Genomic DNA, 288,358 nt, shown 5'->3' with positions numbered 1-288,358 from the left:
CTCCTTTGAAGACATTACCCTTCAGTAATGTTCACAGAAAGGCAGCATATCTTTCCCTGTCAGGTGTGCCTATAATCAGTAGTATTGTAGATAATGTTGACATCAGATTATTACAAAAATGGTCACACTTTACCTGTGTAAACTTGGCCAATTTTTGATTTTAAGTACTTCACAGCTTGATATGGGACCAGATTCCAGCTGATTGCTGATATCCCTAAATCCTTGCCCTATCCACCTTTCCAGACCTGTCTGCACAAGCCTGTCTGTACTAGAGACCTGTCTGATAAAAACCCTGGTTCTTCCTACCTACACAGACACCATTCATTGCTTTTGGGTGCAGAGGTCCACAGCACAGTAGATTAAGATGGACATTTTCTAAACTGATTTGTAATTCAGAATGATTCATTTACAGATTATATACCCACAATGTCTGTAAGGGATCAGAGATCTGATTTTCAGCATCTGGTAATTAGGAAAGTTAGGATTATGGCAATTCAGTGTCCCTGAAATAAACTTTTCCCATCTTTAAAAGTTAGTGATTGGAAAACATAATTGCAGTGAAGCATGTGTTCATATCAGAGCCTGTGAGTGTGTTTGCCCAGGTGTGCTCCTCCAAAATACAGTCACTGATAAAGATAGATGACTTTTGACAAGGAACATCAGTCATTTTCAGAAATCTGATGAGGCAACTGTGTGCTCAAATGGCTTTGCATGAGCCCAACAAATGCTGAGCTGGGAGAATATCCTTGCATTTCGTAGCATCAGTAACATGTACCTTGGGAGCATTTAATCTATAGTATCAACAGTATTTATGGTGTCTGGAGTTTTACATGGCTAAAGTAATTGCTATGATAAATGCCAGCAATATTTTAAAATTAAAATTGAAGTTTCTTTCCATTTAGAAGCAGAAGACCCTTAATTGGCAAAGATGGGATCACAGTAAATTCTTTTGCTATTCAGGGTCTGATTTTGCATAGCTGATGCATGGAAGGAACTGTATTTTCATCCTGGAGTCAGCTGGTTTTCTTGATTTCTGGAGTGCTGGAGTGACCAAAAGATAAGCTCTTTCTTTCAGTGAAAATTAATAATTTCACAGTCAGCTTGACTGTGTTGTGTGATCATGCCTTCCATTGGGGAAGGGAATTTCTATTTCAGAGAACAGCCAAAGGATGCGAAATCTTTTCCACCTTCATGCTTTTAAATCTACTGTGAAGTCAAATGAGCTAAGAACTATTTTTTGGCAGTAAGAGAGTTTTGGGGAATACTCCATTATCTTTGCAAAAGACACAGAACAGGGAACTCTTCACTGCTCTTAGTTCATCTGTTTCCAGGAAGATCTACAGCTGCTTAAACTCTGGATTTAAAAAAAAAAAAAGGTTTCTTTCTTTTGTCAAACACTAGATCCTGCCTGTAGTACATCCCTGTCCCATCCTTTAGGGCCACAGCCTGTAGGCATGAAATTCCTTGCAATCAGGGGAGTATTGCTAACATAAAAACTGCATTACAAAGTGAATGTTAAGTTATATACAGGAATAATTTCCACTCCCCCCGCTTTACCACCAGTGAGTAAAAGAATCCCATCTTTCACAGGCTTGTCAAAGAGCTATGGGGAGAAAATTACAGGACATTTTTAATAGCAATTCAGGAAAGAGATCCCCAATATGCAAGTAAAACTGCTGTTTCAAAATGAGTGAAATTTCAGGTGTTGAATGGAGTCAGCTGATACCTGATATATATTCAACTACAAGATCTTCATTTAACCTGAACAAAAACTGCAGGGCCTTTCCCCCTTTTCCTCAGAAATTATTCCTGTTTTGCATTCCAGAACACTTGTCACCCTGGTGAATATTAATTAAAACTTGCAACTAATTAAAATGTCAATTAATTTCTTTATTTTAGTCTTCAGGGTAATCTTGTATTCTGTGCAAGAGAGAGCATCGAGTGAGCTCAGGAGAATGAAAAAGAACAAATTTCAGTGTAAGTGCTCCACTGTGGATCCTGGAAGAAGTGAATGTCTGGCCAAGGGAGAGAGAGAGGTTCCAGGGGTTGTATCCATGATGTCAGGCAGACCAGCACATTGCAACAGTTTGGGGACCACCTCTGGCCAATTTATGAATTCCAGCTCTGATTTTATGAGCACTCTGTGCATTCATGGGCTGTGATGGTCATTTGTTATAAGGTCACAGCTTATCTTAGAGAGATGGGATTGCAACTCAATGCCCATGTCTCACACAGGAGGTGCTCAGGACCATGCTGTAGCAGAGAAACATCTGTTTATGGCCTCAGAAAAACTATCTTTATGGACCTGAATTCTACCAGGGTAGAAACCAAGCAGGAAATCACCATTTTGGCCACAATGATCGCAAGAGGGTAGAAGGTGAGACTACAGGTTTTTGTGTTCAACTGGAGCTGAAAACTTCTTGAATCAAGGAGAATGTGAATGAGGGAAAAAACTGCAAGAGTCAGCAGAAGTGCAGTAGTTACCCCAACAAGCATGTGCAAAGGAGTGATTTTGGGATAGCAACAGCTTTGCTCTTTGGTATAGACTTATCCCAGGTGTTGCTGAAATAAAAAAGATATGTTGGTATGTTTGCACACGGAAATTGAAAAGAAATGAACTTTCTATCCAAAATGTCACCATGGGAATCATATTCTTTTTGTATTTAATGTGGGAATTCTGATCAATCTCTTCCACAAACACTGTTGCTAATCTTTAACTTGTTTGGAAAGGAGAACACAAATCACAGCATTAGCCGTGGGAGTTTTATATCATACAGATGAAAATTCCCATACATGTAAAATCAACATATTGACACCTTCTTTACCTGGAATTGTTGACCCTCTACTCTGTTATTGTTTAATTTCCTTGCAAAGTTTCTCAGAAACCCCACTTATTGTATCATGCTTCCTCCTCTTCCTCTCCAGGGACAGGTCTTTCCAGATCAAGGCAAACAATGAGTTTGCACAGCATCCTCAGCACACACAATGAAAACATGATGAAATGCTGCTTTGTAGACCTTTCCTGTCAGCTCACACCAATGATTCTTTTGAAAGACATGCTTTTTAAAATGTTCATTTGCCTTTAATAACTGGCCACAAAATGTAGTGCAATATAAACACAGCCTTTCCTTCTCTGTTTTGTGTTTTGCTACAGTATTTTTCTAAACCCAGTTACATCATCACCACAAATAGTATTTTTAGTACCAAAAAAAGTCAGAAATATGAATTTTGTATCTAAGCAAGTCACCTTGACTTGCTCACTCTCTCAACAGGCACAGAAACATTCCCAAGATATCACTCGTGTCATTCTAAAATACATTATATGAACATTGGTCTTAAATACCTTCTTTCTGTTCACTGTAGCAGAGGCCATGCATGACCAGTTCTAAGAAGGACACAAACGTAACAGGCCAAGTGTCAGGCAACTTTTTCTAAGAGTCTTTCCTGGACAGAGAAAATCCAGGAACCAGCTTCATTTTTGCTTCTGATTTCATATCTATCATGTCAGCTCTCTAATGGCTGGGTTTCCCACAATACAGGAAATTAATTTGAGCAAAAATCCATAATTGCTTTTCTTTCTGCTCATTTTGGCTTTTATTCAAAAAATGCAGACATAAAAAATAATTGGAGGTTTCTAAAGTGGTTTGTTCTCAAATTCAGACTCTCCAATGGTGTGGTTACAGGTCAGCAAGCAGAAATTGTGTGTTGGATTTGTCCATGGACAATTTCATTCAGGAGTTGCATTCATCTAACAGAGGAAAAAAAAGGGCATCATATCCAAGGGGACATTAGTCCCAAAGACCACTAGTGGGTTTCTCTTAGCAAGACCAGTGTTAAATGTTTCCAGATAGAAAGAGAGGAGATCCTGTTACAAATCGTGGCTTTTTAACTTTCAAAGGCTAAAATGGGAGATCTGCTCAAACCAGCACTGCTGCTGAGAAAGGCACATAAAACTGGACTACGTTAGGTGTTTCTTCTGAGTCTGAGTTTTAGGGGCTGAGCATTCACAATTGCTGCATGTAAAATTCCAGCTGGGATGTCAAAGGATTTCATTAGCAGCTAGCCCTGTGGATTGGTTGGCAGATCCTTTCACGCATATCCAAAGGCATAATATTCATTTTGCACACAAAAGGATGTGATTTGCGAGTTATGCCACAATTTACAACAATCTCCCTGCAAACTGGAGGCCGAGGTAGCTGGAGATTCCCAGAGTGCAGTCCAGGCTGTGTGTTCCTTTTGTTGTCACCTCTGAACACTCCCTGTCCCCACAGGTTTCTTTCCTGCTCTTTTGAAGCAATCCACCCTGACAATGCCCACGGAGCAGTGGGAAAGCAAAGCACGGATTGTCTTGACAGAACTCTTTAAATAAAGTCAATTGACTGGAAAAGTGAGTATCTGCCTAAGGCTCCTCGCCCAGGAAGGACCCAGACTACTTTGATGCACATTCTTATAACAGCATTTGTCCAAGTTTCCTCCTGTGATAGCAGAGAATGACTGTAATTGGGGAGGGCAGAGCAGCAGATTAGCACACAGCACACTGAATAACATCCCAACATCTGCTGTCACAGATTTGCTGACAGCTGTTTCTGCAGAGTAGCTGGAAATCTGATAATCCTAAACATGAAATTTCTTGTTATCTGTGCAAGGGCAAGTGCCAGCCTCTAATATGGCCCCAAAGGACAATCTGCAGCTTTGAGTAAATGCTGCCAGCTACACCTGGACATCTCCTTCAGCACCTCCCTGAGAACACACAGCTGGACACAGCTGCACCTGGGCTGCTTCCTGCAAGGTCACACTTCTGGCAGCCTTCCAGTACCTAAAGAGGCTAAAAAAGAACAGGAGACAGACCTTTGAGAAGGACATGGAGTGATAGGACAAGAGGTAATGGCTTTAAACTGAGAGAGAGTAGGTTTATGCTAGATATTAGAAAAAAAACCTTGTGTAAGGGTGGTGAGAAACTGGCAGATTTTTCCCAGAGGATCTGTGGATGCCCCATCCCTGGGAATATTCAAGGTCAGGCTGGATGGGGCTTTGAGAAACCTGGTCAAGTAGCAGGTGTCCCTGGCCATGGCAGATGGGTTGTAACTAAAAGGTCCCTTTCAGTTCACATGATTTTAGAATATATGGAGAGGCACTTTTGGTCCCAAAGGGGTGTTTTCCATAATCAATTGTTTTATTCTTTTGGAAGCTTCAGAGAAGTTCCAGGTTGAAGACTTCTGCCAAAGTGAACTCAGGAAAGACACATGATTGATGTGGAGACTCCATAAAAGTTCTGAGGCCTCTGGAATATTTACAGAAACTCTCCTTTCACTGAGTCCTGGTTAGCGTGGGTGAGAATGAGCCACAGCACTTCTGTACTCTCTTCTTAATGAACCCATGGCCACTCAGACTGTAAGTACAATGGAATTAAACACAAACCTACAGCTGGGTTTATTGTACAGTGCAGACCCACTGTTGCAGGCCCTCAGAGGGTGCATGTGAGCAGGAATGGAAACCAGACACAGGGCTGTGTGAAGAAGACTGAATTCTGCTCCCGCAGCCCAGGTTTGGCAGAGATGTGCTCATGGAGTTTACCAGGGCATGAGTGCTGTCAAACACTTGCTTTCTTATGAACCCAGTCCTATGCTGAGACCTGGGTATGGCAATTGGTGGCTATAACTTATTTTAACTTCAGTGGTGAAGAACGAGAGCAGGGCAAAATGCTGAGGCTTCTCCCTTAATTAGCATTTTAAAACCTGCTTTTACTGTAAATGTATTCTTACAAACACAAATAATAGTGAGAGTCAATCCTAATGACAATTGAGCACCTTTGCAAATCACACTTCTCTGCATGGCAGCTCACAATCAGCAGCAACCCCAGACACTGGGAAATCCTGACTACAGGCATTACTGAAGAGGCCCATTAGACACAATTCTCATTCTTGGTTTCACAGATTAGTGAGTAGCTGCCATGCCCAGATGCCATTTCATAGCCAGGTAACACCAAGGGAAAAGCACAAGATCCTTCTCTGGTGGGTGAACTGGGCCCTGACAACTGAGATCATGTGTAACCCTTTAGAACACAAAAATCATGAGGGAAAAGGTTTAATCTCTGCAAAAAGCAGTATGAAAAATTACCAAGTGCTGCTGCAGTGGGTCTGTCAGATGGGCAGACAATGGGAATATTTCTGCTCTTGGTATTTTGCCAGTTAAGGCCACAGTTCTGTAGAGCTCTCTGTTTCCACAGTGATGTAGATTTTGAATTTGCCATTGGGGAATGGAGTCATGGGGATAATGCTCCAAATGCAATTTTAGCAAACAGGTTGATGCCATGGGAACTTCTAAGTGTGGTTTTAAAGACATAATTTGCATGTTACAGATCCAATTTATGCCTCTTCAGGGCACACCTCTTGGATGGAGACTGCCAGTGTCCTGCCAACCAGTGGCTTTGTTTCCCCAAACATATTAGCTCCTGTAAACAAGGCAAATCTGACTCTGCCTGAGTGTTAGCAACAAAAACTGCTGTCCTTGTGACATTTATAACACATCCAATTGATGCAGAAGTGACACCTAGCCTCCTATTTTGTTGATCCAACAGGTGCCAATTTCAGAGGTCTAAACACTGATTTTAGAAGTCAAATGCATGCAGCTGATGTATTAAAGCCTGTTTTTCACAGGCAAAAAATAAATAAATAAAACAAAACAAAACAAAAAACAAAAGGAAAAAACCCACAAATAAAAGGATTTCAAGTGCCTGGGTGTCCATGTTACCTTTGCATGCACAGGCATCATTCCCAATCACTCCTTTTGCCAACTCTTCAGCCTTTGCAGGAGGTGTGGAATGAAGCAACTCACATAGGTGTCTCCTTCAAAAAAAAAGAAAAAAAGAGAACTAAAAGATAGAAGGAAACTGGATTTCTTGATTTGCATACAGAAATCACCATCCCCAACACAACTCAATATTTCCAATTCCATCCTCTGACACCTCCCTTCAGGTACTGATAAACATTGATGAGGTTCCCTCTCAGTCTCTCAACTTTTCTTCATGAGATATATGCTCCAATCCCTTCATCATCTTTGTTGCCTTCCACTGGATCCTCTCATCCTCTCCCCACCTAACAGGAGAGTTTACATGTAATCGCTGCTCTTCCTCAGGTCTGGCTCACTGTCAACTGGATAATAAAATCCTAGAATTTTAGAATATCCTGAGATGGAAGGGATCTACAGGGACCTCTGAAGTCCAACACAACTGGGCCAATATCCCATAGCAGTGTGGAATTTCAGTTTTTCAGAGAGACAAATCTGTTAGAAGTGTTATGCAAGCATAAGGATGTATTCTTCATACAAATAAGATCTGACATCAGAAGCAGAGCAGTACAGCAGAAGTCAGTGTTAACATCATGCACCTCACACTGTAATTAGTCCCACAAACAGGTTAATGTTTGGACTTCTCAGCCTGGACAGCAACTTTTTTAATTTCAGCAAAACGTATTTCATTTCAATTTTATTGCAGTAATTATTTTCATTTTTTCACTATTTTAGTTCTTTGTAATTAAAGAGCATGAGTTACAGCACAGCACCTCACTTGTGTGTTCTTACCCAGGAGCCCAAAATGTGTGTGCTCCCACTTGTGTGTCACCAAATGTAGGAAGTATGAATTTACTGGGCTGTAAATGATACCCTTGTGTGTCTTATTGAGAAGATAAACCAGCTCACAAAGCAGAACCTTTCAGAACTAGGCATAAAAACCTGCACTGATCCCTGGACTGAGCTCTGGACCACTGCACAAATAGAATATATTCAAAGGATACTGCTGCTTCCCTGCTACCCCAGGAACATTACCACAAACTCCTGTTTTATGCATTTTTTCATTGGTATACACAAAATACTCTCTGGATGTAAAGTGATGAAATTTCAATCTGCCAGATTTTATTTACTGAGCTCTCTGTATTTATATCAGAAACTGAGAGTGGCCCTGGCCATGCACTTGGGAGGAATATGGTGACAATATTTCCAGCTGTGAAGTTAGACTGATTTTCTAATCACAATCTCACAGACCTGACAGAAGCCAAAGGAAATATGATTCTAAGGCACATGGACACTTAAATCCCATTTAAAGCATGATTAAGATTTAAGTGTCTGAGCCTCACTGGCTTTCACAGGCAGTTGGGGTCCAGGATCCTGACAGAGTGACCATCACTTCATATGATCCCCTTTAACTTGTGCAACTAGAAGTGTGTTTAGCCATATTAATAAAAGGTATACTTTATCTCATTGATTTATAATGACTGGCCTCAGTTTGCAAATCAAATCAGTGCTCAGTTCTTCAGCTTGATGAGTTTGCAAAGATCAGAAACAATGCAAACTGACCCATTTCTCATGTGAGATACAATGAAATACTTTTAACATCTTTCAGGGGGATCTCTGTTCATATATTTTACTTTAGATTTGTCCCAGTTAAGAGCACAGACACACTCAGGCAGACCCTGGATTCCCATGGTCCCAGCAACATCCTTTTCAGCAACAGCCCCTGGGTGTTCAAATCACATCTTGGAAATGAGATTTTCTCAGCTCAGCCAGGAGGCTGAGCTGAGAAGCAAGTCATTATATTGCTCTGAATAAAATGAAGAATAACATTAAAAAAGGGAGTGGGGTCAGGGACCAACATCTTTGAAGCTTTGGCCACTTGTGTAAGTATGAAGACAAATTTCAGAGCTTTGTGTTAACTGCAAATTTCACTGCAAATGCCAGTCTGGGAGCAGCATCTCCACACAGGCAGTTCAGGGATCACCAGGATCCCTTCCAGGCAAATAGCCTTGCCCATGTGTAGAGCTAGAAGGATCTTCCTCCCCATCTCTAGGTCATTTCAGTCTTGCCTTGAAGAAAACCCAAGCAGAAACCGAGAAAAAACTCCACATTAAACCCAGGTTCTTGTCCCTTCACTGTGTCTCAGCAAGTGGCTGTCAACACTCCTCACCACAGAGCTGTCTTTGTGGCTTTGGGAAACAAACAAGTCATTTATGCTCTTATGAAGTATCCCTGTTTTATATAAGATGCATTCAGACCAATCAATCTTCTATCTTGGTGGCCTGTTTAGAGACTTAGGGAGCTGGCATTGATTAAATGCCTATAATAGAGAGCATTAATTTACCCGTCAGTGGAAAAATCACCACTGTAAATTGTCCCAGTCGGTTTGTATATCACCAAATGATGTGCAGCATGTTCTGGGGAGGTGTGCTGAGCTGCTCCTGTACATAAAGCACATTCAATTAGCAGCACCAGCATTGCTTCAGCTGGCCATAGGCAAAGGTCTGGGTTTGATTCTGCTGCCCTCTTTAGGATTTGTGCCTGGGACTCCACAGTCTAGTAGTAGATTAAGTGCAAGATCACTCAGTATCTGAAGACCCATAGGGAGACTACAGCATCCCATGGGACTGGGAAAAAAACCAGCATATTCTGTCCTTTTGTTTATCATGCTGCACTGTTTGTAACAGTAAAGGGGAGAAAAATATTCTGTGTTTGTGGAACTGCTGGAGTTCATTGCTGAGTTCATGGTCCAAGCTGAAATATCAGATATTATGTCTTTGAAACACAAGGAAGTAGATCACAGTGCTGTAAGGGGAGACAGGAACTAGTTTCTCTTGAGCAGTGAAGCCACATTAGATTTACTTTGCCCTACTTAAAAAATGTCTAGGCTCAGGATGTAAGTAGCTATCTCAAGAGGAGGTACTGAACTCCTTACTGTGGCTGTAGGGGAGGGCATGAGGGTGAGCAAGGAATTAGCTGAGTGAGGAATAGCTGGTTTTAGCAGAATGAAAAGCAAGGAGTTGCCCTCTATAGGTGACCCAGGTCACTGAGGACAGAGATGCTCAGGAGCAGTGTTGGGGGAGAGGGGAGGAGAATGAGTGAACCATGGCAGCAAGGAAGAGGTGATGAGCAAAGGAAAAGCTCCAGCTGCTTAAAACTCTCTCCCTGAGCCTTTGTCCAGGAAGGTTCATGGCCCCTGTGGCACTTGTGACACTCTCCAGCTGCTGCAGTCTGACTCCCTCCTCCCCAGCCATGGCACAGCCAACAGCAGCCCCTGGATTCCAACCTGAATTTACTGATTCCAACCTGATTTTTAGTGATTTACTCAAATCAGTAAATATCAAGCAAAACAGATATCAAATTCATCCTGCCTTTATTTTCCAAACATCCACAGAAGGAAAGGAGATTCTTCCTGTAAGCAAAACGGATTATTACTGCCTCAGTGTTTCCTTTACAAAGACAATGATTTCAGACCCATCACTGCTTCTCTTCTCAGCCTGACAGCACAAGAGTTGTTACCCCAAATCCACCAGCCCTTCCCACCCTCAGGCATGCAGGAGCTGTGAGAGTTCGAGGTTTTGGGATTGCAGAAGTAAAGTTAGTTTATCCAGACCTCCCAAGGGCTCCCTCACTCAAACCTCCCAGCGCATGAGTCAAGATGTGATCTTTCTAACTGTCAGCCCTGCAAAATTAATCAAAGAGATGAAAATCCCCCCTGCCATTCATCACCGCTGATAAAGGTCCTGCCACCAGCACTGAGCTCCCAATTTTGCTGCTGATGCATGAGTGGGGAGGTGACCCAGTTCATTCTTGCACAGCCACCGTGACCCTGTCACACAGTGCCACACAAAGCTTGTGTGTGCCAGAGACTTGCACAGGCAGAGCTTCGAGCCCCATACACCTGGTAGGATGGCCTGACTTATGCAGAAGGCAGCATCCTTTCTGAGATTAAGGTCAAGGTTTTGAAAAACAGTTCATGAGTTCAAGTGGTTCTCTTCCTGGGTGACCAGTTGAGCTGTTTTTAAAGGCTTATATTTTCACAAAGAGCTAAAAGGGTTCTGTTAGCTTGTGGAAAGCAGATCTTTCCAAGGACAGAGGAAATCTTTGGGTACAAACACTACTAACCTCCACCACTGAGCAGGTTGGTGTAAGCCCAGCCTGAGGCTTGCAAGCTGTTGCACATCATTGGTTGCTGGGAAGCAAAGTGGATGGTCCAGCACTGATATGCCTGTGACAGCTTTCAGGCTGGGACTGCTCTCATCCCACCAGCTCTGACCTCTCAGCTGTCTGGGTCTGGAGGAGGAGAAGATGAATATCTGAAGCTCAAAGTGTGCAGTACCCAGTCTTGATCTTCCACAAACCCAGCCCAAAACCTGAGCAGCTTCACATCAATACCCAGCATCTGTTCCACACTCACCTCAGTTCTCAGACAAAGGGTTAATTTTACTTGCAGCACTCCCTGCTATGCACAAGTAAATCCCTGTGCATTTCTAGCAGCATGATTTATAAACCAGGTTGAGAAAACTCTGGTCTCTGAAGTCTGTTGTCAGAGTTAATGGAGCAAGAATATAAACTGCAGCATCTTAGGGTTACAGTCACCTCTTGATAGGGACCTCCTGGCAGTTTCAGATCCAGATCTCTGCTGCTTTTGTCCAGGCTGCAGTCACACCCCCAGCTGCAGTGTGGAATTGCCTTTCCTCATGGACTGCAGGGCCAAGGTGGGGCAGAGATTTCTTCTTGAACTTTCCATCACAAGGATGAATCATTTGCAGCAACCTGAGGTCTGTCTGACTTTCCCCCTTTTGTTTCATCCAGCATGAAATCAAGAAGAGTTCTTCAGTCTCTAAACTGCACATTGCTACCTAAAATGAAGGAATGGAGGCAACTGGCATGGAAAGAGAAAGAAGGGTGGTATTTTTCATGGCCACACCTGGTTTGCAGACATGGGGAGCAGCATGGCCATTGCCAGGCCTCCCAGAGCAAGGATGCCACCTAAGAAAACCAAATGCTCCTAGAGGAAAGCACTCCTGTTGTATCTGTACTTGAGAGAGTGGCTTAAATAACCTCATAGGAACCCACCTAGGCAAGATGGTTTCATCAGCTGACAAATTTCCTGAGCTGCTAAAGGATCTTATGCCTTCTTGATAAAGGGTTCATAATAAGGAAATAAGCAAAATGAAAGAAAAGCTCTCTATATGAAAGAAAAGCAGGGATAAACTGAATATTTTGTATTATCCCCCAACTTTGCTCTCTAGCCCCAAGAAGCAAAGACAATATATAAGCAGTAAGACAAAATCAAACAAGCACCAAAAAGCCACCTGAGTACCAAGAATGAAAAATGTGTGAAAAGCAAAATCCTGGCTAATAATTAAGTCATTCATATGTCATTTTCTGAATTAACTAGGCGGAAAAAAGGATGAGAAATGTGCTTGTCTGCACACTGTGGTCCATGTTGAGGACCAGGGCAGGGTCTCCAGCATCATACGATAGTGCTCTCCATTCTGTGTCAAGATCAAGAAGCTGACCATGTCCTGGGCTTTAAAATCAATTCAGTCCCCAGCCAGCAGCAGTAATAAAATGAGTACATAATGCCACCTCCTGGCTACAGTGGAGGACACTATAAAAGCGTTGGCAGAAAGATAGTGTTGTGTCCCTCCTGCACTCGGGGGGATGATATATATCACTTGCTTGTGGAAGTCAAATTTCTTTTGCTGACTTAATCCCAGAGCCAAAATTAATCAGACATCCTAGCTAACAGGATCAGAAAATGCCATAAATTATGCTGCCTGCAACCTAACAACAGCATTAACAGCACGAAGAAGGTGGAGGATTTTTTTTGATTAATCACTGTTTAAGTTGCCTAAAGGACCTATGAAACCTCCTGCTGGCTGACACAATGAGCAACATTTTATATTAACCCATATAAGGAAACGTCTTTAAAAGTGATGGATTATGCAGATGTGAGATGGGGCTGTGGGATGTGGTTACCCCAGAGCTGTTAGTGGTGTGACAGGCGCCTGCGCTGCTCCCAGCCCTCCACAGCCCTCCCCACCATCTCCAGCCAGCCCCAGGGAGGACACTTGTCACCCCAGTAGCTGAGCACCCCCAGAAAAACCACACAACAACCATTTGATCTAGATGGCTCCAAGAAGAGCTGGGAAGTTTACGCAAGCACAACCACAGGTATATTCTGGCACTTTTTAAATTATTTTTTTTTACACAAATCAACAAGCTCAGTACCTGGGGGAGGGATAGGAAATGGACATTTCATCCATGGTTCCTCTGGCACCCTGCAGAGCAGTGTCACTCTTTTTTGTGCATGGAGATGTTGTGAAGTCACCGCAGTTTCCATCAGCCCCAGCTGGGTGCTGCTGTGCTGGTTCATCCTGCACTGGAGCAGAGTGAACACGAACAGAACATCACAACAACCCAGCCCCATGAATATCAACATCCCCTTCTGGGGACATAAATCCAGCATTCCTCAGCAAACCTGCTCTTTTCTCTGTTCTGCAGGGGTGTCTATACTGGAGAAACCCTGGTTCCTGCTGCTACAAGGGAGTATGTTGATATTCCCATCTTCTTTGATCAGAGTTTTTCAGAGCAGCATTGCTCCTGTTGAAGTGAGCTGCCTTCCATTCTCCACTCTTACTGTTTGCTCTCCTGAGAAGTCTCAGCACTTAGAAAATACGCTTTTATTTTCACTCTTACTTAAAGAGATCCATTTATTGGGGTGATGGGTTTTCAGAGCGTTCTTCACTGTGCTGATTGTATGCCATCATTTTAAATCTACATGAAACAGAAAACTAGAGCTTCTCAGGTTGGCAAAGCTGCATTTTACCCTCTTTTTGCTCTGGTACTATCAAACATAATGTACACAAAATGAAGTCACAGAATCAAGACAAACTGTTATTGTTACCAAAAGCCCACTGTCAGATGAGACCATGGGTGGACAGATCCTTTAGGGATCTGCAAAATTTTAGGTGCACACTGATCGATACTGGCAATCAGTTTTCTCATTCCTCTTCACCAGTGAGCATTTCTACACAGGCTGAAATTTTCCACCATCATGATCTTTTTATGGTAATTTTTCCAAAGTAATAGAGTGATAATTTCACAGAAGATGCAGAAATCACTAGTGGACTCGAACTCTGCAAAATGTTTTAAAAGGATTTCTGGTTAAACTTCATGAGCTAGGGATGAATGAAAAATCTCAGTCTCCTTCCTAACCTCCCAGTCCCATCTTCCCTTCCCTACTGGACACAAGACATGGCTAGCAATTCCTTGCTCTCTGATTAAATTCCCTTTCCATGTAGGCAGGGTTCCTGAAAGACACATTCCCTTATTTGTCACTTTTCTGCTATGATGTCCTGACAATTATTTACACCTCAATGCCGGGCTTTCTGCTTGACCCTACCGGTGTGTCTGGGCAGCTCTGGCTGATGGGTAGTCCTTCAAACAGCTCCTGCTTTCCTCCTGACCCTTCCAGCCATCCTGACCCTTCCAGCCATCCTGACTGCAGCTTCCAATGCCTCTGCTGGTTTTCAGCACATCCCAGAGAGGAGGATATAATTCTACATCACTCCCATGCTGTCTAGGAGCTTGCTGAAGGTAGAGGCTCAGACATGCTGTCTTGGTTTGAAAACAAACCAGTGGGAGATCACAAGTCAAGATTGAAATTAAAAATAAGTGAAATAATACAAGGAAAAGCACTGGCAAAGTTAGATACAACCTAACACCCTGTTAGGGTGGTAGTAGCAGTCCAACTGAAGTAGTCCAGTTGAAGCGGTGATCTTGTGAAGGTTTAGTCTCCAGCTGAAGATCCAGGAGTAGCTCTGGTCCTCTGGGAACCCAGTAGACAGGGCTACCTCAGGCAGTTTTAAGGCCAGGTTATATCTAGGTGGGAACACCTGGCTCCTCCCTCCTGGGCAGAGCATCTCACAATGGGATGAGATAAGTCCATGAGTCACACGGTGGGTCCCTGATGGCCCATTGCCTGTCATGCGGGGTGGGTCGTTAGCAAGTGATGATAGCTAACGGATGGCCCATTGCCTGTCATCCGGAGTGGGTGATAGCAGCTAATGGCCCACAGCTAGTGGTAATAGAATACTTAACTACATCAATATTGCAACCTAGGACATTATCCACCCCTTATTTTATTACTATTTACACAGTTCTCACTTAAGATAAGGTTTTTTTGTGGTATACAACAGGTTTTTTCATTTGTTTTTATTACTCACTAAGTATAACTAGGTCTTTGGGCAAAAACTACTCTACGGATGGGTTTGCTTTTGCTTGAGGTGGGACTAATCTAAACAGTCTTTCTTAAGAAACTTCTTACATGTATCACAGGGACTTTATCTCTATTTACTGTGTGCAAAGGTTCGGACTCGGCAGGACTGGCTCGATTGATAGAACTTCTTGTGTTAACTATCTAGGTGGCTTTTGTTAAGTTTAGTTTTCAATTTTTGAAGGTTTTTTTGTTAAGTGCTTTTAAAGTTGTCTTCAGTAGTTTGTTGCACTGTTTAACTTTTCCAGCAGCTGGTGCATGATAGGGGATGTGGTATATCTATTTAATTTCGTGTTTTCTAGTTTAGGTGCTTATGAGGTTATTTTTGAAATGGGTTTCATTGTTAGACTCGATTTTTTCAGGGGTACTATGTCTCTACAGGATTTGCTTTGTTTCTCCTCCTCAGGAAGACAAGATATTGTTCTGATCTTCAGCATGAGGTACACAGTGCTGGTCAAAGAAAATAGAACTAACAAAAAGATTATGCCATCCCTAGCATCCAGAGAGAACTCAATATCTTCAAAAACAGCTGTGCCTGACCTGAAAGGCTGGAAGAAACCGCTCTCTCCTCCTAGCCCCAGAGGGTGGGTGTGATTGCCAAGGAGGTTCCAGACGTAGCAGCTCAGGTTAGGCCAGGCAGACAAAGTCGAGTATATATTCCGGATGGTATTCATTGCCTCACAGGTTACCATGCAATAGGCATAATAAACTAATACAGCAATTCTCATGCCATTCCCTGGTCGCAACAGGAGCAATATGACGGGTAGATAGCTTCCCATTTGAGGGAAGATATAGAGGGTAAGATACATTACCCACATAGACAGGCTGAGCATCATGGTGATAAGATGTTTTGAGTTTCCCCAGGTCGAGCCCCACGTTGGGCGCCAAAATATGTCTTGGTTTGAAAACAAACCAGTGGGAGATCACAAGTCAAGATTGAAATTAAAAATAAGTGAAATAATACAAGGAAAAGCACTGGCAAAGTCAGATACAACCTAACACCCTGTTAGGGTGGTAGTAGCAGTCCAACTGAAGTAGTCCAGTTGAAGCGGTGATCTTGTGAAGGTCTAGTCTCCAGCTGAAGATCCAGGAGTAGCTCTGGTCCTCTGGGAACCCAGTAGACAGGGCTACCTCAGGCAGTTTTAAGGCCAGGTTATATCTAGGTGGGAACACCTGGCTCCTCCCTCCTGGGCAGAGCATCTCACAATGGGATGAGATAAGTCCATGAGTCACACGGTGGGTCCCTGATGGCCCATTGCCTGTCATGCGGGGTGGGTCGTTAGCAAGTGATGATAGCTAACGGATGGCCCATTGCCTGTCATCCGAAGTGGGTGATAGCAGCTAATGGCCCACAGCTAGTGGTAATAGAATACTTAACTACATCAATATTGCAACCTAAGACACATGCCTAAAGCAACCAGACCTTCTTCCTGCCACTTAAGGCAATGGCTCTGGGGACAGCCAGAAGAATCATGACAGATCCACAGCAGGAATGACTTTAATCCTGTGAAGAAAATGAAGTGGCAAGAAAATATGTCACTTGGAGCCTGACTGAGAACATCCCCACAGGATCTTAACTGGCCTGAAATGATGTGCACCTCTTTCAGACCTGACTCATCTTCACTTTGCTGAGCACTGACAAATCCCAGTGGCTGCATCCTCCACGGAGAAGTATCTGCTTCCTTTTTGTTGTGGGTGGAATCATGCACTTTCCTCTCAGGAGAGAAGCATGAACATATTTTATTGATAAAAAGCAGTAAAGAGTAAAGAAAGTTCAGTGGCAAATGCAACAGGGGTTTAACAAGACTCAATGGTAAGTTACACTTGAGCATTTACTGCACAGAGGACAGGGTCAGACAAAGCTGTCATGTAGACCCTCCCATCACATCATGATGTTCAAAAAGGACCTTATGTTACAAACAGCTTCTCAAAGGAGAATTTGTGTGCAGCTGGATCCAGACTTCATAAACAGTTTATGTCTAAAGGATTATATAAGCACAATCAATCCTTTGTATCACGTAGCTAAGATTTCAAACCTTCAGTGCACATGTTCCCAATTCACTTAGTGAGTATCTGACATGATAAGGAATCTCTCAGCCTCAGGAAGGCACCTTGAAAGATGCCCCTACTCAATGGAAAATCCTGGCACACAATCTGCTCCTGTGCAGGAAAGGTCAACAGGCCCTGGGCTATCCACTATTTGGGGAGCAAGATAATGGAGTCATGGTCATATTTGCATACAGACTACAGATGTTTATTTCTTCCAAGCTTGGCTTGAGTTGGACCTAGACCAGCACTGCAGTTAGGTGGATGCATTGCTCAAAATAGTCCTTGGCTGTTGTGTTCTTATCTACTCCCCCCAAATCCACTTTGAGCCAGATGCAGCCATCATGATCAGACACATCCTTTAGGACCACCACTGGTGGTCATCACTTGAACAGGTTGGGAAATAAAAGTCAGGCTAGGAGGTAGGGGGCACCACATCGTTATATCTTTGAGGCTTTGAATACCCCAAGTCTGCCAAAAAAGCAAAGAAATCAGTGATACAACAACCTACACTTGCATTAACATTGCTGGGGAAAGGGAAATGTCTTTTGTTTAAAAGACAGACCTTTCCCTTCTGGAGCCTTGGTTTCTAAATCCCACACTTCACTCTGTGCATATTCACAGCTCCAGCTGATCCTTTCCCGAGCTCATGGCCAAGACCTGCACAGGAGCTGCTACTCAGCACAGTAACTCAGCAGTGGGAAGGCAGAGGCTATGCTGTGTCTCCCCTCCTGGGACTTCAGGGTCATTTGGGTCTGCCCTGTCCCCAGAGAGGCTGAGGGTGCCCAGGTCAGATGCCCTCCTCCCTGGCTCTGCCAATTAAACTAGACAGCCCAATGCCATTGTCTTTTCTAATTGATGCAGCAAGCCCGTAATTAAAGGACTCCCCATGGCTTTGCAATCTTTTCCGGCCATTTGTCCAGGTGGAGCCTTGACCACATGCCTGCCTCTCACCAGCTACCTGCCTCTCCAGCTGCCAGTCACCAGCATCACCCTCTGCCAGGCTGGGGATGATGAGTGCTCTCCCACTGCTCTGCACATCACCTGGCAGGAGGTCAGATCCCCTCCGCGCTGCCCCTCCCGCTCTGTCTGATCCGGCAGATGGATCCCTCGGCGCCTTTGTCTGCTCTGACCTACTTCTCCCTTTCATCGTCTGCCCGCTGCATCTCTGGGGAGTCTGACTCACCGCAGATGTGGGGATGCCGTGCCTGCCCACACACCTCTGCTCTCCTGGCGGCAAGTTCACCCTTCCTTTGAGCTGTGGGGGTGGCAATTTCCCCTGCAGCAATTTCCCCTGCCGAGCTCCGAGCTCTTCCTCACTGAAGCCAATAAATACCCAAAACATCTGCCCTCAGACCCCCTACAGCATGCTGGTGATGGCTCTCCCATGCTTGTCTACAGGATGGAAGTCTCAGGACAAACAGGATCCATTGTCTGGGAAGACTGCTGGCTGAGGAATCCCAGTGTTCTCTCATGGATATCCATCCACCCATCCACTGTCTGATTGACACAAGAGATTAATTTGGAGGGAAGTATCTCTCACACCCTGCAAGACCATTTGGTATCCTGGAGGGTGACAATGAGGTGCAGGGGACACCAAAGACAGCTTTAATATTAGATTCAGGTTGGTCCAAGAGACCCCAAGAAACCCAGGCAGCACAGAGCAGAGACTCCCAGGGTAAGCCTAGGGAATGGAGCCTGGGCCAAGCCACCAGCCCAGGCTATGGCTGTGAAAGACTGAGACACGTGGCTGTAGCTTTTCTGAGGCGACCAGAAAGGTCACCCGTGATCCATCCTGTTGTAGCACCTGCAGGAGCCCAGTCATCCCCTGTGGGCAGCAGACAGAGGGGCAAGAGGCAAACAGGAGCCATCAACCTCTGGATGCAGCTGTGCCTTGACTGAGGATCAAACATGCAAAGCCTGCACTGAACTCACCAACTGCATTTAAACTGCCCTGAGATGGCAAGGGGAAGTGCTGGATGGAGGAAGGAAGTAATCCTTACTGCTTTACTGGCTCTCTTTGATTTACATCACCCCGTTATTTTGGGGAACTGTGCACCTGAGATGCTGTGTGGGCAACTGCTGCTATGTCTCAGCTCTGGCAAATGCTCACCCTCTGCCTCACACGACTGCACTTTGTCTGGACACGGCTTCAGAGGACACTGCTATGTGGCCTCTGAGCTGCATGCATTGCAGGAAGCAGAATCCATGGAAATCCCTTTTTACTTGCAGACCACCATATCAGGGGCTATTCCCAGCAGCAGCTTTGGATTCTCTGCAAAGGAGAGGTGGGAGAGCAGGGTGGTAGGGAGGCAAGGATGAGATCTTTCTCTGAGACAATTCTATTAAAAGGTGAGAAATGGCTTTGAAAGGCTATGTGGTGATATATCCTAATACAGAGAGAATCCACAGAGATGGTTTTACCAGGAGTCTCTGAGTGTTTGCCAGCACCATTAGGGGCTGGACACTGACATGTGATCTGAGCTGCAGGCACTGAGCCAAATCTCTGAAGGATTCATCCCAGTCTGGGCTTAATTCCTCCTTGCTGAGAAGTGCTTGTGTTGGGTCTTATCACAGACACATTTAACAGGAGAGCAACCAGGCACTCCAAGGCTTAATGCAAGAGTACATGCTCAGGGAAAGCAAGTGAGAAGAATTTTGATTAATTGTTGTGTATTAATTTGCTTCTGCCATGGATGGAATATTTGCTTTGAGCTTCTCCAAGAGAGACAGCGTGGAAATGTTTTGTTCAGCTCACTGGCCTCACAGTCAAGCCTGTTTGCTGTTGGTTAACTTTCAGCCCCAAATTAGAGAATGAGCAGGACAAGTGAAAACACATTTTTAGTGCCTTACGCAGCAAATGTCAATGGTCTGGCATAAAAAGAAGTGAATTGTAACATTAGCTATTTTAGATAGACTCATAGAATGCAAAATCCCCCTTTAAAATCTTGTCTACTGCACAAATCCTCATTTTGTGCCTTTTTTTCCCCCAATTATAATTTATACCCAAACTATCTAATCAGAGATGGTGTCAGGACTCAATAATGAAATTCAGGAACCCAAACTGAGCAGAGACAGGTATGTTGAAAGCAAACACTTCCATCTTGTCAGGAGTGGTTTGTTTGTGTCTCATACAGAACTGTGAGGAACCATAACCACAAATACTTCACACGGTACTTTGAATTTAATAGCTCACACGGGCTACTGTCTGAATTACTGCCTTTTATTTTATGACTAAATTAATATTATATACACAGGAGCACATTTAAAATACCCAACAGGGTGAAAGAAATGATTGCTGTGTTGAAAAATATAAATTTTTATGCACAGAAGTTATTAGTAAAGCCACATTCCCCAGTCCATTAATGTGCACACATTTAAATTTTCCCTTTTTTTTCTTCCTTTTGACCTTTCTTTTCAGATACTACAGCATGTTATCTTAAAGCTTTAATAAAACAGTAATTCACTCATGCTTTTTATGGCCTACTAATTTGTCTGTTGTGCCATATATTTGGTTTCATAACTTTTATATGCAAATCAATAAAAACTCCTTTGATATTTCATTTAAATCATTGAATAATTAACACACCCCAGCCCCCAAGTTAGCAATACTGTGAAACAGAGAACTAGAACTCACAAAACTTCAAGTAAAATGGAGTATAACTGAAAACATGGATGAATCCATCTTTTTTTAAATATATTTAGAGAAACTGTATTTATAAAAAGAAGAAAAAAGGACAGGAAAATCTCATGCCTGAGAAAAAATACCCCTCAAAAAAGGGAAAAAAAAGGGAAATGGAAGCAGACAAAAGCATTGGTATGAACCTCTTTGAATATGTTCTCTGAGTTCTAAGAAATGGAAAATGGAGTACAGTGCTCTTGGTTAGGGGTTTTCCAGCCCCATCCCTCACACCAGGGCTGTACCCAGGCTTTGCAAGGGGCTTTTCAGTGCAACCCCAGCTTTGATATTTCATTTAAATTAAATATCAGCAGGACACACATCCAGGCTCCAGGCATGTAGCTCTTTCCAGGCTTCAGCATTCTTCCCCACATAATCAAAACTGTGGGACTTCTCCTGACTCCTCTAGGGAGCCCTGTGCTCCTGATTTCCTTTTTAGGCTGGTTTCTCACAGAAACAGGGCATCTGCAATCCTACCACTGCATATAGGCTTTGTGATAGCCTCTAAACCAGGAGCCAAGTTTACATTTCATAGAGTGGTAAGATCTCAAAAACATGCAAGTTCCTGCAAGTGTCATGGAAAATATGAGGACAAGCAAAGGCAAGAGAGGTGATGCATCCCAGATGCAAAGGGTGAAGTCTGAGCTCGTGGAGAAGCCACATAATCCATGTGAGAGAGAGGGACTCTGGTTCAGGCATGGCTGCATGCTGGGCTCATACCAAGTGCAGAGGCTTTCAGCCTTGTTCCACAGATGTGTAATAAACTCCCCATCTCCTGGCAAGTGACATCCCACTGGTTCTGAAGATAACTCTGGGAATGTGAAGCCTGTGTAGAAGAGTCCTTGAGGCATGCCAGAGCTTGCAAACAGCCTGAATCCCACATGTCAGGAGCTGGCATTGGGTATGCTCTGTGTGCAGATGTTGCACAGCCTGCATCACCACACAACAAAACATCAGCTCAGCAGCTGTGGGGCAGGATCTAGGTGTATGATGAGTATTTCATTAAAGAGACAGAAGATCTCATGGATGTTAAGCCCCAGCCACTTAGGAGTCTTCATCTGAGCAAGGACAAAACCTCTTTCACACTGATCAAAGCAGCATCAGCTTGGTCATCAGTGTTTCATCACACTGGAGCACCTTCACTTATTGTCTGGCCAAAGGTCCTTGTTGGGCTGTGCCAGTCCAAAACTGCCTGGGGAGTCTAAAAACCAACACAAGATCACTGCATGGTCATTAAAACACCAAAATATTTTTGGTTTTGCACACCAGCATTGGTATTGTCTCCTGACTTTTACCTGCAGTAGCTGCAGAAGGAAGAATTAGCTGAGAAAAAATTAAGGACAGAGTTTGTCTTGCTTAAATAATGAGTATTTGTTTAATGAACATCTGTGACAGCCAACTCAAAGGGGAGCACCATACTGAAATGAACGTTTGATCAATGAAGTATGCATGGCAACACCACATCTTGCATTTGTTGATGTCAACCACTGGCAGAAAAATCCATTTTCCAAAGGAGCAATGGTGTTCTCGGGGAATGCTGATTTAATTCCCAGTCCATCAGGAATTTTGCCCATGGTATGAGGAGATACAGAGACAGAGCAAGCCCCATGTTTGCCTGTCATTTCATCGCCCAATAGTGAGGTGAAGGACAAGACAAAAAGCCCTGATCTAAACAGACTGATCCATGCATTAGTAAATGCTTATATTGCCTTTAGAGAGCTGGGACACGAGGCTAATGGTTAAGCAGATGCATTCAAGGTTGAGGGTGCACTGTAAAAGCTGCCTGGTTTCACATGTGTGTTAGAAGAGTGCTTGACTACTTTCCTCACTACCTTGGAATAATTTTATGTTAATTCTTTAAATGTCAATTATTCAGATGTTTCTTTGCTGCACTTCTAGATTCCAAGTTATTTCTTCTAAATTGTTGCATGCACCATTTAACAGGTTCTGTGATAAAGGTCCCAATTTTTTTAATATTGATTTTCTTTTATATCTTTGCCATACAGAATTAGCCAGGGCTTCAGCTCAGACTCCTATCACTGTTTTGTCTTTATTACTTCTGGTACATTTTCAGTGTTTTACATTTAAATGTGTGCACTTTGTTTTATTGTGCTTGTAACCAGCTTAATTTCTTTCCTGTCTCTGTTTCTTAAAAAAAAAATTTCTTTCCTGTCTCTGTTTCCACTTAAAATGGACACACTTCATCCATTATTATTGAACCAAAGAGCACACAGGATCCAGGAGAGTTCATTGGGGAGGTACCTGGGGCTATTGCATAGAACCATGAGTCATTTACTTGTCTTTTCAGACCTTAGAGATTACTAATTTCAGAAAGTTGGGTGAAACCTGGCTGGGTGTAATCAGCTCATGTCTTTGTATGCTCCATCAGTTTCAAAGTGGATAAGAAAATTGCTTAATAAATTCTTTAACTAGTAGTGTCCCTGTAATTAAATAAGGCCAAATTAAAAAGCACTGCAATAAATGTTTTATCTGCTCTCCATCCTTATTAAAGCCCTGAGCCTTCAAAAGCTTTTCCAGGTGTGTCCAGGGAGCACTGGGTCTCATCTCTTTGACTTCCAAGACCTTAACCTACAACAGACCAAGGGCTTGGGGAATCACAGTGGATAGTAGTGGGAGGCAGACCCTGACTCCCTGCCAGGATGAAAAAGACTGATGTGCTTTACTCAGGGCTTGTCTCACCAGCTTAAGTCCATAATTACTGCCTTAAAAGAAGAAAGCTGCAAAGCACAAATCCAAATCCAAACCCAAACCACAGGGCAACTGCACCTCCCTGACTCCCCCAGAGCAGGGATGCACCACAGGCACTACCACCAGCATTTTGCATGAGATTACACAGAATTCCAGCACTCCCTTTTTGGCTGGAATATTTTTTCCCCTTTAAAAATTCACAGATACCTATAAACCACATTTTACCCATAGGTGCCTTCAGTTCTCAGAGCATCTTAGGATGATTTACCCCTCAGGTGTTTGCAACACCACTTGGAAATTTCACCTCATATTACACCACCCGAGCTCAAGTGCAGCTGAAGCCACATCTCAGCAAAATCCCCCCTTTCCCAGCTGTTCCACCACCATGCTCTTTAGTCTCAGGTCTCTGGCAGTCAGAGCTGCTTCACCTGCTTCCCTCTCCTGAGCCAGAGGGAGTCACAGCCCAGGAGCCCCAAATCATGGCAAGGCACCAACAAGAGCCACTTGGGAACCAGGAAGGTCACAGACTGGATCATAGTGGACAGTGCCTGCTTTAACCATGGCATTGAGAAACTCTCACAAGCTCCTCAGAGCAGTAGGACAACACACAGAGAAAACAGCAGGACCAGAGCAAGCAGCAAAGTGCCACAGGGAAGCCTCAGATCTGAGCCACAGAGCTAACAGGACTCACCAGCTTTCCATCCTCCCTTTCTCTGCAGAACAGGAAAGCTCATCCCTGAAAACCTCCTTCCCAGGTGGGTTTAGCAATGTGCACCAAAAAGCAATGCACAGGGATGTTATGGATTACAGACATTAATGCAAAATGACTCACGGTAACCTGCAAAAACAGTGATTCCAGGGAAGCCTTTGGGCTGCCAGGAGGCACATAAATGGGAAAGAGCCACCACAGGCCACATAATCAGCTGCTCTAAATGGGGACAGCACTGCAGACTGATGGCTGAGAAGCCATTCTCCTCCTCCTCCTCCTCCTCTTTGTGTTGGAAATCCATCAAATGTGTAGCAGGGATGCACAACTGGGAGTACAGCAATGCCCCTGTTTTGCTGAGGGCTCTTTTTAAATTTGTTATAATCTCCTCATGGGATGGGAAAAAAAATAATTAATTCAACCTCTCTTTCAGCAATTGCAATCAAAGCAAAAAGCATGATTAATCCAGGATGTCCCCTGGTCTAAAATTGTATTCTTGCCACCGCTTGACCAACATCCCAAACAAGCCTAATTGTCCAAACAAATAATGATGGCTTTAATACATACATTTAGCAAATACAGGGGTTTTGCTTTGCTATTAAAGTTTAATTAGTAATTAATATTTATGCAGCCATTGGCTGGAATTCTGCAAGTTACATAAATAAATATTAACTTGTGGATGATTTAAAAAAAAATCCTTGCATCTGAAATTTATTTGTGTGACTCTCTATTACTTATTCATTAATTCATGTATAATTCCAACTCCTCTTCATTCCAGATGGAGTGGGAGGGAAGAGGGAAACTCCCTTGGGACTGATGTGCATGGTTTTAATTCTCAATTTAGTCTCCATTGCCACAAATTAAACGTTTAAAAATCCTAAACAGAGTGTTTAGCAATGCTGGCATGTTCAAATCCATCAGTCTGCAAGGACTGGCATTTCTTCAGGTATGTAATGGTACAAGTTGAGAGCAGTATGCAGCACCTGAGCAGAAAGACCACCTTTTATATCCTTCTTTTGGCCAGTGAGGGAGTCCCTGCACCCACAGTGTCACTGAGGTCAGTGGGTGCTTTGCTTGCTCCGACATATGGGTTAGAGGAAAATTCAAGGACTGAGGCAGCAGCAAGCTTCTGAATTTCGAGCAATAAAATATCAAAAGAGCACCTGCAGGGGGGTTAGTTGGCTATTAGTTTCTGTCATGCCATCAAAAGTTCGAGGCCTTCTCATCCCAGAAATACCTGACTGGGAAATTCAGGCTCTTAGGAACAGCCTGTCATGCCACATATGTGCAGTCCAGCCTAAGCTGCTGCACAGGCAGGCAGTGCTGCTGGTTGTGGGGCCCTGGCTGTCACCTCTCTGCCATCCCACTCTCTCTGGCTGGACACATTTTGGCAAACAACTCTTGCTATGCTTTGCCTGTCAGCCTGCAACCATGATGGCAGAGGGGAAGTGCATGCACAGGTCCCAGCATCACCAGAGACAGGGAGAGGAGCACCAGCTCCAAAGCACATACACCAGCTCCAGCCTCTCCCTCTCAATATTTAAAAGCAGGGGCTTGGGACTGGTTTATTGCCCTGCCATGACCAAAGCCCACACGTGAGTCCTCTCCCCAGGGTCCCCACAACACTCTGATGTGTGATAGCTCTCAGGAGCCCCCAGTTCCCAGAGGGTAAATAGCCACTGAAAGAGAACAACAAACAGTACATAGTTCATTACTGAGGGGACTAATTAAACTGTTAGAGAACAAATAATGATGCAAGGGATGTACAAGTGCCCCAGTGACACTGCTGACCTCATCTCACAGCTCCAGGAGCACGTGAGGAGCAGAGGAGGAGAGGAACAGCACCACGGCACGTACATCTGGACAGCAGGGATGTTTGTTTAACAGCAATGCAGCACAAAAAGGCTTGGACAAGAGGTCTGGAGACAATATCTGAGAGACCATTTTTGCACATGAGTGTGCATTGCCTCTCTCCTTGCTGGATTTGGGACTGAAGGACTGCAGCAGCCTGGCTCTATGGGACTGGGATGTGAGGAAGTCATAGGGTCAAAGAGGCACCAATGTCAGACAAGAAGGCAAAACCCCTTAGGTACTGAAAACCAGCAGATTTGGTTTCTCTTACTGTGGTTATCTGGCTGTGGTTATGACCATTGAGGCAGCAGTTTAGAGCCAGAGAAGTGGAGTGAACACAACTCAGCCCTTAAAAGATCAGAGGAAGCAAAGAGGCTACACACACCTTAATTTTTTCCAGCTGTCCTACTTCAGGGATTGGCTCCTTTAAGCGTCTCTCTGCTGCTCTTTTCTGAGCTAAATTTCTGAGCTAAAGGCAGTAATTTCCAAGTAGTCACCTCCTGCTCTCCAAAGAGCTACCTTATGCACATAGGCTTGTGTGACCTTAGGACCCCAATAATTGGGGGCTGTAAATTGCTAAGAAACAGAGGTTCTTCCAGTTTAAACTACACTGTATAAGCTGCCTAATAATCACTCAGCACCACGGGGTAGAACATTAGACAGGAGAGATGGGGGCATTAAGAGATTATATTGGCAAGGCTTTAGGGTGGATTTTGCACATCCAGATCAAGATCCCAGCAGCTAGAATGATGTATTTTTGCTCCTAGAAGAACTGAAATAAATTGAGGTGCTGGCTTACACCCACAGCAATCCCAAGGCACTGATAGCCCTCACTTCATTCTTAACCTAGAAGGAGAGGAGCTCCTAAAAATATCAGCAAGCTATCCACATTTTCTTGTGATCACTTGCAGTTTGTAGTTGAAGAGGATTTATGTCTCCTGGCTTGGGACTCACCAAGGTAGTGTCAGGGTTGCAGCATATGAGGAGCACAGAACTGTTTATTTTAATCACAGGGCTGCTGCCAGGCACAGCAAGCTCCTTTCTCTTTGCTGCTGCATTCAGGAGCTGTGTGGATCCAGACATAGCTCTATTTCCTGATTTTTCCATCCCATTCCATCACAGTGATGGCTGGAAACACTTGTTAGTAGCACAATTTCAGCCCCACACTACCTGAATTCTGCTGATAGGATTAAGCTATAGTCCAAGACCTTATTGGTCTATATTTCACAGCTACCAGGCACCTCCTAAAAAGCAGTGTCGATGCTATATGGATTCCATCTATTACAACTGGGTTGCCAATAAAAATGCAAAGGTACCTTAAAACAATGCAATTTGAGGAAATGTCGAAGAAAATCCATCTAGATCCTTGAAAGAGTTTATATATTATGGTGCAGGAGATATCAAAGCTGCAGTGTTATTGAGCCATTTAAAGTAATACCCCCATTACTGCAGAGAGCCCATATTCACCTAGGATTTCATGTGGGTTGACAGTGGTTCCAGCTTTGCTCCATCTCACCCCAGCAGCATGCTCCAAGGACAAGGGGTACCCCAGCTGTGTCCTTAATTCTTCCTACTACTTTTTTTTTCCTTCTTTTTTTTCTTTTTCTTTTTTTTTCTCCCTCTCTCTTGGGGAAATGCTGCCTTCTGGAAACAGCGTGCTGGAAACCTCTTCCACCCCAGAATCTGCCTCCCACTGAGATGGGAATTTCAAAACTGCATATAACATTGTTAACAGTGTGATTCCCCACCTGGTATAAGTTCCACGTACATGATGCTTGGCACTAGAGACAAAGGCAGTTCATGCTTGAAAAATCAGGTATATCTTCCTACTTCACGCTGGTGACTGTGTGTGGTTTGCGAGTGAGCGGAGAGGGAAGGAGGAGCGCAGGGAGAGCAGCCCCAACCCTTGGCTTCCATCTCCCTCTGCTGCCCTGAGCTGGCTACTGCTGCCCTGAGCTAGCTGCTGCTGCCGTGGGCTGGCTACTGCTGCCGTGGGCTGGCTACTGCTGCCCTGAGATGGCTACTGCTGCCCTGAGCTAGCTGCTGCTGCCGTGGGCTGGCTATTGCTGCCGTGGGCTGGCTACTGCTGCCATGAGCTGGCTACTGCTGCCATGAGCTGGCTACTGCTGCCATGAGCTGGCTACTGCTGCCACCGCGCCCGGGACAGCACCGCGGGGACTCGGGGGACAGAAAAGCCGCTGAGAGCCGCACCCCTCACCGGGAAGTGCTTTCCAGGGGCTGGAAATTAAGGGGAATAAAAATCCCCATGTCTTAGATGATTTCCCAGAAGTTTCTGGGGAGGATGAGAAGAGAAGCAGGGTCAGTGTGCTGTCCGGCACAGGGAGCTGCGGTGCCCCCGCGGGTGGCTGCAGGACCCACGCCACCTGCCCACACTTTTGGTCTCAGCCCGGAAAAGCAGAGCTCGCCTGCAAGGGCATGTTCACAGCCCAGTCCCATCCCACTGCCAGCTCTCCCCATCCCTGCCTCCCACAAGGCTGGATTTCGGCGCCCTGACACAGAGGACATTGGCTTGGGAGATGTTTCCTTCCTGGGCAGCAGCAGCTGCCAGTTCCTGCAGAGCTGGGACAGCCCAGGAGCTCCTCTGAGAGCAGAACTCTCCCCTCTCTTTGCTGTGAGGTAGAAACCAGAGCCACTCACTCACTGACTACAAAAGGAAATTTTGTAGCTCCTTTCCATTTATTCTACAAACTGCAAACAAAGGCGGAATGAAAACTGATCAGCTTAATACCCTCACCTTAGAAAAGGACATCCTCGCTGGAAAAAATAGTACAGACAAAAATCTGCTGCATACACACAACTTGCAGAGTTGCAGGGACTTTACTTCAGAGCTGCAGCTCTGGGCAAGGTCATTTGGTGAAATGTGGATAAAACTTCTCATATCACTTAGAAAGCACAGGGATGTCTCTCAAGAACCACTTCACAAAGCATTTCCCTGCAGGGTGTGCAGCTCCTCTGGAATGATGTAGGAGACACTTGTGGGGCAAAGCCTGCAGAGCTGTATGACTTCTGCATGGTAGTAATTACAAAGACTGTGGAAATAGAATCAAATCTAAAAAAATATAAAAATCTACTTATGATTTCTTTTGATCCATTGAGTTTGAGAGTGCCCTTCTACTTTTACTGTGTCCATGCCCTCAGCATTCCTGGAGGCAGAGGAAGCACTGTTATCTCTTTGTGCACCACAAAGAACTGGGAGACAGAGGATGTAAGACCAGGCTTTTCAGAAGTGACTGGCAATTCTGAGACCTGTACTTAGGATATACTACTTTAGAGAGCCCTACTTGCAGAGCTGAGGTTAGCAGCTTTGGCTTGAATCCAGTTTATTTGCCCAAAGCAAAACAATCAAACAGGAAGGTGCTTTGAAAAGGAATGAAAAAATCACCAGACACTGTTGAAATGTTGACCCAAATTACTTGCCCCAGGATGTACAGGGGAGATTGGGATGGGGCCAAGTAGACTGAACTGGCTCCTGAATTGATCAGTTGCATCCAAAAAGCCCAAGTTCCACTCTTTGGAACAATGGATGTCCCCACAGGATGTGTGTCTGCAGCACCCAGAGCTCTCAAGTCTTGCACAGCTTCCTAACAAAGCACCTTATGTGAGGAGTGCAGGGGGTCATTCAGCACCAGGGTGGCAAGAGGCCAAATTCCCTGTTAAAAACAGGGCTCCTCTGGAAGCACAAGGAGATATCATGAACTTCAAAGCTCCTATCTTCCTCCTTCTCATTTTACTCCCTGAACAAAGGTTTTCACTCAGGCTCCAGCAGCATGCTGCCCACAACTGACTGACACTTACCTGCTATTATGATGTCTTTGCTGTGTCATCCAGAGCTGACCTTGGGAAAGAGATCCTATATATATTCATAACTCCATTTAATTTCATCATTAGTTCTTCTGTGTACCTAATTTATCACCATAACTATGTCAAAGAGGGAAGCCTGCAATTTCCTTGCCAATATAATGTTGGTGTAGTGAGAAGACATCAGTGGAGCAGTTACTAATCTGCTGTTCTGCCTTCCTGACTCCCCACCTGGGGATAGCTCCAGAGCAGGCAGGTTTTCTTCCTCAGCCATGCTGGTCTGTTAAACTGAATGAAGTTGTTGCTTTACCAATTACTTTGTTTATATCTTAAACACATGAATAATGCTGGGCTTGAAGTGGAATCCTTCGCTAAAGTGTCTTTATTAAAAAATTAGAAAGGTGTTGAGAGAGCATTAGAATCATAAATCACAATTTGGATGTGACAGCATGTCAGCAAGGAACTGATGAATAAACTCCCAGTCAATTCCAAGAGCACCTGGATCAGTGGTTAGCTTAGGGTTAGCCCTGCTGAAGGGAAAGTTGATGAAAGAATAAGATTTATCTTTTGTACAGCTGTCAATCTGCCAATCTTAAAATACACCACAAAAAAAGCCACAAAATCCCCATGTAATGTGCAGAGAGACATTTCAGTCTGGGGAGCAGAGTGACTGAGGGCACTCAGCAAGGTGGTGCAGAGCTCACTTGTGGCTCCAACTGTGCATCCCAGGACATCTGCAAACACCATCATGTTCACAGTCACTTCCCAGCACTGCACCCTGTTCCAAACAGCATCCTGGTGCCCTGGAGAGCTCCATGCCCCTTCCCAGCCATCCCTGCTCTCTCCTGAGGCCAGTGCCCAAAGCTGCTGCCTGCAGTCACGTCGAGAAGGAGGGGCAGCAGCTGCCAGCTGTGTGTGCCTACGTGCAGAGGGACACTGCAGCTCCTCTGCTGCACACACACAGCCAGCATCCCCACGGGAGCACCAGGAAAATGTGCTCCTGGGACCTCAGGACACAGACAGGACTAATTCAGTCACTTGTTTCAGAGAACCTGTAGGCTCTGTGGGCTCACAGCACAGCCTGTCCTTGCCAGGCAGCAGGGAGAGCACCGAGATGCCAGGGCAGTGCCCAGAAATGCCCACAGGAGCTCTGTTTGCCACACAAGAGCTAGAAATGTGCACAGATATCGTTGAGAAGACCCTCTCCAAAGCTAGCCTGCAGGAAATGGACACACAGCTGATTCACTAAATAGGCCTGGAAAAGCCCAGAGACACATGGAAAAACAGCACCAGACGTTATTTCCAAGGAAATGCAGAGGAGGACAAAGGACAAAGCAGAGGAGGAAAATCTGGTGCAAAAAAATGCACTGCAAATGCTTTACTTTTTAATGGTGAAGGGGAGGGTTTATCAGCAAATGACACACAGATCACCAAGAGTAAGTACTGCAAGAGAAATCAGTATGTCAAAGCTTCAAAAAAGAGTGGAAGTGTAGTTCTGATTTGAAGTGATATGGATTCAGAAGAAAGCAGAAGGTAAACAGGCACAGGGCCTGATGGTAAGCAGGGCAAGTTCACAGGCATTTCAAAGCATCACACAGAAAACAAACCAAACCTGCAATTAAACAAAGCAATATTAAAGCTTGGCAGGATCCAAATACCCCTGAGGAGATTCTAAATTACACACAAGATGTTCAGGCCTTCTGAAAGTATCTTCTTTGGCAGCACGTGAGACAACTGGATATGTCCCCCTGGGTGAGATGGGCCTGGGAAGGTGTCACAACACACTGCAGAGCTGCCTGAGAGAGAGCTGCCACAGTTGAGTCCCAGATCTGGGACATGATAATCCTGAGACAGGAGGAAGAAGCTGCCATCGGTTTTGGATACAGCAGCTTCAGCAAAATTGTGTAACTTTGCAATCCAAGTGGGACCAGACCTGGGATGAAATATTCATATGGTGAAAACATGAGCAGAATAAAAGCATGCAACCAAAGCAGACTACAACCCCATCTCCTCACACCCAAGCTGCTAAAAGACTCCAGTTTTCAAGCACATGAGAACTCAGCAGGCACCTCCCTGAGTATGCAGCATGTTAAGAGAAAATATAATAAAAGCAACACAACAAATGCCAAAGACAGTTCAAGGCAGCCTCCAGCCATTGCACAGTTACCAGGGCAGCAGACAAGCTGCACTTGAACAGACCAAGAAAGCTAAATAGTGCACTGAACACACCTCCATCCAAGTGTCTACCACCAAAGAAACCTTATCTGACTTGGCAAAAGGGAAAAAAGGATGTCTCCAGTGCTGGATGGCAGAGTTGCAGATTGGCATCAGGTACTGGGCAAGGAAAGTGGACTCCTTGCCTTGTTAGGAGCACCAGGATCCAAGTACAGATGGCTGAGACTGTCATTTGGGATCAAAAGTAGAGATGCCGCCAGCAAGACACACTAACAAGACTCTCAGGGATCCATGTCACTGCTGATGACATTTAGGGGTAGAGATGAACAGACAGCTTGCTGGAAACTGTGACAATTACAAGGTACAAAATAATAGGAAAGCAATTGGACCCATTGGACAATACCAAGCTGAAACTGTGTCTTGCTGCACTGTTCACTTGGTGATCCTCCAAGGGAAGACTGGGAGAGGTTCAAACGAGGGCAAAACCATCCAAGATGAAACCAGCTGCTAACCATTGCTGGAAGCCCCAAAACACACTCAGTACTTGCCACTCAAAGGGTCACATGGAGCAGCAACTTGTTTGGATCAGTTGTGTGAGTTATCCCTGCTGAAGCCAAGCCTGACTGATCCCACAAGTGTGCCTTTGCCACACTTCCCAGGAATATTATATCAGACATATCTTTTGGCAGTTCTCAGTCCTCTCCCCCAGCTGGCAGCCCTCGCAGTGGCAGCCTGGTTTCATCACTAGCCTTACCTGCTGCACCATGGACTGCCTGGTCACCAGCAGCTGGCATTTGAGGAAAGGATTCACCCCACACTCAGCTGACCTTCTTCCAAGGCCATCGATGCTCAGGACCTTACCAGCACCTCAGTGAGTGTTAATCAGTGGAGAGTCAGCCCTGGCAGCACAGTACTAGAGATTTCTGTATACCACATGAGCTGTGGGTCACCCCCTCTTAAAGGCTGGGACAGTCACCTGGAAGAGGTTTTTTTGGCAGCAGTGGCAAAGCAGTTGAAGATTAACCCCTGCTTCTCCCCATGGAAGCACAGGGAATTTTGCCAGAGACCTCCCCTGTGGGCAGAAACACCCCTTTGAAGGTAGAAAGCAAAGTCTTCCACAGGGCTTTGTTGGTCCCCTGTCCAATATCCTCCCAAAGTCACCTGCTGTTGTTTTCCAAGCCTGTAAGTGGAAAAAAAAAAGTCAAGTGGCAGGAGTGGTAGCACGGCTCAGGGGAGATTGCAAAAGAAGCCTGAGGAAGGGGGAGCTCCCAGCTCCACCTCACAGAAGGGACAAGGGGACACCTGGGGGTAGGAGGAGCCAGCAAAGCTCCCTCAGCATCCCAGCAGAAGGGGAAGCCACTGAGTGCCGGTGAGTGGAGAAATCCATCTGCTTCCCCTCCTTCCCCACAGCGTGGAGCTGCACTGCCTGTTTTTAGGCAGCTCTGCAGCTCCGGGTGCAGTTTCCCAGTGCTGTACCCCAGCTCTAGCACTGCGAATGGGATCTGCAGCAGCCAGAGGCTTCTGATCTCTCCAGCTGGCCATAAAGCACAGGTCAGGCTCTGGGCTGGTTGTTTCTCCACCTGAAGGAAGGCAGGTGACAGCAGATGTGCCATAAAGCTCATCGGCGCAGTGCTACACCAGCAGTGCCTTCAGTGCACATTTGGAAAAGCAGAGGGATTTTATGCAGCAGCATCAGCACTTTGGGCCATAGGATTTGGTACTTTTGTTCTCGTTCTGGGAATCCTAAAGCTGGATTTACTGTATCATCAAATCACAGTGCTCAAGGGGTCTGAAGAACTAGGAAGTTCCCATGCCCTGCTGGGAAGGCAGGTATTTTTCAACCCAGTGAACAAATTACAGTCAAACACCTGCTAAAGTCGAGATGCTCCTGAACTGTATTTGCACTGCAAAACTGGTAGCAGGAAATTGCACCTTGGCAATGTTTTCCCATTAAAACTCTTTATTTTAAGCACCGATTGCGTTATCCTAAAATAAATCTCAGAGTTCAGGGATGTTTAATGTCAGGGGTTGGATTCAGATCTGAGCTGTGCAGGTGTAACTGCAGCAGCCTCATCAGAGCTGCTTCTCCTCCTCACCTACATCATGGAGACAGTGATTTTCATCCCCCACCACAGCTGCCATGTGCACTCTCTGCTGGGGCTCTGACACCACTGGAAACCCAGGCAAGTCTGCATGCTGGGGATGCTGCAGCTCAGCTGAAATCACACAGCAGTGCAACTTCTGAGATGCCACTAATTTTTTTAGCTGAGCTGGTACAGCAGAGCAAACTCATGGCCACCTGGATCACCTCTGAACACTGAGAGGGGAGGAGGAGCTCAGTGACATGGGAGCTCCTGGAATGGCATCGCTGCTAGCCAGCCCCCACCAGGGTGGCTCATCCTGGAAGGGGCTTTGAACAGGGACACTGAAGTGACCTCTGGTAATAGAGATGCAGATTGTAACAGACAGCTGAAATGAGTGATTGATCTGCCCCACTCAGTGCTCTGGTTGAATGCAGATGTAATTTCCTTTTATTCTGGAAAAGGAAGCTCACCTAAAAAAGAAATGGGAAAACTAAAAGTAGCACTTCAATGAAACCCCACAGACACATTTAATCAACCAAAAAAAGCCTTTTTTTTTTTTTCCAGAAACCAGACATTCAAAAGACACCTACTTTGTGCAAAACACAATTTCCCTTAGCAAAATCAAAAATGCTTGCTGGAGCCCCAGCTCCTTGTCCATGGAAGCAGCAAACACCAGACATGCAGGAAACTCTTGCTTTATTTAATTAATTGCATTTCTTTCCTTTTCCTTCTATATTCTCCAAGGGAGAATGTGCATGTGATAGGCTCCAAAAGCCACAGCCATGCCCTATCTGTGAAATTGAAGCCTCCAGGCTTCCTGCCTGGTTATGTTGTCTCTCTGCACTGTGTGTCTTCTGTACAACTCAAGTCTCTGTGCATAGCAATAACCTCTCTGGATCTCGTGCAGAAGGGGAACTCTGCTGCCTTTGCTCTCACTAGTGCAGCCAAACATGGTTTGGTAGCCTCCTCTCCATCCTTCTCCCCAAAGATACACCTCTTGTGGGACAACACTACAAGGAAAAATACTTTTTCATTTCAGTAACTGCCCATACCCTTCTGAGGACAGGTAGACAAAAACACAGAATGGCAAAGAAAAGCTTTTTGATAATTCAGGTATCTACCCTCAGAATGTTGAAAAATATGCCAGAAATCAAGTCCTATGTTTTGGGGTTTGCCTGTCTGCATTTACATGCCATCAGCCAGGTCTGCTGCACCCTCCTAGACCCCACAAGTGCCAGGGGCTCTGCACCACCCAGCCGTGCTCATTTGGCTATCTGAACATCTTCTTCAGCTATAAAAATGCTCTTTCCTGATCTCAGACACATGGTGTATGGCATTTGGAATAAAAACCTACAGCTGCCTTTTCGATTTTTTCCCTTGTCTCCTTTTCCTGGTAACATTATGTTCTCATAGGGAGGAAAAACATTAGATTGGTGCTTGGGATGATTCAATTACTCAGCAGTAGGTCAGAGAAAAAACAAACATTGGATGCTGCTTCTTGCATCCTCTAAGCAAAAGCCTGGCTGGAGCACATGTGAATTGGAATTCCAGACAGCATCTTAGCACCAATAGTCCAAAACTACTGAAATAATTTGTACCCTTCTTTAAAATGCTTTGTTAAAAATCGAATTATCTACAACCAGTGGCTATGCATTCATCATTTTAAAAAAAATCTGGATTCATAACTTATTATCAGGCCTAAATATTTTTCCTCATTGCTTGGAAGGAGTTGTGAAATTCAGCTAACACACATAAATCCTGAGTTTCATTAATAAAGATGTCTGCTTTTGTAGAGTCTTGTTCTCCTAGCAGATGTTCAGATAAACTAGAGCCAGATATAGACATCTCCCACAATCTTCTTCATGATTTTCAAATGAAGGCTGTGTCCAAATGAAGACTGTGTGGCAGCATTTGCTACCCCAGCTCTACACTTTCTGTGGATGTTGGCACTCATGAAGCGTTGCAAAAGCTGGTGAGAATTTATATTCACAGAAACGTTCACACCAGAAGAATTCATGCTGTCATCACACTGGAACAGGAGAGGACAAAGGGGGAGGTCCCAAACAAGGAAAAAAGCCATGCCCAGGCAATCAGTCAGACCAGATAAATAATGAAGAAAAATCACTTATAAGGAGTGTGAAAACACCAATGTGAAGCAAGGGCAAGGAGCTGCACTGTGACCAAGAATGAGGAACTGATGCAACATAGAATTTAAGCCAAATTTTGGTGGAAAGCCAAGGACACAGCTCAAAAAAGCCTTCATTTAGCTTTCTCTGACCACAGAAATATCCAGACTTTCCTCTTTGGCACTTCAAGGCTCCATCCAGCACCTCCCCCAGCTCACCAGATCAGGCTCAGCTGCAGAGCCCTGGGCTTGTGTGCCCAGCCAGGAGAGCCCCTGCCTTCCTAGGCTGTGGGCACAGCTGCTTGAGAGGTGCCAAAGAGAAATTTGGCTATTTACAGGGATCCTGGAGGGTCACACAGCCAGGCCTGGGACTTGGCAGAGGCATGAGCAGCTCACAGGGCAGGATGTGGTCACCAAAAAGCCCTTTTGCTCAGATGTGCCTCCAAAATGCACTTTGGGGATAGCCTGAGCAAAATCACACCTGCCTGAAGTTCCTCCAGGAGGATGACTTAGTTATTATAAATTCCTGGACAGTTACAGGAAATATCACCCTGAAATGCTTGTCACTGCTGCCTGAGCTGTAGAAATGTTCTCTTCCTGGTTGTGTTCATAAGGTGTACAGTCAACAAGGCTGTGTTGGTTTAATTCCAGGGCAGGAGCAGTAAACTGGCTTGGACATGTACTTTTATGATAAACCCAATCTGAGTTTTCTGGGAGCTCCCAGATGGTACACAGTTCCCAGTTTGCTGTCAGAGCTGGACGTGGGCATGTGCCAGCCCTTCCCTCCCTTTGCCAACACACTCTGCTTCCACAAAAAATATGCCATTGCATGTGACAAAATCTGCAAGAGGGGACAAGTGTGTGAACAAGTGGCACAAGACCGTGGAGCAGTAAAACATTCAGAGGATGTGCAGACTCAAACACCTCTCAGAGGGTGGGACACCCAAAATGCTGTGGGTAACAAGCTGACCCTTGGACTGTTTTTCTTGCTTTTCTGTGTGGGGCCTGGATAAAATATCCCTCAGAGGAACAAAAGTATTTTTGGAGATTTCGGTGGAAGGCTGAATCAACTTCAAAAAACTTTGTCAACAATAGAAATACAGAGATTATCAGAGAGATGATGTATTTTATGGAGATTCTAATTTCTACTTCCTTTGTTGTAGTTTCTGAGGAGGTGCTTTCTTAGGAACATGAACATCTTTTCATGTTTGCTCAAGAATCACAGCAGAGTAATAATACATTGAATTTAATGGCTCTGGTGGCTTACTTTCCTGTTGTCATGTCTCAAATCAAAAGGGATAAGAACGCAAAGAACAAGATTGCCTGAGCACTGAGATAAACCTCCTCCTCTGGTTCGCTGTGTGCTTAGCAGGATTTGCAGATATAGATTATCTAATCATATAAATTGAGTGCTGTCAACCCACAGGAACACCAGAGAGAAGAGCAGGCAACATTTTGCTATGGACTGATCAGTTTGGTAGGACTGGTTTGGAAATTGTTTGGTTTACCTTGGTTTTCCACCCTATATCTTTTCAAATATCAGTTGTTTTGGCTGAATTTTTATCCACTGTGTACATGTTTTAGGCTGAATATCTGGGGAGCTGGTCTGGATTTCAGAAACATGGCAGAAATTAATTCATCTCTTTCCAACAATGGAGCTAATGGGGAAGACACATTGTTTTGCCCATGCAGAATCCAAAATTCTCTTTCCCGTGTCATTTAGGGACAAGACATGGAACTAAGCAGTGAAGTAAATTTTGAGTCGTGAATATGGATTTCCCCAGGCACCTGAAAACCTGTCCAGAGTAACCACTTCACAAGTTACTTCCTGACTTTGCTACTGCTTGAGGAGAGACATAGAGACTGCAGGGGAAGAGGGAATTTCAGCCTAAATTAAGGTCTCAGATTCACAAGCTGACCACGGAGTGGCCAGGGTTATTAAGGGAAAATCAGCAAGAATAGGATCCCTAGGCTGACACAGTGTAATGCCTGTGAGGTCTTGTCCTGCCTCTCAGTGGATTTCTTCCTTCCCTAGGGAAAACCTCAAGGTCACTGGCCTTTTCCAAGCACTGCTCTTTTCTTACCCTTAGAGCTGCTTAAACCCTAATTGAAGCTGCAGACACTTGTGGTTGGATATAACCTAAGTTCATGAGGGGAAAAATAAAGGAGATTAAAGATCTGAAACTTCTGTGATGTCAATACATTTAGGAGCTGTTTCTGTTCAAAGGTGAGACATGGCAGAGAGATGGGGAAATGTTATTGCTGTGGGCAGAGAGGAGAATCTGAATGAATTCCTCAAGCACTCGTGGTGAGCTGCCACCCTCCCCTACAGCAGCTCTGGGAGGCTTGGGGTGCCCAAGAAGCAAAGAGAAAGGGAAATCTACTAAATGGGGGTCATTAGCCAGGACAGAGTGGCCAGAATTTTTCTTGTCTTCCTTCAGCACAATGGAGTTCATTTACCCAAATAATCCACATTTCTGAACAAAAAAAGTATCTCCTCAAGCAACTGAAAACTTAGTTTTCTCAAGCTGTGCACCCAAGCCAATATTTCATTAGGAATCTAAACTAAAAGCTGAACACATGCCTTGCTGCTGTCAAACAAGTCCTGCTAGAAAGGATAGAAATGTAAAGAAATCTACACGTGTAAAATCCTGAATTACATATACTTGTTGCAGTAAGGGTACAGACACCTAAACGGGGGAGAGCACTGGATTTGTCTGCCTGACTCACCATGGCAAGCAGCATATGCCAAGGTGCTAGAAGCTTGGAGGATGTGTGGGTAACATTGGGAGGTCTAATCCATCTCTGATGGTGTAACTTCCTCTTTCTGAGGTCACAGCAGTGCAGAGCAATCCAATTCTTATCTGTTTTAAGTCACTACCCATTTCCCCCAGTGTTGCCTGCAGAGGAACAGCAGGTATCACTTCTCTAAAATCCTGCATCTCATAAAAGGACATTGAACTAGATGCACTGTTCTCAAAAAAAACCCCAAAAAAACCCAAAAAAACCCAAGAAACCCCAAAAAACAACCAAACCCAATCAAAACGAAAACCAAAACAACAACAAAAAAACCTCCAAACCAACAAAAAAAAAATCCCTTAAAAATCTCACCCCATGAAACCATAAATATGCAATATGAAAGTGTCATGTTGTGACCAGGCTGACCCACAGCAAGGGCTGGTCATTATACTCACTCACAAAAGTCCCAGAGCAGAAACCAGCACATCTCCTTCTCCCTCACCCCTGTAAGGACTGTCAATGCCTAATCACGAAATAGTCTGAAGCTTGAGCCACAAGAAGTGAGGACTCTTTGGAAAAACCTTTCCTAATACAACTGTCTTCATCTTCTAGGAGGGAAACCTTATCTCCCAAAGGCCCTCATATTTAGTGTATATTCATTTAGCATTTCTGGGTAAATGTAAAATTTCAAATGCTCTACTCACAGATCCTCCTCTGGTTGTACACAAAATGCCCATCCTTTGCATCTGATAAACCTTGCTCATAGCCTCCCTAAAAAGCCTTGCATGAAGCATCCTCCCCTGAAAGCTTGGTCTTGTGCCAGAGCAAACATTCTTCACCTTTTTTTTTTGTGTCCCTTCAGGGAACTTGGTCTGGTGAAATCCAGCAACAGGATGAAGTGCAGAAAAGGTAGACAGACAGCAGTGGCCAGACAAAGTAGTGTAATGGAGCACTGCTCTGGTCGTTAGGAGGCGTTTAGAAGATCTTTCATGGTTGTGGTGAATTCACTGGCAACAAAATTACTTGAGAAAAGGCAGAATTAGCGTTCCAAGCTTTGCTCAAAACAAATTTCACTCTCAGTGGGGAACGCAGACCATTTAAAGGAGAGGAACATAGGCAGGTAAAGCTTGTCCAACACTAATAAATGAGCCCTGAAAGCCAGGTAGCAATGGTTAGAACCTCATAGCTGCATCTCCTTAGAATTCAAATGAAACCACAAAGAGGTGGTCAGAGCAGGATGGTGCAGCTTCCCACAGGGTTATTCCACAGACAGAGTGATCTGGGACAGAGCTGTACCCACATAGCTCCATTGCCTCATTTCCCTGTAAAACACAAAGAGCACATGGCAAGTAGGAAATGCAAGCCAATTATAAACCAGAAAATCAAATAGCACTGCCATCTGGTGTGATCAGTGTCAATCACTCCCCATTTGCAATCCCAGTGCAAAAGATAGAGATGGCAAAGAGCTGTTACAAGATAATCCCATTTGGAAACTGTCATGTTCAGATTTTAAGAAGGGAATAGGTCATCCTCACATCCTCTCCAGTACCCTGAGAAAGGGAGAGGGCTTGGAGATGGGGGATGTACTTGGTTCTGTTTTTATCTAAAGCAGTTTGAATGCTCAGCCCACTCAACCTGGGAAACTCTGGGATGCTAATATAGCCCCAAAAACTAAGCAAGTGTGTGTGGTCTGAAATCAGCACTATGCCCATGGTAAGAGCAGCCCGGGTAATCATCTAAATCTCCATTCATCAGCTGAACGGAGATGGTTTGTGCCAATCCTGAGGAGCTCCACCCTTCCACTGAGCTAACACAACAAGCAAGACCTGAATGAGCCTCTATGTGTTTGACAGATCAGGCACTTACTGTTTAATTATACAGATGAGTAACACCAATGAACGGGAGCTTTTTCTCCCGAGTTTGTTACAGGGGAATGGATGCGAATTAGGCTGTAAAACAAAACAACTGTGGTGTAAATAGTGTAATTGCTGTCTTCTCATCTGTGGCAATCAATGAGCTGTTAAGGCATTTTACATGGCTGCCACGAGCCACTTCACCATCTTGCAGTGTCTGGCAATAAATAACTCCTTTGCAAATGAGCAGGGAGATGTACTCCAGTGTGATCCCCACAGCTGTGCTGCATCAACAGGGCAAAGGCAGCATGGAAAATGATGCAGGCACCTTCTTGTTGACCCCAAGAAGGGATGGACAAGTTGAGGCACATTTCACTTGGGCAGATCCTCATTTGGGAGCTTTGTCTAGGAAAATCCCTGGAAGGGACGTTTATTGGAGGTCACAGTTTGTACACCAACTTCCTCATAGAGTTTCTGTGTGCTCAAATAGCAAGTGGGGGGATTCAGACAGTGATTTCACGACCTCTTTAGTTCAGTGTTCATCTTGAGCACTACTGCAAGAGCCATCCTCCTTTTCTTTGGTGCAAGCAGCTCAGTGGTGAGGGGGGTTAGGGCTCTCATCCCTCTGGGTTCTCCTCATGCCTGTGCAGCCACAGCATTACAGGTATTAGGGAAGGAAGTTAAACCAAAGCCTGCACTGCAGAGAGCTTTCCCAGCAGGCCAGAGGCAGAGAAAAAAAGGCTTTTTCAGCTGTTGCTTCAAGGGTCAGGGACCTCACTTGGTCTGCTCTCAGAAAATTGAGAAATTAAATAGGGCTGGGACTGGTTTGTCACGTTTTGCTCCAGGGTGACAGTGATGACTCAGAGCATGAAACAGGAAAGAGGACCCCAAAGGCCTAGGTTTTCCTCTTACCCAGCTGAATGTCTGAGCCTCTCCCTCTCCATGTAGATTGAAATTTGACACTCAAAAATTTGACAATTGTTTTCTTGCTGCTAAGAACAATTTCACAGAATCATAGATTGGTTTGGATTGGAAGATACCTTAAAGATCATCTCATTCCAACCCCCCTGCCATGACCAGGGACACCTTCCACCAGACCAGACAGCACAGAGCCCCATCCAAACTGGCCTTGAACACTCCCAAGGATGGGGCATCCACAACTTCTCTGGGCAACCTGTGCCAGCATCTCATCACCCTCACAGTTAAGAATTTCCTCCTAATATCTAATTTAAATCTCTCCTCTTTTAATTGAAGCTATTAAGCCTCATTCCATCACTATATGCCCTCATAAAAAGTCCTCCCCAGCTCTCTTGTAGCCCCTTTAGATAATAGAATGTGCCATAAGTTCTCCCCAGAACCTTCTCCTCTCCAGGCTGAATACCCCCAGCTCTCTCAACCTGTCTTTTCAGGAGAGCTGCTCCAGCCCTCTGACCATTTTCAGCAACCTCCTCTGTGCTTATGTTACCCCATTCAACATCATTTTGATGAGAAAGCCAACACACATTTCTGCCCAGGTCACAAAGAAGGGGCTGTCATGCTGCCAGCATCACAGGCAGCTGTTCAGCCATTCCCATTTGGGCCCAAGATACCCCATCCTTCATCCTCATCCTCCAGGAGGAAGAGCTTTCACCCAGAAATGAGAGCCAGGGCTCAAACTCCTTCTCACCAATTGCATAAGTAAAGCCTTCTTCTGCTGCTCTGGCTCCAGGTGCCTTTCCTAAACAGCAGCTGGAGCTTGTTAGAGCAGCCATAGCCCCCAGCAAGGTGAGCCCTGAGTGAGAAATCAAACCAGAGCTGCAAGAATGGGAAGTAGAAAGAAAGCACTCAGTCTGTGGTCACTGCAGAGCAGATGGGGCTGAGAGTGGGGAATGAGCACCTGCACGTCTCTGCCTGAAGGTTTCTGAACCTGGAACCAGGTTTGCTGTGCTGAACAAGAGCCCTGAGTGTGCCATGCCAGCTACACAAACAATGGAGGGACCTTACCTCCAGCTCAGCCCCATTTGGACCCAGCCCCAAAAAAGAATGTACCAATGTACATATGAATGTACCATGAAAGAATTAAATCAGTGTATTTATTGTGTCCATCAAGGACAGCTAGAAAGGGGGCTTTTTTCTTTCAAATTAGCATGAATTCAAAAAGGGAGTTCACATTCATTTACAGGTACAATAAGGGCCTGTGCTGTGTCTGGGCTAGAAACGATGGCCCAGCTCTTCCCAAGTTTACTTTACCTACTTGTGTCAAGAAATTCCCACCTGGCCTGTGACAGCATGGCTGGAGGTACTGCCACTTTTACATTGATCCTCAGGGAAGAATTAACTGGAATCTCTGCTGATTCCACCAACTCCATATCTGACCTGCACAGAGCAGAGGCTGAAGGCATTGCTTAAGCTCTCCCTAGCTAGTATTTACTAACTGTGAGCAAAACCAAGATAAATAACTTGTGCAGGCATCCTCTCAGATCTCCTGGTACCACAGCTATAGCTGTTTATTTTGTAACTGCAGCCCTTTTCTATCTTCCTTCAAACAAGAGTCAACCTTTGGTCCAAACAAAGTTAATCACCCTCTCTGCTCTTTACATCAGTGCTTGGTTCAGCAGGTGTGGATGCCCAGCTCCTCCCAGGGCCAGTGATGGCTGGAGCAGAGTGACCACAGCCTGTGAAAAGGTCCCTTGGAAGTCCCACGGGGACACTAACCAGGATCATAACCATAAATTTATCAGTGCAGCAGATCTCAAAGCAGTTAACACAGGCAAATAGGATTTGTCTGTTCAATATAAGGACATAGGGACAAAGATAAACATCTCCAATCTGTACACCTAATGGGTTCTGAAACCAGAGTCACACCACTGTCCAGAAGTATGGCCACATGCTGGCCCTCCTGGTTGCCCCCAGGGTTTCCTCAGTGGCTGCACCACACCAGTACCTACTACAGGAAGGGATTGTGACAGCATTTCCTTCATTCAAGGTGAAAACCATGAAAGCCTTCTTAGATTTCTCTCCTTTTGATCAATATCAGCATCTTCCTGCACCCTCTCAGAGAGCACCACAGCTTGTGGCAGTGGTCCAGCTGCATTGTGGAGCTGAATCTTCCTTTGCAAGAGTCCTTGCTCACAGAGATTCTGTGATTCTCTGGTTTTAATCAGATCCCAGATTTCCTCTCTGCTACACTGATTTGTGATTCTAAAAGTGGCCAAGATTCACAGCTTCCTGACTTCTTGGGGCTGTAATCTCATCCACAGCAGAGAAATCTAATAAACTTCATTCACCTCAGTGCAATGACTGCCTTCAGCCAGCTGCAGCTCCAAACCACAACTGGCCAATCATTCATTTCAAACCACATTTCAGACACTTCAGCCCACATCTTTGCTTCTGCTTCCCTTTTCATTTTCATTTGATGCAAATTATTTCTCCTTTCTATGGCCTGTTCACATAAAATCTGCATTTCAACCAAAAAAAAAAAAAATAAGGAAACTTTTTTTTTTTTTTGCCTGAAGAAGGCAAGAAAGATTGAGGTTCTCAGTCTCACCTCCAAGCTGGAAGTTGGAATCTTCTGCAGCTCCCCTGTCCCTGACGTGGCAGTGAATCCTCCTACACTCCCTCCTGCCCCTCCCAGGCAGTCCCGTGGGCTTTATCTGCCCCCTCCCATTCCAAGTGCCTGACTCCTCTGGCATTTCTGCTCACCTCCCACATTACAGGCAACCCAGACCTTTCCATGCTGTCCTCATTTGCTCTCTTCAGTCCCAAGGGACTGCAAATGCCCAGGCTGTGGAGCTTCAGGGCACACAGAACACTGCCTGGCTGAAAGCCTCTTGTCCCTGTGCTGGGCACTCGGACCATCCAGAGCACACAGCCCTGGAAAGCATTTGCCTTATCTCCCTTTTCCTTCCTCTGACCATCAGATCAAAATAAAACCCTCCAAGATCAATCAAGGGTACCTAACTGGAGTTCATCTTTGTAAAACAGAGGCAAGACACCAACCCAGAGACCCGTGACAGTTTTAATCCAGCTGTTTGAGGATCAGCCCACCCACCAGATCACACCTTTTGTTGGCTTATGCTCTGTGGACAATGCCCCACTGTGTCTTCCCAACTCCTTAGACCTCATCATGCAGACCTCATAGGTGGTAAGAGGTGGCCACTGCAGACATTTGCACACTGCTGCACTGCTCCAGGATGGCTCTCCATGGGTCCAAGGCAACCCCCTTGATGGGGGAAGGCTCCAGCTGCCTCACAGAGCAGGGATCAGGCTGTGTCCCCATGAACTGCAAACCTGCTGGCTGCCAAAGGCTTCTCTGCCCTGAGCTGCACAGAGCTGTGCATGGAGCACCTTCCCACCCCTGCAGGAGAAAAGTCAGGGCCGCACTAATGAGCTGCGTGGGTCTGTCCAGCAGTGGCTATCTGGGAAATAGCAGCTCTTCCCAGCCAGAGGGCTGGGGGCAGCTATCACTGTCCTGCTTCTTCTCAAGCTCCTTCAGTGCAAAGAGACTGGAGTAGTTGCCTGTTGCTGAGCACAGTGCAGCAGCAGATTCTACATCTTATGAGTAATGCAAGTTTGAAGCTAGTTCTCAAAATACATGTCTCACCAGCTAGGAACTGCTAGACTCTAGTTATTCTTAGCCCCCAAGTCACTGTGGTAAGAAACTAAATGGAAATGATTCCCAACAAAAAACATACTGAAATGAAAATATTTATCATGCTGCTTTATTTATCATGTAAATGAGAGAAGGCTCTTCATTTTCAGGGCAAACAACATGTTGTTTCTACAAGAAACCACTTCATGGCTGATGTTGACTCCTCTGGAGTTTGTGGAGGGCAAATGAGTGCAAGGTGCTTGTAGGGACTCTGCCCACATCCTCCTGTCTGGAATTGCTTCTACGTGTTTGATGAGGAATTCTCAGCCCAAGCAAAGCAGCTGCCCCAGACACGTGGAATCCCAAAGCAGGGAAGCTGCCACAGTACAGCAGTGCCCATGAACACACTGCCTCCACAGGGAGGGAACAGAAAGAATAAGTCAAATGAGTAAGTCCCACGCCCAGTGTGTGAGATAGAACAAATCTGCTGTTCTGTAGGCATTGCCCTACAGCAGCTTAATTAACCCTAGTAAGGTGAGCTCAGTGGAGAAACAGGTCCTTTCCTGACAGAGGTGGTGATGCAGGTATGAGACGTGAGCTATCCATTCGCCATTCATTTACACTTCCATTCATGGAGTTGGAAAACAGAGCTCAGCACCCACATGCCTCCCCAGCTTTTATTTTACGAGTTCGTCAGATAATTGTAAGCTGAAGCTTTTGTGCTTGTCTTTTGAAAGCTGATGACAGATTTAAAGACCAGTTTTCCTAAGTCCTGCACAGATTTCTTAATAAATAAAAGAAAACTGAAGTCAATATAACAAAAGATCTGTCTCCCTGCTTGTCTCACATGGATAACATCCTCAGAGCATCACAGCTACAGGCAATTCTTGGCTACATGAATATTCAAGGGTTCTCAACAACTTGCAGCAGCACCAGTCTGACTTCCTACAGGATGGCCTTTGGAATTCAGATCTTTCTCTGCTCTGGGAAAGAGTTACAGGTCTGCAGCCAAGTACAGCCAGCAGTGCTATGCTTTGCAGGTTCTGTGCTGTGCAGCTGGGAGACACAACATGGGCTACTCACTCTTCAGATTTGACAGTGATTCGCCCCAATCAAGCTCAGAGACACTTCAGAGACCAAGTCAGAGAGGTGGGTATTTGCTTTATTCAGTGCACTGGATGTGTGGAAATTGCTTCCACCAAACACACACACTTCAGTACCCCAAAGACACAGTGTTATAGGTAAAATTCATGAATATTCATTACATTCTTCAGGATAGGAGTGGTTATACAAATTACTTCTCATAAGTCATTAATATTATTAGTGATTTCTTGTGCTCAATGGCAAAAGGATTCCTTTTGCCCCCTTTTATCTTGATAAGATTAAGGGAATCCACAAGGTCAGAACTGACGGGCGCCGTGCTGGTGGAAGGGCTAAAAGCTCAAAGAAACAAGAATGGTTGAAGTGCAAATAGATTTGGGGTTTCTATTTGACTACTCCTTTCTCAAGAGCCTGAAATGAGCCATCTTTCCTGCTTGCTCCAGCCACAAGAAGCCCTGTTGGGGAAAGCAGGCTCCAGTGCTGTGAAGCCACCTGCAATCCCTCAGTGATTCATCTGAAACCTGTGTGAGACCCAAGTGCAAAAAGATGGCACTGGAAATGCCTTTCCAGCTTTCCCTTTCACGCCAGTTTCTCCTGCCCTGCGAGGCAAGGGCCAACATCTAAACCCATGCTTCTCCCTTCTGTGTTCATCAGCTTCAGCTCCCCTCTGGTCCTCTCTGCCACACATGCAGGGGACAGGAAGCAGTTAAAATTTTCCAAAGAAGAGATAGAGAGGACCAGACACAGATGAATTTCTCTGCGCACACAAGCTCCCGCGCTGCTTTGGCTTTGCAGCTGCTGACAAAAGCCCCCTGCAATGCCCCATCCTTCATTCCCAGCCTGGCCTTGGGGGAGAGAACAGCTTCGTCCAGCCTGAAGCAATTCCCTGCACAACACGAAGGGCAGGAACATGATTTTCACTCTTTATCAAAACAGTCAGGCCAAGGGCAAGGCAATACACTGCAAATGAAACAAGCACGAAGCAGCACGGGCTGGTAATAGCAGGGCAACAAGAACTAGACAGTGATTTGAAGGTTTCCATCAAGTAAGGGGTATATCCTGCCCTACCCTAATATAACCCTCTCAGTCTCATGACTCACAGGTTCACCGTGAATCACCACTCCCTTTCTGGTTTCCTCCTGCAACTGAAAGAAGCATTTTCTGCTGGCCCATGGCAATGTTAAATAACAGCCTTTCCCATGCTGGCTCATCTGCCTGGCCCCAGAGGCACAGGGTGGAGATGTGGCACATTCCCCACGCAGCTCACCTGCTGCAGGAGGGTCACGTCAGCCCATGCACATCTGAGAACACAAGCAGGCAGCTCCCTTTAGCAGGCTACAGGACTAAATACACTCTTTCCTGAGGTTAACCTGAACCCCTGGGGCTCTTGTGTGGCTGGAAGGAGGAAGGGTTTATTATGAAAGCAGAAGCTTGTACCAGTAAAGTGTGGAAAGCTTACCCCATCCTACTGCTAACCCCAGCTCTGAGTCTCTGCCCCAGCTCCACTGTTGAGATATTAATCAAATTCAGCTCAGAATTAGTCTTCAAGCAGTTTTCTGATGAGTAACCAAGTCACAGCAGTGGCTGAGTCATAGGAAGCAAACTTTTGTGCATCTAGAGCAAGCTATGGAAACCCTCTGTCACATCAGCTTTGTGACTGCCTTCAGATGTTTCCAAAAAAGCAGCTTCTCCATACCACAGTTAGCTCAAAACCTGTCAGTGGCAGGGGATAAATGTTTTGAAAATGTTAGCAAATGATTAAATGGTGCCTTAATTGCAAAGAACAGAAGCAGAACTGCACGTGGAGAGGCAGGTTGTCTCTGTGGTACAGGATCCCATGGGAACACAGGAGATTTGAGTGCTCTTGCAGGCTCTTTGCCATCTGCCTCTGTAACCTTGGAAAAGTCTAGAGTTTCAAAGAGTTTCAAAAGAGTTTCAAAGTCTAGCACCAACCTGAAGGTCAGTTCTTAAGAGAAGTTTGGCACCAAATTTTCTGAGTTCTTTACAGCTCTGGGGGAGAAGGTAAGAACACTTGCTGTGGGACCACACACACTCCATGTCCCATGTATGGGACAATATCCTGTCTTTGATAGCAGTGAACACTTGGGCAAAAAGGACATGACATTCAATTCCAATACTTTTCTAATCCCTGTGCATCTTTTGTCCTTGCTGATCCACACTAGACCTTTGTGATTAATAGCCTCAATGGACTTTTCTCCCTTGAATTTCTTTAACCACTTTTTGAAGACCTTTATTCCTCAGCATCTACAATGAACTCTACAGTTTAAAGCCTGACTGTGTAAAGAACTGTGGCTTTTGTTTAAAAATTGTTAGTGAAGAAAAAGCAGTTAATTTTAAGACCCCAAGTTCTCCTTTGACAATGAAAAAGGTGGACAATTTTGTTCACTTGTGCACCTTCTCTATTGCACTTATGACACTGCAGCTTCAACCACAAACCCTTTCAATCACCACTCTTTCTACTCAATAAAAAGCCTTTTCATGAGTAGATGTCCTATTCCTGTTACAATTCCTGTTGCTTCCTCCACATTTTTTCTACTTCAGCTTGGGAGTTTTTTTCAGCAAGGGAGTTAAGATCTGCTCTGGGTGTGCAGCCTCCCAGCTGTGAGTGCAAAACGTTTCCAGAGCAGCTTGTTATGTTTCTCTTTTTTTGTGCACTTTTCCTGTTTGAACAATACCTAACATCTGGTTTGTCATTTTCTAACTGCTGAGCATTGAATTGACATTTTCATGGGGTTATACATGATGAGCTGAAGTTCTTCTTCCTGAGTGGCAATAGCTAATTTTAGACCTTACCACTGTGCATGGTTAGGATTGTTTTGTTTTCCTTAAGCACCTTAATTGCATCTGCTTTTCTCCCATTCATCCAATAACCTTCGTGAGATCCTTCTGTTAATCTTTACTGTCAGTTTTAATTTTTATTATTCTCAGTCAACTCTGTATCATCCGGAATTGCTGTCACTTCTTTATACACTTCTCTTCCAGATCACTTATAAATACACAAGAAAAACAACCCAAGATAAATCACTACAGCAGTCTGCTAGAAAAATAGGATATCCTGAGCTGGAAGGGACCTATAATGAGCATCGAGTCCAACTCCTGACCCCACATAGGACACCCCAAGAATCATGCCATATACCTTAAAGCATTATTCAAATTCTTCTTGAGGTCTCCCCTCAGTCTCCTCTTCTCCAGGCTGAAGCAGGTGTAAGTCCATTCCTCCTCAGCTGTGAAAATTTGTTTGCTACATATATTTTAACCAGTCATTAAACCAGTCATTAAACCTGCCATGGAAGTAGCTTCATATTTTCCCCTTTGACCATTTGTTTAATCTTCTGTTTTTCTCTTCTACCAATTTTCCAAGGACAATCTGAAATTTCCTCATATAGTTTTCCTGTACTTTTCCGATGTTAAGATCTCCAGAAAAATCTGCTCTTTCATCACTACGTGTCTTGCAATATTTGAGGAATGCAAATAGTAAATGCTAAAATAAAGAAAAGGTCAATTTACAGGAATGTCACAAATTCTCAGGGTAATTGCTGATGATAATCAAGTGCTTATGTATTTAGAGGCAATTCCATGTACTGAGTCATACATTTCATCAGCTCTTCTGCTGAAATAGATCTCTGTGTTCTTGGCCTAAATATTAAAACATACGCAAAGACTTTGATGTTTGAGTGTTGTTATGCCATATGATGTTATGCCATAGGAGGCTATTCATCCCAGGCTCTCACAATTGTTGCTGCAAGAACTTTCATCCAGTAAAACAGCTGATGATTAGGCAAGATTCTCACTCTGGTGCTTTGTTCTCCAGTTGCAGACATTTACATAAACAAGGACCCAAATGTTTACATTGCAAACACACTGTGTCTTAGGCCAGTGGTTTGCTATGCTTCCAGTGCAGCAACCCAAATCTTCCTTGCACTATAACCACAAAATGTGCCCAGCAAATATGTTTCATCCCCACAAAACTTTGTGGACCATTTGTAAAGATTACCACTAATCTGCATATTTACCACTGCTTTTCGTGCTTGAGCAAGAGACATTCTTCTATTGAAGGAGTATCTCAGGCATCCAAGGATAGGCTTTGGAAGTGGTATTTTCCTCCTTTTTACATATGAGGAACAGCAATGGAGAGTTAGTCTAAATATAATATAATTTACCACAGCACAGGCCTCAAGTCACCTGCAAGACCCAAGTTCTTCTTGGCCTACTTGTTTGTTGGCCATGACTTCAGCCAAGAAAAGGTCCTTAAAAAACTCAGAAGTTACAGGGATTAGAGAAAGAAGTGATGAACCAGTTTGGCACCAATAAAATGGTGGCAAAACCTTTTGTGTCTTTGTTAGTGGGCTTTAAACTGAGACCCTTTGGCCTTGTTGGCAAGATGGACATCCCTCAGCCAAGAGAAGGCAGAGGCACAAAATAAGCATTTCCTTGAAACCAGAATGGGGAGCTGGCTGACTTTATCCTCACAGTGGATCAAACCACGGCCCTATTTATTTACGGCCAGGCATGATGTATGCATGTACAATCAAATGAAATATTCCAAGATATTGTTGAGTACAGATTATGGGGTCAGCCTTTGTTCTGCTGCATGCACCAGCCTTGAAAGAGAGCCTTTGTAGAGGAAAATGGCCTGCTGTTCACATCAGTTTCCCTCCCCAAAACGAATTCTGCATTTCTCCCAAAGACATACACTAGGCCTAAGTTTTGCTCTCACAAAGGGGCTTTGTCTGGCTGCCTTGGCTTAGAACACAGATTTTATTTATCAAAACTGCGCATGAAATTTGGTGCCATGTTGATACTTAACATGCACAACATGCTGCTTCTCTGCAAGCAAGGGCAGTGCAAACAGTGATCCTAGAGGAGAAGGAACCATTCCTTGTCCTGCCACAGTAATTCCATCCTTCCCCCAGCTCAGGCTAAGGCAGTGCTAGCTTAGCACCAAGCTGTCTCTGCAAACAAAATCCCATGCCTTGCTCAAAACCAGAACAAAGACCTTCTGGGGAAGATATGACATCTTTATGCAGCTATCATATGTTTTAATCAGTCTATTTCTAAGTCATTTAGCTAAAACTTTCTCAGGCATTATTTCAAAGAGAGGGCAGTGAATTGGGCTCTGCAAGTGGTGGATGGCTACCTCAACCTGTGAGGAGCAGCCTGGAAGAAAGCCCAAAATATAAGACAAGCTGTACTGGGCCACAGCAAAGTCTCCATCCAGCTAGACCCACAATTATTCTCTGTAAGTGGCCAAACCACATGACTCATAGTTGCTAGTCCTGTCTAACAATTAATAATACCAAGCTAATAATAAATAATTATGTTATAATGAATCATAGCATATAGTCATATCCATCCATAACACCTCCTCAGTCTCCAACAGTTTGCACCTTAGGAACTTCCAGAGCCAGAAGTATTATCTCCATAGCCCTCAGTCTATTTTTCTCCATGAACTGGTCTCCAATGATTTTTATTCTCCATAACATCCTCCAGCAGGGAGTTTCACAACTTGTGTCACCTAGGATGAGGAATCATCTCTTGTTGTTTGCCTTGAACTTGTCTTCTGCTAATTGGTTGGGGTTTTTTTCTGAGGTTCTAAATCTTTACTGGAGAAGGCACTAAAAAGCTGGATTCTGTTTTGCTGGTTCAAATCACAGGGCCCAAGTGTTCGCAAAAATATTTTCTGAGAAATGTAACATTATTTTTGCCATATCTGCACATCCAATACTCTGAGAAGGGCAAAGAGATAGGAATTGTGCCATTAATCAAGTAATTTTGCTTTAACCTCTAACACACACCTTAAGCTGTTTGGTCCTTCTTCCTGTGGCTGTGGAGTCATCCAAAAACTGATGGAGGGAGTTTCCATTACAGGAGACAGACAAAACAACAGAGCCCATAACCCTGCACCTTCTGCCTCAAAGTGTATGAAACACTCCAGGCATTCAGGATGCAAAAGGAGAAAAGAACACAGCAGTGAACCCCAACCAAGGCAGGAGATGTAGGCTGAGCCTGACGTGAGCATTTGAGGAACAAGGAGGGAGTCAAAGGAGGGGTGACCTAACCAAAAACCCATGTTGTGAGAGCAGCTGTCCTTCATGACTACCCAAAATGGGAGGGCACACTGTATATCACAGCCTTTCTTCATTCCTTCAAGCTATAAGCAGAGGTTTAAGTAAAAGGAAAGGAGAACTTAGGATCAAACCCCTTTGTGGTCACTGAAATTGGCATCTGCTATAAGTAGATGTTTAAGTAAAAGGAAAGGAGAATTTAGGATCAAACCCCTTTGTGGTCACTGAAATTGGCATCTGCTATTGCAGACAAACCCCTCTTCAATCACTTTTCATAAAGCAATGAAGCTTCCTTTTAACTCAGCCTAGAATTTTGGCCTTTCATCTCCTGACAGAGATAACACTTTTCGGACCATTAAAACCCTTATTCTTTTCCCCAGTGTAAATGGATTTATTTCTCATTAATACCCATTTGTTCTTGTGCCAGTACAGTTCACACACTTGAACAGCCAGGGGGTATTTTGCTCCTGCGTGGCACTGACACCTTTCCTAAAATATTCAGAGATGATCACATCCCCTCTCAACCCTCATTTTGCTACGCTTTATCAGCCAAAAGTCTTTTAATCTCATGCTGTAAAACACCACTAGCATCCCTCTTCTCAGCATCTGTCCCACTTTACATTCACCATTCTGGGAATTATTGAGAATTACACACAGGATTTCAAAGGATGCTCCTGGCTGAGTTATTAGCAATGGGAACCTGAACTCCAGCAGCCCAGACATAAAAGCAGAAGGCTTTCCTGACAGCACTGGAAACATTTCCAAGCTCTGTAAGATTTAGAAATCTTTACATCATCTGGATAAGAGACAGGGGCAGGGAACCACACCTCTCCTGTCCCCCCAGTCTGGCTGACAGATGTGTATCCCCCCGTGAATGGGATACCTGGATCAATACTGTCTCCTGAGTTTGTAACCAGTTCCCTTATCCATAGCGAGTGACAGCAAGTGTGGCTTCACTGTGTACCTGGAAGAATAACAGGAAGACCAAGGAGTAAGAGATTTATAAGAAAATGAGAGCACTGAATCAGTACAAATTACGTCCCGTTAGTCTGTGCTTTGAGTGTGCCTGAATAATCAGTGCCAGAATCACAGAGCTTTAAAAATCCATTACACGGGAAGCACAGCCATTAATCGTAAATTGCAATGAAGGGAAGGAGACTTCGGTCTCTGCTGTGGATGCTCACTCTGAAAGCCCATAATCTCTATGAAATCATGTTTGAGATGCAGTCACTGTTGCTGGGGAAATAAACATGATGGCACATAAAGAAAAAAATGCTGTCAAGTGGGGAGGAGGTAAGAGAAGCAGATGAGTTCTGATGAAACAAAGGACTGTCGCTCTCCAAGTGTAGCATCTAACAAAACAAAACATGAGGCAGAGTGATTGAAAGCATCTTAGAAAAATTGACTGTGCTTAGCTGCGTTATATAGCAGGACCTCAGTGAGTCTTTATCTAAATTACACTATCTGAGGCATTTCAGGGTCTCTAGGCTCCTTGAATTGTGGGGGGTGGGGTTCATCTTCCTCCCATTACTACTGCAAAAGTGTGTCTAAATCCTTGTGTATGTATGCACCATTATTGACTTACAAATACCACATTGCACTCTTACTTAATCTTCTGTGGTTCAGGAAACACTAAAACACGAAGATTATTGTGTGCTCGATATTACAGATAATATCTTTCTCTTTAAGGTTCTCAACTCTCTTGGGGCCTCTCCCTCAGGAAAATTCAACTCTTGACAACTGCTTTGCGACTGAAAACCAAAAAGCACTTTTCTTCTGTGCTCTGACCTTCGCTGTAAGCATTGCAAAAGGCTTAAGTGAAGAAACAAAAGATCAGGAATCCTTCTGTGCAGTACATGCTCTTAACCTTCACCACTGCTGGAAACGAGTCCTGCTTTAATCTGAGCAGGAACAAACACAAAACCAACTCTCGTCATCAGACCTTGGGACAACAATTCCTGCAGCTGTGCAGTAATGACATTCTCAGCATGGCAAATCTCTCTCTAAAACTCTGCTGCTTAGTGAGAAAAGGAATGTCTGCACAAACACTCACATTTCTACATTCCTGAACTCTACTGTAGCCCTGCCTTCATGTCAAAAGCCCCAGATAAATGTTTCAACCCTCCTGAAGGGCAGGGCACAACTGCAGTTAAAATTTCAGGAACCTGACATAGGTCTGTGGACAGCAAGAGAAAAAAAGAGATCAAGAGAAAAAAAGAAGTCAAAAGAAAAAAAACCTTTTATTCATATTTTTGGCATCTAGACTAGATGGTCACTGTAGGTCCCTTCGAATTGAAATTATTCTGTTCTATTCTATTCTATTCTATTCTGTATTTGTGTAGGTATAAAGAACAAAGAGCAATACAAGCTAAGAATGATTTGGAAGTGGCTTCTTCCACTGAAAAAGTTGCTTTTTAGGACCTCAATCCAGCCACGGCAACAATCTTCCTGAGCTTTAAAGCCCCATCTTCCAGCTGCAGTGGTGTTTCATTCCAGCCCTTTCACTGTGGGATCAAGCCACCAAGCACAGGGATTCTGTTGAACAAAAATGAATTTGCTATCAGCTCTTTTGCCCAAACCAAAAACGATGGCCAGCTAGAGGTTGGAAGATAAAATAATGTTCATGGTGTAACCAAAAGAAGAACGTGGTCCATGTGGTGGAGTTCTATTTACACATTTCTGACACAATTGGCAGTGATAGCCCCAAACAGAAGTGGCAGTTCAGACATCCAACAACAAATTCAGTGATCACAGCCCCTCCAGGCAGGCAGATGGAGAGCCCAGGCAGAGTTCAGCCTGCTTTCTGTGGGTGCAAGATTTCAAAGTGCAGAGCACACTGCAGATACAAGTCTGGGGAAGCAAACCAGCTCCTGCATCCCCTCAGCCACACCACATGTGCATCCAGCTCTGGACATACATGCAGTGTGGCTTTATCCCAACAAAGGAGCATTTGTGTGTTCACTGTTCACCCCCACAGTCATATCTGCTTCGGTCAAAAGGGATTTGGATGAAAATGAGGGGCATTTACAGAGTTTCATTTTTTCTCCTTGCCTTGTCTTTTCTGAGCTTTGCCCCTCACTCCTACATGATGATGAGAGGCTTTGCAGACCAGCAGTTATAATTTGTCTTCCATTAGCAATTTTCAGGGCCATGGCTACTGTCCTCCTCATGTTCAGGTCAGAAAGCAGGACTGACAAGTATCAAGTGTAAGAATGAATAAAGCACTGAAACATGGAGGAAGAAGAGTTCCCTTGCTGTCTCTTATCTGAGTACAAGGTCACTGTGAGCTGCAGGTCTCCTGCATGTAACCCAGCTCCCCCATGGTCACACTCCCTGCTACCCCATGTCCCTGTGGACAGAGCTGATAAAAGGATTAAGGGATCTGCTGCACAACTGCCCCAGCATACACAGTCCCCATGTGGCACAGAAGCCACAAACCTGATGCTGAAAATGCCTGAAAGGAGCTTATGAATGAGGCAGCATGAGGGGAAGCCCCATGGGCCACATCAAAGTGTCCTGCCTGCCTGACTTCCATATGGCAAACCCTGGCAGGGCTGCTCCAGAATGCAAAGGGAGCACACAAAGGCAAAGAAGAAAAATGCTCTCAAGCAGGAAAGATTTGGGTTCCCTGTTCTTCACACAGCAAAGCAGCAAAAATTTGCAGAGAATGGAAAAAAGGCTAAAGCAAGAACAGCAGCCAAAGACAATTGCTATTTCCTAAACAACAAATAGCTCTTTCAAAATAGCTCTTTCAGAAACAGGTTTATACCCTTCAGAGAAAGATTGCAGGGGACACATCCATTTTTCCCACTGTGTAGATTTGTAAAGCTAAGTGTGTACCCGCCTGACTATTGCATAAGATACCAATTAGAAACATTTATTTTGGGTAAAAGAGGAAATGATGAGCCACTCTGGTTAACGGCCATCTCCAGGAGAGGCAGTCTTTTTCCATTTGTCTTCTCTTCCACTAAAAACAGAGGAGTGTTTTACAAGCAAACAGTAAAAGCTCAGGTCTCATTTTCCAATCTGAAGTCTCAGAAGTGCTCAGCCCTGTGTTCTTCCCCTGTAACTATCCTCCAGTCGCCTGTAATCACACTCAGTCTAAGCTCAGCTCTCAGTCACTTGCAGCAGCCCTTTGCAAAACACTTTATCAGTTATCTCCCTGCTCCATTATTTTCCCTGCCAGGTTTTCTCTGGACAGCGACGCTGAGTGGCTCTGCCTGAAATCAGAACTGACTCATACCCCTAGTGCCTATAGGAGATGGAACTTCTGACCCACCGAGGGAAACAAACTTTTCCACCAAAATTCTCCACTTGGCTGTTGAGATTTAGCTTAACTCCACTGTTTCATTGTTCATCTCTAGAGCTGACGTGTTTTTCTAATGGAAAAGGCATTCTTCCCCTCTGCTGGGTTGGGTGGCCCACTGTGCCCATTGATCTGAAGTACTATGAGGTATTAAACTTGCACTGATTTCGGTTTTGGGCTGACTAGATGTTTACATGGTGATATATTTCCACAAAATCTGTGGGAAATGCTCAAATATTAGCTTTACCAACCCGGAGCAAAGTACAAGATTCAAGCATTGGAACAGGCTATGCAGGGAAGGGGTTGAGTCACCATCCATGGCTGTATTTAAAAGACATGTAGACGTGGCACTGAGGGACATGGCTTAGTGGTGGGCTTGGCAATGCTGGGTTAACAGCTGGATTCGATGATTTTAAAGGTTATTTTCCAACCAAATTTATGCCATGATTCTGTACTGAAAATGAAGCACTTAAATTGCAGAGACCAGGGTGCCGGGTCCCTAGAGGAGGGCGCAGGGTCCCTTGGGTCTCTGACCGCCCGGACAGCCTGTCCCCAGCTTTCGTGATCCCTCGGGCCGTGGATACGAGCCCTTGTGACCGGACGGAGAGGATCCCCGCGGCGGGCAGGGATGCAGCAGCTCCCACCGGGACAGCTCGGGCTGTCGCACGGCTCTGGCCGCCGCGGGGACAGCGCTCGCCTCCAGGGTGCCCACGGGACACAGGAGGAAGGGGCACATTGCGGACTCCTCCGGGATGGGCAGAACCCCTCTGCGGCGAGGGGGACACAGCACCAACTCCGCGGAGAGCTCTTCCCCCTGGGATAATCTGCTAGGGCGAGACCGGGACGCTCCAGCGGGGTGCCAAAGGAATACCCGCGGCAGGACGCGGAGCTGAGGCGTCTCGGCCGAACCCCCGCCCGGGAGGGGACAAACTTCCCCGGCGAGGCCGGTCCGGACCCCCCGCCCCGCCCGCGCTCCGCCCCGGAACCGGGCGCGGCTCCCGCGGGCTAGCAGAGCCCGGCGGCTGCGGGCGCCGGCGGAGGGTCGGTGCCGCCGGAGCGTCCCTGCCAGCCGAGGGTCGCTGCCCGCAGCAGGGTCGCTGCCGCAGGAATCCGCCGCGGTAAGGCCGAGCTCCGCCGGGGGCGATCGCGGGTCCTGTCGGTCGGGAGAAGTTGGGCTAAACCCCCGGCCGGGGCTGCAGCCCGGCTGAGCATCCCTCCTCCCGGCCGGTGGGACGGGGCGGCCGAACGCGCAGGAAGGAGCTCGCCGGGCGGCTCGAAGCTGCGGGGAGAGATGACTGGGCGCAGGGGGGATGGAGGCGCCACAGCAGCAGCGAGGTGTAGGTGGCACCCGGGTTGGGCTGCAGGTGTGGCAGCATCGCCGGGACGGGGCTCCCGCTGCCCGATTGACCGCGCACGGGAGGGCTGGGAGCCGCTCCGGGCTGCAGGTGCAATAGCGCGGTGTAAAGGTGGGGTGAAGTCTGGACTGCAGGTGCGACGGTGGAGCGCACAGGTGGGAGCTGGTCCGGGTTGCAGCCGCGAACACAGCGTGGAAGGGCTGGATGTGGTTTGGATCGCAGGTGCTGGAGGTGGTTTGGGTCGCAGGTGCAGCCGCACCGTGTGCTGGTGTGATGTGGTTCCGATCGCACGTGTAGGTGCAACGTGGTGCAGGTTTTAGGTGTGATGTGCAGGCGGGATGTGGTCCTGCTGTGCTTGGGGCTGGCAGAGCATCTCCCAGAACGGAGTGGATGGCTGGCGTGCCTGCGGTTGTGCTGGGCCACTTTCAGGCTTTTATTTTGAAAGATTCTGTTATCCAGTGGTTTTCAGACACGGTCTTCCAAGTCCTGCCCGGTTTTCCCACATAGTTCTCTCCAGCCTCATCCTCCCTTTTGCTCAACAACTCTGCAGTGATTAAATGGCTTCTTGCAACATCAGCATACAGAGCTGAATTCCAGAGCTCGTGGGCGGGGATGGAGTGCTCAGACACACTGATTTTAGGAGAAATACCCCAAAACAGTCTTCGTGGTCGTCCCTCCCCATACCAGATCAGCACAGTAAGCTGTATGTTCTTTTTCTTGGATTCCTAAGACTGAAGAATTTCTCTGGGTAAACACAGTGCAAAACATGCCAGGCTCCCTGGTAGACTGCGAGGAAACTTCTGGCTTAAGTTAGTTGAAAAGAAAAGTTGAAGGAGAGTTACGGTAAAGTTGCCATCGTCCTACTGAACTTGCTCAGAATTTGGGCTGTCTGGACACTAATCTCATTTCTCTTCCATCCCCTTAAGCTTATTTTTCCACTAAACAGAGCCTGCCAAAACTAGAGAGCAGGGGGGAGGGGATAGCAGGAATCTGTGAGGATATGAGATTTTTTTTTTTGGTCCTGTTATAAGTTAATAATCCCATTCTAGGCTGTCATCCAAAAATATTGCTGAAAAAATGCAAGCAGTGTGCAAGACCCATTGTATAAAAGATAATCTAAATGTAGGACAGGAAGAGACCTGGCAGGTCAGCAAATCTAAACACAGAATGATATTATGCTTTATTGCACACCACTGTAATTCATTTGTTTACAGTCTTCTGGGAGTGAGAAATTTCAGAACTGTGCTGAACTGATACTATATTTTTTCTCCAATATATGGCTTTTGCTTACTTTGTATTTGCACTATGACTGCTTAGTTCTCCCAGTCTGATGCTTTTCTCTCCTATCAGTGTAGAAATAGGAGTTGCATGCTTGTCTCTTTACTGTGCAATGCCAAACAAGCTAGAACTTGCTGTCTGCTTTCATGAAGTAGGCTCCAGCTTCTGCTGATGCCTGGCAGTTGTGAGCTGAGCTTCTTAACCTCTGTATTCCCTGTGGATGAGCAGACCTGCAAGGCTCAGAGGTCTCTCCTGTGCCTCTCATGCTTTGGCACCTCACCTAGAAATAAATCCCTCACCAGGTAGGTGTTGCAATTAACCTCCTCCTCAGGTTCCTCCTGTCCTGTGATGGGGGTGGGAAGCTGGGATTTTCATCTCCATGTGTCCATCTGACTTTTCTGCTGTTAGCTCTCATGGTATTCCAGCCATTTTATTAATCCTATTTTTATTGCATATCTCAATGATCTCTGCTGGTTCAGTATTTCCCTTGGCTTTCTCCCACTTGCTCTGTCATGAAGGAGAAGTTAAATAGGATGGAGTCTCCCTCACTTTCAGGAGTGACCCTTGCAAAACTCAGACTGACCCCTTCCATTTCGTTGTCTGTCTGATCCTTCTAGGTCTGTACCCTGCCTATTACAAAAATTTCATTTGTTTGTAAACTTCTGATTTCACTGAGCTGTGTAGCAAGTGGCTTCAAATGTGTTGTAAGCTGAACTTTATCCCTGTCTTGTGTGCCAGTTATTCTGGATCATTTTCCCAGAGTAGCTGAGCAGAAAATTTTTCTTACCAAAGCAAGCTAAGTTGCATTTTGTCCTTCTTTCCCCTGATTTACTTCCATGGCATCAGTTATTAGCTGTGGGGTTTTTTCTGCAATGATTATTCAGTTGCTGAGGGGTGTTTAATCCCACCATTGTGCTGTAACCAGCCGTGAGTAGAAGATGGGTGTAATTCAGCAGTGGGTAGCAACACAGTGCTGCAGATTGGGCAGTGAACAATATTCATAGAGCTGAAGCAGCTGAAGGAACTTCACACAGACTCAGTGCTCTTATCTGAGCTCAGGTTAAGCTCCCAGTTGAATATCCTCGCTCTTAATATTTGTGGTAGGGTCTGTCAATAATGATTCAGAGAAAATACCACCAAATCAACAAAGTCAGGTCACGGGGTCACACAGTGGCACTGAACAAATCCAGCTCTGCTCAGCCCAAAATGCTGCAGTTGGTAGGTGCAGATAAACACGAGGAGTTATCCCTGCTCCATTCATTAGGATTGTACATGGCTTTTTTTATAACTAGGAGAAAAATGGCTAAATATTTTGCAGAAGCTAGACACAGCCCTGTGGTGTGATACCCCTTGTGTTCAGGGCATGACTACCTGCTTCTGACCTAATGTATTATAATCCCTTTGGCATTATCCACCAAGCTCAAGTTTATTCCAGTGTTTCTCAGCCTTGCCTGTGCAGCAGTTTATCATGCAGGGCTCATGAACTTGGTGTTGCAGAGGCTGCCTTCATCTCCCAGTGGCCAGAAAAAGCACTGAATGCATCAACTGCTGCAACAGAGCGGGCAAACGATCTGTATTTCTATTTTACAGAGATTTCTCCTGTCCTGTGCTGTGAACCAAAATGCTGAGAACGAACTGGGGGAAGGAAAAAAGTCACATCAAATTTTGAGCCTTGACTTTCCTTCTAATGAAGGGCAGCATCATGCTTATAGGTCTGGTGTGGGGTTGTCAGGCCATCCCAGTTGTTCCAGTTCTGCAGGCATGCTTTAGGAACTGAAGTGAAGCACAAATTGGGAATGGTTAAAAAAAAGAGTTCTGTATGTTTGGGTGACTTTTTAGTGCCTCTCAGGTTCCTTGTCAAGGGCAAGTATTGTCTGGCTCCTTTTTCCTAGGAAAAGAATAACTAATGAGCAACAGCCAAGCTTTATGATTGCTACCAGATAATGTCAGTGGTAGATGAGCTGATTTTATGAAACTGAATACAAAAGAAAATAGGGATGTGGGGTTCAAGCATGAGCCTCTGAGTCATAGCCTGGCATCTACAGGAGTGCCCAAAGTTAAAAGTGGTTGTGTGATGTGGCAAATGAACATTTGTTGCTGCTTTGTCAGCCAGCCTTTCACATCTGCAGAAAGCATCAGGAGAGCATCTAACAGCATGGTGGGCTTTCTGTTTGATGTAATGAACACATATTGTTCAGGGATTCAGCTGTTTCACCTATTTTGATACCTGAGCTGACATTTCAAAGTGCTGGGAATGCTGAAGCCACAGATCAATGAGAATCTTAAGCAAGCAATAGTGTTTGCAAAAAGCTCTGTAGCATTTGATGGCGTATTTCAAGGTCTCTGAAAAACCAACTGAGCTGATAAAGGACACCAGGCAAAGCCAGAAAGGAGGACTAAAAAACAATGGATGAAGTCCTCATTCCAGCACTGAAGTCACTCAGCTGATTCCAAAATGTTTAAAGACCCTAAAGAAATGGCAGAAGAAATTTCAGAAGGGACATTGTTCCAGCACTGTGTCCAGTAACACAAGCACAGGTAAATGAAGAGCTGCCAAATGCAGTAGTTGGTAAGGCCTGATGTTGGACTTGGCATGGTTGGAGTAATTATCACCAGGTGGTGCTACTTGGCATTGACTTCCCGTTTGTTATTCATACCACAATCGTTATTCAGCTGAGGTGTGAACAGTATTAATTTTGTGGAATGTTGGAGGGCAGAGATTTGCTCTTTGCGTTGCTGCTCCATCAGAGGCTGTGAGCAGCTGTCCTCAGTCACTCCTTGGTGCTGAGAGGACTTCCCCAAAAGGGACACAAGGGACGTTTCAGCTGATGGTTTGTGTTGCTGCTCACAGAGTACCCAAAGCCTCTGTAGCACTGATTTCTCCCAAATCCAACTTGCAAAGCCTTTTGTTGCCTCTGCTGCTCCCAAGCTGATGGCTAATGCTAACATAGGACATCACTAGTGGCAGCTGGCCACCTTGGGACTATGTGGGTCTCCAGTTTTCCAGATGGGAGAACTGAGTCACATTTTAACAAGCAAGCACATCAGAGGAATTTGGAGATCACTCCAGGAAAGTGTGGGAAAGGAGGCACCCTGGAACCATAAAACCTCTATATTTAGTTGTACTTTAAAATGGAAAATGTTGGTGATTTTGCCACTGCAGAGGTCAAATGAGCTCTGCTCTGCTCTGGTCTGCACAGAGCCTCTGCACAGGGAGTTGTGGCTACCTGTCCTCCCTCTCCCTGTGTTACCAGAGGGAGGGACATGCCAGCCCCACTCCTGTCCCAGGGGCTGGGAGGAGAGCTCTTCCCTTGCTGGAGGCACAGCCTCTCCCCAGCATACCCTGGCCAGCAAAGGGGATGAAGGCAGGGCAGCAACAGAGCCCCTTTCCTCTCTCCAGATCAATGAATTGAGGTTGGCCTCTGTGGCTAGCACAGTTTTTCCCATGGGAAGTTTTCTTGTGTTTTTGTAAATAAAGATAAAGTTTGGATGTTTTGGAACAGTGTCCCAGAACTTGGACAGTGCAAGCCTGGCCAATCAGGCCTGGGGGAAGGCTTCTGACTGACCAATCTGGGTGACTTTTGAGAACTCTATAAATGTGATGAAATCAAAACAATAAAGGTCATTCCTTCTTGCCACCGAGAACCGATGCATTCATTACTCTGCTAGCTGCTCAACAGCGACAGGCCTCATCTTTATGTATTATTTATTTATAACTTTGGTGAGCAGCTCTGCTTTTGTCAGTGCAGCTAAGGCATAACTGTGTTACACTCTGCTCCGTGGTTAAATTGCATTATTTTTAATGAGGCAGCTATCTCCACACTGCTGCTGTTCTGCTGGTTTCCCCTTTCTGGGAGCTGTCTGCTCCTCACCCATCCTGCTTTTCTGTTAAGTCATTGCTGAGCATTGGCTGGAAGCAGTGAGCAAAGCATTATCTTTATTTCCTGACAGAGGCCCCAGTTGGAATCAGAAGTTCCCATACTACAAGGCAGCAGCTTTTTGTGAGCAATGCTTTTCTTCCCACAGCCTGCCGAGAAGTCAAACTGTGGCAAATCAGCTCATTGCACCGTCTGGCCCAGATGAAGGTACTTCACCTAAATGAAAGGGTGGCTCCTGCTGCCAAAGGATTTACTGCCAGGAGAGGGTGCAGCCCCTCACAGGCTGGATGTGCCACCCAGGGGCTGCAGGAGGAGAGGCAAAGCCACACAGCCCTCCCTGGACCATTCCTTGTGCACTGGCTCATCTCTTCCAGCAGCAGTGCAGTGCTGAGCCCATTCCCTCTGTCCCAGTGGGTTTTTTGGGGGCACAGGATGGCACTGGGGGGTTCTGGGGTGTGGCTTTGGGGTTTTCCCCCTTGCAGCCCACAGCTGTACACCCTGTTTGCCTGCCTCTGCTGCATCAGCTGTGTGAGTAAGCCTCCCTCCTGCCCCAGAAACAGCCACAATCTCCTCTGTGTGTTTCTAGCTCAGAAAAGGCTGATTCATTCTCTGAAGCAGATTAATTACTTCTGCTATTTAGAAAAGAAAGAAAAAAAAAAAGAGAGAGAAAAATCCTTTAGAATTGGTCGGCTTAACTTTCAACTGCATGCACGATGCAGGAAAGCAAATCTGCTCTGAGCCACAGCAGAAAAGTTCACACAGAGTAAGAAACTGGGGTTTCAATATTTACCTGGCATGTCAGCAATGGGCTCTGCAATTTAGGAAGTATTTGTGAATGTGTCTTCTTCTTGACTTGTATGACCAACGGTGCAAATGTGAGGCTGCCGTGAAGGTGAGCTGGGGAACAAATATTTTTATTCCCTGATACATTTTATAACTTGTTTCCTTTCTGGTTTGTGTCACGCTGATGTGGCAGCCGGCTCCCTGAGTAGCTCTCATCTGAAACCTGGCTGAGCTGCTCCATTTCTCCCTTGGAAGGCTGCTTTCCAGCCTGCCTGGCTGTGCTCACTTGTTTATGCACTGATGGGCTGTAGTTCCCCATTTCAGAACAAGCTGTCCAATATTCATGAGTTATTTTATATTTACCCAGTCCTAAGGCTTCTTTTATAAGCCTGGGGATAAATTCTGGGTTTTGTTGTTTCCATTACTGGAAATGGACTGAACCTCCACAAACATTACCAAGCCTTAAATAAGGCCTCTATTTATCTAGAAAGGAAGGGAAAGGTCTAACACAAAGTTAAATTGATTTACAAGCCTGTAATTCCCAAACCCGTGTTCTGATAACACTTGTAAGCAGGTGTTGGAGCAAGCCATATGTGTAAAGATGAATCACTTATAAAATTGTATCCTAATATTCATTGTATATTAACTGTTCAGACACATATAGTGATTTTCCTCTTGAACATTAATGACAGACACATAATGTTCAGATGGCATAAAGCACTGCAACTCTTCGGACTATGCAATCTGAGGATATGATTGGGAAATTGATTTCTTTGCATGGAACAAAGCAGGATAACTCATTTCTGAAGTGATAAGGAAAAACTGACATAGGTCAAAATGATAATCATAAGATATCCTGCATGTCTGTTATGGCCATTTTGCCCCAGCATGAGACTCTCCCATGATCCCAATTGGTTTCATACTAAAATCTCTTCACATTAATTCCAAGACTGAGTTAGAATTGGAAAGATAATGTCTAGGAGGACAACTTTAGGTCCTCCCAAAACAGCTGGAATGAGTACTGTAGAAAAATGAAAGGTTAAGCCAGTTAATGTTTTAGGATTACTGCGTTATAAAATAGGCTCTTCAAACTTTTTTACCCAGCAGTAGAGAAAATACTCTGAAGGCATCTTTGGAGTGGATTAATGTTGAAATCGTGCTAAGCCAGGCTTCTTCAAGCATTTATTTTAAACGGCTCAAACGCTTAACTTCTTGAATTAGCAGCTGAGCAGGTTTTCTGGTTTCTCTTAGTAACGTTCATATTCACACAAGTGCACAGGAAAGTACCTGGCAGTATCTGGGGCCCTTCTCCTTAATGTGTGCAATACGTGCTTTGCCCATGCCATTAGGAATCCTGGCTGTGGCCAGCCTTATCTGAACAAAAACACTCAGGGTGTTTGCATTTGGGCTGTTCACCAGATGAGATACCAACCACCGTGATTCAGCAGCAGCTGGATGGATGGAAAAACTGATCTCAATGGAAGGGAATTACATTTGCAACGTGTTTGGAGAACAGCTGGAAAAACATTCTGCCTTCTGTATCATTCTGGTGTCTTGGTAGCTTTTCTCAGAAGGGGTAAATGTGGGTCTGGGTAGCTCTTTGGCTTAGTGGTGCCTTCAGCCCTTTCCCCTGCGGACCTCCAATATCACACTGGTTTCTAGTGATGCCGGAGTAATTTTTACCTTTTTTCTATTATATATTTATAACTTTCACAGTATTTTTCCCTACCCTTTTCCCCAGCTAGAAAGACCAAGCACATTCCAGAATTTCAAGGCCTGGGGGGCACAAGGCCCCTATCCTATCTTGGTTCTTCCTGGGAGCTAAGGTTGAGAACAAAGTCTTCAAGACACATTTTCATAGACAAGGACAGCTAATACCAAGGGTGAGAAGCTCCAGAAAAAGGGGAAATTGCATCACCACTTGTCCTCCTAATTGGTATGTTTTATCAATTATGCTAATTTCCAAAAACCTGTAAAACTACATTCACCCCTGTGGGGGTGGGCTTTTGTGGATATTCTTCCATAACTGTCCTTGGAGTTCAAATAAAAATCCTCTTTTACATTACCTCCTATACTAAAATGATCTCGAGTTTCATTTCTAGGCTGAAAAAGGCAACACTAGGGAAGAACTATTGCCTGCCTGAAGATCTTCATCCTTGAAGTGCTAGTGCTATTGAGGAGAGTTTGTGCTCATGCTGGAAGAATATAGCTAAACCCTGGACAGGACCTGCCTGCCTCTCTCCCTCTGGGGCAGGGCTCAGAAGGTCTTTTTCCTGTAATTACATCTTCCTGCTGCTGCAGCACCAGCATGTGTCCCAGGGAGCAGAGTTCAGCCACTGTGGCACCCTGGCAGTGCCTGAGCACTTCCCCTGCAGCCTTAGCACAGTGCAATATGCAGGATAAATGTGCAATATGCAGGATAAATAAGCAATAAATATTAGGCTTACCCAGCCTATGCTCGGGAGCACATAGATCCTTTAGAACCTGTACATGAATCTGTGCCCAGTGGTCTGGGCAGAAGTGCTGGTGCAGTTTGGGATTCTGGCAAAGATTTTTGTCAACATCTTTCAAATTAAGCTCCAAGTTCCTCGCAGTTCATGGTTTAATCTCCTCAGGTGGAAGCACCCTCCCCAAAACAGGATGTTTCTTTCTTGCAGAAGCTTCCTACCAAAATAACTGCAGAGCAAATGTTAGGGATGTTTTAAGCAGATCTACCCCATTAGGTACAAAGTTGCTGGAAATATGCTACTGGCGGTAGTAGAGTCCTTTATTTTTGTTATCTGAAGTATTCATCAGATAAAAACTACTTCAGAAGGTTTCTTAACAACTCCTTCAGAAGGTTTCTTTTTTCTCCTTTTAGCATCCTCTAAGGTGAATGTATTCAGCCGAAAAGCAATCAGAGCTAGTCTGTGACAAGAGAGCTGGAGGGATGTCAGTCTTCAAGGAGAGTAGAGAAATTCAGCAAGAGACAGCAGCAGTCAGCTTTGCAGTTCCTGTCTCACTCCTGTGATTTCCCGAGGATGCTCAGATGTCTCTGCTCCCCAAGGAGGGACAGACTGGCTGCTGTCACTGTGTACTCCCAATACCTGGGAAGGTCATTGTTGGTTCATCCCATCTGCATCCCAGTAGCTCTTCTGGCATCTCCTGCTGTCCCCATGGCACAAGGTCCTGTTGCAAAGACCAGACACCTTGTGGGTAGGGGGAGGATTTGACTCTCCCCCTAAATTTTAGTTTGCTCTCCCCCTAAATTTGTGTGTCTTCACCTGACCTAATTCCTTTTCAGTGCCATTTCTGCACTTTGTTTGACACTGGTCGTTCTGGCTGCTTAACTCAGGATTCAGTTCTCAGATGAACAGAGAAGTTGAATTATCCAAATTTATTTCCCCAATTTTTCCCCTGTAAACATGTGGTTGTTTTCACTGTCCCCACAGGTGCCAGAGTACCCAACAAACCTGTCACGGACATGCAGAGGAGAATATTGCACCTCTGATTCTTGAATACTGCCTGTGCTGATGTTTAGTGATTTAGAAAGGAGTGAAATGAGGCATTTTAGGCAGGATCACCTAAAAAGAGCCAGACCTCTGGCTGGCACAGTTCACCTTGCCAGCCAGAAATGAGTTGAGTGTCCCCTTTCTAAAACATGGACATGACATGTCCAAAACTTGACATGACTTGCTTGAAAAGCCACTGGCATGGGGATAAATTTGTCACAGAAATGTGGAGCAGTGAGAAGACACTGATTGCTGTAATTAGGAATAATCTAATTCCTAAAGGCAAATGGGCTGTATTTATGTCTGTTTAATTGGATTCCTGAGTTTTGTGGACTGGCCATGTGGGCAGTGAAGCCATTGCACTGTGATCCAGAGGCAGCAGAGTGATACTCAAAAAGTAGAGGGTCTTAGCTTTACTTTACCTATCATGGAACTAAACTCTTAGTTCCAGATGTAACCTGTCTGATTTTGGTGTAGGTACTGTTCAGGGGACCATCAAATCATCTGCTAGAAAATTGGGGTAAAACTCCGCTGATTTGCTAGGGGAAAACCATTAGCACTCTCTCTGAGCAACTTGGAATTTCATGTCCATGGGGCCTGCAGAGGGACAGTCCAGCTTGAGAGCTGGTTTTCCTGCTCTTCAGCCCAATTTCTCCACTTCTGCTTTTTTTGCTTTCGGTTTTTGATTTTTTGTTTGTTTGTTTATTTTTTTGTTGGGTTTTTTGGGGTTTTTTCCCATGTCAGAAACAATGGAACATTTCTAGAAGGAGAAGCATTTCTGGAATTTCTCAGATCCAGACTTCAGATAAAACCTGATGGGATCTGATTGATAATCTTTTTCATTGCTTCCATGGTTTTTGAGGACAGGAATTTGCACCATCACAATCCTTTCTTTGCAGGATCTTTTTTCTCTTACTTTTTTTTTTTTTCCATAAAACCTCCTGTGAGCCTAGTCCTGCTCCCAAGAACCAGATTAGCAACTAATCTTTTGAGGACTTGGGGATTACACCTCAGGAGTGCATGCAATGTAAAGGGACATTCATTTGCTGTTGTAAAACCCATCCTGAATTAACATTAGTCTGGGATTGTATACACACACCCCCAGAGTGTTTCCTATGGCAGGATGAGGAATTATGCAGAGTCATTTCCCTGGACGTTACATTGTTATGGAGAAATTGTTTTAATTAGAAAGCACGTGGGCAAGTTGGTCTCTTAAAGGCCAACTGAATTTGGGCCAAAGGGCAGACAGATCAGGGTATTTCTAATACTGGTGGAGTTGTGCTCATGTGCACAAGGGCTGAGTTTCCCACCTAAGGCAGGAAGACTCTTGATGTGGGTTCCAACTTGTGATGTGGGAGGTTCAGTTCAGGGTAGAAGCTCACAGAGTAAAAAATAAACATTTGAAGCCTAACTGCTACCCTGAGCCAGGCAGGAGGCCTATGCTAAAATGGGCCATGTTGAAATATTCACAATTTAATAATGACTGGGTTTCAGCTAACACCTCCCGAGAGGCTGAGTGGATGCATTTTGCAGCTGTGGCACACAAACTAGTTGTCACATGAAATGTCAACCAGAAAGGCACAGAGATGTTTTCTGTTAAAAAGAGCTTTCAATGTCTTGAGAGACTGCTCAGCCCAATAAAGCTGGGCTGCACTGAAGCTCAGCAGGACCTCAGTGGTGCCCAATGAGCACAGAACTCTTGTCATCGAGCTTCTGGCCAGAGGACATTGCCTGAGCTCCCAGCCTTTGCTGTGTGGCTCCTCTCCCAGCGTGGGCAGCCTTGTGTTAGACATCCTTAATATTTTAAGCAGTCCTGGTTCTTCCAGCATTGCAAAGACCCCTGAGATCTTGCACTGTTTAAAGCTGTGGTGTCACAAAGCTGGAAAACCCAGCACAGCTTATTCAAGATGCAAGGGACTATCCCCACCCACAGCCTGCTCTCCATCACACCACCCTGCATCCTCTTTTTTCCTTCTCATTGTTTTTCCTTTTCTTTGCCAGATCATTGCCCTGCTTTGGTCATTTCCCTGCTTTGAGTCACCCCATGCCAGACTGCTTTCTCATCCTGGCAGACAGACTAGGAGTGGGGGCAAGGCTCCCACCTTCCCAGCCCATGGGGAAGTGACACCTTCCCAGCCACCAGCACAGGCTGAATGAGAAGGGTGACAAATGACATGCAAATGCCTTCCCTAGAGGCTACAGAAAAGTCACTTGCTTGCACCTTTCCAAAGAGAGATATTTGCATTCTATCAGACACTGACATCCTGTTGAACTTTCTTAGAGCGTGCGATTTGTAGAGACACTCGTTTGGGGATTTACGCTATGTTGACTGAGGGTTGCTTGACAGAGAGAAGAAAAGGAGCTGGCTGGGGAAGGGAAGGCTCACACAACTGGCCCAGAAGTATCCTTCCATGTGGGAGAGACAAAGGAATAATTTGGCTTCAGCTCTGAGGTAGGAATTCTTCCCCCTGACAGTTTTCTCTGTCCTCTTGGCATCCTGTGGAGGTTTTTAAAAACATCAAGAAAAAAAAAAAAAAGGCAATAAAAGGGTTTTGGCTCTCATATCTGCTTGTGTGACAGCTTCCCACAGAGTAGAAGCCAGGAAGTTACCACTGCACTGTCCATGTTGCTGGGTAACAGTTTCTGCTCCTCACATGAACCCAAATGACAGTAATAAATTGTATCTCAAAATGCTGAATGGTGCTGGAATAGATGGCACATGGAAGTGCTGCCTTTGCCTGAGTGTGTGGGCATGGAGCAGGGGAGTCTCCAGACCTGCCTTACTCCCAGTGAGAGTTTTCATGGGGTCTGGACCTGAGTCCCATTCCTTTCTGGCTGGAGTCAGGATGCCCCTCTGGGAAGTGGTTATTGACTGTCTTCACCGTTATAGCAACAGAGACTGGTTTCAAACCCATTTGAAGCTAAGCTCATGGAACCTCTTGTATAAATTAGGGTTTAGAGGTTCCTGAAGATCCTGATATAAACATCCTTGAGCATCTCACTTGAGCTTGATTTGTTTGTGTTCCTGTAGCAGCCCAAGAGATATTTAGTTGTTTATTTACTGTGAGGAAGAAGGCACTGGTGATTTTTTTTTTTTTTTTTTTTTTAGTGGTGTGGTTAAACCTGGTGTAACCCACTGCTACCAATACATGTTGAATGGACACATTTACCCATTTTGTGAGACGTCACACAATCCTGCAGCTTGTATTTGCCCAGGAGAGGAAAGCTGTGCTGGCACACAGCATCCTGATAGAGGTGGGTGAGACTGAGTCAGGACAACACAGTTTTTCCTTTATTTGTGAAAGAGTAAGCTATACTGGCAAAATACATACAAATTCATACCAATATGGCCACTTTTTGTCTGTGCACTGAAGTCCTTCTCTGGGAATTTGCTGCCAGCAGCAGCCATTGCCAGCCCTGTGGCAGGCCCAGTCAGTGTGGATGGCACAGTTCCTGCCCACCAGCTGCAGCAGGCTGTGTGTCCATGCTCCCTCAGTCCCTAAAGATGAAATATTCCCCAAGATGGTGCAGCACTGCTGAGGACACAGCCAGCCTGGGCTGTGTTGTGAGAGCTCCTGTATGCTGTGGCAAAGCAAAGCACAGTGTGCCAGAGAGCTCAGGAACTTCTTCAGTGTTGAAGAGCAGGAGTGGGCATTCATTCCAAAATCTTTTCATTTTTTGAGCATAAATCACACATTCTGGCCTCTGATACAAGTGAGGATCAGGAATACATAGATCTAAAGGCTGCTGAGGCTACTGCCATGGCAGCAGAAGGATGGAGCAGCACTTGGTTTTCATGCCAGGGCAAGGTCTGTTGTGCTAACCATGCCTTTGGTTTGCTCACCTGAATTTCCTACTGTGCCCTTACCCTCAGCTGCCCTGGGAGACTGAGAATGCTGCTGGTTCCTACAGACACTAATGGGCCCACACCAACGGGTCAGCTTGGTGTCTAAAACAGAGATCTGTGGTCCCCCCCACTAGTCTTGGTGCGTGGGAGGATGGTTTGTTAGCCTGGATGAACATGAGCTCTTCCCACACTGCATGGGAAAACAACAACACAAATGAAAGCAAAAGGAGAGGATAAGGAAGCCCATCCCGCTTCCAGAAGGGATTTTGGAAAGCACAAAGCCAGGATGTTGTTTCTTTTTAGGGACTGAGTAGTCTGACATGTTGCAAAATACAAAGGCTTGGCGTGTTCCCAGCAGCAGAGTGAAAACTGGAGCTACCCAGAAGTGAAACCTGTCATTAGCAGTCAGCCAGGCAGAACAGGCTCCTGAGTGCCAGGAGCAGCCATGGAAGGGAGGGGGGAATGAGCAGCATAAAGGAGCTTTTCTCACCCCAGCAGCCTTGTGGAGGGTAACAGAGGGCTGTGAGGGCAGCATGTGGGATTGGGATGCTGCCAGAATTCTTCAAAGGTCAGCAAGGAGCTGCTGTTCCCCTCACACACATCAGCTCCCAAGCCCCGTTCTTCTGCATAGACAGTGGGTCTGCTCCCCAAAAAATCAGAATCGTTTTGACCTGCAGTCTTTCTCCCTTTTGTTTTCACTCAATAGTACTTAGCAGCCCTGAGAAATCTCTTTTTACATGTCCTCCCCAGTCCTTGCTGTGATCCGTGTCATCCTGGAGGCATGTAATAATTTAGAGTGAAAGCTGTGCTGTGCAGCTCTGTTCTCCACAGCTTCCCAGGATGGAGAAAGTATTGATGTGCCCTGATTTATCTCCCACAGATGCCATCTCCCTAGGAGTGGACTTGAAGGACAGAGAGGCACAGAAAACTGAATCTGGGAAGCACCTGATTCAGAATGAAAGGAGGAGGAAATTTTACAGACCAGGCTGGATGGATGCAGGGGACATTATAGCTTTGCAAACTCAGTGGTCCAAGGAGTTCACACCATGAATTGTGGTGTTGCTGTTGCCAAGAGCAAAAGCACAAGCTCTCAGGATGTCTTTATGTTTCCCAAAGGAATCTCCTAAAATTAAGAGTACTTTTGCATTGATGCTGCTTTAGACCTTATAGCAGTCTTCCAGTATCTGAAGGGGGCCTGTAGGGAAGCCAGAGAGAGACTCTCCATTAGGAATCGTAGTGATAGGACAAGGAGTAATGGGTACAGACTGGAAGAGGGGAAAATTTTGACCATGAGGGTGGTTAGACACTGTAACAGGCTGCCCCGGCCAGGCTGGATGGGGCTTTGAGCAGCCTTGTCTCATGGGAGATGTCCCTGCCCATGGCAGGGGGATAGGACTAGATAATCTTTAGGGTCCATTCTAACCCTTTAGCGTTCTGTGATTCCCCATCAGGGCTAACCAGCCTCTGAGTGTGAGAAAATAAGGAGAGGATTGTATTTAAGACATGCAGATGTGGCACTTGGGGATATGGTTTAGTGGTGAGCTTGGCAGTGCTCAGTTAATAGTTAGACTCAATGATCTTAAAGGTTTTTAGTCTAACCTAAACTATTCCCCATGCCCTTCTGCTGGCATGAGGTGAGGTGTGTTCAGCTGTCCTGTCTGGTTTTGTCAGGGGACTTTCCTTCCCTCAGCCAACATTTTCTAAATAGCCTCTGAGCCAGCCAGATAGATGTGTTCCATTTCCACCCTTATCTGTCTCACTCTGCTGAGATCATGTACCTGCTAACAAGCTCCAGTGGTCAGACATAAAAGGTGAAACCACCTTTAAGGATGTATCCAAACATATTTGAAACACTTTGCTTCATGGAAAATATGGAAAGATGTTGCATTCACAATATATCACTCATATCTGTGTTTGTAAACAGATTTATCACACCATCTGCAGAGTCGTACTGCCATCTCCTCCATATTCATTTCCTTTCCATTTATATAGTACAGCTCTTATTTATTTTATTCCCTTTTCACAATTAGATACATTAGCTACCTTTTACCTTTCCTACAAAAAGAGTGCACTCTCTGTGGGGAAGAATATTTTATCAATCCAGTTTGTTCAGTTCAGTGCATAAAAACACGAGCCAGGACTGTTTGGAGAGGTACCTGCCTGGTTCTGTTTCTCATCTCTGCACATCTGTGTGGAGCAGGTGGGAGGGAAGGATAATTCAAAACAAATCTGCTGGTAAACAGGATGCTCTCTCGGTATTTCCTGCCTCCTGTTGCACTGGTGGAGCTTAATTTTCAGGAATCAGCTAAGCCTGAGGTCAATAATGCTATTATAATTTCTCTGACTTGCTGTAGCTGATACAATATAATACAAATACAATATAATGAGGCATTTATACATCTGGGAGCATAAAGACAGCCTGCTTTGTTATCTGGCTGGATAAAAAATGTTTAGTCATGTTCAAATTAAAAAAGGGATTTGCTGTGTATAAAAAGAAGTCACACAAGAGAATGGGAATTGACTGCCACTTCTGCAGCCCCTTGGGCTGACCAGCACCCAGGCTGGATGGACCTCAGCACTGGAAAGGGATGGCTGGGCTCCAGAAACAGCTTGGAGGAGAATCTGACTGCAGGTGCACCTCTCCAGCCCCATGGCATAGATTTGCTGTGGTGAGAGGTGGAGGATGCTGCCCAATCCCCAGGGCTGTGAACCTGGGGCAGGAGACTTTTGCTTTTCTTCCTCCAGTGAGGGAGGATTTCTCATCTTTGCATCAAGCCTAACCCAAATTCCTGGGCTTGGATACAGGGGAGGGACTGGGGTTGACTAATCCCAACAAGAATTTTACCAAGAGTGAGTAAGGGCTCTGGGCTGCAGGGAGCGATGACAAATCTTGGAAACTCAAGCGTGTGCTTTGGCAGGAAGGTTTGTTTGGGGATTGGTTGGGTTGTGGTTTTTTTTATGGTCCTTTTTATCACTTTTCAGCTGTACAGTGTGTTCTCAGATGGTATATTTGCCTCTTCATGTTTTTGGATCATGACCATCATTTTTTCAGCTAACAGAACAGGGAGCAACTGGGTGCTTGGCCAGCTCCTTTCCCACTGAAGCAAAGGAAAACACTGCCAGAGGGTTTCTCCAGAGCTCTCTAAATGGATTTCCAGTCACCATATCTTGCTAATTCCACCACCCCTCTGACCTCTCAATGCAGAATTTGACACTGTGAGCTGCCGGAGAGTCCCACCATGCCATTTTCTCAGGGAAATTGTTCAAGTGACCTATCCCATCACCCTTTGCATCTTTCCAAGAGGCATATTTACGCCTATAATATCATGCCTATCACTAATCAGTGAGCAAATCTTTTGGCTGTATATTTGCTGAGGGGAGATTGCCAAAATGAGTCTTTGGGTAAAACAGAAGCTGTGCAGCTCTGCTGTGGGGAAGGAGCCAGGACCTTTCTCAACAGTGTAGTCCCCAGGAAAAATCACAAGGCAGGCTTTAAAATGAGATTTTTTTTCCAACCAGTGCAAATGGTCCATCTTTTATCTTGGCTTTCTGGAAAAAGAACTTCCAGAGATTATTTGGTTTAAATTTTTCAAGCCTTTTCTCTAGCCAATGCTGGGCTAGAAAGCCTTGTGCTGGAGGTGGGAAGGGAAAATGAGACTCTTCCCTTCAGTCCCCTAAGTGCTGATTTTTGGGGCCAACTGGCCCCAGGTTATTTTGGGCTCTGTGCAGGCTCAGCAGCCCAGGGGAACAGAGCTCCCTGTGGTGTGGCAGGAAGAGGAGGTAGTGTCAATGGCTGGATTTGGGTCCAGCAGGTTTATCTTCTTTTTTTGGGGCAAACTGTCATCTCTGGGAGCAATTCAGCTTTAAAACAGAATCACAGAATCACAGAATATTCTGAGTTGGACGGGACCCACAAGGATCATCAAGTGCACCTCTTAAGTTAATGGCCCATATGGGGATCAAATCCACAGCCTTGGTGTTTTTAGCACTATGCTGACCAGCTGAGCTGATCTCAGTGGCAAAAACGATTACACACATCCTTGAAAAGCACCTGCATTGTATAACTTGATCCCTGTGAGTCTGAAAAATCATAATCCTGTCTAAAATCATAAAATCTGGCACCAAGAATTACAGTTGGCTTTGCAGTTTCTCTGTGCTGCATCAGTTCCTGGCCCTCCTTGCTCCTGGCTGGACAGACCATATCCTCCTCTCCCCATCTCCAAAAAGGTGCCCTAATGTTTTCACAGCCAGCCTCCTGCTTCTGTCCCTGCACTCACAGCCTGTCAGGCTCTCACATTATCAGGCATAAACACCATGTGTACAAACATATTTGCTGTTACAGCAGACAGGAAGGGATTAAGTGAGTGCTATAAAATTAACCTCAACATCAGTCATAAGAAACAAAAGCGAAAAAGGAACAGAGTAATCAGACGCTCTTATGAGCAGGATGTGCTCAAAATTATTTCTCCATCCCATTGCAAATGCTTAGAAACTGCACAGCCTCTCCAGTGCAGTGGGATTTTGAAGTGGTTTAATGGGCATTAGGAGTTCAGAGCTGATAATGCCACTTCCAACCTTATCCTTTCACTGCGTGAAAATAGGTAGTGGCAATTGACTGGTGTAAATTGGCTGCTTTTAAAGCTGTATTTGCTGGCTTGGATGTGCTAAAAGTCTCTCCACAGAGTCTTCAAAGCCTGAATGTAATGTGTGTGGTTAAGGTGGGGATATATTGAGTTTCTTCAACAGAGTACTGGTTCCAGTGTGTGCCCTGCATGCTGGAGAGCTGGGACCTGCTGTGGTTGGGCTTTACATCCTGATTACTGGAGAAAAACAGGGCTGCCACATAGTTAATGATCAATCCAGACAAACTTCTCACTGTGCCTTTTCTTCTTCTTTCAGGGCAAACCGTTCACGATGTCAACCAAAAAGGAAGGTGCCCACAAGAAGTGGGCTGCCCTGAAGGAGAAACTCGGACCCCAGGAGACTGACCAGTCCGAGGCCAACCTGGAAAATGCAGAGCCAGAGCTGTGCATCCGTCTCCTGCAAATGCCCTCAGTGGTGAACTACTCTGGGCTGAAGAAGAGGCTGGAGAACAGCGATGATGCCTGGATGGTGCAGTTCCTGGAGCTGTCTGGGCTGGACCTCCTCCTGGAAGCCCTGGACAGGCTGTCAGGGCGAGGAGTGGCCAGGATATCAGATGCCTTGCTTCAGCTCACCTGCATCAGCTGTGTGAGAGCAGTCATGAACTCCCACAAAGGCATAGAATACATCGTGAGCAACGAGGGCTACGTCAGGAAGCTCTTCCAAGGTGAGAAGACATCTTCCTGCTTCATCCATCACATGCAGCATCAGGGGGCACTCTCCTGTTGCTTATCCTCCTGCCCTGCACTAGGCTCCTTGGAAATGGGTGGTCACAACTGATTAATGGGTGTTTGCTTCTTTAAAATAACACTGCTGTGAAATCACATTGCCTTTGCCACCCAGTGCTATTTCCATACAAATATTGTCATAGTTTACTGAGAAGCTGGGGATAAACCCAGCCTTATCTGTACACAGGCATGAGAAATCTCTGACCCTTTGGTTGTCAGCAGACATTTGCTGTTCAGTCTTTGTGAGCCCCAAGGGCAGAGGGAGAAGAATTGAAAGGGCTTGGAGTCTTGTAGCCTGTAAAGAGGAGGGAAAATAGCATGTTTGGACCTAAGAGAGCCTGCTGTCTGTGCTGCTCACTCTGCTCCTTCTGGAAGATGGTAGGAAACAGCACTTACATCCTCCTGCCATTCACTTGGCTCATCATTAGCTTTGAAATTCATCAGGGCATCTCTTAGAACTTATTGTACAGCACTTAGTGATGCTGGTGCTGGAAGGATAACTTCTGTGCTGCTCCACGGAGATCGCAGCTGTGCCCAGAAACCCTTATTAATAGCTTTCTAAAATGCATTTACCCTGAAAGCTGGCTTGTTGCCCTCTTCAGTTTTGAAGTCCTCTTCCTTCCTCTTCACCCTGCATTTTCTTAGCCTGTGTAAAAATATGGAGCTGGCATTTTTGTGCCATGAAAACAGGAGGGTATCCTGGACTTTTCATTGTTGGAGTTTCTTTGTGCTCTTATGTAGGAAAAATGAGAGAGTCTAATGCACTCCCTCCCAGCTCCCAGGGCTCACAGAGAAAGAGTAGTGGAGAAAGGGAACACATGGGGGCCCATTGGAACAATTGCTCTAATTGATATGCATATTGAGCTTTTCTGCACCAAAAATAAGTCATTAATCAAAGAAAATGGTTCATCTGGTGTTCTAGAAAATACCCATATGTGAAAACAGGAAATAAATTTTTTGAGTGCTGAAGAATCTTGGCTGCTGTTGCAGCATGCCACTGGGAAATGGAAAAGATGAACAACTACAAGCTGCACCAAAATGCCAATAGGGTACCTGTAGGGTTTACTGTTCCCACTAGAATTTACCGTCACACAATGCTGTTGGGATGGGATATCTGTACATTAAGATATTTCTCTTCCCATCTTCCATTGCAATGTGTCCCCCCCTTCACTCTCTTTTCTACCACTTATCGTAATCCATGTAGCAGAAGACACTGAGATTCAGAATATTAATATCATTATAAATTCTGCTTTGTTTTGTTCTGTTTTTCCTCCAGCACTCGACACAACTAATGTCATGGTCAAAAAGCAAATATTTGAGCTCCTGGCTGCACTGTGCATTTACTCATCAGATGGTCATGCTTTGGCTCTGGATGCCTTGGATCATTACAAGGCAAGTGTTGGGTTGGAGCAGAAGGAATGGCTCAGCTTTGATCCATGCAAGCAGATCCATGTACCACAGAAAAGGGTGGGAATAAAGTTTATTTTGTATCATTTTGGTAGGAGAAACAGGGGTTTATAAGGTGAAAGCTGTAGGAAATTTTTTGTAGTCAGCATAAGTCTGTGGTGTTTTTCTGTGACTTGTCTGGGCAAATGACTGCCAACCACAAGGTGCTTTCCGGCAGCAAAATCACCACCAGATCAGCAAAATAAATGGTGCCACATCCATGCGTTTTACTGCCCATGAGCTCAGGTTGTTAACAGAAAGCATAAAGGGATCCAAGAGGTGTTTTTAGTGACTTTCTCTGCCAACCAGACCCTGTTCCATAATGGAAGAGTGCTGCTTTTACCTGTATCTCCCTGTCCTGTTCACAGTGGGATAAACTGAGAGTTTCAGGTGCTAATTCCATCTGAGAGCCTGCACCATTTGTGGGCATTTATGTCTGCATAGGCTATTCTTGTCATAATATCACTTGTGTTACCAACAGAGTGTGAAGAACCAGCAGTATCGGTTCAGCATCATCATGAACGAGCTCTCCAACACAGACAATGTGCCATACATGGTGACACTGCTGAGTGCCATCAATGCCATCATCCTGGGCAAAGAAGAGCTAAGAACAAGGACACAGATCAGAAATGAGTTCATAGGTAAGGATGTTTTTGCACCTTTCCCTGGAGAAAGTCAGTTACCAGACAAGGTTTTTTTGAGATATATCTGTAAGGTGCCTGAAGAGGCTGGGGGACAAAACTGCAAATATTAATTTTCTTCTTTATTTTGACCTTTAGTCTCAATAGCCTTTCTGTCAACACATTTTTTAAACTGTGCTGCTTTCCCATAGCTTTGATATTTTCTGTAATCCCAGCAGCACTGTATCACTTGAGCTTCTTCAGAACATTTCTATAACCAACCATCTTACGTGGCCACATTTCCAAATATTGCAACTACCTGTAAGAGCTGATAAAGTTTCTTCACTCTGTGTCTACTCAGTTGAGCCACAGAGGCTGTGCCATGATTCAGAAGTTCTTTCCATCTGCTTGAATCCCAGGATCCTAGGTACCCTTGTTGGGATTCACCTCACATACTGAGTGCATCTGAGTTGGTGAGCCTGGGCTCCATTTCTCTCTGTGGAGATCGAGAGACATTTGACTGTGTCAGACAGATTTTAGATGTCTAGTTTGAACTGAAGTTAGTCATGCCTTACTGTGTCCCTCAGTAACTCCAGGGGGACTGTGCAGTGGTTCACACAGGTGCTGCAGGTGTGTACTGTGGTGTCTCATCATTTACCAGATGACTCTACCCACTTTGATAGATCTATCTGAAGATACTTGCACTTTTTCTCTCTGCAAAAAGTGTTTATGAGTGTAACATTATGTAAAGATCATAACAAATCAGTACCAAGTGGGTCATAATGCAACTATATCTATTTTTTTCACCTGCCAGGGCTTCAGCTGTTGGATGTTTTAGACAAGCTAAGGTAAGGATCTCTACTTACATATTTTTTTAAATGAGAAATAGCCATGGAAACTTAATCCTGGTCCAACCTTCCATGTGTGAAGTGCACTGTACCTGGGTGGAGTGGACCTCACTTGTGTGCACCCCTTCCATGGGAGCTGGAGGCATTTGTCCAGTGTTAAGATGCTCTTGCCAACCACAGTGTCACAGGGACAGCTGTTGGCACAGATGGCATGCACAGAGGCTCTGGGCACAGATGGAGTAGCAATGTCCTCATTGAGGCTGTGTTTCAGACTGAATCTGAAGCAATGCTGTGAGCTCACTGAGCAGCTCACTGTGTTCTAAACCACTTCACTGCTGCTGTTGGTCCCAGAAGCATCCAGCTAAAACAATTTACTAATGTATATCTGAATGTAATTTTAAAATTATGTTCTATCAGAAACATCTGTGATAAATTCTAGAATGCAGTTTATGTGAGTTGCAGTTGTCTGTGTAACTGAAATTGCTCCATCCAATACCATAAAAATTAGGGAAGAGAAGATCTTTCAGTAGTGCAGCAAGCGTAGAATTCTAACACTGAGTGGTCTTGAGAGTGCTGAAAATGTCAGCTTTAGAGTGTCTGTGGTTTTTTAATCTAATTTTGAGTAACAGAGAAGGAAGTTTTCCCAATAGAAGCATCACTGGAATATTTTTAATTTTTTGTGACTTCAAAAAAATAAAGACAGCAGCCTGGTTTCAAAAAGGTGGGAATGCCACTCTGTTGTTACAGCTCCAAGGAGAATTCCAAAACAAGCCTGTACTGGGCCGGGTTATGCCATGAGAAGTCCCATTCATTTGTATGTGTTGGCTGTAGGAAGAGGTACATTCAGTTCAAGAAAGGATGCACTGATGGCATCTCATCCTTTATAAGGCAGAGTTGGGTACTTTCCACACCAACTGGCTGAGTCTGAGAGGCAAAGAGATAAAAGCCATTTAATAAAAACAATGCTCTGAAAATTAGTGAAGGGCTCTGTATTGAAAATGCATGCTGTAATATTGCAGAGACATCGAGGAGGAGGATCTGCTTATCCAGTGTGACACATTTGAGGAGTTCAAAATAGACGATGATGAGGAATTATTAAAGATATGTGATGGGATAAACATGAATGATCATCATGAGGTTTTTTCATCTCTCTTCAATAAAGTGAGTAGCCCCTCACATAGGGTGCAAGGTCACACAATTGCAAAGTTACCCCACCTTGCTCAGAACCAGCCCTGCTGTGACCGAAGCTGCTCTGTGTTCCAGGTGAGCCGCTCTCCAGTCTCTATCCAGCTGCTGTCCATCCTTCAGAGCCTGCTGCACTTGGAGCCATCTCATCACTCCAGCCTCCTGCTGTGGGAGTCCCTGGATGCTGTAGTGAACAGAGCCCTTCTGCTCGCCAACGACAGTAAGATTGGCATGTCCATCCAGCCTTGCACACTTGTCTTGTTTTCCCTTGTCCCACTCACAGCCTATAAAAATCTTTCCCCAATGTGTTTCCCAAATAATCCATGGGACTTGAACAGAAGCTGGGACAAAGCTACACTTGCATAGGTCAAGTCTTGACGTGAAGCTCCATCCATGTGGGTGGCCACGTTTAGCAGTAGGCTTGGGATTCACAGTCTTGCTTTAATGGTTAATCCCTGAGTTTTGGGTCATGGCAGTCAGTGGGAATCCATCCTTGCTGGCATCCTGCCACTGGTGCTGGCCTGTCTTGCTGGCAGGCGTGCTCAAAACACTGTTTGTGGGCTGGGTGTATGGGAAGGAAGTTGCCTGGAAGCCAAAAGTGTTATTGTGTAGAGTGACACCAGGAAATGGGCTCTCCAGGGCTCCAGATTTGCTGCTCAGGGAGGGTTGAACAGCATGAACCAGCCTGTGGGCCCTGTTCCCTCCCCTGACCCTGACTCCTTTCTCCAGTCCAAGGGAACACAGTAGAAGAAGTCATCGAGAGGCTGCTGTCTATAAAAAAACATCCCAACAAGCAGAAGCGAGCTGAGAACCGCCTGTCTGGGAGTGCAGCTGGAGGTGTCCAGGGTGACCCAGAGCCATGTGCCCGTGTAGTTCGGTGTGCAGTGGGATCATCAAACCCCACCAAGGCACCAGTGACACCCTCAGGGCCACTGGCCAACGAGAAGAAGATCTCATGCTGCCAGTTCACAGCCTGCTCTGCGTCGCCAGAGAAATCCAACCCTCCATGCAACACTGCTCCCAACCCAGTGCCTCCAGCCCCACCACTCCCACCCTCTGGCACAGCAGCCATGAACCCCACAACCCCCATGACAAATACACCTGCAGCCCCTCCACTCCCTGGCATCCCTCCACCCCCACCCCCATTGCCTGGCATGGGGGGTGTTCCCCCTCCTCCTCCCCCATTGCCTGGCATGGGGGGCATCCCTCCCCCTCCACCCCCACTGCCTGGCATGGGTGGTATCCCTCCTCCCCCTCCACCACCTAGCATGGTTGGTATCCCTCCTCCTCCACCTCCATTGCCTGGCATGGTTGGTATCCCTCCCCCTCCCCCTCCCCCTCCACCACTGCCTGGCATGGTTGGTATCCCTCCTCCACCTCCATTACCTGGCATGGGTGGTATCCCTCCCCCTCCACCTCCCCTGCCTGGCATGGGGGGCATCCCTCCCCCTCCACCCCTCCTTCCTGGCATGACAGGAGATCACATCGAAGCCGTGGTGGCCTCCCAGTACAGCTGCCCCCTGGGCTTGGGCAGGCCTCCCCCCAAGACAGTGAAGACACCAACGCTGAGAATGAAGAAGCTGAACTGGCAGAAGCTGCCCTCCAACGTGGTGAGAGGTGGGTGCTTCTGGCATGAATTCAGTGCTGCTTTAGGGGTGACCCAGGGAAAGAGAAACTATCTTTAGGTTTGTCGGATTTGATTGACTGTTTGGATACAGAACTTCCCTGATTTCCTCTACTTTTGACCTACAGAGCTGAAATAAATAAAAGTAGCATGAAACTACTAATGTAATAGTAACTATTCCAACTGAATTAGTACTTTGGAATAGCTTGTTTGTAACTAAAACACGTTGAAATTAAAAGAAGAGAAAGGGATGGAAATATTTTCCTAATTCCCTATGACACGCCTTAGATCAGGCTCTGATCTGAGTTCCCCAGGCTTTTACTATCCAGCTCATCTGTGCTTGTATCTGGGTATATTAAAGTCATGAGTAAGGGTGCATGTGAGGATCACATCACACACCTCTTGATTTTTGGGTTACATTTCCCTCTACTAGTGGATTCAAAGTGGAGCATGAAATGTGAGAAGAAGCCAAGACAAGCAGTGTCAGCTTTGTCCTAGACAAGCAAGGCATCCACTGCATGGAAGTAGGCAAAGGTGAAATCTAAATAAGGCATGTTTTCAACCAGAAGAACAGTAAAATGTTGAGATTATTTCAGTAGAGACTTCTACAGGTGTGTTAAGGTGATTTTTTTTAAATAGTTTTTTAAGAAATTGCAGTAGATATTAATTCGTGCAGTCACATAGCCCGCATGATACAAGGAGGCTTGAGCATAAAATGAAAAATGGAGAAGGACACAGAAAATGTCCAAGCTGTGCCCAGTCCCTCCATTAGGATGCAAGGAGGGACTAGAAACGAACTGTCTGAGGTGCTTGTCATGCTGATCCAGTTTGCCCACCATGGAGGGAAATGCAGTTTTATGGGGAGGGATGGGGCTGTACAGCCTCTGTATGCCCAGTGCTGCCTCCCCTTACCAGGTGTAATTACCCTTCAGGCCCTTTGGACCCCACCTGTGGGACTTGCCCCTCCTCAATAATGACCATTCATCCAGGACTTGCATGTCTCTTACTTCATTCACCCTCTGCAGAGTGTCCCTGCTAGCAGCTCACCTTGCCCCAGGAGCCAGCAGCTTTCAGCCATCCCTGCAGCCAGGCTGAACACTTTGTTTTTCTTGCAGAGAGCCACTCCATGTGGGCTTCTGTGAGCAGCAGCAGTGAGGAAACCATCGAGCCCAACTACAGCAGCATCGAGCAGCTGTTCTGCTTCCCACAGCCAACCCCCAAGGAGAAGACAGCAGCACCAGTGAAGGCTGAGCCGAAGGAGGTGAGGAGACTCCCCTCGTTCTTTCGAGTAGAGATCCCTGCAGACAGCTCATCTAATATGAGATATCTTCTTTTTCTCTAATGAAGATCACATTTTTGGACTCCAAGAAAAGTCTCAATTTGAACATATTTTTGAAGCAATTTAAATGGTAAGATATGGCCAGTTTTCGTGACAGTTGACAAGGCTTTGAGCAGGTTTTGTAGTATCTGGAAGGTCCTCACGAAATCTGTTCTAGCCAATGTGCTTTGGTGGTCCATGCTACTAAATCATCTGAACATTCCCCATTTTGTCCTACACTGTCTTTAAAATACTGAGTTTAGATATTTTATTATGTTTTTACATACAGCTTCCCCATATGTTGGCAAAGGAGTTACATCTCCATGTTACAGATAAAGCTGTGGCAGAGACTCTTAGGGTGACTTAAGGCAGCTGGAGGTCACATCCCTCCTCAAAACAGGGTCAATGGACAAATAAAGAGTTCCATTTTCTTTTAAGATAAAAAAATGCTGAGACAGGATCTCAGTTGCAGGATTTATCTCTGGCCTTGAGTCATTTGATCAGGGCCAGAAATAAGGTTTGGATCATAGCAGGGGTCCAGGTCCTGATTCTAAGTTAATTGTGGGGAGATACCTTTGCTTTTGGACTATTGTGACTCTTTACTAGGGAAAGCACAGAGTGCTGGCACAGATAAATCTCTTGGTAGTGTGTGGTAGTTGAAAAGTGGTCTTTGGGTGATGGCTGGCTCTGTTCTCCTTCCTGCAGCTCCAATGAAGAGGTGACTGCCATGATCCAGAATGGAGACCGGACCAAGTTTGATGTTGAGGTTTTGAAGCAGTTGCTGAAGCTGCTGCCTGAAAAGCATGAGGTCAGGAGGAAAACAGTACTCTTGGTTCACAGAGCTGAACACACAGTGCAGCCCCACAGTCTTGATTCTTTATTTCTCATTAGATAGAAAACCTGAAGGCCTTCAAAGAAGAGAAATCAAAGCTAGCAAATGCAGATCAGTTTTATCTTCTGCTCCTTCAGATTCCCAGGTAAGGTTGTTGATCATGAACTTCAGCCCGATCTTTTTCTTGATTTACCTCTGGGAAGTTTAATTTTCTTTACTGGAGCCTCACAGACCAGCACTGATGGGTGTAAATGGTGGGTTCCACTTTAGAGCTCTCCCTTTTCCTGTTACCCTTAGATGGAGGACTCTCCCTCATCCAGCACCTCTTCTCCCTCTGCACCAGCAGAAGCTGGCCCAGCCTCAGGGTCACACCTGCCCAAGGAGGCTCCAAAACCTACTGAAAGGCAGTGCCAAATGCAATGCCAAGAAGGGGAAACTCTTCTCTTTGCTGATCACAGTGCATCAGCAGAATCTACATCCCTGCTGGCCCTCAGGGCAAGCAGTGGCCTCTCACCTCCCTCCACAAGCCACACCAGTGGTTTGGTGGGGATGTGGCTGACGGCAGTGTTGTGGGGTGGCGTGGACTTGCTGGTGATTTTGCACAAGGGCTGCTGTGTGGCCAAAATCCCAGTGCCTTTATGCTGTGAATCCATCTCCACCCTCAGCTACCAGCTGCGCATTGAGTGTATGCTCATCTGTGAAGAGACCACCGTGGTGCTCGACATGATTCAGCCCAAAGCTGAAGCCATCCGCAGAGCCTGTGAAGGTATGGATGACCTGAGCTTATTTCTGGATCTGATTTATGACAGGAAGCTTTAACCCCCACAAAACTCCCCATGGGTTCTGCAGCCTTACATCCAAAACTGCGCTGGAGCTCTGCAATATTACTACCAACTCCCAAAAAACTCCTCTGTGGTCCATTCACTGGTTTGCTGCAGCTTTAGGTATCTCCACTGATGGTCAAAGCCCTTAACAGGACCAAAGATCATTTTCTCTCACCCTCATCCCTTTTTTTCTGTGGCAGATGTATTTCTCTGAAACACTTTGAATGGTGAAGTGCTGGAAGCTCATCAGCCCTTTCAAAGGAGCTGAATTTAGACAGCAAAGCTGGCCCTGCTGCAGCTAATTCATCCATCCAGCATTATCTGCCACATTAAGAACTTCATACAGCAATTTTCTCTGCTGCCAGAAAAGCCTACTGCAAACTTCCCCCAAAAGTAGCAATGCTTTAGTATTTCCCTGCCTAGAAATGGAACCAGAAGAGAAAGGTTGTTATTTTGGGTTATAAATTGCTGATGCTCCAATTTGGTGAGTACACAGAAAGTTTATGCAATAGATTTTGGCTTCCTGTGGCAGAAACCTCTGGTCCCTCTCCTCTGAGAGCTCTGTGCTCTTCTTGGCACTGTCAAGTATCACCTGTCCTACAGAGCCAGTTCCCTCAACTCCTGCTGGGGGTTTCTCCAGCTGGCATGACAGCTGTCTGCTGGGATAAGTTAAATCTTTCCCCAAAGTGACTTCCCAGCAGCCCAGTTGTTCTTTTGGAGCTGTTCCTGCCTCGAAGCAGAGTGCTTCAGAAAGCACAGCACTGCAGCACCCTGTCAGAAGAGCAAGGACAGGGACTGTACTCATCATGCCTGGTGGATAATCACCTCTGCCAGGCGAGACCAGGAACAGGGTGAGCAGCTCTGGTTTTAGCAGCTGGCAGTCAGAACTGGCTTCACTGCACAGCTAAATGGAGTTGGCAAGATGCAATTTGCTGCCCAGTTACCCTTGCCCACACTGGGGCATTTCCAAGGAAGGCAGCACCTTGATTGCTGTTAGTGAGGAGAGTCCAACTCCAGCTTGTTTGCCATTAGGAAATGAGAGACCAGGTGGAAAGAAAGAAACAAAAGTCAACAAAAACTTCTACAACTCGTGGAACTGAATCCACATAGAATCACTTTCTCTGCAGGTTGGGCATTGGGCTGCAAAGCCTAAATACCAAATTTGATTTAGTGGAATTCTGAATCCCATTTTCAATGCAATTTAGGAAATGTTCTGGTGTAACAGAGGCTTCTGCTTAAAAGTCCCTTATGTTTCTCAGATCTTCTGACCAGTCATCGCCTGCCAATCTTTTGTCAACTGATTCTCAAAGTTGGAAACTTCCTGAACTACGTAAGGACTCTTTTTGTCACAGTCTGTGAATGATCTCCTTTGGGGTTGTAATTTGGATGGACACAGGAGTTACATCTGCTTTCTTTCTCTCTTGTAGGGAAGTCACACAGGCGATGCCGATGGGTTTAAAATCAGCACTTTACTCAAACTAACAGAAACCAAAGCAAACCAAACCCGCATCACACTGCTCCACCATATCCTAGAGGTACCACTGCCAAGTCCTCCACAATAGGGAAGAGGGAGGGTTTTATCATGGATGAACCGGATTTCTCCTAGTCTACCATCTGCTCAGACTCATATCCTCCCTGGCAAGCCACAGAGTGTCACAAGTCAGGAGTGTTTGAATCACTTTGGTGACTCTGGTGGAGGCTGCTTGTGGGCACTACTGAGGAACCTCCTTATTTTAAGACTTGCTCTGCTTCCCTCCAGCATCTTTTCCTACAGTGCCTGCAACTTCCTTTCATATTTGTGCGATCTGCACTTCAGCAGCTGCAAACCACAGAGCACAAAGCTGTTCTGGCTCATCTGTACTCATTCAGCCTTTCTGCCTTTCTGGACTCTCCCTTTTCCTCCAGACTATGCTCAGGCTTTTCATGCTTATCTCCAAGCCCCCATGGTTTTCCTATTCCCTGAAACGCTGTTTTTATCTTTTTTCTCCATGCTCTGCTCTGCCACCTTCATTCATCAACGTCCCTCGGTTTCAGTTATGCATGTTCAAGCCCCACTTTAGCTGGCAGGAGCTTCAGCAAGGACAGCTGTGAAAGTAGAGAATGCAAATAAGATTCAAGGCCTTTTAGTACCCTTCTGGGACCGTGGGAAGTGTCAAATTGCATCAAACCACAGTCCTGCCTCCCCCCATGCTCCAGAAGATCTCAGCTTTGCTTTGAACTATGAGTATTTCTCAGAGTTCAGCACTCTTGTATGTTTTTATCACCAGGGGAAATGCCTTTCCTCTCTAAATGTGCAAACCACAGATGGGGGCAGTAGCAGGACACAGCACAGTCATCCTTCCTGGACACTTCTGTCCCTATGTCTTCCCCCCAGCTTCCCCTCAGCTTCTGCCACAAACCAAATAACACTTCTTTCTCTCTTCCTCTTCAGGAAGTAGAAAACAGCCACAAGGACCTACTGGAACTGCCAAAGGATCTTGAATATGTTTCAAAAGCAGCAGGGTAAAATTGTGTGTCACTTCCTTTGAATTAAAAACAAAAATAAATCCCATGCACATCAACAATGTAGCAGAAATTAGGACACACACAGCTGGTATAGCAGATTAACAAGATGGCTTCTTACATAGTTTTAACTGAAAGATTTGGTTGATGAATGTTGAAAGCCCTTTAATATATAATAATTCTACTACAGCTGGCAACACTCAGGGCTGAAATTTGCAGAGCAGTCAGTTAAAGCTGCCTCCCAGACCCTTCTGCAATGTGCACTGCCTTTGTGGTGGCAGGAGCTGGTGAAGACCAGCTACCCAGAAGCATTTCTGAAGTGCCTCCAGCCAGGGAAAATGAGCTAATGCTGAGCACAGCAGGTGGAGAGCAGCCTTTTGAATGGGTGGACTTTTTTTGGCATTCATCTACCCAAGACACAAAGCTGTAGGTATGCCTGGCAGCCTTTCCATAAGTACTGTGGAGGGAAGCTGTTTTCCATGAGCTTGGACTGTGTAGAGAGTTCAGAGCTCAGGTTTCAGTTCAGTGAAGTGGTGGGAAGCAGAGGCATGACCAAACCACCCACTCAGACTTGTCCACTCCTTGGTCAGCTCAAGATGCTGGAGTGTCAGCTAATGGCAGGGTTCTGTGTGATTTCAGAATTAACCTTGATATTATACACACGGAGTCTGGTACCAATTTAAAGAAGTTGCTGGAGCTTCAGCGGAAAGTCTTATCATCAAATGAGGATGTGAAACAACAGTATGAGAAACCCATCCAGGTCAGTAATGGAGCTGCCTTAGATCTCCCCCATTGCACACACACAGAGATGGTGAATGGCACATCTGCAGCTCAGGAGGATCGTGAGAGGGGAGAAAATATTGCCACAAGACATGCTCTCAGATTTGGAAATAGACTGCAATGTAACCCAACCCAAATGTGCATTTGCAAGCTCTACCTCAAACTCAGATACACTTGATGAGGCCATTTCTTAGAGTACATGCCCTAACTGCTCTGTCCATGCTTTTGTGTGACTCCTCACTTTAAGGGATGATGTTCACCTTCTGTGTGGATCACCAGAGTAAAGCCCTTTGCTTGAGATTAAGGTTTGCATGGAGTTTTCCATGTCTTGCTCAAGCCACCCCTGTAAACTGGCACAGCACAGTTGCCAGGAGCAAAGATCACCTACAAATCTTAATTTCCTCCCACCTGCTTCCTAAAAACTCTGCTGCAGATAGAAGCCAAGACCCAGAGTCCTGCTCCAAGATCCTGTGTCCTTTCTCTGTGAGTGGACTTCACTTACTGTCCTCTGGATGGTGTTTTACTGTGTGCATTTAATGCATTCCAGGACAGCATCGATGCCTCCAGAAAGCTGGAAGAAGAATTTGAAACCATTGAAAAGAAGAGAGAAGAACTTGCGAATTATCTCTGTGAAGACCCAAGCAAGTTGTCCTTAGAGGACATATTTAGCATCATGAAGACCTTCAGAGATCTGTTCATCCGAGCCCTGAAGGTTGGGATCTGCACACACAGTGCTGAGCATCCCTAGTGCTGGAATCCTCATCCACTCCCATGGACAGGGGTGGGATGAGCTCCCAAATCCCATGGGGGAACCTGGTTACAGCCTTCTCCTTTGGGCACTTGTCACGAGGTCCCCCAGTGAAGTGGTGTCTGATCCCTATTCCACTGTATCCTCATGCAGTGCTGGTGCTGCTGGCCTGGCCCATACACTGGGGGGTTGTGATTTTGGTGCTACTTTAGCTGCAGAGTCACAAAGATGCTTTTGGGCCAAATGTCCAAGTTTTGGAGGAAGGAGCTTACAAAACGTAACCCTTTGCTCCAGCCTGAGCAAACAGACTCAGAAAGTGGGTATGGAGTCAACAAAGCCACCTGTTTGGAGAAAACTGTGGCTTCAGTATCTGCCACTTTCACCTCAGCTAGAGGTCAGGCAGGTGAGCACACTGGAGGTGGCTGTGTGAGGCATATCACCACTGCCACCTCCGACTGGGATGTGACAGAGTCCTGGCCAAGCCAGCAGTCCCCTCTCACCATCCTGGTAAGACAGCCCTTATTCCCAATGCCCATTTTATTTATTGCCCAGGATGAGGCCAGGATTTCTCTTCCTTCATGTATAGATCTCCTTTCTATTCATCCTAGCAGACATTTACCTAACCTTCTCATGCCCCTGTTACCTCACTGCAGGAAAACAAGGACAGAAAGGAGCAAGCTGCCAAAGCAGAGAAGAGGAAAAAGCAGCTTGAAGAGGAAGAGGGGAAGAGACAGAAGGGAGAAAATGGAAAAGTCAGTGAGTATCTGAAATGGCTTCAAAAAAGAGAGATGGAGCTGTAGGAGCTCTTTGCTGGTCCTGCTTTAATGGACCAGTAGTGGTAATTTATTTTGTAGGTTTCCAGGTGCCAGCTGACTAAAGGCTTTTAGGGTGTCTTACAGCCATAGCTAAGAATTGACTTTCCACAGTTGCAGCTGGGCAGAGAAGTTAATTTTAGGTTTGCTGACTGAACAGCAGAGAAGAAAAAGAACCACCACAAATTAAATATTTCAGTAAACTTTTTCAGTTTCTAAACATAACTTTTGAATCCCTAATCTTAACAAGAAACATTTGGCTTTTCTCCCATCCAAGGTCCCCATACACATGTGAATAGATTCTCTTTACCACAGCTGTCCCAAAAATCATGCATAGTACTTGAATATGCCTTTTTCTGGATGAAAATTAAAGACTGAAAAATATAATTGGAAGGAGCTGGGAGGAAACAAAAATCAAAATTATTTTCCCAAAATAAATTTAAAAATAATTTTTTTTTTAAAAATAAAAAGGTTCCCAGCAACACCCATAGCAAACAGGGAGTATTTCAAGGTCATGGTACAACCAGAACATGTCCAGGCAGAGCTGGTAGCACTAGTGCCAGGCTGTAGCACCAAGACTTTGGAGCAAATCCCTTGTCTTCTGCCAGGATACACTGCTGTGGGATCACAGAGCACAGGCTGCTCCCAGGCAGCAGCAGCAGCAGCAGCAGCCACCTCTAGCAATGGAATCACTGCAAAGTGTCCTCCTGCCTCACCTCGTGGGCAGATTTAACACTCCTCTCTCTCTCCCCCAGTTAAGAAGGGGTTGATGAAGCAGGAGGAGGTGTGTGTCATCGATGCCCTGCTCGCCGACATCAGGAAAGGCTTCACGCTCAGAAAGACCAAGAACAGACACGAGTCAGATGCAGCTCCTAAACCCTTGTCTGCTGAGAGCCCAGAGGAGAGCCAGTCTGGTAAGGACACAGACCTGACTGTACCTGCAGCTATTCACTCCCATCTGCCTCTGAGCCTGAGCCAAGCACACAAGCAGCAAGAAGCCTTTGAGTTTGCATTTGGGGCATTTTAATTAAGGCTTTGCAGCCACTGCCAAGGAGAAGAGGAGCAGAGAGTCTTGAGCTGTTGCTAGCCAGGTCTGTCCCAAAATTAGCAGGAATTTGGAGCAGCATGGCCTTGCACCTGTGCTGATAAACCCTCTGAGATGCTCGACCCATGGCACCATGCTGATGGGGCACTGCTGTCATCCCCACACAAGTGCCCTCCATGCTCTCAAATCTCAGTGGCACAGGGTGTTTCTGCCTTGGAGACTACTGCACCCCATCTTAGCCTACACTTAGGAGACAGAAGAAGCCCTTTAAAAAAATATTAGAAACTATTTGAAGAAGTACCCAAGTCCTTTAGGTGCTTGTGAGGAGACAGCCCATGGATTTATCTTTTCTTTGCTCTCTTGACCTCAGTGTCAGTGCATGTTAGGCAAGTCCAAGGACACTGGTCTGTCCATGGCTCTCCTAGACCTGCTCTGAAAGCAAGTTAAGGCTGACTAATGAGCAGCGTTGAAGTCCTCACACAGCCAAGCCAGCAGCCCAGCCTGGTCCAGGACCTTGCAGACAGATTCTCTCTTCTGCTGTAGACTTTCAGGCTTCCTTGTAAGTCCTGGAGCTTCCATGGAAATGAGCCAGTTTGCAGCAAAGGCACATAACCACCTGCTGAAAACAAAGCAGGGGCTTTGCTGAGCTGGAGCCTTGGAGTCCAGCTGGGGTGACCACATGGGTGTAAGGAGGGGAGGTGCAGGGAGGATAAACTGGTGCTGCCTCTGCATAGCTGCTTTAGGGTCAGTGCTGTCTCCACCAGCAGCTGCTAACCTGTAACCTCTGCAAGGGAAAGTGCATCTTGGTTGATTCCCAGTGCAGCTCTGCAGCTGTGGCTGATTGTGTGTTTTTTGTTTAAAGGGAAGAGCATTAAGGATCCACAAGCAGCAGGGAAGCAGATCGATGAGAAGACCAAGCAAAACAAGGATGGTGATCCCTCAGAAAGCACTCCCCCCTCAACCACTGCCCCAATGGAGACCAGTGGAGATGTTACAGATACTTCAGCTTCAAGCCAGGTATTACCTAAAAACAATGCTGGAGGAAGTTTGCCACTGGAGTCCCAGACCAAAAGCTCCTCAGTGAGCATGGTGGAAGCTGATGGAGCCAGTGAGACCATGCCAGGCACCAGGATGGAGCAGCCAGACAGCGTGGAAAGCCTCCAGCCCAGCACAAAGAGTGGCTCCATTGCTTTTTCTGTGGCTGACATAGGCACGAGGATAAGTTTTGTGAGCAGCAGTTCAGCCTCTGCTCTGAGAGACCAACAGAGCTGGACTAAGGGGTCCATGTCAGAAGGACAGGGCAGGGAATGCCCAGCTGATGGCTCAGACAGTGCTCAGGCTGCTCCCTGCAATGAGCCTCAGCAGGCAGAGTCAAAAGAGATGACGAAGGAAAACGAAGACCCAGGTACAGACTCGCTGTTGGACCCCTCTCAAGACAAGTCCTTCTCAGAGGAGCCAGCCACTGACTCCTCTTGTTCAACAACACTTCCCCCAGAGCAAACTCACACCGACAGGGAAAAGCAGAGGCCATCTGGGAAGCGGAAGAAGAAGAAGAGGCACAGCAAAAGCTACTCAGGTAGCGTATTTTATAAATAGCCCTCGAGGACTGACTTAAAAATGGGAGTTTTCCTCTCGTTTGTATAGACCTGTTCCTTTCCACTTCAAGGCCCAATGCCCCCTGCCCCTAGGGTCACACTGTTTCAGGGAGCTATTGTATTTTTTATTCCTGAAAGAGCTTTAAAAAGGAAAACACAAGCATAGCTTGTTCTGGTGACATTTATAAGTGGTTTATAAAGGAGTAATGATGAATCAATAATTAAAAAGCCCATTACACATACGCAGTAAAGATGGCAATAAGCACATCTGTCAAGTGTGCTAAAGGCAGCTACAAGGCCTGGTTATGTGCAAACAAGAGCTCCATTAGGCTCCAGAGGAGTGATTAAGAGCAGTTAATACTGGGTACTTAATCAGCGATCACCCCCTCTGAACTACTTATAAACACATAAAAGCAGCAACATCAGTGCTGCTGTGGGGTTGTTTGGCTTTCCCCCTCGTTGCAGCAGCACTGTGCCTGACAACCTGCCCCAGGGGTACTTTTGGTGGCTTCTAAACATCAAAGCCTCAAACCATCCCTGCAGAGGGGGGGAAAATGCCAGGCATTAAAAAAGAGCATCTTGGTGATGCTTCCGTGAAGGATCATATTTGATGGATCGAATTGGTCCCCACACTGGGCTGCTCTGCTGGGGCTGGGAAGGAGCTCACTGCTGGAGCACACAGGCCCCCTCTTCATACCATGATCCTCAGCCAGTCCCAAACCTGGGGAAAATGTCCATGTCATTTAGATCCTCTCACCCTTTGGTGGGTACCTTAGTCCCAAATTGGAGATGCCATATAGGGAAGACAGATAGGTCTGTCAGTCTTTAAAATGACACAATATACTGTCCAAAGCCTGTTTTCTGCAAGATCCTGGGGTCAAACAAATGGGCAGGAAGGTGGGAAAATCTCTTTCTATTATTACTTAATTTTTTTCCTTCTGAAGAGGGTGGAGGAGTAAGGAAAGGAGGGTTTGAATACCCATTGCTGAGAAAGACAGCATGGGTTGAGCAGGTACCACAGAGGGACTTACCCTTTTAATGCAGTATGCTCCAGGGCTGTAGTTATTTACATTTCTAAACATGCTACTTTCCCCTGGTTATAAACAAGCCACAAACCAGAAGTGATTTTCCACAACAGTGGTTCTCAAACTTGCTTCTCAGGAGTAGCAGCAGAAGCTGCAGCAATGGGAGCATCCCATGCTCTCAGCCCTGGCAGTGCTTTCCTGAAACCTGAAATTAGGACTTCTGGCTTAAGAACTGACCCCACTCTGCAAAAACCACAGAATTCTCTGGGCATGCAGGGTTGGCATCAAGGAAGTTGCAACTAGATGATCTTTAAGGTCCCTTTCAACACAGACCATTCAATGATTCTGTGTTCTTAGGAACCTCTCTGCTACTAGACAGTATTTTCATCATTAAAAGTTCCCTGTTGTTACCTTTGCCTTGCCATGATCAGATATATTTAGTGTCTCTCTTTTGTTCAAAAGCAGAGGTTGAGACTGATACTGGAGATAATAAAACAAAAAAAGATTGTGTGGCACAATGAGGTATGTAAACTCACGAAGTTTTTATGTGAACTAACCACAGCATTGGGACTTCACAGACCTAATCAGTATTCAGCATATCACCTGAGCTTTTTGTCTTTGTGTCTAATCACAAACACATGTGAAATAAATTTGTTACTCTGATTTTCACTCTCCAGGGTGTTGCTCTTGCGTTGAGTGGAGTCAGTGCTGATCTCCATTCGACACAGGGTCATAGCCCACATGTTTGTCCTCTGTGTCAGCAGCAGACAAACTGCCTTTCCCTGCAGATAATTGAAAGCCATTATTCTAACCAGACAATCAAACTTCATGTGATGAACAAAGTCCTTGATCACATCATTTTCTCAAAAACCGTAAAAATGCAATTTCAGTACCTACCTCCAGCAAAGAGCATTTGGTTTGCTTCTGGGTAACCACTTTCTATAGCATCATTTAAATATGGGTATCTGGAAAAGGGAATAAAACACTGGACCCAGGGACAAGTATTATTTGGGCAAGATACCAGCTCCCACTCAAAGCTAAATTCAGCTTGAGAGTTGCACACAAGTTCCCTGCATCCTTCACTGATGCTGGCAAAATACAGTTGCCCCTCAAAAGGAGCTCCAGGATGAGACTTTAATTTGCAAAACTTTGCCTGTTTTTACAGCAAGTGGAAAGAAAAGCAAGAAAAATCAACAACTGAAATACTCACTGTACTGAAATTGCATAGTTACGCATTGTCCTTTCCATGCTGATGAGCATCTCTTATTAACTAAATCAATATTATCAAATCACTCTTTGTCTCATTTCCTGAAAGGAATGTATTTATTCTTCACCATCCCCAGTTCCCTGGGGCTGGGAACCCAGCTGGGAGCCCTGCTCCCACACAGAGACAGGGAGAATCTGTGCAGGATTTCCCCACAGGACTGTTTTTGTTCCTGCAACTGGATCATCATTGCTAGCAAGAGAAAATGGGATATAAATCGGGTAGTTACAATCCTGACTACTCCTGCCCTCCTCTTGGACCGTTCCTTGCAGTACCACAGGATTATATCATGTGGAAGTAGCTCTGTTGGTTTAAAAATCTGAAGGAAAGTTTCCTGCAGGAACAGAAAACAGTAGCAATAAAGCATAGGTGAGTACACCAGGACCAGTGGACATGCTGCACTGGGAGGGCAGCTGGAACCATGAGTTAAGCTTAACTGAAATTATTGTTAAGCATACAGGCTTGAAAAAAGTCCTGTTTGAAAGAAATACACCAAACTTTTACACCAAAACAAGTTTTGCTTTGTCCTTAAGAAGACATGGGAATGCAGCACAGAGGAATGCATGGACATACAGTGCCTTTATGAAGTGACCAGGTCAGGCAGGAGTTTCAGTGCATCCATGGAATGCAGTGCCTGGTATCGTGTCAGCAGCACCTGCCTGGGCTTTGATGCCAGGAGGACAGAGATGAGCTGCAACTGGAAACCGTGCAATTCTCTTTTTCCTCTTCTTCTGTCTTTATGTCACACAGCAATGGCAGCAGAAACAAAAACCCATTTGCTTGTCTTCATCTCCTGCCACAGAGCTTCCTCTTCCAAATGCAGTTCATCTCTGTCCCTCTTGATGTGACAGACTCAGCAAGCTTAGAGTGCTCCCAAATCGTATTTTTTCTTAGGATCTTCCACCTGACCTTTTTTTTTTTTTAAATGCTTTGTCCCAAGCACACGTGGTCTGTTCAGGTCACCACTAGTTCTCCTTTGGTACAGGATATTTCTGTCTCTGCTGGATTTGCTGTATGTGGAAGTTGATGGGTCTCACTGAAGCCAGGATCTTCTTCCTTCATGTGCAGATCCAGCTGCAGGGATCAAGATTCAAACCCCTTATGAGATTTTAGAGTTTCCCTAGCAGCAGCAGAGGGCAGGAACAAGCTGTGACTCTGGACAGCATTACAGAGCATAAAAGACTGCAATCAGCTACTGAGTTCTTGCCTCACCTTGACTATATCTTGTTACACAGCACTTTCTGCAGTAATGTTAATGTTCTTTAAATGTCAGCTTTTACATCCAAAGAATGGTATCCCACGTTATCTTCATGTTTTTAGAAGAAATGGTTTAGCTGGTTTTCCTCTGGAATCAAGGCACTGGTGGTCACACTGTTTGTATGCAGCCTGGTAACATCTCAACTCATTTCCAACCAAATACAGAAAGAGCTTGAAGAAGAACCAGTCAATAAAGGTGACAATCAAATAGAGGAGGGACTGTACAGGTGCCTGAACTCAGGAGAGCTACTCTTTGAGTTTGCCTGCCTTAGACCCTAGAGAATTCCTACAGACAATGTTCACATCTGTTTGTGCAGCTCCCCTTTTCCTCTCCTCCCATCTGTATGTCACTTGGGACAGTTAGGGGAAACAAAAGCCTTGAAAGCACAAGTCCATAAGCAACTGTGCTTTAGGATTTCCCTGCTCACAAATCTACTTGAATTATTCCCTAGAAAGTAAAGGAAAAACCAAACTGAGAGCATGGACCAATGTTCACACCACAGGCTGATGAGGAGGGAGGGAAGGGGCAGAGGGGCAGCTATGATGTGTACAGTGACACATCAACCTTCCCCTGCAAAGACACAGAGAGTTCAGGTTTGAGAGTCCAGGTTTTCCTTCAATTCTCAAGGAACAGATTCTTCACCTCCCCTTTTGCAGACCCAGTTTTGTCTGTGGGCAGTTTTTAAATGGACTATGAGAATGTCATCAATCTAATGCTCATCTTCCTGTTTGGCCTTTGCTTTCATGTTTGCCTTTAGGAATGGTATTTGATTCAATTATGGAGTGAGACAGGCTACAGCGTGCTGCCCCATCCTTCTGACAGTCCTGCTAAATCCTCTAGATTTAGTAAATTCAGCAATTTAATATCTACAATATATGTTCTTGGACTAAAAAGCTAAGTTGCCCAAGCTCTTGAACACCAGGATTGGTTCTGGAAACATTAGGTTTTTATTAAGTACACAAAACTACCTGGGTTTAGGTTATCTGAGGAACAGATGAAACTGGTTTCCTTAGTATCACCTCAACCATTAGATACACATGCATGCAAAAACACACCACTTTGTTCATAGTTGCAAATAATTTGCATTTCCCCCTCTTCCTGCAGGTGTCACGGCAAGGCAGAAGGTATAAGAGAACCACTCATGTGTCCCTGGATTGCTGCCAGCTTCTGAGAGTCCAGGTTCTGCATCAAAGAAACACCATCAGACACCTTCTGCCCTACCAAGACCCACTGCTTGTCCTCATGCAATGTTTCGCTCCCCTCCCCAGGACCTAAAGAGCCTCCCCAGAGACTTTGGACCCCTCAGCCTGTGCCTTGCACTGGGCACCTGTGGGGACAGGGGACAGTTCTGTGCACAGCAGCAGTGAAATGGTCAGACCTGTCATCCTCTGTCCTGGAAGCCAAGTCTTTCAACCTGCTCTTGGGCCAAACTCCTCTTGAAATGACAGCTGAGTGTGGCCCAAGAACAGACTGCAGTGTTTAGCCCTCGGAGAAGTGTTAAAAACAGCAGTGCCTCGACTAAATTAGGGGTATAAATGAAGCAGTGGCTGTACCATCACGGGTGGAAGGGTGTTAACTCCCTCTTCTCATCACCCACTGACGCTTTCTGTTGGACCAGCTCCAAGACCCAGATTAGGCAAATGTATTTTTACTCTCAATCATTTAAAGCAAGGGAAATCAGTTACAGGGGGGGAAAAAAGCAAAAGAGAAAGGATGTATTTTAGTAACCATATGGCCATATAAACAATGTCTCGTTCCTACATGATGCTTATGTGCAATTAAGTTGAAGTGCATCAGTAGTCTTAAGTAGTCTTGTCACACGTGCTGATGCATCCATCGACTTTTGGAGAGCCAGGGTCATGGTTTCTCTTACTAAAGCAAAAGGAAGAGGTTTTCCAGAGTGCCCTATTGGACACATTTTCAGCTTATCCTTTAGTAAATCTCTGGGTTTGACTGCCATTGTCAGCTGCTTGTACTCAAGAGTCTATGTCCAAGCTGCAGAACGTGTTGAATCATGTTACTTTGGCTTTAAAACTGGGACTGTGCAGTATTGTGTTTTTGAAATTCAGAGCTTTATTTCTCAAGTTTTGTAATAACACTGTATAATAATTTTGTACATAGCTGTCCATTTAAAATGATTTATGTTTGTTGAATCTATGGTGTGATATGTGCTGAAACATAAATCCAGTGGAAGAGCTGGGTACATTTCAGAACTCTTCATTTATATGGTAACTCACTGTGGCTAGACTAATGTGCAGGCTAAAGCTTATTTTGCTTTGCTTAATAGGACTTATAATGTCCTTGTAATACTGAAACTTAGACATGAAACCAAGAATTAAATCACTGGTTTGCTTTAACCAAGGCATCACTATGAGCATATTGAGAACTGGTCAAAAAAAGCAGAGATGAGAACAGACATGTGGGCAGGTTCAGTGCAGCAGACCCTGCAGAGTAGCACAGCCCTGTTGTAACAGAAAACCCATTCCTGCTGGCAGAAGCAGGCATTCCCCCAGCATTCCCTGTAAAACCATGGCACCAGCCCAGGTTTGATTTGCAGGATTCCATCACATTTACAGGTCTCCCCTTTTCTCCCCTTTTCCAGTCTCAGAGTACATCACCCAAGCACCATCCTCTTGCTCTTCTCTGCTCTCAGATTAGACTCCCAGCTACAAAAACCTGAGTATTAAACACATTCTCCCAGCAGCTTTGCAGCCCCCATGTTTCCAGCACGAGCCTGCAGCCCAGGCTAGCAGTGCACAGCCAGCCTCCTCCTCACCACCCCACTGTTTTATTAGTAGGAACAACATCATTTGGAGATGCAGGACTAGGGAACAAACAGGTTTTCTGGGTGTTACCTAGGGAACCTTGCCTGCTGATGCCCTACAGGCTGCTCACTTCAGATGCTACAGCATGTGTCTATTTCTCCAAGTCTTTCAGCTTCCCTCATTTCCACCCAAAGAACAGCTCATTTCCACAGCCAGAGTTTTTATTACTCTGTGTTCTTACCTTGGCCTTCAAAGAGAGGGTGTTTGGCATTATCTTTCCACTGCTTTCCAGAGTTTACAAAGAAATGGGTTACTTTGAGCCACCAAAGGCTCTTTGTTCAATAGTCATCTGTAAATTATCTGTTCAATCACATCCCAATCAGCAGACTCAACACAACATTTATAATTCATTGCTACAGAGCAGCTCTGCTTCCATTACAGTGATTATTTAAGAACAGAAGAAAAGAATCAGAGCAGGTCAAAGACTGATATTCAACTGGGATGTGCAATTTTTCTCCATTTGTGAGCTTGAAGTAAAGCTCATGGTCATGAAGGTTTTTCAGTGGTTGCAAGGCCAAATTAATTGCTGGTAAAAGGAATATCACTTATGGCAAATTCAACAGAGCTGTGGTCATTTAAGCCAACAGTGAGTTTAGCCCTCAAAATAGAATTATAGTGGTGTATTACAGCAGCTGCACATGGAGTCTGGTATATAAACCAGGCTGTGACCACCACAAACTTCTTGCTGCCAAATAAATGCATATTCAGTATTTGAGCATTGGCAATATGATAAGATGAAATGGGAGAAATCAGCAGAAGTCTTTTCCAAATATTTCACATCAAAAATCAGATATGTTTAATGAGATGGATTTCCAGGATTAGTTTTTTAGGGAGTTTTGGTTGTGTTTTTTTTTAATTTCAACACTGAAAATATTTCAAAGTTTAGAATAAAATAAATACTTGATGAGTTTCCTTTCTCTGGTGGGGATGGGGCAGACCTATGATTCATGAGAATTTGTCCATCAAAGTCCTATATTTTCCACACAGGATATAAAGCACCTAAGCATGGGATTGTTATATATGCTTAGTAATAACTACCAATTGTTTTGCTGTTCTGCCAGCTCCCTCAGTACCTTTGGATGGATCCCATCCAGCCCCACAGATTTGTGTCTGAGTGGCACAGCAGCCACTGACCATTTCCTCCTGGACTGTGGGGTGCCTGTTCTGCTCTCTGTCCCTGTCTGCCAGCTCAGGGGGCTGGTTGCCCTGAGGATAACCAGGTTTAAAGACTGAAGAAAAAAAGGCAGCATTTTCCTCATCTGTGGTGACAGTGTTCCCTCTCCACATCCCATAAAGGATGGGGATTTTCCTTGTCCCTCTTTTGTTGGTGGTGTATTTATAAAAAATCATTTTTATTGTCTTTCACAGCAGTGGCCATATTGAGTTCTTGCTGAACTTTTGCCTTCCCAGTTTTCTCTCTACATGACATCTCACTATCCCTGGAAATGTTCAAGAAACTTCTTGATATGACATTTATTGCTGTGGTTTAGTTGGCACAGCAGTGTTTGGTCCAAGGTTGGACTTGATGATCTTGGAGGTCCTTTTCCAACATTAATGATTCTATGAACCAAACATACATATAAATGCAGCTATATCTAGTTTATGAGCACCACCACAGTGTCACACTGTACTTGGAGCAGGGCAGAAATGTCAAAGCTATGCCAGTAGTTTTTGGGCTGACTGTGCCATTTGGTCCTCTCCTACATTCCATACAGCCAAGGAGGCTGAGAAATACCTTCTGTTCCAGTCAGAAAGAGGCAGGAGAAATTGAAATAAAAGAAAAATGCACAAGCCTGTTTCAGCAAAATTAACCAGTTTCCTTTCTATCTAAACATAAAGCCTGGATCTACAGCTTCATATTTCTGGTACACAGTGGTCAAGAAAGTACGATACACAGTCTTACCAATGCTAAACATCAGCATTGTAGGAGCCCTGGCTTGCTCTGTCTGCAGTAAAAGTCATGGCCATGAAATATAGGTGAACATGTTAGTCATGAAGTTATGTCCACATAATGTGTCTGAAAGCAAGCCTATTCATGTACCAATTCCATAAGGAACCACATTTTTTTGGTCACCTCACAATCAAAACCGTGGGCAGGATATGAGAAACAGTTTCCCCATGTCTAGAAGTGTGACTACAGAGGGTTAACAATGGGGCAGTCATAGTGACAAGACCTCTCTAAGTGTTTGCAATTACTGCATGGTGACAATCTTGCAAAATAACCACAAGATTTGCAGGATTTGCAATGGAAATGAGGTCCATAGTAAAGAAAAATGTTTCGAATTCCTTAGTTCAGAGCAGGTACAAGACCTTAAATACCAGGGGAGAATTTGATCACTGCAGATTAATCAACATAATCAGTCAGCTCTATAAGTAACTCAGCCCTTCATCCATGCTGTGCTAGCACTTAATTCACATTAGGAACTCTCTAATGCTCTCTTTGGTGCAACATAAACAACTCCTGCACGGGCTGTGTGTGACAATTCACACAGAGCCAGGTGTCAGTAGGAATTAGCAGGAACCCTGTGCTTCCCTAATGGAGACTTTAAGCAGACTCAGCTTGCATTACTCAAAGTCAGAAGACAAGAATCACTCTGTGCCAGTCAGCTCCTATCAAGTCAGTTTAGATACACTCCCAGCCTGTCAAAGTAGTTTTTTTCTAAGATCAGCAGTCTTTGCTGATGACACCTACATTATTATGGTTATGGTTGGTTTGCCCTGCTCAGGGCATGCAGAACCTGATTTGTCTGTCTGGTATTTATGTGGCTTCATACAGCATAATCTTCTCTAACTTTAGTCATGAATTAGTGACAATTAATGACCAAATCCATCAGTCAGAATAGATGAAGAAAGTCAGAGGAGAAGCAGAGGCAGCACAGGCAAAAAGGGTAACAGGTCTATAAAATCTGGTCCTGTGATCCTTCGAAACCCACAACTTTATTTTACAATCTAAATAAAACACTCAGTAGCATGCATGTCATTTCCAGGAGTGATGATTTGAGACCAACAGGTTTTTCTATACACTTTCCATGTTTTGTACCTCAATTTTTTCAGGTTTTCACAGCTCAATTAGACAAAACTAGAGCAGTGATGATGGTCCTCTGAAGGGGAGCTTGGACAAAACCATCTCCAGGGTCCCTTCCAACCAATGTTTTTGTGATTCTCTGTTCAGCAGGAAGCAGATACAAGAGAAGCAGAAAAGATAGGAGTAATAAGAGTCCAGAAATCCTTTCAGGTCTGTATGTTAATCCTCTTTGGTAAACTAGTGTCATACACAGAAGAATATGCCCCAGGATTAGTGACTACATTCACCATACCAGCAGTCGACAAACCCATCCTGAATCACAAATGGTTTGTTTCTCTAAAATAACTTTGTAATTGGAGAGATCCCATGGAGAATGGGACAAGAAGGGGGTTTGCTCCCTCCAAGTACTTTCAGCTGCACTATCTGCATTTTAGAGGTCTAGAGGACAGAGAAGAGACCCTGAACTCCACAAGGCATGTTTTGTGATGCACACAGATGCCTGCAGAGGTCTGGGTGCAAACCACAGCACCTCTGCATGTAGATCAAATGAGAGCCAACACGGCAATCTCCTCAAACCATGACCTATCTCAAGGCTAGCAAACATCCAAAGATTAAAGCCATTATGTCCTGTCTCTAATGCCTTCAGCTATACAAGCCCCAGTTGAAGTAGCTGTTGAAATTTCATTTAATTTTGAAGAGCTCATCCCTGTTCTCTACAAATTCCTCTGCTGATCCTACAACACACCTTCTCCCAGCCTCCCACTTTTCACAGTCCATCCCCCTACTCTACATACACCTTGTCATGGTTCATTGCACTGCCTCATCACTCTGCTGCAGGGCCCAGAGACCAGCAAAGGGGTGTTAGCAGCAGTGACCTCCACCGTCTGCCACCCAGGGCTGCTGCTGCTGCTGGCCCAGGCTCCACCTGCAGCACATCCCAAAGCTCCTGCCTTACCACCAGCCACCAAAAAGTGGAGCCAGTTCCCTTAGAGGACCTTTTCATTAACTCCATCCCGAGGACAGAGTCCACAGGCATTAAGCACACATGCTTCACAGCCACATTCCAGCCAGCAGCAGGGGCAGTTATAGAGTGAAAAGTGAGTGCTTTCACTTTGTTTCCAGCTTCTTCCAACAGCTTCCAGCTTTTTGGTAAGAGAAAATGGAGGCACAGCAGTAGCTAGATCTTAATAAAGAAGAGGTGGGTTGCAAAGACTAAAGAGGGTTTTGACAGCCAGAGCACTGAAATGAAATGCCAGCAGCTTGGGGTACTGAGATTACTCATTTTCTGCCACTGGTTTCCTCAGAGGCTCTGGGCAAGCCATTTCCCAGTGCCTGAGTTTCCACATCTGCGAAATGGGGGCAATGGCTTCCTTTGAAACACTTTGACAACCATTGATGAAAAATACCACAAAAGAAATGCTAGCAATAAGAAAAATAAAAACTCTTTTTTTCTGGCATCATGTTTGCAGCCACATCAGAGTCAAAACAAAAGGAAAAGAGGAACATTCAAGGAGTTAATGTTACTCTAAGGCCTTTCTGAACCCAGGCTGCAGAAAAACCTTGGAAACCTGTAGGAATGTATCAGAAAGGAAAAGAAGGAACCTTGTCGTGAGACGATTGCTTGTGCAAGAAAAGATTAAGATCTCCATTTTCTCCTACTTCTTATTTTTATCCTTGTAAGAATCATAATCACCAAGAATAAATTACACCTGTTGCAAAGCCAATAGTGAGGATTATTACACAGGAGCATCTTAATGCAAGTCAGTCCCTGAATCCAAAGCAAAGCAAGTGGAGCCCTTTGGGAGCTAATGACCAACAGGTTTGTTCTAGTTAGGGAGCAGCTGTCTGCATAAACAAGTGACTAACCCTCTCTCCAGTGGGGCTATACATCCTGCTGCTCAGCTCTAGCCATTTGGTAAGTACATCTTTATATCCTCAAAACTATCTTACACTGCAGATATTGACCCTGTGCTTACAGGTGCTTTTTGGTGGTTACCTTGAATGTGTGTGAGGCGCACTTCCTAAAAACTTCCCCCTCAGGAGGAACCTTTTAGGTATTTACAGCATGCAAGGGGAAATATCAGGTCTTCTAAAACATTCATTGAAATCCCTGTTTCTGATATAATAGTGACCAATAAATTAAATTCCTGTTTTACAAAACAACATAGCCCTGTATTAGTCCATTAGTAATGCAAGCAATGAAAAACTGAGAGTGTTTATGTGATCCAAATCACTGAGGTAAGGCATCTTTTTGATCTGATTTAAAATTCTAAACCCTATGTCATCAAAATACAGCTTCTCTTTCAAGGCTAATGAGAAGTGTGCTGATTTTAGCATGTCAGTAATCAGATGGAAATGTGGAAATGAAAGCCTGTATTGTGGTGGTCCTCAAGCATCATCAGCTTTCACCATAAAACAAAAGGTGGAGTAGTAGAGCACTGAAAACAGCTTCACAGTTAATTGCAAGTTAACTGATTCAACTGGATCATCAGAATTGGGCTGGTGTATTGAGTCAATCTCACATTCCCTGCCCTGCCTCACTGGTGCCAGTGCTGTATTGAGATGTGTGTATATATATGTATGTATTCACCAGGGAGAGAGGGCTGCACTTGCTAAGGAGAAATCTCACATAGAGATTTCTTTTTAAAATATACCCACAAGCTCATTTGAACATTATCAGCAATGTAAGTTACAGCTGCCTTGAAGTTATACCAAAGCTTTAATCTTTTTAAGAGCATGGATTTCTCTACACAGTCTCTAAAGTATAATCTTTGGAGATAAATTATTATAAGCCTATTTATCATTCAAAGCATATTAGCTGTATCTTGTATAGTTCTACTTGTTAGTAGGATTTTTAAAAATAAGACTTTCCTTTACACAAACCCTGTAGCAATTTAGATGAGCACTCTGATTAAAAAAGAGCTTCCTAATTAATAGTCTTACTGATTCTCCCTATAGCTTAATTAAAATAAACAAGCAGCAGAATTTTAACATAAGCATTTCTAATAAGATTTTTTTTTAATCAGCTCCTTTTACTCCTAATATTTCTAGCAGAAAGTGGCTTATTTCTCATTAGGCTTTCTCATTTCTTATTAGGCTTTTTCATAGTGCTGAATCCCTCACTTGTCCTGTTAGGATAATTACAGACATATGTACAACTTTACCACAAAGATCGTGAAGTCCTAAAGGGGATACATTTACCACAAAGATCGTGAAGTCCTAAAGGGGATACATTAAGTTGTTTACATAAATTTAATGTAAGCCTGCTTTACCTTTGGGAAACTGCTTATTTGTGCAAAAAGAAAATTATGGAAACTAACAACAAATTAATTCAAGTAAACTGCAAACATGGTTAATATTAATTTTCTATTAATATGTGACTTAGTTATTTTAACTGGTACCACTTAGTATGTAAATCAAATGTTATTTAATGGTTGATTTAATATTTAATGTTTTTAATGTAAGCCATTCTTACCAAATTAAGATTGAAAACAAAAGTCAAAACTTTTATGGCTTTCTTTTGCCTCAGATCCATTGGTCCACAATTTTACTGGGGTTGTTGTAAGAGCTGGAGACTATCCTCACTATGAACTGCTAGGTTTCAGAGAGAAACTGTTCCACATTATAGGAGATGCTTTACAGGTATGCTACAGACTAGAGATGCATCAATTGCAGGTTTTAATGCAGCTCCCTCAATGGGTTTTTTCTGTGTTAGTGACTGCCCAAAATTGCTGTGTCAGGAGGAAAATGGTCATTCATAATTATTAAACTAGTTCTTTGAGAACATAAGCATGTATGTACCAAAAAACCCCTCTCATCCTGCCCTGCAAACAGAAGTCCCCATCTACTTAAAACACACATTAATAACTTCAGCAGCTTTAATGGTGTTGCTAAAGACTGGGATGACAGGGAGCTTTGTTTCTGCCTACATATAATCCCTAAAAATGCTGCACCTACTTTCTCATTTCTGGGGCATTGATAGTTTGCTCATTGCTCCCTTTTTGCACATGCTGTTTCTGCCATTTTTGATGGCCATTGCTGTAGAGGTTATCAAGAGAGAAATCACACAGCAGCTCCAACTTCTGAGATTAAGTGTCCCAGGACACTGCTCATCCACAATAAATGCAATTGTTTGCAAAAGAAAGGTTTGCTCAGTCAAGCAAACAAAGCCAAGTCCTGAGCCAGCAAGTTCTTTACTAACTTTGGCAGGTCTGTATCCATGTTTAAAACTGAGCATATGTACAAGATGGGAACTTCTGCACAGTCTTTTTCAAGAGGCTTTGAGAGAAACTGTGCAGTATTAAGGCAAATATAAAGCTTTGCACTAAATGAAAATTTGGTTTAAGGGCAAAAAAAGACCATCTTACTCATTTAAATGCTTACCAGTCATTTCCATGTGTAGTCACAAATACTTATGTTGCTCACCCTGAATCGTCCTCCTCAGCTGTAGCTTGTTTACTTCATTAGGCTGTTTTGAGAGTTTCTCTTTAAATCCCCACCCTTCTGCACTCAAGGTGAGTTGTGGCACCATGGTTTTTCAGGATTGAGTGACTTTACCCCTTCATTCATCCCACCAAATGGCTGATCAACAAGGGGCAAAAAATAACCAGGTAGGGATTTACTATGCTGATAGTATTTACTCTTTCTGTTTTTATGTGTCACAGCAAGAATGTAGAACAATCAAGAGAAGTCAAAAAGGAGCCTTATGACCCAGGACTGCTTTGCTCCTGACTTGCACAGCTAAAACTGCCACAAAATGTCACTTGTAAAGCAGTTAGAAATATTCCTGTTGCTTACCTAAATAGGAAGGTCACTGTTATTTTTGTGTCTTTATAGGAGTTACCAGTAGAGAGCAGTTGTGAGGAACTTTGCTAATTCATGCAACTCCTCATTGTCTTGCAGAGCAGGAAAATGGGACCGGGGCAAGCCATGGAGAGCCTGCTGTCAAGTATGCAGTGCTCAAATCACCACAAAACAGTGTCTAGAAGATCTGTTCCAAAGGTGAACAAATGCATTCAAGTTAACATGGACTCGGACGAGGAGAACCCCAGTGCAGACCTGAGCCTTTCTCCAACAAGTGGTCATTCTGGGAAGTCAGAGCAATGTCCAGGGAACACATCACCTGCCCAGAAAGATGTTTCCTCTTCCTCCCAGGGACAGTCTGTCACGCCAGCTCTGCTACCACAACCACCAGCCCCTCCACCCCTGCTTCCTGGGTGCAAGGAGCCTTTTCCCTCCATTTCTGTGCCTGGCATGAATGCCCCACGGCTCCCATCTCCCCAGCCATGCAGCAATCCTGGGTGCAATCACCTTACCTGTGGACGTGGGGAGCAGCTCCATGCTAAGAGGACACCGACGCTGAGGATGAAGGTGTTTCACTGGCAGAAGCTCCCCTCTGACGTGGTGAGACGTACGTGTTTGTTTGTAACACTGGGCTGATGGCTTTGTGTGCTTTGCACCCAAAGGAAAGCACTGATGTTGGGGGACTAAGCCTTCACTCAAAAGTCAGATCACACAGCTTGTGCCATGCTTGCTCTCAGTCATAATCACAAATAAATATGGGAAGTCAGTCCTCTGCCAATTTGTGGAGGAAAAAGTAGTTTGGGAGAAGCTCTGAACTGAGGCTCTGTGGCTGCTTAAGTTACCTTCTCTTGACCTCTCAGTCTCTATTTGTTACTGGTTCAAGGGGTGTTGTGAGTCTGATTTAGGTTTGCAAAACGCTCTGAGTGTGTTGAGTTGAAAGACCCTTTGAATGGTCATGTTCTGTGGCTCTTCTTAATGAACTCCTGGCACATCACCAGTGAGTGAACTCTCAGCTGAAGCTTTTCCTTTGCTTTTTATTTTCTTGCACAGCCAGAAGATACATCAGCCAAGGTTTGAGGCTGAAAACTCTTGCTAGTAGGGCTGGAGAACATGTACCCTCAGGGTAGCCCCCAACTTCATTCCTTACTGACCACAGCCACATGATTTGTGTGGTGTTTCACACACAAAAAATAACACTGAGGTCTGTGGTTACCTTGTGCTCTGCCAAAGTCCTGTTCGACTTCCAGCAAAGAGGCTGGGAACACATTTCCATTTTTGCTGCAGCTTTTAATATTCAGTTCACACAACACAGATCTCAGTTGTTCTTCCTTGCTTATCTCTAAGACAAGAGGACATCGGGGGCAAGAACTTGCTTCTGCGATAAAATATGTAAACACAGACATGAAAACCTGAGCCTCAGACTGTTCTCTTATGCAGAGATACAAATTGAGATTCGTCCCCAATGTATTCAGTGTCACTGTTGCAATCCTCTAAAGTGAAAGGAGGTGAGATCCTGTGTTAAAGGTTCCTGTGTTACACAAGTTCATGTTTCTATTTGTTATTTCGATGGCTCCTGATGATTCTGGTAGTAATGTTAGGTTTGGGAGTCCTTATGTCTTGCAAAAAGAGATGTTTACCTAATTGGATGCAGCATCCCCATCTTGGGTACCACAATCCTCCAATGTGTAGCTGGTCAGCAATAGAAAAAACAGTTTGGAGCAGCCCATTAAGTTCATCTGCTGCCTTCAGTTCAGTGAATTGAAAGTGGCAATAGTCTTCCAGGTTTAATTAGGCTTCAAACCTTTGGGATGCTCTCTGTGGGAGGTGTCACTCTTAAATAATTCACATTTGTCCTGGATTAATGAGCATCCTACTTAATTCATCCTCGAAAGTATTTTCCCTTTCACAAATCACACTGCCTTGAAAGTGCTCCTCATCCTCTGTGGTCCATCTTGTGGTGTTATTCTCTTCCAGAAAGCCGCTCCATATGGGCTGTGATGCCAAGCAGCAGCAAGGAGCTTGTAGAACCTGACTATGAAAGCTTGGAGCTTCTTTTCTCTGTCCCACCAACAGCACCTAAGCAGAAGACAGAGCCAAAAATGAAGAAACCAAAAGAGGTACTTGGACTGCCTGCTTTTTGTAGAGAATGGCAAAATTCTTGGAAGCGAGAAGCTTATTCATTCTTCATTGTTTTCAATCATTTATGATAAGAAAATATTACAAATTTTGAGATCCTTTGCCTGAAGTTGTCTTAAAAATGAAACAATGTGAAGCAACTCTGCTGAGGGATAGGTCTTCATCTGAGAGAGGGAGGACATGGGATTTTCAATATTAATTCTTATAAATTGGAATAAACAAATCAATTTCCTTCTCCATGCCTTTCCCTCTATGTCTTTCTAAAACAGATCCAATAGCTTGTATTGTTGCCAATTGCTTGGGGTTTGATCAGTGAAGGTTATTGATAACGTTATCACCAAAAAGAATGAATATTGCCCAATAAACAAACAAAAGCTCTAGAAAATCTGTTAAAACCAAGGTAAATGTATTTCTAGCTGAGTGATTTTTTTTCTTTTCACAGATCACATTTATAGGTCCAAAGAAAAGCCTCCTTCTGAGTATATTTCTGAAGCAATTTAAGTGGTAAGATTTGGAGAGTAACGTCTGATTTGATGTGTCTATGTGTTTATTCAGATATTACATGAAATTAGTTTAGCAGAAATACTTTTCAAATACTATCTTTCTTTAACAAGGCATAAATTTTGTCCTTTTTTTTTTTCTTCTTTTTTTTTTAAACAATGAGATATGACAGTCTCTTTCCAGACAATTCATATCATTTTTCAAACTGGTGTTAAATCTAGAATGGACTATTAATCCTTGAAGAGGCAATATTCATAAATAACAGCTTAATTATGTGGAAACATATTTTTCTTTGGTATTATTGACATAAATATCAAGTTCTGGCAAGAACTGTTAGTGAAGATTGTTGAATGGAATTTCAAGTCACTTCATTGCTTTTAAGGAGGCATCTCCAGGGATTCAGATCCAAAATTGTATGTGGTTTTTATCTGCAGTTTTTCTATAAATAGGAAGCAGTGTGAATAATTAAACAAATGTAAATTTATCAAGTCACAGCCCTCCTGGAGGGGTGGGGAAGGAAAGGAATTTGTACTAGTTTTGGGGAAAATGTCTTTACTCTTAGATTCCCTGAAACCATGGCAGGATGATGATGGATGTTCTGCTCTCTCTCTGCCCTTTGTGTCATGGCCCATGTTAAAAGGGTTTCAAGAACAAACTCAGCCAAGAAATCCCTTTTCATTAAGAATAAATCAGGATCAGTCAGAGGGATGTTTTTAATTATTATTATTCTTTTTCCATGACAAACTGTTTCTCAGTGGGGGAGAACAGTGCATAGCCTAATGCAAATGCTATTTCCTCTCCCTGCATGATTCCCTAGGCAGTGGTTGAGCTCTCCTGAGAGCAGCTGGTGACTGTGGGATCAAAGAGCTGAGCCCCACTGCACTCATGAGGGATGAGGTTATTCTGGAGCTGGGTGCTGCCTCTGTTAGCACTGGTGGCTGAGGGAGCCCAGCTCTCCAGAACCCAAACCACAGCAGTCTGGAATAGTTTCAAACAGGTGTTGCCTGCCAACGTTTCAGACAAGGATTTGAGATAAAATCTTCTGGGAGCCATTGGGTTTATCCTTGTCTTTGCTGCAAATGGTGGAGGAATTCAAACATAAATATCTTCTCAGTAACACTGGACTGCCACTGTAAAAGCAGAGCTTTGGAGTTTGCTGTGTAAGTATGAACAAAGGCCAGAAAGCATACCTACATTATAAGGAATATTGCTTTAGGCTTAAAAGAAAAACCTTTGCATTTTCATATCTCCACTGTACTTTTGAGGACTAGGGTCCAAAATGTAATGGGAGGCAAGTATAGTATGAATTACTTCAGCTTCTTCTGCACTGCCAGCAGAGAGATTGGGGTCTTTCTTGTTTTACATGTTACTCCCTGAGTGCTCCACAGCATTTCTCTCCTTCCTGCAGCTCCAATGAAGAGATTGCTGCCATGATTCAGAAAGGGGATAGATCCAAGTTGGATGCTGAGTTGCTGAAAGAGCTACTTAAACTGCTGCCCGACTACCAGGAGGTATCTATTAATGGGACATTCTGGTGGAGTTCAGTGTGTTGTGTGCTCAGCTTGAAACATTTGCACTGCTAAAGCAAGAAGCTGTGGCTGGATCCCACATTCTCCTGCTGCATCTTGGTCAATGACCTTCCAAGGCAGAGTGGTGGGAAGTCCACCCTAGCAGCAGCCTGGCCTCTTCACACAGGGGTTGAGTAAGAGCATGGTGGGACACCCAACATCTCAACACAGGTGTAGGCAAAGTGCTGCTCTCTATCCTGTTATTTTAATTACATGGATGAGGCACATTAGGATTTGTGGACTTAGGTGAATAGAGATCCTTTCAGAGCAGATTTCAATGAGGAAGGGAAAGGACCCATCTTTTTAAAGGGGTTTCTGGGTGTCTGAACATTATAGCTTGCTGAATCCCTGCCTACAGGTCAGGAATTCATCCTAGAAGATGCTCTACAAAGGCAAAAGACCTTCCAGTCAAAACAAAACCTTACATGTTTGCCCTTGCAAACCAGCTCATATGTAGAACTTAGTGTTCATCTGCTTCACTCCCATTGCCTGTGTACACAGCAGCTTCAGAAAAGCCAGTTTCACGCCTGTAAGAAGCAACTGGCACCAGAAATGTTTGTGTGGTTATTTTCCCTGTTAAAAAAAATTGTGTGGCTATTTTGCTCTTTTATTCCCTGTTAGATAAATAGCCTGAAATCTTGCAAAGAAGAAAAATCACAGCTAGCAAATGCAGATCAGTTTTATCTCTGTCTTTTGGAAGTTCCCAGGTAAACAAAACTTTCCTTGTCTCTTTCCATGAGTGTGGTTCTTACAAGACTTGTCCATAAAAATTAAGGCCTCTGTTTCTTGTACTAGAGGGACGTTCCTGACATTCAGTCTTCGGATAAATCATCTGACTGCTATTTGTAGAGCTCATTTGAGAATTTTTTCCTTCCCAAAGGCCAGAGAGACTTTCAGACACCTTTGGCAAACTACAGTTAAAATAACCTTGGTATGAAAAAACCCTTGACTGTTGAACAGCTATTCCTGTATGGTGTGAAGCTGCAGACTGAATCCTGTCACCAGGCTGCTGATTCACTCCACCCCTGGGCTACAGATTCCAGTTCACCCACTGGAGAGCCCACAAATCCATGACTGAATCACAACAGTGCCTGTGCTTTCACCACCTCCCCAGTTTTTACCAAGTCAAATGAGGTGCACACAGAGAAATCTTTATGCTGTTCTCAAAAACATGGTGATATGTTACAATTAATAGCGATAGCCCTCCATAAATCCAATCAGTTGCCACGCCACAGCTAGAGACAATTTTTTGAAAATCTGGTGGTGAAAATGTGGCTTTTCATTTTCTCAAACTGCTAGTTAGATTTAAAAGTACTTTAGAAAACGTTTGCTTTCCACAACATTAATCCATGATGAGGCATAAATGTCATTAAAGGACTTCACTGCCAAAATATTTCAAATTTCTGTTTGTGAAGTTAAAAAGAACAACTAAAATCCTGGCTAGTGTTGCCCAGGAATTATAAGAAATTATGGCCTCATTATGCAAGGTAGTCACTGCCAGATGTTAGTCCAGCATTGCTTTGTGAAAGAGGAGATGATAATTGTTTCTAGGACATCTTTGGAAATATCTGTGTTTGATTTATTTATAATCCAGTTTTCATGTCAGAGCATTAAAGAGAACATAAGAATGTTGGTAGTGCGCTTTGCCTAAAATGGATGGTGCTCTTGCTGAACACAAGTCAATTAATCAGGTCTGTGAGGTTTGTTTTTTGTGGTGTTCATTGTGGTTTTTTCCCACTGATCTCTTTTTAGCTACCAGTTACGGATTGAATGTATGCTGATTTGTGAGGAAACAAAAATTCTGCTGGAGTGTCTGTGGCCAAAAGCACAAGCCATTAGGACAGCCTGTGAAAGTAAGTAAAGCAGTGCTGCACCAGTGCCCAGGCTCAGCCACTTTCTTCTACTTGATTAGCATCAGTGGTAGCCTATGCTCTAGTCTAATCAATATTAGCCTTTTAATTGCTGAATGTGTAGTGAACATCGAAATAATTCTGCAAACTCCTGCTCCTAGAATACATTCTGAAGAATTGCAGTTTGTGCTGTTCTGCTCTGAAGTAGTAATTCTGCAGTGGAAGAAGGAAATTTTCTTTATCATAAAATCATATAATGGTTTGGGTTGGAAAGATAATCCAGTTCCAACCTCCCTGGCATGGGCAGGAACACCTTTCACTAGACCAGGTTTCTCAGAGCCCTGCCCAGCCTGGCCTTGAACATTGCCAGGGTTCATAGAATTATTTAGGTTGGGAAAGAGCTCTAAGATCACTGGGTCCAACCTTTGACCCATCAACACCTTATCAACTGGACCTTAGCACTAAGTGCCACATCCAGTCATTTCTTGAACACCTCCAGGAATGGTGACTTCACCTCCCTGGGCAGTTCATTCCATAACAACCCTTTCTGTGAAGAAATTCCTCCTGATGTCCAACCTGAGCCTCACCTGGTGCAGCTTGAGGCTATGTCCTCTCATCCTGTCACTGGTTGTGTAGGAGAAGAGGCCAAACCCCCCTGGCTACAACATTTTAGGGAGTTCTAGAGATTAGGGTCTCTCCTGAGATGGAGATGTCAGTGCCAGAACATGTTGGAATATAGATTACATTTTTTGCGTGCAGTGGAGATTTTTGTCCATAACAATGAATTGGTTCCAGTTTTTCCTGTAGTGTGAACTGATTGCAGTCCAGCTTAGCTCTGTGATGGAGGAGGAAGACATTGTGACATACCAGAATCCAATTTCCTGCCAGAAAGGGGCATCCCAGATCATGTTCACCAATATTTCAGGAGACCCCTCCACACAAAATTTTAGTTTTGAGTTGGCTCCTTCTCTCCTTCTTGAAGGTGCTCTTGCATTCCAGCTTCAATTCAATGGTTTTAGAGAGTCACTTATCTCGTGTTAAACACTTAAACTGTAAACTTGTATGTTTGCACATAAGATGTGGCTATACCTGGATGTCTGATGTCAGTGCTATGGTTACCCTTTACTGGGGTACAATCAACAGCTCCCTGCAGTCCCACCCTGACATCCCTGTTCCCACTCTGTCCCATTGTGAGGGTCAGTGTTTCTGTTCCAGTTCTACCAAAAACTTTATTCTTACCCCAGATTCCCCTGCTAAAATGTGCATCTTTCAATTATTGCTCTCACTGACAATGATAATGAGGCAAAAAGCCCTTTGCTTTTCTTAACTAGAAAAAAATGTGCTGGGAATGAGGGCTAGACTTTCACAAGTTTATGCTTTTTTTTGTGTGTGGTTCTCCCTCATAAGGGAGCTGCAGGGTTGACATGTCTATACTCCAAACTTAATGGAAAAATAGTTTTTCCATCTACTTGTAAAGAAGAGATCAACTTACTCATTCCACTTCCATTCAGCTGATTTATTTCTGTACTGGTATTTTTCCAAATCCATAACAATGGCTTGACACAATCTTGGATGGAAATTTTGTTACCATCACTGTCAAACCTAAGGAAAATCCTATTTCAGATAAATTTAATTTATTGAAAATGTCTCTCTTCTTATTCTTTAGCAATTCTTACCAGTCACCGACTGCCAGTTTTCTGCCAATTGATTCTTAAAGTTGGAAACTTTCTGAACTATGTAAGTAAAACGATTTCTTTACTTGTTGTTTTCTAAAGATAACATAAAATACAATGCAATACTTGGAAACTGAAGAAAGGAACTTTTTTCTGTATCTTCCAGGGGCATCACACTGGAGATGCTGGAGGTTTTAAAATTAGTGCCTTGCTCAAACTAACAGAAACAAAAGCAAACCAAAGCCACATTACTCTGCTTCACCATATTTTGGAGGTACAACTGAGAAATTAATCCTGTGTGCATTACTCTTAAATATTAATTCCCCAGAAGCTAAGGGGTTTTTACCTCAGTGATACCCCACCACAGCTGGAAGGTGAGCCTCTGTGCCTGAAATATCATGAAAAGTTTTCCACAGCTCTCTGTGCAGAAGGAATCAAATCTCTATGCTGTAACGTCTAGAGAGGTAACACTAGGTTTCTTTCCTCAAGTTCACTTGACATGCCTGCTTGCTGTTTTCTTTTTCTTCTCCTCCAACTGCTCTCTTGTGTTGACACATTTCCCAAATGCATCTGTCAAATGCAATTTATTTTAGTGGTATGAAGACAAAATCTCGGGTCAGCCTTCGCACTGTGGCAGCCCATGGGATGTCAGCCTGAGTACTTAAAAGAGTCTTTTCCTGTCTTTTTAACTCCCTGTGGATGCCAGCATGAGAAAAAGAATGAACAAGGCTAAATTTATCCCTAAGCTTATAAGAATAAAACTGAAATGTTAATTTTTCAGCCCTGATGTTGTCCAGCTGAAAAGCTTTCATACCCTTTGACCAGCTGTGTAAGATAACCATTTTTTCTCTTCAACTTTAGGAGGTTGAAAAATACCACACAGATCTGCTGCAGCTTCCCAGAGATCTTGACTTTGTTTCCAAGGCAGCAGGGTAGGACATTATTGTTTGTTTTTGTCATGTATGAATTGCCAACCTCTTTAAAGCCAACAAGGAGCTGAGTCATTTTATGATGCTGTAATAAGGTCACAGGATTTCTCTGCTGTGGGAGAGAGTGGCTCCCTTCAACACCAAACAGTGCTGAGATTTATAATTCGACCTGCTTAAGACTTTTAGCTGGGGCTCAGTGTGGTTTTTCCTTCTGTGGATGCAGTGCTACCTTAGAAGATAACTGTATATAATGAGGTTCCCTGATTTTTAAGAACTGGATTCTTCTTCCACATATTGTGATAGAAACGTATCTTCCCTGAAGTTTCTCAGTCAGTTCAAGAAGCATTTGGACAATGTTTTTGGGGCACAGAATGTGACTCTTGGGGAGGGTCCTGTGCAGGGCCAGGAGCTGGACTCCATGATCCATGTGGGTTCCCTCCAATTCAATATATTCTGTGATTTTTAGGTGAAAGCCCATCAGGAAGTACAGAGCTTATGTAAGGAGGAAATTATTAAGGTGATTTATTGGCAACTGGGGGACCTCAGAATTCCCTGAGTTAAGTATCAGCACATGTTTCTAATATATGTGGGTAGAAAGAAATAACCTGTTTCTGGAGGTGAAGTCTGAAGTCCTTTTGACTTACTCCCGAGTGCCCAAACCCTTCAAAACCCTTCATGAGTGTATTGCCAGCTCTCTCTGTTTAGCTCAGAGGAATCTCATGGAGATATGTTAAATTACACTAATCAGAATCCACATTTATAGCCCCAGGATTCACATTTTTAATCCTGTTATGAATTCAGTGCATTCATAGGATTCATAGGAACCTTGTAATGATTTAGATTTCCTTATAACTCAAAGCAGAAGTAACTTCTTAATCTGGAGCTGGATTGATGTTTATTCTGTAGCTGCTAAACAGTTTTTCTAAAGTATTTTAATTCCCCAATTAAACAGAAAACACTGTGGCTTTTGTGAGTTACCTTTGCAGAAGCTAAGTTGGATGTTGTTTTGAACCATGAATTTCTTTTTGTATTGTGTCATAGTAGAAATACTTAACTGAAACTAGACCTTGCTGGCCAATCATATAAATGCACTCTTATAAAATAATTGCCCTCTAGTGTAGTCAAACTCTCAAACTTAAAAAATTGATTTGCTAATCAACTTGTGGAGAACTGTGCTCAATGCAAATACTGCAAGGGACTCTCCTAATGCTGCTCACATCTGGATGCATCATGAAACTCCAAGCCAGGTTTTGCTGATTCAGTAAATTTTGTCTGGCACAGAGAGTAGCTCAGAGCTACAGAAGATGTTGGTTTGGCAGTGTTTGTGTTTGGATCTCCACACAAGCGAAACTAACTCAGAGAAGAGATACAATTTTGGACTATAAATAGATTAGGGAGAAAAGGCAAGGAGGGAGAAGAGCCAGCTAAATAAGGACAGTATTGGCACAGGGGAGATGAGCTTGTGTTGCCTAAAAGTAGGCAGGAAATTTTTTGGAGTTTTTGAATGCTAGGACAGTGAGGTTCTTCCACAGTCTATCCAGGGAGATAGTGAAGGCAAAAGCACAGATTCTTTCTTAGATGAGGGTTTGAGCACGTGGAAAAGAATTTACAAAGAGGAGAACTACCTGCAAAAGCAGGACCTGGGCTGGACAATTAATTCCATGTTCATTTGCAGGGATGATAAAGTTTGTAATAACCTTTTAAGTTAATGAAAACAAAAGACCCCTTCAATGTACTGTCCCTTTTGTGGACCTTTCAGAATCCACATTGACGCCATGCAGGCTGAGGCAGGTGCCAATTTGAAGAAACTGTTGGAAGTAGAGAAGCGTTTATTTTTGTCGACAGATGATTTAAAAATACAGCATGGAAAATCTGTGCAAGTAGGTAATGTGAGTGTGACACATTTCCCATCTTTCTTCCTGAACACTCTCTTCTTAAAGGCACTGTGATTGAGGTTGCAACTGGACATAGAGCCCTGTGGGAAAGGGTCATAACCACACTGTGCTCTGATGGAAGGAGTATCCCAGATTTTCCTCCATTTCTGTGATGTGATATTGGGATATGGAAAAGCTGAGGACCAGCCAGATTTTTCTGTGGGTAAAAGAAAGGAAGACACTAAAAATGAAACGTAGGCTGCAACTATAAATGTGTACAGTGCAGTACAGAAACATGTTTTGTCTCGCTGTTCTTTGTGGGGGAAAAAAGTGAATATATTTGCAATATGCTCCCCCCTCCCCGCCCGCCACACACGTATTTCCTAACATCCTAGCTTTTCATATTCCCAAAAAAAGGTCACTTAACTAAAGCTATAAGGTAGAAATCCTGGTGCTGCATCTCCCTTGATCAGTCATTCCAGGTTGTGCCACATTTCCATGTGGTTGTATGATAAAATGAGGGAAAAGGCAGATGGTTCAATTCAGAAGTAAATATCACACACTGTGAACCAATCTTAGTCATCAGTTTTTAAAAAACTGACTGTTCTCTGCTGACTGGCTCAAATCTTCTGGGCAGCTCAGAATATGCTACTTTTTAATATGCACAAATTGTGTTACAAAATGTGTCTCAGGGCAGCCTCAATGCTTCAAAAGACCTGCAGAAGGAATTTGCCACTATTGAAAAGAAGAAGGAAGAACTCGCTGATTACCTTTGTGAAGACCGAAAAAAATTGTCTCTGGAAGATGTGTTCAGCACAATGAAAACCTTCAGAGAGATCTTCCTCAAGGCTTTACAGGTGGTTTGCATTTGTGACTGTTTAGAAATAGGTTGAGAACTTTTTCTTTTTTTCTAATATTAAGCAATAATTTCTATTTTCTTCTACTGTAAGCTGGGCTACCTAACCCCGGCTGCAGATATAAGTGAAAGTAACTTTATGTGCTTGCAAACTGCAGCAGAAAATGAGCATGTGGGCAAATATAAAATATGGGGCCTTTTTTTGGTTTTTTGTGGGTTTTGGTTTGGTTGGATGGATTTTTTGTGGAGGGTGGGTGGTTTTGGAGTTTCTTTGCTGTGGAGAGCCATTCAAGTTGTATTTCCCACTGAAAATTATTTACCGTGCCTCAATGAAATAGGAGCTTTGTGGCATGTGAAAGAATGAGAAACCTGACATGCTTTATAGACTTTGCTGATAGACTAAAGGTAAATTTTCCAACAGGCAAAGCCTAATTGGAAGATATGTTTATGTGTTGGTATTTCATTGTATTAGTTAGCTCCAAACAGTGTGTTTTGTGTTCCAAAAAACCCCTCCGAATCTATCAGGAGATTGTATTTATTAACTTAGAGGACTTTACTCCTTGCAATAAGGAGTAAGAGAGCACTTCAAGTTGTGTAGAGCACCTCCCAGTTAGTAAACCTCTAGTAAACTTGCATTTCACATCCCTTACTACACACTTCACACCTGAACTAATGTACTTCCTTCAGGGTTTTCCTAACACCAGGTGATAGTGACTTCACATTCATCCATACTTTAACAGCAAGGAACACCCATTCCTGTGCTGACTCCAGGAGAGTCCTAGCCTGGATAAACCTTCTGCAGAGGGAACACCTGCATTACAAGAAGAAATGCAAGAATACAGACAGCTCTGCTGCTAAGAGAGACTGGAGGAGTGCTTTAGGGCAGATCATAGATTCAGATTATAACAATGAAGTTTCTGAGGAAGCAATGGAAAATGAAAGATGAAAAATATATCCTCTACTGTTCCCACAACCTGCTTCTCCAGTGAGGCACTGAGCTGGAATTTTCCAAGCAACACAGCTATCCAGGCTCTGAAATGATGCGATACTGCCACAGACAGTCTGGAAAATGAACACTCTAAACTGCAGATGTTTGGCAATATGCTTGATCCTTAAAGTTCCTAAAACTCTAGGCACAAAGGAAAGAATTAAGAGAGTCACGAACATAATGGCTCAGCATCTGTGGAGAAGCTATACTGGAAATTTACTGTGAAAGGTAATTCCAGCAATTGCAGTTCTTTCAAGAAATAGCCCCAATAAAGGTTATGTACTGTCCTAGTACATTTGCAGGAGATTGAAACTACATTTCTGGTTGCTTCTTGCTCACAGCCAGGTCAGACCAACTAGAAAGAAGCTTCTTTTTATATGCCCAAATGCAAACTCCCTTTCATCTTATTTTCAGTTCCATTTCTCAGCAGCACCTAACCTCAGAGGTGCCCCAGCTGTTAGCCACGTTGTCTGCACCTCTCTTCTTCACTACAGACCTAATCACCTCTTTCTCTTGCCTTGCTTTCTCCCTATCATTGCAGTAAAGTTAATATCTGTGCTTGAAACAGCAACATGCTGAAAAGCTGAAGGTTTTAATTTTTAAAGCATCTTTTTGTTCTGTGGTTTTGGTTTTTTTCACTAGAATCAGCCACAGGCATCATCTCTACCCAGTGCCATTTATTTTAAGCTTTAATGCTAAGGTGTAACTTTTATTTTAAGACGAGTCTTCTGTGTAAAGCAGGTCTCTTAACTCTGCCAAAATCATAAGTGCTATCTTTCTGTTCCCACATCAAATAAGAAGTTTCGATAAATAGTGATCCTTCATGTCTCCTAAGCTTATCTGCAGAGATTTGGTGGTTTTTACTTTGTTTAAACAAAATCTTTCTCCCTTCCATGAGGGTTCCTCCTGATCTCTTACCCTTCAGGTAACAAAAGCTGAGTTATACAAATTGAATTACTATACTAAGACTCTGCCATCTTTCTCTCTATCATCCTGGAGCAAGAGAAACCAAACCAACAAAGCCTTTCCAAACACTCAAAGGATCTCCAAAACTGACAGCAAAAGTAAGCAAAGGAGCTGGTTTGTCACCCAGGGCTGATGACTCTTTCACCCCTTCTCAAAAAATAAAAGAAGCAGATGGCAGGAGGAAGGAGACAGGGAGAAAATAGCTTCTCAGCTCAAAGACAAAACATCAGAATTGGAGTTTTGCTGGGAACTGAGTGGTAAAATTGGAGCGCAAAGAATCACTGTGTGATTATAGGGGATTGCAGGGATTGTTTGATTTCCCGTAGCATTTGCAGCTGTTCAAAGAAGGGAGCTCACAGCAAAGAGATGGTCTAATCTCAGCAAAAGGAGAAAAAATGTCCAACAAAATTTGCTCTAGGAAATATCCAGTTGATGACAGACGTTATATAGAAAGCTCTGCACAAGGATAGCTCTTCTGAGTGCTCCCCTAGGACAACCAAGCTGGAGCAGCTGTTCCTCAGTAGGGTGCATATGGTGTTGGAACAGGATGTGCTTTAGATAGTGTGGGGATAAACAGTTGTCCTGGAGCATCCTATAATACTAAGATCAAGCAAGTATCTAATGTCCCACAAAGAACAAATCCAAAGTGACACCCTCTTTCACTGAATCTCATCCCTGCAGCTGCCTTTGGTAATCCAGGAAGGTGAAGGGATTGTGAGTATTCATTCCTCTGCCCTACTACCACTGTACCTTTTGGGGCTTTTTCGTGCTGGAGGAACTTTGTGAAGTGTGTTTACAGCGAATTGTTATTGTTGTTTGGGGTTTTTTTTTCAAATTTTTCTGAAGAAAAATTTGGTTCAGGCTTGCTCAATTGATAAATTTATCCTAATGTGTTTTAGCGTGTTCTCACTACTGTGTGTGCTGTTTAATTAGCGGAAAAACTTATCCATGAATTCCCTTTCTTTATTTCTTCTGGCATATTACATAGAGATGTTCTTCCAGGGCCCACAAATCTGCAAGTCTCTCAGCAGCCATAATATCTCAAAGATGTTAAGCTAAGACACAGCAGGAATTTGTCAGGCAAGCACACAGGAGGCATATACTTCTCCATAAGACTTCCACCTGTACCTCATTCTTTCAGAAGCACCCTCTATTCATGGAAAATAGATCCTTTTCTTTCTTTATCAAGAGTACATGGGGATTTTTTTTTCCTTTTCAAGTCATCCAGGGAAAGTTTCTATAACCTTAAGCCTATACTGTGCCTATATATCAAAAGGCTAGCTCTGTTAATATTCGCAAGTTTTCTTTACTTGTGTGAAAATTTCTTTGGACCAAAGGATCCTAGACTTTTACTTTCTGTGAAGGCTATAGAAGGTTCTATAAACTTGTGCATGTTTCCTGGGACTTCTTCAGCTCAAATTATGGAAATAGTGGCAGATGATCCGTAGCAATCAAACAGATTTATCACTCTAATGGGAAAATGTATTTTCTGTTTCAAACGCTCTGCAGGAGACCACATGTGTCTTATCGAGAACCTTTTCTGCACCAAATCATCACCATCTTCCTGTTGGTGTTCTCAGGTTTTGTCATATGACACAGCAGCCTATTAAATACTGATCTCCCTGCAATGTGTAGATTAGCTACTCACTGGTTGCAATCAAAAGCAAGCAAGCTTCCAGGTGGGATGTCAATGTTCTGGTGATGAATGCAGCTCTGGAACAAGAACTGCATGAGCATTTAAGAAAATGGCTTTTATAATCTTGATGTTCTGCTACAGTTATCTCAGTTGTTGAGAACTACCCTCTCCCTTCATTGTGCTACTTATCAAAAGCCAGAAATACTCTTCCACTGAGTATCGGTCTTCTCTTGCTAGCAATAATCATTCCATTCCTTTTTCTTCCTCCATTAATCATATTATTCTGGTACCAGCAGCTTTGTGGAAACCAGAATCCTGCCCATCCACATAAATCCCAGCAGGATTTATGCCATTCTGGCAGTTGTGTGAGTGGTACTGACAAACATCCAGCCTGGACTCTGGCCCTGAACACTAGTGCAGAAATACTACTGGGAAATTTAATGAGAGCCTGAAGAGAAACTGTGAATTGCTGTTTAACACAGCTAAACAGTTCCTGAAAATTCTGGTAGAAATCCCTGAATACAAACAAGGTTGCCATGGGATAAATCTCTAGAATGCTAATTAAGTTAAACTAATGTTCTGTTTTGTGGACAAAGGGACTAATTAAGAAGAATGCATTTCAGTCCATAGTTGAAAGTTGCAGTTAAAGCTGATGAAATAGTTTGCTGGTAACAGCATCACATGGAGAAAGCCAGAGGAATTGACCAGGAAGCTCTGTTCTGCTATTTACCCTCAAACCCCAGCAGCTGAGAGTTTTAAGCATGCATAGGGCACGTTCAGAATACCTATTCATTGCAAACAGAGAGTTTCTTAACAAGCCCTTCCTTCAGTAACTCTTATTTACTTTTTTATTTGTCATTCTGTCTAAATGCAGGAAAATCAAGAAAGGAAGGAGCAAGCTGCAAAATCTGAGAAAAGGAAGAAACAGTTTGAAGGAGAAGACGCAAAGAGGCTAAAGGGAGAGTATGGAAAGTGCAAGACATTTAACAATTAATTCTGGTTTTATTAGCCAATCTTTTGTTAATTAGAGGGAATTTATCTGTTAACTCTGGGTCATCTGATACAATGAGAGTGACTTAGCCATGGATGATGTAGTTGTCAAGCAGATGCAAGTACAACTGAATGCTTGGAAGAAACCATGATTGGGATGTTAAAAAAAATACCACTTGTAACGAGCAAGTTTCTCCCACTTTAAGAGGTGGAGGATATACTGCTATTGTTCTGAATATTTGTTGAGAGACTTTTAGGGTTATAGAAAGCTGCACACACTAGAACTTCATGCAGCACAGTAGGCAAGTTGTGTCCGGTGTTATTGTTATCACAACATTTGCTTTTTTCTGATCAGAAATCTGATTCCTTAAAGCAGTTATGTCTGTGCTTAAAGGAGAGTCTGTGCTGTGCTGAAGCACAGCTGATTCATCCAGAAAAGCACTTGATGAGCTGGGCCTCACTGGGTGTGAAGCATGTCTAGTGCTAATGTTGGAATGTGAATATTTTAAATTTTTATTTTGGCAAATACTTGGCATCCACTTTTATTGAAGATTTTTGCCAATAACATTTGGTTGCAATTCTAGGTTCTTCAGAGAACCACTGAAAAGAAGCCATTAGTAAATCTGAGTGGAGTTCATGTAAATTTTACACTAGATGCTCAACCCTTGGAAGACTGTGTTTTTTCTTGTATCTGGTGTCTAAATAAGTAGCCTCCTTTTATCTCCTCTTTCACAGTTAGAAGTATTCACCTTTATTCACCTTTAGAAGTACATTTTTAAAATACATAAAATCCATTGAAAACTGACCAAAGCAAAAATTTTAATATTGTCTTGTCAAGTTCTACCACAAGTATGTTTTACATACTTTGCAATTGTAACACACTTAAAGCTACAGATTAAAACAAAAACCCTTTCTGTTATAAATAAAGCAACTTAGTATATGACAAAATTATGAAGCAATATTTATGTAGATTCTGTAAGCTGTAAGAATTAAAGTTGTGCTTCAACCTTGTAAAGAAAAGGAGCACCAAATCAGAACCTTCCATATTTCCAAGAGGCAGTTTAGGTGGAACTGTCATTATTTTTTCTTTTGTGAGAAGGTGAATTTAATTCTTGGGGAGTATAAACCTGAACATGAAAGAGCATTCAGAGTCTGAATTATTTTTCAGTACTGATTTTAGAGAACTGTGCATAGCAGTGGTGACAAAGACAACCAGGAACTTTTAAAATCTATTTTAATCTCGATCAGGATATGGTGATATAAAATAATAGAGGGCAAATCTGGCATGGTGGGATGTTGAAGCTCATCTTAACATTCTTCATTCTATGTAAAATGGTTTTTGGGGTTTTTTTAAGATTATATAATCAGCAAGTTAAGCACTTATTTTCTGAAGAAGGGAACGAAAAACAGAAAATCTGATGAACCCCTATCAGCCTGTGCTTGCCAGGATTGTCAAGGCTGGTTCCACAAATGAAGTAAACCTGTAACTTTGCAGGTATCTCCCTTGATGCCAGCACTACACAACACACAGGGCAATCCTGTGCAGGGATCTTTAAGGTCCCAGTCCTGCAGCCTCTGAATCCCTGACCTTAAGTCCAGTCACATGCTCCGTCAGTGTGAATATCTGGTTTGTCCAGTTGTCTGAGGATCATTTCCCTGCAGCTGACAGATCTGCCAGGGACAGCACACAGCAGCAATGTCTCTTAGGGCTGGCAGTATTCTCACTCTCCAGGGTTCAAACAGGAGAGGTGAAGTCAGAAGTCACCCCTTGCTGATGTATTCACAGATTACAAGGGAGAGCTTCAGCTGCTGAGAACTGCTGAGAACCAAGCTGAGTCAAGACCTGTTACCAAAATTCAAATGGAGGGTACTATTTAGACAGCTGAGCAATATCTTGATTCCACATATTAAAAACAACTTTTTTGTGAATAAAATTAACAATAAAATAATTTGGTGACAGGCTCATGCTGATCCTAGGGACTCAAACATCCAGGCTGGGGTGTTTCTTAACTCCTCTGAACATGTTTACATATGTATGGACATTAAGATTTTCTTTTCCCCATGCTTGATAGTTAAATAAGCAACTCCTCTGCTTTATTTTCTTCAGTTTCTGTTGCAGCAGCTTCCATTACTGGGCATTTAAATTCTTCTGGAGAATTCCATCAGATACTTGCAAAGACTATATTTTATATGTTACTTCTAGAAAAATAATGTATATTATATGCATTATTACAAGAGAAACGATATCTAGAGGTTTCTTTAGCTAACCAAGTGGAAAAATGAGCTGCTTCTAATGGAAATTTGGGAGCACAGCTAATGACCAGAGTAAGCAACAGAACAACAACACTTAGAAACAAAATACGGAAACATAGAGTTAAATATCTGGTGAGAATTTAGGTATGTCACTATAATACTGTAACTGCAGCAGAAAATGCTGTTAAAAGATAAAGTGCAGGTAAGTTTTGATGAGCAGTACAGAGCATAACTCTATTATCATTACACACAGAAAGCAACTGCAAAAGCAGATCCTAGTTCAATTTCATATATTGATATATCCAGCATCAAATACAAAAGGTTTTGTCTGGCAAAATTCTTATTGTCTGTACTTACACAGGACTTACCAGTTTGGCTGTAAGTAACAAGCTGATATACAATAAAATTTCACCAACATAAATTGGTCTTGCAATAGTAAAAGCATCTAGTCTTCAAGAGCTAGGGAAATCAGCCAATATTGTGCTGCTAAAAGCTTACTGTTGTATTGCTTGAATTTGCCTTTTTAAAGCATATAATAATGGTTCAAGAACTTAATTAAGGGTAAGTGCAATATTCAGTGCAGAGTTTACTTACAACTGCATTATAACTCTAGTAGGTGTTTGTAATCCAGGATGTATTTCACTTTTGTATACCTTCATTTTAGTAAACAGAGCTAAACAAAAATATGAATTTGTGAGACTTATTAGTTGCAGCTTTAAATCACATACTAGCAAATGAGATCCTGAGAAAGGACTTTTCCTGTGCTGATAGTGTATACTGTCACGGTATTTTTATTTTATTTAAGTGCAAATGAAAGAACAGATTATCTGGCTCCTAATCTCCTAAAAAAGATGGTGAATAAATGAGAAAAAAAGCTTCTTAATTGTATCTGGCAATATAAAACTGCTAAGCAGTTAAAATAATTCCCCATGAACTCTAGAAAACAGCAAAAATTAAAAAAAAAAAAAAAAAAGCTTGACCCTGTGCCCTGTAGTTCAATGAGTTTGCCACAGTTCTTTTACTTGGAGCGTCCCAGACTTCAGGCCATGCTCTCACAGGCATAAATGAGCCTAACCATATTGCAATGCTCCTTTAACCCCTTCTTTAAATATACATCCCCCTGCATCATCTCCACCTCTTTATTGGCAGGAAAGATGATTCAAGTTGAGCTCATTTCATTAAAATTTGTCTTTAAATCATTTCACAGGCTTTATGCAATCTTATTTCTGTGCATATGATTTATTCAAATTACTGAAATAACGTGAAGAAGCCTCTAGTTTTGGGATCAGCTTGATTACTTGTTGGGCAGAGAGAAAGAAGTAGTGAATGCTCCATCCCTGGGAGTATTCAAGGCCAGGCTGGATGTGACTTTGAACAAACTGGTCTGGTGGAAGGTGTCCCTGCCCATGGCAGACTGGAATGATATGATCTCTAAGGGCCCTTCCAACCCAAATCATTCTAGGATTCAATTATTAGAGGACTCACTCTAGGATGCCAGACACTAGTCACCAAAAAGAGATTTGAAGTATCAATGCCTGTCACATTCCACCTGAGACCCTTCAATCCTCAAGCAATCTGGGGTTGACAGCCCAAATGCATCTTTGTGGGGTATTTGCTCTGGTTTATACACTCACTGTTCATGAGGGCAGGATTTGGTAGCAAAGCTACCTGATGTGAGAGCTAGTAGCTGATACAAGGTGAATAGGGGGCCTACTCCCATGTAAGTGATTGCAGAATTAGATGGCAGCTGAACAACTTCTTAAATGTTGCTTAAGTATTTGACTTGGGCATCTAAACAAGTGGATATATACTTTTAGGAGTTTGGGCCAAAGTCTTCAGAAAATATCTACAGCACCCACTTTGACATACACAGTTAGTGAAGTTGGTTTAACTTGAAGCAATTAATGTTGAATTATTTCTGTCTAATCCCTTCTCAAAAATGCTCAAGGACACAGGAATCCTGAAGTCTGGACAAGCTATTGCTGTGCTCAAATGTCATCCTTATGAGTAGTGTTAGAGCAAAGATGGTCTTATTCACATTTGTTTCAAGCTTACTAAAGCTTTATACAGCTGTCCATGCTTATCAGATTAGTTTGTTAATCTAATAAAACATGCAAACACTTTTCATTTCATCCTATGCACCACAGAGAAAACACATTACCACTCCCTTGAAATTTGCAGCAGGCTTTACATATTTGGAGGTTGTTATCGTGTCACCTTTGGTCTCCTTTTTCCTAGACTAACACTCTTTCAAGTTTTCAGCCTGGGGCTTTCCTAGTATTTTCATCCTAGGATTTTCCAAACCTGTGTTCATGCACTTGTGAATCTCCTCCTAATTTCCTTCAAATGGGTCTCACCTTCCCTACTGTGCAGTGCTGGGTCTCCAGCTGGGTGGTTCAGCAGGGCTCAGGACGCTGAAAGGCACCTGCCTGCATTTTACAGGTGTTCTTCCACCTCAGCAATATGTTTGAGTTCTTCTGCAACCATGTTAAACATTTTGACTCCTATTCAGAGAGGCATCCTGGTCTCCAGCATGATACTTGTTGCTTCCAGCTTCATTCATGTGCACATTCAATAAATGCACTTTTTTGCAAGCTCCAAGTCTTTCATGGAAACAGGGAAAAAATAATGGAACCACAAACACTGCCTTTCTGATTCGATGTGTGCTTTATCCAAATAATTAGTTTTTATGACTCTCCAAGTATCGATCTTCATGTGCTTTTGCACCATTTTACTATTTTTATCAGGGATCTGAACAAACACGAGTTTGGTAAAAATGCAGTTCTGAAAAGAAACCATACAGTTTGGGTCAATTTATTCTGAAGTAAATCTGAAGTGCACTGCTTTAATCATGTGCACATATTTTGCTCTTATTATTCACCCAAAAGTAAAAAGCACTGCATTTTTTTATCTGAGAAGGCAAACGCTTGATTTTTTTTTCTGTGAAATTGCAAAGATCGAGTGTTGCCAGATGAATTGGTTTTAATGGAAGAGCTCTGAGGAACAGGGAGCTACTCTGAGACACCAGTTCTGATTACTGAGCTAACAGCTCATTCCCTTCTTTATCAGTACCCAGCACCAGGTGACTCAAAGGGACAGAGCCACTGCCTTCCTGTGGTCCTTACAAGTCTCACAGCACTCTGCATGGCCTCATTGTTAATGTCCTACTGGATTTAAAAGTCAAACATTTGCTTTTAACTGAGCAAAATCTACCTTGGAAATCTGAATTTTTTTTTTTCATCTCACACATCAAAATGTATTTAAATCCATTGATTTCATCGGACTTAAGTCTCCTTTTAATTTGGTGTTAGACGCATGTCACTTGGTGTCTCACTTCAGGTAATTAACCTGCTTCATATTATTTCTGTGCTGAGTTAAATGCTTTGAATTTTTATAATGAGAAGTGTACCCCGGGTTGATTAGTTTGCTTTCAAAGTGTCCAGTACTTTTTTTATGTAAAGCAGTTTACAGAAACAGAAGGTTTGATATTGGTGGCACTGGAAAGAAAATAAACTGGTATTTATGACCATCTCAGAAAGACAGTGGATGCACCTTTTTTGCACAAAACCATAAAATTTGCACCACGCCAGTAGCTTTGAAGATATATAAAAGTTATGAATGTATTCTTTGTGGCTGAGAGACACAAAGACCAAATAGCAGAAAAGTTTGTCATCTCCTGTCAAAAAGACTGGAGTCTGTCCTTAAGCAGTGCAATTTACATGTGGTTTGCTTTTAAAAAAAACAAGAGCATAACCAAAACCCAACCAAATGCAAGAACAGCAACAACATTACTTTGGAAAAATATTTGAGTGCCTATACTAATAGGTGCAGAGTACCATAAAGAGAGGAAAAAAACAAACATGCAAGAATGGCAATATTAAATGCCATAAAAATAGTAATAAATAGAACTCTGACATCCTCTCTGACTTCAAAATGTAGCTGTTAACAGCTTCTTCTGCAGAGGAACAGCACCAGGAATATGTATTTTTTGAAGCAAAGGATGTTTTTGTATTCTGTCTGTGTAGAGCTGACTTGAAAGTCATCAGTTTTAAGGAGAACTAGAGGAGAATTAGTGAGGGAACTAAGTGATGCTACTGCTACATTTTGCTGTCCTTGGGGCTGCTGTTTTCAAATTTTAATAACAATCATAAACATAATGCCTGACAAAAATTTATTCCACAATGAGATTATACAATTTTTGTTATTTTATGGACAAAATTATTTTGTTATTAAAGCTGCAAAAAGATCTGAAACGTGCCAGAACAGTAAGGGAAGCTTTAGAGGAAAATTTGAAAGAAAATGAAGCCTGGTGGTGAATAAAACTGGGGTGAAGTACAAAAGCGAAAAGCAAAAGCAAAACCAGATCACTCTGGCAGTGGCTCCCTTTGACAACTATTGAGATAGATCAAATGCAGTAGACATGGATTTCATTAAGACACTCAATGTAGTGCAGAGTATGGGGTGAGAACAATTACGAGGGTAGCCAAAAAGAAGTAGTTAACAAAAGAATTCACAGTAACTAAATCCTGTATTTGGTCTGGCTGAGATGGAATTAAATTTCCCCACAGCAGCCCTCCTAGTGCTGCTCTTTGCATTGGTAGCTGAAAGGGTGTTGATAACACACCAGTGTTTTGGCTACTGCTGAGCAGTGCTAGCACAGCACCAAGGTTGTCTCTCCAACATTCTGCCCTACACAAGTAGGCTGCAGGAGGGGACATAACCAGCTGACAGCTGACCCAAACTGATCAAAGGGTCTACTCAGCTAAAGATATGAGAAAGGAGGAGGAAGGAGGGGCCATTTATTATTTATGACATTTGTCTTCCAGAGCAACAACTACACGTGCTGAAGCCCTGCTTCCCAGGAAGTGGTCAAACATCATTTGCTGTTGGGAAGTAGAGAATTAAATCTTTTGGGTATTTTTCTTTCATTGTGTGCACATGACCTTTGCTTTTGCTTTAGTAAACTGCCTTTATTTGACCCATGAGGGTTTTTTTTTAATCTTATTTTCTCTGCCCCCATTCTGCTGAGGAGGGGAGAGAGAGCAGCTCAGGGGGAAACTGGCTGCAGCCAAGGTCAACCCACCTTACATTCTTCCAACTGAAATAGTGGTCAAAATAAAAATAAAGGTTAAAATTCTATAATGCAAAATTCCAAAACCCAAGCTGGAATCTTGTCTCTCAGGCCACGTTAGATCACACATGGCATCTGGCTGTGAATACATACATGAAATGCGAAGTAGCTGAATTGTGCATGTGAAGTGCCAATGGCAGAAAGAGGCAGCAGTATTTCAGTGTGTGAGATACCAGCACTGCAGGGAAGTGCGGGAAAGGAGCTGACTCTCACCACGTATGTGAAACTTGGCAAGTCCAGGAATATCTTAGGTGAGATATTTCCATCTGAAAAGAGAAGACATTAATTCCCTGGTAGATGGTAATAGGGAATTGGACATGGACCAGAAAGTACAATTCTCTCTGCCCATATTCAAGAAACATGAGCTAAAATCAGAACAGGTGTAGGGCAGGCAGGTGAGAATGATCAGCAATTTAAGAGTCTGCCTTGAGAGAAGAGCAAAAAACCTTGTCTTTTCCTGCTGAACAAAGCTGGAGACTGGATGTAATTCTGTCTATAAATAAACACACAGGGAAGGGAAAGGAACAAGTATTTAAACTAAGTGGCAACATCAGCACAGAATGTATGGATATAAATTGGCCAGAAGGCTGGAAATTAGCAGAGGTTTCTAACTAGAACAGCTCTGGAGCTTATACAGTAGGAACAGCAAGGTGTTAAATGATTTCACTGACTGCAGAATCCACAGAAACTAGGCTCAAACATCAGGAGTTCCATTCCTGTCTTCTCTTCCATATTTATCACCTCCACTGATCCATGCTAAATACTCAGCTGGAGCATACAGAGTGTTAAATCTTCTCTACCTTTTTCCTAGAAGAAATGCTGCAAATGCTCGAATTGAAGTAAAGCAAATATCTGCTCCGTTTGCCATCATGAATCCCTACAAGGTGCTGGGATTATGTCCTATAGATACACATACATAAACACATCCATGTATGTGCATAGCCATGGGTAGATCTTTACATACACACATACAAGGCACTCATATGCGTGTTTGAAATGGGCTGTACATGCTGGATATTTTTATTTGTCAGGAGTTCATTAGAACCTTCCAATAGTTTCTTTTCATCTTTCTGCCAGAGTAATAGGTTGTGGAACTACCCTTCTGCATTTTGACCACTGCACAAACCATGTGCTTGTGTGATCTCATAAACATCACAGCATCTCATCTGAGTCAGGCTGCAAGAGAGGGAATGTGTCACTGGAAAATGTTGAATTTCTGTCCCTTGCTCTCTTGGTAGGGATCACACGCACGCAATTGCCAGGAGAAGCACAGAAGCAGCAGCTGGTACGGTTCCCCCTGCCTGAAGCTGCAGCCTGGTATGTTCTGCTGTTTTGCCTTTGTGCATGTGTGTTTGTGTATATGTGTGTGTCTGTGTGTGTGCGTTTGTGCGTGTATGTGTGTGCTGCTACATACGTGCATTTATGCACCTCACACTAACAGTGGTGCACGTGCCTCAGACTAGTCTGTTAACCTTACACATTTCAAATCGCTTTTTTTAAGGACACAGTGCCAACATGCCTGGAGCTACAGAACACGTGCTGCAGAAAAAGCCTGTGACTCGTGCGTGGGGAAGGGGTTATAGGTGACAGGCATGGTCTGTTTGCCTGTCACAACAGAGAAGTGGGCGCTTAATCTGTCCTTGTGACACAGCTCCACGCGCCTTGCTTGTTTATCTGTCTCGAAGGGATGGATCTGTGGGTTTTTTTCCAGGTCAGTGTATGAGTGTATGTGTGGGTGTGCATGTGTGCCTCGCCAAAACAGTCTTGAGTGTCTCAGGCCATGGAAACAACTATGTATGTGCCTGCCAACAGGGTAAGCGCCAGTTCAGTAACAACAGTTGTATGTATTTTAGGCTAATGTGTGTGTCAGTCAAAGTCAGTGAGCCTGCCTGCATTTCTCAGGCCAGCGGGTAGATGTTTGTGTCTCATGACCCCTGTGCACTGGAGCAGCTTGTGTGCCTGTCCCTCTGCCTCCCATTGTTACATATCACAGGGTACTCTGAGTGTACCTGTGCACATGCCAGGCATCTCTGGGTGTGCAATTCCCTGGATGTCTGACTACAACAGTCCCAAATGCCTCAGAGCAACATCTGTCTTGCAGTGACAGCGGCCTGTGTTCCTCAGCCCAGTGTGTCTGTCTGTCAGTGACACAGGGTCATGCTCCTCAGGACTGTGTGTCTCACAGAGACACAGCTCCTGTGCCTAAGACCCTGACACCTTGCTAACAGTGACAGTGCTTGTGAATGTCACAGTGACAGTCATGCACCTCAGTACGACACATCCGTACATCCGCGTGACATGGCTCCATAGGCCTCAGAAGGCTGTGACAGCCCCAAGCCTTGGCCCCGTGTGCTGTGACTGCCACACAGCCCCCTGACAGAGTGACACAACCTCAGACCCCTGCGTGAGAGTGCCTCACAGTGACCTAGCCTGATGTCTGTCTGTCCGTCCGTCTGTCTGTTTCACAGGCCTGTCTGCCTCAAACTCAGTGTCTGAGGGTGACATGCCTGAGGGTGACATGGGCGTCTCTCTGAGGTGCCCGTTACATGCATGTCCCAGGGCTGTGCACTCATCACAATTCCACAGCCTCTGCCAGCGTGTGCCTGTGCGTGAGGGAACCATGTGTGTGAGGGGACCGTGCGTGTGAAGGGTGCTTGTAAGGGGACTGTGTCTGTGAGGCAGTACAGTGTGTGGTGCGTGTGAGGGGACCGTGCGTGTGAGAGGTCCTGTGTGTGTGTCTGTGTGAGGGCACCGTGCGTGCGAGCACGGCCGGGCGGCCCAGGCCGAGGCCGAGCCGGGGGGCAGAGGCCCCGCACGTCAGCGCAGCGCAGCGCGGGGCGGGCGGCGGCGGCGCCCTTAAATGCGGGCGGCGGCGGCGCGGCGCGGGCAGCGCGCAGGGCTCGGCAGCGAGAGGCGGCGGCTGCTGCGGCCACAGCCACGCTCCCTCCCAAGCACCCAGCATGTCGGGCACCCGGGCGTCCAACGACCGCAGCGGCCACCCCGCCGCCGGCGGGCTGAAGCGGGCGCGCAGCGAGCCGGGCGGTAACAAAGTGACGGTGGTGCTGGGGGCGCAGTGGGGGGACGAAGGCAAGGGCAAGGTGGTCGACCTGCTGGCCACCGAGTCGGACATTGTGTGCCGGTGCCAGGTGGGTGCCGGGCCGGCTCTATCAGCCACTCCCTCGGCGCTTCCCCACCCTGCGTTCCCTTCGGCTCCCGCTTTCCCCCGGCGACCTCCTCCCCGTGCGGGTCACCCCTTGTCCCTCGCTGCTCCGCCTCCCCTCCCTGCAGCGCTCTTTCCCTCCAACTGCCGCTCCCCGCTCCTGCTGGTTTTCTCCCTCCCGCTCTCTACTCTCGCTCCCCGTCCCTCTCCCGCAGCCAGCGGCGGGACGTGAACGTGCCCGGGCGGGCAGCCGTGTGCCCCGCACACACCCCCCGAGCCACCCCGGCTGCGCCTCCAAATGCCACTCGGAAAGCAGCAAGCCCTGAGCTATAAATATAAATAGCTGACCCTTCACGATAAGCGACACTGGATGCCGAGGTGCCGGCGGTCGGGGGCCCGGGGAGGAGCCGCGCTCCGGGCGCTTCCCGGCGCTGGGCTGCCCTGCAAAGCCGAGCCCCGCGGCCCGGGTGCGGTCAGTGCTGGCGGGGATGTTCCCCTGCCTGTGGCCGGGTGGGTGGGTGTCTGCGGACGTGCTGCTCCTTCGGGGAAAAGCGCTAAGAGCCGGCCTGAAGGCCAGCCCTAATAAACCGCAGGAGTCTGCCAAAGTTTTACTGCAGGGGCTGTTTTGGATGGGCAGACTGTTCCCTACAAAGCGCCTGGAAGTTTATTGTAAAAGAAAGTATTTTAAAATTGAGCATGAGTAAAACGGGAGAAAACCACAAGTTATGTAAAAATAATAATTTAGAGCTGCATGAAAACAGGAAACATCTTGCATGGCTTTGCTTATAGGTATTTTTGAGTTGAATAGATTGTCAGGATTCTCAAAACAATGTGTTTGCATAATATGAACCAAATTAGATACAGAGGTAATTCCAGATAGAATAATCGAATGGGGGGAAGAGACCTTAAAAATCATCCAGTTCCAATCCCCCTGCCATGGGCTGGAACATCCTCCACTAGACCAGGTTGTTTAAAAGCCTTAGCTTGGCCTTGAACACCTCCAGGGATGGGGCATTAGTAATGGTAATACTTCTACAGAACTATTTTCAAACATTAGTTGTGAACATATTAGACCAATACAGCTAATAATCTGTCTGTTGTCCCTTTAAACTGTGTGAGCACATTAAAAAGTAGTCAGCTTAGTCCAGCTCAGATGGTGTATACCATAAAATTTATTCTGCTTTAAAATGCATGATAGCTACTGAAAAGCTACAGACATCCTTGAATTCAAGATAATAAATCCAAGGACGTTTCTTTAATTAAGTATATTATGTAAATAAATGTTGTCATGTAGGTTAAATATTTAGAAGTTGGAGGAAGTATTTTCACTTAGGACATTAAACTCCCAAGATCTTGAATCACCTTGGGGAGAAGTTTTCCTGCAAAAGGTACCTAATGAATATGTATTATCAGGACCATAGCTATTTTTCCATATTTATTTCCCCCTTGCCTCCCCCAGTAATGTGTTACCAGGAATTTAAACTCTCGTCTCAGGATTGCTTTGGTGAGAAAAAAAAATTCACAAGATTTAGCTGAGGAGGAGCATTTCATAAAGGCCCGTGTCAAACAGTGCATTCTCATGGAGTCGTATTGGTTCTTTTTAGACTCAGTTTTGAGAGATGCCCCGAAGCTGCTTTCAAGACAGATTTGCTATCCATCCAGAGAGCTACTTTGCAAGTGTGGCCCCCAGATGCAGCCTCAGAATGCCCTCTGAAGGATACAGGAGGGTGTGAGAGCATGCCAGAAGGGTTAGTGTGTTAGCAACAGGCTGATGGCTCAGAAGGCTTAATTTGCTGCCAGGCATATCTAGATCGTCTTTCTGCATCCTGATGAGACTGGGATGGGTGGAAGGCAGGTGGATCTAGAAGAGCTCTAGGCTCTTTCCAGAAGGGTGTTCCCCAATACACTTGCACACACACCGTGTGTGAGCCTATAACAGGATTACTGATACACTGCTTAGATGGAGAGGTCTTCAGGATCAGAGTTCAGGGCCCACTGTAAAACATTTGAAAAAGAAAATATGAGTCCTGATTTACTTTTGAGTGGCAAATATTATGTAACTTGAAAAAAATCCACTCCTCACTTAATACTTCAATGGGTGTTTTGTGCAGTTGGCAGATCCTTTAAAATATGTGCCATTTTAATAATTTAATATTTCATCCTTTCAAAGCAAATCATGAAAGTAGATAATGGTGTATGATTTTTGCCTCTGTTAGTAGTCTGCTAAGGTTTAGTAAAGATATGCACATATTTAAGGGTATGAACAGTACTGATGAGTTCTCTCAGTGTGATAATGGCAGGTCATTATCTTATAGGTGTAATCACTTTTGAGGGGAACTTCATTAATGCTGTGTAGTGCCATGAAAAACCTCAGTGTTTGGACCAGAACCTTGCTGCTTCAGATTGCTCCTAGAGACCAAGAAAAACTTTCAGTGCCATAGCACTTGTGTATTAGAAGCAATTTCTTAAACAAGAAACACTGAATGACTGATTTATTAGAGACTTCAGAGAAAATGTCAGAAAAAATTGCACCAGAAGGTTTTTTTTTTTTGTTGGAGTGTGGTAATTGACAATGTTATTTTCTGATCTCTTGTCCACTCCATTTTCTGAGACGTTGATGGAAATGATGTTGAACAGTTTGTTTTAGTCCTCAGTGAAATGGAAGTAGAGAAAGTTTGAAAATGAATATCTGAAAAATGGATTTTCAGGTCTTCTGAAGTAATGTACCGGCTACAGTAATTCTTCATCCCAGTAGGATACTCTTTGAGCTAGCCTTTCAAAAAAGGTGGGGTTGCCCTCCTCTCTGTATAGGAATTTAAATTCAGGGCCAGATTTGAGTTTGAAGAGGTTTCTCAAAATAGTAGTTCCCTAAATAGTAATTCCCTAATTATTTCAGAAAATAATTTTCATTAAGTGTTTCTCAAACATTTTGGTATGTTGGTTTCATGACAATAATCTGTGACAGAGGTTGCTGCAGAGGAAATTAAATTCTATTTTCTGGGGTACTAGAAAGAAAGGCAAACAGGTGAATGGCAATAGGAAGTCAATCACAGGAACAAGGGATGCTTCAAACTATGTGAAAAGAAAATTCTGCATTAAAATCTCAGCCTCTGTAATTTTCCTGAGTGTTCAGAATTTAGTTTTACATTAATTGGTAACTTAATTTGTTGATCAGTACTTAGATTATACACAGTCTGAGTTCAAAATAATTAGGTATACCATTCAGTGACACTGAAATATGCAACATAATTTAAATATGAAATATTAGTTTCACCAGAAGTAATTGATTTCATTTCACCTGTATACTTGTAGCATTGTGTGAAAGAGGATGTTTCAGAAAGGGTAAAAGATGTTTGGATGTTCTTATGGATGATGCTGTACAAAACTTAACAGGCTGCTTTCATTAAAATACCAGATACACAGGCACACAAACCCATATAAAAAAGTAGAAAAGGTGTTTCTAAATAAACTAATCATACCAGCCTGTTAAAGAACTGAGTAGGTTTAAGTTCAGGTTATTAATGGAGGACATAAAGAACATTTTCCCTCTAAACTACTCTTTCAGCAACAAAGACATTCAGAAGAAGAACATTAGAGGGTAATATTTCTTTCTTATTGTAGCCTTCTGGGGCATGGAGCTGTGATATTATGCCATGCAATACTTTTAATCCCTGGTATATTTTTAGGAAAGGGTAAAACCAAAGATTTCAATGGCAAATATTTTATTTTTATGTTTCTTTAAAAAACAGGTTTTGTATATTTGCTTAAAGCTTTTAGCTAAGAGAATATTGGACATAAAGGTGGGGATTCACTTTTTACTAGGTCACTTAGCATGTTGTCAGAATATAAGATGCAGTAATTTGGATACATATAACATACTTAGGAGGAGAGCTTTGTTCCAAACATGATTTCAGATTGTGACTTTTTCATTGGGAGCTCTCATTCCAGATGTACATTTCTCACATCACCTCATGTGTTGTTTTGTGTCTACCTTCAAAGCTAGAACTTGTGGCTGGGTTAGCTGCTGGGGTTTTAATTAGCTAATTTCTCAGACCAGATTTGGAGTATGATCAAACAGTCACCTGTCACAAGAGCCAAGGGACCAAGGTGGTATGCTTCCAGAGACTTGGACTAAAGCTGTTCCTAAAAAGTCACACATGGTAAGTTCTCAGTTAACTGAGGCCAGCTGGTTGTCATGCAGTTCTAGCTGCTGGCTTAAGGTGGGACTACATAAGGTACACAGTACAAAAAACTTTGTTCTGAAATGCCCCATAAAGCATTTGGTTAAAAAATTGAAGGGAAGGAAAGATTTTCCAAAAATCTGAAATGAAAGATAGGAAAGCTGTTTCTAATAGGTATGTAGAGATAATCACCACTACCTGCCGCAGGTCACATCATGGTTCCTGAATAGATGCATAAACCAGCTGCAGCACCAATGCATGTCTTTCTTCACATCACACCAACCAACACCAGTGGCAGTGATTCAGCAGCAGGAACTAGGCCAAGACAGGTTTTAAGAATTTTTTCAAGTTGTCATTTGGCACTGCAGTCCCAGTGTGCCCATGACAATGCTGGATATGTCAGTGACAATTCTGCTTTCTGGAAGTCTGGAAACAATCTGCCTGATGTTATCTACATTCCCTTAAGAACTGACATGTAAGAAGCAGCACCAAATAGTTAGAATGTGATTGCATTAAGAAGAGCTGTTCCTAGGTTTCTTGAACTTCTCATATTAAAGTTTTTGTTTTACACTAAATACGCAGTCACTTTTTAAAATATTTCTTCTATCAAGTCTGTGCTTTCAAGTTAAGAATTGCTTTAGTTTCAAAGATCATCTGATCTTGAGGCACATGGACAAAAATTACAGTTGATGTTAATAGTGAATAAAAGCTGAGGAGGTTGAAAAGGGTACCAGAAAAACTGGTTAAGGTTGAGTAGTTCACAGTTACTTGGACTGAGAGATTTAACCAGGTCATAAACCAAGGGTGTTGAGTGGCTTATTTTCTCGATGTAGTGTATGTCAACAAATAAGTTTCAGAAGGTCTTACCAGTAGGAAAAGCCTGGCAATCTTACTTACCAGTAAGAAAAGCCTCCCAAACATTTTGGGTTTGGGAAAGCATTACAACGGTAGGGAACAATTTAGGCAAGGGTTAAGGGATGTGCCCCATGCTTCCATACAAGTAACTTGGATATTATGGTAGGTTTCCTTATTTCCTTGTGTTAGTGTTTTAATGAATGCAATGTAAATGTAGTATGTTTTAGTAACAATAGTTGGAGGAATGCAAAGGAAAATACTGTGGGCAAGCGATTGAATAATAAAACCCAAGCGTGGCAGAAATGCCAGCCGAGTAGTTTCTCTGGGTGGTTTAGGTGCGAGATTGGGAGGTTGCCTTTGTTCCTCTGTTGCTGCTGACAGGGCAGGGTAAGCAGCCACACGTTGTTGTGACTGTCCCTATTGATCATGGGCTACTGGAATTGTTTGCAACGGGGATTAAATTAGGGCAGTTTTATGTGATGATTATGTGGAGTTACAGGGCCTAGTCGGATACTGTTTTTCTGTGTGTGTGTCATGTGTTGCTCTCCTTTCAATGAGATTTGACTGTGATATTTAGTGTAATTTCTCCCTACAGGATAAAGTAGCATGGAAAGACTTTAATCTCCTAATGATTTAGTGCTTGATGATCTTCAGTGAAGAGATTGATGACCTTCAAGTCATGAGTGTGTCGGGACTGCAGGACTGTTGTTTTTGGGTTCTCAGATGTTTGAGAAGGCTGATAATCCCATTTGCATGTACATTCATACAGGTTTCTAAGTCATTTTTGCAAGATTCCATGCAAAAACACAAGTAGATTTAATTTGCTATGCAGCACAGGAGAGGATTTAAGTGTGAGTTGTTCCTTTAGCTACAATAAAAAAGTCCACCCTTCCAAACTTGAAAATTTTTTGTAACAATCTGTCACTTATAAGGTACTTTATCCAATTTTATTTTCCATTCTGCTTATACAAACTTACATGCCACACTATATCATTTTAAGCTTTAGAACAACATGGTGACACTGCTATTTTAAACTAGCCTTTCCTTTGGGCATCAGCGAGATCATCTCAGGACCACCAGGATTATAAATACTGTATGAGAAGGTCAGGTTTAAAGTTTCCAAATCTCCATAAGAAAGCAAGCTTAATTTTCAATCCCCTTTATAAAGCCTGATGAATTTATTATCCTCTACAAGCATCAAAACAAAACAGCTGAAAATTAAACTGAAATGACATCTGTTCTATTTCATTCCTGTTGTTAACTTGTTTACAGATATAAGAAAAGTTATGTTCATATCCTTGGATCATATTACTTCCCACAGGGACATGACTGTGCTTCTTCAGAAGAGAGAATTAAAGATGAGTAGACTTATCTAGGCTTTCTCATGTTTGATTTCCTTTATTTTCATATTCTGCCAACATTAGTCAGAATGTTTTTTCCACTATAGCATTTTCTATCAATACACCTTGAATTTATTTTCTTTGCATCTGTTGCTGGAGTGTGTGTTTTGTTGTAGTGGTTTGTTGTGGTATATTGTTCTGATGTGGCTTGACAAAACTATGAATTCAGTTTGAGAGAAAATAACTAGTATTTGAGTGTCTAGTTTGCCTACACTGATTGTTGTTTAAAACCTGAGTTGAATTAGACCTGGCTTTTCTAGTTGCATTTTTCAAATGCTTGGGAAGACTGAGGTATCTGTATAAGTTAGGGTCATTTTTTGTAGTAAAGAAAAAATACTACATTATTGGCACAGTATATGATATAGGCTTCAGGTTTTATATCTGGCTACAAATAATTTTATGTTTCTATAAAGGGTGAAAAATCTTACTCTGTTCTTCTCGAGTGTGTTTGTAATCATACTAATTATCTCACTAGGCTTTAGAAGGTCTCCTCCCACAGGAATTGGGGAGTTTTTGAAGAGATTGCTATTTTAGTTGAGATGATGGGATTCTGTGGATTTTGCTCATCCTTTGAGTCAGCAAAGGGGCATACTTGAACAGAAACAGGAGTCAGACTAGTTCTGTGCAGAGTTGTTAGTTATTGAAATTATTATTGCAACACAGTCTTGGGAAAGAAGAGCCAAGAAAACTAGATTTGGCTGAGTATGGTTGGTGTCGGGAGATAAGCTTGCAACTGACAGCAGCTTTCTGTCAACACTGCAGCTTTAAAAACCTCTATTCCCTCAGTTCTTCTGGTTTAAGGATACTTCTGATTATTCCCAACCCACGTCTTCCCAATGGCTTGAGTTTAAAAATAAAAAACAAAGTTATGGTCCACCTCTTGAAACCTGAGTTGGAGTGAGTTGGATGTTATTTGGTGATATTTAAACTGGAAAAAAAAAATTAACAAGAAAACCTTCCAGTAAGGGAAACAAGCATCTATGGCAACAACCTCCCAACTGGAATGTGCAGCACTTCCAGTCACTGACAAAAGCTTTCACACACAGGTGATTCAGTGACATCGTGTTGAAGGGTCTACATGTACAAAGCACTTAATACATTGCATTTGTCTGACTGGATTTTTTTTAATACCAATGATGATGAAACCTCATTTGCAGTGGTGTAAATAACGAGAAATCCCATGAAAGTCAATGGATCTATATTATTATAAAGTTCGTGTCAGAGCCAGTTCTGCTGGTAGCAATTTCTAGCTACATTTATTCAAGTTAGTTCCAGGCAGCTGCTGATGTAAGCTAGAAATAGCCACTGTTAATTAAATTGTAAAGAGAATAAAGTGTTTATGTAACAATGTTCCTTCTTGTTTATTCACATATAAAATGCTATAAATTGAAGAAAATTACTCAATTCAGGTAACAAAACAGAAGTATTTTGTAGCCTACTTTATAGCGTGATGAGAGAAGTATTTGGCCTGCAGATACAATTAATTTCAGAAAATGTTTTGCTCTGTCAATGGATAGAATTAGTATTTCTGGGACACTTTAGAATGAAGAGAAATAGACAGGAGTCATAGCATTTGTTTTCAGGTGCAGGCTTCCCAAACTGCTTGTGTCTGATATTCCAATTCATAGATTATAAATTCATATATTAGTATAATGCCAGAGGGGATCATCTTGTAATCTTGTCCCCGTACCAAGGACACAGTATTCTAGTGGCAGTTGCACGACTGCCAAAAGGAGAGGTAATACAATCTTTCTACTCCTACTTGATATTCCCATTTATACACGCAAGGTTTGCCTTAGGCATATCAGCCAGCACTGAAACTGTCTTCAGATATCTCCACGTTCTTCCTAGCACTGATATCTCCTTGAACTATGTTTTTGATTCTAATTCATTTATTCCAAACCTGGTCATGACATTTTATACATTCACTGCATGTAGCAAGCAATGGGCTAAGGAGCTCTGTGTACTGCTGGTGTGTCACTCACACCATGGTGGTGTTGGCTGCCAATCTTCAATAACCAGTTTCTGTTATTTCCCCTTTGCTAACTGGAAGAGGGTGAGAACTGATCACTGTGGAACCCATCAAAAAAACCCTGTTTCTTATTCACACTCTAGTTATAGCTTGGAACTATCATCAGATTTTAAGGTTTTTATGTGTGGACTGATGATTTTTCATATCAATCTACTTAATCAAATTGTGATCAGATATGGTGGGGAGCACTGAGCAAATGAAGGCTGTGCCAACCAGCAGAGCATCTGGAAACACTCTTCCACACTACCTGCCTGGCAAGAGCAGGCAGAAACACCTCTGAGCATCAGGATACGTTTCCTTCCTGTTCAAACGTATCATAAGGCTAGTTGCGAAAATAGGGTTCCTGCTGCAGGTACTGAGCAGCACTGCTGTCCTCAAAAGAAATTCTTCATCTTGAGCTGTTTTTGCTGCAGACAATAAAGAGATTATTTAAAAAAAAAGTACAGGCCAAAACAGCAGCCTTTCAGCAGTTTGTTTCTTCATGGTTTTTGTAAGTTCTACTATAAAGGCAATGACTGTCCTCTGGCAACCTGTTCATAATTATTATTAATTCCCTTGTACTGTTTATGCCAGCATACAGTTGTTAACACTGGTAAGATACAGCTTCTCAGTTTAGTGTATTGATGCACTTCTGGTATTCGTGCACTCTGGAATAGTAATCAATGTACATCAGTGCAACAATCCAATATCACAAGTAGATCAGCACATAAAAATCTTGGAAATGGATTTTCTTTTTAAACAAAGTACTTACTGAAAAAAGACTGTATGATGTTTCATGGGGTAGTTTATTTCCTCTAGCTTCTTCTATCACTGGGACAATATGTAATTTTACACTTGGATTACAAAATTTCAGAAAATATAGATTAAAATATTACAGAAAAAAATCAAATTTTATCTGAGTACAACTTAATAATTTTTTTAAATAATTTTTTTAAAATCCAGCCCCCACTGAACATTTGGGAGGGTCCCATGGTAGGGACACACCCTGGAGCAGGAGAAGAATGTGAGGAGGGTGCATGGATGCCACTGGAGCAGCTTCCCTAATGGTGCCTTCCTGGGAACAGCATTTTGTACACCAGAGTGGTTTAATGGGGATGCCCAGACTACACAGCAAATGCTTCTTGTTTTTTTTGGTCATTCCATCATTTTACAGTACAGATCATGCCAAAATGCCACTGCTGATTAATCTGTCAGAAGTTACAGCCTTAACATTCCCTTTCTTAGAGACATTTTTGAAGAGCTGCAAAAGAAGACAGATACCATCTCTAGTGGCCTAGGAAATTGCAAATGGTAAAAGAGAAGTAAAATTCAGTGGGCTCAGTGGTGCATGGCAGAGTCTGGATATTAAATGCAGGTTTATGATGTTCATGTGTTTGAAGCAAGGGCCAAGCAGAGGCTCCAAAAGTTTCTTGGTCCAAGAAGAATCATCCTGGGTCCAGAGAACACTGTGACTTGGTTTGTTAGTGTTCACACCGTTTTAATAAAATACCATTTGAGGGAAAGAGGGGAGCTCCCACAGCTGCAGTGTACCAGGTAGACATGTAGTCTTCCAATTAAGCCCCTGTAAGCTTTTCAGTTTGCTTATATTTTGTTAGGGAAAGAAATTACTTGCACAGGCCCTATATTGACTCTCAGAACAGCAGCAAAATTAGAAAAAGAGTAGATGTCTTTAATATCTCAGCTATTAGGCTGCCCAATGTGCTGTTGGAATATCTGTATAACTGAACATGTGAAATTACTGAGATGACCAGATAATAAACAGAAAATAACTCATCAGGCCAGTGTAATGTTGTGCAAGTGTGGTCATGTCTGTTGGGTAATTCAATGCTCTGCTATCACTTCAATTATATTTATAAAAGTATAATTAGTTGAGCTGTAAAAATGTACTTTGAAAACACTCATTTAGGAAACACAGACCAACATGAGCAGTGCAAAGTGCAGTTCCAGAGATGTCAATACTAGTTTTTTATTAGAGAAATGCTGTTTTATGTGATCTGTCACTGAATTTTTGGTTTGTGTGATCTATCCAGAGGGAATGAAAGTGTATCATTAAAGGATATATTGTATCTGCTGGTGTTTCTGTGCTTCAGCATTTTTTTATGTACGCCAACTTTCATAAGCTGCTTCATTAACATCCCTTTTTAAGCATTTGCTAAAAAAAGAACATTTGTCTGGGTGTCAATTGCTCAGAAATTTTTCAAAAGCATAAACTGTCTTTCATAAACATTCTCATACTGGTGTATCCCACATTCTAAAATTTTAGGGTACAAAGAAATACCTTTGACTATAATTTAGGAATGCTGTTATCTCAGATTGTGAGTCCTCAAGCCTGATTTCATTTGTTCATATTCATGTTGATTAAGAAAAGCAGAGTATAACTAAAGCATTGTGACAACAAATATTTTTGAAGCAGCCTGGTTCCCCATTTTTGGAAGAAAAGAGAAAATTATTGTTTGCATAAGAGATTAAATTGGTGTTAAATGATGGAGTTAATTCTTTTAAAGTTTCCATCTTGCCATCACCTATAGCTGAGCTGAAGAGGAAAGCTGGGAGTCCCAGAAGAAGTTACTAGCCTCTTTCTCAGCCTGATAATAAAATAAACTGGTGTTTCAACCAGTGCAATCCACCAGAGTCAGACCTCTGAAATACCATGTAAAGTACTCTCCTGCCTGATTTATTAACCTTCTGGATAATGGAGTACTTTTAACTAGATCCAGATTCCTACAACTGGTTTATTATATCTGAGAGGCAAGCAAAATAGCAAGGATTCTGTAGACAAGTTATAACTCTGCATTAGCAAGACACTTGGGAGTTCTTCCCATCCTAAGGATGAGCTACCCAGCAGCTTTTAAGTCAAATGAAATTTGTGTGTACTGTTTTCTCTGTTATAACTCCTACTCAGCTCCCCCTTAGCAGGTTATCTGTTTGAAATTAATTGTTGAGCTCACATGTTCCAAAACATGAGAGTTACTTTTGTCATGTTTGAAGACATATTTATTAATGCTTTCCTCCATCACACTGCTTAAAAAACATTCTTTTCTCATAACCCATAGTTTTTTTCTTTTTATTTTCTTTCAGCATTTATCCACATTTTGAAAGGATTGTCATTTGCCTTTTTCCTGTAGTTTACATAAAAACAAACAGGCAAATGGGTAAATGAAGGATAAATGAAACTCTGGAATAACGTGTGCTGTAGTATTAATTTTCATAAATTAGTAGTATCAGAAATTATGTAGTATTAATTTTCCTAAATGACTGCTTTTTCAGAGTTTTCTTGTAACTGCACTCATTCAGCCAACACTCTTCATTGTTTACAAATTACCAGTGGCAGTCTCAGTTTCCCTTCCAGGAGATGCCCTCATTCTAGACAGTTTAAATCGTTCAGTCCTTGTATCAAACCAAACAAAGATTTGTAATCATTTGGGAAAACTGAAGGCACCACAGCAGACTAGTGAGGTTTCCCAGCCTTACCAGGCTTACAAACCTTACCTTACAAACTTATATCAAGATGCAGCAGAAACAAACACTAAGCCTGCTGAGAAAACTGGACCTTTAATTTTTAAGACTCTTAATGTTTCTGTTCGAGTCAACTCATGACCTTGATTTGCTTGCCTCTTTCCAAGTTTAAAAGAGAATGTCACGTCATTCTCTTTTAAAGCTGTTTGTGGAAATACAGTTTAGTGAGGAAAACACCAGCTCCTATCATCAGTTCTTTATAGATAGTCATGTAAGTCATGAATTGTAGCAGACTCCACGAAGTGGTGGTGGTGGTGGTAACAGGGAAAATCCTGCCTTGACCATTTCTTGGAGTCATCCTGTGCAGGGACATGAGTTGGACTTTGATGATCCTTGTGGGTCCCTTCCAACTCAGGATATTCTGTGACTGACAATGTCATTCAGTGAAGCTGCAAAGTCTGCACATGCTCCCAACCTGACAAAGACCCTCCGTCTTGAACACCAAGAGAAGCAGTAGCTGTTTTGTGGGTGGGCAGCTGGGAAGATCTTATATTCAAAGGGAAATACTGAGCTTAAACTCACGGAAATGACCATGTACAGAAGATGCCTAAAAAGCGTGGGCTTGTGTGGGCATGTCAGAGACAGGATTCCAAGGATGGTAGTTAATTCCAGTTTTTTTCCCAGAAAGCTTCAGTTCTCTTCTAGCTTATGCCACCATTCCTGTATTAACTTCTGCTCTGCCCCAGCCCTGCCTTGACCCTGTATTGTTCTGCTTCATAATTCTATAAAGTCATGCTGAAATCCTTTAGCACCCTCATTGTCCTCTCTGAGCCCTTTTTACATGTTAAGAAACTATAAGGTGGAGAAAACAGTGACCAAAGACATGTATACATAAAAAAGATTGTCTTGCCAAATCATCTGCTGGGAGTTTAGACCATTAATCTTCACATGTTTCTTTCTTTTGCAGGGTGGGAATAATGCAGGCCATACTGTGGTTGTCGATGGGAAAGAATATGATTTCCACCTATTTCCTAGTGGCATCATTAATCCAAAGGCCATTTCTTTTATTGGTAAGACACTTTTGGAACTTATAAAAAATAACAGTGTGTAGTGGATAGCTGCAACTGGTTTATAGTAACAAGAAAAGAAAAACATGACTGTCACTCAGATTTGCTTTGGATTCAGCTGTTTGACTTTTATTTCACTGCTACTTTAACGTGAAGAGTTACTCTACTTTCAGTGTCAGTTTAGTTGCTGCTGTTAGAAAAAGAAAGCAAGAACATCTAAACATCCTATTCTGTTGCTCCTTCTTACACTTTATGGTAAGGTTTAGATCCCACCCTCTACTTGCACTCTGTTTTTATACTTTCAGAAATATATGTGCTATTCTTTGAGCACACAAACCCCAGGACTTAGGCTAAAAAAATAATATAATTTGATATCTCTTCACTGACTTCCCAGAAATAGGCCCCAAAATACAGGGCTCTGCTTAGGAGGTTGGCATCCAGTCTAATTTTTGTTCACATCTCCAGCTGTTTAGGGTGATGTTGTATTTTGATATAAAGATATTCAGTGCAGGTGGCATCAGAAAAAGGTTTGCATCACTCACTGGACGTTAAACTCATATTTAAATGGTTAGCGGATTTAAGACTCTTGTCCAAAGTTTTGATTCCTTCTGACAGAAATTATGTCTAGACTGTTCAAGAAATTAGTCTAGTGAGTCACAGAGTTTCAGTTTTGTTCCATTTAATAATTTCCAAATGGATGACTGGAATATATTAAACATATTTTTTCTCTCAGCTAAATATGGTGTGTTGTCTTGCTTTCCTATTTACTCCCTTGTCAATTAGTAACGACTATAACTTGAGTTATGCTAAATTTAGGCTGAGACAGGCTCTTGCATATATTTCTGACATTCCCAAGAAGGAGGCAGCAGCTGTTTCCAGCCCACTGCATCACTAATCCTCCATGTCTCGCCAGTACTGCTCTGTATTGCTTGTGGGTTCTATTTTGTAGCTGAAAAGCAGGGGGAAGTTGTTGCTAACGTATCACAGCAGTAGTTTGAGCTGAGTTTAAAACAAATACATGAATATTGAAGAAGATTTAAATATTTTCACACAGACTTGTCAGTGTGGTAAGGCCAGGGACTTCTTTGAGCTTTTCCCTGTGAACAATTGAGGGTGAAGTTGCAGGGCAAAGTCCACCATAAACAAAGACAAGAATCCGCTTACCTCAGCTGGCTGTGCAGCAGCCTGGCGTTCACGCCTGAAACAAGCCAGCTCTGGTTTTCCTGAGTTTAGCAGGCTAGTAGCTGCCTACCCACAATCAGGATTTATCCAAAAAGTTCTCAAGATCACTCTGTGTGAAATTTAGTTTTACTTTTTAAATAAAATTTTAGACAGCAAGTGTTTACATGCTTTACATCCTAAAAATGAGTGTTTTATTTCCTTGTTTTAAGATAAATCATTTATGTTCCCAAAGGTAATGGAGTGGTTATACATTTACCAGGCCTGTTTGAAGAAGCTGAAAAGAATGAAAAGAAAGGTTTGTATCAAGTAATTTTTAACTTACCTTTATATTGACAGTCAGGTTGAGGATTTTTGTGAGCTGTTGTTTCTGAGCATAAGTATTCAGTGCAGTAACATTCTGGTTTGTAAATGAGAGAAACGGTATTTAAAATGTTGAAATACATTGTAGTCTTCAGACATATTTTCAAAAGGAATCTTTTCATGGGTTTGGGGGAGTTTTATGGCATTTGATACCACATTAGATGGAAAATAAATTCTAAACTATGTAGTAAGCTTCCCTTGACCTCAAACAGGGAAGATTTAACTCAGAGTTTCTGTGCCCAAATATAAACTCAGTTGATTCTGCTTCGAGCAAGGCTTTGGACCCTATGACCTTCCAAGGTCCCCTATTTCTTAGATTGTTTTATATTTCTAAATAGAAATTCTCTATTTTCTGAGGCGCAAATGGAATTTAGGTGATGTATTACGTTAAACAAGAATATTTCCTAAAAATAATTCTGTGTAAACCACATCATTCTGGCATTAAGAAGAAGTATCTTTGTCCATACCAAATAAAGAAAGCTGGTAAGTAAAAAATGAGAAAAGTTTCAGAAGTATTGCTGATATTTGATATTGTCTTATGGTTTATCCATTTTGTCTACAGTTACCTTAACAAGAAGCCATATAAACTGGCATAAAGACATAAAAAAAGTAAAAGCCAATGTCAAAGTTCCACCAGTCAGCACAACTGAAATCCTATCTTTCTTCATCTTTTGACAGGTTTAAAAGATTGGGAGAAAAGACTGATTATATCAGATAGGGCACATATAGGTAAGTGATGATTGAAGGGGGAAAAACCCTCTCAAATGATTGCTTAGCTTATGATGCTAAATTAAATTATTATTCCACAGAGCAGTTATGGATTTGATCTAACACAGCTTCTTATTATGTTGTGTAATCTGAAGCATAATAATGGAATCTGTATCCACTGAAGAGTGATGTTTTACATCTTCTCACAATGTTTAAGGAATACTCACTCTGTTTTTACTTGAAGAGCCCTGTGCACTGTCAATCACAGCAAAGGCACTTTGTCTTGAAATTGTGAATGTCTGTGATTTAAAGAATATTTTTCTCCTTTGTTCTCTCACTATATCCGTTTGATTTTCCACTGCAGTGTTTGACTTTCACCAGGCAGTAGATGGGCTCCAGGAAGTGCAACGTCAAGCGCAAGAAGGCAAAAAGTAAATATTTTCAACACCCTCATTTCATTAATAGTTACTCAAATTTGGAAAATCAGTGTAATTTTGGAAAACAGAAATGCAATGTATGCCTAAGGAGCCTGGTTGATGTTACTAATTCTGTGACTCTGTTACATTCCTACTTTTGTTAGTGAACAAACTGTCAGCCAGACTCAATATGTACTGAATACCACGAATATTAGCAATACTTAAGCAAAGCCTGAAAGTTGCTATATATTTATTATTATAGAACTTTAATATCATTTTCTGTCTCAGACCTCCTGCCCAGTATATGATATAGTGAAGAGCTTTGACAAAATTACTTGGCATAAAGTGTATTTTTGCATGTATTTATACATATTGGGTGGGGGGGTTTCTTTTTACTTAGTATTGGCACAACAAAAAAGGGGATTGGACCAACATATTCTTCCAAAGCTGCACGAACAGGCCTTCGGATTTGTGACCTCCTTTCTGACTTTGATGAATTTTCTTCAAGGTACAGCTATTTCCATTTCTAAATATTGTGTTCAAGAGTGATACATTTTGGCTGACAGACTTGCTTTTAAGGGGATGTTTTTGAATATGTGTCTGAATTTTGTATATAAATTGTCCAGAAGGAGAAGAAAACTGGAAAGAATGTGCGTGTGTGTGTGTGTGTGTGTGTGTGTGTGTATTTCCTGTGCTTCACAGAGTTTCTCATAATTTAAAATGTAGTTTTCAACATTGGGAAATGCACTGGTTGAGGTATCAGAGTCCGGGGTATTTTCTCCTTATAGCTCTCAGTACATACTGTACATAATATAAACTGAGTTCTTACCAAAGGTTCTGTGACTCTGTGACAGTTCCTCATAGATAAAATTTCAATATTTTACAGATTTAAAAACCTGGCACAACAATACAAGTCAATGTTTCCCACATTGGAAATTGATATAGAAGGACAGTTGAAAAAGCTGAAGGTAAGGATTAATCACTTGCAATATTTATTTTAATTTTAAAAGGTAAAAATGAAGTGTACCGGACATACCACTTATTGAGCTAAGTAATTAATTTAGATGAAAGATGTATAATTTTGTTATTATAAAAGCTTTTAATGAGCAGTGTCTATGCTTTGTAATAGAATGTTCTCTCTTATTGTAGGCATTAATGTAAACTTTGTGGATTATTTAATTCTCCTATAATATTTTACGGTTTTGAATGCTGTTTAAAATGACTGTTGTATCAAAGCAGTCAAGAGAAGGCAGGGTGATGGCTTCAGTTAGTGTCCAGTCTATTGGTGGGGACTTCCATGCTTACTGAAGAATTGTTTGTGGAAGCATGTTTCCAGATGCTGGTATTAAAAGAAAATTGTCTTTTTATGAATAAATCCAGAAGAGCCAATGTTAAAAGAGCTTTCCTGAATATGTTAGAAAGGAGGATGTTAAAAATATCTCTTACCTTTCCCAAGTTTCGTCTCATACTTTTGCAGAGCTGACACCTTGAAGATATTACTTTATATTCAAAAGGAGTGATATGTTTTTCTTTTGGTGCTTGGACTAGTTCTAAGTCCCGTTCTCAGTGTGTCTAGACTATAGACACACTATCTAAAGACTGTAACAACAAAATTCAGTAGTTATACCACATCTCTGTGAACTGAAATGATACAGAAATTATGGCATTCTAATGCCTTAGTAAGTCATGTTTTCTTACATGAGTGGTTCAATAGATTGAATTATTTACAATGGAGTATAAGCTAATGGTTGTATTTTTCAGGAAAACGCAGTTATTGAGGCTGGAAGCTTAGACTTATCTGTATGTTTTGTCTTTCAAAAGTGAACACAGTGTTCCCTGCTTCCAGCCATTGTCTGGGGAAGCTGACATTTGTACTCAATTTGCAGGGATATGCTGAAAAAATAAGACCCATGGTTCGAGATGGTGTGTATTTTATGTATGAAGCTCTTCATGGCTCCCCAAAGAAGATCCTTGTTGAAGGAGCCAACGCAGCATTACTTGATATTGACTTTGGTAAGTTATATTCTAAACTCAGCTTAACTCCTAAGAGATCAGTTTTATTTTGATTCATGTTTATATTGACTTTGCAAGCAGCAGTAAAATAGAGAAACAAAACAGTCTTTCCTTAATAGCAACAAATCTCCCAGAAGTAAAGCTCATTAAAACAGAGATTGTATCATTAACAGGATTAAGTGCTTAGGGTTTAAATATTGATTTTTACTAAAGTTTATTCCTGTGCAGCTGAAATTTCACTGCAGATATTCTTGTCTTGATTACTTTTAAATGTGTGTGCACATTTCCAAACAATCCAGGCACTCATTGTAGTGCTGCTTAGGTAATTCCTCTGGGGAGGATTAAACTGGTGCAGCAACCTGTAAGTCTTGCTGCTACAGTTGGTCTCTTTCTTACCGAAAGTCTAATTAAATCAATGAAGATAAAATTAAAGCCTGGAGAGATTCTCCAATCCAGAGTCACAATGTAGAGATCATGAGTGACCTCTTAAGACTTAGACAATTTGTGGCAGATACTCTGAGCCACTTGTGCAGAGCACTGGGAATGTCAGACTGTGACCTTTACACCAGGCTCTCCATGAATGTAGTGGAAATACTTTCTGTGACACACAGAACATTGAAAAAAAGCTTTACAAGGCAGCAGCATCCTATAATAGATGCCGTGCCTAATGGAGGTAGTATTGAGATGCTTTTAAATTTCTCCCCTGTGGGCAATCCTCAGTGAAAGTTACAAAGGATGAATGACGCATAATAAAAAGAACTTGCCACCCTCTATGGCTGCTGTTTCAGTTTAGCTTTAAAGCCAAACACAGAACTGATGATCACTTCCTTTGAAGTGATAAAGGAAAACCATTCTTTGTTTCTTGCCATTGCTGATAGAGGGCTGTGCTGTTGTTTCTCTGACAGGCACATATCCTTTCGTGACCTCCTCGAACTGCACCGTGGGCGGTGTGTGCACCGGGCTGGGTGTTCCTCCGCAGCACGTGGGTGATGTGTACGGAGTGGTGAAGGCATACACCACCCGCGTGGGCATCGGAGCCTTCCCCACCGAGCAGATTAACGTAGGTTTAATGTTACCAAATGTGATACACACAGCTGGCAACACAGAACAGTCAGTGCAATGGGGGAAGGGGTATTCCGCTGATAAATAAGCACGGTAATAATATGCTGAGCAATCACACTCGTGAAGAGAGGAGAATTACATTATGAACTTAAGGTATTTCTCATCAGAGGAGAGAAACACAAGTGTGATGATGTTATATTGCAGTGACCATGCTTCTGTTGTAATGAATGATGTGAAAGCAGATTTCATCATCTTACATAACATCATTAGGTGTGTTTCAGTGGCGAGAGTTTGTTGTGGACTAGAACTGTCAGTGCATCCCAGAAGAGCTTAAATTATAACAACTGTGCTTAACAGCCTGTGTTCTGTGCGATTTATAGAATAAATGTGGTGTGTGCGTCAGCCAGTCATGCACAAGTGGGTCGATAAAAAGAAGGGGAGAGATTTTGATTCTTTTAAACTGTCAGCTGTATTTTCATTATCAAGTAACTAGAAAGCTCAGGGTATTGATTGGGAGATATGCACACAGCAATCATTCGGTCAGTGTTCCGAATCTAATTTAAAGATTTAGTCACTAAAATCCTTTCTCTAAGGGCTCAAATGAGTTGAAGGTATCCTTTGGGTTTATGAATCATGAACATGAAGTTTCTTCCCTCTTTATTTTTACCACAATATAGACATTGCCAGTCTGAATGGCTCAGCTGGCAGTCTCACACTGTGGTAGAACCAAGGAGCCCTAGGTGTTTTCACCTAGACCTTGCACCAGCTTTGGTTTTGTCCTGAGCATTTACAGTCTTGTCCCCAAAACAGAAAGACCAAGTGAAGAAAGCAAATGCAAACAAAATTTTAAAAAGGGCTGAATTCTCAAGGAAATCTTCCTATTGGATGAAGAAGGGAAAACAGTGTCTCCTTGGAACCTGAAAATCATATTAAATACATAGTTTGAAATGCTAGTGGTTGCAATACAAAAATCCTGTGCATGAGGGGATTTGTTCTCTGCCTTAGTCCTCTCCTAGGAAAATTATTTCTTTCTCTTTTTTCCTAAAAAATAGCTTTGAGATTGGAACAACTATATTTTTCATGCTCTCCATCTTTATTTATTTGTATTTGTTTTCCAGCCGTGTTTTCAGGGAAACACCATCAGCATTCTTTCTGTCTTCTTGTAGGAAATCGGAGATCTTTTACAGTCCCGTGGCCATGAATGGGGAGTAACTACAGGCAGAAAGAGACGCTGTGGCTGGTTAGATCTTGTCATTTTGAAATATGCTCATATGATCAACGGATTCACTGCGTAAGCATCAAAGATTTTGCGCTACATTTGGAAGTGATAATTTTGTGCTTCGCAGAATAAATATGTAGGTAACATTAATATAAGTCCAGTAAAGTGTTACATTTTAAGCAATACAATAATGCACAGTGCGCAACTGAGAATTGTCTTAATGCTAGTAATAATCTAATTCCTTTGACTTTTTTTTTCAGATTAAGTGATTTTACAATATCATAGCAGTGATTTTTTTGGTACATGTGTTCACTTTGCTTTCATCAGATGGCCAGTGCAGATTGGATCAATATATTGGTTTTCTAACAGTTTGCTCTAGTGTTTTTGATCCAGTGCTTTCATACTGACTTGTGCCGTGGTCTAAAACCTGTTGGGTTTGAACTTTGGTTGACCCTAATGGATCCTATTTGTGGGACCAAGTTTGCATCATTTGGATCCACTGCCTTGATAAGGGAAATAAATGAGATGACACAAAGGGTACAGCAACTGGCACAGCTTTCATTTCAGTTCCTACAGGTTCATTTACTTAAAAAGGTGTAGTCAAATATTCTGTTATAAATTCTGCTTTTAATGGACTGAGTTTTATTTTCTTTGGGACTGAGTGGCTTCCTTGGTTGATGCATTCAGGCAAACTTGTTCATATATGCAAACACATGACCCTGAGCATTTTAATATATTATAGACTGAGACATAATTTAATATTGGTTATGCTACTAATGTTACAAAGGAACAATTGTTCATTAATTTTTCAGAAGGGGTTTTAGCTCTGTGATTTTTGTTTAGTTGGATTTATATTTTGCTTTAGCTTATGCAGCTCTGGTTTATGTGGAAAATTTTAAGAAGGTATTAGGTTTCCTTCCGTTTTTGTTCTGTACAAATACTGCACTCCTATCAACAAAACTATGTCAGCTCTGATAACTGACAGCTAAAAAAAATGGGGGGATTAAAAAGGTTGAAGAACTGTCTCTATGGTGCTTCTTTCCCAAAAAGTGTTTTCACTTAATCCTTGCATTCATCACGTACTTACTAGGCACATATAGCCTGCACTATTATGCACATACCTGTCTAAATCCTTAGCTGCTCAGATTTTTGCCAGGTAGTATCTAGAATATTGTTCTGCAGAATTTGACTAGTTTTAAAATGCAGCTTTATTCAGATCAGTGAATACTACAGTGTCTTCTTGAGGTTCCGTTTTTGTCTTCCACTGTGCTCATTCACAAAATTAATAAGGTTCATTAAACTGACAGCACAGTCCAGGCACTGAGATTCAGGATGGGATCCTTCCTAGTGAACTGCAGATGTGGTTTTAGTAAAAAACTATGCTTTAATAAAAGGCTATGCTTGTTCTGTTGTAAAAGTGTAATTTAGTAAAAAGTCTGTCAGACAGTTGTGTGAATCAGTAGGAGTAAAAGAAATAGTCACTGTCAGTGATGTCAAGGGTCATACCCACCCAAACCAGGCCCAGTAGGTACCACTTTCCATAGTCAGAGTGCATTTTCATGCACTGAGCAGAACACTGTGCACCTCACCTGTGTGAGCAGCCAAGCACTTGGAAATGTCTCATAGTAACTCACTTGAGTATTCACCCCAGAGGTGTGAAATCAATTAACGATGCACATAGTTTAATACATTTGTGTATTTCTGCTGGCTGGGCTATCTGAGCTGGATTTGTGAAAGGGGAGGGGAAAAAATGGAAAGTATTAGAGGAGATTCATCATGTGTGTAACTAACTGATGTTTTTTGTGCAGTTTGGCATTAACAAAACTGGATATTCTCGATGTCCTTGATGAAATTAAAATTGGTGTTGCCTACAAATTGGGTGGAAAAAGAATTCCGTATTTTCCAGGTAAGTTGTTAAACCACTATGTTAATTTTATCTTTCCTGCCTGTTAAGCCACACCTCTTGTTTGCTTTTTAAAATCAGACTTGATTTTTTTTTCGCTAGACATTCTGTGGCTATTTATGGAGCTGCAGTATCTGTGTAAAGATGCCTGTACCATTACATGGGCATTTTCCATTTACCTTGCATCTGTGTACAATGGCCAGAATCTCCAACCAAATAAAATCTTGTGTTAGGACCTCTATGTATTGTCCCATTAGATTTTTTATTGGCAGAACCAGGGATCTGAAAGTCAGCAAGACCCAAGTCAGTGACTGTATCATTGGCAATAGCGTTTAATGAAGCAAAAATGAAGTAAAATCTGTGCAAAAATGAGATGGAAACAGGCAGAATAAAGCTGCTTCTGGACAACTGTATTAAGTTTTATTAACAGCAACAACACAGTGGTTAATAAAAATATACATTTCCTCCTCAATAATGATTCATATTTACACTTTTTAGATGTAATAATGCATAGTTTTTTGACATTAACGATGTTTTCAAGATACCTGTAACAGTCTGTGCCAAGAAGAGGGGTTTGTTCTGTTGAGCTGTGGGAGATTCTGGAGGCATGGGTTGGACTGGCAGCAGCCAGCTTTCCCACCACTCTTAGTGGCTCCTGGCTGTGGACACAATGAGAATTCCAGTAGGGAAAAGCTTGTAGACATCAGAGGTTTTTGCAAGATTGATTTAACCTTGTTCCGTAAAGACAAAACTCTCTGAGACAGTACTGCCTTGTCCACTGGTTTATTATGTGCAGATCTGAACAAAAAAGTGGAAGTACTGTAAACTTCAAAAAATCTTATTTCCTCAGAAATAATGCTGTAGTGTTGTTCTTGACTCCATGTTGACAGCTTAGAGTGCATTCTATAGTTTTTAAAAGAGGAAACTGCATTCCTGAATGCTCTTGAATCAGACTTATCTTCCTAAGTATCAGAATTAAATCTCACTTAAGAATAAAGGAGTGAATGATTGAACAAACCAGGAAGAATACTGTTTCCTCATGTATCAGATTTTAAAAGCTGTTGAAAGACTTTACTGGTCAAGAGCCATAGGTATGTTCTGTCAAGGCAGAGCAGCTAAAATCAACTGTGACAAAAATTGTTCTCCCACAGCTAACCAGGAGATACTACAGAAGGTGGAAGTAGAGTATGAAACAATGCCTGGGTGGAAGGCTGACACAACTGGAGCACGAAAATGGGAGGACCTCCCACCCAAGGCCCAGAATTACATCCGCTGTGTGGAAAACCATGTTGGTGTGCCAGGTAAGCCTCCCTGCAGATGTGCCTATGAGGATGCCACAGCAGACAGACAGACACAGCTCTGTTAGTTGGAAGTCACTTTATTTGGGCAGGGGGGAATGGAAGGACCAGTGGTTGGGCTGATGGGGGTCAATGACAGTTTGCCAAAAAGCAGCAAAAGGTGGTGTTCAGCCTGCAGTGCTACAGAGAGCTCTGAGCTGCTGCTGGCAAGGATTTAACCATTGGAAAGATAAACGTGTGTTGTTCTTGGCAAATGGCCACCTTCTGTCAGTGAAAACTTCAGGGTCTGTGCAATGTGCTTCAGCGTGTAGTTAGGCTAATATCCTCATCTCCTTTCTCTCTGCATCCTGCACTGCATCCTTGTTTGAACTTAGATGTCTTTGTTTTGGTTTTTTTTGTTCTTACTCATGTAAAGAGATGTGTTGCATAACAGAAACAAGATTGTTTATCCTAGTGCTGCCACTGTGGACAAATGAGAATCTTAACATCATTGATCTGCAAAGGTCAAGCCACCCAGTTTTCTTCAAATCTAACTGCTAGAGCTCTAGAGGTGCCAAGAGCTAGGTGTGGCATGAATGCTGGAGTTTGCAAGGGAATTTCCACAATAACAAGCTTAGAAAGCTGGCATGTGTGCTTTTGTTTTCCATAAAGCACCTCAAAGGTCACGTCAGTGGAGTACAGGCTGGTTACAACTGTGGCGATTCCTGAATTGGTCACGGATCAGGAAGCATCTGATAGCAGAAACTGAAACTCAGAGAATGGCTTGTGTGTGGTCAAGGACACACAAGGGATGTGTAAATACAGCTCCCCTTACTTTATTCCTCTGGTTCTCTGTGTGAAGTCAGGACACATTGCTAGGTTTGATGGTTAAAGGAGATGTACCCACAGTCAATTCTATAGCAACCATGGGTAATAAAACTGCAGTGGAACAGCTGCAGTATGGAATTTGGGGTGGCTGCTCACACTGGATAATGTTTATAATTAGAGCCTTACATTAAAAAATATTATTGCATGTAGGCATTACTGTCTCCTGTTCCACATCATGCAGACTTCAGAGTCTGGCAGAGCTCTGGCTTCCTCTCTGCAGGGATGTTGATAAACATCCTGTCACTCAAAACAATGGCAGTTAAACCTGCAACAGACATTCCTGACCTTCTATTATGCCTTCCATCTGCAATGCTTTGTGTTTATTATTATTTCATTGCTTATTTATTGCTTAATTATTTCATGCTTTCAAACGTCAGTATACTGCACTTTTAGTCCGGTAGTGCAGCTGGAGTAGAGTGATCTTTGACAATAAAACTTTCTTCCTAAAATTGGTCAGTTTGTAGTGAAGCATGGTGAAAGGTGGAAATTATTCCAGTTTATTGATTATAGTATTTGCTCTCAGTAATTGTTCTAACAGATGTGTTTTCCTCCCTAGTTAAATGGGTTGGAGTTGGGAAATCAAGAGAGTCGATGATCCAGCTGTTTTAAACAAATGAAGAACTTCAGTGATGAGAAGCACAACTTGGCGTTCATCGGTTCCTTACTGCTTCCTCTTTAAATGGAAATGCTGTTTAAAACAGACAAATTCTTCTAGGAATTAAATAGAAACACAACGTATATTCTGTATTGTAACAGTTTATTTAAAGTTCTCAGTAAATTCAGTGTAAAATCTCATTGGTGTCTGTCATCAAAAAAAGTATTCCTAACAAAATAGGGAAATAATTCTTTTTCAATTGATCCATGTTGCTATCTGAAAGTACTTTACACCTATATTGTATTTCTTCTTGCTGAAACCAGTATTAAGCCTTTTCCAATAATTATTGGGTAACTTTTGAATTGTGAAGCTTGGATTTTTCCTTCAAATGTTAAAATATCTGTGTATCTGGGTTGGCAGTACTAGAACAGATACCATGGACTGAAATTGGTTGAATTATAAAAATTTTCAGTTTATAAAATACAGCAAAGTTAGGTGGGTATTTTTCACTGCACAATGCAAAGTAGAGACAATTACATATAATTTTATATAGTGTTTTTTAATAGCCTACTAAAATGAACGGAGAGCAGCTAAAATGTAAAATGTATTTATCACAAAGCCTATCCTAGTAATTGAGACAACATCTGTAAAGGGGCCAAATTGGAGAAAGCTGACCTATCTAGTAATTCTTTGAACTATTCTGTGTACTAACAGGCTGGATACTGTCAGGTGTATGGCCTTTCTTTTATGCAGTAGGGAAAGGACTGAGTGAAAGTGAAAGGAAGAGAATCCTCAGGATATAAAACACACGAGGAGAGTGGAGCTGAGACAGCTGGCTGCATTTTCCCCATGAACCTGGGACATTTCTTCCTGCTAGTTCTGTGGTTGTAGTTTCCAAAGTTCTACTGTAGTACTCTGTTGAGGAACTTGAGACTTGTGGCTCTGTAAGACACTCGCTTCCACAGCCCATAGGTTTCCAAGAATAAATCAATGCATGACTCAATGATGACTGCTGCAGTATTTACACCCCTCACACATTTTGACCTTCCTCAGCAAAATGTAATGCCTAATTATAGAAGGGGATGACATGTGGCAACCAGGGTTGGGACATGTAGAAGCTGTGGAGAGGTCCCAGAATCTTCAAGAATGTACTTGGACTTCTTTGTGGATCTTCTAATTTATAATGGTTATGCATCAAAAAATCTCAAAAAAGGCCTATCTCTTGTAGAGGAGAAAGATTATTCCAGAGATGGAGTTACTCCCTAACTGCGAAATTCTCCAAGTAGGTGTTCCGTTTTTATATATGTCTCAGTGAGCTATAACATTTTTGTATCATTCCCAGGCGCTGTGGAAATGGCATCACAACCTCAGTGATGTGTGTAGTGTGTAAAAATGGCCCTTTTCTGACATGGTGACTCCAAGGTGAAACAATGACACTTGGCCTTAGAAATGGGGGAAAAAAGAAAACCTGTCAGGAGGATCTTGTGCCATAATCATCCCCTTTGTATCATCTCACTCAATATCAAATAGCAGATAATGTTCAAAGCCATTTGTGTCAAGAAACTCTTTTACACATACCAGTGCAAAGCACTAAATGTAACTGTTTACAGATGTACTGCTTCTTGTAAGGCAGAATTCTTACACCAGCTCTGGTGCAGTTTCTCCATGCCCCAGTTCTAGAGTCTAGCTTAGTACACAAGCAAATAATGGCAATTAGGAATATATCCTCACCTCTTCAGCTCTACTTTTTGGAGTTCCCTGAGTCAAGCCCTTCAGTCCTTGATCTGAATTGAGGAGGAAGCTCTCCCCATCATATTTATGGGTGTTCTGATGAAAAAGTAATGAGATCTCTGACCTTATTTAATGTTTGCAAAGCACTTCTGAAAGGTACTTGGTAAGTGCTAATTATCACAAGCACTGTGAAGTGTGCTCCATTTATGTGAGGTACTTAAAGCATAGAGATGCTTGGAGATACAGTAATTAAGTTTTTTTTTCACATGGCTTAACCTTGTGACATTTGCCTGCTGAATGATCTAGAGCTGTTCCTTTTCTTGGCCTCATCTTCCCCAGTGCATTTGTGCTGGGAGGTGGCCGCTATATTTAAGCTTTGGTTGATTTATTGGCAAAGTCCACAGTGACTAACAAGCCACTGGGTGTGCTGAATAACTGGATTAAATTATCACCTCTAAACTGAGTATTTGGCATATTGAACACAATAGCTTTTATAGTTTAATTTTCACAGGATTGCTTTCCACCTAATCTTTTTATTTTCCATTTTTCCATTAAGTATCTGTTAGATCCACATGGTCTGTCTTTGCTTTCGAGGATTCATCAAAAAACCCAGTGATGTTGTCAGTGGGCATGATGTAATAGGCAATTATTTCATTACTTACTCTGTTGCCATAAAAATAATATTGTACATTTTATTTGATAGCATGGATATTTGAAATGAAAGCTCTATTAAATTTTATATGTGCTGTCATTGAGTTAAATGTGAAGAAGTTCAAGCTTTTATCAAAAAGCTCTTTAATGTACTGAGAGACACAGTGCTTAATAAGAACATTCTAATGTAAATTTCCTTTTATTTTGGCTGTTTTCCATGAATATTATTTTGTATTGTTTGGAATTTCATTTAATAACAATCACTGTGATGAATTTAACTACTTCTTTCTCCCCAGCCAAATGCAATAATAATAGCTAAAACTGGTTGATGCATCATCCTGTTTGATATCTGGATGGAAGAATAAGGGTAAACATTTACTGAAGAGCTGTAATCTCTTGTAAAGATTATACATTTTTAAAAGCAGCAACTACTGATTCACTCATGGACAGTAATGTATTTGACATATTTTCTGACACTTACCCCTACACCATGGCCTTCCTAGTCAGATGTGCTTCCTAACACGTGCAAGATAGGAGTTTGAGGCTTTTGTAATTTTTTAATTTGGCTATATATGGTCTTACAGTTCTGGGATAATGCACTTTATAACAGGAAAGAAAAATGAAGCATTTCCACAGTAGTGTGCAATCTACACTTACACCTTATGCAGATTTTTTTCAGATGATTTTTGATCCACACCTGTTTATTTTGTCCTTGAAGATGTATTAAAACAGATTTAAAGTAATGTTGCTTGGTCTCTTTCTCTTATTTTTTAACAAAATACACTTCATACAAAAACCTGATTTAATATTTCATGAATTTTAGAAAATAACTAGCTGCATAAGTGAGTGAATGGATATTTTCTTACAGCCTACAAATTTTTGGTGTTCAGAATTTTTTTCACAAATTCTACAAACTTTATCACCCTTTCCCATTTATGAACTGAGCAGGGCTCCACCTTTACTGCTGGGATTCATGGTTAGTCATCTGTAGTTGGCTCACCTGAGTGACCAATGGTTTTATGAAGGAAAAATGGATTTTCTAATTGATGCAAAAATTCCTGCAATAAAATCTGGCTCAGAACAATTGATATGAACTCTGTGAAGCTCTTTTTCAGCAGCACTGTGAGAGAAAGCAAAGGTCAATACTGGTTCAGATAAACAATTATCACCTCTAAAATGTGAGTGGAGTTCAGACAAGTGCTGTGAGGGCTTCCAGAAGCCTCCACAGAAACCACTCCTTTTCTCATCTGTTTTAGAAGGAGCCAGAAACAGCAGGTAAGTGACTTGACCAGTAAATGACAGCAGGTCAATGCCTGAGATCTGTTTGAGAATTGATCTGCTAATCAATCAGTATTGCTTTATTTCCTTTGCATGAGTTTTATATATATATATATATATATATATATATATATATGGACATACACATATGTCTAATTTCATATAGAATGGTCTTTGGTAGCTGAAGCATCTGAAGTAGTGTCATCTAAATCCATGTCAGCCTGGCAATGTCCAACATAAAAAAACAAACAACCCAAAAAAACCCACACATACACACAAAAAAATTTTAAAAACCCCAAACCCAAACTGGAAAGCTGAGTCTGGTAACTGGGACAGAGGAAAAAAAATAGATGCTCCTGTCCCTAACCTCTTACAGTAGTACTTTACATGGGGTCAAGCTCAAGCCCACTCAGTATTCCCTGTGAAAGTGGCCTTGCCTCCTGTACAGTAACATTTCATGTCTATCAGTGAGCTTGTTTAGTGTCAGATGTTGGCAAAAAGGATGAGCTCACATCACCCTTTTAACTGGGCATCAGACAGGAAAGAAAATCCAGCTTCAGCCATCTTACCTTTAGAAATGCCTGTTTGTGGCAGTCTGTCAGGGGTGTAACCTGTGGGTTTGATGGTCACTAATCAGTGTGTTAGTGCTTGATTTGTTTCTTTATTAGACCCAGGTTGCCAATGACAAAGAGGAAACTGAGGCATGGAGCCTGCTCATAGTGCTACATGGATTCATGGCATGTGAGAAGTGGGATTGTATAGCCTGCTTCAGGGAGGTAAGAAACTGGGTCCTTTTCTTCCCAAATCATTGGTCCATCACAAACGAGCTTTGATAATGAGCGTGTTTTACATAAAGATTTCGAGATTTTGCCGTTTGATCTCTTCTATGCTTACAGGAAATTAGTTGTTCTAAAATATCTTCATGTGTTATTAATATCTCTAGATTTCTGGAGCAGACACTGTTCATTAAATATTTGGCCATCAGCTCTATGGGATGGTAAGAAAAAGAAAACAGGAAAGAAGGTCTTTGTAAGAACAGACACATTGTATCTTCCATTAATGTAAAAAATTTTGGCCAACAGGTGCATTTTTCAGTGGTGGAAAGCAGTACAAATTTTAACAGTCTAAATAAATGTGTTTGGCAAGAAAACGTCTTTTTTCAGGAAAAAGAAAACCCAAACACTTGTGTATTTGAATGTTTTCACAGTCTCAAGATAATGCAGCCTTCCTGTGACAGGCATTACCTTTCAGGAACTGAGCACAGACATCGGAGTTTACATTGCAGGGCTGTAAATAGTGCCTCAGACAGCAGTGTTAGGTTTCAGGTGATACCTTTACAGTGCCTGAGGAGTGGCAGAGCACTTCAGACACTTTAGGTGGCTGCTGAAATCCTTAAAATACCCTGGGCAGAGGCACTGGAGACATGATTTCTTAAGGACTGCAGAATACAGTCCACTAGACATGCCCTTCCAACAGAGGTGGCAGTATCCATCTTCATCTTCCCCTACAGCAGACAAAACTTTTCATGCAATCTGGGCCTAATTCTTCAAATGTGAGGAAATAGTGTTTGCCACTGAGGTTTGTGATCCTGGCTGGCTTATAAATGAAAAAGATCCCATGCAAGTGGTGCTGGAGTCAGCTTTTGGTGAATTTGACAGAATGACAAATGCAGAAACAGAGTGTATTACCAGTCATGATCATAAAAAGGTGGTTCATGGTGTTCTTTGCTTCTGAAGAGGAAACTCCCAGTGTCAAACCTATAGTAATTAGAGTTACATTTCCTTTGAGAGTCTTAATATAGTGCAGCCCTCTACCATCAATGGAAACCTGCCCTTTGAGCTCTGAATTCTGCATTGGCTGACAAATGGCAAAGACATTGGTAAGCTTGGGGGCTGGGCCATGGAAAGCTGCTGAAGCTCAGGAAAGGGCAGAGGGTTCCCCATGTCTCAGCAGAGGCTGGGAAGCATCTGCTTAAGGAGCAGCTCTGCCAAAAATGACCTGAGGTTTAAATGGGATGACAGGATGAGTATGAATCAACAGTGCACTTGCATCTTGAATAAAGCAGATGGTCTACTGAGCAATGCTGAGGGGAATAATGGCCAGGAGAGGGAGGGAATGTATTTCCCATTTATGTTGATGAGTAGTATTACAGATTCCTGCTACATATCCACTGGCATCCATTGTACTGGCATGTTTTATGTCCTAAGTAAATGGGTGAAGAAAAAAGGGAGAATTGGGGAGATGATGTGATATTCTAGTTTCAAGACTCTTCCTTGCTGCAAGTAAGACTCACTATGATCCCAGTCAAGTGTATGTCAATCCCACAGTAACAGCTTTGCTGCTCAGTTACCACCACACAGCATTGAAAACAAGCAGTGCAGTTCAGATTTTGTACTCCGATTTTCTTCTGCTTCATTTGTCCCAGCCATTGAGGCTGTGCCCTTGCGGTGACCTTGGCTATGACTCTTATCACTGTTTCATGTTTTCATTGGAAGCTGGGGTTTTTCAGAACTCAGGAATGCAGTTTGTAGCTGTACCAACAGGGCCTCAGTCATGTCTGTGTGAGATAAAACATAGCTTGAAGACATTTACTGAGTAAGTTCACACAAGGTTTGCCTTGTCATTCTGAAACAGCATTAAGTTTCTATCTGTAGCTTCTAAAGGAGATTATTGGAAAGGGGACTAAGACATCAAACCCATTCCCAAAATACAGTTACAGTTACAGTTACAGTTACAAACCAGTTACAATGATGATACATTTGTATATTTAGGTAGCCCTTCCTACAGCTTAGGTAGTGATAATTAATCAGAAAGAGGCAATACTGAGCACCACCAACAATCTGGAGATTTTCTAAATCTTGCTGACAGGAAAAAAAAAGAAGGACAGGATTGTGTCACACCAATACTTTCTCTGAAGTCCTCATGCTGAAAAACAATAAAGGAAAAATATTAACGTGTATACATGATAAGAAGCTACTGGGCATAAATACATAGAATAAGTTATATTAGATTTTAATGTACATGGAAGAGAAGTCAAGTGAAAGAAATAAAAGAAGTTAGCTAGTTAGGGCTCTACAGATAGGATAAGGCATTTTGTCTATTAGAGATTGATTTGCCACACTCTATGTAATTAAAACACTAAAGCTGGTACTGATGAAAGTCTGAGCCCTACGCAACAGGCATTGATGATTTCCATGCAGAGGAAACATGCCAGCAGCAGAAAAAGGTCTCAATCTATTAATTGGCACCCTGGATGGTAGGCCTAGGACTGGTCACTACTTTACAGCTCATCCCACACCGCTCCTGCAAACTGCTCAGCAGAGAGCAAAGAGAATGAGTGCCTTCAAGACTTCCCAGCATAAATGGATTTCATCTGCAAAGGCTGTGCTCAGGAAATTTCCACATTAGCCCTTGTGATGGTCCCTGTAGCTGTGGCATGTTATCCTGGCAATGCTCAGGGAATCGCCTTGACTCTGTGCAGCTTCTGTTCTCTGCACAGAGATCTTCTCTATGCAGGGCTGACAACACAGCCACACATATTTAAAATAAACACACTTTGTGGGCTGCTGCTGGGGATGGTTTGTTAGACACAGTGAGTGCAGAGAGCTGGGTTCTTGGCCAGCCTGCACTGACACAGTGCCTTTGAGCTGAGCGGATGCACCCTGAGTTATTCCAGCTGAACGGCTGCTCTGGGGAATGGAGAGAGGAGAGCATATGAGGAATAACATATAAAGCAGTCTAAAAGCAAGGATTCCCTTCCACAACAAAATAATAAGAGCAGGGCTGTATGCAGCTGCAATGTGGAGGGAGGAAGGTTGTTTTGCCCAGCCCTTACCAAGTCATGTGGGAGAGGATGTTTTGTACTGTGTGGGAATAGTGAAAGGACAGAGCTACCTCTCAGAGCCTCTCCCACGTAAATCCACAGTGAATAATGGATAGCACTACTTGGAAAAAGATTTAAAGAATTCTTAGGACAACCACCTAGTATTAAATCAAAACCATTGCTGCCTATAGAGGAAGAAACCAGAACACTTGGCACCATGTTAGGTTGGCAATAGCAGTTCTCACTGTCACAGTTCATATTCCTTTTTTCATGACAGATTAAAATAATCTCAAAATAAGCAAACTGAAAGAAAACTGCAACAGAAATGAAAATACACTATGGAAGGGCCAGGAACAACAACAACCATGAAAAAACCCAGAGAAAGCAGCCCTTTTGTAAACCCATCAGTGGAACAATAACATCTTTGTAACAGCAAAAATAATTTATAGTTTTGAGGGTGCCCTCTAGTGAGTGGGAACCTTGGGTGTTCTGATCTGCTGAGCAGCACTGGTGTATGTCAGGACTGGCAGGACAGAAACATGCCCTGAAACTCAACCATGCTGTGCCAATTTAAGAGCAAGCACTGGCCAGGGTGCCAGGATGGCAGAGCCTTGGCTTAACAGCAGCATGTCTCAAGAGCCAGCCCTTAATTCCGCACATCACTGGCTTATCAAATATTTTTTGGATGCACAAACCAGCTCATCAAGATGAGGCCATGATCTCTGTGCTAGTTGTCCTCATAAAACAACATGCACTGTGAACAGATAATGTCTATAGCCCCTGATCTGAGCTGTAAACATGTCTGTTAAAGCTGATGTACTAAGAAAAGGACACAGAAGAAAGGGAGCAACCCCAAGCCCTTCCAGGAAAAGCAGTTTTGTCCAAGGAGGGGTTTTTTTTATCTTCAGATCCATGTTGCAGAGCAGAGAAAGGACAGTGCAGTGGGACTGAGTACAAGGGGTGTGGTGCTTTACCCAAAGACTAACGGGGAACATGTGCCCATCCTGATAGTCCATCCCACATAACACAGGCTGCATGCTGGCACATGGCGAACCACATCAGCTACTATAATATACTTTCCACTAGAAAGAAATTCCAGAATACTCCTTTAACCATTTTAGCATGAAAATATTAGAGAAGAACCAGCAAGTTGGCAAAAATCCACTCATTTTATATCAATTCAACTAAGGAAACTTCCTATTTCAAGAGGTGTAGGAGGCAGAGTCCCAGCTCTAGATGATGCGCTTCAATATCTTTCTAAATGGCCTAATAATGACATAATAAAATAAATGGGGAATTTTTACTACAATGACATGGAGAGAAGGGTTTTGGTATAAGTGAAGTTGAAGGGAAAGGTAAAGTATTTTTAAGGCCTGGATTGACATTTACCTGCCACCTGTTTCTGAAAGGGAACACCTTGACTTTTTACTCTAAGTTTCTGACATGGTATAGAGGGAAAGAAGTGAGAATGATAAATATTTTGTTTCAAAAAGCCAAATCTGCTATGCTAGATATTTTCCCTGACCCTGTCTAAAACACAAGGCAGAATTTCAATTTTGTCTGTCCCAAGCTTGTAAGTTCTTTTCCTTTTAAAAAAGCATTTAATATTGGATTACAATGTCTTTGACTTACACTGTGATTTTTATCTGTCTGTTCATTTCTAATTATATTTTGGAGTAGTTGGAAGCATTGACTGACAGATAAATATTTATTATGATTGTCTCACAGGTGGATCAGATGGATCAGAAACAAATCTTTAAATCTGTAATTGCTTGCTGGAGTATAAAAATTTAAATCTACATGTTTTGCAGAGTCTACAGTAATTCAGGTCAGAATATTATATACTTATTTAATATTAATGATTATTAGTAATTAACTAATTAATATTAATTATTATGTGGATCAGGACACACTGCAAATGAGTGCTTCTATGTAAACAAAATATTTCAGCTTGAATAAAAAATGGGGAAGAATTACAGTCATCTTCATAGTCATGGATGTTTTTCAGAGAGTCATTAGGGAATTGTTATTCACTGTTCCTCATAAAAATAGACATAAGGGGCACCCAGAGTTCTACTGTGTCTGTCCTGAATTTCTTGAAGCACTGGAAGAAGAAATAAAATATAGGAAAAACAGACTTAACAACAGTCCATTTTGCTCCTGAAACTTGCCTACAGGAAATGGAAACTGTTGAAAATATATGAAATGCATTTTTTTGTGCTGTAAGTGACCAAGCTATCAACCAGGCAATTTGTCTGTAATGTTCACACAGGCATAGGAAAAGCAAAGTAGCAAGAAACATACTGTAATATTTATTGTCTGGGTTTTGGGTTGGGGTTTTTTTCATGAAAAGGTTTTCAAGGGGAGAACAAAATCAAGATATTTCACAGTTACCTTCACTGGTTTAGGATGGGCTTCAGCTGCTTTTTCACATTCAGAATCTCATCAACTAACCTGAAAAATCACCAGCATTAATTTTCAGGAACACTCAATGCCAACAAGCTTTACCAGGTCAGGTCTCAGCCTTTCTGCTACTTCCAAATCACCAGTGGATCTTCCTCAAGGCTCACTGCTCTGAAACTAATAAAACACTCAGCACCATTCTACTGCCTAAAAATTCAGGAGACAGGCAGGTGAACCAATTCCCTCCCTGCAGGGTGCTCAGGCGTGCTGGTACAGAGCAGACAGAATTATTTTGCCTTCATAGCTTGCAAAGAGAATGTAGCTGGTCAGTAACAGATGTTGGTGAAGGTGAGTCTTGTGAAGCAATTAAGAGATGTCACCACCCGAGGCTGACTCAGAGAGCTGCAGCAGAACATTCCTGCTGTGGGGTGGTGGTGGCAATGTGTCAAATGTAATCAGCCCTCAGGGAAAGTTGGACTTGATGATCCTTATGATTCCCTTCCACCTCAGAATATTCTGTGATTCTGTGAAAGTGCCCTTAAATTTTCTCTTCACTGACAGCACCAGCAGCACTGTTGCAGCACGAGCTGCTCTTTTTCAAATCTACTTCATATTTGAGATCAGTGTTTCAGAGCACTCCTCCTTCACAAGTGGAATAGTGCTTTTAGTTCTTTCTTCATATTTCATCCAGTTCTCAGACAGCCAAGTTTCATCCACATTATCCCATGCCATGTTAATGAAACACGTGATTCACTGTCCTCTGTCATGACAGGGCTCTTTCCAACTGTAATTGCATTCTGATTAGCCAATATTCCCCAAAGAGCTTCAGGAACATCAGTGTTTAGCTTATGAATATTTACAATGTAGTTTCCTTAAACAGAAAGAAAAGACCAGAAAGAAAAGAGTTTTCAATATGCAGTTGGAAAAGTCTGCTGAACGTTCTTAAGCATGCATTTGCAAGTACATGAAGAAAAAAGCCAAAGCAGAAATCTTTACAGACAGAGTGGCAGGAGTAAGATTTTGGTGCTCAGAAGGGATTTTTGGGAATTGCTGTGAATTACAACCATAGCTTCCACTTCACAGACCACAAGGCTGGGCTGATCAACTCTACAGAAAAACAAAAAAAATCCCATTAACCTGTATAAAATCAGCCAGCTCACTCTTACTATTTTGGTGTTCGGATAATGCTGTCAGGTATTTGAGTGATTTTTAGGGCTGTCCTGGGCAGAGCCAGGATGCAGAGCTTGCTGATCCTTGTGGGTGCCTTCCAACTCAGGACAGCCTGTGATTCTACAGCTGTAGATACTGTACTCAGTTCTACTGGTCTTGGTGTCTCAATAGTTTTAGAAGGACTCAAGCAATGAAACCAGAGCAGAGTTAGTCCATTAGGTATTGTGGCCCATTTTCAACACACTGATCTATGTTGTATGTCTTGCCTAATTTTACTTTCATATAAATGATTGCCGTTCTAAATCTTGTGCTAGTATTGAAATTGCACATTGACTATTTTTATGAGTTTCTGAATGAAAGAAAGCCTTTAAAAAAATATTGATTCTGTCACTACTCTTTGGGGAGGTTGTTAATGTTTGGGTTTTGGTGATCAGAGTTTTGTTTGTTTCTTTGTTTGTTTCCTTGTTTGTTTCAGGAAGAAATGTACATCTTTACTTGATTACTTTTTTCTGACCAGACAAAACAAAGAAACCAGGAACAAGTCCTTCACCCTTAGCAGACTGTGAGTTCATTCAGCGGAAAAATCACTCCTGTACTTGGTTGGGATTCTGTCCTGAATCCCCCAGTACATACAGGGAAAAATTTGAATTCAGAGACCTCTCTGGAAGAAATAAAGTTTTCTTGACAGATACCTTCTTCAAGTGACACAAAACAAAGCACATAAACTCCAACACCAGTTTTAAGCTTGTTTGCCCTGAGGAAAACAATGTATTTTCAAAATATACATAGTAACCAGACTCACTGGTACTTGGAATGGCATCTGAGGCTTTCAACCCATGAAACCACACGCGGGGCACTACAGAACCCACCTGTAATAAGCAAAGTAATTCCCTTTCACAGGAAAAGGTCTTAGGAAACTCCAGATTTAGCTGAAACTGAATGACAGTCTCCAAAGACTCACTGTGCCCACAAGAGGTGAACCCACTCCTGATGTTGGCTGGTGCTGAGGAGCCCACCAGAGCCCCCTGGCCAGATGGATTCTCCAGCCTCTTGGGTGTTTTTTCAAAAAGTGAATTCTCATGCTTGTGCACGTTTCTGTTGGTTCAACAGCTTTCAGCCCAAACCCGGGCAGGGCATTTAGGGTGCACAAAGAGCTCAGTGAGCACAGTGTAGCCCTGACGGCCTGCAGAGGAGGGGAAAGAGGGTCCATAATCGATCTGACACAGGATTTGAAGGGATACTAAGTAAGTTCACAGATGATACACAATTGGGAGGAGCTGCTGTCTCCCTGGAAAGTAGACAGGCCTTGCAGAGAGAGCTCGGCAAATGGGAGAGCTGGGCAATCACCAGCGGTATGGAATTTTAAAAAGGCAAGCGTCATGTTCTGCAGCTGGGACAGGGTAACCCTGGGTGTAGGGACGGACTGGGAAATGGGGACCTAGGGGTCCTGGTCTATGGCAAGTGGGACGTGTCAGCAGTGCCCTGGCAGCCAGGAGGGACATCCCTGTCCTGGGGGGCATCAGGCACAGCATGGCCAGCCAGGCCAGGGATTGTCCTGCTCTGCTCTGAGCTGGGGCAGCCTCACCTTGAATATTGTGCAGTTTTAGTGACCACAATAATATTTTTTAAAAAGCCATTTAGCTATTAGGGAGTGTCCAAAGGAGGGCCATGAGGATGATAAAGGGCCTTGAGGAGAAGCCATATGAGGAGCAGCTAAAGTCACTTGGTGTGTTCAGCCTGGAGGAGACTGAGGGGAGAGCTCACTGCAGTGCAACCTCCTCGTGAGGGGAAGAGGAGGGCAGACACTGCTCTCTTCCCTCTGGTGATAGCGACAGGACCGGAGGGAATGGCACGAAACTGTGTCCGGGGAGGTTTAGGAAAAGGTTCTTCACCCAGAGGGTGGTTGGGCAGTGAACAGCTCCCAAGTGAAGCGGTCACAGCACCAATCCTGACAGAGTGAAAGCGTTTGGACAATGCTCTCTGGCACACGGTGCGACTCTTGGGATGTCCTGTGCAGGGCTAAGAGTTGGACTCGATGATCCTTGTGGGTCCTTTCAGCTCAGCACACTCCCGATTACGGGTTTATCGCCACCCGCGAGTCCCAAGGCCGGTTTCGCTTTGCCCCGCGGTCCCGCTCGGCGCCGCGGGCGCACGGAGGTGACGCTAAGGGGCGGTGGCTGAGGGGCGGTGGCAGCGGGCGGTGGCAGCGGGCGGTGGCAGCGGGCGGGGCGGAGGGGCAGGCCCAGTGCTCTGCCAACCCCGCCGAGCCCTCGGGACGCGGCGGGAAGGGCAATTTCCCGCTGCGGACGAAGCTTTCGCTTTCCCGCGGAAAGAGCGGAGCGGCTGCGGCTGCCGAGGCCCGGGCCGGCCTGTGCGGGGAGGCGCGGCGCGGCCATGACGCGGCTTGGGGCGGGGCGGGCGCGGGTCTGTCCGGCCATGCCGAAGCGCTCCTGCCCCTTCGGGGAGGCAGCCCCGCTCCAGCTGAAGACCCGCGTGGGGCTGCGGGAGCTGAGCCGCGGCGTGCGGGGCGAGGAGTACCGGCGGGAGGTGTTCGGTGAGCGGGGCGCGGGGGGAGCGCCGGGCCGGCCGCCCCGCCGGGGGATGTGCCGGGCCCGCGGTCGTGGGGAGCCCGCCCCTAACTCTGCTCTGCTCTCCCCCGGCAGAGAGGACTCGGCGGCTGCTCTTCAGGGGTGCCCAGGCGTACATGGAGGGCGCGGCGGCCGCAGCCCGCCCGGCGGAGCCGGGGCCGGCCGGGGAGGCGCAGGGCGAGGGTTCCCGCTGGAGCGGGCAGCTCCTCATCGGCCACGACGGGAAGCTGCGGCGGCGACCCGCGGACAGGGGTGAGTGCCCGCCGTGTGTCACAGAGCCGCGGGATACCCTGAGCTGGGAGGGACCCTTCGAAGGGCAGTTTCTGTCCTGCCCAGCACATCCCCATCGTGCCCACCGTGAGCCTGAGAGCGTTGTCCGAATGATTGGTGAGCTCTGCCAGGGTTGGGGCCGTGACCACTTCCCTGGGGAGCCTGTTGCATGCCAGACCACCCTCTGGGTGAAGAGCCTTTTCGTTATACCCAGCTTAAACCTCCCCTGACTGAGCCTCGCGCCATCTCCTGCCCCTGGTCACCACAGAGACAAGCGCTGCCCCTCGCTTCCTCTCACAAAGGGGTCTGTACTACCATGAGTAGTTGCGTGCTGTGCAGTTCTTCCTTATTGACTTTCCTTAGAGGAAGTGTTAGATTGGAGCTGACGGATTCCGGAACTGCCGCGTGCATGTTAGAATCCCTTATTGTCTCGCCACTGAGCAGAGAAAGAACCAAGAAAGTTGCAAGCGGCGCTCCCTGTGCCTTTGCCTGCCGAGCGCCCCGCGCTGTGCTGCCACCTGTAGCTGTGCGCTGATACGCCGCGTTCTGCTCCTCCCGGGGCTTCAGCTGCTTTCCCTGCCTTGCTGTAAAGCTCATCAGTTCCTTACCGAATCTTTTCCAAGCTGTTCCGCCCGTGGGAGCGTCCAGAGCCTGCTCGTCGTGTGTGAGAACGGCCGATGTGAAGGAGGCGTGCGCGCAGTGTGAGCGTTTGGTGTGTCAGAGCTGCAGCAGGCTCTGCAGCTGCTGTAACACGGTTACCTGCTCTTTGTGCTCCACTGTCGAGTAAGTGCCTTTCGAGTTTTGAAGCTTATTTTAATTATATGTGCCCTAAAAGTTGGATCCAGTAGTTATCTAGCACATATGCATAAAGAAGTTAAAATCTTCCCATGCTTTAGCATCAGTAAAACTGTCTGAAACATGCAAACCAAGATGCCTCTCCGAGGCAGTCTAATCAACCTTAGTGTAAGCCTAGTTTAGCTTCTTATTAAATGCTGTAGGAGGCAAAAATTTCTCTAGCTTTCCTACCAGCAATGTAGCATGCTGGCCAGTGCTGGATGCATGCACTCCTAAGGAATAATCTTAATTTTTTGCCCTTGTTGTCAACATTTCTGTGATATAAAGAAGTAGTGAATGTGCTGTGTGGGAGTCCCGTGCTTGCAGTCAATAATGGAATAGAATGCCATTGTTATGTTCCAGAAACAGTAGGCACACTGACTTTGTTTCTTTTGGTTTTTTTGTTTTGTTTCTTTTCCCTAGTTATGGTGATGTGGGAGAGCAAGTTCTCTGCAATGGTTGTTCAATATTTCAAGTCTGAAACTTGATGAAATAACCCTTGTGGCTAAAACGTCCATGAATTTCATGAAGTCTCCTCCTTACATCTGGTCAATTAATCCTTTTAGCATATGAATTAGTTATGAAATTTATATGTTTTATATCTTTATATTGTACTTTTAAATACTGTAGCTAAATAAACATTTATATTTTAAAGCTTTCTAGATTATTTTGAGTTGCCTTTCTCCTTTTCCCTAGCTGTGATATGCCTGTCTGGAAGTGACCACTCTATGCTCTTACCTGGTGTTCCTGATGTAATACAGAATTCAGAATGTTCTCTCCGCATGTTGGTCATGTTAGGACACACTTTTGTGAGATCAGAATAGAAATCAGTTGCTCCTTCTGTGCTTTCAGGTGAGTGTGAATCCATTCTGGACACACATTTTCTTTGTGAGCTAACTAGGAAAATCAGCCAGGCCTAAAGGCTTTTCCAAATAAGTGAATTTGCTGATTCTGATTAAGTTTTTCTTAAGCTATCACAAACATCTTGTTGTTACTTACAGCTTGAATGGTTTTAATCTTTCTATGGTAGTTTTGATAGAAAGAGCAATAGCACCCCAGGCTTGGAGCAGAAAAGCTTTTCTCAATATTGAATTTTCCAGTGCCTTCACTGAAAGGTCTTTCTTGGAAAGCAACTTGTCTGTGTGAGTTGGTCATCTACGCTGTAAACTTCATATTGTCCTGAATACTCACTCAGAAATAGCTCATGAAGTGCTCTGAAAAATGGTCAGCACTCAGGTGTACATCTCCATAAACCAGCTCACTCCTCATTTTCCTTTCAAATCGCTGCAGAGGCTTAGTACTGTTTGTGATGTAGGAGTGAAGTAAAGTAGTACTTGACAGCCCCTCAAAGTAGTTTTCTTTTACTGATTTTGCCATGTTTCATAAAAAAAAGGGTTTTCATTTGGTAAGCCAGTTATGCCTAAGAGAAATCTACAGTGGTCTTTATCTCAGGAAAATGCTGATTTAAGTGGCTGATTTCAGGCTGTAGGATAAAAGGAATAGATTTGACACACACAAGAAAAGAAATCTTTGTGGCACAGCTAATGGTCTGTCTCAAATTCTTTGCCCTGAATTCCTGAAGCAAATCCTGCCACTCATGTTTCCCAGTCTTCTCAACTGTGATTAGTATGTTTTGGGTGGAATAGCCTTTTTTCACCTGTTTCTCTCCACTTCAGCTATTCCTATTTGAAGAGATGGAAAGGCCCTTGCAGTGCAAGTTGAGAGCCTGACTTCTCCCTCGTGGAGACACTTTTATTTGACATTCAGTTGGAAGCATTCTGGGTACTTCCATGTCAGAATACTGCAGCTACCCAAAGAAAATGGTAAATACTTTAACAAAGGGTAGGGGTGGCTGTTGCTGGAGAGCAGCACTTCTTCATAGCTTCACTGGCATGGCTTTGGATGTATCAAAAGCCACAGTGAGGTGCAGGATGACATTGTTTTTAGCCTGTGTAGCACTTTGTATAACCATACAGAGACACTTCAAAAGCATTTGTGCCCTTTAGGGTTTCCTGAGGGGTGTCACATCACTCTCAACCATCTGTGCCAGCCTAGACTGACCATCTGTGCCAGCCTAGATGTGCTGATGGATCTGGTTAGTTTCCCTGTTCTGCATGTTTTGGAGCCAGCTGAAGTGGGAGACTTTACTGGTTCTTACTCCAGCCTTCATTCTGAGCACCTGGAAAATGTCTCTTATCTTCATCCCTGTAACAAAAAGTCTCAAGTCAGGTGAGTAGTGAAAGAATTAGTTGGAATGTGCAGGAATTCCACAGCATTATCTGTCTTTTCAAAGCTGTAAAAAATGGAGTCAGGATGGTGGCAGATCTCTGGTGAAGTTCCCGGCTGTCAGGTATCATAGGGCAGACAAAAATGTTGCTCCTGTGACAATCGTTTTAAACCACAAAGCTGAGTTTTATGGATGGGAAAAACCTACAGCCTACAGCATTTAGATGTTAGTTTTAGGAAAGAGTTTTAAAACTTGGCTTTGTTTCATTTGAAGCTTTAAGCAGTGAACAAAAGTGTTTTTCAGTCAAGCGTATTTTTCAGACTGAAACCTTTAAGTATGTGTCTGCTTTTCTTACTCTCTCCTGAGGGTGAGACTGAAAATAATGTGTTGCTTCTAGGCTCTGGGAGAGATGAGACATGTTGTTTACAAATGATTTGTGTTTCAAACTAGCTGATAGATATGGGTTTTTTGCTCATTTAGTCACTGCTGTATTTCACAGAAAGCTGTCCTCTGTAAACAATGACATGAATTTCATGGCTTAATGTTCTTATTTGTTATCCTCTAGCTGCTTGAAAGATGGTTGTGCATTAGGATAGATACCCAATGTGGTGTGGAGAGCTGGGAGGAGAAAAGCAGTAGGGTTGAAAGGAGGTTAGAGGCTGGGAGGAGCAGGGCAGGAGCAGCACAGAGCAGTGTGGCCAACTCTTGCATGGGGGTGGTGCATCATACATGTAAGAAATGGGGTTTAGTGGTTACCACATCCACTTCTCTGGCTTCAGAAGGCGAGAAAACTGCCTGTGTCTACCAAAAGACTCAAATATTATTCAGGAAAGTTCTTCTAGTCCTGCAGTTCTCAGATAAACAATAGGAGGTAAGGCTGGGGATTTTTTGTAAATCTTTATATTACCTACAGAGAAAAAAAACCCCAAACCTGTGTAAAGGGAAAAATCTTTGGGTGAGAGGTCCAAAGGTTTTTCTCTTTGGCTGATTAACTCCTCCTCACAAGGCCCTGTCTGTTGCTACTGATCATAGAGTTGTAATAGAGTTACAATACAACACCCTAGGACTGTAAAGGAGATGCAGAGAAAATGTCTGGTTTATTAGTTGAGCAGAAAATTGGGTTTAATACTGTGCCTTTTTGTTATCATATGTTCTTCCCCTCCTACTCAGTGCAAAGTGTCAAAAATCAAAGTTTGCCTGCTGTTCCAAGGGAAGGCGATCCCCTGAGGAGCCAGCATATTGATGGGTAAAAATATCCTGCAGTAATGATTTTACAGATGGATGAGAAACTTCTGAGGCCTGTATATCATTACTGGTGACATGTCTCAGAGAGCACACTTTTATGTTTAAAAGGAAGTCATCTGATCTGATCAGGACAAAGCAATTTCTTTTAAGACTAATGTATGAGTAAATTCTAGAAATGTTTGGTTTCATAAACACCAGATATTTAAGGACAGTCTAAGGTGGTAAATGTCTGCAGTAGTCTCCAGTATCTGCAGCCTGTATTAGAACAAACTCACAACATTGTAAAGACGCTCAGTGAAAATAACAAATACACTGGATTTGTCTCCTTCAGTAGCTTTTGTCCTTGTGTGCATGGTAATTCCCAATTATTTTGCAGTTCAGGCCAGAAGTCTGCTTTCTTTCCAAGAAGAGAGTCATTCTACAGGTGGTCCAGACAATGTGAAAAATAAAAAAATGTTAGCTGTCCATTCTGTGATTGATGTGTCTTTTGTTTAATACAACCAGCATCTCAGCTTCTTCCCCTCATTTTGTTTTAGTGTCCTACACATTTGGGCCCTGACTTGTAGGACTTGTAGCCACTTCATAGCCTTTCCTTTGTATTTCTCTCTGAACAGGTGATAATGACATGCAGCTGTATTTTATCTTAGTGCAGGGCACAAACCCCAGGTTATGCAGGTGTGAGTGAAAGACAATGTCCTTTTTTTCCTTTTGAATATGGGTGAGACATTTATGCTTTGCTCCTGTGCTGTATTTGCTGTGATCAGTTGTGGGACACTCAGCAGTGGCAGCAATCTGCAAAGGACTTAAATCTGCTGAATCTTTCTTTGGGGAGGTGCAGCCAAGTAGAAGGGAGCAGTAGCTTTGTCCTTAGGTTTGTTAGGTTTGATTATTTTGAAAACACACAACTGGCCTCTGGTTGGATTGGTTAGACAGCAGCCAGCACCAGGTAGCAGATGCCAGCACCAGGCAAGGAATAAATACTTCTCTCTTTCACCATGCTCCCTACTAGTCATTGCATGATGGCTTTGGGTTTTGACAGGATCAAACTGGATTAAAAAATTGAATCCTAGCAAAACTTAACTGTCATTAAGCTCCCACGTATGGAGTATGTGTACAAACTTGCACATCCTGCTGCTTTGTAACTTTTGGTTAGATGTAATATTGTTTCATCGTGGCAAACCCTGCAACTAAAAGCTGTTTGTGCTGCCTGTACTTTCCCACCTGGATTCCACTAGTGCTGGACATGAATCCCTCAGTGCTTGGAGAAACTCCAGTTGGTATAGAGTGTGACAGAATATCTCCACGGTTCATTCTGTGTCTGTCAAGCTTTGTCCTCTGTTCCTTGCAGTGTTTTTCCATTGGTTGTCAGACTAAGCTTAGCTTCCAGGCTCCTGCAGGAACGTGTGGGGTTTTCCAGCCAAAGGGAGGAAAACCTCAACCCATCCAACAGCAGCACTCAGACATGAGCAGAACAAAACTCCTGCAGAACAAGGACTCTAGAGCCAAACTCTGCAGCACAACCTCGGGTGTGGCAGCTTGGAAAATGAGAGGGATGTTGGGAGGCTCTTCCCAGAGAGCATCTTTCTCCCAGCAGGCTCTTAAATGAGGACAGGTAAGGCTGAAAAAGACCAGGTGTACCCCCATGCTGAGTTACCTGGTGCTCTTTCCTCCACTCTCTTTAGGGCTGTTCATTACTGAGAAGGGGAATGTAGCAAAGCTTTGAACATTGTTTTTAGTGAGGCAAATTGGTTAGGCTATTAAGAGTAGCCAAGAGGCTTCAGAAAATGTTTCTTTAGAAAATGACCAGGAACATTGTAATTTGAAGACAAATACTTCTTGTGGATAGAAAATTGGAAGAAAATTATTCTAAATTACTTTCTATTTAAAGTTATTAAAAGTGCAATAGGGTGAAAGTGATCATACACTGTTGTATATTTTAATGGCTAACATGCACACACATATATAACTCTTCCTTTTTTTTAATAGATATTTTATTTTGACAGATATTAAAAGACCATACTTTTTACGGTTGGTTGCATTTTGAACTGCTACAGTTGTAATACAAGCTTTAATATTTGCTGGTGGTGTGTATTCTGGGCTTTTGTTATCTTGTTTTCTTCCTCTGGGAAAAGCCTCAGCTGGAATCAAATTATTGTCTTACACTTTTATTACAAGTTTTTAGTTCTCATGGTTGTGATTTGCATTAAAACCCTGTGATAGATGTTAAGTTACTGATCTCTTGCAGAGCTTATTATTTCCTGAACATTTTGTGATTATAGGATTTACTTTAAATTTTAGGATTTATTTAATTGTATTTTCTTACATTGTTTTATTCAGGTATAATAGTTTAAATCATGATCCCTTTTCATTTGTTCTCTAAGTACAGATGTTTTTCTGTTTCTCCTTTCCCTGACAAAGACACAGTTGTAGGTTCTGAGGACAGGTGTGCCCTTGATAACCTGCACAGCCATGTCAGAGCCCACACGCTGTCACCAGGTACTGTCCTGATCTGTTCTGCACGATTTCTCTTGAACTTGCACTGAATTCCAACAGCTGCCAGCGGCTCCTTGTGCAGAAGTGCTCTTTAATCTGATTAGAGGTTTAAGATAAAACATAATCCCTCCTCCAACCCTCTCAGCAGAAGTTTCATCTCCAAGGCACATGGTGGCAGCACGATGTTGGGTTTGTGTCTATTGTTACCCAAGTTCTTGGGGTTTTTTTCAGGTCCTCACTGCTCGATTGAAACTGTAGTAGTTGGAATACACGTCTGGGGAGGAAGTGTGTTTTAAAACATCCCCTTCATAAACCTGTAGGTCAAAACCAAATGTTCCCAAAACAGACTTTTTTTTTTAAATTTAAAATCCCAAATACTTTGTACCATTCATAAAATATGGCCAGAGATCCAGAGCTGCTACTGGTGCACACAAGGTTTCCTGGCCCTGGAGACCCTACAGTGCAGAGAAACAACACAATAGAACAAGAAGCCTGGTGACTTCCAGGTCACACATGGGGCACATCTGTGCTCTTCAGAGTCTACCAAAAGCACAAGTATTTCATAATTCTTTGAGGGCTGCAAGGCTGCGTATTCAGGTGTGGTGCTTTTGGATACACTTAGGGGTTTATAGTACTGTTGAAACTCTTCAGCACTCTGAGATCTGCTGCCTTCTTCTGTTCTCCTGAGCATTGATTGCTGCTGTCAGAAATGAGGAACTGGTACAAGGCTATGTGGTCTGAGTATGTCCACTCTTACATCCTGTTTACTCTGCTAGAACTACTGATATGATGAACCTTACTCATACCCTTTGGTGTTTTGGTGGGATGTGCTGTAGAGTGCAGCACTTTGCAGAGTATTGATTCCTCAGCCTAAACAGATTATTCAATTTTCAACCAAGTAGTTTACACACAGAGTTTAATGCACTTTTATGTGTCTTGTCCCAGCGAGTTTCATTTTTGGAACTTGGTTCTCCCACGCTTTCTTGCACTGAGTAATACCTCCCCAAATGAGTAATCTGATTGTTCTGATTTCTCTTTCCATGACAGCAAGATTATTTACTGCCCCAAAATGGATTTTAAAGTGTTTTTACATGCTGTAAAAACAAGCTTAGAAACCTGGGACTCTGATCAGTTTGGATGACCAGTATAAGGAGTTAAAGTATGGCAAAATGTAAGGCTGAAAATATGTAGTCTATGTGCAGATTTTCATGGTCTCCTCCCAAAAATGTTAAAAGAAGAAAGCCAGCTTGAATACTTCCTCCATAAATTGTTTCCTCTTCTGTTGACTGGAAGTCCTCACTTCTCTGAAAATGAGAGAACTTGGTCTCAATTGGGCGTAGTCACCTGTACTGCTGCTTACAGAGCTGGTTTAAAGAAATTTGTGTATTTAGATGAGTCACAGGAATGCAGGAGCTTTCTTACTCAGTCAGGGCATGGAGTAAAGAAGTATTATAGAAAATTGCTTTATTCCTGCAGCTATGGATCAGCACTGCTAAACACAAATTTCTATAAGTCCTGAGAATACCTTTTGTTCCTCACCTATCTGATACTGGAGTGTGCTGTCTTGGTGAGACCAAGAACTGGAAGTTATTGTACATCTTGTTAGAGGGACTTTCCTTCTTCACTGGTATGAGACTTCACTCTCTGTTTACTCCGTGCACTCTCCTACATCCCCCTGTTGTGTTTGGGATCAAACAATCACAGTTTTTCTTACATCTTGCACTGTCTTTGTCCCTTCTGTGCTGATGCTGCTGCTAAGAACACAGTGAGGAGAGCCTGTGCACTTCTGTTCCCCTTAGAACTAACAAGTTTCACATTTGTGAACTGCAGTGCTTCTTGTTCTGCTGAAGAAATCATCAGTGCTCATAATGCTGTCCCTTCATTGCTGCTGCTGGTTGTAATCTACTGCAAAACAACATGATTTGGGGTTCTTTCATCTTTTCCTAAGTGCAAGGCATAGTGGAAAGTACAGCTTAATATGCAGGAGCTGTGGCTTCAAGCTGTATCTGGAATGTCTGTGATATTAATTCCAAACGTGGTCTCTTCTGCCCAAGTTAAATGAAAACTTCCATCACGATGAATACTGCCAGAAATGAGAATACCCTTTGAAGTTTAGTGGCATACATCACTTGGACATGAAAACTAGTTCAAACCTCAACACTTGTTCTCTGTATTTTCTCAAGAGTTTCAGTTCTTGTGAGGCCTTTAACTCAGAATATTTTCTTAGTTTGCTTAACTCCTGCTACCATCTGTTGTTCAGTAACAACTCGGAGCCAAGGCGGCTGATGGAGATCTGAGTTCTCCTAGATCAGCACTTGGCACCACGAGCTTTTTCACAACCCAACAAGCAGTTCCAACAGCTGCATGCATGAATCACTTAAGTTGTAGTACCCTGCAGCACCCTGTAAGAATGGATTTTGACAATCTGGTCAGATGCCACACAAGTAAAAGTGTGATGAACTGAGCTCCTTGGAAGGTGTGACATAAATTTAAGATTATTATTTTGATACATATTTTAATGTAACATGCTCCACAATTTCATTACTGTTCAGAAAGTTTTGGGACTAGCTAGATTGCATGTGAGAGTTTACAATTACTGAAAAAATTCAGTGGGCTGGGGGGTGTGTGTGTTTATTTGTTGTAGCAAACTACTCTGACACATTCCCTGTGGCATTTCATATTACTGAGAGACAGTTTGCCCCAGCAGCAGTACAGCTCTTCACGTGCTTTCGAGTCAGTCTATATTTAAACCTGTCTCCAGCAGTATTTTATTTCAGTTGTTTTACTCTGGTTTGCTTAGCTGTGGATGCATTCTTGATCATGATCTGTGTTTATTGAAAATTTGCTGCCACAGAACCATAGAATCATTTAGGTTGTAGAAAACCTCTTAGTTCATCAGATCCAACCATTAACCGAGCACTGCCAAGCCCAGCACCAAACCCTGTCCCCAAGTGCCTCATCAACACAGCTTTTAAATACCCCTAGGGATGGTGACTCTACCATTCCCTGGGCAGCCTGTCCCAGTGTTCATGTCCTGCTTTTCCACAAACACTGCAGAACATCCTTTCACTCAGGGTTTGGACTCAAGGGCACCTCTAAAAGCCTTGCAGGAGGCTTGTGTGGATTCCTGGCTGGTTTCACAGCAGGCAGCTGACTGCACCAACACCAAGCCCAAGGGACCAGTGTCAATCAGCCTGGTGTCACTGGGCAAAGTGGGCTGCACAGCTGAGGATCTGCCCCTGTGTGTAATTTGTGTTCTGCTCCAGTGGTGTCATTATTTGTTTAATGATAACCATTGCTTTGGCTGAGTGTTTAACACGAGGCCGTTTACAAAGAATTTATGGAGTCCGTATGTTTGGATTTCACTTAGCTGCCCAAATAAGGGGGGAGGGAGCAGAATGGAGGTTGATTTTATTTTGAACCTGCATCTGCAGACTAGCTGGAGCCAAGGAGGGTAACTATAGGATGGGACAGTGTCATCCAGGAATAGGGTGTTAAAACTTCTTGGGCAACTTCCACAGAGCTGCCTGGCAGGAAATCCCCCTCAGTTTCTCTTAGAAAATGAGATCAGTGGGTTCCCAGGGGATAAGGTGGGCTGGAGGCCAGAGAAGGGTAGCTTTCTGTGGTTCTGCAGTAGGATGGGAAAAGACATGGTTAAGTCTTGAGTTCCAAGAGTTTTATCAATATTGTTGAGTTGGACTGCAAGCCTTTCACACCAGCAGAAAGGGGATAAATTGGTCTCAGGATGTACAGGCTGCAGACTGAGGCCATGAACTCGAGGATGCTGAAGTAGGTTGGTTTTAGTTTCCCACATTTTAAAGAGTTCTTGAGCATTTGTAGGAGTTTTAAAGAGAAGATGTAAATATTTCCATCAGCAATTTTCATTTAGTGTCTTATCAGGTACTTAACTCTACATTTATAGAGAGCTCTAGATAGGTTAAAATTGATAATTCATACCACAAAGCAAAGCGAAGCAAGATAAAGGGCAACAAACCTTCTGTTTCATTTTCCCCAGGTTTCTTACATTTATCAGCTAGAAATCCACACAAATTTAGGTATGCCATGTAACAGAAATGGACGCCAGACAGTAAGGGGTAATCAAATATTTCTTTGAAGCAATCTCTTCCCTTCTAACTCCACTAAAGGAGCAAGAGTGTGTGACAAAAGGCACTGGGCATGTTTCCCCCTCTTACCTGCAGCAGAATTGCTATTAAAAATATCAATAGGAATAGGGAATCACTTCAAAACTCAGTGGGAGACTTGCTCTTTTCTTTGTTTAGGCCAATATTTCATGCCAAAACATATCAGTCAAGAGTCTACACGAAACTTGAGGATATGAGTCTGAACAGAGAGTGTAAGTGTTCTTATGGATTTGGGTCAAATGAAGTCTTCACAGTGACCCAAGGAGCATCCAGCATGAGGAAAATAATTATTTAAAAACATACTCTGTCAGTTGATAAGCCAGCCTCTAAAAGGGACTGCAGCAGATGAGAAACAGGGTAAGGCACAAAAAAAGAACTAAAGTGAGGGAGAAGAGGAAGGAATCCATTGTTTCTTGTCTGCTGGGAAGAGACAGGAGGATGATGTCAAAAGGCAAATAAGGAGAACTGGAATTCTGAAAAAGCAGACTGGAGAAAGGGAAAAGGGACTCAACAGTGCAGGCTGGTCTCTACAGGTACCACCCAGCAATCTGCATCCAACCTCAGTGCAGCAGGGAACTGAAAGCCCACCTCCATGTGCCAGCTTTTTCCTGCTCCCAGGAGAGGAGATCTGCTCAGCAGAAGACAGATGGCATTGCCATTGCCTGTGCTCCTGTGGGGGCTTTTTCCAGATGGGGAGTTGGAAGCTTCTTTGTGCTGCTCCAGCCTTCCTGTGCAGCAGCCCTCGGGTGCCTGGGGCTCCACCAGCCTGCATGCCTGGATCTGGTGCTGCTCAGACATGTGCAGCTCAGCACTGAGAAAATTTCAGCTCAACCCGTTAGGAAAGTGAATGGATTTATATCCTGGTTTTTCTTCCTGTTTGAAGTGTCCTTGTTGACTCTTCCTTTCTTGTAACGTGCACCTGTGTTTTGTTATTGAGGGATTGCTAATAAAACCTGAGTTACTATCAGTGATGTGAAAAGAAATTTGGCACCACTGTTCTGCACAGGGGAACCCCAAGACACTGAGTGACCACCAGCCAAACTTGGTGCTTTCCTTCATTGCTGGGATGCCTCTCCTCCCTCAAACAGGGCACAGGTGTGACAGGTTTCTCAAAGTTACCTCAAAAACCACTGGGCAGTCCAGGAAGCATCACCCTCATTACAGCTCAGTTTGCTGCTTACTGGAATTTTTTTTAAAAGATCATTTTAAATACCAAGCAGCCACCTTTGATCTCCACTTCCTTCATGTTGAGCAAGTCACCACAGAAATTAAAATCTTGGAAAGGTAACCTGATTTTAAGTTTACAGTCAAGTAAAGGGAGATACTAAGTTTAATCCCTTTATCTTAGTTACACATTAAATTTATGACCTCACCTGAATAAATAAGTACATTTTGTTCCACTTCCTTCCACTTCCCTTCCTCTGCAACTTTCCAGTCTGCAGTTGCTCCAAGAGGCTTTGTTCTGTTTTTACTCAGTTTCATTTTACACTCTTTACTGGATTGTCACCAGGTATTCCTGTCTTCCTGTTTAGTTTCATTTCTCCCAATAATATCAGAATAAGGAACAATCACAGCAGCTGAACATACCACATGGAAAACTTACTGTGTGCTGCAACCACCTTGATAATATCACTCCATTTTTTGTTCTTGAAGTTCATTGAAGGGCTCATGTTTTGATCTTTCTACATAAAGCCTTTAAAAGTCACTGGAGCAACTTATCAAACGTGAGAAAAGTTCATCAGCTATTTAAAAAAAAAAAATCACTCAAGTGCTGTATCATCTCCAGCCCTCCTTCTCCAGTGTGTGGGAGAAGGTGATGGAATTGTTCTTCAAAGTCAGATCTGCGCCTCACTGAATTAAAATAAAAAGCCAATTTTGGGGTAAGGAGCCTCTAAAGCACAGCAAGTCCTAATGCAGAGCAGGATCACAGAATTACAGAATCAGCTGAGTTGTAAGAGACCCACAAGGATCATCGAGTCCAACTCCTGGCCCTGCACAGCACCATCTCCAGCAGTCACACCCTGTGCCTGAGAGCATTGTCCAAACACTTCTTGTGCTCTGTCATGCTGTGGCCACTTCCTTGGGGAGCTGTTCCAGTGCCCAACCACCTCTGGGACATCACCCTCCTCCTAAAAGGGGAAATACCACTCAGTTTTCTCCCCTTGTCAGGCCAGAAGGAAGCCCAGAGTATCCAGCCTGCCTGCATCCATCTCAGGCAAAGCAAAGCAAGTGTTGGTGTTCCTTTTGTTCCAATTGCTGCACTTTAATAAGATGAAGGAAGAACAGTATTAATGATTTTGCCTTTCTCTAAAATAGCATGTTTAAGAATGGATTTCATGCTCATTTTAATCCAATTTCGATGAACTCTCAGGCACTCTGCTGAAGATCACAATCACTATTTTTTGTTCTGTTAGATTTTCTCAGTACTATACAACTTTGTAGCTAACAGCATCAGTACTGTAAGGACACAGCAGCACAAAGGAATAGATACAGGGAGTTTACAAATAACTACAGATCACATTTGGGGGTTTGTGTGTCCTCTGTGAAGAATTTTCACTCCCGCATAAAAATAATTGTATCTTCTGCAGGGTGAATGTATTGTATGTGGAGAATTTGAGAGACCTTCAGAATGCAGAAAATACAGCAACTGCTGTATTTCCATTTATCTTCTTGAAACAAACTCAAAGCCCAGATGAAATGCAACATACAAGCAGTTACAGTAACCTGACAGAAGGCACAAACAAAGTGTGGAAACCGGGGTTACATTTAACACGAAGCCCATCTTTGGGGGAAGGCAAGAGAAATCCAGTTAGAGGCAAAAAAACACCCATGTGAAGCAGCACTTCAGCAAAGGGGAAACAGAACTGAGTTATATGCAGGCTGAAAAACCACAGACGGAAGTAGAGTTTTTACACATGAAGTCCTTGATTTGGACCTCAAGAAAGAACCCACTGTGCTCACAAAACCAGGGTGGTGACCAGTTACAGAAATTTTAAAAAGTGTCAAGCAGGAACTACTGTCACAAGTTGCATTTGCTTAAAATGATTTGGGACAGAGAGCAAGCAGTCATCACCTGATTAGAATGCAGCATGTGCTGCAGCAGACAGCAAGCACACGTCTGCACACTCAGCTGCAGGGGGATAATAAGCTCCTGCTCGCTACAGGCACTGTGTGTTCCATGCTTGTTACTCCTCGTGGCAATTAACCTCCCTGTTATTAAAAAAATTGTGCTCAAAGTGGAAGACAAACACTCATTTGCAACATTGAAGAAACAAGGTTCTTTACATTTGCCTGTTTCTGTGTTTTTACCTCTGAAGCTCTTATACAGTGAAATAAATCAGACCTGCTAAATTGTAATTTCCCAAGCTTCTCAGGCAGAAGGTCAGTACAACTCACACAGGCACTTTCCATGTGTGGGCTCCTCTTCTGCAACTCTGTCTCCTCGGAGTTTGCACTCCCACTGTGGGTTGTGACCTCTGATCTGAGACCATCATCCTACTGCCAGCTACTGGAGATAAAAATCTGGTTTGGCATGTGCTCTCTCAGAAGCAGAGGGTATTTTCTGTGACAAAGACTGAAAAGGCTCCACAAACACTCAGGAGTATGAGAACACAGTGCTGTTGTACCAAGCACTTCAATATATGGACACAATCCAGAGCAGCAAAGAAAATTCGCCACAGGTTAAAGCCAAGACCATCCAATTCAAACAATCGAGGCAAGTTTTTGCCCTCAAACCTCAAAAAACTATCATAATTTCTCAGGTGGAAAACTGGGAACGAATTCAAACAGCAGCTGAGACACTCGAGGCCTGTATGAGAGCTGGAGAGCAGGTGGAGGTCACCTGCTGGAGGGGTGAAGGTGCAGAAAGGAAAATGAAGAACAAGCAGCTTATTTCACTGGGAGGGGAGTGAGAGGTCACAGTTCGTGCAAAGTTGGGAATGCTATAAACCACAGTTATCTTCATCCAGTTTAAAGAGAGAACAGCCTGTCATATCCTAATAGGATTGTACTGAATGTTTTAGTTACACCAGAGAATACGAAATGGAATTTGTAGAATTACCTGGCTCCAACCCATGTCTCTTAACCCCGAGCAGCACTCAGAGCAGTGTGTCTGTTTCAACCACTGCCCAGCCAACCTCATCTCTGGACTGCACTCAGAGGCACATAGAGAACTACAAGTGATTTATGTGCTCTTGCCAAAGGTTTTCCCCCATTTTTCTCCCAATCTGAATTTACAACCAAGTTTCTGGGCTGTAACAGATATAATACCAGTGTTCAGAACCTGGAATGCATCATCTTTGCTGCAATGTGCAACACCAGAGCAAGATGACATTTGTCAATGCCAGAAGGGAGAATGAAGAGGTTCTGGCTGTAGAGATTGTAAGAAAATTTTGAGGTTTCAAATCAAAGAGCTAAAGAAACATGCAAGATTTAAGCAGTCTCTGCATATATGGTAAAAAAATCTGAGAATGACACTCAGGTCGCAGGTTTTTGCAAAAGGATTTTCTGTGCTAAATTGAAATGTAAAGAACATATTTTATGTTTGCAGACAGACAGCTGTAAGAGCCATCATCATTCAATTATGGACAGCAGATAAGGTGTTTTGACCAATTCTCTGGCAAAATGAGGGCAAGTGTCCAGAAGACCCAGCATTCAGGTATGGCCTTCACAGGACTCAGCTGCTAACAATACTAAGATTCACAGAGATTTTTGGCAGCTTTTTTTTTTTTTAAGTTCCATTTTATGTAAGAGAATTAAAACAATCCATTAGCAACAACTGGCAGAAAAATACTGTTCTGAGGCATAATCAGCCTCAACAAAACAACCTGATCTGTGCCTGCTCCTGCACTTGACAGAGCAGATTTTCCTGGGGCAGATTATGGTAACCTTTGCTCACTCGTGTTGCCTATATTTGGGTGCACGAAGTTGTGTTAGTTCAGAACTTGTCACGACTTGTAGACTTACAGAAGAGTTTCCTTGGACTTCGTCCCTGGGCTGGCTGGAGGCTCGGGTGAAGACTTGGAAGCAAAGGAAGGAGAGCAGTTAGATCAGATCAGCCAACAGGATAGGCTGTCCAACACCAGTCCCTACAGAGACACAGATCTCTTTTTCCCCCTTCCCTCCTTGCACAAAACATGCAGTAAATTGCACTGGGAATTACAGCTCATTCTTTGAACCAAAAAACATGTTGGATGTTTAATGCCTTATCAGAGTTGCAACTCCTGTTGCTTAGTCTGAAGCACAGTGCAGTTTTTCTCAGATATTCATATCTTCTTGTTTGTATTCTTGTTTGAAAAAGGACATTCCAGCCTTGTAAGCACCTCTTAGCTGTGATTAACATTAGTGCCTCAGGAGTGTTAGAGATTGTACAGCACACACTGGCCCGGGTGATGAACAGAAATACCTTTGCAGATCAGGGCTGTTGCTGGCACCAGGAGGGAAGCAGAACAAGGCCAGGCCTCACTCACCTCAAGAAAAACTATTTCTGGCATGGTGCATTTCACTGAACAAGCGTTTTCCAAAATTATCTCTTCATAATGATCAGCACAGAGATGAAACAACTGAGGAGGAACAGAACAGCCTGAATCCCTCAGTGATATGCACATCAAACTTGAGAAACTGGAGCAGTTGTTGCATCTCTACAAATTCAGAGGGCTCCTACAACAAGAAATAAGAACCTAACTTGTTAAAGCAATTTTATTTAAGTATTTGGAGGGAAACTTTCATATCATAAGTAAAAATACTAGAGTTGAATGTTGTTAAAAAAAAAGTCAGGATGATGGGCTCTCTGTGCAAGCACAGCAGTTTCTGATGGAGAGGGGAAGAGAGGGTTTTCATAACATACTCCCAAAAAAAATTTAAATGCTACTTAACTGAAATACATGTCATCATTTTTTATACAGTCAAGAGAAAGAAAAAACAAAAAAAAGCGCAGTTTAAAGAACGCAACCTACAATGGAATAACTTTATTCGCAGCAGAGACAGAATAAGACTGCTTTTATGAAAATTACAAAGAAACATGATACAACAAAAATAGGGTGTGGGGAATGCCCCACTAAGATTAAAAATGAAAAACAAACAAAAAAATTCACTTTTTGAACACCATTATTATTCAAACACATATGAAGTTTCAACCTAGTTTTTTTTTATACATGGGAAACACTGTTAAACTGAATCTTCAAGAGTGAGAAGGCACCATGAACTGTTGGTTGATACCTTTAATGCACACTCAAGAAAGAAGAAATGATCTGGCATGATGCAAAAATTCACTAAGTGTTTATATATATTCATATATCTTTCCGTAAAAAAAAAAAATTGGCAACAAGTCATTACTTCAGTGCCAAAATGTACTTGTGTCTGGCTCATGAGGATGATTTCTCACTTAGACCTGTGTGGTACTTCTGTACAGTGGTGGAAGTGGGTGATTTTGTGTTGTTGCCTTTCATATTAGATCGGTAAATCAAGCGTTTTCTAGGTTCTGAGAAGCCAATCCTATGAAGTATTCCTAAGTTCTATGCAAATGGAATCATTAAACGCACTGTCTAGAAAGAAATACTCATCTGTATGGCGTGGCAATCCCACCGGATTCAGTTTGATATGTAATGTCTTGTAGCAGATGTTATAACAAAAATAACTTTTGCTTTTTGATTTACCTCACTGAGGCCATTAATGCTGTTCCTATAGTTGGTATTCTGGAGTTGGATGACACTTCACTGCTGTCCAAAATGAGTTTGAACCTTAACCCTCCAGAGTTTGTTCACTTTGTTGCTTATATTATTGCACTAGCTACTAAAGTCTTATATCTTCCTATATAAATCTAATTGTTCAGAGTGCAGATTCTGTATTTAGATAATGAAGTGTATGAAATAAATAAAATAAGGGGATTTTTCTGGTCAGAGTTGCTGATATGTTGAATACCTTAATTATTTCTAAAGTAAACAGTTTTGGTGTATATTCTTAAAAACCTATGGTCATTCAGCATAAAAGCCTTGACATAATACTTAAAGAATGGATTTTGTTCTCCTTCTCAAAAATGCATCAAAGAATTGTTTTAAATACAGAATCTGTGAGGCTTCCTACAAATTCGTCTAAGTCGTAATACAAACACAGTTTGTAACTCGATAATATAGAAAGTTCTCTAGTGTCCATTGAAGTAAGGTCCCCAAAATGCAGTCTGTTTTGTTTCTGAATGGCAAAACATTAAGCGGTTCCACTGGCTGAGTAGGAGAACTGAGGAAAATGAGGTCTTCTCTCATTATCTACACAATCCATGCTGTCATCTGAAAGAGGAAAAAAACCCACAAACATTAGCTAACATTTGCTACCTTTTTCATTTTCAGCAAATCAACAGTAAGATAACACATGGTAAAGTCATTTCAGAAAACAGTTCTTCAGAAGTCCATTTAAAATTGTGAGGAGCTGCATTGCTTAAATACCTATTCATTGTTCTGAATTTCTGGCAATTGCTGTTTGAGAGCATCAAACATGTTCAGTTATCACAAAAATGTTGTATTTTGAATGAATATGGACACTAGTCTGTGCTCAATTAACTGCTTGTATATACACAGTGCATGTGGATTTGGACATGTGCAAAACTCATTATCATCATGAATTTCCAGTGGGAATGTGCAGATTTGGAGGAGACAACAGTACAAATAATTTCACTCTTATAAAACAGGTTTTTCATTTTGCAAACTGGAAAAATGTGGAAAGTTTCACATCAATTTACCAACTTCTTGGTCAAGTACATATGGAAAACCCTCAAGTTTAAACTGATGCATTTTCATATGGGCTGGAGGGACCCATCATAGCTAATTATTTCTGGTGGTCTGGAGAACACAGTGGGAAACATTTGGAAAAACTTCACCTTGGTCAGGAGGAGTGATTGTTATCATCTGTGCTGTAAATTCTTCATCAAAGTATCTTGTATCTGTTTCAGATGTAACTTGTGGCTTGAACGGAGGTACAAGCTAGGAAAAGCAAAAGAAAAAGTGTCCATTTACAGGTTCTTGCAGTGCTGTTTGAAACAAGTAGAATTTGACATAATGATAAGCTACAGAATCTTCTTCTACATCCCTAAAATGTCTAAAACACACCAGTTCACAAAGAAGGAAGTAAATATAGTAAAAAATATTTATTTAGGTGTGCACTTCCTATTAATGGGGCATTTAAGGCAATTTTTTCCCTAGGATTTAACTGCATAAAGAAAAACTTAGACTCCCAAGATTTCTTCAAGTAATAATATGCTGACTAATGTTTAAAAATAACAATATATACTGGTTCCTCACGTAACTATATGGAAATTGTCAACTTCATCTAGTCGGATTTATACTTAAGGAGGATGAAAATGAGTAAGAAGGATGATCAGTGATACTAAACTGATAGCTAACCTCGTGTATCACCACAACAGTTGTAAACTTCACCAAAAAGTTTCAGCTATAGTGTTACTGTGTCCAAGTAGCTCATGCTGGAGGTATGACCAGCCTGGGAGTATCCAGGCCAAGGCAACAGCAGCATTAAGCTTTAATACTCCTGGTCCCCAAAAGCAGTTTGATGTCAACTCTGAACTTGGAAAACCTGGAGTGCCTACAAAAACCTGAGCCCAGTAGCAGTGAACATCCTCCTCTTGCTACACCAGGAGCTGCGCTAGTTGGGGTTTATTCCGGAGACTCGCTTGGGCAGACAGGCTGGAAATCATCCATGTGTACCTAGGCAAGCTCTGGCAAGAGCAGCTCCAGATGGAGCAGAGCTGCCTGACTGGGGCTGGAGGAGGAGCGCCTGGGAAGCAGGATGGGGAGCTGGCTGCATACAGATGTACACACTTGGAACACAGACAACTCTGGAGGGCAGTGCAGCCAGGATTCAGACCTTGCTCACCTTCCCCTGCACGGGGCAGCAGAACCAGGTTGTAAACAGTGCTCTGAGCCCTCCCAGCGAGCACAGAACAGCGCTGGGATCCTGCTTGCCCACCTCCGGGGTTACACATGGCCATCTTTTAATAGCACACAGCCACAGCGGGCAGCAATTCAGGAGCGTGATTGAGGAAGTGTGTGGCTTCCAATCCCAAACTGCAGGGAAAGCTTTAGCAAGGCCAGCAGTAAATTGCTCCAACTGGAATTACGCAGTGACCCCGAGACACTTGCACAAACAAGAATGACACCGACAGAAATCACTACCTGGAAAATATCAGCAGATCTTGAATATACAAAACACCTCTTCCCTACCCCCAACTTTTCCTCTTGCTTGGATGTGAAGAATCATTTGTTTGTCAAGTTGGCAAGTAAGAAAAGCATGGGTTTCTAGCTCCCTATCCCCAGGATCATCTTTCTGATCTGTTTTGAGAGCACCCAACAGTGTCCTGTCCTACAAACAACAATCCAATGAAACACCTTCCTTTTCTATGTATGGACTGTACGAAATGTAGTCCATATACAAGGCAGTGTTCCCATATACAAAGAAGCATTTACTATTTAAAATCAACCTTTTAAAGATTAAGGGACATATAAGCTGTTTGTTACAAGAGAGCATGATTATAGTATATATTCATAATCTTTTTTTAATTACTCACAATTCTGTGTGCCCAAGAATAGCTTAGAGCTGAGCACATTATCCTAACAAAAAATATTAGGCCCCTAGAAGTGGTCTTTATGTCTTGAATTGAAAAAGGAAAAGGAGACAGGATATCGCAAAGTCAGGAGTCACTCTGAGCCTTGCAGTCCCCCTGAAGCTATCAAAGAGGGAATTCTTTACATTATAATGTTAATAACACTTCTCAATCAAATCACACCAACATATTATATGCAAAAGCCTTGTGGAGCATGAGGATTCTTCTTTCCTCATGTAACTCTATTCTCTCTCTCCTTGTAGCAGTTTCTGCTTACTTCTCAAAATGAACCTGGGTTTGTTTTTGACAGGCTGTGCATGTGTGTATGTGAAGCTCTCTGTCCTTTTAAGCTAATGGTGGATTTGGCACTCACAGTGCCCCCAGTTGCTCTGCTTGCTGTGCACAGCACAGAGTGATTTAGGACTTGGGCACTGCAGCAGACACCTGAACTGAGCACATCAGAATGGCTTGGAGCAGCAATCCCAAGCCAGCACACATGTGGAATGGGCTAGCACTGCCTGTATAATTTTCCTTTTCATTTTAGTATCTGTTAAAAGCAATTTGAGACAGATTATGATGCACCCACAAGACATCTTTTCCCCTAGCTGTCAAATTCTGAGCGCTAAGCTGGAAACAGAGGGGAAGCCGCAGAAAGCTTTAACGCTGGCTTTAACAAGCAAATATGTCGCTTTACTGAAAATCTGTCACTGCAATAGCTCTGCAGTTCAACTGGCAGAGAGGTGCCACCTGTAGCCTCCCACGGCTGCAGACCAGCATTGGTACCCGCAGGCTCATGCTGGTTTAAGAGAGAAAAAGGACCAGAAAAAAAACCCATGTGATTTAAATCTCTGTGTGTATGTTTTACTTGTGGGTGGGCAAAATACTGCAAATTAAATTGTACCTTTATCTGCACCAGAGACAGACAGCATTCTTCCAGGTGAGTCTAATAAACGTTTTAAATTTTGGGGACAACCCCAGTTATTCAAAGCTCCTTACAATTTAAAGCAAAGCTATGTTTTCAGAAAGCTTAATTACAAAGCAAGTATTCTGGATTACCCAAGCCCATATTCACACACACATTCACATTACTGGTGATGGTGGGTAACCAGGCTTAGCACACAACACCTCTCAGCAGCTGATAAAATCCAGCTTTAATCCATGGGACTGCACTTCAGGTAAATGCTGGAAGAGCCTCTTTGGAGCACCCAGAATGTAGGCAGCAATTACCCACAGGGGCTCTCCATTGCACAGCAAGCCTACTTCAGATGCAAACACTAATGGGACATGAGCAAAGCCAGGATCTAGACTCCTTGGATAGGCCAAGATCAGGAATAGTTGCAATTACCACGCAGTTTTCTCTAAAATATGCAAATATTTGGAATTTCATGGTAGCTTTCAGAACAATCTGGATCAGTACCATTATGGGACAATTTATGAAGGCTTTCTCAGTCCTATAGATAAATACATTGTCTTCAGCTTGTGTGACTTCTCTTCTGTTTAGGGAACCTGGACTACCACCAAATAACAAATAATTCACTCAAAACATTTAAGCCCCATTACCAGTTTTTTACCTTAAACTGCATAAAACCAGCAAACCCCAGTATTGACAAGCAAGTATTCAGCTTGTCAGCTGGGTGAAAATGGGGACAACTTCCTGTTTAGAACAGGAATTCAGACCTACTTCTTGTTATACTGAATAAACTCCAGGCAACTCCCTCCTGCCCTCATGACTGTACACAGCTCTCCCTCAAGGGATGCTTTGAAAGGGCTGAGGTCTAAAGTCTTATCTGCACTTTCAAGGCACAAAAACGTATTTTATGATTTTTTCAGTTCCCTGTAGCCACACAGATCTGTGAGGAAGTGAAAGAAGAGAAGGAAACAGAGCCCTCTCTGTAGCAGTATACAGGCACTGGACAATTCTCCCATTACAATATGGGAACTCAGTTTCTGCCAAGTTTCTTACCTGCTCCCACCAGCTGAGAGACAACTAAACTGTACTTAGAGATCAAATGAGATCTGATACGACGAGGGACTGCTGGGGGAAGGAGGCAAATCAGGAAAGGCTGGGATTAAGTGAGATCATGTGGCACCAGTATATGGGAGCCTTGAATCAGCAGACCCACATTTTAGATGGCTGCATTTCATGAGTGTTATGAAAATATGGCTGGTGAGAATCCAATGTGAGAGGACAACAGCAGACCACCCTTAGAGCACAAAACAGGGCATCTTGGAGGAGTGAAATAGTTATCTGAGAAGGAAGGGGCAATGAGGCATAGACAGCTGATGAAGCACATTCTTACAGGAAGGGCTGGGCTCTTCAACTTCAGTGGCTCCCACTGGAAAGCCAACAAACTCAGCAGGCCTCCAGGAAAACCCACGAGAAACACCATCAAGTGCAGACACTTCATAACAGTCCTTTACCACACACAAAAAACAGTATTGGGCTTGGACTGATGTAAAAGCCTACACTAGTCTGCACAAGTCTTGAATGCTGACATTAGACTGAAAAGGCAGGAAAAATGCAATGGGAAAAAAGAGCCCATCTTGTACTACTGCTTTTAGGAAGTTTGGCTTCAGATGCTCAGCAACCAGCAGTAACTCCTGGGCTCACAAGAGATACGTCAGTCAACAGCAAGAAATGGCAACAAGAGTTCACAGGAAAAGCCATTTTAAAAGCTTATATACTCTCTAAATTTGGAAGCTATTTTGATTACATCCTATTTATTCAGCCAAAAAACCATGTATCTCAGTAAGAGATACTCCTCCTTGCAAAATAAAAATCCAGAAGTAATCTGATTACAGTATTTTAAGAAACATGAAGGGCTTTAGCCTTGCTAAAAACAACTACAAACCCTTTCTGTGGAGGGTTTCTGTGTACTTTTAGAGAGCAACAAAATCTGAAACATTTGGTATATCCACAGCTACAGTTCACCTTGGGAGAACAGTTGTATAAATACCTTTTTCTCATACACGTCTTGCCAAACAATGCCAGCAAAGAATTTGTGCTGCATAATCTCCTTGGCATCATCAGGACCGCCACCTAACCTGTAGGAGGCAAAGTAAGTAATTAAATGTTTGAGCACAGTTATTTTTCTAATACAATTTTTATTGCAGGGTAGTGAAGAAATTCTGAGTTTATATAATACATTTGGGAGCAGTTCTAGCATTTGCTATGTGCTTGGTTTTTTGTGCAAGGCCTATTTTAGGCTTCAACACAGTTCCACTGAAAGATTTAAAACATGCTAACAAACAGAATTAGAACAAAGGTTTCTCTAAGACAAAAAAAAAAAAAAAAAAAAAAAAAAAAAAATCACAATTCAAAAGACCTGCCCTTTAGGAAAGGTCCTGTCCTGGGGACCACAGCAGATCCTGTAAAGTAGAAGGTTTGAGCCACAGATCCTTCTCTCTACATTAACATGCAACTACCCCTTACAGTTTTCTAGAGCACAGTGATGTCAGCAGTAAAACCAAATTTGATTTTGAAGTGAAAGAGAGACAAGACTTTTTAAGGCAAACTGATTTATGCAACCTGATTTAAATTTCCATTAAACAGTTGACAACTGCAGTGATAATATCACAGCATATGCAAATCTTTCCTCCTCCTTGGCTTCAGGAAAGCACAAAGGGTGTTTTATTGACTTGAGGTATATCAAGATAAAGCACTTTTATTCCAAAATAAAACTGTCCACACAGCTTATAGATGCAATCAGTTTAGCTGCAGTCTTGAGCTAACTGATGCTTAAATTTTGCTGTGGAGGTTAAAATGTTCTCTAAAAGACTGAACCACATCTGCAAGCGAAGGCAGGCACTGAGAGAACAAAACAGATACTGGGTAATCAGCAGGAGACTCTTTCAGGTAACAAGGTTACGATGACGCTCAGGATTTCAGGTCCAGAAGGTGTTACCATGTTCACCCAAGCTGACCTCCAGGATCTGCCTGTTCTCCCATGCCTGGTGCCACTGGCAAACTGAGATATTGACCCCATTTCACGAGAATGAAGCAATGACTCTACATGACCCAGACGAGAGTTATACTGCTACAGACATCAGGGACAAGGCCTGTTCTCTGAGCCTGAAGCCAAGCCTGGCCATTTCTGCACAGCATCTGGCCCTGGATGTCCTCTGGGCCACGTGTGCTAACCCCATGACCTAGTTCACGATTGTCTGGGGACAGAGGGGAGGGGTTTGGTTCAAAATATCAGAGAAAATACGAAGGCTGGGCTAAAGCCTATTGAAGTGGTATTTTTACAGCTTGAGACTGCATGCTCTGGAATGCAGCATGAAGGCACAATGCTAATGGACCAGCACTGAATGACAGTTCAGCATGGAAAAGTCAAATACTGCGGCACTTCATTGTTCATGGTGCTGACTGGGAATGGATCCTGGTGCATTCAACCCCTCAGCCATGCCTGAGCACCATCTGCAGAGAAGGGACACTGACAGAGGCCACAGCTGTGGCACACAGACACCCAGCAGCAGAGGTGCCTGACAGTCCAGAGGCTGGGCTTGCTTCCTTGCCCTCTTCCATTCAGTGCCACAGCGACCTAAGGGGTTTGCTCCTTAACATTCCTTTAGGAAATGTGCAGTGGAACAGCTCCCCAGCCTTCCAGTACCTGGGTGACTCTCTCCTCCCCAGACAAGCTCTAAGACCAACCTAAGTCCACCCTAGAGCCCCAGGGGCCAAACCAAGCTGGATGAGGGCTCTGCCATCTGCCTGGCAGCAGCTTCTACAGCTGCAGAGCAGCCTGGAACAGAGACAAACTCCAGGGCAGCCTGGGAACAGAAACAAACTCTGTGAGTAATCATTTCTCGGCTGGTTCCCCCCAGGTCTAGTGGCTTTGCCAAGACTCTACCAGACTCCTTGTTGCTTCCACAGCACAGATGATGATGGCCGACGAAGATGGTGGAGTCAATCCTCTCTATCCACAGATGTCAACAGACTGCACAGGAGTTCAGGAGAGACTCTGAGCTAAGAAGCACCTGAATGGGGTTTTGCAGAAGCAGGCAGGAAGGCTGGCTGGCTGCAGCCACGTACAAGTGCTTTGCAGAGTATGTTATCTAACACGAGCCTTTGTTCCATGAAGGGCAAACATATACTCGGGGAAATGCCAAGAAAGACTCCAGATGTTTTACTTACCTTTTAAAAATTACACAAATGCAGTCAAAGCAAATGGGGAAGTGATAGAAACCTCATATTTTGGATATGGATTTATTCCAAAAGACACTTTTGTTTTCCAGAATTATTAGGAAAACTCCCTCTTCAAGGAGAACAAAATTAAATTAGCAACTAATGCAAAAATCATGGTTAAAGACCAGTGAGGACCATAAAGAGCAGCAGGTTTGTCTTTCATAAGGATATGCAATAAATAAAGAAAAATACAGCAGAAATAAGAGCTTTGAAGAAATTCCTGTATAATAAAGTAAATTCTGCATGTTCAAGTTTTCAGACAGAACCAAAAATAGCATATATATAGGACTTGAAAAGCAAAAGCTACAGAAATTTACATTATGCAAAGAAATATAGCAGAAAGTGTAGAGGCCAAAAAGCAATTTAAAGAAAAACAGAAGAAAATACCCCTCAAAACCTAAACTTCTGTCCAAACTGATTTCCTTCAAAAGTACCCATCAAACAATTCTGGTTATTCATTCAACTTCTATCTACACTTGAGAGACATTTTATTTTAGTTAAATCCAAAGGTGAAAATTATTAATAAAATGCAACATCAATATTAAACTGAAATTATTTTCATATTTTAAATTATTATGAAGCTGCATATTGCTTTCAAGTCCCTTTAACCATTTAATGACAAATGTCTGTGCTTCACAAATCAAGGGGCAATCAGCCATCATTCCACAGATATATCATGTAGAAATTATTTTTAAAATCGACTATTGTATTTCTCTAATACATGTATATAAATGTAGTATATAAACACACAGGAAGATTGCAATTAGTGGATCACATGAAAAATAATGTATCTCTACTTGCCCATGTAGAAGAAAACAGTGCTCAGCTCCAAGGTCCATTCTCAGCTCTTTAAAAGGAAACCTGCACACTTCTAGTTTTCCAGCCCTGTCTTCACATGATTTCTGAGTCACCCCTGCCCCCAAACCTGCTTCTACAGCAGCACAAATATACCCACCAGGCTCAAGAACAACAGCTCAGCAAAAGCTGCTGGTGTTCACCAGCTCCAATCACACAAATGCACATTTATCCTTCTCTGATACAGTCAAGATGGAAACTAGTAACTTATTTTACTATGGCCCTTACCTTCAGAGGCTTCTAACAGCCACAGTGAAGGATTTGGGAACTGCATCCACACAAGTTTCCTGTGACTGGCACTATCAGCACAGAGAAGCTCTGTCTGGCTTTGAGAACAGCATGATTTGATGGCTCCAGATTTGAAAGGAAAAGGCCACATTCTTCCTAAAGCCCTGTACACTGAGTCTTTGGGGGCTTTCCTGCTCAAAGATTAAAACTTTTGGAAAGCCTAATGCAGCTAACTCCCAGATCTTTGCTGAGCTTTACTCCCCTACTTCTTCATTAACCACATCCATGTGACACAAACATGGTAGATCCAAAAAGCACTGAAAAAGCTCCCACTTCCCAGCATTGGTAATTGAAAGGGGTCATGTTTGAGGTTGGTGAAGCTTAGGAAGTCTCTAAAGTAGTGGTTTCCAGAAAGCTAGGAGAAGAAATTCTTTAAATTTGCCTCTTGTGTTTTTCTCAGCTTCAGTTTAGGTCTCTGTTTGTAAACTGTTTGTCTAAATTGCTGTCGACACAACTGATTTAGACTAAAATTATGATCATACACAACAGCTAAATCTCAGTCTGTCTCAAAGCACCTGGTGAAACAGATTAAACCATTAACCATGTTAACAACCTACCAAGATTCAGATCTTGCATGACACTGATTACAAACCCACCCACCCATCTAAGCTCTGCCCGCTTACATAGAGTGCTCTGATCATTGCCCACTCTCACACGGGGCAGTCTCCACAGCGAGAGGAAGAACAATAAAAGGTAAAAACTTTGTTGGTTTATGTGGGAAAAAACACTCCAATTACCTCCTTTCATTTGATCCACATCACAAAGTGGTGAAGGGGAATTTCAGGTCACATTAACAGGAAATATTTACAGAATAGATTTTTTCCTTCTTAGGAAAATTAGGGCTCACATTACAAGATTAATAAACTTCTATCAATCCCAAAAGAAACTTCAAAATTCCTTTTCTCTTACAAAATGGATTTTGTATGACCAAATTTAGAAAACAGTCATGATTAAAAGCAGAATGCAGTTTATTGTTCTTCACATTTTCTCCATATGCCTGGGAGTTTGAGACTGAACTGGTATTACTGAACACAGAGTGCTAACACTGCTTCTGTATATCCAGCTCAGGTACTACAGGTCATTTTTAAGATTTAATTCACCAACACAAACCACACTTCCCTAGCTCCTTGATATTTAACTTAAACTATCCTTGGCACTGTACTTTGTATCAACCTTTATTGTTGGGTCGGTTGGTTTTTTGGTGATTTTAAGGGAAGTGACAACATCTCCCAGTTTCCTTTTTCTCATTACTTTGGCCACCTCCTCTATCTCACTCGGAAGTTCATCCACAGTTATGCTGCCAATTCTGATGCTTTCTGCCACAAACATTAAAATGACACCTTCTGTCCACCACTGGGCTTTATGGAAGAGGGGATTTCTGCTGAATTACCCAGTGGCTCTCCGAAGCACCAGACTATCACACATTATTTAACTTTTTAATGAATGTATTTCAGTAGCTCTCTGGCTGGTTTTTGTCCATATGGCTCCATGAGCTCACTGTGACTCAACTACCAAGTATGCCAGGCGCCCACCCCAGCACCCAGACCACCCAGAAGAAAACCCATAACATTACAAGGGCAGAATGCAGGACTTCTACCTCTAGTGCTTCCAGATCAGTTCTCCATGCTGCCTGAAATGTCACAAAGTGCAGGGGATTTGCCGAACCACAACTTCCGTTAAAAAGTTGTGTGAACGGTGATTGGAGAGATACCAGTATTTAACAACAGTCCATGATCCAAAAAGCTTGGGAACCACCAATGTAATTAGGCATAATTACAATAAGGCACGTGTGCAGGCTTGTCTAGTCAATAGTTATTTCTATCAGCAGCATGAAAATCATCTGTCCACCAGACCTGAGCAGCACTGCTTCCAAGCCTGCAGAAGATACACGTGAAGAAGTGGCTGTTTGTATAAAGTGAGCACATTGTGGAGTAATTACTGGCATTGGGAAGATCTCATAATTAGAACTGAGTGGGTGTTCTTTGTTTGTAAACAAATTGCATTTTGGTTCATCAGAGATGCTCCTTTAAGAACAAACTGCAGCAGATGCTGCTTGTGTTCCCAGTGATTGAAAGGCCCCACCTGAACAAGCTACAGAAGGGTCACAATTGCATTTAACCCAGCGCTTTCCTGGACAGGAACGCTGTTGGCAGGGGCTGCAGCCAGGCTCGCAGAGCACAGAGCCTGGGGGCTGCTCATCAATTACACAGCCTTCTCCTGGAGGTCCCCTAGCAGGCGCCGGGTTCAGGAGGGAGTGCAGCTGTTGCCACCTTGTACAGGGCTGGCCATGTTCCTGGCTGCAGCCATGTCCTGCTCCCCACGTTGCCACCAAGATGAATCCTCCAGTACTATAAACTGTGGATTTGCATTATGAGACCTCCCAACAGGATTTTCCATCAAAAACAATGATGGAAATAGCCTACAGTGATGACAGAAATCACTGCTACAAGTATCCAGGTATTGGCAAACCCCATTTTCCTGCTATGTGCACACACATGCATGGAGACTAAACAAACATCAGAAAGTAAACCGGAATTCTCTGCTTGCACCTCACATGAAAGGTTTCCTATTTGGGGCCCATTAACAGTGGAAGGTTCAGGACAGGAGATCAGGGGCAGAGTCACAATATTATTTGTTTTAAAAATGTCTGGGTTGACAAGATGGCAGGTTTTTAAACTGATGTTTATCTTTGTGTGAAGGTCAACATCCTTTCTGGATCTTGTTCTATTTTCTGTTTGTTGGCCATTAAGGGCTTCGGGAGTTTTTTTGTTTTGGTTTGGTTTTTTTTTCCTGTTTTTAAATTGAGGATTATTTTTTAAATAATACAGCAATAAAAGAAAAACAAAACAGAAGAGGAAATAGGAAAAGTCAGCTGAGCATGGTTTAAACTCCACCACAAACACGGTACAAACACCACCACCTACTGCCCAAAGCAGGATGCTAAACCACTGGTAGATTTAGACAAAAATTCAGGAAACGGACAGCATTCTCAACTGGTTAAAAGCATTCAGTGAAGAGATCTTATAACTCAGTAGTTAAATGCATTCAGTGAAGAGATCTTATAACTCAGTAGTTAAATGCATTCAGTGAAGAGATCTTATAACTCAGTAGTTAAATGCATTCAGTGAAGAGATCTTATAACTCAGTAGTTAAATGCATTCAGTGAAGAGATCTTGTAACCCACAGCAGCCACTGGATGGCCAAAGGCAGGGTTAATTTGCTCTTTCCCAGGCTATAGTTTTGCTTTAATGGCAGCCATCACACTCTGAAGTTCAGCACCAAAGCTGCTTCATGTCACTATTTACGCTCTCAGCTCACACAAAAAGTTAAAAATAAATGAGTAGATCCACTTTCTGCATTTTGTTGGATAATCATTTTGAATGGATTAAAAATTAAATTACAATTTTGTCCCAAATACCTTTAAAAAAGTGCGACTATTAAGCAACAGCCTCACCTTTGCTTAGGATCTTTCTTCAGCAAACCTGACAAGAGAGATTTTGCTTCAGGTGACAATGTGCGTGGAAATCTGATTTCCTCCATAAGGATGAGTTCAAAAAGCTTTTCATGGTCCTGATTGTAGAAAGGCAGTCGACCACACATCATTTCATACATCACAACTCCTAAACCCCACCAGTCCACTGCACGGCCGTAGTCATTATCCTCCAGAACCTGCAGAATGTAAGGAAAAGGCTTTAGGAGATACTTTCAAACCAGGCATGAACACACAACTTAGGAAGCAAAATTTACCCCAGCAAGTCCATCTTTCCCAACACAGCCAGGTCTATCAGCAGAGTGTTTGCAGAAGAACCACGTGAAAAGACCTGGCAACAATGCTCACCATCCTAGGTGAGCAGAGGGGAAAAAGGAGGCAGCAGGTTTGTTATAGCAGCCTCCTTGTCTTCCTTCTCCCACCCTCCCTTGCATTATGGTCATGATAAGCACAACCTTTGAGAGTCCAAAGGCCAAGAACTGTTCTCACATTACAGAGCCAGCTATTAAACTCTCACTTATTCATCACAAACTGTTCCAAAAGGGATCCAAGTTTTTAGGAAAACCCAACCCACCAAGGAGCCAGTACAGGGAGAAAAGACCATCAACCTTTTCTTTCACAAGTGAAAAGACAAACATATCCATCATCTTCATATCATCCTGCACCCCCAAAGGGTTGGCTCTGCACATCCTAAAAGACCACCCACAAATCCTCAATGACTAATCTACATTAAACACTAAGAGCCAGAACACCACTCCTAACATTTGACCAGCTGTAAGGCTGTAAAACGGCAGCCAAATTGTCTGGAAATGTTTCCCCTCCAACCCTTTGCCCCGCTCCAAAGGCACTCCTGCCTCTGCTTAGAGGGCTGCAAACACAGGAACTGTCAGTGGGGTGGATTTCTGCCAGGTCTCACAGCAAAAGGAGCCCAGCACAGTTCATTCCTCCCTTCCCCTGGCACTTCTACCTAACAAAGCTGGTGCAGGGACTTGGGACCCCAGCAGTGCTCTCCACCTCTCCTGCTCACTCCAGAGAAGCCCTGCCACAGTGCATTTCTGATCTTCTGCACAGTGGGCTGCTGAAGGGAGTAGGGACAGTTTTGTGGCTTGTGCAGTGGATGTTACTAGGACTTCTCTAGACTTTGTGTCTCCTATGCAGTTGTCTGTAGCTGACACCAACAGTCTCATGTTCCAGACCCTGTCCTCAGGTTTTAGTTGTCATCTTTACTCCTTGCACAGGCCTGCACAGAGCTGATTACTCTTGCAAAGAGCACAAACCACAACTGCACCACCATCATGTTTTCTTGCTGCATGGTGCCTGTGTGAGCTCTACATTCCTGTGATTCAGAATACTTTACACTCAAAATTAAAAAGGTGAAAGAGCCAAAGTCGGTGCAAGTTTAACAAAAGCAAGATCTCAACCTCTTACAAATCTCAATATAAAGGTTTTGCACATAAAAAAGAAGAATCGAGGCACTTCACGTAACAACTGTTTGCACTCTGCCTCTCTTTATTCACTAATTATTCCCCTTAATTATCTGAACGAGGGAGAGGGCCTGCAGTAAAAATCAAAAGGCTGCCAGGTATTAGATTACCCCACGTCGGTCTATTTCCAGCATCCCCGGCCGTATGATTCACACCAAAGGACAGCTGGCTGTGCAGCTGCCCCCTCCATGTACACAAGCGACACAGCTGCCGGCTCGACTGCATTCCAGGAGCAGCCCTGTCCTTCCCGAGGCATCGCAGCCTTCGGCTCAGGGAGATTGTGTGACAATGCAGTTAGTGCTCTCTGAGTCACCCTGCTCACCCAGCGCTTCCTGTTCGCACTCCCCTACGCTCGGCTTGCCTAAAATAAAACACTCACACGGCCTCCCGTTTGTATTTTTATTTTTTAAACTGCTGTAAGAGATGCAAAAGGAGAGGCTGAAAGAAAAAGAAAACCACAGAGGCCTTTGCTGTGCACATAGTTAATGCTACAGGTGCTTTTGAAATGTACTGAACACTTCAAATGGTACTTTAAAAATTGTATTAATACCCTGTGTTATAAGCTACATTAGTTATTACCACGATTTCCTTCACCTCCATTTATTTTTAAATAGAATATAAAATGCTTTTTACTTCAAAGTTCTTTAGCACAATGAGCATAGCCTCATATTAGTGAGTGCATGAAAGAGAGCAATGGTGTGAGTATCAAAAATATACTGTAAAAAAAGATATTGCACTCATCCCTGATTTATGGCAACACACTGGATAGCTGGGGAGCAGTAAAGTAACAAGGTCATTTTGCTTATATTAAGGGTTCAGCATTTCCTAACGAGCAGCCCTAGACTGTTGTGAGATGGAATTTGAAAGAGAAGGCAGAACAGCTGTAAACATCACAGCCATTGATGCATCTGACACATCAAAGCTGACACGGTTCAGTCACTGTCATCCATGCATGAGATTCCAGTATGAACCTAAAAACAACGATGCAACAACTGTACAGACACACTGCTGTGCCAGACTCGAGTTACAAATGCAGACAGGAGCGCTGACACCCCTGTTTTTAAGGATGTATGACCTTTAACACACAGAATATCGCTCACACCCGATTTCCAGATTTTTTGCATGCTACCAACCAGATGACAAAAGCCTCCAAAATTTAACACTCCAACTCACAGATGGGATTTGCAAGTAAGGGAGAGAACTGTGTTAATCAAAAGGATTTGTCCTCCAGGGTTTTTGGATGAGCCAACTCATCATAAATATTAAAAAGAAAAAATAATAGCAAATAACATAATAGAAAGAACAACACGATGCCTGCACAGGGAATCCCCGCATTCCAAGTTCGGAAAAACCAAAACAATAAATATTTTTAGCCTCCTCATAAAATCCTTGATGAGAAACTGAAGTTCAGCAATTAATTTTAAGAAGGAAGCTAAAATAAAAGCCATGTTTACGAATAATAAACACTCCGTCATGCTGCTAATTACTCTCTGCATCAGTAAATCTCAAATTGTGGTGCATGAACCCCAATTTAGATGCACTGAAGACTTCTGGTGATCCATGGAAAAGCTGGCAGTCATCATGAGACTGGCTCCGCCTCTTTGCTGCAAGCTACTTCGACAGGTGCCCATGCTCTTCATTATTACAAAGGACTGGAGGCCCTTGAAAGCAGCTGGGAGTTAAAAAAAAAACCAAACAAAAACCAAACCCATGCTGCCACCACTATGCAAGCAAGGAGCACAAAAGTGCTGAACAGCAAAGACATCAGCTCTCAGCAGAAATATTCCTCCTCCACCCTGCTATTCCATACTCTGTACTTCTGCATAGTTCAATTCAAGGCAGGTTTGCAATGCTCAAGTCTCCCAGCTCAGAGGAAAGCTGTGCCAACAATCTATAACCCTCCAGCAGCCCAAGACTCACTTCTGTGTGTGCTCTGAGTGTGATGGAAATCTAAACGCCACGGGAAGCAAAGCCCCACTGCAAGGGAAGCAGTCCTTGTCAAGGCACACCACGTTAGCTCAGGCTCTGTGCCCTGCTAACCCAAGAGTTTGCTTCCAGCCGGCTCACAGCGTGGGCAGAGAAACCAGCGCCTGCCTGCACAACACCCAGTGTATGTGTATCCCCTGCAATGTAACTTCATTTTTGATCTGCCCCTAACTCGCTCCCAGCTGTAACACCACCTGTGTTGCACAACTCAAGAGGGTTTCCAGGAATAAAGCTGCAAACACACATTTGCGTTTTGCACTTGAAAGGAAAAAAAAAAAATTTGCACAAAAAGAAATCCCCAAAACATACTGTTTGGGGACTGAGATCCCCTGCCTGGATTTATTTCCTGTGAAATTGGAGAGTTCAAATCAGCACTGAGAAGTATCTTTTGCTTTTATAGTCATAAACCAGTCAGCACTTTTAATGCATGCCATGCTAAATACTGCAGAAAAAGCTTGGTCTGTCCTGTTGCTGAAAACATGTCACCTTATACTGTCCTCAGATAGTAAACCAGATAGCTTCCAAACAGGACAACACATAGCAAGCCGAAAAACAAAGTAATCACGTAATATTTGAAGTGATTAAAAGGGTATTTTTAAAAATTATGTATCTGATACCAGCAACAAGCACTGTTCCGGTAAAACGTACATATTCCCTCAAGTGGAAGATACTACCCCGCCAAAAATTATCACATATCATTATGCTAAAGACATGTTCCAGATCATGGTGAATAAAGGAGTCTCAGTATGTGTAATTACATAACAGCAGTTAGTGCATGAGCACATCATGGCACAGGAATTATTCTGTACTCCTACTGCTACCACGAAAGGCACATAAGAAGGAAATTTAACATAATAGCCAACAAAAACATACCTCTGGTGCAAGATACTCTGGAGTGCCACAGAAAGTCTTCATTGTTGCTCCATCCTTGATGCCTTCTTTACATAGTCCAAAGTCTGTTATTTTTATGTGTCCATCTTTATCCAGCATAAGATTTTCCAACTGGGAAGAAAGCCAAATTAAAAGACATGATTACCTGTAACATACATTGGTCCTGAGCAGGACAATCAACGACATGAACTTTGCAGATCATTATTCAACCTCATTCTCACTGGGATCAGACCCAGAGCAGCTGCAAGAGCAAGTAAAATATAAATATACATTTGTAACATTTTCCTCAGGTCTTTAGGGAACATTAGGTAACTAATGGGGTAACTGACCATATAAACAGAAACAACACAGAACGTAAACATTATATTTACACTTCTACAATATCATCAATAGAACAACAGCTCTTTTGAAAATATATTAAGTATTCCCCCTCAGACAACTTCATTCCTGCTTTTATTCTGATTTTATGAAATAATCTGTAACCAGTAAGTAATAGCAAACAAAACAGAAATAATATGCAATGTTAAGGAACCATTTCCAAGGAGGCCCTTTGAATGAGAATCACTGTAACCATTTACTCAGCATGTGGTATTCACCCTACCCGAGCCTCTAATTTTTGAGAAAGTCACCCAGGTATCAGGACAGTTTCCACTGTGTATGAATAAAGTGCACTTACAGAGGTGTATATGGGAGACAAAATCCCAGCAGAAAGCTCAGAATTACTTTGACATAGTGTGAAAACATTACACAGAATGCTTCATTTTAGACTGCCCCTAAATAAACTACCTGTAGCCCCTTCATCCTCTCTTCTGCGTAAGAAAACTCTTCTCAGGAAAGAAGAAAATGCTATTTTCCTCAGGAATTTCTCAAGTTTGTTTGCCCTGAGGTATCTTGTTTGGTCATGGCCTTTTCCCCCTTCTGTGCCCCCAAACAAATGAATAATCTGAAGCTTAGGCAATTTTCTAACTGCAAGCAGGTACCACGAAGATGATGCGAGAACACTGCAAGGAAGCACAAGATCCAAGCAGTGTGAATTTGCATTTATCCAGTAAGACCAGGATTATGTTCTGCCATGCAGAAACACCAGCAAGGTTTCTCTCAGAACACAAGTAGGCAAGTGAAAATGAAACCCCTGTAGCCCAGTAACTCTTCATGTTCTCTGAAATGCTGCCAGAGTCACAATAAATGCCTTATGCAGCCTCTTGGACTATCAAAGGGTTTAGACATCCTGTAAAGTCCAGCCCAACAGCTGCAACAACAGTTTGGATAAAGTTCAGTCAGGAAAGGATTTCTTAATAGTTCAGGATCGTTTGCTTTTTTTAACAACAAAAAGCCAAACCCCAAAAGCCTGTAAAATGACTTTTCTACGTACCTTCAAATCTCTATAAACCACATTCTTCTCTGAATGCAGGTAATCCAGCGCTGAAACAATCTCAGCTCCATAAAACCGAGCTCTGTCTTCAGAGAAGACACGCTCTCTTGACAGGTGGAAAAACAACTACAAGAACAATAATTTGTTAACTTTAGGTATTTCTGAATTATGTCTTGCACTTCACAGGCCATCCTGCTTGGAAGGTGCTATTACCTAAGAAAAACCCCTTCCCATCCTCACCTAGCTGTGTTCTCAAAGGTGTTAAAAGCATCATAAATTAAAAGATTAGATAATTATATCTTATATTCACAGAAGCACGCTGATAACCAGTTCATCTACTGAAGTCTTATAAATTCAGAAAATTATAAAATTCTTTTTGACTGAACTACAATTACATATTAAACCTGCAGCTTAATACATGATTTAGAGAAATGTTAATATTCCAACCTTTCCTTCTTGACTGTAATTAACAGTAGTTAGCAGTTTCTAGTTCTCCCTCCAAGTACACAATATTAATTTAAAAGCATTAAAACTTGTCTGAAGAGCAACTAGAAACCAACCTTGCCTTCTTGAACTTCTAAATGTCAGATTACAATATACTGCTGTCATGTAAAATAGGAACCTTTGCCCAAAATCTCTATGTTCTAAAAATGGAGTTGAAAAAATAAGAGTCTTACTTCTTAATATTAGTTAAACCTGCAAACAGCTCTGTTTAACTGGGACAACTTGGATTAATTAGAATTGCAAAAATGGACCTTAGCTAAATAATGTCAAGCAGAATTAATAGTAGCACAGGAAAATCCTAAAGTATTAAAAATTATTGTATTTCCCTTACCTCCCCTCCATTAGCATACTCCATAACAAAACACAAGCGATCATGAGTCTGAAATGAATACTTTAAAGCCTGAAACAGATTTAAACCAAAACTTAGAAGACAGATCATAGTGACAGTTAGAAAAGCATTTTTAATAGATTTTTCAGCAGCAGACATGAAATTTTCTATTTTAGTGAACTTTGTGTCCTTAAATCTTATATAATACATATATTTTCCTGTTGCAGCTGAGGACTGATTCATTGCCAACTTATTTCATTAAGTAAATCCCTTGGAAAAGCTACCATCACCTAAAATGCTGTGAAACAAAGTCCTGGCCCATTAACAGTGAGTCAAAGTGTACCAACAGTGACATGAAAGTTTTCACCTCAGGCCACAGGTTCAACTCACAGACAAGAGGCCACAACCAAACCCTGGAGCAAAAGGTTTCAACACCCTGGCTACAAGACCTCTTATATGAAACACGTATGTATTTTCACACACCACCCTGGTCTCTGCCCTGCTGCCTGCAACTGCTCCCTGCTGACAGCCTGCCAGGGGATTGGGCAACACCACCAATACCAATTTGTGAGTAATTCACAAAAAAAGACTGGATGGAAGCTGTGATGGAGCATCACAAGGTGCCTGTGTATAGTCCTGTCACATGCATCCCCGTGGCAAGAGTAACATCAACTTGTTTACCATAGCATTAAGATTTTTCATCATAACCCACAGAATCACAGAATATGCTGAGCTGGAAGGGACCCACAAGGTAACGTGTATCATCAAGTCCAATTCCTGGCCCTGCAAAGGACCACCCCAAGAATCCCACCATAGGCCTCAGAGTGTTATCCAAACCCTTCTTGAACTCTGCCAGGCTTGGTGCTATGACTGCTTCCCTGGGGAGCCTGTTCCAGTGCCCAACCACTCTCTGGGTAAGAACCATTCCCTGGTATCCAAGCTAAGTCTTGCAGATAATTTCTCGGTACAGCCCTTTTCTGGATATTTGAGTTTATAAAAGCATTAAAAAGAAAATATTGCATATGATATTGTTGTCTTCATTACAAGGGGTGACATTTTTAAACAAGTCCTATTTTTGCAGAAAAATGAAAGACCAGGTTTTAGACATGTCAACATTATTGATTATACTCAATACAAGCAATATTTACTTCCAAAGGTTGTGCTTAAAAGGTCTGAATGCCAGCTAAGCCCTTATACCTGGCCAAAGGAAACAAACAGGATCCTACACAGTCTCTTAGAGGCTTTAAGCAGTTGTAAACAATTCAGAGACAACTTGTAATAAATATTAGAAACAAAATCTTGAGATTGAACTTGGATATCTGAACTCAGTCCAGAGAGACTGCCAGCACTGGAGGTCTAAAATGAGAGTATGGTTTGACTTCAAAATCCAAAAGGAAAGCAGCAGATAAAGCACAGTCCTGCTCTTCCCTGCCCCATTCCACATGCTCCTACCACTATCCTTTGGCTGGCATTACCAGTGCTCTAATTCCACAGTGAGCTGTTTCTGGGAACTTAAAAAAACAAAAAAGGCAAAATAAAAGGGTTTTCCCCTCACTATATCTTCCTGAATTTGTCTGTCACAAGATCAGGGTCACCCTGATCTCTGCTACAAAGAGGAGACCAAACATTAGAAGGAAAAGGAAAGCAGATACATCTCTCAGAGATGTCAAGTCATTAAATGGGTGAGCCCTAAAGTAAAACCACATCCTAAAACAATGTCTTCAAGAGGTGCTGAGGACCTGCTCTGCAAGAATCAGAAAACTTTAAGAAGTATTTTGTGCATCCCATAAGTGTAAAGGTACAAAAATACACAACCACTCTGAAAACACAGATCTCAGATGCATTAGGTAAGTAACAAAAAACAGGAAAAGCCTTGGTGGTTGTGATGTCAAGTTACACTGAGCAGAGGCAGAAATGCTTACTGTTAGGAATGGGTGCCGAGAGTTCTGTAAAACCCGGTTTTCTGTCAGCGTGTGTGCTACTTCATCCTGAAACACGAGCAGAAGGAAATCAGCAAAGTGACTCCCCAGATCAGGGGTCCATTTCAATCACTAACAGAGCAATTATTTAAGTATTTAAGTACTCTGAGAATTCTTCCCATGACTTTGTCAAAGGCTGTATCAAGGGTGAACCGCATCCCCAAGTTTCCCATCTACTCCTACTCACCTTTGCTACAATAACTTCTTTCTTCAGAATTTTCATAGCATAATACCGTCCAGTTGCTTTTTCTTTAACTAAGATGACCTTTCCAAAAGTGCCTTTTCCCAGTAGTTTAAGGTATTCAAACTCATTCATGGTCTGTTAAGGATACAGATAAAGAAGAACTGAAGTACATGATCAAACAAGAAGTATAGTATTCCCAGACCAGAATTTCTCATTCACATGAGAATGCATTGCATATGTTGCACATGTGGTTTTTTAAATCCTTTTGTTTAGAAGAATTCAGGAGTAGAAATGATTCTTCCACAAAAATGAATGCCAGTGCACTTCCAAAGATAATCAATCAAACTATTTATGGAAAAGCATAAGCTTTCAATTAACTGAACACTCTTTTGCATGACTCAACAGTCAACTGTGCAAGTAACACTCAACATATTATTATTAATCCATGGACATTTTGACCTCTTTGTCAGCACAGATATTCATTAAAAGGCACACTTCTGATTCCAGGGATTAAAGCCACACCTTTTTTCTGTTGTCCCCACCTCTGTTGCAGACCAGTTTTCTTGTGCTTCATTGAACAGCACCAAAAACCAGAGAGAAAATGACTGCCTGTAAAGCCTTTATCTACTCACTCAACAGGACTTTTGAAAGGGCTTTACCATGGTTCATGTACTCTGAGTTGGACACATGGGAGAAATACTGACCAGATACTCTCAAGAGGTCAAAACAACACAAAAAGTTTACTGGAAAACTTTAGATAATCATGCCACTTTGACAAAAGGTTTACTACAACATCCAATCAACATAAAACACTTCTCACAGCATTAACTTGGGCTATCCAACTTAGCAAACTTTCAACTCATTCAATGGTAAATTACTCAAAATATTCCAACAAGAGGAAATGAGGAGAAAAAGAAAGACACAAAAATATAGAAAGGCACACATACAGCTACCAACTCCTGGGTTCCAGCTGTGTTCAGACAGAACCTCCAAGAAGAGGCAGCCTCCAGACAAGGTGATGGCCTTGTGTTTGGCCCTAAATGTCCCTTGGCCTTCATGGGCCCTTCTCCCAGATGGAACTTGTGGTCATTTGGCCACTCAGGAGCTGGGTTAGGGGAGAGTGAAGCACTGCCTCTGGTGTGCCAGTGACTGGCAGCTGAGCCAGGCTGGGCTACAGGCTCCAGGGGGGTGTGGGGCAGTTCAGTGCCTCACTAGGACAAGGTCTGACCTGCCCGTTTCCCCACGCAAGTGCATCCCAAAATGTCTCAAGACATCTAATCTTTCCAGTCTCTGACAACCACCCTGTGGCTCAAGATACTGACCAGGACCACAGTAATGGTATCTTTCCTCTCATGGTTTAATCTAGTGAACAGAGGAGAAAGAAAAGAAGACAAAAGTACACCAGAACTCATATAACAGGTAGTTGCTATTCCAATAAGCAAAGCATAAGTCTAGTTAATATCCTCCTATGCAGTTCATTGGTCCTCACTCCCTGAACCTCTAGAACTGCAGGTAAGGTGCGATGCAAATCAGGATCCAGGGGAAGAATTCATGAACCATTTTTCAGCTGCAGTGCCTGAAGAGTCCAGCAGTTTGGTCTGTGATTTCCTGTGTGTTCCTTGAGACAGCTCTCCTCTTGTGTGAAGTTTGGCACTCGAACTTTAGACAACTTTATACAACTATTTTTGATACTTACTGGGCCTGTAAACTGGGCTCCTAAATTCAGTTTAGGATTCTCTATGACTTATTGATAGTGCAGTACATTGCACTCCTTGTCAAACTCTATAAGGATCAATAGTTAGGCTGCATTGCCTTTTGGAGTCAATTATCTTACAGGTCCAGGTATCAGCACATCCTGAACAAATTTGCCACCCTTATCCCTCCCACCAAGCAGGTTTCAGGGGGATTACCAGGACATGTACTGGTAGAAAGAGGAAGAGATCAGTGGGAAACAACATTCAGTAAAATTCTGCTACCTAACAGTCTGAATTGCCCCAGGGGTACAGTCAAATATGCAATAACAGTCATTCCAACCTCCTCAGAATATAATTTTAGTCAAGGTCCTGAGTTTGAACCAAATACTTTCCAACTTTATGAAACCCTTCAGAAGTTCTCAAACCCCAAATCTTTTTTCTCTCAATCACTTATGACTTCTTCATTTACAGCTGGAACTTTCCAGCTGCCATTTCAGCCCCACTGTCAGCCCCTTTTCTCCTTCCTTCCAGGGCCACCAGCAGTTCAACATCCTCTTCTTCTGCACAGTCATGCTTCACATATTGCTTCTATACACACACACTTCCTTCTATACAGTAATGTTATACTCTGCACCGAGGCGCTAGGAAGAGGTATAAAAATTTGTTTCCATCATCACATGAAATCCTACGTGTGAGCTCCCAAAACTAAACTGGAGGGAGGAATCTTTTCCATTCACTGTGGCAACCACACAAACACCTCAAAATATTGCAGGTAGCAAACTTATACAAACATGTATGAATATAAATATCTGAAAACTTTTTAAGATAAAAACATGTAAGCACTTGATGCAGCTAAGCACAGCATTTCCTCTGTCCTGTCACCACTTCATCCTCTCGTGAAACACTTCTGGAAGGAGAAAACTTGGTCCCAACTCAGACCTATTTCAAAAAGAGGAACCACCCACTTGGCAATCTTTGGTGTTCTCTGCTATAGAAAGTTTCATTGAATAACGAACAGTCTGTGAAAATAAACTTAAAAGACATCAAAAATGCAACAATCACTTATGAAACTTATCTAGTGCTTCAACAATACTGATGAGCATTCTTCGCATCACGTAGGCAAGTTTGAGTTAGAGTACCCAGCCATCCCTTTCAGACCTTTTCACTTTAGACAAAATGGTTTTTGTTGGATCTACACATTCTGCTACATCCAATTTTGCAAATCTGGCCTCCAGTCCGTAAGCCAACCAATAATGTGTATTTGGTCTATGTGGGTGATGTTAGAGTGGACACTTCTCTTTTCTTTCTTGCTCACTTACCCCTTTGAAACCACACTTGCTACTATAATCACTAGGTACAAGGTCCTGCTAGGGTGGTTGACTAATCCAGGAACAAACAACTGTGCTGGCATATTGGGTACACTGTGCTGAAAATACAAGAAGATAAACCATTTAATGTGTCTCATTTTAGATTTCAGCTATTTTTGTTGCAGCTTTATCTGCAATGGATTTACTGTTTATTATATTGTCCAATATGGTCCCTCTGTGTTCCTCTTTGTCCAGAGCTGACTTTATTCCCGTAATTTAGATGTCTCCAGCTGCAGATCTCACAGCTGTGTGTATAGTCAAAGTCCTTTCCACTTCTGCTTAAGCAGCTATTTATTCCACTTCCGGACACACACCCAGTCTTCTGGCTGGTGAGAATACACTTGAACATTTGGAGTTATTACTGAGACTAAAACAACAAACTTACACAATGCCAAAAGTATTTTTTCCCAAGAGATTAAAGATTCTGCAGCAATCCCTCCTCTGGCCTCTAGTGGCAGGCATGGCTCAATACCCACCGCCGCCAGGAGGAGGCACTGCAGGAGGAGTTCACAAAGCTTCATTGCAAATACAGGGAAACTGAATTTCCACTTATTTCTGGTGAACTTTTGGGGATACTTGGATTCACCACCCTCTCACAACTCACTTTCTGGAAGTGGTGCAGAGTTTGTTGTCTGGGTCTTGAGCCTTAGATTTTGCAGTAAGTAACAATAAAACGGGAGGAGGCCGACAGGGCACCAGCTGTTTCTCATGCATTGGTTGGAAGCCCACTGCCTCCCACACTCTCCCAGTAATTTTACCACACGTTGGAGTGGGAGAGGTGTGAGTTCTTCCCCCTCCAACAGGTTTAAACTTTTCACAAAACAGGTTGCTTCCTCCTCAGAAAGCTTTATTTATAGTGACGTTTTCAAAATACTCTCAGTTTTATTTTCCTTGGGACGATTGCTAATTTTCCCTTGCAACTTAACCAATTCTGCTGCAGAGTGTGATATCACCACCATCAGCTCGACCTCTTGATAGCAGAGCTTGGGTTGGGGAGCAGTGGGGGTTGGCTTTGCTGAGTCAAACCCCTCCTCCAAGGAGTGGAGAGAAGTGACATCAGTGACATCATGCTCAGGGAGTCCCACCTCCTCCTTTTTTAAAAGATGGGCGGAGTTTAGGGTTTGGGGAGGGGTTTGGCTTTGTTGCATCAAACTCCTCCCCCAAGCTGGAAGATTCAGTTTCATCCTCCATGCCTCCCTCAACGGTGTTAATTTGCAACTCTAAAGCTCTTTGGCTCTGCACAAAGTTGTTTAACAGGTTTCTCAAGTTTCGGGCTAGTTGCTTTTGGGCTCTTAATTCTCACTCCGCCCTGAGGCAAGCTATTGTTTCAGCCTCCAAGGCAATTTGCGCTTCATCAGCTCTTTCTCTGGCTCTTCCAACACGTGCTTCTTCTTCATCATTCTGGAAAGCCATTAAAGACTCCGAAGTGGAACCCTTACCAGGCTTTTTCCCTTCTTTTGCCAAATTTCCAATATTCTCTGCAAGTACCTGTGGTTTTTGCCAGTTTTTCTCAGACCACATCTCTTTGTCTGGGTCTGATCAAGCTTTATAAACTTCCAACAGCTCTACAAGTGGAGAGCAAATTAATGTTAAGCTTCTATATCCAGGATTCCATAACCTTTTTGCTGGAAAACATTGGAAAACTACCTTCTCCTTATTATTATCCTTATTCTCAGTTGGACCCGTGGGAGAAATGGCAACCAGATATTCTCAAGAGGTCAAATAAACAACAAAAAGTTTACTGGAAAATTTTAGAAAATCATGCCACTTTGACAAAAGGTTTACTACAACATCCAATCAACATGAAACACTTCTCACAGCATTAACTTGGACTATCCAACTTAGCAAACTTTAAACTCATTCAATGGTAAATTACTCAAAATATTCCAACAAGAGGAAATGAGAAAAAGACAGAAAATATATAGAAAGACACACATATCCTGGGTTCCAGCTGTGTTCAGACAGAACCTCCAAGAAGAGGCAGGCTCCAGACAAGGTGATGGCCTTGTGTTTGGCCCTAAATATCCCTTGGCCTTCATGGGCCCTTCTCCCAGATGGAACTTGTGGTCATTTGGCCACTCAGGAGCTGGGTTAGGGGAGAGTGAAGCACTGCCTCTGGTGTGCCAGTGACTGGCAGCTGTGCCAGGCTGGACTACAGGCACTAGGGGAGTGTGGGGCAGTTCAGTGCCTCACCAGGGCAAGGTCTGACCTGCCCCTTGCCCCACACAAGTGCATCCCAAAATGTCTCCAGACATCAAATCTTTGCATTCTCTTACACTGCTTCACAGATCAGTCATTCGCTCTTACCTGTTTCACCATGAGGAAAAGCATTGGAGGAATCTGAATGTGTTGGAGGCTGAGCAGAGTCTCTGTACCATCAGATCAATGACCATTGCCAACATGGCAACAGTTAAGATGCTGCTGCAGCATCAGTTGGGGAAAAGTTTGAAGATGCCCCTAACAGCAAACTTTTCCATATTCTTCCCCTAGAACTGGCTGAGCAGATTTTCTGCTGAACTGCTCAATCATTTTGGTTATCTTCACTAACATGTCCAGGAAAAAACAGTCACAGTTTCAGAAGAATGTGTCCATTTGATGAATGAGGTGGTTCTTGCATTTCTAAGAAGGACTGCTCATCAAGAGCAGGATCTGTTCAGCCAAAGGCCCAGAAGCCTACTGGCAGCTCTGACTCAAGAGTGGCATGAAAGTATCCACCCACATCACTCTGAAAGCACTGACATGACACAAGGGTAACACACAAGCTTAGAGAAGACACTAAGATAGGATGGCTATCTTTTTATAGAAAAACTTCATTAGTTTTCCCAAAACTGAAACAAACTTATGAAAGTCCGTGAGGATGACAATGGTAAGATGAGGACACAAGGAAGTGCCCACCTAAAATCCAGACAATGCATTCCCATGGGAGAAGGTTCTATCAAATCCCTCTTGCAGGAACAGGTGGCAACACTTTGGAAAACAAATACAGACAGAAGAACACAAGGGGGTAGAAAGAAATGAAGGGAAGTTGAAGACAGACATGTAAGAAAGCTCAAGAGGGCAAAGATCTCCTGTGGCACATACTCATATCATGGAAGGCCATTGCTGAGCTGGCCCTGTGCATTCAGACTATGTTGTGCCTGATGCAAAAAACCAAGTTCTAGGAGCACTATGGAGGGACACCTCAGTGGCTGGAGTTAGACTAAACCCTTAATCCAGAGTACTTAAAGGCACTCGACCCACCCTAAATCCTGCAAATCCACTAGAATACCTTTGCACCAGCCTGCAAGGAGTTTAGAGAGTCACATGGTCCAGCAGGAGCTTTGGTTTCAGGCTCTGCACCACAGGAAAATAGGCAAACCAAACCCAGACCTGAACTGGCTTTGAAAGCCATCCTGTGACATGTGAACTCAGAACTCTGGCAGACCCAGACAGGCTCTGCTCAGCTGAGACAATTGTTTCCTCCAGAAGCTGCATCTACAGCCAACCATGTAATTGTTAGGGGAACAGACATGGCTTGATGGCTATTTCTTGTCTATATTTGAGAACACCTGAAAAACAGTTATTCCTGCTGTGCCACTTACCACTTTGTGTTTTGGCTTTGTCATAGAAACTTCCATTTCTTCAGCACCTGAATTATCACTGGGAGAGCCAGATCTAAAATCCATCATCTCTTCCTCCTGTTTCTTGAGGCTGTCTGCTACTGTTTGGATGGCTTTCGTCCATTCTTCCCTGGCAAAATACAGGCAAAGACATTCATTACTAGTGGCTTTATATTACCATCTGCCATGGCAAGGATCACCAAGGATCTGTATTCCATCAAGGAACACAGAGCCACTAATGCTCTCTGATGAATCAATGGAAGATACAATGAATTATGTGCATTTTCAAGCACGGTAAAAATGCATTTTTAAACAGATATCTTTATTAATTGTACTAGAAACAAGAGAAACTGAAGTCCTCCCATTGTATGAAGGACATAATACAAGGCTTTTCAGGTAACAGAATTTCTAATGGGCATTCAGTCAACAGCTCAACAAGGTATGACCTAGTGATACAGAGATTAACATAACCAAAACAGACTTGCCAAAACCAAAAAGCAAAATGCAAAGCTTACATGAAGCACAAAGCAATTAAAGACAGCTTCTACATTTCTATGGTGCACCAAAACACATAGTGTCCCCAGCTCCTGGTGACACTATGCCACCCCTTCGCACACGCATCCCAAATTTTAGTGGCAAAGGATGTTCTTGGAGAAGGTGTTAAAGCCCAGGATACTTAGGTTATTCTTGTGTTGTAAAGATTATGACAGCAGTACAGCAATTTCTGTGTAATCTTTAGCAGAATGTCAGCAAAAGCAGTGACATTTCATCTTAGGCACAGGTCTTGGTTATGATAAAGTTTCCACAGCTGTTTCAGCAATGGGTGCTCTAACAGTGACCCCTTTGACTCCCATGGAGACCAATTCCACTCCAGTGTCCTTTGAGAGATTTCACACCTTTGGAAGCTACTGAAGTGAAAGTTCTTGGCCTTCACTTGATTTCACTGCAAATTTATTGAATATAAAGAATACAACTCATAAGGGCTTCCAGGGTTTCAGGATAGGCTTTAAGAGAGGCTGCAGACACATCCAGTGGATTGTCTGAACATAACATGTTTACTGTCTTTTGTATATGTAGGGAACAGGATGTGGTGGCTTAGTTGGTGTTTTCTAGGCACTGGTTAAACTCTTCTCCTAAGGACATCTCAGGTAAAATATTTTGCTACTACAGCAGGAACAGCAGCAGCCAATGCTGAACAACTCTGTGCACAATCTGCAGTGCAGCTGTGCCATCCTTATCAATGTTCAATTTTTCACTGGTGCTATGAAATTTGTTGATTTTTTAAAATCATACCTGAACATGTGAGTTTCAGTTTGTGATATATGAAAGAGGCTGATCATTCCTCAGAGGAAGCAAACTCAGTGGGAAAAAGTATCCAACACAAAACTGCACCACATAAGGTCTTTCCCACTTTGTGCAAGGTAATGCCAAACATTCTGAACACTCCCCTATACTCCCAGCACAGACTACTCCATTCACCATCACAACTACATTCTCTTATTTACTAGTCATATTTTTATATTCAAAATGATTACAAAAAGAACTTCTGTACTTTTCTCTCTCCATCTCTTTCAAAAAAGCAAACATTGGTTTTTAAAGGCACAGAGAAAGCTAAAGACATATTGACCTTCATATCTCTTTTGTTACTGACTTGGTTGAGATCTCGGCCCTCCTGAAGTGAGTGTCTTTGATTTCTGGGAGAACAGAATTTCACCCTCAGCTTTTATGTCTCAAGAGTACACAACAGAGGTGACTAACACTCTGAGCCCTGAAGTGTCACAAAGCTGACTTAATTGGCTAGGAGGGAACAAAACAAGACTGAAATACAATCTTCCCCCAAGTGGAAAGTGCTATTCACTCCCTTTAGGGTCACTGACCACAAAGTTCCTAAAAGAAACAAGGACCAGTTTATTTTTCTTTGCTTTTAATTTGACTTAACTTTCTTCTGATCATTGTAACAGAATCAAAAGCAATAATCAGGAGCTGTCTTAAAATCAGTGTGTATGCAAAGGCTATGAAAGAAAGCAGCAGTAATACTAGGTAGAATCTATTGGTCTTCAATATAAACATGTGCCAGTATCGTATCTAGGGAGGACCAGGGTTTTTAAGTACCCAGTCCCTTAGGGAAATGGTACTGGAATAATTTAAGTTCAGTTTCTGAAGAGCAAGTAAATATTTAAATACTCGGTAGTTGTAGAATAGCTGTGCTGGAAAACTGTTCTCTCTGGAGGTAAGAGATCAGTTCTCCAATGATGAGTGCACAGGATGCAGCTCTTAGCTTTGTTTCCTAAAAGATGAAACAGAAATCTGCACCTGCAGCAGATAACTATCACCTTTATTATCTAATTTGCATAAAACATTAGCAATCAGCAATGATACGACTAACTTTTCCTTTAAAAATCGGGTGTCTAAATAGACTTTAGAAGGTCAGTGTTTTGATACAATTCAACTCTGCTTGAATCTCTATTTCACTTATGCTCATCCTTCCAGAAACTCCCAGGTCAGAAACCCTTCATTTTACATACCACACCATTTCCAGTGAGAAATGAACATTACATTTCCAGAAATAACTACCAGCATGCTGGTACACACCTGCACCTGTCCATTTTGGATACCCAACCTAGCAACACTTCATTCACAAACACTGCTCAAAATCCACTCTCTGAAACCCCCCTTTAGGGTACCTTTTATACTGGAAAATGCACTAAAACTGAGGCCCCCAAAAATTATTTGTCGCTTTTCAATCCAGATGTACATCATCTGATAAATAAGAGCTTCAGCAAAGGACTTGCTATTAATGCTGAACACTTGCATCTGCTTTTGCAAGGAGTTTATGCATTAAATATGAATGAAACATACCGCTCCTCTGGAGTCTCCACATGAAATGTTCTTTCAATTACTGTGGTCCACTGGAGGCATCTAATGATAAATGTGTTTGGTTTAGGTCGCTCTGTCTTCATCAGCTGGCACTCTACCACAATCAAGGAAGAAAGAGTCATGGTACATAAGCAGGTTTAAATAATCATTTGTCTTTATTCTTATCTAGCAAACTGTAGCAATTAATCAGCCATAGAAATCTCTGTAAGTACTTCTTTAGGAGACTTGAGACAATTTACTGTGTTGATGAAACCAATAAATAGCTTGGGAGATAGCCATCTAAGCAGCTCCGAAATCAAATTCTGCTTTGAAAGGCTCCGCATTTGGTCTGCCCATAGAGGTAAGCAGAAATGTGATGTGATAACACAGAAGCCATTCAGACTCAGGTCCCATACTCTAAAGGTCATCCAGAGCACAGCACATGGCCAAAGTCAGTTGATAATGCAGCAATTACATCCACTGAAACTAAAGTCAAGCCCCTGCATTCCCTCCTATTGACTTTTTCAAAATAAAACCCTGTCCATGGCTTCCAAAGAGTTGCAAGAGAGCTTTTGATCATTTTGCAGCAACCTGATGAAGATTAGACTCAGCATTTCCAGTCCTCAAACACTAGAGGGAACATCAAACTGCAAAGGCACCCCCTGAGAAGACCCTGTTCCAAGAGCCTTCGGAAGAGCTGCTGCAGTCGGATGCTGCATGGACATGCAGTGAGCAGCTTCCATCACTGCCAGGGATTAAGTACAACCTAAAAAGGCTACAGAAGAAAAGCCACATGCAAAGCCACCACTTCCTTCATCAAAATGCTCTAGCGAGAGCTGAGCGTAATTTTTTTTATTTTAAAATCAGATCTACTACTTTAAGCTTCTTAGGATGTTATGAGTGTTTATCCTTCAAATTTGGGCCTGAAAATGCACCTGATAAAGGGTACACTTTAGCTCTACTAACAGAGATCTGAAAAACAAAAGAAAATCAATGAAAGAACAACAGGAGCCAAAACACCACATTTTTTAGATTAACATTAATAGAAAATTTAATTAATTAAACAGCTCCTGCTAGAGGGAAGTCAAATTAAGAAACCAAGTGAGCAGGGGGAAAGAAAGAAAATATAATTGTGGGATTTTTTTTCTTGCAGTAAACTCTTTTCCTTGCAGTTAATGAAACCACAAGCTTGCTGTTATTTGGTCTTCAGGCTCTAAATCAACTTCCAAGTAAATAAAAAGGCACTATGAAGACAAGAAAAAAATTTCTGTTTACTGCTAGAGCTATGAACCTCCTCCACCATCAGCAACATGCGAGTCGAGGACAGAATCCACCAGAGTAACACTACACATTACTAAGGCTACACTGGTACCATTAGGTTAATTTCATTATTGTGTAAATTTAGAATGCTCAGTTTTAAGTTCAAGCTCTTAATTAGCACCAAGATAAAATATTTACCGCCACTGATTTTGGGCGCCGTATTTTTGGCAATATATTTCATGCCTCATTTGCTACTGGAATTATAAGCTTTTCAATTAGTAACTCTGCATTTTTCATGACATGAAAATATAATTTTTCTTTAATAGCATGCTGAGGTTATACTGCGTCCTACTAAAGCACTCCAATTAGATAAGAGAAAGTTTATTAATGAGTCATGCGAAGGCTTTAGCATGATAAACGGCACTCCTTCATTCACCCTGATTAAACAACTTCCGCACAGCGACGCAGCCGCGCTGCATTTGGCCTTCCAGCCCCTCTGTCCTCTCACAGAATGGCAAAGAAAGCCAAACACAACTCTGCCCGGGCTGGCGCAGCCCCATGAGCCTTGTACTGATAAATTCAGCTCTAAAGATCTCACTCCTGCGCCCGGACCGCCCAGCTCAGCGTAGCTGCCCTTCTTTTTTTGTTGTTTGTTTGTTCTGCCTCCCACTTTTATCTGCTTAATGTGATTAGATTAGGCTGGGGTTGTCCTCTAGGAGCCTGCACAATGCTGCTGTAATATACTGAATTTGCCCGAAGACTTGAAGAACAACATCAGGCTATCTCCTAACCTTGTGCTAATCCAGAGCTGTTCTCCCATACTTATCCCAAAGCACAACATTATGAAGAAATAAACAGAGACGTTTTGCTTACTTTTTAAAAACACTTCAGATTCACATTCTGAAGTAGCTGCATTGATATTTAAACTAGCCATGAACTCTAAATTTAACAACTGAATTTCAAATTTAACCATTTAATTTCAACGTGATAAACCACACAAGGTTTTTTTCTGTCATAGAAGAGGACCAATTAAATGTCACTCTTCCCCTAAATCAGCACTGTCCATTGATATTTGTTAAGCTTGCTGATCCAGCAATCTTTAAGGCATACAGCAAGATGAATAATAGAGATTTGTCAGTTAATAACCACTATAATTCAAGTATGTCACACGGAATTGTTTTGTTTAGTGAACAATATGCTGTCTAATTACCCTTCTCAATCATAACACCACATATCAAGAAATACAGAAGGCTTTACTTTTAAATTGTTTTACCAAAGAGCTGTACCACATAGGTTCTAGAAAGTTTGAAACTACCACTTAGTTCTCACCGTATATGACAATCACATGGATTTTATCAATGAAATGAATAAACAGTAGTTTTTTCCTTACTTTTAAACCCAACTGTGTGCTCTTCACTGCAGCTGACAAGTTAGAGAAGCACCAAATTCACCTTCTCTAATCATGTACTGCAATGCAACCACTCCAGCAGAGCACAGATGCAGATGCTGTGTAGTGTTAGGTCTGATTTATGGCACATTTGGGGGTCCTGCTATAAAAACATTCACATTTCAAATAGAGGCTGAGGGTCGCTTACCCACTTTGAAGAAAGTTTTTCCCGTAAAACAGGCCAACATAAGTATTCCCCATTTGCAACAGAGTAAGTACTACAAACAGCAGCCTGTTAAAAATTATTTAAATTGCTCTAAAGAACCTCTTGATTCTTTCGTGGCGTTTGGTCTTTTAAAGTAAGTAGGACAGAGAAATTGTTCCTAACAGGAACAGACACCAAGGCATTCAAATGTAAATTACCATTTTGTATTTGAAAGACACTTAGTATTATCCCAGTGACTTTCTAAAATGTCACAATATTTGCTTTCCCAGCACTTAAGCTAAAAGGCAGATTACTTTCGATGAAAGTGTCAAACTCTGCTCCCTATATAATGACATCACGCTTAAAACAATAATGTCAAGGAAGAATCCTTCCCATGCCTGCTTTGGTTTCTTTAAGAAAGGGTATGGAGGAAAAGAAAAAAGAAAACGGGGGGAAAAACAAAGGAAAAAGGTAGATGAGGAAAAAAAAAAGATGAAGAAATAAAACTTTTGAAAGGCAAACAGGAATATTACGTTGAAGTGTTTGTTTTTTGCTAGCACCACTGGATAGATTCACTTCTGAACTGCTCAGCATAGCTAAAGTAAAGGGCCAGAAGCACCAAGTTAGACCTGCACAAAGGTGGCAGACAAACAGCAGACAAAAAATCCAAGCACTGCTCTGGCCATCCCGTGCCCTCTGATAAATGCTTGACTGCAGACACACAGTCCTGTCCCAAAAGGAGCTGTCGTATTGTTGAGCAATTATGTTTTCAGTTGTACAACAAAACCACCACAGTTCATCTTCCTTTTTGACAGCCGGGAGAAATAATCCCTTTCTAACAGGAACAGCCTCTCTCTCCATGTGGTTTTCACAATATACTGCTTTTCTCAGCTATATGGTTTTAAAGGCTTATAACCTAATAGGGAGACATACATGATAATCCGAGATTACAATCGGTATGAAGGCTACTTATCTCACAGATTTACAACACAGTCTCTATTGGTTATTCATCTGCAGGGGATCTGGAGCAGAACTTTTAGGTAAAGACTTTTTTATTCCTTCTATCTTATTAGAGGTAAACTACAGAACACAAATAAAAATAAGACTCAAAAATCTCAGTTAAACACTCAGACACCATCTTTCAGGAGCGTTACTTTGGGTTTTTTTGAGTTTGGTTTTTGCTTGTTGTTGGGATCTTTTTAAAATAAATCACCAATAGGCTAATTCCAGAGAAAATAAACTCCTTAAACACACAAAACATAGATATAGGGCTATTTTAAAAGGAAAATTAGGTGGAGAAAAATATTTTAAAAATAAATAGTGAGCCTCTCTTTAGCTAGAGGGGCTTAGAAACAATTTTCAAAAATGTATTTTCAAAACCCTCACAGACCAAAAGGAAAAGGCTAGCATAGAAAAAAAGACTGTTAAGCACATGGAAATCACACACAATTTATCGCTAATACTTTCTTCATACCTGTTAAGGGGAAAGACAGCTAACCATTAGTTGTTATCTTCTGTCACTGTTTTCTCATTAATTACTTCCTGCTTCTCATGCGTTGACAAAATCACTCAACAGGAATTTTATACTACAAGTAATAAAATTCCCCTTTTAAAAAAGCCCTCCTTTTACTTGCAAAGATAAAAAAGCCTACATTATTTTACAGCAGAAGAGGGTAAAGATTTTAATCAGAAACATGGGACCACTTCCAAAGAGCAGACTGACAGAGACAGCCTGCCATCTCATTAAAAAAAAAAAAAATCTGGTTCACTAATTAACAAAAAAAGTCAGGGTTATCAGGGTCTCTTGGAGGAAAAGAAAACAGAAGGATTAATTTTTACAAAATATTTAATCTAAATTCCCCCCACCTTTCAGGGGCAGGTGTCTTCTACAGGCCTGTGCTCTGGCCTGAGCCTTTTTCCAGAGACAGCTCAAACTTACTCGCACTAACTTGACATGTTAACCCAAATGAAAGAATCAGGCAAGCAGGTTCAAAGGGAAAGGCCGTGGTACAAAACACATCCAAACAATATGATCCCTGAGATTAGCTCAGCTGGTTAGAGCTTGGTGCTAATAACACCAAGTTTGTGGGTTCAATCCCCATATGGGCCATTTACTTGAAGAGTTGGACTCAATAATCCTTGTGGGTCCTGTCCAACTCAGAATATTCTGTGAATCTGTGGAAGTGTGAAGGGCACCCAGAAGGTACAGAAGTGCTGGCAGCATTGCATGCTATTGCCTACATGAGAAATTAAATCCTGGTGGGGAAACAGCTGTTTCTGTGGGCCCAAATCCACAATAATGACTTGCAGCAAGGAGGCTCCACTCCAATCATCAAGGCCTTCCTGACCTGCCACTGGTATACCAGGCAAGAGCCACTGCTAGAAACATCTTCCCACCCACCACCCAGCCTACCATGCCTCTTACAGGGACTACAACTCATCTATAGGCATGTTCTGCATCTTCTCCGACAATGCTCCGATGCCATGGTAACAAACCTGTTTATCTATAAATGCTGAGACTGATGGGCTCAATCTGCCAAAAAAGCACCATATTCCTGTTGTGAAAACCTATTTAAGTTAACCCATTTTAAAGGTAACTTGGACAAAGAAAAGGCAATGGACACATTTTTACTCCTTAGCACTGAGCTGCCCAAATAATGCAGTTAGCAGCAAGAGGATGGAAGTGTCCTCCAGAAAGTGCATTTGTTAAAAGCCTCTGGCTATAGACCAAGTACTGAATTAATTTATGATTTAATGGCTTTCTGCTGCTTTGCTTTACCTTCTTGATCCGTAAGAAGATACCAGTCTAAAGAGGAAAGTACCATGTCATTACTGAAATGAAAACACTACGACAATTCTCTCTCTAAAACGAGACAAAAAGCCCCAAAGCACTCCTGGCATCCTGCACAGAGGCACCAGGCAACAACACCTCCATTATTTATTCCTATCACTCAGCACAGGTATATGCTGCTACTGGAGGAAAAATAACGAACATTTCCATTAATTCCTACTGCTGTCCAGCCCTCTTCCAGGGCCAGGGTGTTCTAAAATAAATACCTGCATAATGATCAGGTGAACTCCATGTATTTTGAGCTACCCTGTAATGAAGAGGGAAAACCCCTACCCTTCTCTCTGCAGAGCTTTGCTTCCACTAGTCACCAGGAACACGGAACAGATCATTGTTAATAACAGGTGCCACAATGATCTATTTTTAAGTGGTGGAACGAGACACAGCCAGATCATGAGACAGGAAAGATTAAGAACAGGAGAAAATAAAAGCTGGAAGTATACAGCGAAAGGTTAAAAACATGAGCAAGAAAAGGAAATTATCTTCAGAGTCTTCTATCACATCCTGTGCTGCAGCACCTGAGCAAAGTCGGAAATGTTTGCATAGGAGAAAGTGCAGAGGTTAGGAGATGTTATTATTTCCAAACCCTTTTTGTTGGCTTTGATAGAAGAACTATGGCTTTGTGATCAAAATTAAGAGAAACGAAGCCTGTTTCATTAAAAATTGTGCTCACTCTGCCTTCTCTTATGCTAACAATTAAATAACTCTGACCTATGTATGTCAATGCCACTGGAATCCAGATCTGGTGGCAGAAATGCTTTGGCTGAGCCTATCTGCCAAGTACTGAGACATGCACCTGGGTTAACTTTAAAGCAATTTGCTGATTAACATACATACAAAATATTAACAAATAAACCCATTTTATTTGATAACCAGAAACGGTAAATTAGTAGAAAACTAAGCAAAAAAAGAGGCAGAGCATCAAACCTCCATATCACATCATTCCTGAAAAACACAGAGGGATTTATGATCTCAAATAAACACGCTTAGTGTTTAGATACATCACTCTGGGCAGATCTGAGTGTTACTGATGCAGCTTACCAGCTGTACTACAAGACACTGACCCCCAAACCGGACAAGAGAGCAGCTAAAAGCACTTACGAGCTACTGAGAAGTTATTTAAAGGTGATTCCCGCTGGTCAACATCCTGCGGTCGTTCCTTGTAGCCAATGAAGGTGCCATCGTTCTTCAGCAGAAAATACCGTGGCCTCCATGTTTTGATGTATTCTCCTGGAAAGAGAGGATAGGCAAAGGGAGAGAACATCAGAAAACACCCCAAAATACTGACACACTAATAATTTCTGTTAATATTGAAACTACGTGTCATCCTGACAGCAGCAGTCTTAAGAACATTCAGTTCAGTCTGATACAAACAGTGGAAAAATACAGGCACTGAGTCACGTACTGATAGCGATGTTAGCCATAAAAATGGGACTTCATAAAAGGTAAACAGCGACGTTTTGTTCTTCCATCTACTTCGATTTTCATTCAAATTCTGCAACATCTGCTTTAAATGCATTTTAAATTTTAAAAAAATCAGAGCAGATGTCCTATGTATTATTTTTGCTATTGTCATTTTTCATACTGACAAGTGGAGAAATTTTTTTCATTTACATTTTGCAGCGCAAGTATTTTAAACAACAATGGGTAATTTACTAATTAGTCAACTGCTTTATCAAACCAACAGCCACTTTTAGACCGTAAGAAGATAATTCTCTGCTTATGTTACATAACATCACTCACTCCTCTCACAGCATCTCAAGCATGAAACACAAGATGATATATCACAATATGAAGGGGAAAACACTGGATGATGTATAGCCACCACAAAGTAGAAAACAAACATCTACTCTGAAAGATATGCCACCTTTCTTTGTCTGAGAAAACACCCATTGCTCACACCATGCTACTGCTCAGCTGAGTAAGCTGCACAGGTGACAGTTGCGTGACTGTGTTACTGCCACATTCAAAATGTCCAGCAGTAGAATAAAGAGAAAAGAGTTAATAAAACCCCCTGTTATTTACTGGATTTATTCATCTGGTCTTCAGGGAAGGAAGACAGAGATCCCACCTACGGCTCTTCTGGATGACTGTCAATATGCCTCAAGTTTTTGCATATTGACCAGATCGTTATTTTCTCAGGCAGACTCTCAAGAACCTCAAACAGCTTCTCATGGTGCCAAGTTGCCCCTCTATGTCCTCCAAGGTTCTGCAGTAACGTTTCTACTCAACTGAGTCACAAAAACCTTATTCAAGGTGTTATTCTAAACAAACTATAAGTACTGGTCACACTCTTCCAATTCTGCTCACCCCAACAACTGATTTGAAAATTATAAAAGCAAATGGTCAACTACAAAGCACCCACAGCTGCACATCAACCATACCCTCCTCCCTTCTGTATGGTTTCTCACTTGTTTATTTAACACTGGGGAGAGGATAAGGGAGCACACGAGGAGCTGAACTCCTTACCAGCCTGCCACAGCAGGGCCTGTGCACCCTCTGATGCTGCCCTGCAGTGGCTGGTGCCCAGTGCCCACAGGTTCATCTGCTGGCAAGCTCTTCTAACAACCAAGAACAGTGAGAGAAGGCTCACCAGATCTTCTGGCTCTGGCAACCTTCTGCTGCTCTCCTGTTCTCCCAGGCTCTGCTCACACTCTCCTCCTTTCCTGCTGCTCAGCTTTTCTCCACTGGTGATTTCTCTCCCAGCAAAGTGCACCCTGCCCCAGCAACTCCCTTACAGCTGCTTTGTCTCCTTCCTCTCCCCACAGACCTCCTCTCCGTCTGTGGTGCAGTTTCAACCTGCTTTGGGCAGCAGCTGTGTCACTTCTCCGTTCACACTCATCCTTCTCCCTCCTGCACACAGAAGCAGAAGCAACCCTGATGCCCACACCACACAGCCACGGGTGTGCACAACCCCCAGCAGCTGCTTTCACCTGTTTAGTCCTTGTTGGGCTTCCAAATTTCTAATCTAAAGTAAAAAACTAAGAGCTATTGAATTGTTAGAGAGAGTCACACAAAGCCACTTTTGCGGTGGCCATGTCTGCAGTAAAACATCCATTTGAACTGATGAAACAGGTATGGGGCAAGAAAGAGGACAGGAAAAGGAGCACAAACCTTCTCAGTGTTTCTTTTAAAGACAGCTGTTACTGCCCTAAGTGTTACACCAACCTATAAGGGGTTTACAAAAGTGTCATCATCACTCCAAGAATTTCAGAAGAACTCACCTGTCATGGTTTAACATTTATAAGCGAGGAGGTAAATGTAGAAGGTTTTGTTGTCATCATCTTTTTAATACTGACCTTAATTAATGCTGAAAACTTTCTGGGATCAGCAGGAGATTATGAAGCCTTTCACATTCAAATTATCAGTTCAACTCGGCCCAGATCAGTGAGATTACTCCAATCTCATTACTATTACACCACAGATGTGACTACAGGGACAAGAAGGTATGTGGCACACTCAGCCCAGCTCTTGACTAGAGATTTGCAAGGTAAGCAGGTTGGGGAGGTGGTTGCCCAGACTATCAGGATTTTGGGACATGCTGCTACATACCTGACTCATTGGTATTTTCTTCTCTTGCATAAAGCACGCTCAGGAGACCTAAGAACCACCACGTACCCCTTATCATACTTGCATGTAGGACTAAATCCAAATTGGATGGGACAAAAAATATCTGAACAAGGACAAGACAGAGCCACTTGCCTCACTCCCTGATTCATGCTACGTGTCTTCCCCATTGGCATTCACTGAGAGGACATTTATTTTTTGCAGATTCTGAAATTATTATCTGGTTCTTTTCAGTGATGTATACATAATTTTACACAAAATTACACTGTACTGTCACAGGAGACTTTCTCTTAGATTAGATGCTTATGTTTGGCTCTCATACTTTCTTACAGCTTTATCCCACCGATCTGCTTCTCTGTTAGAAACACATCCTCTAACAGGATTAATCACACAGTCTTTAAAATGGTGCATTCCATACATATATAGCATCCTCCTCCACACTCACTCTTTCTGTGTGAAAAATCAAGGATTTCATTACCACCAGGCTTCTGCAGGGATCATTCTACTTGGATCTTCCTTTAAGCACTGCTTTAGCTGATTCTGGTTCCTGATCCACCTTTTTAATTTGCAAATAAGTAGTATGATTTTATTTAAAATTTATTCCATATGCCTGGAGCTTAATGAATACTGTAATACAGCAAATCGACGTATTATTGATTATTGTTCTTGCCAAGGAGAGTATGAGGCACAGTGCAGCATCTGTGGTATAAATTTTTATTATGTAACACACTGAGGTTGTACTTCTGCATCCTGCAAAAAAGTGGCAAGACACTGCCTGGTGTGTGACTTCCCAAACAGATGATCTCCAAGTATAATTTTACATTCAAGCCTAAGCAAGCTATCGCTCCTCTGCAGAAGCTCGGACACATAGATTCACCAACAGTCCTCCAAAAGATGTACAAAGTGTGTACTCTTAAGAAACAAATTTATATTTTATGATTACCTAAAAGACTATAAAAGGCCTACAGCCCATGAGGACCGCATCAAAAGGTGACAGCAAATCTGAATACTGGAGGCAGAAACAGAGTTTGTCAATACAGACAAAAAAATAATTATGTGGAACTGCTGGGACAAAGCTGTCTGAAAAATATCAACACCTTTTCCTTCCTCCAATATACTCAGCAAGCTGTCATGCCTGAAGAGTGAACTGAGCTGTTTCAATTTTTGCCCTGTGTTCTTTGTCCCTGTTGCGGTTTTGTTTTTAAGAATCACAAGAAGTTACTTGAAGTCACTAATATTAGCAGTTATGTAGTCACACTAGAAAGAATCGTACCGAGTACAGTAAATGCAAGCATGTGTGGCAAATTCTATCAGACAACACTAAAAAAAAAAAAAATAATGATCCACCATGGAGAAGTGAACAATTTACAAAGCAAAACATTTTTTCCTCTGTGATTCATTGCTTGTGTAATGCCCTGGCAGAGCCTTCTTTGTTTTCAGTAACAGAATGCTAACACTGCAGAGACAGGAAAGCAAAAGCATGGGTTATAAATCCTACATATAAAATCCTGGAACCAAATAGACTCTTCTGTAGTTTGCTAGCTTTATTATTTAAAATCTTTATGTACCATTCTGTTTACTCCAAGCAATTTCCAAATTGCAAAGATTCCCAAACTGTATATATCTGGAAACATACACAAAGATTGTTATAGACTGATTTCCCTTTATTGCCTTGTGTCTGCCCCCACACACTGCACATTAAAATACTTAACACACACTTAGAATGTAAATCCATCTCATGCCAGAAAAGCTTTTTCGCTGTAACACATACTGCAAAGCACACTTATGCCTGAATATTTCAGAAAAAGTTAAACACAAAACTCCTTTGGTTCATGAAAAGTTAATTCTACTGAGGATTTACAATAATGCAAGGTTAGATTATTTTCCTCTCCTCCCCACAACAGTATCTCACCGAATCTGGAGCTGTCTACCACTGATAGAGTGTCTAACATCAGAAACAGCTGCCACTCCCTGGGAAGCTCACGGGGTAAGTGGAGAATAATGAGCAGCAAGCACCAGCAGAACAAAAGAAAATCCATCTTTATTTACCAACTGCTGCATGCTTGTTGCTGCATCAAGCTCATTCAAAGCCAACACCACACCCTTTAATTCAGAACAGACTATATTTAAGAAGCCTCTGCTTTTTTTTTAATCAACTCATACATACCAATGGTTTGAAAAAAAAAAAACCCATTAGGTTAACCAAGTCAGTACCCAATGCTACCCTTGATATTTACAAAAGCACTGGACCAACTATTAACTTTCTTATGGCCCAAAGTAACCAAGTAACAAGCCCAGCAGCACTGACTGAAAACAAGGTCTCAGTTATATGAAATGCAGTCAAGTGGCTACCACAAATCTGCGGATAAATAATGCATTAGACTTTCTGCTCTGAGCATCACAAGTAGCACCTTTAATTGCATTTAAGCTTAACACTCAAAAAATTAGAGCTTTCGAGTTATGCAAGCCTTCTCTACATTCCCACACGCTCTGATGATGTACGGCACTCCCTGCTTGTAGAGCCCCAGTTCCTGTCCGAGGGAACATGAAAGTTATGCCAATCGCAGCGCTAATGTGCCACCCGTCAAAGGCGGAATGACTCATTGCTGAGCCTCAATGGCCATGAGAAGTGGTCTGCATCCTGTCGGCCTAATCAGGGCTCGGAAAACAGATGCCAATTTCCTTAAAGACGTGAAGCTTTCAGGAGCTGCCACCTCGTTCGCGCTGAGGAGTGGGATGGGGATTTGAAGTTAGTTTTTAATGCTTGAGTAAATTGGGTAAGTGTCCACTCGCTTCAAAACGAGCTGAAATCAAAACAGATTTGGAAAGAGAAAGCAGGGCTTGAAAACTTGCCTTTGCATTTCTAAAGCACTCGGAAGCAAACCCTTTCCAAGTGCAGGGAGCTAATTCTGGATCTTAACGACCTGACACCAAACAATTAAGTCTAGGGTGACCCGAATGAAAACTCTCAGCTCAAGTATGTTTTGTTTTTTATAAAAATAGCTGCGCAGACACCCACCAGGCTGGTGCACCACTCTTCACTCCCCTCAGCAAACTGTCAGAACGAGACATTTAAACACAGTAGATTTTCGGTAGCTTGGGGAAATCAAAAATAAAGGGAAAAAAAGAGGTTATGTTAATGTCTTTCCCAACACGCTGGCGGAGAGAGGAGGACCTCTGGTTTGCCTGCCTATTGAGAGGCGCAGCGAAGGGGCCGGTTCTTTGATGGTTTTTTTTGGGCCCCTCTCTGGATGCCTCCTCGGCCACCGCCTCCAGCGTACAGCTGCAGAGGCGCTGCCTGTGCCTGGAATCTCAATGAGGTGGCCGGGCTTGCCGCCGGGGCTGCTCCCCGTGGGGAGGTCATGCACAGCCCACGGCCACCGCGCCAGGCCAGCGCCGCAGGAACAGCTCGGCTCCTCCGTGCGTGGCCAGCACTGCTCGGCTTGGCCAGCGCTGCACAGCCCGGCTCTTCCTTGCCTGGCTCGGCCCCAACGCGGGGTCCCACAGTCCCGACGGGCTGATCTGGGGCACGACAGATCGGCTCCCCACTTTCTTCCCCCGTGGGCAGCGGGACGGCTGTGCGGTGCGTGGCCGTGACTGACGTGACTGCCAACAGGTTCAGAAGTGCCTCCTCCTCCTTGGGTTTAGCTTTTCTAAACCTCCTGCCGTTTCTCACGCTCAGGGAGAGCTGCAATGCAAGGCACCTGCTTCATTATCATATCTTGGGGGAATATGGGGAGGGAGAGGGAGGGAGAGGGGAGATGGGGTGAAGGGTGACGGATGAGCCGTCTGGCCTTCGAGCAACAAAGGGAGCCGCGGGACGACAACTCCTGGTCACCTGGCACCCCACATCTGTAAATTAACTTCAGAAAGCAGCACACAGCCTCGGCTTAGGGCTTCCCACAAAGCTATGTAGAAAAGCAAACGTACTGGAAGCTGCCCCTGTCCTTAGTTACACAACAGTGCAGGTGGGAAACACCTAAGGAAGGCAACGGGTGCTCTGATTCACAAAGCTGGCCATGGGAGAGATGAGAAGTCAGATTACACAAAAAGAAAAACAGATTCTCACCCAATACTTTCTCTATGCAGGGGATGGACAACTACCACGTTTTCAGATTCCATCTCTGCCAAAGGGTTTGACATCACCAGCCAACACTACTGCTGCAGAAGATGACACCTCTGTATTTTTTACCACTGAATTTCAACTGTATAGTTATGTAAAACTGAAACATGGAGGTTTATTTTTTTAATTTTTTTTTTGCTGAATTTCAGTTTAGAAGGTCAAAAATGTTGCCATATTGCTTACGGCAATCAATTTAAGCAATACCAGATATTCCCAAAGGAGCAAAAGAGAATTAATCAGCATGTAAAAAACTCCTTACTCCTACCTTTGGCACAGCTTAGTCAGGCTAGTCCTAACCTACAGCCGTCTCCAGTGGGAGAAGATGTAAATGAAATTTCATTAAAAACAGCAGTTTTAAGGATAGCTACATAAATTACAGGAAAATATAAAGTGATTTCTTAAGCTATACTGAAAACAATCTCAGAGTGAATTGCATCTTCACTACCTCATGGTGTGAGCAAAAGGACTTAAAACTACCATGAGGTGTCCAACACAGTTAGAGAAATCTTTTCTGCAATAAACTTGCATGCAGCTACAGCATTTTAACAAAATAAAACAGTCCTGTAAACAGTAAGCACCGTCATGCATTTCTCTGCTTTTGACAGGTGCCCAACTCTCTCTCATTTTTATAAATAAATAAAAATGACAGAGGAGGTGTCAGATTCACTGAACTGAATTAAGCATACTTAGAACAATTATTTCTCCCCAAGTAATTTTTACCTTGACACTATGATGGAAAATAGCACAAGCAGCTAACAAGGCACTTAAGCTAATAAGCCTCTGCAAGTTTTTAAATATCTTCCCTTAGAGGAAGGGGGTAACTACAACTATTCCTCACGCTCAATCTGAATACAGTCAATATATTTCTGCAAACCAGGCTCTTAAATACACCCCATGTACTTATAAAAACAGTGTGACTTAGTCCTGCAACGATTTTATGTCTACTACAAATACAAAGAAAAATAAAAACTAAACCAAAACCACCAAACACACCACACCCTGGTGTATTTGAACAAGGATGGGCTTTTCTAGACAGCATCTGAAAGCTGATTGAATTATTTTACCTCTTCACCTAAGAATCCTTAGCCATGACTCTTGTGCTTATCTGAACACATGCCTGATTTGAATCTCACAAACCCATTTTTGTTCTTCAGTAAATCCCATCTAGAGACTGTCAAGAGTGTGTGAGGGGACAAAGCAAAAAAGCACACACAAAACAAAGCTCGTCCAGAACAAGCTACGACTGAAGTCACAGTCTTTTAACTTGTATTCCTCAAGCTGCCTAAACATAGGGGATGTTCAGGAAAAGCATCGTTATTGATTAAAAATTATTTTAGGTCCCTTCCCTCTACCCCATTAAAAAAAGATTAGGTGAGTCAAAAACTCGGGCAAGAGCAATTTTTATGATGCATTTATTTGCTTTCTGAACATTAAACCTGAAAAGTACTCAGCAGAGCTTCCTCATTAAAATCCCAAAGCTGGTGAGGCTGAGAGATGACCTGGTCGCTCGAGAGGCGGGTGCCCATGGGAAAGCAAGAGCAGGGGAGGGAAAAAAGCAGGAAGAAGAAAACAGAAGCAGGAAGAAGAAAACAGAAAACATCCGCAGCAAGGACTCCTTGAGTCCCTGGCTCGCTCTTCTAGGCTCCCATTACCACATCATTGTGTCATTCACAAAGCAAATCAAAACCTCGGGGAATTGTAAAGAAATGGAGGAAAAAAAAGGCTAAAGGACGTTAGGGAAGATTTATGGAGACAGCAGCGTTTCTAAAACAGATGATATGGACCAACTTCAGAGGCAGTTTGAAAAGGGGGAAAAATGCTCTCTTTGTAAAAACTAAGCTGCAGAACATGGACTTTAATAAATAAGCAATTTATGGAGAGTAAGAAATTAACACATCGTATTGTTATCCTTTAGCTTCTGGGTTTGAGTTCTAATTTTCAACATAAATGCACAGAGTTGTTTTCAGCCACTTACAATAAAAGCTCTACCAGTAATTGTGTGATCATGCTGTGCATCAGGAAATTTCTTGAAAGTGCCAAGAAAATAAAATCAATGTAGAATTTTAAACATGTTTATACAAACAATTACGGGGTAAATATTTCATAGAAAGATGAATGAAAGCTAACTTAACTAAACATTTCAATGGAAAAAATAAGAAACATTAAAAAAGAGATGGTATCTTTATATGGCTGCGGTTAATTTGGATTTTTTAATTTTTAATTAAAAAATTTTGTCACTAGCAAGTCTACAAAATCCTGGAGGAGCACAAGGAGACCGTGTTAGTTCTAATAAAAAATTTCATTTATCTTGAGGCATTTAATGGCCATCAATGGAAAAATTAGAAGCACTTCCCAGAAAGCAAGTTCTAGTATTTGTTATCATGGCAACCTCCTGGTTACACATCCAAATTTAGTATTCCACAGATAAGTTTTACTGAGTCACTATCCCAAACTCAGCAATGAAAATCTCCTCCAGATAACAGGAGTGCTGCCTCACTTAGGAGGAATTTTGCAAAGTAACTTAATTGCATACTGAGAATTTATTAAAGCAACTTCACCGCTGAGTAGCGTAAGAGCAGAACTGCCACTGCAGCTCTGTGCTAAGCTCAGCCGAGTAACACAGCCGTAAGAAACTCTGCCAAGGATTTCTGTGCCTTGCATTGAGGAGTGTCGTCACCGTGAAGCAGAGCACAACCCACACTGCTGCCTCAACAGGGCCACAAGCTCAGTCAGACACATTATTACAATTCATTTATTTCTATAATAAAACAGTAAAAATGTTGGGTCTTAATATAAACGAACAGCAAAATTCCTGCTGGATTTCAGTGGTATCACAATTTAACCCTATAATACTGAAACACATCTAAAATACAACTAAAAATACATACATATAATCACAAATACATTTTGAACTCCGAAGTTATCTATCACACTAAGCTCATTATACTTCTCCCTAACAGCTCCTAGATCTAGGAGAGATGCATTTCAGACTCATGAAGATCTGTTTCTTACACGAGGAGGAATGAAATAGAGACCCACCTACCTTAACACTGCTACCATAAATTAATTTTCTTGTTGCCAACAGCATCTTGCTACACTAAAGTCACTTTTTATTTTAAAAATAGCATAAAAAATGAATGGTATATCCCACACAGAAGTGGGAAGCAGATGGACACAGAAGATGGGAGCTTGAATTACACTTTCCAGTCTGCAATGCCCCATACTTTTGTTTTCAGGAGACATGGCAAAAATTCCAATCTTCTCTATTCAAACTGATCCTATTAGCAGGGGAAAAACAAGTATCACCTCCTACCCCCAGCCTGCCCTAAACTCACACCAGTTTCTGTGGCATCAAATCTGCCACTTGCCTCACTGGATCTTCTGAGGTCAGGGACTGCTGCATCAGCCCCACCTGTCCTCCACACCTGGTTTTCTGAGCACAGCACACCACATCACTGCTCCTCACCACACTCATTCCTTCACCCACCCGAATCCTGAAAGCCCCATCCTGTAACTGAGCACAGTCCACTCTCTGCAGGTCTACCTCTCCACTCTCACTAGGGTGTCCCTGAAGAACAGAAGTAAAACAAGCTCCAGAACACATCCCTTGCCTAACCCTGTTACAGCTGCCCATCAGGTGCAGAACTTGCAACAACTACAACAGCTATCCAAGAAAGTCAGATTCCCACATTTTAAGTCTGAGAACACCAGAAAACCACAAATAAAGCTTTAAATTCATATGACAGCTTTTTGCTTTTTCTTGTTTGTTTTTTTTTTTTAACAAGAGAGAAAAAGCCTGAGAAGGTCACCTGGGGTAACATTCCTGAAGGCCATCTGGGGTTATGCTCGTGCCTCAGGGACTTCTGGCAAGGAAGGTGCAAGCACACGTTCAGAAAAGCCTGCATGCAAACCCTGCACACTCTCTGTTCTATAGCATTTCCTGCCGCTGCTCCCTGGGCTGATGCTTCCAGCTCACGCAGCAGCTGCTGGGGGCTCCTCTGCCACTCCAGCGGTCAAGCCAAGCAAGGCCACCCTGCAAACCCTGCTGCTGCCTGCAAGGTGGGAGGAGAGCAAGAGGAGAAAGGGGCAGGATAGAGGCATCTTTAGGAGGGGGACAAGTGTGCTAGACGTGAGTTAAGATGTGGCTACAGTTCTGGCTGGAGTCTGCTGCACCAGAGCAGGGCTGACAGAGGGACAAGCTGAGTCTCTGATGGGCAGAAGGGAAGGTGCTGGCTGGGCTGAGAGCACAGGCATGGCAGGGAGGGGTGGCAGCCTGACCCCTACCCCAGGCCATGCCAGCTGTGCCTGGGGCCATCATCAGTCCTCTCCTGCTCCTGTCCCAGCACCAAAGCAAGCAGCTGGAAGTGCAGGTGCCCAGTCCATGGGGAGAGTATGCTCTACACTCAGGACTTTGTTCTTGACATGCAGCCAAATCCAGAAAGTTTAATTATCAAAGCTATATCCTTTAGATACACACAGACATGGAGGTGTGCTACAGAGCTAAGGTGAAGCCTGGCTGTGAGCACAGGATCTCTGCACTGACCCTGCTCCTTCACAGGCACAGCCAACACTCTCAGTAAAATCTTTAAGTGTCACACTGGTGACAAAGACTGTACCAGCCTCTGGTCTGGGGAAGCTATAAGGTTTAGATTATTCCCCTGTTAATGCTTTTGCACATTTACTTCCCCATACCCAGTGAGAAAGCCTTTTTAACTTCTGGATTACAGCCTGAGTATCAAACTAAGAGACAAAAATGTTTCCAAAAAGCAGTCACTAAACACTTGCAATTTTCCTGTATCCATCACACACTAAATGAACCTTGCTGGGCAGACTTATTGCAAATTATGGTTTTCTAAACAAAGACACATTTGGCCACAGAAATTGGACAGTGCAGGTAACATCCTCTTCTTTAGAAAAAAAAAAAAAAGAAAAAAGAAAAAGAGAGCGAGAACAAAGGACCCAAATGAAAATTACTGTCCTGGCATTATACTGGTGGTAAAATTGCAGCTCAACGACAAGATTAAGCGTAAGTCCACTACTGGATCACTGTCTCTGGTTTGAGAAAATGTTTTTCTATACACTTTTCTTCCCCTCATCAGAGAATCCGAATTTCCTAGTTTAATAATTTTCCCATTTCCAAAAGAAATGGGAGCCTTTTTAAGCAATGAAGACATCTAGTCATTTAATCACAGGTACAGTACAAGATTAAAATGTTTTTGAGAAATTAATCCTTTCTGATAGTTTCCCAATGAACATTAAATCAACAGGTTCCAAATTTCAGGTATAAAATCTAATTGAAACTGCTGCTCTGCAAAATGACCACATTCTCCTGCCTGTCCTTACTGAAAATGAAGTCTAAATTGCTACTTCCATAAAAAAATTCATCCAGTATTTGCAAAAGGTCTACGAAAAATTCTTGACGGCCTGCAAGGATTCTTGTACTTAACCCAAAGGTAAAATTTACAGTAATTGATCATACAGAAATCAACTGCTCTGTGGACAGACATACAAGCAGGTTCCCGCTGCATGTTGCAGTTGGAATTTCTACCAGGTTTTGGGTGGTGGCAATTAAAAAGCTTCATTTGCAGTCTTCCGTTCTTTGCACCTAATTCATGACAGCACACAGTATGAAGAGAAAGGCGGTTATGGAATTTCATTAGGTATGCTTCCATGTCTTGATCTTTAAAAAGGAAACTGTAAACAGTAAGGTGGAAAAAGGATGATGATGAAAAAGCAAAAAAGACAGGGATGAGGGAAATAATTTTTTTTTTTTAAATGGAGTTTAGGATTATAAACATCAAAGCCTTTTAGAAAGAAGAGATCCAGCCATATTCCCCCTTCCTTTGTACTGAAGTTTAATAAACATTCTCTCCAACTTAACAATTTTGAGAAAATCACTGGATAAACACTTGTGTTAACCCAGCTACATGGCTCAGTGCCAAATGTAATGCCAAACTTCCCAGTTGCAAAACGAGCTGTTTTTACACACCAAAGTAACCACGCAGCAGGCCTGCCGAGCCTGAAGACAGCTGACAGAGATGACTGTTGCTGTCCCCCCATTGCACCGACATCCATCCAAATACCAACATCTGCTGTGCTACAATTTACTTTTTACACAACATTTAGCAAAACAGTGCCTCTGACTGCAACATCATTAAGGAAGTAACAACAAATAAATCGCAAAGTCCCATCAGACAATTGTAAAATTAAAGCATAGTTTGCCTTGCATACACTGAGCTTTAGTTCAGACGTATTGGACTTCAGAAATAATAAGCATTAGAAAGCGTTTTCTTTTATTAAACACACAGCACAGAATTCTGTAAAGCATGACAAGTGTAATCCATCATTACAGTGTAAATTACAGTTTCGAGGACATTGACTTGACTCAATCAGCAGAGAAGCAGATGCCTGCGAGGCAGCACTGCCTGCCCAGGACCATCGCAGCAGCCCAGCCTCCTAACAGGATTACACCGTGCCTGGGAGCGTAAGCTCTACAATCGAGGCCCACTCCTTTGCAAACACCCAGAGAGCGTATTTGTGCTTGCAAAGTAAGGAATTAACATTCCTAGAAACTAAAGTGCCCTTTGCTTTGAAAGCAGGACTGAGCAGAGGGGCCAAGGCAACCAGACACCTCTGGGCTCTGGTAGCGAGCACTGTTACAAATTCACAGCGTGGAGGTTCAAACCAGCATTTTGGCTAAGCACAAGCCAGGTCTGGTAAGTGGTTCCACTGTGCTGCCCAACACAGTTCACACCACAGAAGACCCTACAGGAGCAGTGTCCTTCAATTAGCTGTCCTTCATACCTGCATCACTCAGGGTGCAAGTCAAAATGGGGCTGCACTGCCACATGGCTTGGGCTTTTATTGGCACACAGGCAAGAGGAGGAAAAACAACGAATTTTAATCTTTAAAACTGTGACCAATTTTCAAAACCAGATCCTTCCTTCTGTCCTGTAGTAATTCTATGAATGCAAAAATAAGCAAAAAGAAAAATTCTCAGTTTCTTTTGAAAAACAGATAGTGAAATGAAAAATTTAATGAAGAAACAACTTGAATTTTATTGGGCATCAATTAAAGGGTTTTCCCCTCAATCTTTCTGCTCCTCATCACCCTCTTTAACATCTTTACTCAAAAAAACACTTAAGTTACAAAAAGCAACATTTTTTGTCGGAACAATCAGTCCCCCTACATCTCCAGACAACGTGTCTGTCAGGAACAACAACATACCCAACACTCAGTTCAAGATACAAGAACTTGGCAGGCTGTATTTCAGAGCAGTTTCACCAAAACAATACTGTTTCCCTTAAATTCCTATCAGCTTAATAGTGGAAGACAATAATATTTCAGATAACATAGACAGCAAGCGTTTTGGTAAGTTCAGTGGACATTCTTTAACCAATCCAAAAATAGCCAGCATCCACAGCCGAACATAAATGCTACTAATTTCATGCTTAATTTATACTAAAGGCAAGGGGTTAAGGCTTAAAATACTCCTGGGGGTTTAGGGCAGTGTTGATCCGTTTTAGACAATGTATATATGCACACACACATACACACGCACCCAAATGTATATATGCACACATACATACACACACACACAAATATACGTATTTTTTTATTTTTAAATATATATGCCCATTTTGGGACACAGGAGAAGCCATGCAAACCACAGTCTGTGCCCAGATCCTCTCACAGGCAGAGGTTTAAGAGGACAGACTCCTCTGTGCTAGCTACTATGTGTTTGCACAACACAAGTCAAGGTCCACTGAAAACTTATCTGAAGAGGTGATCCTGGGCAAACTTTAAGTTCAACCTCTGAGTTCAGAGCTGAAACACTATTTGTTTGTCCATTTATCCCCTGGCACGGTTGGCTTTTTGTCAGACAGATGTATGCCACATGCAAGTCATTTCCCAACCTCTCTGCTCCACCTCCCTCCACACACTCTGCACACACTCTGACCCCTCAGCAAATGTTGTAAGAGAGGAGGAAGTGTTTCTGACAGTTTGCATACTCTTCACAACAATTTTATGCCAGAGTATAAATGTTTTCTCCTGCCCTCCAACCCTACTTGTAAGGAAACAAAGCAAAACAAACACCACTTCCCAAATAACTGAATGCCCTAAACCTAGCAGCAGGAAAGGAAAGGAAAGGGGAGGGAAGGGGTGGAGAGGAAAGGCCAGAGAGGATGGATTACACTGAAGTTATTTTTGTCCCGTTCAAGTGGATGGGCAGGGACAACTAAATATAGAATTTATCAAAGCAGGTGAACAAGAAAGATGACATGAGCCACATGTTCCAAGGAGCAAGCAATAAATGAAATATGCTCCTACCCCCTGGCCCAAAAAGCTCCCAAACCCCAACCTATTTGCACGGGAGAGGTTCGACTGAACAAATACTCAACTCACTGCAGCCTTCCCTTCAGACATGTGACAACGTACATGTTAAGCAGATAGGCTTCCTGTCTCTTACCTGCTTGTACTATATATAAACAAGACTGTGAAGTCCACATTTAAATGGAAAGAGGTTTTACTCTGTGGTGACTCTGGACAGAAATTCTTCAGAAGAAAGTATGTTTGCATATACAGCTGGGTAATAAAGCTCCACTTGAAATCAAACATTAAGGAATGTTATGTTGTCAGTGGCAACACAAAGGATGTGGTTTCTGTGAAATTTAACCAGTTATGTCAGGGACAATTGCTTTCTTCTGGTCACACTGCAGTCCAGGGCTTGCTCAGAGTAACTGCCACAGTCATTTGGATTTCGCAAGTGAAAATCCATTCATACGTGTTTTTAACTCCTTCCACAGGGTGTGAGTTAGTCTGTGAAATGCCCCGGGAGGCTGGTGCCAGAAGCACACACTCCGTCCAGTAACTGTGAGCAGGCCAGGTTGGGAAACAGACAGCAAGACTCACCCAGGCTCTTGGGCTCACAGAGCCTGCAGCCAAGGACCCAATCAGAAGGACCTTAAGTGCTTTCCCTGAAGGCACACAGGAGTGAGCAAGGAGACCTTCGGGGGAAAGATGTGGCACCAGTCAAGCCATGACTTCAGTGGAAGCCACACTCACATCAGAGCCATAGTCCACTACTGGGCTCAAAGAACAGGAAGCTTGTATGTGGAACATTTCTCTTCTTCCATCTGTGCTCCCAGTTATCACAGTATCCCAGAGCCCCATAGCTTGAGCTGCACTTGTCCTCACAACATCCCTGCAAAGTAAGGAAGTGCTGTTATCACCACGTTACAGATAGGGAACTGGGGCACAGAGAGAGAAAATAACCCTATCCGAGGTGATTGTATAAGGAGGAAGTTTGTGGCAAGGCAGGGGAAGACTGGCTTCGATTCTCAGTTCCAGGACACTACCCTCATACACCAGACTTCAGCTCCTAGATGCTCTGCCTTCAGTTTGACTGACCTACCTAGCTCCCCTGGGCCACAAGGAATAGGGAATGCATGTGCCTTTTAGCAATAGCATTTCCAGTACAAGAAAAATGGAAAAGGGTATCAGATGTAAGCACTGTTTGCATTTAGAAGTCCAAACCTGAACAAAGAAAACAATTTTCAAAATAGCCACCACTATCCTGGTATTGTGGGAAAAGGAAGGAAGACATATCAAGTTTTCAAAGCAGAAAATTAAAAACATCCATGGCAGATCCTAAGTAGACTTTTAAAATAATTAGTGAAAGTGTAACAGGAAGCTGGTATTAGACACGCATCCTTCAAGAATCTCCCTGTTCTAGAGATTTTAGGTTATAGAACAATAAGAAATAAAAAAGTCCCTTTGGTACTACAGCTATCTCATTTCAGACACAGATCTAAACACACGTCTAATGCAGTTTCATACACAGACCTTGGCTCCAGACTCCACACAACAATCTTGTCTCAGATAAAACAAATTCCAGAGGCTGTACACTGCTCAAGGCTTCCCATTCCTGGCTGAGCCAGGCTTCAACCCTGCCCTCAAAGGCTCTCTTTTCTGAGTGAAACGGCACATCAGGTCCAAAATTTACTCTGTCCTTTGGGACTCTAGTTGCAGCCATCCAGAGAACCCGTTATGAAATAATCTACAACTTAAGGGCATTCATAAAGCAGCACTTAATGTCAACTGTCTGAGGTGACTATTACCCTGGAACAAACAGCAGAGATCCATCACACTATGGATCACCGGGTTTATCAAATCTGACTCGAAAAGGTGACTGCTCATCCTAATGGCCAAAAAATGACAAGACTGCTACTAAACCATCATGAACACGCCTTGATGAATGACACAGTCACTACACTGGGACAAAATAAAAAATTTGTGAGGTGGTGGTAGCTGAGGGTACCAGTTCAGCCATGATGAGCTTCCAGGTCACTCTGCTATCCGTAGACTGTTCTGTCAATTGCTGCTGATAAGCTGGACCTCATGGCCCAGGCCTCGACTTTTGCAACAGGCTGTTGCTGTTAACTTCAGCCACCAGCAACACAATGCACATCTAAAGCACACCTCCTCTGCCACAGAGTCTGAATGAGCTGCAGCCAACCTCTGCCACAGAGTCTGAAAGAGCCATAGCCAGCCAGCTACTTCTGAAGGCAGCACCATCAGGCAACTAATTCAACTTCTCTCAGTGACAAAATAGAAGGCCTGCTTGAAGGTGACCAGAAAGAACAGAGCTAGTTCCATCACACATCCTGCTATCCCCAAATTTCTCCCCCTTCTTTTACAACAGGACTGTAAAAAAGTGAAGGAGAGAGGCTGGGATGAGGTTAGAAACATTTCTTCTTTCTGACAGCAAGCCTCACAGCAACAACAGCCAAATAAACAAATAAATGAAAGCAAAACTTCCAGCAGCTTCACAGCTACATAGCAATCTTAGTAAACTAGACATTCTAGCAATTAAAGCAAAAAGCAACTTCTGGGTTCAGAGCACAGACCCAGAACACTTACAAAAAGTAGTAAATAAGCCAAGTTTGTTTATTACAAGTTTTGAACCTTCTTCTTGAAAAATCCCAACTTCTGTATTTGAACAGACCAGCCAACACTGAAAAATCAAAAGGCCTGTTGACAACTGAGGAACTGCTATTTATTTTCTGTTTGATGGCCACCACAAGGAAGATGAAAAACAAAACTAAACACCTCTACAAATAGGTACAAACACCTCTACTCTCCTTCAAAATCAAGGTGGCCTTTGCATGAGATTCCCAACACCCCAATATTAAACTGGTCAAGAATAACAGAATATTTTATGTTATAAAGAGTCATTTGAGGTGATCTGGTCTGATCACCCTTCTCAAAGTAGGGCCACTCAGAATGCTACAAGAGAAATCCAAACACTAATAGTGCATGTAGGTAATTCAAAATTTAAAAATATGAAGACAAGAAATTGAACAAATGCAATTTTCAAATCAAATTTGAAGAACAAAATCTCAAGCCTGCTTGGCCACATCCCCTTGTTATAATCTCCTTACCTCCAGTAACTGGTCTAAGCATTCTAAGAGCCAACAGAAAGATGAGCATCAATACATTCTCTGTGTGTTCTGGGCATGAAAAGGAGAAAAGAATTCACTGTTCCTCCATGGTTTATTTCACCACATGAATGATGAGAGAAAAAGCACAGGATTGTACATGGTCACAAAGGTATGCACAGCCTCTGAAGCGTGAAAATATATCTACAACCGCACATCCTGTTGTGTGTCATTCCATTTCTAAAATAATGCCTGAGAAGAGGAAAGTCTCTAGAAACATGAGGTTTTGCCATAAGCACACCCGGCCTAGTCACAGGAATAAACAAACCTCTCCAAGACACCAGCAAGCGCTGTTGTGAAGTAGCCCATTCCTAGTAGCTTGGAGCAGCTCCCAAGAAGAAAGCTTTCCTCTGGCCATAGGGAGAGTTTCTTAAAATGTGAAGAGAACTTCATATATTTTTTTGCACAGTCCTACCAGGAACATCTGAGGATTAATAAAAAAAAAACCGAACCCAAACCCTTAAAAATGCATAAAACTTACCACAGTATATCTGAATTTTCCTCCATCCTTTAGATACAGCTTTCTATAATGTAATGATTTATATTACTGCAGTACACATTAACTTCAGATACACATCTGGATCTGAGCCACCTGCTTTACACATGGAACAGTGAGACAGTTCTGCAGAGCTGACTGTCACAGGACAGGGACAATGGAAAGCCAGACACAGACACACACAAAAAGGGGGACCAATAGTGGGCATTGCCGGGAACAGCAGTCTCACTACACACACATTACAAGTTCATTGGGGCCTTTTATAAGCAACACAAGGAGCCAGAGCTTTTGAAGAGGATAATAAAGCAGCACTGCAGCTGTTTACAGGGACCATTTCCCAAGTGTGAAAGGGTAGCACAAGAGAAAGCACTTAAGAGCTTGCTTGCCTCTACGTTGTAGTCACAGTATAGACACACGCTAGGCTAACGGGAGGCAGAAGTTAACATCTTAATAGCAAATTAGAGATGGTAAAAATAGGTATGAAAAGCAAAAGCAGCTGGTTTTGTAGCTCAATGCAACAGAGGAACTAGTGGTAAGGACAAAGCAGCAGCCCAAAGAACGAGCTCTGCCCTGTTCAGAGCAGCAGTCTGAATAGGACACGGTTACATGCCAAGCATACAAAGATGCAAGATGATGCAAACCTTAGAAAAGTGTATTCCCCCCCTCCAGGTTTTGCTTTTGTTTTCCATTTTCAAGAATAACAGTATAGTCCAATAACTACAGAAACTTTGAAAAAACCCACTTTGAAGATTAAAAAAGTCTCTGCAGCCAATCTGCTGCAGAGCTGAGACAAGTCACTATTTTTCAGAAAGAAATCTGCCCACCTGCTGCACTAAGCAGAGAAGGCAGGACACATGTAAAATCATGCTTTCTCTGAAATTACAACTGATATTACCCAGGAAACACAGACTAGGCTAGGAAAAATATGCATTAATTCCAAATGGTGCAGTGTGCTGAACTGAACTGTACATGGTTGGCTAGCAGTCTTCATTTTCTTCTCACAGGTTTGCTCATCTTAGAATAATTTTATATTATTCCCACTAAACCATCTTCTACAGACACTTTAGACCTGTGGCTTCCTTTCAAGTCAGAGGGTAGATATTGGTAAGCCTGGGGCAACACAAAACCTCAGGCATTAACAAAAAAAATGTTACATGAGTTATTACGGAAGGATGAAACACTTAAAGAACAAAAAGTTCGTACTGCAGCAAGAACAGCACATTCTAACCCAATAAAAGCAATCACCAAGTCTAGTCACAAAGCACACCACAAATCAGATCAGTCTATGCCAGTTACAAGGTGTAAGTTTTAAGCAACTGCTCTTAATGCAGCTGAGCCACCATGGCTGGAGAGAAGACATTGCTCCATTGCATGTGTCTTTAACAGGACTGTCCCACTGTGTTTAAAATGTGAGGTCACATTTGGCTTCCACATCTTTGCAACCCCACTGCATAAGGCAGGAGAATTAACCCAGCTTGTAAAAGCAACAGTCTGGAGGAAAAATGCCTCATTTTACCTGAACGTGCTGAATCTGGCAAGAGCTGACAGTCAGGGAACACACAGAACCCTTTAAAAACACACAGCATCGTTTATTACACTGGGACAGTACTTTGTGTTGCACAATCCAAGCTTTTGTTTCAAGCAAGAAAATGTTTTCTAAATATTTTGTCACCATGACAGTCTAGCCTTGGACTCTAATTCTGCCCTTGGTTACTCCAGAAAACCCCTACAAAGTGAACTGTGTTGTCCAGCTCATCACTGCATCCCAGGCTGCTGGGAGAGCTCACCTGGCAGTGCAGCCACCAGCGGCCTCTGTCCCTGTGTGCTCTGCACAGCTCCTTCAGCCTGAGTTATTGCCTACCACAAACTAAGATCCATGTGAAGAAACAACACCATACGTAAGAGGAAGAGAGGTTTGCAGCTATGAAGCACCAAACATCTTCCCAACAGGTTCAGCTTTAACTAAGACAAAACCTATTCTTGAGATGGCAGAATGAAAAATTTTAAACACAGAGAGAAAATGAGGCATAGAGAAACATCCCAAATTTGAGGACCCCATCCCAAGTGAAAACATGCCTTTCAGGGACATTAATTTGGAAACTACATCTGAGCAGATACAGCTTAAGTCCACAGCACAGCCCCAAAAAGAGCAGTGGAGCATTTCCGTATGACTCAGGAAGCCCAACAAACACTTCTGCAGAACAAGATCAACAGGGTGTTTATATACAGCAGCAGTGTCATGTGAACGGGTGGTTTAGTTTGTGAAATGAATGTTTGCATTGTCATTTAAAAAAAAAAAAAACCAACAAAAAAACCGCCCTCTATTCCACACTTACAAGTTTCCAACATAAAAACATAGCAGGGGAAGGAAGTACTTCAGCAGCCAAAATTTACAAATTCTTACCATAACTTTGGCGCAGTAAACTTCTCCAGTGTCACAAAGGCCTATTCTTCAGGGGGCTTGGTTGCCTTTTTTTTTCAGGAGGACTAATCCACATGTGAAGGCTATTAAAGAACACACAAAATGCCAACAGAAGCATAAACATGCACATTTTGTGCATGTGTCTGTTTTCCAAGTTTTATCTGTTTTTCCTTACACAGATACCTAAAAACAGCCTGGACGTAGGTATTTCTGCTTTCTCACTTTTTTTGATGAAGCTCTGTGAGCTTTTTCCTTTCCCCCAAAAATGACAATGCTGCTTTATTTTAATTCATTCGAATCAGTGACAGAGATTCACCCTCTTGAGCTGCACTCAAGCAGTCAGGCTTCAGGAATTTAACAAAGAATGAAGATTTTAATATGGAGGAGTTTTGCTTGTTAGTTTGACTAGAAAAGAAATTCCTCCCAGTAACCTTTTAATTGTTTGAGAGGCACCTTACTAGAACCTCAGAGAACATGCTAATACTCTAAGTTACACTCGGCATTTCTGCACAGCAAAACAAATCCAACCTCTCAAAGTCAGCACTTTTTCCTCTTATTATCTCAAGCTACATAAAAGCCCTAACATAGATTTGGAAGAAATATAACAGAAAATTCTGCCTGATCTAAGTACATAGAGCTAAATTTATCCTTCAGTTTCCAAAACACCACTTAGAGATTGGGCATTTAGAGTTCTATTCACTGGCTAGAAAAACGCCAAATGGTACATTTTAAAAAACTGACTTTGAAATATTGTTATGAGAACAGGGACAAGCTATGTAAACCCTAAAATTCTGTGGGTCTTTGTATTCACAATTATTGTCACAAACTAAAAGGCTCATATTCCCTACTAAGCAAACATTTACAATTAAATCCATTCTGCACAAAGCATTTGCATTTTGAGATAGAACAGTCAGTTGTTCAGCTGCTGTGATTTAGATGGATTGGTTCATTATTGCTGCAGTTCGTTTTCAGCTACACTGTATAACAAAGGGGTGCCAATGTAGTCTGAATGGCTTTAAAGCTAAGTATGCTGGTATTCTTCCATGATGATGTAATTTAACCATCTCCCCATCCCTCAGATCAAGATATCTTGACTTTACAGGCTAAACTTCAGCAGAAACGACAGAAACAAGCTGTCACAAAAGTGTTCAATAGGCAGTATAGAGATACTGCAAGTCAGCTGGAGGCTGTTGCCAGCAAGTGTGCGGTGGTTTTCCACAAATGAAAATGCAATTTTCCCCTAATTCTTATTTAGAATAAACACTTTTCTTATCACGCAAGTAATAAGGCAACTTTGACTTCCTCATCAGGAGATACATCAGTTACATACCTTTCAAATGTTCCTGCTACACTAAAAACATGCCTACAACAGAAAAGAAGACCAGATTTACAATTATCCCTGACGCAAAAAAAAAATTCAAATTGAAAAAGTCAAATAATATCCTTCTCTTTCACTGTCTGAAAAATAACACCAAAGGCAGTATTAAAGTCACAGATTTCATTCTTTAAGAGGGATTAAAGAGAGTGATTTTTTTTACACAGGCAGAGAGTGACAGGAGAACAGAGAATGGTTTCATACTAAGAGAAAAGATTTAGATTAGATGGTGGGAAGTAATTCCTTAGGCTGAGGGTGGTGAGGCGCTAGAACAAGCTGTCCAGAGAAACTCTGAATATCCCATTCCTAAAAGTGTTCAAGACCAGGTTGGATGGGGCTTTGAGCAACCAGGCCTAGTAGAAGGTGTCCCTGTCCATGGCAGGGGTTTGAACTAGATGATGTTTAAGGTCCATTCCAACTTAATCCATTCTGTGATTAAAGCAGAAAAACCATTTTTCTATTAACAACCACGTAAAAAGGCAGGATTTCTTTTTCAAAAAAAATTATGGGAAAAAAACCCATGATGATCTAAAGCATGGTCTTCTTAATACATTGCCCCAGCAGTATGAACAGCACTTCCAATACAATGACTTGATTAGTGAATTTATAGTGGCAAAGGCTTCATATACTCTGCCCAGAAATCATTGTCCACCTAGAAAACTACTTCCAAATCCCACAACCAGGACTGTCAGCACAGATAATCACAAGTGGATCCAGACTGCTCCATGCATAAACTTCCAGTAGAATAATGAACATTTAATACAGCTAAATCTGTGCAACTACACATTTAAATTGAGTCTTGAATTATTCCTTGGTGTTCCCGAAATTTCATTCTACTTAATGAGCATAGGAAGACAAGGAGACTGCATGATCAGAAGTTAAAAATAATAAAACAAGACAAAGAAAAATCTGCATTACAAAGAAAACACTTTCACTTAGTTAAATGATTGCTATTTATATATGGTTTGTTGACCACAAACAGACATGGGGATACATATCATGTGTAAAAATACCAGTCCAGACAATCCATGCCTGGAAGTCCCTGAAAAGCAACAAGCAAAGAAAAGGTTGTACTCCCACTCTGCAGAGGCCTCTGAAGAGGCCTGACAGTGGATTCTGAGCTGCTTAACAGGTTGTTCAAGGGTGTAACTTTTACTGATACTCCAACAGCGAAGCCCCAACTGAGGCGTAACAACAAAAATATACAGAACTGTGCGTAGCCTTGTAATTCTGGGCATAAACCCTACTTAGTGCAAGTATTTTCTACACCAGTTTAACTACATCATTCTTCACACAGCAGCAATACATTGTCAATTGTAATATGGCATATACAAAGACTCGCATAGGAACACATGGAAAACATTTTAAGTATTTTTTCTCTTAAATTTTAAGATTTAAGTGGAGTCTGATGAATTAAAAAAAAAAAAGCAGTTCAAATACAGTTCCATTTCTATGTTTCTGTTAACAATTACACCCGTCAAGCATCTTGCAGATAATGAGAAATTTATTTTTTCATATTGCTTGCTTTCTGAAGTGTAATCAGGATGTGTTTTGTGATCTCCAGACCCTCTGACTCAACTGCAGAAATAGCAGGGTGCTAATACTGCTAAGGCTAAGAGGCCAGAAAAATAAAAACACACACTACAAATTATTTCAAATCCTCTATTTTTTCAGCTTTTTTGTTACAAGTAATTAAACAGCCTTTTTTTTCTTCTGCTCAGTCTAAACTGTGAAGCAGGCACTCAGGTTTATCTTTTCCAATTTTTCTCAACATTATGAAGACTAGCAAGTTTCTCTGCTTCAGGGAGAAAAACAGGCAAAACTTTCAAAATCCTGTGGCTTCCACAGGTGGGAACTGATTTATAAAGCCACCATAAATGTAAGGGCTTCACTTAAAATTTGAGAATTAGTTAAAATTGCTGTAAGCAGCCCTAACCTCCATCAGCACCTGAAGCTCACTCAAGTCACACCAGTGTAAACCTCCTGACTTTCTATCAGCAAGTAATGCTTGTCTTGGAGACCTCTCCTATGGAGACAGGCTGAGGGAGTTGGGGCTGCTCAGCCTGGAGGAGTCTCTGAAGAGACCTTATTGCTGCCTTTTTATACATAATGGAGGCTTTTAAGAAAGGCTTAGAGAGGCTTTTTATCAGGACCTATCATGACAGGTTATGGTTTTAAACTACAGGAGAGTAGATTTAGACCACATAATATTTAAGGAAGAAAGTTTTCACTCTGAAGGTGGTGAGGCACCGGCACAGGCTGCCCAGTGAAGTTGTGGATGTTCCATGCCTAGAATTGTCCATGGCCAGGTTGAATAGGGCTTTGAGCAACATAGCCTAGTGCAAGGTGTCCCTGCCTGTGACACAGAGGGTTGGACTAGATGATCTTTAAAGGTCCCTTCCAACCCCAGCCATTCTAAGGCTGGAGCTCCCTCCCAAAACAGGTATCTCCTGTGAAGGCCATGATTCACCACCAACACAAAGCCCACTTCTATAGCATGCTCGACCTGTGGTTCTCACTAAGAGCCCATTAGTAAAGCTCAGGCAGAGGAGACTGATTTGATAGCCCCATAAATGACTCAGATGCTGCACTCAGTCTCAATGTGAGCATGAAATACCATTGCAGCCATGCACAGAACCACTGACTCCAAATGTATTTCTACATGCAGTTCACCAAAGGCCTGGGTTTTGGACAGCACTTCAAAACATGCTCTCCCAGCTTACCCAAGAGACTCAGGGAAACAGTAACTGACTTGCCCACAGTCTGTGATGATTGTTTACCTCGGCTGTCCTCAAATATGACCATGCACTTTTGAATAAATTTACAAATTTCACAATGTTATTTGACTAGCTATCTTTTTCACATTTTTGGCTCAACTTGAAGAGGTGGGAGAATAATCCCAGACGTCTGTAGCGTGTTTTCCAACTGCACTTAGAGTCGGTCTTCATTATTTCCCCCTTTCAGCTGCAGTAAATATTTCTCACAAAAACACACTACTTCACACCTAATATGGTGCTATTCTTTCTCCATTCTTTTTCTTCCTCTTTCCTCACAGAGTTTCCTGGTTTTTGTTCCCCCTTTAAGAAGCACATTGTACCTACAACATAATGCATCTGAAAATAATAATCGCTCCTCTGTCTTCCCCCCATGAGAGGTGACTTTTCAAATAAGACTTAACTAATTTTTTTTCTTAGTAAACCAGTTACTCCAATATGTAAAAGGGGAAAAACCCCACATAGTTGACAGGTACTTGGTCTTTACAATGCTCTCTCTTTTAAAATACGTTAAAATTAAATGTTAAAACATTAGGCAAACCTTTTTTTTTTCCCAACAAGTACCAAGGTCTGTTTCCTAAATGAATCTGACACCAACCACCACCCCATTTTTTAAGAAAATTATTAGTAACATATAAAGTGTGTGAAAGGAGAGACACCACATGTAACCATGTACTGCTCTAAGGGCATCAAAGTCCTCACCAGCTTTTTCAGATGGCAAAGTCTCAGGCTACGAGGGCTAACCAGGAGCAAGTTTGGGCAGGGGAAGCCACAGCCACAGACAAGGAGTGCAACTGATGGTGCTTATGCAGTGGCAGCACCAGCAGCTGGAAGGGAAGGAACCTTCTGGCATACACACAAGGGCTGCAGGGGAAGACACCTCCAAGTGAGGACAAGGCGCCAAATTTTAAATGCATGGCACAGCACCTTGCCTAAAACCACTCCTGCAAGAACAACACGCAAGCTTTATTCTCTTGCTCTCTCTTTACCTCAAAATAGCATACTCACTCAGTACTTCTTTCTTCCTACATCCAAACCTGATGACTTCTCAATATGCCTACTGAGAGAAAAAAAGAACAGAAAACATGGACAGCTTTTTTGTTTGTTTGTTTGCAGAGGCCTACCTTTCCCTTTCTGAAAAGGAAGGAACCATGAAAGAAAAATCAAAGCAAATACAGGCACTTTCTGCATGATCCAATGTATCAAGCATTCCCAGGCTCGCTTTTACAAGGCTTGCAACGTCCTAGATCCCTCATTCTCAAATCCCTTTTAACGACAAGTAACAGTAATTTATGATGCTATCCCACTTTTAGAGATAGAATTGAGACCTAGTTTGTTTCACTTCTGATGTGCAATAAAACAGAATATGAAAGTAAACTTCCAGGACTGACATAAATAACCTGGGCATCAACCATTTTCTTCCTCTTTGCCATTCAAAGCGAGAGTGTTTAGTGTCACTTGCATGTAAGTTTCAGTCAGTCTACAAACACTGAGAAACACATTTAACCTGGCATCACTTCTCTAAAGAACTGAAAGTATTTTGTGAAAATGTTGGAATAAAGACTTTTTGGGAGTAATGTTTATTGAAAAAAGAAACATTTGGATGTCACCCTTCAAAAAGGTGAAGTTGTGGATTAAAGAATGGGTTTAATGCAAAAATGTTCTGGAAGGAAGAGTTTTCTAAAAGGATGCTGGAAAGTAACAGACAGTCAAAGACAAGTAGTCTGCTTTGTGAAAGGAAAATGAACCATTTCTCTTTCAAAGATAGGTACAGTACATTTACACTGTACCAGCTGATTCTCAGCTTCCAACTTCCCTGTCATCCAGAGCAAACTTTTTACAGTACACGGGATCCAGCCTATTTCCTATGATCTCTCCACAAATAATTCCATCAGATGATATTACCCTCCAAAAGTCTAGCTGACTAGCCATTATCAGCTCGTATTTCTCCAGATGTTTTGTGATCTCATCCTTTCTTAATGTCTCTAGCATCTTGCCTACCAGCAAGGTCAGATTTATTGGTTGACAATTTCCTTGTTCCTCCCCAGTCCCTTTTTCCCAGAACAGGACAAGCAAAATGAAAGCAACCAAGAGCTAGAATTGCAAAACTATTGCCCCTTGTGTTGAAAAAGAGACACACAAGGAAAACCACAAACTGACACAGCTTATCTTTTGTTTCCAACAAGAACAGCAACAGATTTCCCTACAAACCCAACCCTCCAGCTCTAGAAACAGCATCAGCTTCTTTCCCTCTGTCACAAACTTCCCCACTCCGTTCTTTATTCAGCCCTGCTCCGTTTTTTGTGAGGCCCCTATCTTGTTTCTTACCTTTCCATTCCCCCCAGCTTTTCCTCTGAGGCAGCTGTGCTCTCTATAGCTGACATCTTCAGGGTTCAGATGGCTCTTAGGATCCTTTGCATCAAGTGCCACAACCACTCTTTGAAATAGCATGAAAGCCAGACAATCCTTGAACTAATCTGAACCTCAAAGGTTCTGCCTACACAGTTCATCAAGACAGTGCATCACTACATCCCAGGGACAGACAGGAGCCAAGGTAAAAACAAAAAAAACACCCCAAAATAAAACACACAGGCGCGCACACACACACACACACACACAGAGAAAAATAGGTAGGGAACATGGTGAGAACAGAAAAGAGAGAAGAAAGAAGAGGTGAAGAAAAACAGCAACACCAGAGACCACCTGCCTAAAAAATATATCTGGTCAGATCTTGGAAGATCTTTTGATTCAGAATAACAGAATACTGAAAGTATGAACCTGTGCTCAAAATAACAAAGCTAAAGTTCACCATCTGTGCTATTCTGTGAGAGAAAGTTAAAAGAGCAATGATCAGCATTTTATTCCTGGTTTGTATTTCACATATGGATCTTGCACCTATTTTATGCAATGAAGCTTTAGGAAGACAAATCACATCAGGCCACTGGTTATTCATTAGATCGTCTGTATCACTCCATTCACCACAGAAATAATTCTTTAACCAAAAGTAATAAAAGTATTATTTCCATTAGTGGAGTAAGTATCTTATGTATTATTTCTCATTTAGCAGCTGCTGTTAGTTTTGATCAGCTTGTACACCAGAGACTCCATCAGTCAAGTAGTTTCATCTGCCTCAAGTCCACAGAAATCGGCATTTGGAGGACATGTTCGGGTTTTCATGGTTAAAATTACTATGTGGTGTTTATATACTATTCAAAAAGAAAATAGGTCTGCATTTCCTGCTCAGTATTAATGGATGAATACAAAGGTCTCTCCTGCTCCTTATAATTGCTTCAGATTTCTCAGACTGAGAAATCGAGATTTTTCTATTTCCTTTTTCAAATGTCAGCGTATATTTTTCCCTCCCCCTCTTTCCCTGCCTCCAGAAGACTCCTTTTTTTCATAGAAGTTTATGCCCTAATAAGAAAACCGGACATACTAGGGAGGACAGAGATGACAGAGTATCAAAACGCACAATCCCCTCTTTGTTAGCCATGCAGAAAGACTTTAAAAAAAAAAAAAAAAACAGGATGAAGACGGAAAACAATAGAAGGACCTTTATAAACAGGGACCAGAGCAGAAAGATGCAAGAAATCCAATGAGACCTTTAAAATGGATCAGTAAAGCCAGTAAAGCCAGTAAAATACACTTGGGCACACCTCCGTTATCCAAAAAGTTCCCCACACACAACCAAAATTAAGGATCCTCATAACATACATTCAGAAAATCTATAATCTCAGAGCTCAACAAGCAGCAATTTGGGCAGATAATTTTCTCCTTCTCCCCTCGTATTCAATCACAATTATAGCACCTCTGCATCAAACCATCTCCCCCATCCTTTCCCACTAAACAAAACCTTCAGCGTAACACAGCCAGGGACTGCATACCCTGGATGTACACACACAGTACACCAACCCCAAGCCTGAGCTCCTTCACACCTCCTACCTGTGAGCTGGAACAGTTCAGCCATGCAGTTATACAAGGAGGGGTCAGAAACTACTCTTCACACAGAGTCTATCCTGACTGGGATTTGAGTAACAGCACCAAGCACTGCCAGTGGGGAAAGGGATGGGGAGGGGAAAGTTCATTCATGAATTCTTCTATTTCTGCCTGGTTGAGGTTAGACATGTCATGGACATGACTGGCCCCTGCACAAACAAACATCTACACTACTGGAAGTAGAGCTTCCTTTAAGTGACTGACTTAGAGAACTGCCAAGCGCTCTCGGCCAGGCAGTAATGTTTAATTTCATTTCTCCATTTGTATTTTTAATCTTGGAAACAAAAACATAAATGTAAAGCATGCTGACAGAAAAAAAACAACCCCACTGTTCTAGAAAGCCCTGCTACTTCCCTGCCAGGCCAAAACACCTGCTCCTGCTAATGATGGCTTTATGCTTACTCACACCTGCCATCCAGAAGGGCTCCAGAGCACTTTGCAGCCTGATTTATACATGCACAAATCATTAAAACCACCAAAATTAAGTCACTGCTGAGGTGAGATGCAGCAACTGTTTAACTGCACACAGCCATGCTGTTCAACTGCTCAGGACAGGAACTAAGAGACACCATACCCAACCAAAGCTATGGGGAACGTTAGGTTGAGAGAACATCATTGCCCAATCTGGATTTTGGCCAGTCACTACCTAAAATATTTGCATGTGGAAAGCCCTAGGATCTTTAAAGAACACATGCAGTGCAACCTTTGGTTTTATAAATGATCCAAAAGACAAACTATATACATATATTTCCTATATCTGAAATCCCCCCTTTAGCAGTCCCTCCCTGCACTAATTATTGTTTATGCCTTGACTTCAGAAGCTCACCGTATCAGACATCAGTTTTGGAAACATCCTGTGGTTGAAGCACTTGATCTAGCAGAGCCAGCAAACTGCTAGTGTCTGGCAATAAATGTAGATTAATAAAAAAGAAAAGATGCTTAACAAAACACACGTACACACAGAGTGGATCAGTTACCCCCAGCAAAGACACAGCCAAAACAGCTGAATTTGCCATCCTATCCCTAAACAGCTACAAAAACCAAGAGTCCCAGAGCTGACACACTGGCAGGCTAAGGAGAAGATAGAGCATTGCTTTCTAAAAACCTCCTTGCAAGGAAAACGCCAAATTAACAGTCGCAAAGGCAATGGAGTGGAATGAAATAGGTGTCACTGCACATACCGAGAGGGCAGAAAGGCATCAGGAAACAGGTTAAAAAGATTAGGAAACCTGGCATCCAAAAAATGCCAAGATATGTTTAACAGTTCGGGAGTTTGGGCACAAATTTGCAGCATCAAGTATGCAGAACATGCAGAGTAGCATTTTGAAAATTGAAATGTATTCAGCACATAATCTCATCATAATATTATCAGCAAACCATCAGAGATAATAATCTGTTTCTCTAAGGCAATTTTAATACAACAAAAACCAAAATCAGATTGGGAGATCTGGGCATCTTTTACTAAGACCTCCTCCAGAGGTCTCCTTACTTGAAAGTAGCTTTATCATAATCCTAGAAACAACAAAAATGCAGTTCCCAAAAGTAAACACAGACAAACCTGAAATACAACATGATTGTTTTAAAGTTTCAGACACATCTGTCTCTGAATCATCCTGACAATACCTTTTCCATACTGTTTAAAATGAAGTTTCTCCCTCAGATTTTTGCAGTGCTCCTCAAAGTAGCAAAAATTTTTTTAAAGTACAGGTAAGTGCAGTAAGAATTGCAAGAACAGATTGTTAAAAAGCCTCAGCCTAAAAACATTGCTTAAAAATAAAAAAATATCTCTGATTTGAAGTGTTTCTAGATTGATAAATGGGAATGGGAAGTGTAATTCTCTGTTTCTCCTATTTAATCCAAACACACAATAGTTCTCAAATACTTTGTCAGAACAAGGCAGCCTGGGTACACCAGAATTACTGAATGAGCTATTTAAGCTAATGAGTGCAAAAGTGTTTCCAACTGAAATAAACCAAAACAAAAAAAAAACCCCACATCCTCTCAAAAGTCTTGAACAAAACATTTGTACATCAAGCATCAATCTGCTACACTGAACTGCATATCCAATTGTTAGAAATATATGCTTTCACCCTTTTAAAATACACATTATCAACATGTTTTCTGAATTCCTAGAAATTTCTTATTGTTGCTGAAGAAGCATCAGCCTTTACCAAGGTTATGATAACGTATTTCAAATTTCTTCCATAAATAATTACGCTACACCTTTGCACCTTCAGGCAAGTTGTTGCAAACCCTCTAGAAAAATCCTGAGTCTGCAGAATCATATAAGCTTCCCTACTGCTGGAGCACACAAATTCTGGTTTTGGTCCAAAAAAATGATGCTATCATGGAAAGTACCTAACATGCTCTCTCCTTTCCAAGAAATAATAGTAGAATACAAAGAAACAGGTAAGTCAAGTATCATATAGGATCAATGCTGTGGTACTTGAAAATTAACACCTCCCCAAAAAAGAACAAATCCACATTTTGGGAAGAAAACATGTAAGAAGGCAAAAAGCGTAACAATACATGTGACTGTTTATTTGGTTTTGCCACTCTGTCAAGAATAAAGACTTTTTATAAAAATGAAATGTCATTAGTGGTACAATCAAAATGCACAGACTGCACAAACTCAAGGCTGTTCTTCCTGTCTAGGACACTGGTACCAAGAGCAGTTCAAACACAAACAGAAGAGCACATTCTCTAGCAAGTCTCTGCAAGAGCACAGCCCTGCTTGCAGAATACAGGCATATTTTTCACTGTTCAAAAATATTCACCTTAATTCTCCCTTCTAGCACAAAAAGGATAGCTACAGATCTACATAAAAACCAAAATTATTTAAATCTACAGTTAAAGCTCTCACACTCTAAGTAACATCTCCTTCAGTTGCTACCTTTATCATCATTTCAAAGCAGTTGACACCAGGTTTTGGTGAACACACGCACACACACACAAAAACCCCTTACACATGCACTTTCTAAACCTCGAAAGAAAGTCAGGCATGTTCCCTATATGCTCTTTCCCATCTGGATGAATGGGAAGATATTGGATTATTTGAAGACATGCTGCTAAACACTAGATAGAAAGACATGGAGACAGTCAATCTACTGTATAGAAGCAAAGAGTCACTTACCTCGTTTGTGAAGCCAGCCTTCCTTCACTATCGCTACTTCATTCATAATGGCAGGAATGTCTCTTGAAAAACCAGTCTATGCCAAAAGATCACTCTGTAGAAATTCTTGAACTTCAGCAGAAGGCTCCACAAGAGGGACAAGGGTTTTCTCTCTGTTTTCCTCCTTCCCAGCTATTTCTAAAAGAATCAAAAGAAGAGTACACCATCATCTCAAAGCATGTCACAGATGTACAGCAAGGGATACAATAAGGGAGTAGCTCTGATTGCTGGGTTGCTTGTTTGGGATTTTTCTGTTTTATTAATATTACAAATCTTAAACAAGGGCTTAGCTCTCCACAAGAATTTTTCTGTCCTGGTGAGTGGAGGAGCCAAAATATGTGCTTGCTGAAGACCTGCTTCTTCACTGAGTAGGCTGATCACGGATAGATGCACAACACTACCAGATGCTGTCTGAATTACAGGTGGATTCAAGAGCTCACCTACCAGACCTCCACCTCTGCAACACCACTTCATTCTCTGCGACAATAAAAACTCTGAATTATCACAAAATCCAGTTTCCAATGTTTCCTGGTAAGGAAGACTTCCAGAACAACTCCTGGAAGGTTTCTTTACAGCCTGATAGCGGTCTATTAACCAGCACACAGCATGTCTTAGAGATAAACCTCTGACAGTAAACATTTCTATTCTCCTTCAGATTTTCCTCCCTTCAGCATCATCCCCTTATCCCGCTCAGATCTCCTTGACTCCCCAAGAAGTGTCTTCTCTACCTTTGATATTTTTAACTTCTACCTATCCTAGAGGTATACAAACAACAACAGATAAGCTCACGTACCTTTCTGTTATCCTAAATCAGCCCTTAGCACCCTGATCAATTTTATCGCTCTTTCTTAACCACACTGCAGTTTGCTGCTACCTTTCTCACAATGAAATATACCCAAACACAGTTCGGGATTTTTACCCCTCTGCTTTACAAGACAAAGTTCCTCTCTAAATAGCTCAAGACTGCCATACCTTATGGAAAATGTGCCTTGCTCATGGCTGACTACAACAGAAACATTCTGTGCATTTCTCTCCCTCACTGAATGTAATCTTTTCCCAAATGCATTAGCTTTTATTATTTTTCTAAATTGAATCTGATTATTTTTCTGCTTGTGGTACAAATGTTCTCTGCTTTTCTTTAATTCTTCTGTGCTTTCCGAAGTGTCCATGCTGCCATTCAATTTGGTATTACTTCAGTGATCAAAAAACCTAATTGGTGGCAAATCCCCTGCAGTAACCAACAAGTTCAATAAAACAAAACCCAGCAGCATTTGTAAACTGCCACCAAAGACCTAGCTTTGCTTTTACTGGAGTCTCTCACCAACCACAGAGATATCACATTCCCACCTAACAAATATATACGATCTCTGCATGCATTTGGCACGTGTGCATCAATTATCTCTGAGCATGCAGGTGATAGCCATCCATCAGAAAGTAGATTAAAAAGCAACTAATTCCCCATAACTCACTAAGACACAACACTGGATGGAAGAAACAGGTGGTCAAAATGAATCCAACCTAGAACTGAAACCCCAGCAGGGGCAGAGGGCTTTGTACCACACATCAGAATGCTTTGAAACAGGCAGCGTTCAAAGCACAAAGCTCAAATTTGAACAAGTTCCATCACTGCCAGCAGAAATGGACAGAGAAAGGAGGTCACTCCCCTGACACTTTGCCTACAAACCCACACTGTTTGTTACTATTCCTCAGTTTTTCCAGTTAACAGTTTATGTTGTAGTTTTCCCCAGAAACAAGGTGAGTTTGGGTTTTTTTTTTTTCCAAATTACAAATCTGCCGATCTCACTAGTTAGAATTATCAACTCTGTGAAACAGATGTTAGCCTGAGGGAGGGAAGACACACAAAAAATTACATTGGAACAAATGACATGTAAGAATTCCTTAATTTCATAAATAAATATGAGAACACCGTATGCTGCAGAATAAAGACCAGTAATGCACAGCTGCCAGATACCTTGGAACAAACTCCTTTAGCTCCAGAGCAATGAGGATAGGACCTGACAAACATAGCAGGCTTTCTTTTTTCTTTCAAAATGGCATGCACAACAGCCATGCAAGCTAGACTTGCTTGTTGATGTCAAGAGGAGACTAGACCTCACTTAGAGGCTTGAGCAATTTGCAAAGTGTTGAACAAAACCCCCAAGAGTATCACAGCTTGAGTATGGAAATGCAACACCCAGGTGTGAAAGTTAACACTTCTAACCTTGTGTCATACAGGGTGCAAGGACTGTGCAATCCTACTTCTGCATCCTGAATTCAGCCATTTAGTGGCACTGAGCAATCATTATCCTTTCCAATAACCATGCCTAAAAAAGGAAGCTACAAGACACATCAGGTTGTAGAAAGGGCAACACTATTATTAAAAACATTAAAAAGTATGAAGGACTCAAATTCTCCAATCTGCAGCTAACTTACTCCAGGTTTTGCTGTGTTAACACTTGCCAGGATTACCACTTGGCAGCCTCCTGCTTGTCATCAACTAAACTGTCATCTAATAATCCAAATCTGAACGACAACAGAGCCAAAAAGAGCAGATCAACAAAGAAATGCAAAGTTCAGAAGAACTAGTTTTCCTACACTGTGGTATCCAAGGAGCTTGGACTGCCTTTTCCTCTACCATTTCTACTCAAGAAACATTTACCACTTGCTATTGCAGCCATGCTCTCAGGGATGTGTCTTTACCTGCCCACCTCCTTTCAGGGGACAGGGGTGGTGAACGGAGTGGAGGGTATTGTAAAGAAGCCGTGGCACAACAAAGTGGGAAAACATTAAACATTTCCTGACACCAGCCTGCAGCATAGGTCCCACCTCAGTCCTTCACTCAGCCATGTCAGAGCACTTACTTCACATGGAGAAACTGAAGCTATTTTTAATTTGCAATGCGAAGAGCTGGGGATCCCTTCTCACTTTCTAACAAGATGTCCATAGACACAGATCCAACAGCAGCAAACCTGCTCTATCTAGTGTATTTTAAAATACACATTCAAGCTGTGCCTAATACATCTACTTTAGTAATAGACGCTATTGAAGGCAGTGGCAGCAAGCAAGAGTAATTTCTCGGAATAGAAGAGCAAGTTAACTATAGGTCAATGCACTACTGAAGATGTGTAAACCAGAAAAAGTTCCTCTTCCATAAAATCCTTAGAGGGGAAAAAGTTAAAAAAAAAAAAAAAAAGGAAAAGGAATGATTACAGTCCTCATTTATGGCCATCTAGGAATGGTTCCCAGTGAAGAGAGGGCATCTGAGGTAAGTATGACCTGGCTGCTCCAGTCTGTGTCTGCACAGGACTGAATACTGTCAAAAGCTAAACAACTTGGTCTTTCTCTTAGCCTTCTCTTTGCTTGTTTTTCAATACACAGTTCTGTAGTACATTTTTTAATACTAAAATAGTCCTCACGCAGCAGAAGTGCTGTAAATCATGAATGGCATGACATCAGCATTGCATCATGGCGACACTGGTTTTGCGCACATATTAATTCCTTAAAGGCTGTTAACTTCTTCATAAATAACGAGATAACTCACTTCCCTAGGCACTGCAACAGTGCAACCTGCTTTAAGGAGTCAGTCAAACCAACCATCCAACAGAAGGTGGAGCAGAACCGTCTCTTCCGTATTTGGGAGAGTTGCGTTAGAGCTCCTTCTCTCGTTCTCTTCTATATATTATGCTCACCTTTTTTCTCTAAGGAATCAGAAATATTAATGCATCCTTCCTGTTCTCTTTCCCATATGGTTTTATATTCATTTCCACTCACACCCTGAAGCACGTCAGGAAGAAAATGAATTCTTCCATAATGCTGAAGCTGAAACTTAAGTGTATGGGACAAAGAACCACCTATGGTAATCACCTCATTTTCATGAGAGAGAGTAAGCAAGGGACTAAAGGGAGAATGTGACCCACCAGCCTCAGTCCTGGCACGTCAGACTGTGTCCAGGCTGCACGAGTTAGCCCAGATCAGAAAGCAGATTACAACAAAGCATTCCCCTGGGCTAACACTTTGCCCTGTCACACCACCACTTACCAATGCCCACTGCCCTGGTGTGGCACGTTCCTGATTCTCCCAGGACACCCTGAGCCCAAATGTGCTGCACATCCTCACGTGTTCTCACAATGCACAGCAGCAGGACCATGCAAAACATCATCCATCTGCCCAAGTTTGCCTACTGTGGCCACATGACACTGCCATGGGAGCAGGTGAGGCACACAGGAACTGGACAGGGCCAGGGTGGCGCATCCAGGCCCGTTACATGGGATGCCATGAGCAACCTACGCTCTCTTCCCAGTGCAAGCTCCCAGCTGACAGCCAACTGCACCTAAACAGCACAGACACAACAAAGTTGGGCTCCAGCCAGCATTTCAAGTGGAGCGTACAGATAGATGTTCCCACCAGGCTTTGACCAGCAAAGTACATCTCCTGTGTTACGCAAATCCTACCCTGGGTGTTTCACGGGAGCAGCAGCGATTCCAATGTGCTCAAGGCCCTCTGAGCCTGCAGCAGCTTCGCACCATGACCCAGTTACCAAATCTGGGCAGACAGCTTTCAAGGAAGCTTACAAGGACCAGGTTGTTCCACCATCTTAGCTTCCCTTACAAAAAGGCATTGTGGGCCACGACTTAGGTGTGGTCACCAGTATTTGCTACTATGTGCTGAATGACACCACATCTAAACTGGAATTTCATGGCAGCAAGTGAAGCTGATCACAAGGTTCAGAAAGGCTTCTCAGATACTAACTTACGGAGAAAGTGGTAGCTGGAAAAAAAAATCTCTACAGCCACATCCACTTTTTTTTTTTTTAATCTGTTAGCCTAATCTAGGTTTACAAAACCGTAATTTGAAATATTTGTGCTCTTATGCCTTTGTTGATCAATAGACAGGAGGTTAACGCTGTTCAGGTGAGAGGCCAGAGTTACAACATCCAACTGTCCATGCTGCAAACACAACAGTTTGATAGGGCAAACTAAGCAACCTATTTCAAAACTGAGTGATGGCAGAAAAGCAACTTCTTCATGCCCCCCTCTGCAGCCCAGACAAAATCCTCTTTATGTTCCCAAACAAGAACAAGTCTTTTTACAGTTTATGCTCATATAATTTAAGAACTGCACTGCTCAGAACTTCTGTACCAACCTGAGATGTATTTAATAAAATTCCATTTTCAAGTATTTGTAATAGAAGTTTTGTTCTGTCCCCAAAAAAATCAAGTCAGTTGTGAAACTATTTAATTGTAATGCAATCACTTACAGGACATTTTTATAAGACTATAAGTGAATGCTGGAGCTAAAAGTGACTTGTGGACAATGGATCAATTCTTAAATTTGATTTACCACTGTTGCACATCAAAAACAGTTCTATAAACACCACACAAAACACAAACCCTCCTGTTTAAAAAAATCAAAGGTAGTTCCACAGTGTCTTTCAATCTGCTAACTCAGACAAATGTGGTGGCTGTCACCATGAAATTAACTACATAAGAGTAATTACTAGTCATGCAGTATGTCAAATTTATTTACCTGCAAACAAATATACTTCAGCATTAAGTGTTAGTAACTCCCTTTTATAACTGTATTTTGAAATGTACATACCTCCTGTGGTATAAATGAAACAAACAAGCGCAAATCATGGATTTGCTTCTTACTTGACAGAGGTGGCAGGAAAACAAAGCAAAACAGTTAAATATTTCCCCCAGGGGTGGCCGGGGGATGGGACACACACACACACCACCGATAAGGTGCAAGCTGTATCTGCATCAGTAGCATTCTGTCAGTAAAACATATTAAAAGCACCAGAACGCTTGATTATGTGTTTTACAAAGAAACAGATACAAGTCCTACAAGTCTCTAAGAACATTTCGGCAACTGCAGAATTCCACCTGGGGGGGGCAGGGGGAGGCATCTGCAGACAGCTCCCTACACCTCTGCAAAACACGACTGCAAAAAAAAAAAAAAAAAATCAAGTCCACAAGCGCTGCACAGCCACCTACACACGCCAAATGCCCACGGAGAGAATCACACCCCCGTCGGCACTCAGTGGTCCGCAAAGCGGAGCTGGGCTGAACAACGCGGCCGCAGAAGACAAGGGGAGAAAATGAGGGCGGGGGAGGTGGGAAAATGGGGGGCCCTCGGCTACTTTGCTCGCCGCTGTTTCAGAAATATTACAAGCCACCCCCCAGCCGCCCCCACGGCCGTTTTCCCGGGGGATGCTGGCGCAGGGGCCGGGCAGGCCCGAGGGGAGCCCCCCGCCCCGCCGCCCTCTCACCCACCGCATCCCCGGGGAGCCAACAGCTTCCTGTCCGCCCCGGGCCCGCCGGCAGCGGCACCGACCGGCAGCGGGACCGCCTGCAGCCCGGCCCTCCTTTCCCCCAACCCACCCGGCCGTGCCCGGGGGGCGGCGAGGCAGCCCCCGCCCGGGGAAGGCGAAGGGAGAGCGGCCGCCCCTTTCCCGTCGCTGCCCTTCCCTCCCGGCCCCGCACAATGCGGCCGCGCCGAGCAGGCCCCGGCCCCGGCGCTTCCTTCCCCCAGCCCTTCCCAGCCGGGGAGCGGGTCACTTACATGGCTGGAGCCGGGGAGGAGGCGGCGGCGGCAGGGGAAGGGAGCCGGGGAGGGAGGCAGGGGAAGGGGAGGGAAGGGGGGAGCGAGCCAGCGAGCGAGCGGGGGAAGGGGGCGGCCGGCGAGGCGGGCGGGCTCTGCGGCGGGCGCCGAGCGAAGGCCTCACTGGGCTCCCGGCAGCCGCCGCCTCCTCCTCACCATCCCCGGGCGGCGGGGCGGCTCCTCCTCCCCCTCGTAGGCGCTCGGCCCGTGGGGTTCGCACGCCCGCTCCGGCTGCCGGCTCGCCTTCCCCGCCGCTCCGCCCTGCGAGGCCGCCCCTCGCCTCGCTCTGCCGCCGCCTCCCCCCGCACTCCCGGGCCGCGCTCCCGCCGCCCGGGCCGAGCTCGTCCCGCACGCCTCTCCGCGGCGTTCGCTCACACCCTCCGCTGAGCGACCGCCGGATCCCGCCGCCGCTTCCCGCCCGCGCCGAGAGGCCGCCCCTCTCCGCGCCGCGCCGCTCCCCGGACGGGGTTCGTGGCCTCGCCGCCCTCCGAGCTCCCACAGCGCGGCAGAGCAGCACCCGCCAGCCCGGCCCCCTCCGCCGGCCCAGCCCCAGGCCCCGGGGGCGGCGTTTCCTGGCCCGGGCGGCCTGCTGTTCCCCCTTCCCCTGGCACCGTCCCGGCCCTGCAGCGGGGCGCTGGGACGCCGTGCCCCGTGAGCGGTGTGGCCTCTCCTGACTGGGCCTGTGAACCGGCTGCCTGGAGCACGGACAATTTCACAGAACCACAGGATCAATTAGGTTGGCAGAGACGGGTCATCGGGTCCAACCTATTACCTATAACACCACCATGTCCACCAAACCATGGCACTGAGTGCGACATCCAGTCTTTCCTTAAACACCTCCAAGGACAGTGACTCCACCACCTCCCTGAGCAGCCATTCCAATATCAAATCACCCTTTCCGTGAATAATTTCTTGCCGAACCTTTCCTGGTGCACCATAAGACTATGTTCTTTCATCCTGTCCCTGCCTGGGAAAAGAGATCAAGCCTCACCGGGCTACACCCTTCTGTCAGGGAGTTCTAGAGAGTGGTAAGGTCCCCCTTGAGCCTCCTCCAGGCTAGATACCCTCAGTTCCCTCCACCACTTCTCATAAGATTTGTGCTCCAGATCCTTCACCAGATTAGTTGTCCTTCTCTGGACAAAGGACAGCCCCAAAAAACAGGGACCCAACCCCACCATAGGCAAGAGGCCCAGGCAGCCCTAGCATTCTAGGAAAGGCCAGAATCCTTTAAACATCTTGGGGTGCTTCCAGCAAGCTCCCCCAAAAGCACGGGATGCCAGTCTTGCTTCCCTGCACTCAGAGCTTTCCCTTACTCCCATAAAATGCCAGATGATTAAATAAGGAGGTATCACGGCACCTTGGAGGATACTACAATATCCCTTTCCACAGCAGACAAGTTGCATTAAGGAATTGCCCATGTGGGGCTGGGGTAGTGATTCGGCATGCTGCACTCGAGGCCGTCCTGTTCTCACAGCAGGAATCACTCAAAACATCACAAATTGCTTCAACTATTGCTTACAGCAGGGCAATATTTTTGGTAAGCTTTTTGAGAGCCGTTCTGCTCTAAAAAACAATGTTGTGGAAACACCTATGACAGATTAACGTTTCTCCGCCCTTCCACTATTGAAATTTGTCTTCTTTGGTCATTAAGGGATTTTGCTTATTCTCAAATTGACAGTGCCATAAACGTTAACTGGGCTGTAAGAACTGATTGGATTTCTTCAGAAACATACGATCACTGATGATCACATTTTTGCAATCGGAAGCTGGCTGGAATTTAGGAAACAGCACATCTTCCCACAGCTTTGCACTGTTGGCAACATAAAAGTGCATAAAACGCATTTGCAGCAGTAAAACTGGGGAATACAGCTCTGTCTTTACAAACCTATTGGATATAATAAAAGGCTTTTTTACCACATCATTTGGATGATGTTAAACGTTTACTGAAATTCACTTTCTTCTTCCGTTTTGATCAGCTAGGTGTGACTGATCATATCTGTCATCAGGGCTCCTGAGAGTCAAATGGATTACTGGATTTTGGGTACACTGGTGTGCTAGAGGAGCCAGCTATGAGACAGAGGAGAAAATGCTTCATTCTTCTTCATGAAGGGTGAAGAAAGACTAATGCCTTCTTTCCCACCAACATACAGAGCAGTTCCTCCTGGCAGAGCAGCTACACCAGCGTGGGATTTTCTGTGCGTCACCTTTAGGTTTACTGGGGCATATTTCAGCACAGTTTTTAAAATGTACCAGTCAGGCAACTTAGCAGAGTAAGCAGGCCCCATGGTACTGGCCCAGTTACTCAGGGCATAATAGAATGACTGTGGGAACTCTCTAAGATGTAAAGGTAATGGAAAGGAAAAAATTGGGTTTGTGATCATGTTTTGACCTACCATGCATTACTTAGAAAATACTTAGTGTGTATTAAAATGTATGTATTCCTTAAAGATGTATTTAAAATTAAATTCATTATCAGTGTGCAAAACTTGCAGGCAACTCAGAAGACATGTGTTTTACTTAACAAAAACAAGGAGAAAATTAATTTATAAACTGATTTTGAGCCTTCAGACTGTAGTTACATCCAGAAGTAAAGAGTTAATGTAAGTAGAGGAGTTCATTGGCTGTGAGACCCTTCTGTCCAGGCCAGGGGATCTCTGGTAATAGATCTGATTTCAGGAGAGCTTTCTTGCCTTCCTGACAAACCTGGTCCTGATTGATAAGCTCCCAGGCTGCATGGTGAGCAAGGTCATAAGGACTTCCCCCTGCAAATGAAGCAGCAATTTAAAAAATAAGATCATAGAGTAAACAGTTTTCTGTCCTGAAGAGAAGAAAATAAACGTCCGTTGTTTGCTAGAAAGGAAGTACAATTAAAAAAACCCTCCAAATTTCAACATGAACATATTGTTTAGATTTGCCGACTGTTGATTTACCATGATGAAAGACAGGCCCAAACTAGAAAGTTTGGATCCTGATCTGGATCTGACATTCCCCAAATCTGAGGGGGAAGTGTGATTCAGAGTCTGGAGTAAGGTCTTATCTCTCAAACACAGCAAAGTACTGTGGATAAAAATACCCAGGTAAAGTAGGAAGTGCCTGGTCTGCAACAACAAGAGTGACTTTGTATCAACAATGAACAAAAGCAGCTTTTTTTTTTTCTTTGAGAACAATGAAATCACTCAAGAATTGTTATAAATACAAACAATGTGGGTTTTATCACTCAGCTATCATCAGTGGGATTATAGTCTATAAACCCTAATTTTCAGGGAAGTCCCTAGATTTCCCTGAGTGCTTCCTCAGATTTCACATCTGTTAACTCTAGTTTATTAAGTGCTTCAGGATAAGGTGCATCAACTGTGCCTTGGTATTACATTACCTGAAAATACTCAATGTGGGAGTTAGTGGCAAAGAATGGATGATTTCCAGACAGTGTATTGATACCATGCCAGAAGAGCAGGCACTCCTGTTCCCTTCTGTTTTTAACACCTATGTAGGTAACAATTAATTCAGTGTCACTTCAGAAAGTTATTTTAAAATGTTTAAATTATGAAGCTTTGGATAAAATGATCCAGTCAGGCATAAGAAGAAAGACTGGCATGGTAAGATGAAGTGGAATTACTGGCCAACCCTCAGTAGAACAAACTCTGTAACTGTTCCATGATTTCAAGTAATGACAGCACCTCTGTGGGCCAACAGTGAATTTGTTCCTCTCCTTTTAAAAGGTGGCCTTACTCGGACATACTTAGAGGAAGAAATTATATGACATCTTATTAGAATTACAGAGCTGGTATCTCAGTCTAGGCATTAATAGCTTTTAAACAAACAACTCAGCTTTGGTCTCAGAGAAAAATCTAGCTCAATAAAAATAGAAATTAGAAGTGCTTTTCACAGCGCCAAATATAATAAACGTACTTGTGCTTCTAAAACTGAACTAATCCAATGTTTGAAGGTGTATTTCTCAATACCAAAACAATCGCAGGCTCTCTGGAAAAAAATAATAAATATAGTCATGCTGAAACATTGTGGATTTGCTTTTTAGAAATTCATCTTGAGACCAAATAGATGTATGAGTTCATTTGTACTTCTCTGATGAATGTCCTACAAGACTCAGAGTCAGCTGAACCGGTAACGTGAAGAGCAGCACTGAATGAGGCCTGCTTGCTGCTCTTCCTGATGGCTTGCTGGAACTCCTGGAAGAGGCTGGACAGGAGACGTAGCTTTGGTTTCCCGCTTCTGTTCCTGGCTGGACAGCCCTGGGATGGCAGGGTGTCAATGCTGTTAACTCCAAAGTGAGAGCAGTACAGTCCTCTTCACCAGGAATAATGATGGCCATGCCAAGGGGCAAACATGCTATGGGGAGTTTGGTATATAAACAGGAACTGAATTGGTTTGCATAGAAAATGCATTAAATAAAGCATACAAAAATAGCAAATACATCAGTTCTGTGCCATACCCCACTGCGGTCGCTTTTGTTGTTGCAATAATAACCACGAGTCCCCAGTCTGGGCTAGGCACCGTTAGGCATTGTAGAGGCACATCAGAAAACAGGGGCTTTGATCTGAAGGGACTGCTTCAAACTACTGCTTTTCCCCCTTCCTTGTAAAGTAACACATCATGAGTTCTTAGATCAGGAAAGATACCCAAAAAAGCTAAAATTCTGATGATCTGTATGAGGGAACATCACGATCTTAACTATAGTCAGATAGGCAAATCCTCTGAGACTGAAATACTGACATTATAGACATATTAAAAGAAAAGTAAAAACTTTCAGGTTCCTGTTGCATTCCCAGCCCTCACATACCCAATGATGATTATGTTCTTCACCTAAAATTACAGAGCTAAGCATGGTGTGGGCATATTAACTTGGGTGCTGTTTTGGTGGTTGATGGCCCCTGCAGATCCCCACATGCAGATCTCTGTGGAAAGAGCAGCTGCCACGCTGCTGGATGAGGGCACAGGCACAGCAGAGGGTTCTTGGAGCACTGGTTCTGGCCACATGCATCTCCAGGTGACAGCCAGCACAGAGCAGCTCAGGCTTCCTCATGACATTTGCAGTTTCCTAAAGATCAAGAGCTGCAATCAAGTTTTTAAGGTTTTAAGTATTACCGTGACAGGGGCTTCCCACATCCTTTAAAGTGTATATACATATGACATTTACCCAGCGGACAAGCAAGTGTTTTTATTATTTGCATAATAATGCTAGCAGAGAGGTGATTGCTATTTATTTCTTCAGTGTGTTTTCAATGGCATCTGCATGCATGCAGCAATCTGCTATGCTTTGAATCACCTGCCCAAAGTTTGGAAACTTAAGGGCAGAAGACACCATTTCAGCATCATTCTGGTCTGACACTGGCTATTGCAGCCACAAAATTGTGGTTACTGATGTCTTCATTTATATTCAGATTCTGTTTTATTTATAATACAAGAAGCAGTCCTGTGAAAGGAGAGTTGCAGTAATAATTTGTATTTTATATTTTTTTTTCTATTTGAGCATCTCTCTCCTGTGTTTCTTTGATGTCTGAACTTATGCTACCACTTGCCCTCAGTGAAATCACTGAGTTCTCCTTTTCTGAGTGATATCTTATTGTCACAAAACTTTTGAGTGCTTTTTCAAGCCTTTGGCTATTTCTATACTGGTTTTATTAGCTGTGCCTACAGATAGGCTTGTGGCCACTCTGCTCTGTGGCCAGAGTGAATTCTGTCCATCCTGCTTTTGGGGGCTGGGCTCCTCTCCAAGCCCAAACCCTCTTCCTCTGCCCTCAGCCTGAAGTTCCCTGAGAGCAACCAGCTGCAATGTGCTCAGTCTATGTGAGCAGTCGTGGCCCTCTGGAGTGGTTTTCTGAAGTGATTCTGTGGATGTTGAGGAGACTCTCTCCGCAGCAAAGGTGTTCCAGTGAAGTGGGGGTGCTTCAGGCTAGCTTTAATGGAGTCCCATGGACTATAAACCCAGTGACAGCCAGAGTTCATGTGAACTGCTCTGGACGATCACACTGCTCTAGGTTCACTGGAAGGGAGCTCAGTTGATGCACTCCCAGATGGGTCTGTGATACAAAGCAAACTGCAGTAAATCGGTGTGATCTGGAGATCTGCCTCAACAACACAGTCCTGATTCAAGCATCCTAGAAGAGAGTAAAGCATTGAAAATGTTGCTGCCACCATGAGCTGGTTGTTTCCCGAAGTTAAGAAGATATTAGGGAGAAGTTTAAGAAGATATTAGGAATAAGAATCAGACACATGTGCTGCAAAATTCAGGCTCAAAACCCCTGCACATGTTCTGATGTAACAAGTACCTATTAGGTTGCCCACCCCACCCCTCAGCATGCTTGGCACATAGCATCAGTTTTCTTGGACCTCAAGTCACCAAACGTCTGCTGAGCTTCCCATCCCATCCTTGAACAGAATGGGTCATGCAATAGCTGGATCCAAGAGGAGCCTGTGTAAGTCAGGACAGGACTATCCCTCCATGGCTGTGTGGGACAGGACCCACCTCTCAGCCTGTCTGTGTCCAGTGCTGAGCACCATCGCTGCAGGAGCTTCTTGCTGCTCATCTAACATACTAACTTTAAAAATAATAAAGGCAGCCATGAAAGAAATCAATCTGGTGACTGGCCTTGCGGTCTTCACTGCCCTCAGCCTTGTCATCTGCATTCAGCTGGAGGAGCGACTGCTCCTCAGCCATTTATTCTTTGCCAGCCCAGGGAATCAAGCCCACTGTGTTCCTCTGCCGCATCCAGCCTGGCTCTCACACAGCGTTCCCGCTGCAGCCCCGGAGCCTGCCAGGACAGGCTGGCAGGTGTAAGGAATGATGTCACCGAATGGGCAGGGCTTCTTTGCCACCGATAACATCTCAGCAGATGTCCTCCAAACGTGCTCACGGTTCTCCCATTATAGCATCTTTATTTTCCATCTACCTTTCAGAGTCCCGGCTTTGAAGCTAGCAAAGACGTTACTCTTTGCTAAAGACTGTGTTAAAAACTGGAGAGAGCTTTGCCAAAGTTGTCTTAAGTGTTTTTGATTTATTCTTGGGCAGAAAAACTTTGCATTTCAGTAAAACACCACTACTGAGATACTTCAAAGCATACAGGTACCAGACTATCACTGAAGAAGTTTATGATTTTCGCTTGTTCATTTACCCTCTTCCAAAATAAAACAAGAGATCAAAGAAGTTGCTACCCATTACCTATAATGGTATATTCCCCATAAATCCTGCAGGTTTTACTCCCACCTACTGTGCATCATCCCTATTTAGAAAATCAGATCTACCCCAGGGTATCCTTCTGGACGTGTAGAGTTCCACTGAAATCAGCAGGGATCTGTTTAAGGACATGCCTGCAGAGAGTATCTGTTATTCTATATTTACACAGTACCCAGCATAATAGGACATGAAACCTGATTAAAGCCTCCAAACACTACTGCCATGGAAATCAGTCTTGTTATTGACTGATGACTCAACATGTCTGGATTTAGATGGAAGAGGGCTACTTTCAATTCCCAATTCTTTTATAGACTCTCTGCATAACCTAGCCAAGTCATTGACTCTCCATACCTCAGACACTCCTGTATTTAATGCAGAGAAAGTCAATCATTGATTAATTCCCTTCTCCCAGCCCATTCTGCAGTTTTTGATTATAAGTTCCTTGGGGCAGGCATTGCCTCTTGTGGAGTGCCAGGACAGCACACAGCACCAGGGAGCTCTGGCAAGCCTATAAATGATAAAATAACAATCATGTGCAGTAGCACAGAAGCAGCTGTGATTGTCCTAATATTTGTCCTCATAGAGTCATTTTTAAATTGAAAGCACACCTGGGATAATTCAGTTCCAGAAGAGGCTCAACCTGATCCTGGGATGATGACAGCCTCTGAGTAACCTGAGCAACAATATTACCTTTAACAAAATAAGAAAAGGTAAAATGAAGAGAGTAATAGAATTTTGTGGTTTTTTTGCAAAATGTAAAGCAATACGGGATGGATTCAAACCTTAAATAAAATACCAGCAGCCACACAGCTTTCCCTCTTCATGAGAACAGATGTGGAAAGCCATTATTATAATTTGCAAATAATGTTACCCCCTTATGTGTGTCATTGGAGCTTTTTTATGACATGGATTCAGCCAGAGAGTTTCTTACATAACACTGTTATTCTGTTTTCACTTTGGATGTAGTTATCAGGTGATGGTTTCCCATGTAAAGGTTCTATTAATAAATAGCTATCAGTTACACAGCTATTTAGCTCTCAAAAATCAGTGTCCTGAAATTGTGAAGGTATTTCCTAGGCTGCAATATTTGCCAAAATTTAAGCTCAGGAGCAAGCACAGATCCCTGCAGGTATGCCACATACCTTGCACAGACGACCATTATTAATACAAATCACTTCAATTAAAATTGACACGTGAGCTAATTAATAGGATGTTGATTGATAAACAAGACCTTGCTCATTTTATCCAGGCATTTGTTAATTACCTGCTCGATGTTGCAGCTGACCAGCGAGGACACACTCCTGCTCTAAGCAATGTTGCAGGGTTTGTGTATATTCCAGTTTACCAGGGATTGGCTATACCTAGCAAATAGCAGTATATTTTTAGCCATGCAATATGAAGTTTTGTGTCTACCAGCATCACAGATGGGATACAGTATGCATCAGTTCATGCACAATAAGGTAAATAATACCTGCCATGTAATGCTACAGTAATTTTTCACATTCTTTGCCGACTGTATGTATATTTTTTGTCTTCTCTCCTCTATTTCCCCCCCATTTCTGAGTGCACTGGCAGCCTCCACAGCGCTCTGTAGCAGTGAGCACACTGCGACACTGTTGCAGGGGTTCCCTACAGCAGAGCCTTCCCAGTGCCATTGATCAAGCCACAAGCACTAGTTAAGTAATGCAAGGTTGCTCTAATTCCCTGACTCATCTCCTGCTCCCCCTGGAAATCCTAAATGTGGTGCTGGAAAACCAAACTGCAGTCCTCTGCAGCAGGATGAAGTAACTTTGATTGCTGAGTCACCACGTTGACCCACACAGCTCAAATGTATAGTTAGCAATAGTCAAAAATGCTCGTTGTAATCTTACCACAGTCGAGGTACTAACTGCATATTCCCTGGAAATGCATTCAGCCTGGCTTTCAGCTCGGAGCTCAGATTCCCCAAATCACTATTTGTGTAGTGTTTACAAAAACACATTTCATTTTAAGTAGCCTTGAATTATTATATTCCTGGGGTCCTTTTTTTTATGCATATGTCATCTTAGGGCTAATCAGCATTCTGCTCTTGCATTTGCAACTGCTGAGAAAGTCAGATCTTAAAAAGCCATAACTCCTTGACAATTTCTGCCCGTTGATAGCTTGTACAAGCTGTTTGGGTGTAGTAAGTAATGTGGAGGAAAATTGAAGATCAAATTATTTGCAGGTATGAATTAAATCTATTGCTTTGTAGCTGCCGACACATCTCCTTGCTGTGCGTGGTGAAATTCTCCTCATTATGTACTGCACGCTTTTACAAACACTGCTGTCCTCCTGAGCATGATATATGTTTCATAGATAGAAATCTGTGTTTTGCCACGGTGGCATCATTGTGGAACACTTCTGATAATGTTAACTGTGAGTCCCACTGTTTTAGCTGCAAACCTTTTTTTCTGATCCACAACGTGACGTGGAATGTATTTGACGTGAGTCTGACTGCAGAGACAAATGGAAGAGTAGGAACACTCGTGTGCTACAGTTTGTTTCTAAAATTGATCCTGACCAGTCAGCATGAAATGCATCATGTCAAAGCAATTGCTGTGATGCTCTTTCGTTAGGAGAAATGATTCCTCTTGGACACAGGGCAAGCAGGAGTTGAGGGGGATGCCTTTGCTGCCCCTTCAAACTGGCTGATACAGAAAAGTCTGTTTGCAATTCAAAGGAAATTATGAAAACAGATTAGTGTAAATAAAGATGAAGGAAGAGGGGGCTCACATCACAGAGAAGACACAAGTGAAAAGGCATGTGACCAGTTTAAAATACGAATGAGCTTCTGTTGAAAGAGCTCTCTTCAGTGACCTTCTTTCTTGCCATGTGACCAAATTCTTCAGTCAGGCACTGTAATGGAATGCTAACATTGTCCTTATTTTCATTTCAGATCTGGCCACATTACTTGGTGTATTCATTTATTGCCCAAATAATCTCACTTTCTGCTGAAGTCAAAGAGAGTTTTTCTTAAAATCCCTTTCCTGGGTCTGCTCTGGGCTTCAGTGGTGGTGCCTGCAAACTTTCAGAATCCCAAGGACCTGGGGACACCAGCTCCATGCCATCTCAGGCCCATCTGGGAAGGGTGCAAGTCATTTTAAAACCAGCAAATGGCTATGGAAGGAAGATGAACTCTGTGCAAGGTCCTAGGCTGAAGGGCAAACTTCTCTGAAAACAGCCAGCCCCAGCATGAGCAGAGGGTCCCTCTCTTTGGAGTTTATATTTAACCAAGACAAATGTCATAAAAACAGGCATAAAGAGGTAGCAAAGTGGGTACCTGCATCTGTGCAGCTCCTTTAGTTTATCAAAATCCCTGCTGAATCACAGACCCAGACCTGGAGGCAGCATTCGCTTGGTTGCACCCGGTGCCAAATGCAGCAATATGGTAACTCCTTCTTCTGCACTCCCCCCCCACTTAGACTTCCAAGGATCACAGAAGTATTTCTGACGTGCTCCAACATTGAACAAAGCAATCTCTGATCTTAAGGGGAAAAAAAAAGGAAAAAAAAAAAAGGAAAGGTTCAGTTTAATACAAGCAACTGGCAGAAATTCAAATTGCATCTTATTTTAGCCAAAGCTGTTCACCAATCCTGAGGAGAGATGTGAATTTTCAGCTCCAGTCAGATGCCTAATTATTCCTTTCTCCTTATCTTGCTTTTAAGATCTTGCCAAGGCTGCGCCCATCCCTGTATCTCCAGGCATTTGAATACCACTCAAGAAACATCTGAACTCTGTGACGTTCAGCCTGTTTTTGAGTCACTGTGTAACCTCTCAGGAACCCCTGCAGATGACAGTGTCTGACAAAGAGCACCTTGTGCTGGAATGATGCTGCCTCTTACCTGTAGAGGTACCACTCTGTCCACAAAGGATGCCTGGCACTGTCAGCCTGCTCTCACCAGACAGGAGCACACCCTTTTCTAAAGGGTATTTAAGCAGAGCTCCTGTGTGACAGATAATAGCATCCATTTTGCTCTTGGCAGGACCCAAGATTGAATCCACTGTCTGTTATTGACTACACAGTGGGGGCTTCCTCAAATTGCTGAGTCTAAATGAAAGTGAACGGTGAAGAGGGTAAAACATGCAAGTTGTGCAGCACAAAATTAAATTTTTCAAAAATTCCGGTTTTGTTTTCCTTCCCGCCCAACTTTCTCATCTTCCATTCCCTCCCCACCCATGTTTTCTGCAAAGGTCCCTTTCAGAGACACACTACACTCTTGTTTTCTTCAGAGCTTGACTTCAGTCTCACCAAAGTCTGTTTCAGTCCTGAAGAAGGATGTGAGATGATCACATCTGAGCCCAATAGGAAGAACACTTTGGCTTCTGGCAGGGCATCAATTATAAAGTCAGAACAGATTTTTTTTTTATGTGTCACTTACAATTAGAGGAGCAACTTGAGTGATTGATAACTCTTGTGCAAGCTTTCCACAGGGGCCAGGTTCACCCAGGTACGGGTTAGCTCCATTAGGAGAGACTGATGGCATTTTATATTGCCTGGGAGATCTGCTGTACAAGCCACAGGACTAGTTTCTTAAGATACCATGTAAGAGGATGCTATGGTTTCCTGTATCATCTCCCACTTTTAGATCTGCTTACACTGTATCAGTTATAAAAGTGATTATTGTTTATTACCTTTGGCTTCAAAAATGCCCACTTGCCACTTTAGAGTACAGGACATGCTGAGAAAGAAATTCATTTCAGTTCCTTCTTGTTTATTAGTGGCTTTGTGCTTGGGCTTCAGGTTTGGGCAAGGAAATGTTAAATGGAATTCAGATTGCCTAATGCACAACTAAAATCTCTTTTTTAACCTTACAGACCTTTCTAAAACACATCAGTTTGTGTGATCCCTGGAGAGCATGTGACACCAAAGCCCCGCTCTGAAGAGCTTGACTGTGTTTCTCATGCTTTAGACAGAGCAGGCATCAGTGACATTGATACATAATTTAGTCACCACCTTGAGGGTACGTTAAATTAGCAAATTCCCTAATTTGCTGGGAATTCACATAGATGAATTGATGATTAAATAGCTGATTGAACTGAAGAACCCAAATGGAGCAGTTTGTTGCTAATTTAAATGCTCTCTATGTCTAGACCACTCTCCTTGTTACATTCTAATTGACCTAATTATTTCCAAAAACACCCTTTTAGTCATTTCTTTTGCATTTAGATCGTTCCATATGGGGGCTGGATGTGGGAGGAGGGCTGTTCTGGCGTATTCCAACAGCAGAAAGTATTTTAAGCAGTTACTTTGGATAGCAGCAGGCAGTGACTGCTTATGAAGCTGGAGAACTTCGCATAGATCCAAGCAGAAGATTGTGGGCTCCCTGCTTGAACTTTGCCACTGCACAGCCACAATCCAGTTTTAAGGTGTCTGAAGAATGACCACATCTCCAGAGAGGTCTCCTCAGGGGAGTTGTAATGTTAGACCTCAGACATTTGGTTGAGTTGCTGCCATCTTAAAACTGACTGCTCATTAGCCCAGCTGAGAGGGGCGACTGTTCTAACCATGGGGCTGCTTCACCTGCTGTAAAGGCAGAGGAATTGGCTCTGCTTGAGGTGGGGAAAGCACGACTGGAATAGCACCCTACAGCTGCTGTTGTTGCTTGTAGCAGCAAGCACCCACAGAGTTACCACATCTCAGCTGACATAAGGTAGCTTGTTCACTCGCAGTAGCTGGGTCATGCATCTGAGCCCCTGGAGACCTGGGCTTCCCCCACATGGTAGTATTATCTTTATTTCATAGTGGTGAGGACAACAGCTGTCGGATAAAGGAGAGATAAATGTTAAACAGATTTCTAGTCCTCTAGATCCTCTGTTGCTAATGTCAGAAAAAAAGCTCAATGGCCTGTAGATACTCTGCATGGAGACTCCACTGTGGTCACTGGAAAGCTGTTGCAGTGGTTTATCATTTGTCCTGAAAACATGCTTTACACAGTCAGGCTAAACTGAAAGTGTTTCACTTTCTAGCTCCTGGTCCTGTTTTACCTTTGGCTGTTAGATGTTCACCAAAAGTTACATACAATCTTCAGTGGAGCCAGAATGGCCATAATTACATTTAACTCTTCCAGACTGCACTGGCAGATATCAACATGTGTGACCAAAACAGCCTCTTTTTTCCCCTCATTTGAGAGAGAAACTGAGGTGAGGGAAAGAAAAATTAGTGTCTCAGATCTTACACAAAATTGTTGATGGTGCAAGTAGGGAAATTGGGATAGCTTTGTTAAGAGATTGTCTCATCAGGCAGGAGCATTTTAATCAAAGCTCACACCTTCTTTAGCCTGTCCTTCACTGACCTCAGCTGAGTTACTCCTGGCTCACATCTGGTGGCTGAGGGGAGGGAATGAGGCTAAAGATGCACAAAAATGCATTTTGTTATCCCTGGTGGCCGTTTTGGTTTTTCTCAGCTTTCCGTAGCTGGGTATGTGTCAGTCAGATGTTGTGCCAGATGTTTCCCCCAAACTGTCACATAAATGAAATAGCTGGAGCAAGGTAGGAACACACCTGATTGCCAACGGTCTGCTGACTGTGTTTGGCAGCCTGTGGCTCTGCTCTTCTTCCTGTCAACCTCAGAAGACCAGCCCATCCGAGGGGCACGGAGCAGGTGGTGACAGCCACAACAGCTGTGAGAAGACAACTACAGTGGCCACCCTGGTCTAGGCTGGCCCTTCCCTCACTCCCTTTTCAGGAGTTCAGGACCTGTTGGCAGGGGCTGGTTGGTGTAGACTCATTTAGTGGCAATGCTGAAGACTGAACAGAAGGGCAGTTGCACAACCATGGACAAGAAATAGCATAATGCTTGTTGGTATGAATGATCCTGCTCCAAAAAGCCTTTCAACAACTTTCCTGGTAAAGTTTCTTTTCCCAATCCAGAGTGCCAGGCGGGTGTTCCCTGGATCTGGGGCTTTATGCTTGGTTTTCAGCTTACAAAGCACTGGATGTTTTCTGTCGCGTCAGGCCATGAGAAATTTCTGTCGTGTACTCATTTCTCAAATTAAGTGCATAAAAAGATGGTGCAGGCAGCCAAGTCTCACACAGATCCGGCCGTGTACTGCCAAATCTTTACACACTGCCACTGACCGATGCAACTGGCAGCCAAAAGTGGCTGCTAAATCCAGCAGCCTCCTCCGGAGGTGGTGCATGATGTGCAGATGCAGAATGTTCCTCCTCTCTGTGTACCACCAGCCAGAGGCTCCCCAGCCTGGCCCCCAGTTTTCTGATCCTTGTTCCCCCATGATACACGGATAGCAGTGAAATGGGTCTTTGCTTTTCCTTGAGACAGTCTCTCCCTTCCCACCCTTGGATCCCCCAGTTTTTGTGGATTCCTTAAAAAAAATTTAACCCTTTTTTAGGGAATTTAGCCATAAAAATCAGGGTAGCAGCAGCTCTGTATTTCCTGTGCTTTGTGCATTATTATTCACCACATCTTTGGATGTGTCTTGGGAAGGTTGTTATTTAGGGAGATCAACCATCACCTGGATCAATATCCTGCATAAATCCTCTGATTGCATCAGTGATCTCTGCCCATCACAAACTTCAACTCCCTCTTTTGGTTCTTCAGGGAGCTCTTTGGTCTTTTCCAGGTTTTCTGTGTCAGTCCTCTGCCCAGTTGCTATGATTGAATTGCAGATAAATTCTTGAGGTATTTGCAGATAGCTCTTTCTCTTCTTTTTTTTTTTCATTTGTTTTCACTTATAGCATGAGTTTATATTTACAATTTTCCCAAAACTTCAGAACTAAAGTTCTTTTTATGTGTGCATAGTACTTTTCTCTGAACAATATTTCTGCATGCAATTAAAAAGCCCTGATTCTGTACATTTTATAAATAAAGCCTCTAGACTTATATTTAGATTACAATGATCTCTTGGGCATGAACTGTCTTCCCAGTCTCTATTTATGAAACACACAACACTACAGTAACAATAAAAGCAATGTCATCTGGTTGCATTCAGACAGTAAAGATCTATCATCAGCTATATCTGGATATCCTCCCTTCATCAGCAGCATGTAAAAAAAAAAAAACTTGCATGAAAATTTCTCACTTGAAAAAAAATTAGATTTCCAACAAACAGAAATATTCTTGGGAAATTTCAGTTTTATTTGTTTTCTTGTTTTCACTGGAAAACTGGGCACCTCAAACACCTCACAAAAAGTTCAGTGCAAACAAAACATAGGGGTTTGGCATGTTAAGGTGAAAAAACATACTCCTTGGTTTCAGGCCAGAACTACCAACAACAGAGGATGTTTTTTAATTAAAAATCAAAATTTCCTCTAGCTATTCTTTTGTTTTTCAGTAAAAACTGCCGAACAACATTTTCTTGCCAACTCTAGCACAAATAACCTCTCTTCTGGTTTTGACAACTTCCTTGGGATTATGTTGCTCTATTTCAAGTTCTTCCTTGTTTTCTTTCCTCTACCTTAATGCCAGCGTTGGCACTGAAGCTTCCCTTAATGATGACATATGTTCCTCACTCATTCAGAATATGATCTAACTCTTTATATAGAGCATCTGTTTATTTATCTGTGGGACATGTGGCTAGAACATAAACTTGAATGAGCTGTGGGAAAGGCCAATTTTAAATATGAAAATAGACTAACATTGGTGTAGTTACAGACACTCGCAGCTCCCTAATTTGATTACTAGTCACAGAAAATGCTTAGATATTCTCATGACAATTAGTATAAACATTATTCTTTCCACTGGGAAAAAATGTTATCATAGCTGGACAAATAAACTGACCCAACTTGAAAATTATTGTCATTTCATTGCCTTTGAAGGCGTAATTCAGTAGAGGTGCTTAATATTCTCAGCTGTCATCAACCATGCAGTAATTAGTTTCAGTTCTAATGAATATTTATTTATATGAACAAGGTATAAGCATTGCAAATATCATATGTATTTGACCACAGTTTATGATGATGATATTGTATGATTGCATGTATGTATTCGTTATTATTGCATGAATATTTCATAGATCAGTGTGAAATGTAATTACACCCCAGTATGTTTGCTTAATGTCAGTGTCAACAGTTTGATCAAGATTAGCATAAGACCAAGTGAATTTCTCCATGTGGAACCAAGTTTCTCATCTCTGGTATCAGGAGCAAGGTTTTGGGAATCATGAATAACAGAGGGGCATTCAAGGTACTTCTCTACAGCTTGAATCACTTGATAGAAAACTCTTCCTCAGCTCAAAGGCAAACATGTGGGAAGGGGGAAAAATTAGATTTAGTTTTCTTGAATGTTTAACCCTTGAAGAATCAAAGATACAGAGCTATCAGAGTTATGGAGTGTGATGCAAAGATCTGCAGTCCTTTTAAAGCTGTTTATCCATCTTCCTTGCTCATTTCAGGAAGAGTCCTAAATACAAACAATCTTTGTATCCTGCTGTCAGTAAGAATAAGATATTGTTTCATCGCATGCTAACACCTAAACTCTCTATTACATCAGTTGTTTAAAAGTTTCCCATTTGCCTGAGATGTTGGAAGTTCTCTGTAATCACAAATATCCCCTAAAAATGAAAGATCAGAGAGAAAATAAAGCACTGCTTTCTATTTTTGTCGGTGTTTACTTTGTTCCCTTGTTCACATGTCATGCACGAAACCATTTCAGTTTCCTCTGTTGAGACAGTTTCTCTTGCAGTTTCAATGTCTTTCTCACCGAACAAGACAGCAGAGAAAACATGTTTTAAAAATAGGAAAATGTGATTGTGAAACCACAAACTGGTGTTTTGTACAGAGAAGAGGTGAAGATGGTCAGAGAACTAATGCACAGAAATTCCTTCAATCTAAGTTTTGAATTGACAAAGTCTTACTAAAGATGAAACTCTTCACTTTTATACTCATACCAGCCTTGGTTTCAGAACCTGTGTACATTTGCATGTAGGAGATGATTTCTCAGTTTTATTCAGCTGCATAAGTTCCTTTTTTTCTTTTGATTCCCCAGCTTGAGCATCTTTCACTTGCAGTACTGCTGACCCAAATTGCCCATCCTTTCAGAAAAACTTCTGCTAAGGTCCTAAATCATGAAGATTTCACAGGATTGATCCATCAGCACTGCAATGGTACAGCAGCTCTGTGGGAGTCAGCTCAGGTCCATTGCTGGCTTAGTCCATTTCAATGTTGCTCAGTGTTTGGGGGGTTTTGTAATGCTGATGGAAGGAAGTGCAAGGTGGCCAAAAACCCTTCCCATGGACAACTTGTTTTTCTGATCCTCAGAATTGTGAAGTGTGTGCTGATGTTTTCTACATTGCAATTGACAATCTCTGAACCATGTATATGGTTTTTTTTAGGACTTGACATTTCCTTGCCTTCCCAGTGCATAAGGCAGAACCTCATGTGTCTGCAAGGGGCATATTCTCACCAAAAAGCCCTGCAAGTGCTGCTCCCAATCCCATTCCCCTCAGCATTATAGACTCAGACAACACATGGATTTCATGGGAGTTGGGTTACAGAGGTATTGGAAGGCCTTCTGAGGTTTGGGGTGAGGAGAAACCCTGTGGTGGGAGTCATCTGATGGGCAGCAATCTCTTCTGAGACTGTGAGTGGTGTGCTGTCTTGGAAGAACTGATGGACTTTTGCTGCTTTTAGGAAATGATTTTGTATGGAAAAGTTCTGGAAAAGGAGGCAGGATTTGTCTTTGCCTAAAGTCCTTTTAAGTCATGCTGGTTTATGATGCTGAGATGGTTCCCAGGTGTTTGGACTGAAACCACCAACCAAGGTGACAGTATGCACAGTTTGTCACAACATAATGTGCACAGTGCCTGGCACAGGGTTTGTGATAAATTGAGTTATGGTAAGAGAGTGCCCAGACCCAGTGTCTCTGATATTTCTCTTTAAAGGGCCACCAGCTACCAAAGCCTTAAGGATGCTTGGCAGAGGGATGACAAGAGCCACAGGCTTTCCAGACCCTGCTGATTTTGAGAATGTGGAGTACTCCATGTTTCATCTCACATGGGCTGTTTTTCTTGGTGGATCAGGCTGACTTCAGCACTTTGCTACCTTGACTCTATCAGCTATTCCCATAACTGCTGCATAGCCAGAACTGTTGTAATTTCAGCTGCTAAGCCCTTGGCTCTTCTTGGTTTTAATCTTCCTATCCATTTTCCTGTTTCAAATCACAAAGGTGCATCCTCATGAAGAACAGTCCTTTTCTCTTTGTGCTACTGCTTGTTCTGCAGCTGAATCTTTCCCTGGTGTTTCCCTGGTGCTTTGTGTCTGAGGCACAACACAGAAACACGCAATGCAACGTGCTCCCTCCTTATTAATATAGATTGATGTTGAAAGGAGTGCTGGATGTAAGATTTTAATCAAGAAACTGCAGCAACTTTATGAGCGTTATATATCTCTCTTAATTTGGCCAGCAATGAAAATATGGTTGGCAGGAGGAAAAAAGAAAACTCCTTCTCTCTCTCTCACCAGTGTACTTTCCAACATGAAAAAAAAGGATTTTGAATAAAGTGGCAATATGGATGCATTTGAAACTGCGAAATGTGATTCTTAATTGCTCGTGATTGTCTCTCCAACAACTGGTAGGTTAACCACGGCAGGCTGACAGCCTGCACTAACTGACAATCAATATTGTTGAAGCACAGAACCTTTGCCTGCAAGACACAAAAACATTTCATTTTCAAACACTACAGGACATCTGCTTCTAGAGAGAAAAAGTTGCTTCTTCTCGGCAATATGCACCAACTTGTAACTTATTTTTTCTCCTTGCTCGGAGGAAACAAAAGTCTTCTTTATACCATATCCTTTCCACTAATCTGGCAGCTATCCAGTGTGGGTTTAAACAGATGTTCTGGAAAAAAATATGGCATATACAAATGAGATGGAATCCAGCAATTCAGTCATGGATTATTACAGATATAAAATGTGAAGGGCTAAATTCTTCCCAGATTCACATTCTGTATAATATTTGGCACTAGATATAAGAACAGCACACAAACAAATCATTAATACCCTCATTATAATAATTATTATATATTTAGCACAAAGACCCCAGGCTGGCTCAAACCCTACATGTTAAATACCGTACAGATGCATGTTCAGGCGGAGCAGTTTATTCAAATGGCTGCTTGCACCAAAGACTTAGATATGTAAGTAACTTTCCTTGTGCATGTTTGCAGGATTAAGCCCCACATGTGATTATATTATTGGCAACAATGGGCATTTCTTACTTTCCACGCTGCAGCCTTTGAATAAATCACATAATAATGGACAATTTGATGTTAAAGGGAAAGAATTCGATTATTGTTGCATCTAAGGCTACTAAGGGTTGCTACAGGGTTAGAAATTAAATGGTAGAAATTGTATGGACACACTCTTCATAAATATCTATTACAAATAAGGCAATGAAACTGATAAATTCATGTTTTTAAATGCTGAAATGCATCATACAGTCTCCTGTTGTGAAGGGCAACCACCCAAACCTTGAGCTCTGGTAACACTCCTGGGATGACCTGTAAAAGCATCTGGGAAGGAGAGCTTGTACCACACTATGGGCCAGATGCTGGGTGGGACTGAGGGATGCTGGCAACCTTGGGAAAGGCACAGACAAAGAAACTGTCCTCAGCTTTTACTGATATTGTAGAGACAATGTGGTCTGATGGACAGAATAATGTTTAAAAGCAAGTGTACCCTTATGATCTGTGGAGACCTCAGTGTTCTGATGCTCGTGGGGGAATCCTTGTCTCCCATATTCTGTCTGAGCTCCTGGTGGCTGGGACTGTGCCTACCATAACCTGCTTTTCTCCAAATATTTTATTTTTAATTTTTCCATTTCCAAGTATTGAGCAATGAAGCTCAATACTTATGGTAATAAACTAAAAAAAAAAAATTGCTTTTTTTGAGTATTCACAAAGGACACTTGATAACTTGATAAAAATTCTGTTTCCTATTATTGTTATTGCTGAACAAAATGAAATGAAAGATGTTGGGGTGATGCCAGGATGACGACTGGGAGGGATTCACTTGTCCCCATTTTCCTGGCTGCTTTTTCTTTTCAGTCTCTAACTTCTCATCATGTCATGAACTTCAAAAAAGTTACAGGGAAATGAAAGTACAGCAAACTGTAGCTTTTCTACCCCTGTACTTTTTGAAATGAGAGCTCATTTGATGGGTTGAAATGAAAGATTAACAAAAAAGTGTAAATGGGGAAAACAAAGAACTGGGCAGATTATTTTTTTTCCCCTGGAGACAGGGTGAAACACTAAACATCAGACCTTTGTGAAATCCAAAGATATCAGTAAATCACCATCTGAGGAACATCCCAAACACAACTGTAAAAGCTGCTGCATTAGAAACACCATGAAAGAAAATCAACCTGCAATTTTCCCATGCAGGAGTCTAACAAGTCTGTTCTTCCCTTTCCCCACTGCTGCCTGTTGCTGTGAAAGAATTGCAAGAGCAGCACTGCTTGAGGCCAGTGGCCTGTGCCAGGGGCAGATGTTCTGGCTCTTCCCCAGATGTTCTGGGAAAGCAGAGGTGCTGGCACTGCCCAGACCAGCCTGCATCACTGCACACATCCTCCCCAAAATGCACAGCCCTCCCAGGATCCTCGTGTGCTCAATACCTCTGCAGAAATGCTGGTGAACAGCCACATGGAGATGGCTTCCATGCACACTCTTGGGCAATTTTAATAAATTTAGCTACAGAAGAAGGAGCTGAATTGAACATGCAGGCTGACTGCTGCAAACTGCCTGGTTCTGGTTACAAGTTCAAGAAATAGAGTGAAATAACATGCAAAGCGTAGCATATCCTATCTAAGCCAGTGAGCAAGTCAGGCTTAGTGGGTTATTTGATGATATTTGATTCTCCTTCTCTATGAATAACATCTGCAAATATGCTGAGTCTCTTTGGAATTGGTTTTGGTTTAAAAGAATTTGTTATTTAGAGCATTTCAATCAGTCACTCCCTGCCTTGCTGCTTTGGCTGGTCACAGTGTCACGTTTGAGCCTCCCCATCCCGTGCCTCAAGAAACATCATCCTCATAATAATCAGGTGTTTGTTGTGGAAGCCTCCAAAGACAATGGGAGAGAGCACTGATGCTATAAGCCCACTGCTGGGGGTTAGAAATGATCATGATGTTAAAGCAGAGGAAAATGACAAAATTAAATAAAGCAGAAGAGCCAATTTCCGAAACTCTGCTGGCTGCATTTAGATGTCTCAGCAGCAGCCAGCCCAGTGTTAGGCTACTTCATGTGTGTGTCCAGCCTCGTGTCACTGTATCCACATGGCTGCTGTGGCTAGGCCAGTGACACTGGCAGTGTTAAGCCTCCCAGCCATCCCAAAGACTTTTCCTGAACAGCAATGCCTGGTCTTCCTAGGAAGGAGTTCAGGCAGAACTGTTTGTCATTTCACCCCAATCAAGTCACAGGTGGGTGATGCTAGAAAAATTGGTGGCCACCACACCTTACCTCCATCATCTCCATCACACACCTAGAGGGCTTCTGCAGCTGCCACCCATAG

At 42.8% G+C, this 288,358-nt stretch overlaps 5 protein-coding genes across 24 annotated transcripts; 4 read left to right on the top strand and 1 right to left on the bottom strand.

The window, feature by feature from the left end:
• Positions 1-57,892: 57,892 nt before the first annotated feature.
• Positions 57,893-100,399, top strand: LOC146435895 (inverted formin-2-like). 6 transcript variants are annotated; one of them, XM_085061231.1, is made up of 23 exons: positions 57,893-58,040; positions 76,454-76,862; positions 78,200-78,315; positions 78,851-79,010; positions 79,804-79,837; positions 80,857-80,998; positions 81,101-81,242; positions 81,752-82,639; positions 83,762-83,907; positions 83,994-84,055; positions 84,670-84,772; positions 84,856-84,941; positions 85,462-85,562; positions 86,880-86,950; positions 87,048-87,155; positions 88,052-88,122; positions 88,762-88,882; positions 89,450-89,614; positions 90,304-90,406; positions 91,218-91,376; positions 92,370-93,083; positions 94,590-94,649; positions 97,754-100,399. In XM_085061231.1, the coding sequence occupies exons 2-22, from the start codon at positions 76,469-76,471 to the stop codon at positions 94,646-94,648; spliced, it is 3,945 nt and encodes a 1,314-aa protein (XP_084917357.1). In that variant the 5' UTR covers positions 57,893-58,040; positions 76,454-76,468; the 3' UTR covers position 94,649; positions 97,754-100,399. The 6 variants fall into 6 exon arrangements, with proteins under 6 accessions (XP_084917357.1, XP_084917356.1, XP_084917354.1 ...); XM_085061230.1 differs by lacking the exon at positions 57,893-58,040 and adding an exon at positions 70,055-70,159; XM_085061228.1 differs by lacking the exon at positions 57,893-58,040 and having other exon boundaries at positions 81,752-82,285; positions 82,370-82,639.
• Positions 100,400-104,304: 3,905 nt separating this feature from the next.
• Positions 104,305-126,199, top strand: LOC146435894 (inverted formin-2-like). 8 transcript variants are annotated; one of them, XM_085061224.1, is made up of 13 exons: positions 104,305-104,414; positions 107,402-107,909; positions 109,277-109,419; positions 109,881-109,942; positions 111,348-111,450; positions 112,129-112,214; positions 113,260-113,360; positions 115,024-115,094; positions 115,197-115,304; positions 115,892-115,962; positions 117,719-117,848; positions 118,526-118,693; positions 123,154-126,199. In XM_085061224.1, the coding sequence occupies exons 2-13, from the start codon at positions 107,411-107,413 to the stop codon at positions 123,271-123,273; spliced, it is 1,662 nt and encodes a 553-aa protein (XP_084917350.1). In that variant the 5' UTR covers positions 104,305-104,414; positions 107,402-107,410; the 3' UTR covers positions 123,274-126,199. The 8 variants fall into 8 exon arrangements, 6 of the variants coding, with proteins under 6 accessions (XP_084917350.1, XP_084917349.1, XP_084917347.1 ...); XR_014852420.1 differs by lacking the exon at positions 104,305-104,414 and adding an exon at positions 107,022-107,109 and having other exon boundaries at positions 117,719-117,843; positions 118,526-118,690; XR_014852421.1 differs by lacking the exon at positions 104,305-104,414 and adding an exon at positions 107,022-107,109 and having other exon boundaries at positions 117,719-117,843; positions 123,154-123,279.
• A 7,327-nt stretch (positions 126,200-133,526) lies between these two features.
• Positions 133,527-161,552, top strand: ADSS1 (adenylosuccinate synthase 1). 2 transcript variants are annotated; one of them, XM_085061216.1, is made up of 13 exons: positions 133,527-133,799; positions 146,705-146,807; positions 148,219-148,281; positions 149,025-149,075; positions 149,419-149,485; positions 149,871-149,978; positions 150,357-150,438; positions 151,357-151,483; positions 152,389-152,543; positions 153,712-153,836; positions 155,573-155,670; positions 156,819-156,968; positions 158,389-161,552. In XM_085061216.1, the coding sequence occupies exons 1-13, from the start codon at positions 133,614-133,616 to the stop codon at positions 158,439-158,441; spliced, it is 1,368 nt and encodes a 455-aa protein (XP_084917342.1). In that variant the 5' UTR covers positions 133,527-133,613; the 3' UTR covers positions 158,442-161,552. The 2 variants fall into 2 exon arrangements, with proteins under 2 accessions (XP_084917342.1, XP_084917343.1); XM_085061217.1 differs by lacking the exon at positions 133,527-133,799 and adding an exon at positions 134,169-134,285.
• A 10,139-nt stretch (positions 161,553-171,691) lies between these two features.
• On the top strand, positions 171,692-184,249 carry SIVA1 (SIVA1 apoptosis inducing factor). 6 transcript variants are annotated; one of them, XR_014852419.1, is made up of 5 exons: positions 171,692-172,037; positions 172,147-172,323; positions 172,965-173,124; positions 173,872-174,027; positions 177,024-184,249. XR_014852419.1 is itself a non-coding variant. In XM_085061215.1 (4 exons), the coding sequence occupies exons 1-4, from the start codon at positions 171,878-171,880 to the stop codon at positions 173,894-173,896; spliced, it is 522 nt and encodes a 173-aa protein (XP_084917341.1). In that variant the 5' UTR covers positions 171,692-171,877; the 3' UTR covers positions 173,897-184,249. The 6 variants fall into 6 exon arrangements, 2 of the variants coding, with proteins under 2 accessions (XP_084917341.1, XP_084917340.1); XR_014852418.1 differs by having other exon boundaries at positions 176,573-184,249; XR_014852416.1 differs by having other exon boundaries at positions 174,852-184,249.
• A 4,968-nt stretch (positions 184,250-189,217) lies between these two features.
• AKT1 (AKT serine/threonine kinase 1) lies at positions 189,218-266,853 on the bottom strand. Of its 2 annotated transcripts, none has more exons than XM_085061212.1 (14): positions 266,641-266,853; positions 260,039-260,215; positions 227,753-227,881; positions 220,955-221,066; positions 218,078-218,225; positions 211,439-211,570; positions 211,195-211,260; positions 209,276-209,344; positions 208,441-208,566; positions 207,051-207,179; positions 202,672-202,886; positions 195,844-195,931; positions 191,150-191,252; positions 189,218-190,562 (listed from the first exon to the last, which is right to left on the bottom strand). In XM_085061212.1, the coding sequence occupies exons 2-14, from the start codon at positions 260,082-260,084 to the stop codon at positions 190,483-190,485; spliced, it is 1,443 nt and encodes a 480-aa protein (XP_084917338.1). In that variant the 5' UTR covers positions 260,085-260,215; positions 266,641-266,853; the 3' UTR covers positions 189,218-190,482. The 2 variants fall into 2 exon arrangements, with proteins under 2 accessions (XP_084917338.1, XP_084917339.1); XM_085061213.1 differs by lacking the exon at positions 266,641-266,853 and adding an exon at positions 262,299-262,414.
• Between the last annotated feature and the right edge of the window lie 21,505 nt (positions 266,854-288,358).

Source organism: Lichenostomus cassidix, chromosome 5 (assembly GCF_008360975.1).
Source record: "Lichenostomus cassidix isolate B80296 chromosome 5, HeHo_3.0, whole genome shotgun sequence".
NCBI lineage: Eukaryota > Metazoa > Chordata > Aves > Passeriformes > Meliphagidae > Lichenostomus > Lichenostomus cassidix.
The sequence above is the reverse complement of the archived record's forward strand: the minus strand, read 5'-3'. Positions and strand labels throughout refer to the sequence as shown.

Excerpts from the sequence above, each read along its gene's own strand:
- LOC146435895 (XM_085061231.1), top strand. The coding sequence starts at position 76,469 with ATGTCAACCAAAAAGGAAGGTGCCCACAAGAAGTGGGCTGCCCTGAAG. Across the intron at positions 85,563-86,879 it reads CATCCGCAGAGCCTGTGAAG|ATCTTCTGACCAGTCATCGC; the intron begins GTATGGATGACC and ends TATGTTTCTCAG. Across the intron at positions 88,883-89,449 it reads AGTATGAGAAACCCATCCAG|GACAGCATCGATGCCTCCAG; the intron begins GTCAGTAATGGA and ends AATGCATTCCAG.
- LOC146435894 (XM_085061219.1), top strand. The coding sequence starts at position 107,077 with ATGGCTGATCAACAAGGGGCAAAAAATAACCAG. Across the intron at positions 109,420-109,880 it reads AAATGAAGAAACCAAAAGAG|ATCACATTTATAGGTCCAAA; the intron begins GTACTTGGACTG and ends TTCTTTTCACAG. Across the intron at positions 115,305-115,891 it reads TGCTTCACCATATTTTGGAG|GAGGTTGAAAAATACCACAC; the intron begins GTACAACTGAGA and ends CTTCAACTTTAG.
- ADSS1 (XM_085061216.1), top strand. The coding sequence starts at position 133,614 with ATGTCGGGCACCCGGGCGTCCAACGACCGCAGCGGCCACCCCGCCGCC. Across the intron at positions 149,979-150,356 it reads TTTGATGAATTTTCTTCAAG|ATTTAAAAACCTGGCACAAC; the intron begins GTACAGCTATTT and ends AATATTTTACAG. Across the intron at positions 156,969-158,388 it reads AAACCATGTTGGTGTGCCAG|TTAAATGGGTTGGAGTTGGG; the intron begins GTAAGCCTCCCT and ends TTTCCTCCCTAG.
- SIVA1 (XM_085061214.1), top strand. The coding sequence starts at position 171,878 with ATGACGCGGCTTGGGGCGGGGCGGGCGCGGGTCTGTCCGGCCATGCCG. Across the intron at positions 172,038-172,146 it reads GTACCGGCGGGAGGTGTTCG|AGAGGACTCGGCGGCTGCTC; the intron begins GTGAGCGGGGCG and ends CTCCCCCGGCAG. Across the intron at positions 173,125-173,598 it reads TCTTTGTGCTCCACTGTCGA|TTATGGTGATGTGGGAGAGC; the intron begins GTAAGTGCCTTT and ends TCTTTTCCCTAG.
- AKT1 (XM_085061212.1), bottom strand. The coding sequence starts at position 260,084 with ATGAATGAAGTAGCGATAGTGAAGGAAGGCTGGCTTCACAAACGAG. Across the intron at positions 202,887-207,050 it reads CAGAGTATCTTGCACCAGAG|GTTCTGGAGGATAATGACTA; the intron begins GTATGTTTTTGT and ends TACATTCTGCAG. Across the intron at positions 195,932-202,671 it reads AAGAAAGATCCTAAGCAAAG|GTTAGGTGGCGGTCCTGATG; the intron begins GTGAGGCTGTTG and ends TGCCTCCTACAG.